Source organism: Carcharhinus amblyrhynchos, chromosome 7 (genome assembly GCF_965287045.1).
Source record: "Carcharhinus amblyrhynchos chromosome 7, sCarAmb.v2.hapA, whole genome shotgun sequence".
In the NCBI taxonomy this organism is placed as follows: Eukaryota; Metazoa; Chordata; class Chondrichthyes; order Carcharhiniformes; family Carcharhinidae; genus Carcharhinus; species Carcharhinus amblyrhynchos.
In genome coordinates, this window is record NC_137330.1 from 118,961,753 (window position 1) to 119,250,110 (window position 288,358).

Here is a 288,358-nt window from a genome sequence, read left to right on the forward strand (position 1 = left end):
ACCACTTCAACGAGCAGAGAATTCCAGAGATTCACCACCCTTTGAGTGAAGAAGTTCCTCCTCAACTCCGTTCTAAACTGCCCCCCCTCCCTTATTTTGAGGCTGTGCCCTCTAGTTCTGTTTTCCTTTCTAAGCAGGAAGAATTTTTATAAATATATAAAAAGGAAGAGGCTGGCTAGGGTGAATGTTGGTCCTTTAGAGGATGAGAAAGGGGACCTAGTGGTAGGGGATGGGGATATGGCCTAAGGTATTGAATAACTTTTTTGTTTCTGTCTTCACGGAGGAGGACGTGAATAATTTGCCGGGTGTTAGCGATGGAAAGGTGGTAGGACTGGAGGGTCTTAATGAAATTACTGTTACTAGAGAGGCGGTGCTCGACAGACTGGAGGGGCTGATTGTGGACAAGTCCCCAGGACCGGATGGAATGCATCCGAGGGTTCTGAAAGAAATGGCGGAGGTGATAGTGGATGCCTTGGTGGTTATTTTCCAGACGTCGCTGGATTCCGGGAAAGTGCCGGATGATTGGAAAACGGCTAATGTTACGCCGTTGTTTAAGAAGGGTCCCAGGCAAAAGGCGGGGAATTATAGGCAGGTTAGTTTAACGTCTGTGGTAGGTAAAATGTTAGAATCTGTCATTAAGGAGGAAATTGCGAGGCATCTTGAAGGGAATTGCTTGATAGAGCAGACGCAGCACAGTTTCATTAAAGGGAAGTCGTGTCTGACAAATTTACTGGAGTTCTATGAGGATGTGTCTAGGGCGGTGGATAGAGGAGAGCCGGTGGATGTGGTCTTTCTTGATTTTCAGAAGGCGTTTGACAAAGTACCTCACAAGAGGTTATTGCAGAAGGTCGAGGGACATGGAGTTGGGGGTAGGGTGTTAGCATGGATAGAGGATTGGTTGTCAAATAGGAGGCAGAGAGTGGGGGTCAACGGGTGCTATTCGGATTGGCGGATGATGACTAGTGGAGTGCCCCAGGGGTCGGTGCTGGGGCCTCAGCTTTTTACCATTTATATAGATGATCTGGAGGAGGGAACCGAGTGTAGGGTGTCGAAATTTGCTGACAACACCAAGATTGGGGGAACGGCAAATTGTGCGGAGGGTGTGGAGAGTCTGCAGAAGGATCTAGATAGGCTGGGCGAATGGGCCAGGAAATGGCAAATGGAATTTAATGTTGGCAAGTGTGAGGTGGTCCACTTTGGTAGGAAGAATGGTAGGAAGGACTATTACTTACGGGGCGAAAAACTGCAGCAGGCGACGGTGCAGAGGGACCTCGGGGTCCTTGTGCATGAGTCGCAAAAACCCAGCTTGCAGGTGCAGCAGGTGGTCAGGAAGGCGAATGGGATGCTGGCCTTCATAGCGAGGGGGATTGAATATAAAAGTAGGGAGGTCTTGCTGCAGCTGTATAGGGCATTGGTGAGGCCGCAGCTGGAGTACTGTGTGCAGTTTTGGGTGCTGCACCTGCGCAAAGATATTTTGGCTTTGGAGGGAGTGCAGAGGAGGTTTACTAGGCTGATACCGGAGTTGAGGGGGTTGAGCTATGAGGAGAGGCTGAATAAACTAGGCTTGTACTCGTTAGAGTTTAGAAGAATGAGGGGAGATCTCATTGAGACGTATAAGATGATGAATGGGATGGATAGGATCGAGGTGGAAAGACTCTTCCCGCTCAAAAAAGACAGTAGGACTAGGGGGCACAGCCTCAAGATAAAAGGGGGGCGGTTTAGAACGGAGTTGAGGAGGAACTTCTTCACTCAAAGGGTGGTGAATCTCTGAAATTCTCTGCCCGTTGAAGTGGTGGAGGCTGCCTCGCTAAATATTTTTAAGACGCGGGTTGATGGGGAGAGGGCGGGAAAGTGGAACTGAGCAGCGACAGATCAGCCATGATCTTATTGAATGGCGGGGCAGGCTCGAAGGGCTAGATGGCCTACTCCTGCTCCTATTTCTTAAGTTGTTATGTTCTTATCTCTCTACCTCTACCCCATCTAGCCCCTTCGTTATCTTGTAAGTCTCTATAAGATCCCCCCTCAGCCTTCTAAACTCTAACGAGTACAGACCCGGTTTATTCAATCTCTCCTCATAAGCTAACCCCCTCATCTCCGGTATCAGCCTGGTGAACCTTCTCTGTACTCCCTCCAAGGCCAATATATCCTTTCGCAAATAAAGGGACCAAAACTGCACACAGTACTCCAGTTGTGGCCTCACCAGTGCCCTGTACAGTTGCAGCAAGACCTCCCTGCTTTTATATTCTACCCCCTCGCGATAAAGGCTGACGTTCCATTCGCCTTCTTGATCACCTGCTGCACCTGCAGACTGGGTTTTTGTGATTTGTGCACAAGGACCCCCAGGTCCCTCTGCACTGTAGCATGCTGCAGCTTTTCACCCTTTAAATAATAATCCCTCCTACTATTATTTCTACCAAAGTGGATATAGAAAAGGAAATGAAAGAGTGCAAAATGTAGTGTTACAGTCATAGCTAAGGTGTAGAGAAATATCAACTTAATGCAAAGTAAGTCAATTCAAAAGTCTGACAGCAGCAGGGAAGAAACTTCTAGAATCGGTTTCTCAGATTTTTGTATCTTTCCTGAAAGAAGCTGGTAGAGAAAATGTCTGGACTGCATGGGGCCCTTGATTTTATATATATATTGACTGTGACACACTAACATAAAAGCAGAATACTGTTTTTAAAAACAGTAAGTTCTGGAAATACTCAGCAGGTCTGGCAGCATCTGTGGAAGAAACAGAAGTTAAATTTGGGAGAAGAAAACTTCTTCCAAGAAGATTTGCATTCAACCAGATCAACCAACTCATCAGCCCTTCTTCAAGATAGTCCCAGGGGATCTTTTGCATCTGCTGAAGGAGGCAAATGAAACTTCTGTTTAATATCTCACATAAAAATCAGCACCCCTGACAGTGCAGCATTCCCTTGGGATTGCGCTTTGTTGCATGATTACATGTGAAAATCTCTGGAATTGGATTTGAACCCACAACCTTATGGCTGTAAGAAAATAGTCTAGTCACTAAGTCAGTGCTGACGGGCAGTCGATTGGATGCCTCATGTATATGAATCCTGATTTTATTTTCTGTTTATTTTTATGTGGGATTCTGACGAAAAGGCATTCAGTCATAATCCCACAGATGGTAGCTTTGAACCATTGACAACTCAGCCAATCGATCTATTTAACTGATCCACTACCATCCTGCTGTTGTCAAAAGCAATAATTAGGCACATGTTGTCAAAGCTTTTTGTCTTGTACTCATCAGGACAATTTGCAAGAATTGTAAAGGGAACAACAATTTATGCTGCGTAAGAAGACAGTGCTGATTGGTTATCAAGTGGATTCTGGTAAAGCATTGCTATGGAGAATGCAGCAATTAACTGATAACTAACAGATAAGATTGCAAGATAAAATGGTACATTCCTTCAGCTGTCCACAATAGGCAAAGTACTGACTGTACTCAACCAATCTGGGCTTGCAAAGCCCAAAACACAGTGTCCAATATTAGATGTAAGTCCATGATTAGAAAAAATTTGTTCAACAAATGTGTGGTGAGAGTTACACTGACAACCAAATTAAGATGATCAGTCAGGCTCAGAGTGTGGTACACTTATACATGCTAGAAGCTACATATATTAATACAGAGCCTTGTCCTTGGCAAACATAAGAACATAAGAAATAGGAGCAGGAGTAGGCCATCTAGCCCTTCGAGCCTGCCCCGCCATTCAATAAGATCATGGCTGATCTGTCGTGTCTCAGTTCCACATTCCCGCCCTCTCCCCATAACCCTAATCCCCTCTCTTATCAAAAACCCATCAACCCGCGTCTTAAAAATATTTAGTGAGGCAGCTTCCACCACTTCAACGGGCAGAGAATTCTAGAGATTCACCACCCTTTGAGTGAAGAAGTTCCTCCTCAACTCCGTTCTAAAGCGCCCCCCATCCCTCTTTATCTTGAGGCTGTGTCCCCTAGTCCTACTGTCCTTTCTGAGCGGGAAGAGTCTCTCCACCTCTATCCTATCCATCCCATTCATCATCTTATATGTCTCAATGAGATCTCCCCTCATTCTTCTAAACTCTAACGAGTACAAGCCTAGTTTATTCAGCCTCTCCTCATAGCTCAACCCCCTCAACTCCGGTATCAGCCTAGTAAACCTCCTTTGCACTCCCTCCAAGGCCAAAATATCCTTGCGTAAGTGCGGCGACCAAAACTGCACACAGTACTCCAGCTGTGGCCTCACCAGTGCCCTATACAGCTGCAGCAAGACCTCCCTACTTTTATATTCAATCCCCCTCGCTATGAAGGCCAGCATCCCATTAGCCTTCCTGACCACCTGCAGGCTGGGTTTTTGCGACTCATGCACAAGGACCCCGAGGTCCCTCTGCACCGTCGCCTGCTGCAGTTTTTCGCCACGTAAGTAATAGTCCTTCCTACCATTATTCCTACCAAAGTGGACCACCTTGCACTTGCCAACATTAAATTCCATTTGCCATTTCCTGGCCCATTCGCCCAGCCTATCTAGATCCTTCTGTAGACTCTCCACACCCTCCGCACAATTTGCCGTTCCCCCAATCTTGGTGTCATCAGCAAATTTCGACACCATACACTCGGTTCCCTCCTCCAGATCATCTATATAAATGGTAAATAGCTGAGGCCCCAGCACTGACCCCTGGGGCACTCCACTAGTCACCATCCGCCAATCCGAATAGCACCCATTAACCCCCACTCTCTGCCTCCTATTTGGCAACCAATCCTCTATCCACGCTAACACCCTACCCCCAACTCCATGCCCCCTTACCTTCTGCAATAACCTCTTGTGAGGTACCTTGTCAAACGCCTTCTGAAAATCAAGAAAGACCACATCCACCGGCTCTCCTCTATCCACCGCCCTAGACACATCCTCATAGAACTCCAATAAATTTGTCAGACATGACTTCCCTTTAACGAAACCATGCTGCGTCTGCTCTATAAAGCAATTCCCCTCAAGATGCCTCGCTATTTCCTCCTTGATGACGGATTCTAACATTTTACCTACAACAGACGTTAAACTAACCGGCCTATAACTCCCTGCCTTTTGCCTGGCACCCTTCTTAAACAACGGCGTAACATTAGCCCCTTTCCAATCTTCCGGCACTTCCCCAGAATCCAGTGACGTTTGGAAAATAACCAGTTCCTATTAATAAAGCCCAGTACTTTGTATTCCTTACTTACTGCCCCAGAACCAGAGGGCACAACCTCAGCCTAAAGGAACAATCCATTAAAACAGAGATGAGGAGAAATTCCTGCAGCCAGAGAGTGGTGAATCTGTGGAACTCTTTGCCACAGAGGACTGTGGAGGCCAAGTCACTGAGTGTCTTTAAGACAGAGATGGATAGGTTCTTGATTAATAAGGGGATCAGAGGTTATGGGGCAAAGACAGGAGAATGGGAAAGAGAAAAATATCAGCCATGATTGAATGGTGGAGCAAACTCAATGGGCCAAATGGTCTAATTCTCCTCCTATGTCTTATGCTCTCTCAACCGACCCTGCCAAGTCCCTTTGCTCCTGAATCACTTTTCGAATTATACATGTTATTTTATATTTTTTCCTACCAAAATGAATCACTTCATATTTCTCTAAAATGAACTTCATCTGCTACCTGTCCACCCATTCCACTAACTTGTCTATGTCTTTTTAAAGTTCTACACTATCCTCCTCACAATTTACAATGTTTCCAAGTTTTGTATCGTCTGCAGATTTTGAAATTGTCCCCTGCACGCCAAGGTTTAGGTCATTAATATATAGTGGGAAAAGCAAGGATCCCAACTCTGACTCCTGGGAAACCCCACTACGAACTTTCCTCCAGCCCCAAAAATATCCATTAACCACTACCCCGTTTCCTGTCACTCAGCCAATTCCATATCCTTGTTGCTGCTGCCCTTTCTATTCTACCAGTTCAAACTTTTCTCGCAAGTCCATTGCATGGCACTGAATCAAATGCTTTTGGAAGCCCACATCCATCACATCAACCCTCTCCATTACCTCATCAACAAACTCCAGCAAGAAATGAGAATCTTAAAAAAAGAGGGAGGAAAGAAAATCAACATTTATTTAAGAGACCCAAATGTTTCAAATAACTAGACTGAAGCATTGGATTTCCAAGAATGTCAGAGAACACTGAAGTTGGAATGGAGAGCTGGAGTAAAATGGAGCACATTAGACTCCGATTGGATTAACTGTTAATAACTTGTGATGTTTCCAGTTTGGATGACCGTTGGTCAGAGCTGTTTCCCAAGTCCTATTTTCTTTGTCTTCAGCTCTGTCCAAGGGTCATCTAGACTCGAAACGTTGGCTCTGTTTTCTCCCCACAGATGCCGCTGGGATTTTCCAGCATTTTCTGATTTTGGTTCAGATTCCAGCATCCGGAGTAACTTACTCAAATGCATTCTGCAAGTTCATATAACACACACACATATTCCTCTGTCTACTACTTTAGTCATCTCTTCAAATTCAATTCGGCTCATCAGATATAACCTACCTTTTACCACAGCAGCTGGTGGAATTTAAATTCTTTAAAAAAACCCCTGGAAAATGGCAAGGTCAGTCTCAAAAACTCCATTTGGTTCACTAACACCCTGTAGGGAAGGAAGTCTTTCGTCCTTATCTGGCCTATTATGTGACTTTGGACCCACAATGTGACTCTTAACTCTGAAATGTCCTAGCAAGCCTATTTACTTAAAGGGCAATTAGGGTTTCTGAAGAAGAATTACATTGAACTCAAAACGTTAACTCTATTTTTCTCTCTCTTACAGTTATTGCCTGACTCAATGAGTCGCATTTTTCCAGCAATTTCTGTTTTTACTCAAAGACAATTAGGGTTGGGCAGCAAATGCTGTCAGCAGCTCCCAGTGAGATAAAACACCCAAGTAATGTGTTGGCTGTGGGTTAGCAGTGCTGCCTCACATCTTAAAGGGAACACTAGTGTCCCCAATGCAGCGAGTTGTGGACTGCTGCACCACCAAGCAGCCTAGAGGGAGCGTGGCCAGTGACTGCAGTGCAACAGTAATTCACTTACAAGATGCTTCTGTAGATCTTTTACAAAATGACTGGAGAATACTGGGTCACTTCTTCAGCATAAAATGGACTAGTGGCTTAGTATGTGCCTGCACAACTGTGGCCAGAGCAAAAGAGAAATGAGAGAAAAGATAGAATGCACAGAGAGAGAGAAAAACACAAGAACATTAAGGGTGGGTAATAAATGAGTAATAATGGGCGGAACAGTGGTTAGCACTGCTGCTTCATGGTGCCAGGGATCTGGGTTCAATTCCCGGCTTGAGTCACTGCCTGAAAGGAGTCTGCACGTTCTCCCCATGTCTGCGTGGATTTCCTCTGGGAGTCCGAAAGATGTGTTGGTTAGGTGCATTGGCTGTGCTAAATTCTCCCTCAGTGCTGTATAGGGCATTGGTGAGGCCGCAGCTGGAGTACTGTGTGCAGTTTTGGTCGCCGCACTTACGCAAGGATATTTTGGCCTTGGAGGGAGTGCAGAGGAGGTTTACTAGGCTGATGCCGGAGTTGAGGGGGTTGAGCTATGAGGAGAGGCTGAATAAACTAGGCTTGTATTCGTTCAAGTTTAGAAGAATGAGGGGAGATCTCATTGAGACGTATATGATGATGAATGGGATGGATAAGATAGAGGTGGAGAGACTCTTCCTGCTCAGAAAGGACAGTAGGACTAGGGGGCACAGCCTCAAGATAAAGGGGGGGCGGTTTAGAACGGAGTTGAGGAGGAACTTCTTCACTCAAAGGGTGGTGAATCTCTGGAATTCTCTGCCTGTTGAAGTGGTGGAGGCTGCCTCGCTAAATAGTTTTAAGACGCGGGTTGATGGGTTTTTGATAAGCGAGGGGATTAAGGGTTATGGGGAGAGGGCGGGAATGTGGAACTGAGCCACGACAGATCAGCCATGATCTTATTGAATGGTGGGGCAGGCTCGAAGGGCTAGATGGCCTACTCCTGCTCCTATTTCTTATGTTCTTATGTACCCGAACAGGCACCAGAGTGTGGCGACTAGGGGATTTTCACAGTAACCTCATTGCAGTGTGAATGTTGGCCGACTTGTGACACATAAAACGCAGGCCTGGCCAACAACGCAGCAATAACAGAGAAAGAGATGGCGAGCATGAGAAAGCAGCGAGATTTATAAGTGTAAATGATGGGTGAGAGAAAGTATCAGACTTTAGTATGAGACTTTAGAGTAATGAAGATTAAAAAGGCGAGAGACATTGGTGCAAGAAGCTAATGAGAAAAAGAGGCCATTTTAATTATATATTATCTTTATTTATAAATATTTAAAGCTGCTTTCAATTTTATACACCATACAAAAGGTAACATATCTGAAAAGGCAGTACTACATACACTAATCCTGATTTAATTACAACAGTATATAGAAGTATCTGCTTGAAATTCCAAGAAATTCTGAAAGAGTGCAAGGGAAGAAGATTCTATTTACACTGAGAACTAGCAAGGGGGAAAAAAAAAGAGGCACTAATGCTAACAAAAAATACAGACTTAAAAAAAACATTTCAACTATAACCAAGTACAAAACCTGTTAAAGTTTGAAAATTATAGTTCTGTGAACTTTTTTTTGCTTTTTTCTAAAACATTTAAAAAGTCACCTCAGTTTCTCCATCCCCGACTTTGCTTAATGATCTAAAATGATTCTTTGTAATGGTCTCCCCAAAAGTTACTCTTCAAATTGGAAAGTTATTAAAGATTCAAAACTTTACAATAATCTACATTAAACTGGAAACATTTATTTACCCACTCATTACAATATAAACATTTAAACACACTTCAAAAAAACGACCAACTTTCACATGACAGACTTTTGCCCCTGCATTACTTGCACCGACAGTCCTGTGATGCTGGGAGAGAGGAAGGGGGGTGCGGTGTGGAAGGCAGTGGAGGATAAGACATCTGCAAGTTATTTTCAGGAAGACAGTCCCAACTTTCAAAATAGTGACCTATTTACATGGTGGGAGGAGAGGGTTTCTCAGGTGGAGGAAGTCCAACGTTTTTCAACACCTCCTGAGAATGACAACTCCTCCTCCCTCAAAAGACATTAACTCCTCACTATGGTTCCACAGACTGTACTCATTATTTCCTGAATGCGGCTGTCACTGTTAGAAGTGACAGTGCACAGAGAATTGGACTCAACTAAGCACAAACATAGCCTCACTGCTGTCTAGCGCAGCACAGAGTCCCAGCCATTCTTACACAGGTGCTTACACAGTGTTTTGTGCAACAGCAGGGAGACAAGAGTCTCAGCCAATTCTCTCTCACGTGCAGCTGTGAGAGACTGAGCCAATTCTCTCACACATGCAGACAAAACTGTGCTTTACGTGATGGTGGGGAGACAGAGTCCCAGTCCATTTGCATGCCCTCCCTCAGCTGTACCACCAGTATAGACCAGAGAATCGAGTTCAAGATGTTTCTGGTCCATTGTGAGCAGATGAGCACCGAGAGAAGGCCGAAGGGGGAAACCAAAGCATCTTATTGCACCCTCACTTTGCCCTCTGTTCAGCAATTGTCTCTGAGTTGCACTTCAGTTGAAAAGTTGCTGCATTCTTTCGTCGAGCGGTGGACATCTTACACAACACAAAACCATGGGTAGAATGTAACGTGGGATAGTGTTACAATGACTAAACCTATTGACTGGAGGTGTGGACCATTCAGTCACTCCATTCTGTTCTGGGGGTGGGGGCGGGGGGCGTGATGTGGTGGTGGTGGAGAGCAGAAAAAATCATTACAGAAGGAATCAGAAGACAAATATTCAAGCACTGTGGAACTCCAGGACTGGAAGGTGCAACCAGTGCGTTGGGAGACTGCTGTCACGACATATCTTTTTTTGTGTTTTTAAAAATAACTATTTACATTTTTACATAATTCAGCGTGACATTCCCCAGGTGAGTCAATATCTATCTCAGTTTACAATTAATATTTACAGTTAGAGAAAGCATGAGTAATAAACCTTTAAATGACAAAACATACAAAAATAAATCAGATTCCTGAAAAGCTCAGGGTGCTGCGCTACATATTTAATGAAAATAGTACAGAGGAAGAGCACAGAAATTGCCCTCCCTCTCGTCTGTATGTGTTTTAATTACTTTAAAAAAAAAGACCCTCTTCTTTCCTTCTGCCGTTCATGGGGCAAGCTGACCATTGACCCATGTGGCTGCCCGGAGAGGGATTCACAAGTTTCCTTCAATCCCGGTTTGTGTTGTTGGCAGTGAAGGCATGGAGGTTTCCCATCTGGCTCAGGCCACTCTGGATGTGAGCGACGTGGATTTCTACATTGTTTTGGAAGCAGCTGGAGAAACAATAGTTCAGAGTTAGATCGCCCCTTTGTCAGAGTAAAACATCTCGAGACATGTTACACCAGAAGTTTAAGGAGAGTTTTAAAGGCAGACAAAGGTGAAGGGGCAAAGAAGTTTCAGGAGAGGTAGTCCAGGAAGCTGAAGGCATGGCTGCTAACCGTTGAGCGATTAAAATCGGGATGAGGTGGTGATGTCGGGGGCTAGAATAGGCTAATAAAACACATAGGTTTAGGAGCGAAAAACTGCAGCAGGCGACGGTGCAGAGGGACCTCGGGGTCCTTGTGCATGAGTTGCAAAAACCCAGCTTGCAGGTGCAGCAGGTGGTCAGGAAGGCGAATGGGATGCTGGCCTTCACAGCGAGGGGGATTGAATATAAAAGTAGGGAGGTCTTGCTGCAGCTGTATAGGGCATTGGTGAGGCCGCAGCTGGAGTACTGTGTGCAGTTTTGGGCGCCGCACCTGCGCAAGGATATTTTGGCCCTGGAGGGAGTGCAGAGGAGGTTTACTAGGCTGATACCGGAGTTGAGGAGATTGAGCTATGAGGAGAGGCTGAATAAACTAGGCTTGTACTCGTTAGAGTTTAGAAGAATGAGGGGAGATCTCATTGAGACGTATAAGATGATGAATGGGATGGATAGGATAGAGGTGGAGAGACTCTTCCCGCTCAAAAAAGACAGTAGGACTAGGGGGCGCAGCCTCAAGATAAAGGGGAGGCGGTTTAGAACGGAGTTGAGGAGGAACTTCTTCACTCAAAGGGTGGTGAATCTCTGGAATTCTCTGCCCGTTGAAGTGGTGGAGGCTGCCTCGCTAAATATTTTTAAGAAGCGGGTTGATGGGTTCTTGATAAGAGAGGGGATTAAGGGTTATGGGGAGAGGGCGGGAAAGTGGAACTGAGCTACAACAGATCAGCCATGATCTTACTGAATGGCGGGGCAGGCTCGAAGGGCTAGATGGCCTACTCCTGCTCCTATTTCTTATGTTCTTATGTTCTTAACACTAACAGAATACTGACTTAAGTGCGAAGATCTTGGCCTGCTATAGAAGACAGTTCTGTATGATTAATAAGTACTTTACACAAAAAGTTGAATTTATAAAATGAATGAAGTTTGATTTAGGACTTTGTGAAACTTCAGTCAATAACAAAACACAGCAGGGCTTTGGTGGGAGGCATTCAAGAAACAGTGGTTCCACTGAAAGAAGTTATGTTATTAGCAGTGGTTGGGAACAAGATGGCTACCGATGCAATTTGATGAATAGAACTATACAGCTTTGAGCTGATAACACAGGTGCTAGGCAGAAATAATTTCTCAGGGGCGGACGAGAGTGACGTAGGTTCAATTCAATGGAAATCATCCTCCCTTTTCTCTCTCCAGTGACTCTTGTTATGAGGCAACAGGAGGGAGGTAACATTGTAATGAATAACAAATGAAATCCCATTAGATGTGTATTGCTATTGGCTGGAGTTAATGACAGGGTGATTTTTGACTGATTTGTATTAATGTTTATTGGATTACATCCACCAGGATGGTGGGAGAAATGATTTTGTAACTGTGTAAATGTCCTTGCGAGGGCTTTGCAGAGCAGAGTGATACTAGGTGGTCCACATCCCCTATCTGGAGTGCTGGGCTTCTTTATATCACTCAACCATTCGACTGTTTGGTTAAATAAAGTCACGTCTTAAAATTAGTAAACTGTTTCACCAGCCTTTGTATAGCTTATGTTTAAGCAATACATAGCCTCGAGAGAAAGACCTCTGCAACAGAAAGGTGTTAGAACTGGCATCTACTGTGATGAAAGGTCATCAAATGGGGGCATTAATTCTGTTTCCCCCTCCACAGAATTGGAGGAGTGCTGAGGTCAAAGATACATGTAGGACTGGATGAGATTACAGAAGTAAACATGGACAAGGAGAATGGAAGGGTTTGAAAACAAGGGTGAGGATTTTTATGAATTGTGCTGTCAGTGGACCAGGAGGCAATGTGAGCACAGTGAAAGAGGATGGAGAGGACCTGATGTTTTATGGCCAACAGTGATTTGGATGAGCTCAAATTGATGGAAGTAAAAGATCTGGGGTGGGGGGGAAGCAGCTAGGACAGCACCGAAAATGATCATTCTGTAGAAGGATCACTTAGATCCCAAACATTAACTTGGTTTCTCGCCACAAATGCTGCCAGACCAGCTGAGGTTTTGCAGCATTTTCTGTTTTTATTTCAGATTTCTAGCACAGAATCATAGAAACACCACAGTGCAGGAGGCCACTTGGCCCATCGAGTCCAGACTGACAACAATCCCACCTAGGCCTTGTCCCTGTAACCCCACATATTTACCCCACCAACCTCACTAACCTACACATCCCAGGACACTAAGGAGCAAGTTAGCATGGCCAATGTACCGAACCCCACATCTTTGGCATGTGGGAGGAAACCGGGGCACCCGGAGGAAACCCATGCAGACATGGGGTGAACGGGGACTGAGCGGCACAGTGATTAGCATTGCTGCCTCACAGTGCCGGGGATCCGGGTTCAATTCCCAGCTTGAGATATTGTCTGTGTGGAGTCTGCACAATGTCCGAAGCTGGGAATTGTTAATTGTTGGGCAGTGTTAATAGGGGATCCATAGTGAGGGGATCAGACAGGCAATTTTGCGGACGCAGACGGGAGTTGCTGATGGTGGTCTGCCTCCCTGGAGCTGGGATCCGGGATGTCTCTGGACGCCTCCCAGACATCCTGAAAGGGGACGGTGAGGAGCCGGAGGTTGTGGTTCATATAGGTACCGCTGACATAGGTAGAAAGAGGGAAGCGGTCATGAAAAGGGATTATAGGGAATTAGGTAGACAGCTGAGAAAGAGGAACGCAAAGGTAGTAATCTCAGGATTGCTGCCTGCACCACGGAGAGTGAGAGCAGGAATGGAAAGAGGTGGAGGATGAATACGTGGCTGAGGGACTGGAGCAGGAGGCAGGGATTCCGGTTCCTGGATCATTGGGACCTCTTTACAGGCAGGTGTGACCTGTACAGTAAAGACGGGTGGCACTTGAATCCCAGGGGGACCAATATCTTGGTGGGAAGGTTGGCTAGGGCTACTGGGGGGCTTTAAACTAGAAAGGTTGGGGGGAGGGAATACAGATGAGGAGACTGAGAGTAAGGAGGTTAGCTCCCAGGTAGAGAAGGACTGTAGACAGTATGAGAGGGAGGTTAGACGGGTGATGGAGAAGGGGAGTGCCCAGACCGAGGGTCTGACGTGTGTCTATTTTAACGCCAGGTGTGTAGTGAACAAAGTAGATGAGCTTAGGCGTGGATTGCTGCTTGGGAATGTGACGTGGTGGCCATTACAGAGACTTGGATGTCTCAGGGACAGGACTGGGTACTTCAGGTACCGGGATTCAGATGCTTCAGGAAGGACAGGGAGCGGGGGGCAAAAGAGGTGGCGGAGTGGCACTGTTGATCAGGGACAGTGTCATAAGAACATAAGAAATAGGAGCAGGAGTAGGCCAACTAGCCCTTCGAGCCTGCCCCACCATTCAATAAGATCATGACTGATCTGTCATGGCTCAGTTCCACATTCCCGCCCTCTCCCCATAACCCTTAATCCCTTCTCTTATCAAAAACCCATCAACCCGCGTCTTAAAAATATTTAGCGAGGTAGCCTCCGCCACTTCAACGGGCAGAGAATTCCAGAGATTCACCACCCTTTGAGTGAAGAAGTTCCTCCTCAACTCCGTTCTAAACCGCTCCCCCTTTATCTTGAGGCTGTGCCCCCTAGTCCTACTATCCTTTCTGAGCAGGAAGAGTCTCTCCACCTCTATCCTATCCATCCCATTCATCATCTTATACGTCTCAATGAGATCTCCCCTCATTCTTCTAAACTCTAACGAGCACAAGCCTAATTTATTCAGCCTCTCCTCACAGCTCAACCCCCTCAACTCTGGCATCAGCCTAGTAAACCTCCTCTGCACTCCCTCCAAGGCCAAAATATCCTTGTGTAAGTACGGCGCCCAAAACTGCACACAGTACTCCAGCTGCGGCCTCACCAATGCCCTATACAGCCGCAGCAAGACCTCCCTACTTTTATATTCAATTCCCCTCGCGATGAAGGCCAGCATCCCATTCGCCTTCCTGACCACCTGCTGCACCTGCAAGCTGGGTTTTTGCGACTCATGCACAAGGACCCCGAGGTCCCTCTGCACCGTCGCCTGCTGCAGTTTTTCTCCACGTAAGTAATAATCCTTCCTACCATTATTCGTACCAAAGTGGACCACCTCGCACTTGCCAACACTAAATTCCATTTGCCATTTCCTGGCCCATTCGCCCAGCCTATCTAGATCCTTCTGTAGACTCTCACCACCCTCCGCACAATTTGCCTTTCCACCAATTTTGGTGTCATCAGCAAATTTCGACACCCTACACTCGGTTCCCTCCTCCAGATCATCTATATAAATCGTAAATAGCTGAGGGCCCAGCACCGACCCTGGGGCACTCCACTAGTCACCATCTGCCAATCCGAATAGCACCCATTGACCCCCACTCTCTGCCTCCTATTTGACAACCAGTCCTCTATCCACGCTAACATCCTACCCCCAACTCCATGCCCCCTGACCTTCTGCAATAACCTCTTGTGAGGTACCTTGTCAAACACCTTCTGAAAATCAAGAAAGACCACATCCACCGGCTCTCCTCTATCCACCGCCCTAGACACATCCTCATAGAACTCCAGTAAATTTGTCAGACACGACTTCCCTTTAACGAAACCGTGCTGCGTCTGCTCTATCAAGCAATTCCCCTCAAGATGCCTCGCTATTTCCTCCTTGATGACGGATTCTAACATTTTACCTACAACAGACGTTAAACTAACAGGCCTATAATTCCCCGCCTTTTGCCTGGCACCCTTCTTAAACAACGGCGTAACATTAGTCGTTTTCCAATCTTCCGGCACTTCCCCGGAATCCAGCGACGTCTGGAAAATAACTACCAAGGCATCCACCAGCACCTCCGCCATTTCTTTCAGTCATGGCTGCAGAGGAGGTGGATGCCGTGGAGGGACTGTCTACCGAGTCTCTGTGGGTGTAAGTTAGGAACAGAAAAGGGTCGATAACTTTGCAGGGTGTTTTCTATAGGCCGCCCAATAGTGACTGGGAAGTTGAGGTGCAGATAGGGAAACAGATCCTGTAGTAATAATAGAGTTGTTGTGATGGGAGACTTTAATTTCCCAAACATCGATTGGAATATCCCAAGGGTAAGGGGTTTCGATGGGGAGGAGTTTGTTAGGTGTGTTCAGGAGGGTTTCCTGACACAGCACGTGGATAAGCCTACGAGAGGAGAGGCTGTACTTGACCTGGTGCTGGCTAATGACAGAAAAAAGTCTGACAACACCAGGTTTAAGTCCAACCGATTTATTTGCTAGCACACTCACTAGCTTTTTACTGTGTTTACCCCAGTCCAACGCCGGCATATCCACATACTGGCTAATGAACCAGGACAGGTGACGGATCTCTCGGTGGGAGAGCATCTCGGGGATGGAGATCATAATTCTATCTCCTTCACGATAGCATTGGAAAGAGATAGGATCAGGCAGGATAGGAAGGTGTTTGTCTGGAGTAAGGGGAAATATGATGACATCAGGCAGACAATTGGACGAGTAAACTGGAAGGAGGTGTTCTTGGGGAAAAGTACTGAAGGAAGGTGGCGGATTTTCAAGGAATGTTTGACTGGAGCTCTGCACGCCAACGTTCCGATGAGACAAGGAGGTTTTGGTAGGTCGCGGGAGCCGTGGTGCACGAAGGTTGTGGTGAACCTAGTCAGGAAGAAAAGAAAGGCATATAAATGGTTCAGAGAGCTAAGAGATGTTAAGGATCTAGAGGAGTATAAGGCTTGTGGAAAGGAGCTTAAAAAGGAAATTAGGAGAGCCAGAAGGGGTCATGAGAAGGCCTTGGCGGGTAAAATTAAGGAGAATCCCAAGGCCTTCTACAAATATGTGGAGTGAAAGGATGAGAAAAGAAGGGATAGGACCTATAAAAGGTGAAGGGGGGAAAGTCTGTGTGGAACCGGAAGAAATGGCAGAGGTGCTTAATGAGTATTTTGCCTTGGTATTCACAGTGGAAAGTGATCTGGGAGGTTGTACTACAGGTTTGTGGCAGACTGAAAAGATCGAGTATGTGGATATTAAGAAAGAGGATGTGTGGGAACTTTTAAATTCTATCAACATAAGAACATAAGAAATAGGAGCAGGAGTAGGCCATCTAGCCCTTCGAGCCTGCCCCGCCATTCAATAAGATCATGGCTGATCTGTCGTGGCTCAGATCCACATTCCCGCCCTCTCCCCATAACCCTTAATCCCCTTGCCTATCAAAAACCCATCAACCCGCGTCTTAAAAATATTGAGCGAGGTAGCCTCCACCACTTCAACAGGCAGAGAATTCCAGAGATTCACCACCCTTTGAGTGAAGAAGTTCCTCCTCAACTCCATTCTAAACCACCCCCCCCCCCCAATCTTGAGGCTGTGCCCTCTAGTCCTACTGTCCTTTCTGAGTGGGAAGAGCCTCTCCACCTCTATCCTATCCATCCCATTCAACATCTTATATGTCTCAATGAGATCTCCCCTCATTCTTCTAAACTCTAACGAGTACAAGCCTAGTTTATTCAGCCTCTCCTCATAGCTCAACCCCCTCAACTCCGGTATCAGCCTAGTAAACCTCCTCTGCACTCCCTCCGAGGCCAAAATATCCTTGCGTAAGTGCGGCGACCAAAACTGCACACAGTACTCCAGCTGTGGCCTCACCAGTGCCCTATACAGCTGCAGCAAGACCTCCCTACTTTTATATTCAATCCCCCTCGCTATGAAGGCCAGCATCCCATTCGCCTTCCTGACCACCTGCTGCACCTGCAGGCTGGGTTTTTGCGACTCATGCACAAGGACCCCGAGGTCCCTCTGCACCATCGCATGCTGCAGTTTTTCGCCACGTAAGTAATAGTCCTTCCTACCATTATTCCTACCAAAGTGGACAACCTCACATTTGCCAACATTAAATTCCATTTGCCATTTCCTGGCCCATTCGCCCAGCCTATCTAGATCCTTCTGCAGACTCTCCACACCCTCCGCGCAATTTGCCGTTCCACCAATCTTGGTGTCATCAGCAAATTTCGACACCATACACTTGGTTCCCTCCTCCAGATCATCTATATAAATGGTAAATAGCTGAGGCCCCAGCACCGACCCCTGGGGCACTCCAGTAGTCACCAACCGCCAATCCGAATAACACCCGTTGACCCCCACTCTCTGCCTCCTATTTGACAACCAATCCTCTATCCATGCTAACACCCTACCCCCAATCCATGCCCCCTGACCTTCTGTAATAACCTCTTGTGAGGCACCTTGTCAAACGCCTTCTGAAAATCAAAACAGATCACATCCACCGGCTCTCCTCTATCCACCGCACTAGACACATCCTCATAGAACTCCAATAAATTCGTCAGACACGACTTCCTCTAATGAAACCGTGCTGCCTCTGCTCTACCAAACAATTCTCAAGATGCTTCGCTATTTTCTCCTTGATCACGGATTCTAACATTTTTCCTACAACAGACGTTAAACTAACCGGCCTATAATTCCCCGCCTTTTGCCTGCCACCCTTCTTAAACAACGGCGTAACATTAGCCGTTTTCCAATCTTCCGGCACTTCCCCGGAATCCAGCGACGTTTGGAATATAATCACCAAGGCATCCACTATCACCTCCGCCAGTTCTTTCAGAATCCTTGGATGCATTCCATCCGGTCCTGGGGACTTGTCCACGATAGATAAGTTGCCGGGACTGGATGGGATATACCCCAGGTTACTGTGGGAGGTGAGGGAAGTGGTTGCAGAGCCCCTAGCGATGATCTTTGCATCGTCGATAGAGTCGGGAGAGGTTCCGGAGGATTAGAGGATTGCGGATATGGTTCCTATTTTCAAGAAAGGGAACAGGGATAGCCCGGGAAATTACTGACCAGTGAGTCTGACCTTAGTGGTTGGTAAGTTGATGGAGAGGATTCTGAGGGACAAGATTTATGAGCATTTAGAGAAGTTTAGAATGATCAGGAATAGTCAGCACAGCTTTGTCAAGGGCAGGTCGTGCCTTACGAGCCTAGTTGAGTTCTTTGAAAATGTGACTGAACACATTGATGAAGGAAGAGCGGTGGACATGATTTACATGGACTTCAGCAAGGCGTTTGATAAGGTCCCCCATGCAAGACTTCTTGAGAAGGTGAGAGGGCATGGGATCCAAGGGGCTGTTGCCTTTTGGATCCAGAACTGGCTTGCCTGCAGAAGGCAGAGAGTGGTTGTGGATGGGTCTTTTTCTGCATGGAGGTTGGTCATCAGTGGAGTGCCCCAGGGATCTGTTCTAGGACCCTTGCTGTTTGTCATTTTCATAAATGACCTGGTTGAGGAAGTGGAGGGATGGGTTAGTAAGTTCGCTGATGATACAAAGGTTGGTGGTGTTGTGGATAGTCTGGAGGGATGTCAGAAGTTGCAGCGGGATATAGATAGGATGCAAGAGTGGGCGGAGAAGTGGCAGATGGACTTCAACACGGATAAATGTGTAGTGGTCCATTTTGGCAGGACCAACGGGATGCAGGAGTACAATATCAAGGGTAGTAGTCTTAGCTGTGTTGAAGAGCAGAAGGATCTTGGGGTCCGTGTCCATAGGACTCTTAAATCGGCCTTGCAGGTAGAGGATGTGGTCAAGAAGGCGTATGGTGTACTGGCCTTCATTAATCGAGGGACTGAGTTTAGGAGTCGGGAGGTAATGCTGCAACTTTATAGGACCCTTGTCAGGCCCCACTTGGAGTACTGTGCGCAGTTCTGGTCGCCTCACTACAGGAAGGATGTGGCAGCTATTGAGAGGGTGCAGAGGGGATTTACAAGGATGTTGCCTGGATTGGGAGGCATGCCTTATGAAGGTAGGTTGAGGGAGCTTGGTCTCTTCTCCCTGGAGAGACGAAGGTTGAGAGGCGACCTGATAGAGGTTTATAAAATGTTGAGAGGAATAGATAGGGTGGATTCTCGGAGGCTATTTCCCAGGGCTGAAATGGTCGCTACGAGAGGACACAGGTTTAAGGTGCTGGGAAGGAGGTGCAGAGGAGATGTTAGGGGCAAGTTTTTCACTCAGAGGGTGGTGAGGAGTGGAATCGGCTGCCGTTGGTGGTGGCAGAGGCAAACTCACTGGGGTCTTTTAAAAGACTTCTAGATGAGTATATGGGATCTAATGGCATTGGAAGTTACAGATAGTTTTATGGCTTGGTAGGTATAGATATGATCGGCGCAACTTGTGGGCTGAAGGGCCTGTTTGTGCTGTAGTGTTCTATGTTCTCACTCAATGGGGGATATTACAGCTAAGGTGCAATGTCAGATAAATAGCATGATAACAGAGCAGCAATAGAGGGGTTGACGGAGCAGAATGTCCTATGGAGACATGGAGAAACCGAAGCTGGGTTTTTGGATGTTGCCGAGGGGTAGCGTGTGAATGGGAAATCGGAGGGCGAGGACAGAAAGTCTGCCTTTTTTATCTGTAACGTTGAGAATATGGAATAATATTGTGACAGGAACCTGATTGGGGGAAGCATTCAAACATTGACTTCCAGGAAAGGTTGGCATAGATTGAGGAGGGACAAAACATTCAAAGTGTTGAATGGGAAAGGAAAGTTGCAGACTAGGTGATAGTTTTCAAGGACAGAGGAGGGGGAGCCACTACCAGTTAACAGCCAACATGGGGACAAGGAAAGGAGTTGGGTGGCCATTGGTTTAGTGGGAATTAGATCAACAGGAGGGAAGGCTTATGGACAGGGAAGGGCATGAGAGGAGATGGAACGGAACTGGAGAAAGCAGGGGTACAGGGCTCGGACGGTGGGGACTTTAGAGGGAGTTTGGTCTAGGAGAAGGCAGGGAATTAGCCGAGACAATTGATCAGAGTCTCGATAATTTAAAAGCACAATAACTCGTTCAAGCGGAATTTCCCCATCCCGCCTGTCATGGAAACTCACAGGTGGGAGACGAAACATGCAAAGGTCCGTTGAGCTTGGGCGGAATTTTCCAGTCCTGGGGTGAGCACGGCTGGAAATTCCCACCCATTGTATTTGTTATAGGTGAGTTGTGATGGCGAAGAGGTTTAAGGAGATGGTTAGGAGTGGAGTGGAGACTTGGGGAGGCAAAGATCATCATTGTGTCCCAGGTCTGGCCCACATTAATTAGGGGTGAAATATAATTTATTAAAAGCAACTTGCTAACTCATGTACATGCAAATGACCTTTTCCTTACTCAGAGAAGGAAGCATTCAAATCCTCCACAGATCAGGAATACCAACTACACTGACGCTTCTCCTAAGACCACTCCAACTGCACTCTACCCAAATGCAATCTATGAGGGTTAGATAATGTGTTCTACACCCATCCCGGTTCATCTCTATACTGCTGAGTAGATTGGGACTTGTAAACTTGTGTCTAGCTCTCTCTCTCTCCGAGTCCTTGTTAAATGATTGCTCTACGTTCTGCTACAGTTTAAGAATTTTCGTGCAATATCTTAGCTTTGCTTTCACATCAGCCCAGACGCTACATGCCTGTAGGCTGATGAATGGTAAGCAGTATGGCATGGAAATCCTTGCCTAACACCTGCGCTTTCCAGCCAGTTTATTTAATAGGCACAGGATGTGGGAAATGTGGTCGACTTCCCAATTCTAATCCAAGGATATGAAGATCCTCCAGCAGCTAACTCAGCGCAGTCCAGGGATGGGCCCAAAAATGCTGCTGGTCTGTAGCTCCCAGCAACCTATTGGCTGGAAGAGTTTGGGAGTAAAGCACATTGCACCTACCTTATATTAGAAGCATCTATAGAACTCTTGATGTCATTCAAAGAGTCCGTCAATGACTTGAATTCAAAAGAGTTTAAGTCCCCTCCTTCTGCCAGACACTGAGGGAGAAAAGATTGACAAGCTTAGTTTAATTTAAAACAAAACTGTCAAAACTTGAGATCTAAAATTAAAAGTATGTGTGATTTTTAGAATTGAGAACAGAAGTCAAGGACTAAGAGAAGGCCTGAAACTCAACCCTTTAGTTCTGTCCTTCTAAATGTTATCATCAGAGGAAATGGGTGGGGAGGTGGGGCAAGAAGAGACTGCAAGGGGGCTGGGGAGTGAGGCCCTCTCTTCCAAACAGTTTCCCAATTCCTAGACATGATTAATTGTACTTTTATTGAGTCTCTCTCTATTGTACACCATCAGATCACAGTGATATATTAGACTTCATGTCCAAGATATAGTACCCAGGCAGCTTGTATCTGTGTTATAGTAGTAAGGCTGGGTGGAATTACACCTGGTGCCCTGGTTACAACAAACAGTCTGTGAACAAAGTGGTAGGAAATTGACCAATGACGTTTATAACTGAGATATTTGCAATACATCATCTCTGGGTCTGCTGCTGCCTGATATAAGAATTGGGAACATTCATGCCTTATCTTCTCTCAAAACCGATATTAAAACCCAAACTATTTTTTCAGTTTGATGTATCTTAGAGCAGTGTGTATTTATGTGATACACACACTAACAGGCTGTGTGTGTGGCATTGTTTATAGTGAGTTGGAAGATGCACTGATGTGTTAAATGGCCTGCTTTTGTAGGGTAAATTCCATTTAAAAACAAAGAACTGGTCCATAATGATATAGCTACAACCCTATTGCTTCGCTTCCTCTTAAGGAATGCTGTATTCAATTTTTCTACGCAAAATCCACATTCTAATCATTGCTGTTTAAAAATTTATTTGGTCAATAGTAATTTCTTTAACTGCCATGCTCACATCAGTTTCTAGCTATTAGGCTGTTGGCAACCATGGTAACGGGCTCATTTCTTTCAGGAGGCTCTGAACCAAAGCTGGTAAAGATGGGGGGACAGGCCTGTTCATTATCTTGTATCAACAGGAGTCAGCTCCTGGCTACAGCTGGCTACGCTGCATGTTTACAATCTACACCACTTCAGTTCCAAAGGTCTCCTTCTGTACTGCAGGGATTCACCAGTAGACAGGGGCTGGACTGTGCCACTCTGGCCACCGGGGCTGGACTGCGCCACTCTGGCCACCGGGGCTGGAGTGCGCCACTCTGGCCACCGGGGCTGGACTGTGCCACTCTGGCCACCGGGGCTGGACTGCGCCACTCTGGCTGGACTGCACCACTCTGGCCACCGGGGCCTAGGCCACAATGAAGGGATTTCACAGGGTGCTTCAATAGATTTTTGCTTACAGATCCACTTCCCTTTTGGAAGTTGCTGAATGCTGAAAGAAGATACTTTGCAGGATTACAAGCAAAGAGCAGGGAGAGTGTGAGTAATGGGATTGCTTTTTCAAAGATGCAACACACACAATGGGCCCAATGGCCTCCTGTGTTATAGCTTTCCGTGAGTGTGAAAAGTGTATAATAATAATATTCATATCAAGTTATTGAGCAGGATTCTACCTCCCTCCTCCAACATGAAGCAACATTAGAACGGAGCATTAGACCAGATGCCACAAACCTCAGATCTGTTGCTTTTAGGATTCTCAGGATGTGAGTGAGTCTGGAACGGCTCATTTCCAGTTACACTGACAGCACAACTAGATGGCTTGCTGGGCTACAGAGGGCATTATAGAGTCTGAGAGAGACTGGAGTCACCTCCAGGCCACACACTCTAATCTAGTGATGAGCCACAAATGACAAGATTATTAAATTGAACTTTCCTGGAAGGGTTGTGAGATCACGACCTTTGGGTTGTTAAGCCCAGTCCATATCACTGCAGCCTGGAATTGAAGTCTGCACTTACCTTTATCTGCAGAAGCACGGCTGTCAGCCTGGCGATTAGATCGGTCAGTTTTTCATTCCTAACACTGGCCTGTCCACTTTGCGAGGTGTTTGCCTGCCTTACTAACTGGTGAGCCTCCTCCTCACACCTCCTGCGCATGTCTGTGGGCTGGTCCATGGGCTGCAAGCCCTGATCAGGAGCAAGCTGTCAGTTTCAAGATAATATAAAAGGCAAGGTTAACAACTAAAATCTCAGCCCGTGCACAATGTCACCTGAATTCAGGCAGCTGCCAGAGACAGTAACATAAAGATGAAGACAACCCAGTCAACAACTTGCACTGATGTAGCAAAACATACCAAGACTCTTCACAAAGTCAAATCAAATATAATCTGACACTGAGCTACAGGGAGAGATATTGGGCCGTAACTTCTGACTGAGTGAGAATTGAGTCAGATTGAGGCTGGGTGGGGTGGGGTGGGCGCGGTGGTGGTGTGTCTATACATTAGTTACCCAGAAGCTAGATGTACTTTTAATTCTTTCTGGGCAACTATTTACGGAACACAGACAGAAGCAGCCAAAGTTTATGATTTAAATCACTGTTTTGGATGGTCCTTGGTGCAGGGCAATTGTCCATGGGAAGGTCCCCTGGCAACTGCTGTGCAAACCTTACTTAGGAAGTTCTGGGGCAGACAGGGTTCCCCAGTCCAACTCCCCCCACTCTCTCCGATGCAACACCCTGGAGCTCAGAAGTTACAGCCCATTAGGACAGGGGGTGATAGGTTTTAAAGAGCAACTGAAAGATGGAGAAAGGGAAAGAACTTGGGAGCCTTCGGAGGGAATTCTGGAGATTAGCCACCTAGGCAGCTGAAGAAATGGCCACTTTAAAATTGGGAATGCTGAGGAGGAATGCAGACATCTCAGAGACTTTTAGGTCTGGAAGAGATAGAGAAAGGCTTTTAACACAAGAACAAGGATTTTAAAATTGTGGTGATGCCAGACTGCAAGCCAAGCAGGCACAGCAGTGTGGAGCGAGAAGGACAAAATTTTAACATAGATACAGTAAGTAAGACTAATACAGGGCAAGTGAATCCGATGAATGGAAGGAGGGGAGAACTTAAAACCTGAAATAGAAGTCTTCAGGTTCAAGGCTGCCAGGTATCAGTGTCTGTCCAAGTCCAGGTTTGGGGAAAGAGAAGGAACCTGGGGTTAAATTAACGCTGGTGTCAGGGGGATTCACAGTAAAAAGTCTGACAACACCAGGTTTTAGTCCAACCGATTTATTTGATAGTAAACGCACAAGTTTTCGAGGTTTCCCTCTTCATCAGGTGAATGGAGGGCATGAACACTATTGTCACCAATTGGCTGTTGATCGAAAAAGTCTTCAAAATGTTCCATTTGTAGTAAAAATAACTTGCTGCGGTGGTGTGGGGCCACACACAAGGGAACACTTAAATACCAAGCTGAAATCCACCATGCAAACCTCTTCATGGAATCCCATGAAGAGGGAAACCTCGAAAGCTTGTGCGTTTACTGTCAAATAAATCGGTTGGACTAAAACCTGGTGTTGTCAGACTTTTTACTGTGTTTACCCCAGTCCAACGCCGGCACATCCACATCAGGGGGATTAGCAGGTCCTGGGTGGGGTTGTGGTCACTGCAGACTCGATTGGCTGAATGGCCTCCTCCTGCACAGTAGGGATTCGATGATTCAGATTATTAAATGAGAGTCAAACAATGTGAAGAACACTCACCTCATAACAATACTGTTGGACTTTATTCAGAACCTTGTTCAGATCTTTGTTCAGCTGCTCCAATTCTAAAACTATCGTCGCATACCGCTTTTGAAAGTCAATGCCAATGGGAGCGGAGTATGATTTCTGAGAGAGTGAGAAAGGAGCCAGTCATTTCCTACCTTAACAGGTCCAAAACTGCCCTCAAAGTCCTCAAGTATTACTACCACACGGTAATAGGCTAACTGGTTAATCGCCCATTTATTGGTTCTTATTGAAGGATACCACCATGTTTGTCTATGTGCACTTTGAAAGGTTAATTCATTCTGTAAAGGGAAGCATTGCATTTAACAGAATCTTACAGGACACAATGAGGCCATTTGGCCCAGCATTCATCTGCTGGCACTGTGAAATTCTGACCTAATTAATTCCAATCCTGTCCCAGCTCAGAAAACCTTTATAAGACCAAGGATTTATCCAATACCCTTTCAAAATGGCATTGAACTTGCTTTGACTGCCTTCTCATGCTGTACTTTCCAGCTCACCCTTCACTGCATTAAAAAATCTCCTTCTCCCTTCCATTCTTTTACCAATTACTACAAATCTGGTTCCTGATGCTCGTCAGGGGAAACAATTTCTCCCCATCTACTCTAAAACTTTCATCATTTTAAACACCTCAACATTTATATGATGCCTCATTAGATCACACATGTAACAAAATGCTTCACAAGGGGGAGATGTGGCATCATGGTAATATCACTGGATTAGCAATCCAGAGGCCCAGGCTAATGACCTGGTCACACGGGATCAAATCCCAACTAGGCAGGAATTTGAATTCAATTAATAAAGTCTGGAATATAAAGCTAGTTTCAGTAATGGTGAACAAGAAACTAACAAATATTGTAAAGGCCCACCAAGTTCATTAATGTCCTTTAGGGAAGGAAATCTGCCATCCTTACCTGGTCTGGTCTATGTGTGACTCCAGAGTCACTGCAATGTGGTTGACTTTTAACCACCCTGGGCAAGGGCAACAAATGCTGGCATAGCCTGCGATGCCCACATTCCATGAAAAAATAAAGAAAAAGAATTCAACAACTCTAGTGACGTCAGTAACCAAATAAAGCATTTTCTTAAATCACTCGCTAGTCGATTGTTTCTTTTGGAAAGAATGTTATTTTGGAGAATGGCAGATCCTGCTGGTTAAAGGGTGCTGGGGAATATGGTGGCACCTGTAAACCAGTCGAACAGGCAGACAGGACCTCAGATTACAGTTCACATCAGAAACAAACATCTCTGATGTGGAACCTGCCCCCCAACTCCCTCCCCGGCTGCCCATTCCCCAGCTCCTTCCCCGGGCACCGTCCCTGGATGAACTGAACTGTATCATTCTGTCCAGCCTTGAGGTTACGTTTCAGGCATTGGTCCTTCCCTTATGAAGACTTCTAACTCCTCGACCAATACTCCTTTCAGCCTCTTCACCATCTCACATTGATACCTCCAGACCTGACCATTCAAATCAGCTGCAGAAAGCCACTCCAAATTCCCTTCCTGCCCCAGATCAATCACCAGCCCTGCCCTCACTGATCTTCATCGGTTTACACCTCAGAAGGTCTCAGATGTAAAATCCATGGCCTTGCTCTCTGGTTGCCTCCGCACACTCAGGGTGCCTAAGATTAGGTTCTAATAACCTAAGCTCTCTGAGTGTCAGTGAGTGGGGCAGGTTCCTATGGGGGAGAAAGAACCCACACTGTACTTTAGGCAGACAGGACTCTGTAGCTCCAAGGAAATTACTTTGGTGATGGGTTTCCGTGTGTGTCAAACACCCAGCTGAGCCGAAGGGCAGGCATTTCTGGCACCCTGACTCCCAAAACCAATGTAATGTCTGGATGGACAACTGTTAGAGAAAACAGCCATTAATCAAGTGTTTTACTGAGAACCGGGGGTAAGATAACAAAGATCTTTTACCAATTTCTCTGCTTCCGTGTTCATTTCTTTTAACTGCTTGATGTGTTCTTTCTTGATCATAAGAATTTTTGATAATCTTGTCTGAAAAGTAAAACAATAACAGCAATCAGACAGCAGCAACAGAGGATTGTTTTTCAAACTGGAGGCCTGCGACCAGCTGTGTGACTCAGGGATTGGTGCTGGGTCCACTGTTATTTGTCATTTATATTAACAATTTGGATGAGGATATAGGGGGCGTGGTTAGTAAGTTTGCAGATGGCACCAAGATTGATGGTGTAGTGGACAGTGAAGAAAGTTCTCTCCAATTGCAACAGGATCTTGATCAATTGGGCCAGTGGGCTGACGAATGGCAGATGGAGTTTAATTTAGATAAATGCGAGGTAATGCATTTTGGTAGATTGAAACAGGACAAGACTTACTCAGTTAATGGTAGGGCATTGGGGAGAGTTACAGAACAAAAAGATCTAGGGGTACAGGTTCATAGCTCCTTGAAAGTGGAGTCACAGGTGGACAGAGTGGTGAAGGAGGCATTCGGCATGCTTGGTTTCATCGATCAGAACATTGAATACAGGAATTGGGGTGTCTTGTTGAAGTTGTACAAGACATTGCTAAGTCCACACTTGGAATACTGTGTGCAGTTCTGGTCACCCTATTGTAGAAAGGATATTATTAAACTAGAAAGAGTGCAGAAAAGATTTACTAGGAAGCTACTGGGACTTGATGAGTTATACGGACAGGCTATATAGACTGGGACGTTTTTCTCCGGAGCGTAGGAGGCTGAGGGTTGATCTTGTAGAGGTCTATAAAATAATGAGGGGCATAGATCAGCTAGATAGTCAATAACTTTTCCTGAAAGGTAGGGGAGTCTAAAACTAGAGGGCATAGGTTTAAGGTGAGAGGGGAGAGATACAAAAGTGTCCAGATGGGCAAGTTTTTCACACAGAGGGTGGTGAATGTCTGGAACAAGCTGCTAGAGGTAGTAGTAGAGACGGATACAATTTTGTCTTTTAAAAAGCATTTTGATAGTTACATGGGTATGACGGGTATAGAGGAAAATGGGCCAAATGCGGGCAACTGGGATTAGCTTAAGGGTTTAAAAACGGGTGGCATGGACAAGTTGGGCCGAAAGGCCTGTTTCTATGCTGTAAACCTCTTTGACTTTAAGAGCAACCAGACTATGATAAAGAAATTTGCTGGCTCCATGTGGCATGGAAATGGTTTTTCTCACTGCACGATGAGGGGGAGTAGCCTGGCATAAGGGACGGTTGTTCAATACTGACAACAAACAGCAATGTATGGCAAATGTAAAAATTCATAGGATGTTGCAGTGTGATAAAACTCACTTGCACTGCAGAGGTGCTGTAGCCAGGAGCTCTGCTCCTGTGCTGCTTAGGGTGGCCTTTCCCTATGCTGAAGTAATCGCATGCCAGGGCACTTGGCACCCTGCTGACACCTCACCTGGGTGTTACACATGACAGGGAAAACCTGGGTTCAACTCTTGGCTTGGGTCACTATCTGTGTGGAGTTTGCACATTCCCATGTTGGCATGGGTTTCCTCCAGGTGCTCCAGTTTCCTCCCACAGACCAAAGTTGGAGTGGGTTAGGTGGATTGACCATGCTAAATGTGTCAGGGGGATGAGCAGGGTAAATGCATGGGGTTATGGGAATAGGACCTGTGTGGAATTGTGGTCGATGCAGGTCAATGGGCCAAATGGCCTCTTCTGCACAGATGATTCTATGACACATTCTGTTATCTTACCATTATGTCACTACCAGCACCTCGTGAAGCCCTTCACACAGCCATTAGCACTGTCTTGTGCTCTACACATCTCTGTTGCAATCTGTCCTACTTCCCACCTATCACTGACCTACTCTGCTCCACCCTGTCTTATTTAGTATATAATCCATCAAACCTTTCCCTCTTTAACTCTGATGCAGTCATAGGGATTGTTTCTCTCCAGAGATGTCACCAGACCTGCAGAGTTTATCCAGCATTTTGTGTTCTTATTTAAGCATACACCCACATGCACATATTTACTTACTCACCAGGCACCAATCTCCATCAGAGGCCATTCTTCTCAGTCCTAGTAGATTTTTAACCTCTTAACAGCTGTTAATTCCACCAGTTTTGATGGAACCTTTATAAAAGGAAGAATCTCCTTCCCTCAGAGGCAGTGCAGCAAAGGTTTAATAAACTGATTGATGTGAGTGATTGTGTGAAATGGCCTCTACTCTCTGGAGATGAGAAGAATCCAAGATGATTTATACAATGGTAAGGCTGCTTGAAGGGGGATGGTATAGAGGGGGTAGATGCTGAGGGGCAGGGTCCCCTGGCAGGAGAGTTTAGAACTAGGAGACAGTGCATTACAATAAAGAATCGTGTTTAATTCTGAAATGAGGAGCAATTTCCGCACTCAATGGCTTGTGAATCTTTGGAATTCTCTTGCACAGATGGTCCCAACTTTTACAGATACACCACAGAAAGCATTCTTTCTGGTTGTATCACAGCTTGGTATGGCTCCTGCTCTGCAAGGAACTACAAAAGGTTGTAAGAACATAAGAAATAGGAGCAGGAGTAGGCCATCTAGCCCTTCGAGCCTGCCCCGCCATTCAATAAGATCATGGCTGATCTGTCGTGGCTCAGTTCCACTTTCCCGCCCTCTCCCCATAACCCTTAATCCCCTCGCTTATCAAAAACACATCAACCCGCGTCTTAAAAATATTTAGCGAGGCAGCCTCCACCACTTCAACGGGCAGAGAATTCCAGAGATCCACTTTGAGTGAAGAAGTTCCTCCTCAACTCCGTTCTAAACTGCACCCCCTTTATCTTGAGGCTATGCCCCCTAGTCCTACTGTCCTTTCTGAGCGGGAAGAGTCTCTCCACCTCTATCCTATCCATCCCATTCATCATCTTATACGTCTCAATGAAATCTCCCCTCATTCTTCTAAACTCTAACGAGTACAAGCCTAGTTTATTCAGCCTCTCCTCATAGTTCAACCCCGGCATCAGCCGAGTGAACCTCCTCTGCACTCCCTCCAAGGCCAAAATATCCTTGCGTAAGTGCGGCAACCAAAACTGCACACAGTACTCCAGTTGCGGCCTCACCAGTGCCCTACACAGCTGCAGCAAGACCTCCCTACTTTTATATTCAATCCCCCTCGCTATGAAGGCCAGCATCCCATTAGCCTTCCTGACCACCTGCTGCACCTGCAGGCTGGGTTTTTGCGACTCATGCACAAGGACCCCGAGGTCCCTCTGCACCGTCGCCTGCTGCAGTTTTTCGCCGTGTAAGTAATAGTCCTTCCTACCATTATTCCTACCAAAGTGGACCACCTCGCACTTGCCAACATTAAATTCCATTTGCCAGTTCCTGGCCCATTCGCCCAGCCTATCTAGATCCTTCTGCAGACTCTCTACGCCCTCCGCGCAATTTGCCGTTCCACCAATCTTAGTGTCATCAGCAGATTTCGACATGATACACTCGGTTCCCTCCTCCAGATCATCTATGTAAATGGTAAAAAGCTGAGGCCCCAGCACCGACCCCTGGGGCACTCCACTAGTCACCATCCGCCAATCCGAATAGCACCCATTGACCCCCACTCTCTGCCTCCTATTAGACAGCCAATCCTCTATCCACACTAACACCCTACCCCCAACTCCATGCCCCCTTACCTTCTGCAATAACCTCTTGTGAGGTACCTTGTCAAACGCCTTCTGAAAATCAAGAAAGACCACATCCACTGGCTCTCCTCTATCCACCGCCCTAGACACATCTTCATAGAACTCCAATAAATTTGTCAGACACGACTTCCCCTTAACAAAACCGTGCTGCGTCTGCTCTGTCAAGCAATTCCCCTCAAGATGCCTCGCTATTTCCTCCTTGATGACGGATTCTAACATTTTACCTACAACAGACGTTAAACTAACCGGCCTATAACTCCCTGCCTTTTGCCTGGCACCCTTCTTAAACAACGGCGTAACATTAGCCGTTTTCCAATCTTCCAGCACTTCCCCGGAATCCAGCGACGTTTGGAAAATAACCACCAAGACATCCACTATCACCTCCGCCATTTCTTTCAGAACCCTTGGATGCATTCCATCCGGTCCTGGGGTCTTGTCCACAATCAGTCCCTCCAGTCTGTGAATGAAGCCCAATCCATCATGTAAACCAGCCTCCCATCCACTGGCTCTGTCTACACTTCCCACTGCCCCGGCAAAGCAGCCATCATAATTAAGGATCCCAAGCACCCCAGACATTCTCTCTTCCACCTTCTTCCATCAAGAAAAAGATACAAAAGTCTGAGGTCATGTACCAACCAACTCATGAACAGCTTCTTCCCTGCTCCATCAGACTTTTGAATGAACCTACCTTGTATTAAGTTGATTGTTCTCTATGACTGTAACACTACATTCTGCACTCTCTCCTTTCCTTCTCTATGAACGGTATGCTTTGTCCGTATAGTGCGCAAGAAACAATACTTTTCACTGTATACTAATACATGTGACAGTAATAAATCAAATCCGTGCCCAGCTTGTTGCGTTTATTCAAGGCTAAGGTTGGCAAAAGAATCAAAGAACTGCGAGGACCAGGAGGGAAAGTGCAATTCAGGCCCAAGCTTAGCCAGGATCAAATTGAATGGTGGGGCAGGCATAAAGGTTGTATGGTCCATTCCTCTTATTTCTTACTTGATGATCTTTTCTTTACTTGTGCCATAGTTTTAATATGCCTCCTACAATGAACGCCAGAGCTCAACTCAATACTCCAATTACAGCCTAACCTCAAACCTGCAGGTCTGTAAAATTTAATTACATAAAAATCTAAAGACTAGGATTAGGCTGCAGTTGGTGTAAAGGGAAACCCTGTTGTAGAAACAATATGAAAGGAGGAAAAAAAAAGAGAGATCACCCATGCAAGATATGACAAGCACCCTCACACTTCCTGCAAAGTGGGCAGCTGATCTCTTTCAGAACTCGAGTGTCAATATTCGCAGAGAATTCCACAACACTGAAAGCTGTGAAAGAAGCTGCATTGTACAGATTGGGAGTCAGATATGAAACTACAAATTGTGCATGCACCTTGTGTCACACTGTCCAGGGCACAATATCATACATCACTCTGAAACTCTGCAATGAGTCACTTAATCGGGGATTGAATCAAAACTTTGAGTGGAAGCCTGTTTCTCACTAGACTGGTTACTGTCTGTTTCTCAGTCCCATATCTCTTGCATGAATTTCCTCCATTCAGTCAATATAATTTATGAATGTATTTGAACTGTTAACACTTATAGGAAAATGTGACATTTAGACACACATACTTACCACCTGGATGAGGAATTCAATGGGAAATCCCCCGAGTGTGTCTCCGTCAGTGCCTGGCAGTTTGCTTTTCCAAGGTGACTGACCCAAAAGTGGATCATTATCCTGTCGAGTGCAAAAAAGGGGAAATGAAGCAGGGCACCATTAATGGAGAATGCCAGTGCATTAGGAGTCCTTCCCAATATCTCTTCATGCTAAAGAGTGGCACTTAAAGTTAGCTTTAGCTCAATGCTAGCACTCTCCCTTCTAAATTATTCCAGGGCATATATAATGTAATGATATTTGAACTGGGGGCCAGTTAGGAAAGTCTAGGAGTGTTCCAGGAACTTTGCTTCCAAGGGCAAATGGTGCTCTCCCTGCAGCAACATAACACTCCTCTGCAGCCCCTTGTGTCATCACCGGCCACATAGATGCTTCTAGATTTGTCACATCTCTGAAGACAAGAAATAGGAGTAGGCTTTTTGGCTCATTCAGTCTGCTGTGCCGTTCAATAAAACCATGGCTGATCTGATTGTGGCTTTAGCTTCACTTTCCTACCTGTCTCCCACAACCCTGGACTCCTTTGTAGGAGTATGTTCCTATATACTCAATGTCCCAGCTCCCTGCGGAATTCCAGAGATTAACGACCCTCTGAGAAGAAATTCCTCTCATCTCCATCTGAAACGGGAGACCCCTTACTCTGAAACTGCATTCACTAGTTCTAAATTCCCACGCAAGGGGAGACATCCAGTTAGTACCCATCCTGTCAAACCTGCAGAATCTGCTACCTTTCAATAAAACCACCTTCCATCCTTCTAATCTCGAGTCTAGGCCCAACCTGCTCAACCTTTCCTCACAGGACAATGCCTTCATCCCCGGAACCAGCTGAGTGCTTCCAATGTCGATATATCCCTCCTTTGCTCTGTTAAGGAATGACCAGAAATGGGACAGACTGGTGGAGATATATTTTGGAGTCCATCTTGGAGGAGGAGTGGGAGGAAGGGAGATGGAAAGGAAGAAATGGAGAGGTGGAATGAATTGGAAAATGGGGTGCAGGGGATGAAAAGAGATTTCTTTTTAACTACCAAAGCCAGTTGTTGTCATCTGGAATGCAATGCCCAAAAGGAAGTAAATTCAATAACTTTCAAAAGGAATTAGCTACTTAATGGAGAAATAGCTTTTGGGTTAAAGGGAACACAGGACATGGCCCTTTGAACTTGCTCGGCCATTCAAATAGATTATAGCGAATCTGATATGGCCTCAGCTCAATGTTTCTATCTACTCTGCAACCACTGACCATCGTGTCCACTAAAACCCAGCACAATGGCATAGCAGTTAGCACTGCCACTTCACAGCACCAGGGACCTGGTTTCAATTCTGGCCTTGGGTCACTCTCTGTGTGGAGATTGCATGTTCTCCCCATATCTGCGTGGGTTTCCTCCCACACTCCAAAGATGTGTGGGTTAGGTTGACTGGCCATGCGAAATTGCTCCTGTGCGTCAGGGGGACTAGTAGAGTAAATATGAGGGGTTATGGGGATAGCGCCTGGGTCGGATTGTTGTCAGTGCAGGCTTGATGGATCGAATGGCCTCTTTCGGCACTGTAGGGATTCTACGATTCTATGAAAAATTCAATTTTAGAATCATAGAATTCTACTGTGCAGAAGGAGGCCATTCGGCCAATCAAGTCTGCACCAATCACAATCCCACCCACAACCTCATGTATTTACCCTGCTAGTCCCCTTGATACTAAGAGGCAATTTAGCATGGCCAATCCACCTAACCCGCATAAGTTTGGAGCGTGGGAGGAAACTGGAGCACCCAGAGGAAACCCACGCAGACATGGGGAGAACATGCAAGCTCCACACAGACAGTGACCCAACGCCAGGAGTCAAACCCAGGCCCTTGGCGCTGTGAGGCAGCAGTGCTAACCATTGTGCTGTCCACTTTTGAGTAAGTTTAATGACCTGGTCTCCACTATTTTCTGGGGGAAGAATTTCACAGACTAATGACCCTCAGAGAGAGATTTTCTCCTCATCTCCATCTTAAAAGAGAGGCTTCTTATTCTTAAACTGTGCCTCCTTGTTCTAGTCTCTCCTACAAGGGGAAACATCCTTCTGGTATCCACCCTATCGAATCTCCTTAGGGTCTTGGATATTTCAATAAGATCACTTCTTATTCCTCTAAACTCCGATGGGTACAGGCCCTGATCTGTTCTACCTTTCCTCGTAAGATAAGCCCTTCACCCCAGGAATGATGAATGAAACTATACAGGAGCGGTCAAATCAGACAGCTCTTTCAAAGAGCTAGCATAGACATGATGGGCAGAGAGGTCTCTTCCGGTGCTGTCAGGTTCTTAACATTCTCGTATGTAAATAGCTTCCTCCTAAATTCTTTATTTGATTTGTGCAGTACTGAGGGTGTACCACATTGTCAAAGGTATCTTCTTTCAGGCAAGATAATAAAGAGACCTGTTTCCTCTCTCAGATGGCTTTGATTTCTAGGATCATGTTGGATTTAGACTGGTGTTTGTCCACACTGGTAACTATACTTGTGGCTGTGACTCAGTTCTTCAGCTAAGTGTTGCGCTGATGCAGTCCTGGTCCATTTCCACTAAGGGGAGATCTAACATAACTGCATATTAACATAGTGCTTCCTCCTAGTGTCAGCTCTTGGTACTGCATTGTTAAATCGCACACATCCAGTGTATTGTCCAATAAATTAGAAAACTGGTCCAGTCTAGCCTATTTCAAAGAAAATTAAAAGAAATCCAGGAGCAGGAGTAGGCCACTCAGCCCTTCAAACTTCTCCACTGTCCAGTTAATTCAGGGCTAACCTATACTTGTTTCTGTAACCCTTGATGAACAGAAAATCTCAAGTTTTGAATTTTTTAAACAGATCCTCAGCCTGTAGGAGAGTTCTCAACTTCCATTATCCTTTGGATGAAGCAGTGCTTCCTGACACCACCCCGAATGGTCTTAACACACCTCGTTCTGAGCTCCCACACCAGAGAAAGTAGTTTCTATCAATTGCCTTATACAAGTTTATTTATTCGTGTTGCAGGCAGACTTACGTTAACACTGCACTGAAGTTACTGTGAAAATCCCCTAATCGCTACTCTCCGGTGCCTGTTCGGGTACACTGAGGGAGAATTTAGCATGACCAATGCACCTAACCAGCACATATTTCAGACTATGGGAGGAAACCGGAGCACCCGGAGGAAACCCACGCAGACGCAGGGCGAATGCACAAACTCCGCACAGATAGTGACCCAAGGTTGGAACTGAACCTGAGTCTCTGGCGTTGAGGCAGCAGTGCTAACCACTGTGTCACCATGCCACTATTTTTTGGCCTGGGTCAGCCTCCGTCCTCCACCTCCCCAACCCCAGGAACACACTTTCCCTTATTTAGGAAATTACCAATGACAATATGTGTTGTGTTTCTGAAGGGTCTTAAAATTGGACATTTGTTCAATTTCAACGGAAGCTGATTTCTATTCACTAGCTGGGAATGATTTTTTCCTTTAAATCTTGATTCGCTCAGCTGGTTACTGGGAGAAAAAACATATGAACCATTCTTTGATTTCTCAGAATTGGGAGAATTGAGCTCATTGGCCACCAGATCACTTCAGTCAGAGCTGTGATCGATGGCAAGCTTCCTTCCAAACTGCTGGCATATTGTTAGGCAGTTCAAGGAATGGGCAACCTTTGAAAATTCTGAACGAACAAAGAATCAAAGAGAATTTTCACCATTCTTATTGTTTATAATTGCTTGAATTCAAAGAAAATCGATGATGTTTGTAGGTTCAGAGCAGAGTAATCAGTTTCTGTAAAAGGGCTTTGATAGAGAAAGTGAGGGTGAACTCTTACAATAGCAGAGGGGACTCTAGTAACTAGGGGAAAAAAATTGAGACTAATTAGCAAAAGAGCTAGGGACAAGATAAGGAGTTATTTTTGCATAGTGGCTTATGAGGGTGGCATGGTGGCACAGTGGTTAGCACTGCTGCCGCATAGCGCCAGGAACCCAAGTTTGATTCCTGGCTTGGGTCCCTATCTGTGTGCAGTCTGCACATTCTCCCCGTGTCTGCTTGGGTTTCCTCCAGGTGCTTCGGTTTCCTCCCACAGTCTGAAAGACATGCTGGATAGGTGTATTGGCCATGCTAAATTCTCCCTCAACGTTCCTGAAAAGGCACCAGAGTGTGGCGACTAGGGAATTTTCACAGTAACTTAATTGCAGTGTTTGTAAGGCTACTTCTGACACTAATAAATAAATGCTAACTTTAAATGACATTTTGGAATGCGCTGTCTGAAAAAGAGTAGAGGAAGCAGATTCCACAGTAACTTTCATACATACTTGAAAAGTAAAAGTTTGCAGAGTTTTGGGGGCATATCAGCAATTAGGACTAAGTGGATTGCTCTTTTAAAGAGTTAGCATAGGCTCCTACTTCCCATGGGAGTGAGGGAACGGAAGGCGAGTGAAAAATAAAATCAGAGGTTGCATATCCCCCTCCACCCAGATTCAATTCTGAACATTTCCTTTTGCTTATTGGCAGTAATAGGACAAAGTGAAAGAAAGAACTTACTGTGATGGGAGACTGGACGCTGGTCGTGTAAGGCAGCCGCGGTGGTGTTAAATAATACCTGGAGGGTCGCTGCTTCTGCGCAAAGGCGGTGATGGGCATGGTTTCATGAGGCTCGTTACTCTGAGGGCGGGAGAAGCAGTACATTCAAATCCTAAACTCAAATACACATCTTTTTGAAGAATGCAACCATAGAACAACAAAACATAACGGTGTAGCAGTGTGGTGGCTATGGCACTGCACTAAAACATTGCCTGATGTTATTAAATACAGTAAATCTGATGTCTTATGGGCTGGCATTAGAAAAAAACAGAAAGACCATGAAAAGCTACTGAATTGTAGTTAAAAACTCAACCAATTCATTAATGTCCCTTAAAAACAGAACCAGCCACCTCTCTCTGACCAGGGCCTACACGTGACTCCAGTCCCACACTGTGCCGCTGGCACTTAAAGCTAACCGTTATCAGCCACGTAAACGCAGAAATAATTGTTGAACACCTAGCACTGTCCTCACAGCAACTGATAGCAACAGGCAGAGCCAAGAGTAAGAATCTTTGGAGTGGAACTACTTGGACAATTCTGTACAAGAGCCAGCACAGGTATGTAAGCCTAATAGCCTCCTGCTGTGCTTTAAGCAGTCTAGGTTATTAGTAGCAGCAAGGTTTTCTATTTAATAGATAGAGGAATGGTAGGGCAGCTCACATCTTGAGTGCACATCTTGTACGTTGTGGGGACTGGGTGACACACACTGTGCTGGACAACCAGATGTGCAGGAGGTGCCATCAGCTCCCGCTCTGGGTTTTGGAGCTTTAGTAGCAACTGGCATCACTGAGGTGCACATGAGGTTGAGAGTTTTGTGGATAACATGGTGATCTATATGGTCACCCCGCAGCTCAGGAGTATGAAGGAGGGAACGGGTGACTGCCAGGCACAGTCAAGAAGAGGCACGCAGGGAGTGCAGAAGACCCCGAGTATTTTGCACTCTCCATCCAACATTCAGTTCTCAATACTGATTCAAGTGATGAGCGTAAGCAGAATGAAGTCCATGATTGTAAGGTGTGGACGGAGGAGGTCATGAAAAAGACTGGAAGAGCAGCAGTGAGAGTGGATTCGACAGTTAGGGGAACAGACAAGCATTTCTGCAGTTGCAGATGTGAGTCCTGGAAGATACACTGCCTCCCTGGTACCATAGCCAAGGGAATCACTGAACGGCTGCAGAGCACACTGAGGGAGAGGGTGAACAGCCAGCAGTTGCGATCCACACTGGTACCAATGACATAGGTGGGATCGGAGGTGTGTGTATGTATTCCTACAGCCAGGATTTAGGGAGACAAGTAGAAAACTAACAAGAAGGAGCTCTGAAGTAGTCATCTCCAGATTATTCCCACTGCCACACATGACCCAGTATAGAACTAGGGGGATCGAGCGGATGAATATGTGGCTGGGAAGATGGTGCAGGAGGAGAGGGCTTTAGATGCCTGGGAATATTGGGATTGGTTCTGCACAGACTAGACAGGTTGCACCTAAACAAACCTGGAAGAAATTTCCTGGCGGGGCAGTTGCTAGTGCTACTGGCGGAAGATTTAAATTAAAATGACATCACACTCCTGAGTTGTGTGTTGTTGATGGTGGACAGGCTCTGGGGAGTCAGGTGGTGAGTTACTCACCGCAGTATTCCTAGCCTTCGACTTGCTCTTGTAGCCATAGCATTTATACCGTGGTTATGTTTGGTTTCTGGGCAATGGTAACCTCCATTATATTGATAGTGGAGATTCAGAGATGGTAATGCCTTTGAACGTCATGGGACGATGTCTAGATTCACTCTTGTTGGAGATGGTCATTGCCTGGCTGTTGTGTGACACAAATGTTACTTGCCACTTGTCAGCCCCAGCCTGGATATTGTTCAGGTCTTGCTGCATTTAGACATGGGCTGCTTCAATATCTGAGGAGTTGTAAATGGTGCTGAACATTGTGCAGTCATCAGCAAACATCCCCACTTCTGACATTAGGATGGGAGGAAGGTCATTGATGAAGCAGCTGAAAAAGTTTTTGCTGAGGACACTCCCCTGAGGGACTCCTGCAGTTGTGTCCTGAAATGAGGTACGTATACATTGCTTCTACACCTAAGGAGGAGGTTTGGGGCCTTGGGCAGTGAGGAGAAAGGACATGACAGTGAAAACGTTACATGTCCAACATCTGCATGGAAAGGCGCTGTGAGAAGGAAACAGTGTTGGGGGCAATTGAGTAGGTCAGGGAGAACAGTTCCTGTGGAATGCTGGAAAGGTGGTAAAAATAACATAATAGACTATTGAATATGAGGTTGGTGGGATGGAGGAGGCAATGTGGTATACACAGTCGAGGGCTCTGTCACTCACAGTGGGACAATCCTCGGCTGAGGAAAAAGACATCCCAGAAGTTCTCTGTGGAAGTTTTGCATCACTGGAATAAAGGAAAGGCAGACTTGTGAGTTAAGTTAAAGCTACTGGTATAAAATAGATAGTAGCAACTTGGCAGAGTGACAGGAAACAGCAGTGGTGAAGGGCTGGTGTTAGGAATAGCCTTGGGTTTGGTGTGCAGGGGATAATTTCAAAATTTGCAGATGGTACAAAACCTCGAAGTATTGTGAACTGTGAGGAGTGGAACTTCTAAAGGACATAGGTTGGTGGAATAGGTGGACAAGTGGCAGATGAAATTTAATATTTAATATTATAATAACGATAGCTAAAGGGTCCCCTTCAGCGATGTGACCATTCTCTGGTTCAATATGATGCTAGAATCCTACCGTGCAGGAGGTGGCCATTTGGCCCATCAAATCTGCACCGACCACAATCCCATCCAGGCCCTAACCCCATAACTCCATGCATTCACCCTAGCTAGTCCCCCTGACACTAAAGGGCAACTTAGCATGGCCAATCCACCTAATCTGCACATTTTTGGACTGTGGGAGGAAACTGGAGCACCCAGAGGAAATCCATGCAAAGGCAAGGAGAATGTACAGACTCCACACAGTCACCCAAGCCGGGAATCGAACCTGGGTCCCTGGTGCTGTGAGGCAGCAGAGCTAATCACTGTGCCACCGTGCTGCCCCCTTTGCTCCTTTGGCAGCGTTCTCTATACTGAATGAAAAACAAAATCACCTTATTGACATTCCTGCTTCTCAAATTTGGGAACGGCGTCCACAGAAGTGAAAAACTGGGCAATTATTTACTTACAAGGACTTCATAATCAGGTACAGTGTGCGTTCCTAATCCCGTTCTGTCAAACGTGACTCGGTACGTTGCATTGATCGTGTCCACAGCATCGATCTGCCCTGTAAACAGGCCGTCATGGAAACCTCGAAGTCGTGCTAAAGTGAGGAGAAACCATCACAACCTTAACTGTGGTCCCAACATATTACAGAAGGATGACACTAACTATATTAGTGCCACCACTGAGCTCAACCCAATACCATTCTGCACTTGGGTTTAATCGCAGCAATTGGTATTATTACAAGTATATACTTCATGTAATCTACTGGGCTTTAAGGCTGTTTTTATACATTATCAATAATCATTGTTATGGTTGTTATTAGATGCTTATGAAAATGGAATTTAATGTTGGCAAGTGCGAGGTGGTCCACTTTGGTACGAATAATGGTAGGAAGGACTATTATGTACATGGCGAAAAACTGCAGCAGGCGACGGTGCAGAGGGACCTCGGGGTCCTTGTGCATGAGTCGCAAAAACCCAGCCTACAGGTGCAGCAGGTGGTCAGGAAGGCTAATGGGATGCTGGCCTTCATAGCGAGGGGGATTGAATATAAAAGTAGGGAAGTCTTGCTGCAGCTGTATAGGGCATTGGTGAGGCCGCAGCTGGAGTACTGTGTGCAGTTTTGGTCGCCGCACTTACGCAAGGATATTTTGGCCTTGGAGGGAGTGCAGAGGAGGTTTACTAGGCTGATGCCGGAGTTGAGGGGGTTGAGCTATGAGGAGAGGCTGAATAAACTAGGCTTGTACTCGTCAGAGTTTAGAGGAATGAGGGGAGATCTCATTGAGACGTATAAGATGATGAATGGGATGGATAGGACAGAGGTGGAGAGACTCTTCCTGCTCAGAAAGGACAGTAGGACTAGGGGGCACAGCCTCAAGATAAAGGGGGGGGGGCGGTTTAGAACGGAGTTGAGGAGGAACTTCTTCACTCAAAGGGTGGTGAATCTCTGGTATTCTCCACCTGTTGAGGTGGTGGAGGCTGCCTCACTAAATATTTTTAAGACGCGGGTTGATGGGTTTTTGATAAGCGAGGGGATTAAAGGTTATGGGGAGAGGGCGGGAATGTGGAACTGAGCCATGACAGATCAGCCATGATCTTATTGAATGGCGGGGCAGGCTCGAAGGGCTAGATGGCCTACTCCTGCTCCTATTTCTTATGTTCTTTCTTATGTTCTTAATTCTAAAAAGCCTTAACATAGAAACAACAGCACAGTTAGTTACCCTCAGTGCAACAAATCCTCACCCTATTACTCGTGCTATACATGCCTTCTCCCACCTGACTTCATCTAACCTTATCTGCATATCCTTCTATTCCTTTCTTCCATATGTATTTATCCAGTTTACCCTTAAATGCGATTTGTCTCAGTTATACTCTGTGGCAGAGAGTTCCATATACTAACACTCGGAGTAAAGAAGTTTCTTCTGAATTCCCTACTGGATTTATTGATATTTGGTGACCCCACCCTCTGGCCTTCAGACAAGAGGAAACACCTCTATAAATGCTTTCTCTATCTTGTCAAATTGCTCCATAATTTTAAGGCCTCTTAGGTTTAGATTTTAAAAATAAATGTTCTAGCCTGTTCCTGGTTAAGTATAATTTCTTAGTTCTGGTACCATCCTTGAAAATCATTTTTGCACTTTCTCCAATGCTTCTATTTCCCTTTTGTTATACAGAGTCATAGAGGTTTACAGTGTGGAAACAGGTCCTTCAGCCCAACTTGTTCATGCCACCCATTTTTCAAAAAAAAACACTAAGCTAGTCCCAATTGCCCGTACTTGGCCCATATCCTTCTATACCCATCTTACACATGTAACTGTCTGAACACTTTTTCAGACAAGATTGTGCCCGCCTCTACTACTACCTCTGGCAGCTTGTTCCAGACACACACCACCCTGTGAAAAAATTGCTCCTCTGGACCCTTTTGTATCTCTCCCCTCTGACCTTAAACCTATGCCCTCTAGTTCTAGATTTCCCCACCTTTGGGAAAAGATATTGACTATCTAGCTGATTTATGCCCCTCATTATTTTATAGACCTCTACAAAAACACCCCTAAGCCTCTACAGAGGCCAGGACTGTGCATGGTACTCAGAGTGTGAATGGTGTGGAGAGAAAATAAGGGCACAAGGCAGGACAATGCTGGGGCAATTGACTTACCAGTGACTTTTGTCCCGATAACTAGTGGTAATGGGATTTCATCTGGGAGGTCTTTATACTGGGACAGCTCCGTCACTTTCCTCTGCTGAAGGAGTCTGATCTTCTGTCGTTTGTGCTGTAAGGCTGACCGTTCTTCCGCGAAGAATGCTGCTGAACATCTGCAGTACAGGAATTAGTGTTACAATGTTAGTCCATGTTAGACTTCGACCCACTGCAATGACTGCACTTGCATTTTCATACAGGACACAATCCTGTGCAAGATGTTGGAACCACACAATGATTTTATTGCATTGTATTGGTCTTTTAACCCCAATATTGCCAAAAGGCTGCTGGTGGGTCCATATATAATAGTTAGCAATAGAAAGTCTCACAACACCAGGTTAAAATTCATCAGATTTATTTGGAATCACAAGCTTTCGGAACGCTGCTCCTTCACCAGGTGACTCACCTGATCAATTCCTGAAACTTCCCTGTTTGAATCCCTCCAATCAGGTTTCCACACTGCCACGGTGCCAAAACCGTCTCTGATCAAAGTCACAAAGGAGATTCGACGTGATTGTGAGAACCTGCCCTCCTCGTCCTTCTTGGTCTGTCTGTAACCTTTGACAACGATGCCCATATCATCCTCCTCCAACAACACTTGATGTCCAGCAGGGTGAGACTGCTCGCACCTGCTTCTACTCTTATTTACCTGACCATAACCAGCTATCAGTTATGATGGTTTCTCTTCCTGCTCCCACACCATTTTCTTTGGTTTCCCATAAGGACATGTTCTTGCCCACTATCCCCCTTCTATTTCTCGGTTACGTGCAGACCCTCAGTGACATCATCTGAAGAAGCAGGATTAGTTTTCGTACGGACGCTGACGTACGATAAGCAAGATGGGTTAGCCATGCTAAATTACCTCTTAATGTCAGGGGGCTTGCTAGGGTAAATGTATGGGGTTACGTGGATAGGACCTGGGTGAGATTGTGGTTGGCGCAGACTCGATGGGCTGAACGCCTTCCTTCTGCACTGTAGGATTCTATGATACCGAGCTCGAGTCACACAAACTCTCTCGACTCCTCCACTATTGCTAAATTGTCAAAGTGCTCACCTTCATCCAGCAGCATTTGGTTTAATTTCTCCCCCTTTCTATCCCCAGGCTTTGGCACAACGAGCAGTTCGCAATTCATCACAGAGCTGCAACAGGATGGAGTTGCAAGAGATGAAGCACTCTACCTGTGCAGCTGCTCCCTTCCCTGACACTTACCGCCTTGGTTTTCCCATTAGCCTCCTGATTTTGCCCCACTCGACTCTGGTCAATTTCCTGGTTTTCAGATTTGGGAAGGACTCCTTCAGGCAAACGCAGAAATCATTATCCCCCTCGAAAAGCGGCCTAGAAAACAGAATGGGTCAAAACTTACACACGGGAGGAGGAAAAAGAAACGTGGAGTTTGCTGAATTAAGTATTGGGAGAGTCAAATGAAACCTACTTGTCGATATTCGAGTAAAACCACTCATAGATGCACCACTTGTGGGCCTTGGGAAGTTTCAGCAGGTTTCGCAGGCGTAAGCCAATCTTCTGGGCAGCCTTCTTGTCAGGCGTTGCCAAGGCTGCAGAGAGTTTCTAACGAGAAATTGTGTTTTTTTGAAATTGGAAGAGAAGGCCAGCCCGTGACAATAGCATATATAAAAGAGACTGAAGCTAAATGTTTTATAAAGTTCAAATGAACAAACTGTAAAGTGTTTGAAATCATTTTTTTTTAGAAGGTTTTTTAATTCATTCGTGGGACATGGGCATCACTGACTGGCCAGCATTTATTGCCCATCCTGAGTTGCCCTTGAACTGAGTGGTTTGCAACACTTGACTTGTCACCTATGTGACGAGAGTTGAAGGAATGAGGCAGTATGAGTACGATGTGGAACATACTTGGACAGTCTTGGCCCCATTTTGTACAGATAAGAGCCCAAAGGGCCATGTGCTCCAGATTCTGCACAACAGGCAATGTCACAGGCTGCAGGATGATTACTACAAGAAAAATTGAACAACATCACTGTTTTGAAAGGCTGTTACCTGCTGCATCAGGCTCACACTTTTAGCTTATATATGAGTCTGGTGAGGGCCAGGCCCAGTGGTGGGACGATGGGTGGGTGGGGGAATGTCAAACTCAAGGCTCCTCCCAGAAGTATTTCCACAACATGGTGCTCTCTGAGAACAGGATAGCACTCACAATCTATTGTGATCAGCACTTTACATGGTTTCAGTATGACACACTCCACCTCCCATTATGACAGTATTACACTTCGCAAACAAGGAAGTGGTGGGGGTGGGGGGTGTGTGTTACTGAAGGATTAATGAGGCCCTTCAGTCCGTTCCAGCCTCTGCCTTAGCTGCTGACAACAGAAGTACTGGGATGGCACAGTAGCACAGTGGTTAGCACTGCTGTCTCAGCGCCAGGGACTTGGGTTACTGTCTGTGTGGAATCTGTATGTTCTCCCTGTATCAGCATGGGTTTCCTCCAGGTGCCCCAGATTCCTCCCATAGCCTGAAAAACGTGCTGGTTAGGTGGATTGGCCATGCTAAATTCTCCCTCAGTTTACCCGAACAGGTGCCGGTGTGTGGCAACGTGGGGACTTTCACAGTAACTTCATTGGAGTCTGTCCAATATGTGCCAGGACATTCCGTGCCTGAATTGGCCTGATCAGTCATCTTTGGACACACTGCATCCAGCCTCAAAATGACTAATGGTGTCGAGGTCCTCTTTGATGACGATGGACGAACAACAATGTAAGCCAACTTGTGACACTAATAAATAAACTTTAAAGGTCTGAATGAAAGGCCGCCACCCTACCCTCTCAGCCAGGGATGGTACAAACAGCAGAGAATCTCTTACCCGGTGAATTTTTATTTATCATTTTTAAAAAAACTCCATCCTGCCAGCCAATCAGTCACGAGACACGGCTTTGTTCATAGTAAGGGTATGGTACCTGAGGTTGCATGGCAATTCTCTGGTTTCTTTTCGGAGACTTGGTGCCCTGCAGCTGCCTCTCTTCCTCTTCACTCAAGAGTCGACTCCTTTTTGTGCTTCTTGTTGGCTGAATGGATTGAACATTTTACAAAACATCAGATCCCAAGAACCTTGCACACAAACACAAGAACATATTTCTATCGATTGCTGGAACTGGACTCCAGTGCAATATATGCAAGATTGACAGAACCTCAACAATTTAACCCCCAAAGCCCCCCTTTCTGCTGAATCATGCTGCCAGTGACCTTGTTGAGGATATAGTTTCTAGCAACAGGGTCATTTTTCACTGGCTGAGCCAAGAGGAGAAATGGGGACATGCTAATCAATTGTATGGGGCCTCACAGGCAGACCCAATCCAGTTCTCCAACCTGGTTTCTACACATGCAAACTCTTCTGAACACCAGTCTGGGTCAAGAACCTGATTTTTAAACAGAGAATGGAATTTTCCCATCCTGCCCACCATGGGAATCATAGCAGACGGGTACATAAACCATGCAAAGGTCCATTGATTTTGGCATGATTTTCCAGTCTTGGGACAAGTGCAGCTGGAAAATCCTGACCAGAGAATTCTCAAAGCTACTTGCAATGCCAACTATTTTGGAAAAGACAGAGGTTTAGATGAGGAACTGCTTGGTTCTCACTGGGCAATGTGCTCAGCTGAGGTTATAGCATCAGAACATCATTCGCCTCATATCCATCACAATAACTAGAGGGAGACTTTACCTAATCAGTTTGGAGTAAATGGGGATGGACAGAAGGGTCAGGTAGGCCTCATTTATGTTGTGCAAGGAGAACTGAGTATTAATGGGTTAATGGGGGAGGGGGCTGCAGTATACGCATCATCCAAGCTCACAATGGAAGAAATCTGGGAACAGACTGACTGCAGGACATTCACAGGCAGTTTGGCAGGTGTCTGAGGGAGGCTGCAGGAGGTTCAGGAAATTAACTGTATACACCTTGGCTTGCACTGCTTCGCTCTACATTTCTGAGCAAGACACACTTTTAATAGTTCCCAGCAACCACTAAAATTGCATGAATTGCCCAAATACTGAGCTAAACAATTCTTTCTCCAACCCAGAGAGGGGTACAACTGAGTGTAGTGTGGGCCCAATACGTCCTGCATGATGATCCAGCAGCTCACCTACCCCAGGAGATATGGGGTACAAACTGGTAACTCAGCCTGGGCCACACCACAGTGCAGGGGCCGTGCAATAAAATTTTCCATCATGAACTCTTAGCATTTTCCTCACTACCGACATCAGGCTGACTGGTCTATAATTCCCTGCTTTCCCTCTATCTCCCTTTTTAAATAACAGGGTTACATTAGCTACCTCCTCAATCTGTAGAAACTGTTCCAGGGTCTATAGTATCTTGGAAGATAACCATCAACACATTCACTATTTCTGGAGCCATTCCTTAAATACTCTGGAATGTAGATTATCAGGCCCTGGGATTTATCAGCCTTCAATCCCATCAATTTCCCCAAGAGCACTGCTTACAATAAAGTCTGTTCACAGGCAGATAGCCAGATGTTGGCAATTTCTCAGACTTGAGACGAGACTAGGAATATCTAATCTGGTCACACAGTCTCTATCATTACTCACTGGGGCTCTGCACAGGTTCGCTGCTAAGCTGACCCTTCTGGAAACTGTTCAATTACCCCCGCAGGGCCTCCTGCATAAATACGCAGAAGCCTATTGGTAGAAAGTCAATAAATTTTCGATTTAAGATTAGAGGGTAGAAACAACAGTAAAACGGACAGCTTTCTGTCTGATCTTGTAAATTATACAAATCAATCTTTCTAAAGTGGGACAGTCAGAATTATTATATTGTATTATTACATTAAATGTTCATGTCTAAGTTGTGTGTGTAGAGCACACATCTCGCAAGTACTACATTTACTTTATAGCTTTTGCCTGGCTCCTTTCCTACATCAAATTTACAACACAGAAACAGGCCATTCAGCCTCTAGCATCCTAACTATGTAAAGGGTTGTGGGTTTTAAAATGAAAAGATGTGGTTTCCAGATGTAGATTCATACTAACAACAGCAAAGTTTATTGTAAGAGCCGTGGCCTGTGCAGAGTACAAACTGAAATTTAAAGCAGGAGCCTCTGAAACACCCCAATGACATCACCATCAAATCATGTGAGCTGCTTGTAAAGCAATCATACAACTACTTAAATATATAACACAACTCATCTTGGCAAGAGCCTCCTCCCTTCATGGTACACCATGAAAATCATCCATTAACCACTACCTTCTGTTTCCTGTCACACAGCCAATTTTGCTACTGTATCTATTTTTCTGTTGTGCAGCATTGTATTAAATGCCTCCTGGAAATCCATGCCCATTAATAGCATTGCCCTCATTAGCCCTCTCTGTTACCTCTTCAAAAAACACCAGTAAGTAAATTGAAAACAATTTTCCCATAACAAATGCATGCTGGGAGAATGAATGGTCATTTGGCTTCATTCTAACCCACTTAGACAAGACCTGATGTACTCGTGTTTCACATTTCATCTAACTGACTCGAGGTCAATCTGTACAAAATTAATCTACATTTAATAGCAATGATTCGGGGCTGAGCAGGCCATAGTTAAACCAACCACATCAGCAACGCCAGGCAGAGCGGAGGGAATACATCTCCATTCACCAGACTCAAACACTAAAACAGTATGCAAAACAAAATAGAAAAATGCCTTACAGTGTCAACAATAGAGCAGGCGTTCCTCCCTTTCCATGGTGGAGTCTTGGGTAATGCAATGTACTTTTCATTCCACGTGCTGGATAAGCTTCCTTCTGTGGGAGACAAAGACACTGCACTCAGAAACTATCTTGGCACTTTCACCCTTTCTTATTGAGGCTCGCAAATGCATAGAGTTGAGTGCGCGAAGGACAGAGAGAGAGAGAGAGAGAGAGCACATGTGCGAAGGAGAGAGCGAGAGCAAGAGTGCGTGCATGAAGGACAGAGAGAGTGCGCATGCAAAGACAGGGAGCACGTGAGGGCAAGCTCAAGGGTGAGCTTGAGGGCGATTTATGGAAGGAAACAATGTTCACAAATCACCCACAGACTATTCCAGTCAGCTTTGCGCAGTGGAAGGAATGCAATCTATTTAACAGGAAAACTGGTCTTACACGAAGCCTGAGGAGGGGGGCAAGGAGAAACTGAGTGAAGCACCGTCCTTTCACCATGGAAACAACGGTCAAAGTCCAGCCAAAACTAATAGCATGAGACATCTCCTCCATTGGTGGGAAGGTCTAATGTGAAATGGATCTAGGCACTCTCAAGTCAGTCCCTTAGGTTTTAGGCCTACGGAGTGTAACCGGAATTCAGTGTTCATTGGCAATTTCATTCAACAGGCCAATGGATAACTTCTGTCAGTCACAGGGAAATTTTGATTTGATTTGATTTATTATTGTCATATGTACTAACATACAGTGGAAAGTATTGTTTCTTGCGCTATACAGACAAAGCATACCATTCATAGAGGGAGTGCAGAATGTAGTGTTACAGTCATAGCTAGGGTGTAGAAAAAGATCAATGTTGTCACAAATGCTCCCGAGGTTGGAAACCAAAACACACAAGAGTGGACAACATGTTACTGTCCAGATTGCTGTCCACCCGTGGCCTGGGAATGCTCATAAACACTTTGTGAATACTACGATAATGGTTTGTCAGGCAGCAGTGACCTCCACACTCTAATATGCATAAGAAACTCGGACAACTTACAGCAGACACCTCAAGGCACCACAGATATACTGCCCGTAGTGTCTTTACAATTCAGGGGTGAGAAAGGCAGTCAATCTGACTGATAGAAGGACAACCAAGCCGATTTGCCCGGTATTGAGGCACTTAGAGGGTGGTGAAGGCAGAAGACCTTACATCCTTTAAAAGTACCTGGATGAGTACCTGCCATCTCATAACATTCAGAACTTCGGGCCAAGTGCCGGCAAGTGGGATTAAGTGGACAGCTCAGGGCCTTTCAGGCATTGGCGACTCGGTGAGCCAAAGGGCCTCTTCTGCACTGCAGTATTTTGTGATTCTGCAAACATTCAGCTTTGCTGGGCAGGACATGTTGTTCATTTGCCTGACACCAGATTCGTGGCAAGAAATTCCCAGCAGGATTCCCAGGAGGAGGAAAATTCTTTAAGGATGTCTTCAAGATATCTCTGAAGAGGTCAAACATCATCGCTGACTCAGGAGAATCCCTGGCCTTTGACTGGCCAAAATGGAGAAGGTTTATTCAGGAAAATATCAAACATAGGGAAACTGTGTCAGTGTAGAGAGAACGCACAAGCCTCCAAACACTTCATCTGTCCAACCCTTCAACCACTATCTGCCCCACACGTGGTAGAGTCTGTAGATTGTGCACTGGATTTATTAGGACCCGTCAAACTAAGTCACTCCTGACCCAGAGGTTTTCCCTCCTATAGCTTCCTTGTTCTTGCCTGAGAATGTTCACAGCCGCCTGGAAATAGTTTGAGATGGAGGGGGAACAGGGAAATATAAAAACAATAAAAATAAATTTACCTTTCAAACTCACAAGAGCTTTTGCTGAAGAACCTGTAAATGAGAAAGAGTGACAGTTAGCTCACTAGAAGCCTGCTGATGTTTTAAAAATGACTGTCTAGTCGGTGATGGAACTGGATTTATACACAGGATTCAAATCCCATGCTGCCTCCAGAACGCCCAGCATCATTTCAATTTAGTAATCACCATTAATACTTTGAATGCAAATTCAAACTCTTGAAGCCACTTTCCGACTCATCCATTCCGTTCGCTGCCATTAGCAGTTCCTTCAAACCTGATTCCAGAACATTCCCACAGCTTTGCATATTCTACCTTCAAGCACCTAACCACCCAGTGTTCTGGACCTCAGATACTGGAATAATGTACTTGCCTGAAAAGAAAGAGAGAAAGAAAGAGGGAAGAGAGGAGAGAAAGGAAGAAAGAACCAAAGAAAGAGAAAAGAAGAGAAAGAGGGAGAGAGAGAACAAGAGAGAGAGAGAGAAAATACATGGGGTTATGGGGATAGGGCCGGGGTGGGATTGTGGTCGGTGCAGTCTTGAATGGCCGAATGGCCTCCTTCTGCACTACAGGATTCTATGATTGACATAAGCAGTAGCAGCAGGGGTAGACCACTCAGCCCATCAAGCTTGTCCCACTGCATTCAATGCAATCATAGATCTTTGGTCTGAACTCCACATTCCCACCTACTTCCTTTGATCCCTTGAAGAAGGAAATATCTGTCTATCCCAGCCTAAAATATATTCAATGATGGAGCATTGACAATCCATTGGGGTAGAGAATTCCAAATATTCACACCCTTTAATTGAAGGAATTTCTCCTCACCTCACTCCTAAATGATCGCTCATCATTCTGGGAAAACTCTGTCTGCCCTGCCAAGCCCCTTCACAATTCCGCAGGTTTCAATGAGATTGCGGCTTCTTCTTCTAAACTCCAGAGTACATAACCCCAAGATACTCAGCCTCTCACAGGAAAAGCCCTCATCCCAGGGGTTAATTCAGTGAAACATTGCTGCGTATGCTGCTACTGTGAATATATCCTCCATTAAATGTGGAGACCAAGACTGCACAGTACTCTGAAAGTGTGGTTGCACCAAAGCTACAAAGATAGCAAAACTCTTTCATTCATGCACCCCAATCCCCTTTGCAAATCTCTGCAACAAATCCTCTGGTAATTTTCACTTTGCTGCATGTGGGATCTTGCTGTGCACCATTTGGCTGCGGCATTCCTTACAATGACTAAACTTTAAAAAGTACTTCACTGGCCTTAAAAGTGTAAGGTGCTATTTAAATACAAGCCCTAACTGCATTATAGTTTACATTAAAAATAAATCATTTATCAAAGGGTTTATTTCAAAGTTAAACTCTCCTTACTAACATCAATGAGGGGCTTTAATTTGCTCAGCTTTACACTGTGATTAATATTCTGCCTCTCCTGAATGCATGAAGACCCTCACCAAGGTCCAGTTCCTTGGGTAACAGTCACCCACTGCTATCTCACCCATACAAGACCTGACATTATACCGCCTGTGCTGGTGAAACAGCAGACTACCACAGCGAAACATTTTACCATCTATACTGGTGAAATGGCAGACTACCGGGGTCAGACATCATACCATCCATAACCAGCAGACTACTGGAGTCACATATCATACGATCTGTACCAGCAGACTACTGGGGTCAGATATCATACCATCTGTACCAGCAGACTACTGGGGTCAGATATTATACCGTCTGCACTAGCCAGACATTTTAAAGTTTACTTTACTTTATTTATTTATTAGTCACAAGTAGGCTTACATTAACAGGGCAATGAAGTTACTGTGAAAACCCCTTCATCTCCACACTCTGGCACCTGTTCAGGTACACTGAGGGAGAATTTAGTGTGGCCAATGCACCAAACCAACATGTCTTTGGACTGTGGGAGGAAAGCGGAGGAAACCCATGCAGACACAGGGAGAACGTGCAGACTTCGCACAGACAGTGACCCAAGCTGGGGATCGAACCCGGGTCCCTGCCGCTGTGAGGCAGCAGTGCTAATCACTGGGCCACCTGTATTGGTGAACTGGCAGACTATCAAGACCAGATGTTATCATTGTCACCAGTAAACCTGCAGACTACCAGGGCCAGATATTATACCATCTGCATCGATGAATTGGTAGACTACCAGGGCCAGACGTTATACCATCAGCACCGATGAACCAGTAGATTACTGGAGCCAGGCATTATACCAACCATTCCGTATAGTAGAGCACAAAAGCTATGCCTGTGTACTCCAGTAGTACAAGGAACCTGACCAATACATCATCCTGGCTGCTGCAGCCAATTGTAACCAAGTCAAAAGAGAGTGAGGTGGAGGTAATTCCAGCGCTTAGGGCAGAGGCAGCTAGAGATATGATTGGCAATGGTGGACAGACTAAAACCAGAGATTGCAAGAGCAGTATTTGAGCGCTGATATCTGAAAAGGTCTGTAGGTTGGAAGAGGGACAGAGATTTGAAAACAGGAAATTCACAAGTTTAAAATGGAAAACATGCCGGACAAGAAGCCAATTTAGACAGCTAACATAGCCAAATGCACCTATCAAACATTGCACTGTGTGCTCAGGGGCCGAGACTTTACTGTTTAGCCATTTAAACATTAACATTGTTCGACATCACTGCAACTTACTGCCTTACACCCCTACTCGGGCGTCCGTCACGCCCCATTACCAAGATGAGCTGCATTCTTTAATTTACCAGATACTCACAGACTAACTTGTATGTCCTCGTTATAAAATAATTGGGTGAACATCTCAACTCCCAAAATCTGCTCTCTCTTCAGTCAAGAAATTTCTGCACTAAACGAAATGCTGTAGCATCCACACTGGTATCATGACAATAATAAGTGCATGAAATTAACTGAAATATACAGCCTGAAAGAGAATCAAACATATTTACACATGTTAGATGAGTTGGAGGGATTGAACAGGTGAGTAATGGGTGGAAGCTGGTAATTGGGGCAATCCAATAACAAGATCTCACAGCATCAGTAGGCATCCCAGTCAGACAGCTTGGACCAAGAGTTGGCTCAATTAACATTTCATACCCAAGGCGACTATGAAATTGTGAAAATCTAATTGGGATCGCAAGTTACACCCTTCTGATCAATTCTATTTACCAACAGGAATCAAAGCCCCATTGCAGCCGACAGTCATTCTATTCACATATTACTAATGAAGTGGAATTCTGTTAATCACAGTGTTTTAATACAACACTGCCTCTGTCAACTGAAACCCAAGTCACCGGGCTATGGAGGAATTCAGCTCATATCGAAATGCAGCATCTCACCTAGAAATTTCCAGCATTTCATATCAACCGCTCTGAGTAGCTAGCTGTCAGTCAACTCAACAGTTTCACTATCAAATTTTAATCCAATTTCAACATATTAGAAGTGAGGCGAGTTTAGCCATGCTAATATTTATTTTATTTTCACTGAGGAGGCATGTGCTTGAAATAGCTGTTCTTATTCTTCGACAGCGAGAACAAACTGCAAAGCTTGCAACCACAAGACATCAGTGTGTGGTTTCAGAGCCAATGAAAATGGCTTCCACCTCGGAGTAAATCTGTGATATTGACTATTTTCAGAAGAGTTTCATAAGTACACAGTTCAGAAGGCTGGATCTGACAGCTACTAAAACAATATTGGAGGACAACTTTCAAACTTGTGTGCTTGCGTGCATGTGGCTTGGTCTGTATATATTGGCACTCCGAGGGATTTCCAAATTCCAAAAGATAGTGTCAAGCATCAGCTGCTGCCTGTGCTGGTGGGATCCGACAGAATGGTTCATTGTCTGCAGAACCGTCAACAACTATTAAAACGTGGCCTCCTGTGCAGAATTCAATTCTTCATACTAAATACTTCTTAGCATTGTTTCATAGCTCTGGTCCTACCAGCTTGATTGGATTACGAGGATCTTATCTTGGCAGGAGAGTGTGGAATCCACAAAAAGATCAGAATGGTGGAGCAGGCTGGAGGGGCCAAATGGCCTACTCCTGCTCCTGGTTCTTACGTTCTGAGAATGACAGCTTAGTTACATTTATTCATGGGGGCTTTTCACACATTTCCAATAACCAACAATGAGATTTTTCTGTTTGGAGGTTGAAAGGAAGCAATAACAACAATCTATGTGTTGTGTGCAATCCCTGCAGGCTATGGACAAGTTTTTCATAGAATCCCTACAGTACAGAAAGAGGCCATTCAGCCCATCAAGTCTGCACCAACCACAATCCCACCAAGGCCCTATCCCCATACCCCTACATATTTACCACTAATCCCACTAACCTATGCATCTTAGGACACTAAGGGCAATTTTTTTTTTAGCGTGGTCAATCAACCTAACCCGCACATCTTTGGACTGTGGGAGGAAACTGAAGCACCCGGAGGAAACCCACGCAGATATGAGGAGAATGTGCAAATCCCACACAGACAGTGACCCAAACTGGGAATTGAACACAGGTCCCTGGAGCTGGGAAGCAGCAGTGCTAACCACTGAGCTACCATGCCGCCCCATCTTTAACACGGTAAAGGAGGAACATTATCAGATATAATGTGGCACTGAGTCACATGGAGATATTAGGGCAGGTGACTAAAATTTTGGTCAAACAGCTGGTTTTAAATACATCTCCACTGGTAGTTAGCAACATCCCTTTGCTGGTTCTGGTTAGGAGTGGGGACTATCAACATCCTATTATCTTCACCTCTTCCACAGAACATAGAACACTACAGCACAAACAGGCCCTTCGGCCCACAAGTTGCACCGATCACATCTATACCTACCAAGCCATAGAACTATCTGTAACTTCCAATCCCATTAGATCCCATATACTCATCCAGAAGTCTTTTAAAAGACCTCAGCGAGTTCACCTCTACCACCACCGACGGCAGCCGATTCCACTCATTCACCACCCTCTGAGTGAAAAACTTTCCCCTAACATCTCCTCTGTACTTGCTTCCCAGCACCTTAAACCTGTGTCTTCTTGTAGCGACCATTTCAGCCCTGGGAAATAGCCTCCGAGAATCCACTCTATCTATTCCTCTCAACATTTTATAAACCTCTATCAGGTCGCCTCTCAACCTTCGTCTCTCCAGGGAGAAGAGGCCTAGCTCCCTCAACCTATCTTCATAAGGCATGCCTCCTAATCCAGGCAACATCCTTGTAAATCTCCTCTGCACCCTCGCAATAGCTGCCACATCCTTCCTGTAGTGAGGCGACCAGAACTGCGCACAGTACTCCAAGTGGGGTCTGACAAGGGTCCGATAAAGTTGCAGCATTACCTCTCGACTCCTAAACTCAATCCCTCAATTAATGAAGGCCAGTACACCATACGCCTTCTTGACCACATCCTCCACCTGCGAGGCCAATTTAAGAGTCCTGTGGACCCGGACCCCAAGATCCTTCTGCTCCTCAACACAGCTAAGACTCCTACCCTTGTTATTGTACTCCTGCATCCCGTTGGTCCTGCCAAAATCGACCACTACACATTTATCTGCATTGAAGTCCATCTGCCACTTCTCTGCCCCCTCTTGCATCCTATCTATGTCACGCTGCAACTTCTGACATCCCTCCAGACCATCCACAACACCACCAACCTTCGTATCGTTGGTTAACTTACTAACCCATCCCTCCACTTCCTCATCCAGGTCATTTATGAAAATGACAAACAGCAAGGGTCCTAGAACAGATCCCTGGGGCACTCCACTGGTGACCGACCGCCATGCAGAAAAAGACCCATCCACAACCACTCTCTGCCTTCTGCAGGCAAGATGTGGGTATGCTGGCATTGGACTGGCGTAAACACAGTAAAAAGTCTGACAACACCAGGTTTTAGTCCAACCGATTTATTTGATAATAGACTCACAAGCTTTCGGGGTTAGTCCCTTCGTCAGGTGAATGGGGAGTTCTGGCCAAAGCACATTGGATCCCATGCCCTCTCACCTTGTCAAGAAGTCTTGCATGGGGGACTTTATCAAATGCCTTGCTGAAGTCCATGTAAACCATGTCCACCCCTCTTCCTTCGTCAATGTGTTCAATCACATTTTCAAAGGACTCAACTAGGCTCGTAAGGCACGACCTGCCCTTGACAAAGCCGTGCTGACTATTCCTGATCACTCTAAACTTCTCTAAATGCTCATAAATCTTGTCCCTCAGAATCTTCTCCATCAACTTACCAACCACCGAGGTCAGACTCACTGGTCAGTAATTTCCCGGGCTATCCCTGTTCCCTTTCTTGAAAATAGGAACCATATCCGCAATCCTCCAATCCTCCGGAACCTCTCCCATCTCCATTGACGATGCAAAGATCATCGCCGGGGCTCTGCAATCACTTCCCTCACCTCTCACAGTAACCTGGGGTATATCCCATCCAGTCCCGGCAACTTATCTATCTTGATAGAATTTAAAAGTTCCAACACATCCTCTTTCTTAATATCCACATACTCAATCTTTTCAGTCTGCCGCAAACCATCATATCCTCATTTCAGAACCTCTCTTGGACGAGGGGAGTTCTTAAGTTCTGGCTAGCTATGTTGTGAAGTTGCAGTCTCTTCATCCTGGTAGTGTATTACATGAGTGTGAGAGGAAGAGAGAGCAATTTTCTTTGCTGTGTGTGTGCCTGTTTGTTGCAGTGAATTTAAGATTTACCACTGGATATGTACATGTCTTAAAGGGATCCCTTCTTTCACGCAGCTCTTTCAGCCCCTGTGCAGCAAGTTCTGCACTGTGTCCACACAGCTCACAGGGAATGCTGCACAGGGAAGAGCTGATAGATAGTCAAAGAGGTTTACAGCATGGAAACAGGCACTTTGGCCCAACTTGTCCATGCCACCCTTTGTTTTTAAAACCGTGAAGCTAGCCCCAGTTGCCTGCATTTGGTCCATATCCCTCTATACTCATCTTACCCATGTAACTATCTAAATGCTTTTTAAAAAACAACATTGTACCTGCCTCTACTACTACCTCTGGCAGCTTGTTCCAGACATTCACCACCCTCTGCATGAAAAAAATTGCCCTTTACCTCAAACCAATAACCCCTAGTTTTAGACTCCCTTATCTCTGGGAAAAGATATTGACTATTTAGCTGATCTATGCTCCTCATTATTTTATAGACCTCTATAAGATCACCCCTCAGCCTCCTATGCACCAGAGAAAAAAGTCCCAGTCTATTCAGCCTCTCTGTATAACTCAAACTATCAAATCCTGGTAGCATCCCAGTAAATCTTTTCTGCACTCTTTTGAGTTTAATAATATCCCTTCTATAATAGGGTGACCAGAACTGCACGCAGTATTCCAAGTGTGGCCGTATCTATGTCTTGTGCAACTTCAACAAGACGTCCCAACTCCTGTATTCAATGTCTGACCAACGAAATCAAGCATGTTGAATCCCTTCTTCACCACTCTGTCCACCTATGACTGCACTTTCAAGGAGCTACCCTTAGATCTCTTTGTTTGTAACTCTTCCCAATGCCCTACCATTAACTGAATAAGTCCTGTCCTGGTTCAATCTACTAAATTGCATCACCTTGCATTTATCTAAATTAAACTCCATCTGCCATTCATCAGCCCACTAGCCCAATTGATCAAGATCCTGTTGCAATACGAGATAACCTTCTTCACTGTCCACTATGCCATCAAACTTACTAACCACGCCTCCTATATTCTCATCCAAATCATTAATATAAATGACAAACAACAGTGGACCCAGCACCAATCCCTGAGGCATACCGCTGGTCACAGGCCTCCAGTTTGAAAAACAACCCTCTATAACCACCCTCTGGCTTCTGTCATCAAGCCAATTTTGTATCCATTTAGCTATCTCACACTGGATCCCGTGAGATTTAACCTTATGCAACAACCTTGCGGTACCTTGTCAAAGGCCATGCTAAAGTCCATGTAGATCAGATCAACTACACTGCCCTCATCTACCTTCTTGGTTACCCCTTCAAAAAACTCAATCAAATTTGTGAGACATAATTTTCCACTCACAAAGCCATGCTGACTGTCCCTATTCAGTCCATGTGTCTCTAAATGCTTGTGGATCCTGTCTCTCAAAATATCTTCCAACAACTTACCCACCACGGATGTGAAGCTCACTGGCCTGTAGTTCCCAGGCTTTTCCCTGCAGCCCTTTTTAAACAAAAGCACAGCATTTGCCACCCTCCAATCTTCAGGCACCTCACCTGTGACTATCGATGATTCAAATATCTTGGCTAGGGGACCCACAATTTCCTCCCTAGCCTCCCACAATGTCATGGGATCCACTTTATCAGGTCCCAGGGACTTATCTACCTTGATGCGCTTTAAAACTTCCAGCACTTCCTTCTCTGAAATATGTACACTCTTTAACACGTCACTATTTATTTCTCCAAGCTCCCTAACATCCATGCTTTTCTCAACAGTATATACTGATGAAAATTATTCATTTAGTATCTCACCTATCTCTTGTGGATCCGCACATAGGTGACCTTGTTGATCCTTATGAGGCCCTACTCTCTTCCTAATTACTCTTTTAGCCTTTATGTATTTGTAGAAGCTCTTTGGATTCTCCTTTGCCTTATCTGCCAAAACAATCTTGTGTCCCCTTTTTGCCCTCCTAGTTTCTCTCTTCACTCTACTCCTACACCCCCTATACTCTTCAAGAGATTCACTTGATCCCAGTTGCCTACGCATGTCATGTGCCTTCTTCTTCTTAACCAGGGCCTCAATATCCTGAGTCTTCTAGGGTTCCCTACTTCTACCAGCCTTGCCCTTAACTCTGAGAGGAATGTGCTTACCCCGAACTGTAGTTAACACACTTTTGAAAGCCTCCCACTTACCAGATGTCCCTTTGCCTTCCCACAGACTCCCCCAACTAACTTTTGAAAATTCCTGCCTGATACCATCAAACTTGACCTTGCCCCAATTTAGAATTTTAACTTTTGGGTCAGGTCTATCATTCTTCATAGTTATCTTAAAACTAATAGAATTATGGTCACCGTTCCCAAAGTGATCCTTCACTATTACCTGCCCTTCCTTATTTCCCAAGAGGAGGCCAAGTTTTGTCCTCTCTCTCGTTGGGCCATCCACGTACTGAATGAGAAATTCCTTCTGAATACACAACAAATTTCTCTCCATCCAACCCTCTACTACTATGGCTACCCCAGTCAATGTTGGGAAAGTTAAAATCCCTTACTATTACCAATATATTTTTCTTGGAGCTATCTGTAATCTCTTTACATATTGTCAATTTCCCATTGACTATTTGGGGGTCTTTAGTACAACCCTGTCAAAGTGATATCCAACACATGGAACTATTTCACAAAAGTGTAGGGAAGTCTGGCCAATATTTATCCCTCCATCAACATCACAAAAGCACAGATAAACTGGGCACATTGCTGTTTATGGGAGCTTGCTGTGGGTGAATTGGCAGTCATGCTTCCTAGCTGACTACATTCAAAAATATTTAAAACCATAAGATACAGCAGCAAAATTTGGCCATTTTGCAACCCCATTCTCCTGCCTTTCACCTCGTAACCGTTGATCCCCTTATAATCAAGAACCTGTCTGTCTCCGTTTTAAAGACACTCAATGACCTGGTCTCCACAGCTTTCTGCGGCAAAGTTCCACAGATTCACCACCCTCTGGCTGAAGAAATATCTCCTCATCTCTGTTCTAAAGGGTCATCCCTTTATTCTGAGGTTGTGCCCTTGGGGCCTAGTCTCTGCTAATGGAAGCATCTTCCCCATGTCCACTCTAGACAGGCCTCTCAGTATTCTATAAGTTTCAATGAGATCCTCCCTCATCCTTCTGAGCTCCATCAATACAGATCCTGAGTCCTCAGATGCTCAGGCATCGGGCTTTTCATCCCCTGGATCATTCTTGTGAACCTCCTCTGGACCCTCTCCAAAGCCCGCGCATCCTTCCTTAGATATGGGGTCCAAAATTCTAAATGTGGTCTCATCAAAGCCATGGCGGCATGATGGCGCAGTGGTGAACACTGCTGCCTCTCAGCACCAGGGACACAGGTTCAATTCCAGCGTTGGGTCACCATCTGTGTGGAGTTTGCATGTTCTCCCCAGCTCTGCAAGGCTTTCCTCCCACATTCCAAAGATGTATGAGTTAGGTTGATTAGCCATGTTAAATTGACCCTAGTGTCAGGGGGATTAGCAGGGTAAATGTGTGGGGTTATGGGAATAGCGCCTGGGAGTGGGATTGTGGTTGATACTGACTCAATGAGCTGAATGGCTTCCTTTTGTACAGTAGGGATTCTTACAAAGCTTCACAGCAGTACATCCCTGCTTTTGTATTCTAGTGCTCTCAAAATGAGTGTTAACATTGTATTTGCTTTCCTAACTACCAAGTACAGTACAACTGTTTAGTAGCCAACGGCTGAACTTGACATAGATGTTCCAGTTATCTGGGAATTGGAATGATAACAATACCATTTGCAGGAAGATGTTCAACATCAACTTCATTGCCTTTGGGTGCACCTCATCAGACAGGTGCACGGACTACTCTGCTATAGTTAAAGTGACGGTTTTGTTTTCACCCGTTTGAAGTGTTTGTACCAACACCCATGGTGGATGTACTGTGGAATCACTCTCCCTTTTCTCATGATGTAAAGTAACTATAATTTCTCATTCAGCTGGCTAAGCCAGATAGCTGCAGTCGATGTAGTGCTGTGCTGCCTCCATTGCCTTTGTAAATCAGGAACCGAGCTGTTTTGTGTTCCATGACCTTTTCTGGGTGACCACAATCACACAGTGCAGAGTTTACAGTTTTCTTTTTGTAATCCATTATCTGCAGCCACAGTGGTTTACGCAGATGCGATTTAGTATTGTCCAAGGGTTCCATGGAAGATTGAAGCTTGAGATTTTCCACCCTGGGTCACACACATTATGTCAGTGCCTTCTTGTGAACTCCAATGGCTCTCCAAGCTGCAGCAGGGCAGACATTAGCGGATCATTTCAACAGCTTCATCAGATAGAAGAGATTCCAAATATTTACGGAACTCCTGCTCATTTGTTAAGCAAATCTAAACCACTCAGAAGGACAGGTTGCCACTAACTTGGTATAAAGTAGAGAGAACATGCAGTCTATATCTTCTGTAGTGGGGGTTATGGTACAATGGCATGGTTGTTAGCACAGCTGCATCACAGTGCCAGTGATGACAGCTTTGGGTCACTGTCTGTGTGGAGTTTGCACACGCTCCCCGTGCCTGCGTGGGTTTCCTCTGGGTGCTCCGGCTTCCTCCCACAATCCAAAGATGTGCAGGTGAGATGAATTTGCCATTGTAAGTTGCCCCTTAGCGTCTCAAGTGCATGAGTTAGGTGTGTTAGCCATGATAATTGCACAGATACAGGGTTAGGGCAGAGGGAATGCTCTTTTGGAGGGTCAATGTAGACTTGATGGGCTAAATGGCCTCCTTCTGCACTGTAGGGATTGTGTGGTTCTGTATGAAAAGAAATGCAGAGAAAGTAAGAGAAGACAAAAGAGCATTAGGTTCAGCTGCCAATTCATGAACTGACTGTGGACTCCTGTTGCAGATTTAATGCCATGATAAAGAAGCTCAATTCCATGCAGCTGATAGCAACAACTGAGTCAGAATGTAGTCAGTATCTCCTGTTAACCTGAGTCTGGGTGTCTTTGAGCATGTCACAGAATAGATAATAGAATTCTACAATTTTTTAAAAATGAATTCTATACAACTGAAAAACTAAAGTATTTGATTTTCAAAGTGCTCTTCTCCTTTTCGGTCCCACTGTCTAAACTAGCACGGACTCAAATCTTTAACAACTAGTCAAAATGTCCCAAGATGCTACACAGGAGAATTATCAAATACAGTTTGACACTGAATCACAAAGCGACAGAGATGGGGTGTTAAAGGAACATGTGGAAAAGAAAGGGAGAGAGGCAGAGCTTAGGGCTTATACAGCTGAACATTGCCACCAATGTTAAAAGGATGATGCACTAAATTAACAAAAATCAATTGGTTAAAAGTGATTGAACTGCCTTTGAATACAACAATGGCTCTGTTACATACCTAAAGTGCATGTGTTTCTGGGGCTGAAATTCCTTTGGGTATGCTTTGTCTGAACTCAAGTTATCAATATTAAGGCAGGAATGGCTAACACTGACTCCCAGGAATTTGTAGGTCTTATAACATATGGGTTTAATCAAAAAAAAGGCACACACTCAAAACACTTCAATATTATGCAGCAGTTAGCCCTTCATAGGACAGCAAGCAAGTAGAAAGTTTGCAATCAGTTACTCCCATGAGATCACATGAAACTCATCTCCAAACTCTGTGGCCTGGGCCTTGGCACCTCCCTCTGTAACTGGATCCTGAACTTCCTACCTCACAGACCACAATCAGTAAGGATAGGCAATAACACCATCTCCATGATTATCCACACCACCAGTGCCCCACACGGCTGTGTTCTCAGCCCCCTACTAAACTATACATCTATGATTGTGTGGCCAAATTCCACTCCGATTCGATTTTCAAGTTTGCTGATGACATCACCATAGTGGTTAGATCTCAAACAATAACGAAACAGATACAGGAATGAGATAGAGAATCTGGTGAACTGGTGCGGCAACAATAATCTCTCCCTCAATGTCAACAAAACAAACGACTGCAGAAAGCATAAAGGAGAAAATGCCCCTGTCTGCATCAACGGGGACAAAGTAGAAAGGGTTGAGCGCTTCGAGTTTTTAAGTGTCCTGATCACCAACAACCTGTCCTCGTCCTCCGAGGCTGACATTACAGTTAAGAAAGCCTGCCAATGCCTCTACTTTCTCAGAAGACTAAGGAAATTTGGCATGTCAGCTATGACTATGCAACAGAGAAAGCATTCTTTCTGGTTGTATCACAGCTTGATCACCACCCTTTGAGTGAAGAAGTTCCTCCTCAACTCCGTTCTAAACCGCCCCCCCTTTATCTTGAGGCTGTGCCCCCTAGTCCTACTGTCCTTTCTGAGCGGGAAGAGTCTCTCCACCTCTATCCTATCCATCCCATTCATCACCTTATACGTCTCAATGAGATGTCCCCTCATTCTTCTAAACTCTAACGAGTACAAGCCTAGTTTATTCAGCCTCTCCTCATAGCTCAACCCCCTCAACTCCGGCATCAGCCTAGTAAACCTCCTCTGCACTCCCTCCAAGGCCAAAATATCCTTGCGTAAGTGCGGCAACCAAAACTGCACACAGTACTCCAGCTGCGGCCTCACCAATGCCCTATACAGCTGCAGCAAGACCTCCCTACTTTTATATTCAATCCCCCTCGCTATGAAGGCCAGCATCCCATTAGCCTTCCTGACCACCTGCTGCACCTGCAGGCTGGGTTTTTGCGACTCATGCACAAGGACCCCGAGGTCCCTCTGCACTGTCGCCTGCTGCAGTTTTTCGCCACGTAAGTAATAATCCTTTCTACCATTATTCCTACCAAAGTGGACTACCTCGCACTTGCCAACATTAAATTCCATTTGCCAGTTCCTGGCCCATTTGCCAGTTCCTGGCCCATTCGCCCAGCCTATCTAGATCCTTCTGCAGACTCTCCACACCCTCCGCACAATTTGCCGTTCCACCAATCTTGGTATCATCAGCAAATTTTGACACCACACACTCGGTTCCCTCCTCCAGATCATCTATATAAATGGTAAATAGCTGAGGTCCCAGCACCGACCCCTGGGGCACTCCACTAGTCACCAACCACCAATCCGAATAGCACCCATTGACCCCCACTCTCTGCCTCCTATTTGACAACCAATCCTCTATCCACGCAAACACCCTACCCCCAACTCCATGCCCCCTTACCTTCTGCAATAACCTGTGAGGTGCCTTGTCAAATGCCTTCTGAAAATCAAGAAAGACCACATCCACCGGCTCTCCTCTATCCACCGCCCTAGACACATCCTCATAGAACTCCAATAAATTTGTCAGGCACGACTTCCCCTTAACGAAACCAAGCTGCGTCTGCTCTATCAAGCAATTCCCCTCAAGATGCCTCGCTATTTCCTCCTTGATGACGGATTCTAACATTTTACCTACAACAGACGTTAAACTAACCAGCCTATAATTCCCTGCCTTTTGCCTGCCACCCTTCTTAAACAACGGCGTAACATTAGCCGTTTTCCAATCTTCCGGCACTTCCCCGGAATCCAGTGACGTTTGGAAAATAACCACCAAGGCATCCACTATCACCTCCACCATTTCTTTCAGAACCCTCGGATGCATTCCATCCGGTCCTGGGGACTTGTCCACAATCAGTCCCTCCAGTCTGCCGAGCACCGCCTCTCTAGTAACAATAATGTCATTGAGACCCTCCAGTCCTACCACCTTTCTATCGCTAACACCCGGCAAATTATTCACATCCTCCTCCGTGAAGACCGAAACAAAAAAGTTACTCAAGACCTCAGCCATTTCCCCATCCCCTACCACTAAGTCCCCCCTCTCATCCTCTAAGGGTCCAACCTCTTCCTTTTTATATATTTATAAAAACTCTTGCTATCCTTTTTTATATTAAGCGCTAGCCCAGCTTCATAGTTTCTCCTACCCTTCTTTATCAACTTCTTTGTCAATCTTTGTTGACATTTAAACCTCTCCCAATCCTCTTCTCGCCCACTACTCTTAGCTACACTAAACGCCTCCGCTTTTAATTTAACACTTTCTTCACCTCCTTCGATATCCACGGCTTATTACCTCTCCTCCTATGGTCCTTTTTAACCATCGGAATAAATTTCTGCTGAGCACCAAGAAAGATCTCCTTAAAGATCCTCCACTGCTCCTCAGCAGACCTTCCAATGCGCTCCCCCAGTCAACATTCGCCAATTCTTCTCTCATCCTACCGTACTCCCCTCTGTTCAAACAAAGGACGCGTGTCCGGGAACCCACTTTCTCCTCCTCCACCTTCACCAGGAACTCCACCATACAATGATCACTCTCCCCAAGAGGATCCTTCACCACAAGGTCCCTAATTCTACCCGCCTCATTACATAACACCAGATCCAAGACAGCTCGCCCCCTCGTCGGCTCCAACACACACTGTTCAAGGAAACTATCCCGGCAGCATTCCAAGAACTCCTCCTCGAGCCCACCGCGTCCAACATGGGTCGACCAATCAATATGCAGATTGAAATCCCCCATAATTATCGCCGTCCCATTCCTGCACGCCGCACTTATTTGCGCGTTAACAGCCCGCCCCACTTCCAGATCATTATTTGGGGGCCTACAGACGACACCCACCAGCGTCTTCCTCCCTTTGCTGTTCCTAATCTCCACCCACAACGATGCCACGTTCTGCTCTTTGGTTCCTATATCATCCCTTGCTACCACCCTGATGCTATCCTTAATCAGCAGAGCTACGCCCCCGAAGGGCTAGATGGCCTACTCCTGCTCCTATTTCTTATGTCTCCTGCTCTGCCCAAGATCGCAAAGAACTACAAAAGGTCGTGAATGTAGCTCAATCCATTATGCAAACCAGCCTCCCATCCATTGACTCTGTCTACCTTCTGCTGCCTCGGCAAAGCAGCCAGCATAATTAAGGACCCCACGCACCCTGGACACTCCCTCTTCCATCAGGAAAAAAATACAGAAGTCTGAGGTCACGTACCAACTGACTCAAGAACAGCTTATTCCCTGCTGCTGTCAGACTTTTGAATGGACCTACCTTGCAAGAAGTTGATCTTTCACTACACCCTAACTATGACTGTAACACAACATTTTGCACTCTCTCCTTCTCGATGAATGGAATGTTTTGTCTGTATAGCACACAAGAAACAATACTGTTCACTGTATGTTAATACATGTGACAATAATAAATCAAATCAAATCAGAGAGATGAAGGTATAGTGGTGGGGAGTATGGGTGAGGGAGGTCATGATGAGACAGCAGAAACTTCTCGGAAAAGGAGTTGCTGAAAAATTGAAAAGTTTATTTATTATTGTCACAAGTGGGCATACATTAGCACTGCAATGAAATTACTGTGAAAATCCCCTAGTTCCTGACTCTGGTGCCAGTTCGGGCACATGGAGGAAGAATTTAGCATGGTCAGTGCATCTAATCAGCACGTCTTTAGAGTGTGGGAGGAAACTAGATATGGGGAAAATGTGCAGACTCTGCACAGACAGTGACCAAGCTGGGAATTGAACCCAGATCCCTGGCGCTGCGAGTCAGCAGTGCGCCACCGTGCTGCCCACATTTGGCTACTAAGACTGAAGCAGAGGCACAAGAAATAGTCCTGTAGTAAGAGGAGCAGGGTATAAGCAGCAGAGCAGAGGGCGAAAGTGAAGACAAGAATTCTGATATGAATTTATTACGATCCAGGGAAGTGAGAGCATGGCTGGGAGTGAATAAGATGTTATGCAGATTTCATCCTTTTCAACATAAATATTGACATTTTTATTAGAAATGTGTAGAGTTTTTACAGCTTTCAGCAATTTGATGACAGTTATTTTCAAACAGAGCACAAATAACGGTTTTAATATTTAATGAATCTAAAGTGAGTAATAAGTTAGAGGCATTACTTTAAAAATATTTTTTTCCACAGTTTAGGAGCTGAACAGCCTAACGGTCCAAGGATGTGGAGTGTGGGTCTGATTTCTCCAACTTCCCAGGCAGATTCCATTCTTCTCACGCACTGGGAGCATACTGCAGCAACCATCCATCAAATTCATTCTCCTTGGCCAAATATCCTTTAATAAATGGGTGCTCTTGATGTCCATTTTCAGCTGGGAGAGGTCGTAGCTACCAACCTCAGGAATCTTGCCCAGGGGCTGTGAACGTACAAGACTACTGAGAATTCATGGGTGATTGCTGTCCGTGCTGAGGGCTCCTGTAGAACTCCTTCTGCATCACCCCACTTGCCCTGTGCTATCTGACAGCTTGTCCATTCAGGAGCAGGAAGGATGCTCTGTACATACTGTCCTTTCCTGAAAGATGTAGTGGCATCCTGCAGCTTGCCTCCACTTTTGATCAGATTCACCCAGGCTGTCAATAGCTGTGTCAGGGTGGCAGCCTCATCTTGCTCATGCAACTCCTTTTGAGCTGGATCCAGCTGGTCAAGCTTCATGGCCATGCATTCTGGACTCTCTCATGGTGCAGTGAACGTAGCTGAATCAGTGAAACTGATGCTGCAACCAGCAAGTATGATAATGTCAATACTCTTTGCCATCTTGTTTAATTCTATCCTGGTGGCAATTCTTTGATCCTCACTGGATAAATATTTAGCAAGCATGCATTCTTACAGCTTGTAATTCATGAACAGCTCCATGATTGATACTATCCAAAGCTGCACTGTAGTTTCTCTGTGCAATGTAAATTCTGTAAAGGAACACATGTTCAACTTCTTTCTCTGGGCTGGACAGCATGACCTTCTGCACATTGTTGATACAATTCTGGTAGCTGCAGCTGGAGAAACTTGTTGCAGATATCCAACAGCTGGCCTCCCTCCCCTTGCTGCAGATATCCAGCAGCTGGCCCTCCCTCTCCTTGCTGCAGATATCCAACAGCTGGCCCCCTCCCCTTGCTGCAGACATCCAACAGCTGGCCTCCCTCCCCTTGCTGCAGATATCCAGCAGCTGGCCCTCCCTCTCCTTGCTGCAGATATCCAACAGCTGGCCCCCTCCCCTTGCTGCAGACATCCAACAGCTGGCCCCCCCCTCTCCTTGCTGCAGACGTCCAACAGCTGGCCCTCCCTCTCCTTGCTGCAGACATCCAACAGCTGGCCTCCCTCCCCTTGCTGCAGATATCCAACAGCTGGCCCCCCCTCTCCTTGCTGCAGAAATCCAACAGCTGGCCCCCCCTCTCCTTGCTGCAGACATCCAACAGCTGGCCCCCCCTCTCCTTGTTGTGGATATCCAACAGCTGGCCCCCCCTCTCTTTGTTGCAGATATCCAACAGCTGGCCCCCCCTCTCCTTGTTGCAGATATCCAACAGCCGGCCCCCTCCCCTTGCTGCAGGCATCCAACAACTGGTGCCCCTCCCATTGCTGCAGACGTCCAACAGCCGGCCCCCTCCCCTTGCTGCAGATATCCAACAACTGGTGCCCCTCCCCTTGCTGCAGACATCCAACAGCTGGCCTCCCTCCCCTTGCTGCAGATATCCAACAGCTGGCTCTCCCTCCCCTTGTTGCGGATATCCAACAGCTGGCCCCCTCCCCTTGCTGCAGATATCCAACAGCTGGCCCCCTCCCCTTGCTGCCGATATCCAACAGCTGGCCCCCTCCCCTTGCTGCAGACATCCAACAGCTGGCCCCCTCCCCTTGCTGCAGACATCCAACAGCTGGCCCCCCCTCTCCTTGCTGCAGACATCCAACAGCTGGCCCCCTCCCCTTGCTGCAGATATCCAACAGCTGGCCCCCTCCCCTTGCTGCAGACATCCAACAGCTGGCCCCCTCCCCTTGCTGCAGATATCCAACAGCTGGCCTCCCTCCCCTTGCTGCTGCACGGCTGCCATTTTGCAGATTTCTATCTGTTAGAAATTACTTTGCAAATGAGAAACTTTTCTGATTGGGCCTCATTTACTGATGTCCACCTGCTTTTTGGCTGTAAACGGTCAGGAATTTTTTTTTGTTTGGCCAGACAGAACATGGAACACCAGCCGGATCTCACTCCTTCTTACAAAAAGGTGAAGGCATTACAGCTGGAATTTTACCACTTTTGGTCTAATTGCCAGGTGGAACTAGACGAGTTTCAGATTTGTTTTTCAGGCCTCCCCCACCCCCCCACCCAAGTGCACTCTGGTTGCAAGTTTCTGAGCGAGCCTGTTGCTCACTGCAGATGCTAGTGGGCAGGGCTTAGCATGCCCGAAAGCCTGCAAAGAGAGTTGGTGCGCATGTGCAGACCTCTGATGCTAAACATGCACATTAGCAGTAGTAGAGGTCTGACAGACCAAGAGCACTGACAGGCCCCTGCTATTGCAGGCTGCCTCAAGTTGTCCACCCCTCCCCAAAATCACAGGGGCCCTCAGCCTGAAATGCAGCATCCACTGGCCCCCTCCCCAACCGATTGCGTGTCCTTTCCCACCCACAGCAATCGCGGCCCTGCTGCCCTCCCACCCATTGATCACTGTAGAATGGTGCCCCCTCCCCCATTAGCCCTGTGCACCTCTGTCCCCATCCCAGCACTGCCCAATGGGCATTGCCCTGGTGCCAGGCTTCCGGGGGGGGGCCTTAATGGCCTCCAGTTCCATCAGTGAGGACAACACGATTGCTCCCTGTTCACGGGAAGCATTTCTATTCCTCGCCGGAGAGAACCTCTCCCGGTGAGGCCATTAAGGCAGGTGAGCCTGAATGATTGGCGAGCCTGGCACTCAGATGTAAAATTGCATTTCCATAATTAAAAATAAATTATTCAGCCTCTTGCCCATTTTCAGGCAAGACCACACTAGTACTCCTGGGGTTGTAAAATGGGGTCGGTTGCATAAATCGGTGCCAATCTCACTACTCACTTTACACAGTCCCTACTTTATGACTGCACAGTACATGAAAATGGGTACAAGGTGGTTGTAAAATACCACCCCATATTAGTTAGTAAGCTTCATATAACAACACTTAACTTCTTGCCATTGTAGCCAAAACCCCCCCCGTACACTGCATGTCAATTTAGGAGTCCTACTGACTGAATCAACACAGGGTTCAAAGAGTCCTAATTTTGAAGATGACACAAAGAGGGTCCAGTCAATTCCCCAGGATCTCTCTTCTCAACTTCTTCCGATTCTCTTGCGTATCTCTAGTCTGCAGTACTTCACCATTGGTGAGTTTGTTGTAAACTTTGGAACGCCTTCCGTAGACCTCTCAAAGCAAGGATGTCTTACTGCAGCTGTGCAGGGCCTTGGCAAGATCACATTTGGGAGTATTGTGCGCAGTTTTAGTCTCCTTACTGGAGAAAGGTTATACTTGTAAAAGCGGAAGCACAGCAAAGATTCACCAGACTGATTCCTGGAATGATAGGATTGTCATACAAGGAGAGATTGGGTCAATTGAGCCTGTTCTCACTGGAATTTAGAAGAACGAGAGGCGATCTAATTGAAACAAATAAAATACTGACAGGGCTGGACAGTGGATGCTGTTTTCTCTGCATGGGGGGCTCTAGAACAAGGGGTCGCATGACTCAAGATACAGTTAGCTGTGTCTGAGAGAAAATCAGGATATTGATATTGATCATAATGAATGGCAGAGCAGGCTTGAAGGGCTTGTAGTTTCTATGTACAGGTTACGCAGATAACTCCATGCATTTAGGATGGGTAACGGGACGGGATGGGCCTGGGTAAGATACTCTTTTGGAGAGTCAGTGCAGACTTGATGGGCCGAATGGTCTCCTTCTGCACTTTATGATTCAGGACTGAGATGAGGAGAAACTTCTTCAGAGGGTGGAATCTCTACCATGGAAGGCTGCAGTGCCACTGAATATTTAAAGAAATAAATAGAAGATTTGTGTCAAGGGATATGGGGAGAGTGAGGGGATTTGGGGTTGAGATAGTGGATCAACCATGATCATACTGAATGGTGGAGCAGGCTCGAAGGCTAACTGACATATCTTTGCATCTTTTTTCTACATTTTTACCTCTCTGACATCCTTGCCTAACTTTTTGATCACTGCTGATCAGATATTTGAATCTTCATGTCATATTTTGTTTGACAGTTGATCCTATGAAATGCCTTAGGTCATTTTACTATATTAGTGGCTGTTTTGAAAGCTGCCATAAAACATTTTCCATGCAGCTATTGCAAGGTTTAGAATCCTTCTTGGGAGGCAGAGGCATGGGTATGTGAAGGATGTTTCTATCCGCTGTGCATTTTCTCAGCACGCTGAAGTCTCAGCTTGGATTATGTCCTTGAGTTTCTAAAATGAAACTTGAAACACAACCTTCTGATTCAGATGAGGGTTTTAACACTGAGCCAAGGCTGACACTAATGGACAGCATTACATTCTAGAATGATTGGAGGGAACTTTGAGCTGCAAAATGTTTAGATGTGGTATCCGTGCCAGTAACAACAGCAGCAGCAATGGAGAGTATTGCGCAAAACAAATTCCACAGCAGTTTCCCCAAAAGCCTGAGTTACCACTCGAAACAAAAAAAATCCACAGAGAAAACTAGATGGCTTTGGCACACATGAGAACACACAACTCCTTGCAATCCCCTGCACTAGTCACCAAGATAATTACTGACACCAGCCAAATTCTACTCACATGGTCCATAAGAGGGAGCTGGTCTTCTGGGCACAGGCCTTTGGACAGCAGATGTTCACTTACAACTATCCTCTCATCTAAGGTGGATAACATGTACATCTTAGGATGTGGTGAGAGACACTTGGAGAATATTTGCCATATTAAGGCATAATGGGGGGGGGGGGGGGGGGCGCGGGTGTGGAGGGGGAGAGAGAGAGAGAGAGTGGGAGAAACAGTGTAACATACCCCCATCCTCAACAAACTGGCTTTCACAGACAAAGTAAGAAGTCTCAGCCTACCAGGTTAAAGGTTAAAGGTCCAATAGGTTTATTTGGTAGCATAAGCTTTTGGAGTCTCGCTCCTTCTTCAGGTGAGTGAGGAGCAACGTTCACAAACAGGGCACAAACACCGCAAACTGGGCAGCATGGTAGCACAGTGGTTGGCACTGCTGCTTCACAGCTCCAGGGTCCTGGGTTCGATTCCCAGCTCGGGTCACTGTCTGTGTGGAGTTTGCACATTCTCCTCGTGTCTCGTAGGTGTCCTCTGGGCACCACAGTCCAAAGATGTGCGGGTTAGTTTGATTGGCCATGCTAAGAAATTGCCCCTTAGTATTCAGGGATGCGTAGGCTAGAGGAATTGGTGGGTATAATATGTAGGGATATGGGGGTAGGGCCTGGGTGGGATTGTGTTCGGTGCAGACTTGATGGGCTGAAGGACCTCTTTCTGCACTGTAGGGTTCTACGATCTATGATATATAGACACAAACCCAATTTACAAGACCTTTACAACACTGGCATCTCCACATCATTTCATAGGCAAACACATGTATAAAAATCTCACATTTTAATATTAATTAATCTACCATTCTTGCAGGTAGAAGCTTTCCCTAACTTCACTCTGCTTCCAAGACCATGCCTGCAGTTATGGGCTCACCATAACAGTAGAGATAGTCTCTACTGTTCTGTCAAATCCCTCAATATCTTGGAAACTGACAGTACTTTTAACCCTTTAAATAAGTTTTTTGTGTCGGTCTTCACGGAGGAGGACACAAATAGCTTAATAGAGCATAGAACATTGAACAATACAGAGCAGAACAGGCCCTTCGGCCCACGATGTTGCGCCGACCAGTTAAAAAACAATGACCCTCTAACCTAAACCAAACCCTTTCCATCCATAAACCTATCCACGGATCTCTTAAACGCCCCCAAACTAGGCACATTTACAACTGCAGCAGGCAGGGCATTCCAAACCCTCACCACCCTCTGGGTAAAGAACCTACCCCTGACATCCGTCCTATAACTACCACCCCTTAATTTAAAGCTATGCCCCCTCGTGCTAGCTTTCTCCATCCGAGGAAAAAGGCCATCACTGTCCACCCTATCCAAACCTCTAATCATCTTATATGTTTCAATAAGGTCCCCTCGCAGCCGCCTTCTTTCTAACGAAAACAACCTCAAATCCCTCAGTCTCTACTCATAGGACCTCCCCTCCATACCAGGCAACATCCTGGTAAACCTCCTCTGCACCCTCTCCAAAGCCTCCACATCCTTCCTATAATGTGGGGACCAGAACTGCACACAATACTCCAAGTGCGGCCGCACCAGCTTGCTGAATATTAAAGATAGAAGGATGGTAGGAGATGAGGTCCTTAATGCAATTACTGTCACTAAAGAGGTAGTGCTTGACAGACTAATGGGACTGAAGGTAGACAAGTCTCCGGGACCGGATTGAATGCACCCCAGGGTTCTGAAAGAAATGGCAGAAGTAATAGCAGATGCCTTAGTAATTATTTATCAAAATTCGCTGGACTCTGGGGAAGTGCCGGAAGATTGGAAAACAGCTAATGTTACCCCGCTGTTTAAAAAAGGTAGCAGACAAAAGGCAGGGAATTATAGGCTGGTTAGCTTAACGTCTGTAGTTGGAAAAATGCTAGAATCCATCATCAAAGAAGAAATAGCAAGACACCTAGAAAAGAATGGTTTGATCAAGCAGACACAGCACGGATTCGTGAAGGGGAAGTCGTGTTTAACGAATTTATTGGATTTCTATGAAGATGTGACTAGTGCGGTAGACAAAGGGGAACCAGTGGATGTGGTGTTTTTGGATTTCCAGAAGGCGTTTGATAAGGTGCCTCACAAAAGGTTGCTGCAGAAGGTTAGGGTGCACGGAGTTGGGGGTAAGGTGTTAGTGTGGATTGAGGATTGGTTATCTAACAGGAAGCAGAGAGTTGGAATCAGTGGCTGCTTTTCTGGTTGGCAGTTGGTGACTAGTGGAGTGCCGCAGGGATCAGTGCTGGGGCCTCAACTATTTACCACTTAAATAGACAATCTGGAGGAGGGGGCGAAGTGTAGGGTAACAAAATTTGCTGATGACACGAAGACGAATGGAAAAGCAAATTGCATGGAGGGCATGGAAAGTCTGCAGAGAGATCTGGATAGGTTGAGTGAGTGGGCGAGGACCTGGCAGATGGAGTATAGTATTAGCAAATGTGACGTTATCCACTTTGGTAGAAATAATAGCAGGAGGGACTATTATTTAAAGGGTGAAAAGCTGCAGCATGCTACAGTGCAGAGGGACCTGGGGGTCCTTGTGCACGAATCGCAAAAACCCAGTCTGCAGGTGCAGCAGGTGATCAAGAAGACGAATGGAATGTTGGCCTTTATCGCGAGGGGGATTGAATATAAAAGCAGGGAGGTCTTGCTGCAACTGTACAGGGCACTGGTGAGCCCGCATCTGGAGTACTGTGTGCAGTTTTGGTCCCCGTATTTGCGAAAGCATATATTAGCCTTGGAGGGAGTACAGAGAAGGTTCACCAGGGTGATACTGGAGATGAGGGGGTTAGCTTATGGAGAGAGATTGAATAGACTGCGTCTGTACTCGTTAGAGTTTAGAAAGCTGAGGGGGTATCTTACAGAGACTTACAAGATAATGAAGGGGCTAGATAGGGTAGAGGTAGAGAGATTCTCCCTGCTCAGAAAGGATAGATCTAGAGGGCACAGCCTCAAAATAAGAGGGGGTAGTTTAGAACGGAGTTGAGGAGGAACTTCACTCAAAGGGTGGCGAATCTCTGGAATTCTCTGCCCATTGAAGTGGTGGAGGCTACCTCGTTGAATATATTTAAGTCACGGGTAGATAGATTTCTGATAGACAAGGGAATTAAGGGTTATGGGGAGAAAGCGGGAAAATGGAACCGATTCACTTCAGATCAGCCATGATCTTATTGAATGGCGAGGCAGTCTCGAAGGGCTAGATGGCCTACTCCTGCTCCTATGTTCTTATGTTCTTATCCCTTTAAATTTCAGGGAATGTAACCAGATTTATGTAACTACATACCTAAAATTCCAAGGATAAAGTTATCATTCTAGTAAATCAATGCTGCACTCTCTTTGTGGACAATATATCCTTCCTAAGGTGTGGTCTAACTGTATAATCAGAGGATAATTATAGATGAGGAAACCATTGAACTCATCGTAAATTAAATACATTTAGAAACACCCATGGCAGCATTCGATCAAGTGCTTTTAAAGCAGTACTTCCTGATATTAGGCTGCATCAACTTCTTTTACTTTAGTCGAGTAAAACAAAGGAAATGGTCATTGACTTCAGGAAACATAGTGAAGGACATATCCCTGTCTATATCAACGGTGGCGAAGTGGATATGGTGAGGACTTTCAGGTTTTTAGATATCCAGATCACCAACCTGTCCTGGTCCCTCCATGCTGACACTATAGTTAAGAAAGCCCATCAACGCTTCTACTTTCTCAGAGGACTAAGGAAATTTGGCATGTCAGCTATGACTCTCACCAACTTTTATGGATGCATCATAGAAAGTATCCTTTCTGGATCTTTCACAGCTTAGGATGGCTCCTGCTCTGCCCAAGGCCAAGAAGTTACAAAGGAACGTGAATGTAGCCCAGTCCATCACACAAACCACTGGTTAGCACTGCTGCCTCACAACACCAGGGATTTGGGTTTGAATCCTGACTTGGGTCACTGTCTGTATGGAGTCTGCACTTTCTCCCCATGTCTGTGAGGGTATCCTTCAGGTTGTCCAGTTTCCTCCCCAGTCCAAAGACTGTTAGGAACACTGACCGTGCTAAATTCTTCCTCAGTGTCCCTGAACAGGCATCAGAGTGTGGCAACTTGTTGATTTTCAAAATAACTTCACTGCAGTGTTAATGTAAGCTTATCTGTGACTCTAATAAACTTAAAAACTTAAAACCAGCTTCCCAAACATTGACTCTGTCTACACTTTCCACTGCCTGAGAAAAGCAGCCAGCATAATCAAGACCCCAAGCATCCCGGACGTTCTCTCTTCCATCTTCCTCCATTGGGAAAAAGATACAAAAGTCTGAGCTCACGTACCTACTGACTCAAGAACAGCTTCTTCCCTGCTGCTGTCAGACTTTTGAAATGGATGTACCTTAAGTTGATCTTTCGCTACACCTTACCTATGACTGTAACACTACATTCTGTACCCTCTCCTTTTCTTCTCCCCTATGTACTCTATGAACAGTATGCTTCGTCTTTATAGCGCACAAGAAACAATACTTTTCACTGTATGCTAATACATGTGACAATAATAAATCAACTCTCTATCCACATCTTGAAAATTTCAATCGACCCATGATCAAGGGGAAAGAGAATTCCATTTGTATGGAAATCATCCTCTTTGATTTTCCTGCTCTACTTTTAAGATTACATCCCCTTGTTCTGGAGATTATCTAGCCAGAGGAAACTGTTTCTCTGTATTTATCCTATCAAATCATGATTATATTTCAAATCACACCTTGATTAGATCACTCCTTGCTCTTCTATACTCAAGAGAATCAACCTTCTGGGACTGGAGACAGCTGGACCTGCGCCTGTACTGGGGCAGAGTATAAACACAGTGCAAGGCTCGGGGCTATCACTCGCATTCTGGGAACGGAGACAGCTGGACCTGCCCCTCTACCAGGGCAGCGGACTGAGTTTGGAAAACAATCTGGAGTGACGGCACAGGAAAACAGTATTATATTAGTTGGTAAAGAACTGATAATTTGAATGACTTATTCTAAATTGCTGTTAGATTACGAGATGGGTGACACAGTGTCACTATTGCCTCACAGCGCCAGGGGCCCTGGTTTGATTCCTGGCTTGGGTCACTGTCTGTGTAGAGTCTGCATGTTCTCCTCATGTCTGTGTGGGTTTCCTCCAGGTGCTCCGGTTTCCTCCGACAGTCTGAAAGACATGCTGGTCAGGTGCACTGGCCATGCTAAATTCTCCCTCAGTGGACCTGAACAAGTGCCGGAATGTGGCGACTTGGGGAATTTCACAGTAACTTCATTACAGTGTTAATGTAAGCCTACTTGTGACACTAATAAATACACTTTAAAAAAAAAATTCCAACATTCCCTGGACGCGGGAAAGGTTCCAGTGGATTGGAAAAATGCTAATGGAATGCTCTCAAGAAGGGAGGGAGGCAAAAAATAGGAAACTATAGATCTGATGGTTTAACATTTATTGTTGGAAAATTGTTAGAATCCATTATTAAGGAAGTAATAACAGGACATTTATAAAGTCAAAACACAATCCATTAGGGTCAGCATGTTTTTATGAAGCGTAAATTGTGTTTGACTAATTTGCTAAAGATCTCTGAAGATGAAATAAGCAAAGTGGATAATGGGTATCCTGTAAATGTAGTATATCTGGACTTCAGGAAGGCATTTGAGGAGGTTCCGCACAGAAGGTTAATAGGCAAGGTAAGATCACATGGGGTTAGGGGATAATTTATTAACTTAAAAGACTAGCTAACCGAAAGAAGACGGAGAGCTGGGAAAAATGGGTCTTTTTCTGGTTGGCAAGGTGTAATGAGTGGGGTGTGACAGGGTTTGGTCCTGGGGCCCCAGTTATTTACAATCTATATTAACGACTCGGATACAGGATAGCCAAATTAAACTAAAACAGATGGGATAGTAACTTGCAATGAGGAACTAAAATTTTTAAATAGATATAGATAGGTTAAGTGGATGGGACAAAGTGTAGCAGGTGGAGCTTAATGTGGGTAAGTGTGAAGCTATCCATTTTGGTTGGAAAAATGGAAAGACAAATGATATTTAAGCAGAGAGGCTTTGGGGTGCTTCGGTGCAGAGGGATCTGTGTGTCTTGCACCCGAATCACAGAAAACTGGTAAGTAAGTAACAAGGAAAGCAAACGGAATTTTGGCATTCAGAGCTAGAGGAAGAGAGTATAAAAGTAAGGAAGTATTGCTGCAACTATAAAAGGCATTGGTGAGATGCCACCTAGACTATTGTGTACTGTTTTGCTCCCTTTATTGCAGGAGGGATGCAGTGGCACTGAGGCAGGTCACTAGATCGATTCCGGAGATGAGAGATTTGTTTTATGAAGACAGGTTGAGCAGTTAAGGCCTACATTCTCTACAGTTTAGAACAAGAGGTATATGAGATGATAAAAATAGACTCAGGGCAGATGTTTCCTCTTATGGGACAATCTACAAGAAGAGGTGATAGTTTGAGGATAAGGGTGGCAGATTTAAAACAGATGAGGAGAAATTACTTCTCTCAAAGGGTGGTGAACCTGTGGAATTCACTACACCAGACTGCAGTGGATTCCGGGACATTGAGTAAATTTGAGAAGATAGAGGTTTTTAATTAGCAGTGGGATGAAGGGTTATAGAGAACTGGCAGGAAAGTGGAACAAGATCAGCCATGATTGTACTGAATGGTGGAGTAGGCTTGAGGGGCTGAATTACCTACTCCTGCTCCTGGTTCTTATATTAGGGAATAGAAGCCATGTTTATACCATCAGTCCTCATAATTTACCCTCTTTGCTCCAGTACAGTATTGTTCTGGTGAATCTATTTTGTACATAATTCCAGACTGCAGTGCCCAAAACCTTAATGCAGTACCCCAGATGGGATGCAGAATGTCAAGTTGTTCCTTTCCAAGATGAAAGGCCCAAGTTTCTCTATCTAGCCTTCCTTCACAATCAGACCCCTGACACAAGAGATTAACAGCGTGACTTTTTCTCTGCACTGTTTCCAGAATTTGAGCAAACACCTTGAGTCACAGTGACCAGTATGAGAGCCAGCATTCAAGGTGCACTTAGGATTGCCAACCATGATTAGATGTATTCCATCACAAGACTTGCCCCCACACTCCAGCCATTCGTTGGCCAACACATCCTTCCTTGTGACGCATTGCCTTCCTACACCAACTGGAAAGCGAAATGAAAATGACAGAAATAGTCTTTTCTTTAAGTACCGATGATGTTTCTCCAGGATTGCACATGGCAGTGTCCTGTAGATAGATCCTTAATTCTAGGTGACTGGAATTCCAGGCCCGAATGTTGCATGGTTCAACCTTGACCTCTTCTGATAACAGCCAGCTACAAAAAAAACCCTTGCAAACCATAGACAGAAAAAGGATAGCAAAACACTGCAGATGCTGGAAATGTACAATAAAAACAGAAACTGCTGCCTGAATTGTTTTTAAGTTTATTTATTAGTGTCACAATTAGGCTTACATTAACACCGCAATGAAGTTACTGGAAAATCCCCTAGGTGCTACACTCCGGCACCTGTTCATAAGAACATAAGAAATAGGAGCAGGAGTAGGCCATCTAGCCCTTCGAGCCTGCCCCGCCATTCAATAAGATCATGGCTGATCTGTCGTGGCTCAGTTCCACTTTCCCGCCCTCTCCCCATAACCCTTAATCCCCTCTCTTATCAAAAACCCATCAACCCGCGTCTTAAAAATATTTAGCGAGGCAGCCTCCACCACTTCAACGGGCAGAGAATTCCAGAGATTCACCACCCTTTGAGTGAAGAAGTTCCTCCTCAACTCCGTTCTAAACCGCCCCCCTTTTATCTTGAGGCTGTGCCCCCTAGTCCTACTGTCTTTTTTGAGTGGGAAGAGTCTCTCCACCTCTATCCTATCCATCCCATTCATCATCTTATACGTCTCAATGAGATCTCCCCTCATTCTTCTAAACTCTAACGAGTACAAGCCTAGTTTATTCAGCCTCTCCTCATAGCTCAACCCCCTCAACTCCGGTATCAGCCTAGTAAACCTCCTCTGCACTCCCTCCAAGGCCAAAATATCTTTGCGCAGGTGCGGCGCCCAAAACTGCACACAGTACTCCAGCTGCGGCCTCACCAATGCCCTATATAGCCGCAGCAAGACCTCCCTACTTTTATATTCAATCCCCCTCGCTATGAAGGCCAGCATCCCATTCGCTTTCCTGACCACCTGCTGCACCTGCAAGCTGGGTTTTTGCGACTCATGCACAAGGACCCCGAGGTCCCTCTGCACCGTCGCCTGCTGCAGTTTTTCGCCCCGTAAGTAATAGTCCTTCCTACCATTCTTCCTACCAAAGTGGACCACCTCACACTTGCCAACATTAAATTCCATTTGCCATTTCCTGGCCCATTCGCCCAGCCTATCTAGATCCTTCTGCAGACTCTCCACACCCTCCGCACAATTTGCTGTTCCCCAATCTTGGTGTCATCAGCAAATTTCGACACCCTACACTCGGTTCCCTCCTCCAGATCATCTATATAAATGGTAAAAAGCTGAGGGCCCCAGCACCGACCCCTGGGGCACTCCACTAGTCACCATCCGCCAATCCGAATAGCACCCGTTGACCCCCACTCTCTGCCTCCTACTTGACAACCAATCCTCTATCCACGCTAACACCCTACCCCCAACTCCATGTCCCTCGACCTTCTGCAATAACCTCTTGTGAGGTACTTTGTCAAACGCCTTCTGAAAATCTAGAAAGACCACATCCACCGGCTCTCCTCTATCCACCGCCCTAGACACATCCTCATAGAACTCCAGTAAATTTGTCAGACACGACTTCCCTTTAAGGAAACCGTGCTGCGTCTGCTCTATCAAGCAATTCCCTTCAAGATGCCTCGCAATTTCCTCCTTAATGACAGATTCTAACATTTTACCTACCACAGACGTTAAACTAACCGGCCTATAATTCCCCGCCTTTTGCCTGGCACCCTTCTTAAATAACGGCGTAACATTAGCCGTTTTCCAATCATCTGGCACTTCCCCGGAATCCAGTGACGTCTGGAAAATAACCACCAAGGCATCCACTATCACCTCCGCCATTTCTTTCAGAACCCTCGGATGCATTCCATCCGCTCCTGGGGACTTGTCCACAATCAGCCCCCTCCAGTCTGTCGAGCACCGCCTCTCTAGTAACAGTAATGTCATTAAGACCCTCCAGTCCTACCACCTTTCCATCGCTAACACCCGGCAAATTATTCACGTCCTCCTCCGTGAAGACAGAAACAAAAAAGTTATTCAATACCTTAGCCATATCCCCATCCCCTACCACTAGGTCCCCTTTCTCATCCTCTAAAGGACCAACATTGACCCTAGCCAGCCTCTTCCTTTTTATATATTTATAAAAACTCTTGTTATCCTTTTTTATATTAAGCGCTAGCCAGCTTCATAGTTTCTCCTACCCTTCTTTATCAGCTTCTTTGTCAATCTTTGTTGACATTTAAACCTCTCCCAATCCTCTTCTCGCCCACTACTCTTAGCTACTCTAAATTCCTCCGCTTTTAATTTAACACTTTCCTTCACCTCCTTCGTTATCCACGGCTTATTACCTCTCCTCCTACTATCCTTTTTGACCATCGGAATAAATTCTCTCTGTGTACTCTGTTCAGAGTACACAGAGAGAATTTAATATGCTGAACATATCTAGCATTTTCTGTTTTCATTGTGGAAAGGAGTAGGGAATTTATAGATTTCTATGCAATAGACACAGGGATTTTAAATGCAGTACAAGGCAGTAGCATGCTGAGGCATTATGACAGGCAAAACAAAATACTGGGCTCTGATGAAAGGTCTTTGTCCTTATTGTTAACAAATATATGAATCAGGATCAGCAGTCAGCCACTCCGCCTCTCGAGCCTGCTCCACCATTCAATAAGATCATGGTTGATCTGATTGTTATCTCAACCCCACATTCCTACCTAACCCCCAATAACGTTTCATCCGCTTGTTAATCAAGAATTTATCTAGCTCAGCCTTAAAAATATTCAAAGATTCTGCTTCCACTGCCTTTAGAGGAAGGGAGCTCCACAGACTACAACCCTCACAGAAAAAAGTTCTCATCTGTCTCAAATGAGTGACCCTTTTACTTTTAAACTGTGACCCCTAGTTCTAGATTCCCCCACAAGAGGAAACATCCTCTCCACAGCCATCCTATTAATACCCCTCAGAAACCTAAAGGTTTTAACCAAGTCCCCTCTAAACTCGTAGATACAAAACTAACCTCTCCAACCTTTCCTCATGAGACTAGCAAACCTCTAAACTGCTAACATACTTACATTTTTCCTTAAATAAGGAGGCCAATACACAATACTCCAGATGTGGTCTCCCAGTGCCTTGTACAACTGAAGCATAAACTCCCTATTTTTGTAATCAATTCCCCTCACAATAAATAACAACATTCTATCAACTTTCCTAATTACTTGCTCTACTTGTATAGTAGCCTTTTGTGATTCATGCACAAGGACATCCAGATCCTTCTGCACTTCTGAGATCTGCAATAAGATTCTTTTTTTATTCTTCCTGCCAAAATGGATAATTTCACATTTGCCCACATTGTATTCCATGTGTTTCCTGTTAAAGTTAAGTTGATTTACTCGTGTCACAAATAGGCTTACAATTAAGTTACTGTGAAAATCCCCTAGTCGCCACACTCTGACAGTTGTTTGGGTACACTGAGGGAGAATTTAACACAGCTAATACGCCTAGTCCAGAGGAAAACCCATGCAGTCATGGGGAGAATGTGCAGACTCTGGACAGTGACCCAAGCCAGGAATTGATCCCATGTGCCTGGCACTGTGAGACAGCAGTGCTAACCACTGTGCCACCCCAATCAGTTCTAAGCTTTACACTTGTGCTAACAGTCTCCGCACTCCAATCTGCATGCTACTCTCAGTTTAAGCTGACTGCTGGCACTTACTCAAAAAAATCCAGCATTTCTTTGAATCTTGGAAATCATTTGTTTCCTGTGACAGTTCAATCCTGCAACTGTGTGCTCGAATAGGTCTTCCATAGAAACCCCATGCAATGGAAACAGAACTGCACAAAGCCAATGGCTCTAATCACAGGTAATCAAATAAGCACAGCTTCTGATCTCAACAGAAGAACTGGCAGAACAGCAGAATGCAATCCCAAAAAACTAAAAGAAAACCACTAATGAATAACATTCAATGAAAACATTCATTCAACATAAAACAGGGGCCTAGATACCAACTTCTGTAAATCTGGCCAAAAATAACCTTACTCAGTTCTACAGACAGAATACTATAAATAGCTGATCTGCTGTTCATTTAGAGTGTGGAGTTTTGCCATGATTATTTAGGAGCTTGTGTTAAACCAGAATCCTGGTTACATGGCAGTCTTGGGAAGTCAGTAGATTTTGTAATTTGCCATTTCTTTTTAAAAGGAGGACTAGGAGGGGAATGATTGAGAGATTAACAACATTAATCTGCATGCATTTACATAGGAAAAGATGGTACAAATGTGTTGCAGACAGTAACTTGAAAAGCAGCTTCAGGTAGTGTCTTTAACCACTTGGTCAAATGCTGAAGCAGAAACAACATGAGAGAGAGAGAGGAAGGAACAGAAAGATATATTGATAATGTGAAAAGAAGCTCAGAGTGAAAGCACCAGCATAGATTAACAGGGCTGAAGGGCCAGCATGTATTAATTTTGTGTTGTTAACTTTTCAGTCTCCATTCTCAGAAAGCTAAAGGAAAGAAAAGATGGCTAGTCAAAGTTGGAGGTGGAAAAGGTTTAGATTCTGATATAACAGACATGGATGGGTGGATGGAATGGGCCTCAATGGGATGATTGGCCTTTCCTCACTACTGGTTTTGTTTTAGGTAGAGACAGTAATATTATTAACATAGAATAATAAATCAGAGACTGGAGGTCAAGGCTGCAGAGACACGTAGAAAACAAAATACACTTTCACAAAACACAAAGGCCAGGATTCTTCAGCTATTCACACCAGTGGGATTCTTTGATCCCATCAGCAGCGCACTCCACCCCGCCCGCCGGTTTCCTGCCAGCGTGGAACATAGGCATCGCTGGCTGGCTAACATTTATTGCCCATCGAGGACGTAAGAACGTAATAGGAGCAGGAGTAGGCCATCTAGCCCTTTCAGCCTGCCCCGCCATTCAATAAGATCATGGCTGATCTGAAGTGAATCAGTTCCACTTTCCTGCTTTCTCTCCCCGCTCCCCCCCCCCAAACCCCGTTTTGAAGCTGTGCCCTCTAGTTCTGCTACCCTTTCTAAGCAGGAAGAATCTCTCTATCTATATCCTACCTAGCCACTTTATTATCTTGTAAGTCTCTATAAGATCCCCCCACCAGCCTCCTAAACTCGAACGAGTACAGACCCAGTCAATTCAATCTCTCTTCATAAGCTAACCCTCTCACCTCCGGTATCAGCATGGTGATCCTTCTCTGTACTCCCTCCAAGGCTAATATATGCTTTCGCAAATACGGGGACCAAAACTGCACACAGTATTCCAGTTGCGGCCTCACCAGTGCCCTGTACAGTTGCAGCAAGACCTCCCTGCTTTTATATTCTATCCCCCTCGCTATAAAGGCCAACATTCCATTTGCCTTCTTGATCACCAGCTGCACCTGCAGACTGGGTTTTTGCGATTCGTGCACAAGGACCCCCAGGTCCCTCTGCACTGTAGCATGCTGCAGCTTTTCACCCTTTAAATAATAATCCCTCCTGCTATTATTTCTACCAAAGTGGATAGCCTCACATTTGCTAACGTTATTCTCCATTTGCCAGGTCCTCGCCCACTCACTCAGCCTATCCAAATCTCTCTGCAGACTTTCCACGCCATCCACGCAATTCACTTTTCCTCTCATCTTCGTTTCATCAGCAAATTTTGTTACCCTACACTCAGCCCCCTCCTCCAGATCGTCTATGTAAATGGTAAACAGTTGAGGCCCCAGCACCGATCCCTGCAGCACTCCACTAGTTACCAACTGCCAACCAGAATAGCACCCATTGATTCCAACTCCCAGGACAGTTGAGACTCAACCACATTGCTGTATTCACACATAGGCCAGACCAAGTCAGATTTCCTTCCCTAAAGGGCATTAGCGAACCAGATGGGTTTTTCCAACAATTGACAGTGGTTTCACGATCATCGGTAGATTCTTAATTCCACATAGTTTTTTAACTGAATTCAAATTCCACCACTGTGGCGGTTTCAAACCTGGATCCCCAGAACAATAGCTGAATTTCTAGATTAATAGTCTAGCGATAATACCACTACATCATTGCCTCCCTTGTATGGGGTAGGTCATGTCTCATTGTAGCAGGGGGAAATGGGAAACCTTTTTATTCTAAGACAATTAAAACAAAGTAGATTATGGACAACAGTGTACTTTATATATTGAAGGTATGATGCTTCATTTATATATTACAAAGGTATCGTCTGTATAAACACATATGTAATCATTTTTTGAACAAATATAGATATAAACTTTAAATTTGAGTTTTAACCTACAAGCAGTTTACCACTTGGCATGGTGGGAAATAGATTTAATTAGACAGACCACATTCTTTTGGAATAAAGAAGTATAGAGTAATATACCCCATCAGAGATGGGGGTGGGGGGAGGAGAAGAGTCTATAGGTTCTGTTGACCAATGAATTTCTAACTCTGCTAGAGGGTAGAATGCTAATGGCCAAAGTAAAGAAGTGCATCAAAGTAATTAGATCATCCAGTTGGATGACGGGTGGGGCAGGAAGATGAAATCTTCAGAAATGTATAACTGTTGTGTTGTGATGTAGCGTGAGAGAGACTAGAATTCTCTGATCATCTCTCTCCCAATACGTGTTGGTTAAATAAAACACCTTTTACTGCATACTGTCTTTTACTGGGGGTTATCTTGAGAAATACCCCTTACACTCACCAATTTGATTTGAGTTTTTTTGAAGAGGTGACAAAGACAATTGATGAGGAAGAGCTGTGGATGTAGTTTATATGGACTTTAGTAAGACATTTGACAAGATCCCACATGGCAAACTGGTACAAAAATTAAAATTACAAGGGATTCGGGGTGGGCTGGCTACATGGATATGGAACTGGCTTGGTTATAGAAGACAATAGCAGTGGATGGGTGTTTTTCAGAATTGGATCTGTAGCTAATGGTGTTTTGCAGGGATCAGTGCTGGGACCTCTGTTGTTTGCAATATCTATCAATGATTGGAGGAAAATCTGGGGAGTCTGATTGGTGAGTTTACAGATGACACAAAGATTGGAGGAGTCGCTAATAGTGCTGGGGATACAACAGGGTATAAATAGATTGGAGAATTGGGCACAGAAAAGGCAGATGGAGTTAATCCAGACAAATGTGAGTTGGTGCATTTTGGAGGATCAAATTTAAGTGTGAATTATACTATAAATGGCAGAACCCGAAAGAACATTAACATACAGAGGGATCTGGGCGTGCAGGTCCACAGTTCCCTAAAAGTGGCAACACAGGTGGGCAAGTGATTAAGAAAGCATATGGCATGTTTGCCTTCATCAGCTGGGCACTGAGTATAGGAGTTGGGAAATCATGCTGTAGCTATACAAAACCTTGCTTCGGCCGCATTTGGAGCATTGTGTGCTATTCTGGTCACCACACTACCAGAAGCACGTGGAAACTTTGGAGAGAGTGCAAAGAAGATTTAGCAGGATGTTGCCTGGTCTCAGGGGTGTTGGCTATGAGGAGAGGTTGAATAAACTAGGATTGTTTTCACTGGAAAGACAGAGGCTGACGGGAGACCAGATAGAGTTTTACAAAATTATGAGAGGCATAGACAGGGTGGATAGTCAGAAGCTTTTTCCAACAGTGGAAGTGTCAATTACAAGGTGGCACAAGTTCAAAGTCAGAGAGGGAATTTAAGGGAGATGTGCAGGGGAAGTTTTTCAGGCAGAGTGTGGTGAGTGTTTGGAATGCACTGCCAAAGAAGGTGGTGGAAGCAGGCACATCAGCAACCTGGATGGGTACATGGATAGGGAGAGAATAGAGGGGTATGGACTGAGTAAGGGCAAAAGGTTTTTTTTTAAGTTAGGGCATCATGATTGACACAAGCTTAGAGGGCAAAGGGTCTGTTCCTGTTCTGTACTGTTTGTTCCACTACATCTACTGGTTTGTCTTCATCCACCCTGTTTGTTACATCCTTAAAGAACACTAATAAACTTGTTAAACACTATTTCCCTTTCACAAAAGCATGTTGACTCTACTTGCTTATATTACGATTTTCTAAATGTCCTATTATTTCTGCATTAATAATAGATTCCAGTATTTTCCCAATGACAGATGCTAGGTTAACTGACGTACAATTTCCTGCTTGCTATCCCCTTCATTTCATGAACAGGGGTGATTAATCCTTTTGCATTTTTCCAATTTGTTGGCACCTTTGCAGAATATAGGGAATTCTGATGGACTTAAAAGCAACCACTTTCTCTTCAGCCAGTTCCTCTAAGATCTTAGGATGTAGGCATCAGATCCAGGGAACTTGTCAACCTTTAGTTGCCATCCCATTAGCTTTCCTAGTACATTTTCCTTGCGTGATATTGATTGCTTTAGGTTTTCTCCTTTTTGCCCCTTGATTTTGTTTGCTGGATATAGCTCTTGGGGGCGAATGGGATCAAAGGTTATGTGGAGAAAGCAGGATTAGGCTACTGAGTTGGATGATCAGCCATGATCGTAATGAATGGTAGAGCAGGCTTGAAGGACCAAATGGCCTCCTCCTGCTCCTATCTTCTACACTTCTCCCTCCCTTTTGCCCCTTGATTTTCTGAGAAACAAAAGTTGCTGACCTTTCATCAATTCTGAACCTTCTCTTCACCCTCTACAGATGAATGCCTGTTGAGTGTTTTCCGGCATTTTCCATTTTATATTAATATTCAGTTAGTTCAGTCAGACCCAGAGTTGCGAAAAACATTCTTTCCAGATGTTCAAGGGAATTAGATTTGCAGAGATAGGAGTGGAAACAGGTCAAATGGAAACTGCTTCATCAAAGTGAACTGAAATAGCTTGAAAGCCATGGTTATGCAAAAAGAAGTCCCACAGGTCTCGAGTGAATTGAAAAGCACACGATGAAACAAAGGCAAAGTGGCTAAGTGGTCATGTGCAAGGACAAATCTGATTGAAACAGACTGAAAGAAGGCAGTTCTTGGGGAAACAGAGGTTGGAATCAAGCTCAGCTCAAATGGCCAATAGGAAAGACAGATAACTGCAGCTACAATGGACTGAGAGGACCACAACAATAAGGTATTTATACAGTGTTTACGGCCCACACCTTACCAATCGAGTTGTCCTTTAGTTTTGAAAGCTGGATACAGAAGCCTGGATGATATTAAAGATCCACATTTAAAAAAATGTTTTTGATAGGCTAGATAAAAAGACTGGATTAAGAATTGGCACAGAAAATCATTATTAATAGCAGTGGTACTGTGTGGGGAATGGGATGACTAGCAAAGGTCAGCCAGGAATGATTTTGGGACTGTTACACTTCACAATCTTTACCAATGATTTCTGGGAAGGGAGGAGAGACGGCGGTGTAGTGGCAGTGTCACTAGATTCACAGTGTGCTCATGCTCTGGGGACACTGGCTCAAATCCTGCCGCAGCAATTGGCGGGATTTAAATTCAATTAATAAAATGAGAACATAAGAATTAGGAGCAGGCCATCTGGCCCCTCGAGCTTGCTCCGCCATTCAATAAGATCATGGCTGATCTTTTTGTGGACTCAGCTCCACTTACTCGCACACTCACCAAGACCCTTAATTCCTTTACTGTTCAAAAATTTATCTATCCTTGCCTTAAAAACATTCAATGAGGTAGCCTCAAATGCTTCACTGGGCAGGGAATTCCACAGATTCATAACACTTTGGGTGAAGAAGTCCCTCCTCAACTCAGTCCTAAATCTGCTGCCCCTATTTGAGCCCATGCCCCCTAGTTCTAGTTTAACCTGCCAATGGAAACAACTTTCCTGCTTCTATCTTATCTATTCCCTTTATTATATGTTTCTATAAGATCTCCCCTCATTCTACTGAATGCCAATAAATATAGCCCCAGTCTATTCAGTCTCTCCTCTTAAGCCAACCCTCTTACGACTCTGAAATCAACCTAATGAATCTCCTCTGCACCCCCTCCAGTGCCACTATATCCTTTCTCAAGTAAAGAGACCAAAACTGTACACAGTACTCCAGGTGTGGCCTCACCAACACCTTATACTGCAACATAATCTCCATTTTTTTTAAACTCCATTCCTCTAGCAATGAAGGACAAAATTCCATTTGTGTTCTTAATTATCTGCTGCATCTGCAAACCAACTTTTCGTGATTCATGCATAAGGACACCCAGGTCCACCTCCACAGCAGCATGCTGCAATTTTTTACCATTTAAATAATAGTCCATTTTGCTGTTATTCCTACCAAAATGGATGACCTCATGTTTACCAACATTGTACTCCATCTGCCAGACTCTTGCCCACTCCCTTTGCAGACTTTCAGTATCTTCTGCACACTTTACTCTGCCAGTCATCTGAGTGTCATCTGCAAATTTTGACACTACATTTGGTCTCCAACTCCAAATTCATCTATGTAAATCATAAACAAAATCATGAATTGAAAATTTTGGTAATGGCGACCATGAAACTATAAATTGTCATTAAAATTGTTCACTAACTCCTTTTAGGGTCTGGCCTACATGTGACTCAGAGCCATAGCACTGTGGTTGATTCTTAGCTGCCTTCTAAAATGGCCTAGCAAATAATATGGTTCATGGGCAATTAAGGATTGGCAACAAATGCTGGCCTCGCCATTGATGCCCACATCCCATCAAATAAAGCAAAGGTATTGGGGCAATTATATGCCCATTCATAGAGGAGGTAAAATTAGTTTCAACATGCGTGAAAAAAAATGATCAGATACACATTACTAGTGAAATAGGTCTATATCTGGCAGATTTGTATTATATTGCTAAAAAAAAAATGTGATATCAAGCTTTTCATCTTGCACTCATCAGGATAGCTTACAAAAATGACCAACAATAATGGAGGAACAACAATTTATACAGTATGAGAAGAGAGTGCTGATTAGTTGGCAAGCTAACTTTTGATTGGTTGGCAAGTGGACTCTGTTGGTGTTGCCATGGAGAATGCAGTATGGAATAGTTAACTGCCCAGCTTTGTTCCAATTCAAAGAGGCAGGTCGACTCTGAACATGGCCTAGTTGAGTCTGTGAAAACGACCTGAAGCCATTACTTTTAATCCTGAAAAAGGGCCCAGATTACCCTGGAAGGTGAGTTTGCTCAAAAATCTGAGTAACCAGTGGAACTAGCTGTTTTATGCCGCTATTATGCTGTAGCAACACAAGTGAAATTCCCTGTTAATAGGATGCTGCTGCCAAGCCTAAAAAGTGTTCTACATATCACACAAATGAGTAGTGTGGTATGTGAATTTCAGTACTGGTATTATGCCAAGTATGCAAGTCACATGGCCCAATGACTGGCAGATCATGTCAAATAGCACATCCCTTTGGCTATTCACAACAGGTAAATTACTGACCAGGCCTAACCAGCCTGTACTTGCAAAACTCAGTGCCCAACATTAGAAGTGGTTCTATAATTGGCCAACATTTACTAAACAATCCTCTTTGTGCTCAGGATTACACTGACAACCAATTTAAGACTGTCAGCATGGGTTCATTTATGCGTGCTAGAAGCCACAAATGTTCACACAGAGGACCTTGTCCTTTGCAGACAGAAGGAACATATCCAACATTGTTCCTTAAAGTTTAGAATCATAGAAATCCCTACAGTGCAGAAGGAGGCCATTCAGTCCATCGACACAGATCACTATTCCCATAACCCCACACATTTACCCTGATCAATTTGGCATGGTCAATCTATCTAACCTTCACATCTTTGGACTGTGGGAAGAAACCGGAGCACCTGGAGGAAACCCATGTAGACATGGGGAGAAAGTGCAAACTTCACACATACAGTGACGTGAGGCTGGAATTGAACCCAGGTCCCTCGCACTGAGGCAGCAGTGCTAAATACTGTGCCACACCGCTTGGGGAACAGTCATCCCTTGGTTCATTCTTCAGGGCACTGCCTTGAATAGAGTTGTCCTGTCTGGTTTAAGTTTGAAGAAAGCTGGGCTCCCTATTGCATTCTCCATGTTAACACCTCCACCAGAGTCCACTTGCCAACTAACTCTCTTCTCATGCTGTGTAAATAGTTGCTTCTCTTTTTCCATTGGTAATTTCTTGTCAGTTGTCCTGATGAGTGCAAGGCAAAAAGCTTTGAAAGAATATCCCTTTTCTCAGTAATTTATTATAGATAAGTACAGCGATACATAGATCGGCATGCTAATCTGAAACACGTGGATTCTATGCAGAGTTCAGCACTTCATACTGCAGTAGGCAGGCACGGGATGATATGAATTCTCTTCAGCTTCACAGAATAAGGATAAGATAAAAACAAATTAGGATGCATTGCTAGCATGACCTAATACAAAACACACACACATACCCCACACACCATCAATGCCAAAATAACTTGTAAAATTTATTTTCTGCTGGCTGTACAGAGCGGTGTTCTGGAAGCTGGTTAACAATTTTCTACAGGACTTTTTTGGCCATTTGGCTTAATTTGATATTTGAACTCCACGTGAGCCTATTCTCGCTCCTCTTCGTCTAATCCTTTCAGCGTATCTTTCTGCTGCTTTCTCCCTTGTGTGTTTATCTAGCTTCCATTTAACAGAAAATGCATATCTGCTATTCACCTGATCCAGTTCTTTTGGTTGTGAGTTCCCCATTCTCATCAGTTTGGGGGTAGAAATTACTGAATAAACAGTGCGAGTGATATGACCTAGCCGGTGGTGAATTTACAGGTGATTCCCCACAGGTGGCAGTTCCTACTCTCACCTGAACAGAACCCTCATATTGTTATACTGGAAGAGGGAGGGAGGAAATAGGTCAGTGAGCATACTATTGCGTGCTAATAGGAGGGGCTGGGTGCAAATCTCTGACAACCTTGGTGAAAATAATGTAGTCTGACACTTGGGAAGCCAAATGAGTAAAGAGTAGGTGAGCACAAAGAACTGCCAGACACAAGGGGAAAAACCACTGCGCTAAAACAGCCTGTTAGTTCACACACTGCCAACTCACCCTGCCACTATATCTCCTCCCTGTGGAAATGTAATTATCTATTAAAGCTATTTACATGGTCAGGGTTCCTTAACTTACTCCATAACTCCTGTCTTTTGGGTGAACACTATTGCTGAGGTTTCCTTTTTCCAAACTTCATCTCTTCTCCCTTGTTTATTTGAACCCTTCACCAAAGAGAGTAATTAACCTGAATCAGCAATTAATGAATTCCCTTCACAGTCTGACAAACTTTAAATCAGCTCCCTCTTTACTGTAATGAGTCCACAGGAGTCAAATGCTAAACTCATGACTAAAAGAAAATTTCTGCTATCCAAAAAGCAAGTTATTTTGAGGTGAGGGCTGCTGCTTGTTAGTGTGGAAAGATAAAAAGTGATCCAATTCAGTGGGAATTTGGAGTAACAGCACAGAAAATTAAAAATAAGGTTGATTAAACTTCAGTGTATATTCCTATCACCCACTTGGAGTATTTAAGACTGGTAATGTCTTGCAGCAGTATGCATGGTTTAACACCATTATTCCCATGAAAATCATCTCCAAACTCTGTGGCCCGAGCCTTGGCACCTCCCTTTACGGCTGCAACCTGAACTTCCTAACCCTCAGACCACAATCAGTATGGGTAGACAACAACACCTCCTCCACGATCATCCTCAACACTGGTGCCCCAGAAGGCTGTGTTCTCAGCCCCCTACTGTACTCCTTATACACTTATGACTGTGCAGCCAAATTCCTCTCCAATTCGATTTTCAAGTTTGCTGACATCACCGTAGTGAGTCAGATCTCAAACAATGACGAGACAGAGTACAGGAATGAGATAGAGAATCTGGTGAACTGGTGTGGCAACAATAATCTCTCCCTCAACATCAACAAAACGAAGGAGATTGTCATTGACTTCAGGAAGTGTAAAAGGAGAACATGCCTCTGTCTACATCAATGGGGATGAAGTAGAAAGGGTAAGTTGATAGGAATTCAGGACCGACACATTCCTATAAGGATGAAGGATAAGTATGGCAAGTTTTGGGAACCTTGGAGAACGAGAGATATTGTGACCTTAGTCAAAGAGAAAAAGAAAGCATTTGTCAAAGCTAAGAGGCTGGGAACACACAAAGCAAGTGTGGAATACAAGGAAAATTGAAAGAAACTTAAACAAAGAGTAAGGAGGGCTAAAAGGGATCATGAGAAAGCACTGGCCGGCAGGATTAAGGAAAATCCCAAGGCTTTTTATAATACATAAAGAGCAAGAGGGTAGCCAGGGAGAAGGCTGGCCCACTCAAGGACGAGGAAGGGAATCTACGCATGGACCAGAGGAAATGGGTACTTTGCGTCAGCATTCACCAAAGGGAGGACTTCATGAATGAGAGCCTGGGAAATGACATGTAGATAGTTTGAGTCATGTTGAGATCAAAAAGGAGGTGGCATTGGGGTTCTTGAGAAACATTAAGGTAGAGAAGTCCCCAGGGCCTGACGGGATATACTCCAGAATAGTGAGAGAGACAAGGGAGGAAATTGCTGGGGCCTTGAGAGAAATCTCTGTATCCTTCCTGGCTATAGGGGAGGTCCCAGAGGATTGGAGAATAGCCAATGTTGTTCCTTTGTTTAAGAAAGGTAGCAAGAATAATCCAGGTAATTACAGGCCGGTGAGCCTTACATCAGTGGTAGGGAAATCATTGGAGAGGATTCTTCGAGACAGGGTTTATTCCCACTTGGAAATAAATGGACGTATTAGGGAGAGGCAACATGGTTTTGTGAAGGGGAGGTCAGGCTCACGAACTTGATTGAGTTTTTTGAGGAAGTGATGAAAATGACTGATAAGGGTAGGGCAGTGGATGTTGTCTACATGGACTTCAGTAAGGCCTTTGACAAGGTCCCTCATGGCAGACTGGTGCAGAAGGTGAAGTCGCATGGGATCAGAGGTGAGTTGGCAAGGTGGATACAAAACTGGCTCAGTCATAGAAGACAGAGGGTAGTAGTGGAAGGGTGTGTTTCTGAATGGAGGGCTGTGACAAGTGGCGTTCCTCAGGGATCAGTGCTGGGATCTTTGCATTTGGAATAAATGATTTGGAGGAAAACGTAACTGGATTGATTAATAAGTTTGCAGACGACACAAAGATTGGTGGATTTGCGCATAGCGATCAGGACCATCAGAGGATACAGATAGGTTGGAGGCTTGGGCAGAGAGATGGCAGATGGAGTTTAATCCAGACAAATGTGAGGTAATGTATTTTGAAAGTTCTAATAAGACAGGAAATATACAGTAAATAGTGAAGAGAATTGATAGGCTAAGGATCTGGGTGTACAGGTACACAGGTTGCAGGTGGAGAAGATAGTCAAGGCAGCACACAGCATGCTTGCCTTCGTCGGCTGGGGCATCAAGTTTAAAAATTGGTAAGTCACGCTGCAGTTTTATAGAACCTTAGTTAGGCTGCACTTGGAATATAGTGTTCAATTCTGGTCACTGCACCATCAGAAGGATGTGGAAGCTTTAGAGAGGGTACAGAAAAGATTTACCAGGATGTTGCCTTGTATGGAGGGCATTACCTATGAGGAGAAGTTGGAAAAACATGGTTTGTTCTCACTGGAACGACAGAGGCTGAGGGGCAACCTGACTGAAGTTTACAAGATCATGAGAGGCATGGACAGAGTAGATAGTCAGAAGCTTTTTTCCAGGGTGGAGGAGTCAATTATTGGCGGCATAGGTTTAAGGTGGGAGGGGCGAGGTTTAAAGGCAAATTTTTTTTTACACAGAGGGCAGTTGGGTGCCTGGAATTCATTGCTGGGGGAGGTAGTGGAAGCGGATATGGTACTGACTTTTAAGGGGCATCTTGACAAATACATGAATAGGATGGGAGTAGAGGGATATGATTCCTGGAAGGGTAGGGGGTTTTAGTTTAATTGGGCAGCATGGTTGGTGCAGGCATGGAGGGCCAAACGGCCTGTTCCCTTGCAGTAATTTTCTTTGTTCTATGTCAAAAGCTTCAGGTTTTTAGGTGTCCAGATCACCAACAACTTGTCCTGCTCCTCCCAGGCCGACACTATAGTTAAGAAAGCCCAATGTCTCTACTTTCTCAGAAGACTAAGGAAATTTGGCATGTCAGCTAAAACTCTCACCAACTTTCACAGGTGCACCATAGAAAGCATTCTTTCTAGTTGTATCACAGCTTTATATGGCTCCTGCTCTGCCCAAGACCACAAAGAACTACAAAAAGTCATGAATGTAGCTCAATCCATCACACAAACCAGCCACTCATCCATTGACTCTGTCTAAAGTTCCCGCTGCCTTGGTAAAGCTGCCAGCATAATTAAGGACTCCATGTATCCCAGGCATTCTTCCTTCCACCTTTTTCCGTCGGGAAAAAGATACAAAAGTCTGAGGTCACGTACCAACCGACTCAAGGACAGCTTCTTCCCTGCCACCATCAGGCTTTTGAATGGACTTACCTTGCATTAAGCTGATCTTTCGCCACAGCCTAGCTATGACTGTAACACTGCATTCTGCACTCTCCCCTTTCCCTTTCTACAAACAGTATGTTTTGTCTGTATAGCGTGCAAGAAACGCTACTTTTCACAATGTTAATGCATGTGACAATAATAAATCAAACAAATCACAAGAATACAAGAAAAAGAAGCGGGGGGCCTTCATCCTGCTGCACCATTCAACGTGCTCATGGATGATCTATGCCGGCCTCAACTTCTTTTCTGTGCCATTTTTCTGTGACACAGATTGGGGGAGCTGTGGATAGCGAGAAGGGCTTTGAGCCTGTTCTGCTCTTTGTTCTATTTTCCTATAGCCCTCTATTCCTTGATCTATCAAATATTTATCCATCTCCATTTTAAATATTTAATGATCCATTCCAGAGATTCACCACTCTCTGTGAGAAGACATCTCTACACCTCAGTTTTAAACGACTGGCCCTCTATCTAGTAGCCAAGTTTCCTTTTTTGAGATGAGTGAAAACATCTCACATTTTCCCTGTCAAGCTCCCTCGGGATCTTACATGTTTGAATAAGGTCACCCCTCACTCTCCTAAACTCCAAGGAATACAGACCCAGATTATTTAGTCTCCCTTGAAAAGGCAACCCTCTCATCCCAGGTATTAGCCTGTCAATCTCCTTTGTTCTGCCTCCAATGTTATTAATCCTTTCTTTGATAAGTGGATCAAAACTGTATGCAATATTCCAGGCCTCACCAATACCCTGCACAATAGCAACAGACCCTCCCTATTTTTAAATAAAGGTCTAAATGCTGTTTGCCTCAACTACCTGTTGGACCCGTTTGCTGGCTTTCTGTGATTCATGCACTAGAACATCTCTAGAGTCATAGAGATATACAGCACAGAAACAAGCCCTTCGGCTCAACTCATCCATGCCAACCAGGTTTCCTAAACCGAATACCTAGATCTCTCTGTAGTTCACTCACCTGCAGTCTCTCTCTCTCCATTTAGATAATAATCTGCCTTTTGGTTCCTCCTATCAAAGTGCATGAGCTCACACTTTCCCACATTAAACTCCATTTGCCAAGTTGATTTAATTATCACGTGTACCGGGAAACAGTGAAAAGTGTTGTTTCTTGCACGCTATCCAGGCAAAACATACCGTTCATAAAGTACACAGGAGAGAAGGAAAGGCTTGGGTGCAAAATATAGTGTTACAGTTACAGATAGAGTGAAGAGAAAGATCAGCTTAATATAGATTGGGTGACTGGGCAGAAACCTATCTATATCCCATTGCAGAGTCAGAGTATCCTCATCACAACCTGCCTTTCCACCTATTTTCATATCATCAGTAAATCTGGCAGACTTACATTCTATTCCTTCCTCCACGTCATCAATGTAAGTAACAAACTGTGAGCCAAGAACTGATTCCTGCAGTACTCCACTAGTTACATCTTTCCACTCTGAAAAGGACCTATTTATTGCGACTCTTTTTTTCCCATCAGACAGCCAGTTTTCAACCCATGCTAACACATTTCCTCCAATTCCTTGGGCTTTTACTTTATGACCAGCCTTTTATGTGGCACCTTTTCAAATGCCTTTCGGAAATCTAAATACACTGTGTCAAACTAGTTTGCCTCTGTCTATTGTCTCTATAAGAAGTCTCAGAACACCAGATTCTCTCTATTACACCCTCAAATAATTCGAGCAAATTTGTCAAACATGACTTACCTTTCATAAAACCATGTTGACTAGGTTTGATTATATTCAGCTTTCATAACAGATGAGCTAGTTCCTCGGATTGTTGACTCCAGCATCTTAGCAATAATAGATGTTGAGCTAACTGGCCTATAGTTCCCTGCCTTCTCTTTGAACAAATGCATCACATTGAATGTTTTTCAATCTTCTGGCAACCTCCTGGAACTTAGCGAATTAGGAACAATTTCAACTAACGGGTCCACTATCTCTGCAGACACCTCCATTAAAACCCTAGCATGCAGTTCATCAGGTTCTGGCGACCTGTCCTGACACCTGGAGTTTAATACTCTATTCCTCGTGATTGGGGTGTTTAAGTTCTACCACGTTACTCAAAACCAGCCCATCTGATAACTTAGGGATAGAACATAGAAAAACTACAGCATAAACAGGCCCTTCGGTCCACAAGTTGCACCGAACATATCTCTACTTATTAGGCTTACCTATAATCTTCAATCCTACTAAGTCCCATGCACTCATCCAGAAATCTCTTGAAAGACCCTGTCAAATCCGCAATATTTGCAATGTCTTCCACAGTAAAGGTAAGAGGCACCTGGGAGCTGGAAAAGACACCATTTGATACTTATTTCATAGAATCCCTGCAGTTCATGGAGGCCATTTGGCCCACTGAACCTCCACCAACATTAATCCCACCCAGGCCCTACCCTCATAACCCCTCGCATTTACCCTGCTAATCCCCGTCACCAAGGGGCAATTTAACATTGCCAGTACACCTAACCTGCTCATCTTTGGAATGTGGGAGGAAACTGCAGCACTCAAGAGGGAATCCACGCAGACATGGGGAGAATGTGCAGACTCCACACAGACAGTGATCCAAGCTGGGAATTGACCCCGGGTCCCTGGTGTTGTGAGGCAGCAGTGCCAACCACTGTGCCAACCATGAACCTTCTTCTCTCTTTCCCTCCCCAAGTCACTATCCTATCCATGTATCATGTCATAAGCGGGAAGAGGAGAAGGAGGAGGACACTTAGCTCTTTGGGTCTATTCCAATCATGGTTGATCTGTGTCTCAACTCCATCTAAATTCTGTAATCCTTACCTAGTAAAAATCTAATAAGCTCAGTGCTAAAACTTTTAACTGCCCCCCCAGCCTCAGCAGCCTTTTTGAAGAAGTGGCTGGGTTAGATTGGTCAACCAATTATATACCTGCTGTAAATAATTCCACTGATTCCCACTGTCTTTGTTTTCAGAATCAGGTTTTCCTGACGAACTGCCTTACTGAAATGGAAATCCAGCAAATTGCTGCTTTGTCCCCATCAAACTCCTCACTGATCAGTCAGCTGGACCGACAACATTTTCTCTTCGTGAATTCATTGACTCTAGTTTTATTTATATCCAGCGGCTCCACAATCTTGGCCTGGATTTTGCTGGGGTTTTAAAATGGTGAACCGTCAGCATTCGCCATCATTAGCCACTCTGAAACTGACTATGGCTTCAGAATTTACCATGAGCAGAGATTAACACAGGAATCCTGAAGTTGCTATAGGCTCGCCTGTGCTGCAAACCCTGGCTCCAATCACAGCCTTCTCCAGATCCAGCAATCAGCGACATTAGTTACCAACCGATTTGGTCCCGAAAAAATCATTATTAACGTGGAGTGTTCTAAATGCCTCCTTTATGAATAATTACCAGATTAAAAAAAAACTTTCAGTATATTTAACTTCAACCATCACCCCAAGTGTATAGTCCAGTCTTTAATTTTCTTTATAGAAAGATTTATTTTTAAGTGATTTGATTTCAGGGCTTTTCATTTCCTGGTTGATTGTCTGAGAGATTTCTTTCATGGGTTTGGCTACTTGGACACCTTGATGACATTGGTACAGCTCCAAACTGGGGTTCCCCATTAAAGAACAATACAGTCCATTTCACAGTAACAAGAGGTGAAACTTTCACCACTAACATCGCTAGGTCTTCGAGTGAGACTTTTAGAGAAGTCAGCAAGTGCTCTCCTTTCTCCATTGTCAGGCTACAGTCTTCAAAAGGTTTTCTTAACTTCACCCACATCAGTTATCAATGTCATTGATCTTCTGTTTCACAGGTCACTTTTGCTACCTTTAAAAAAACAGTATCTGCCTTTCACCTGTCCCCAAAACTCTAACTATTCCTGGAAGAATTGGGCCAGTATTACTAAATTCCTTCCTTGAATCCTGGAAGAGTCCTGGATGCATCTTATCTAGCTGAAAAATTATTTACCCTCAATTTGATTTATTGTCACATGTATCGGGATGCAGTGAAAAGTATTGTTCTTGCATACTTTACAGACAAAGCACACTGTTCATAGTACATAGAAGAGAAGGAAAGGAGAGGGTGCAGAATGTAATTACACAGCCACCGTGCTGACACTTGTGGATAACTGTGCAATTTAACTCAGCAATAGCTTCTAGTTCCCTTTCCAGATTAAATGCACCATAATACTCATTCAGCACAACTGCAGCCTGCACCATATCAGTTGTCATGGCCTCACCCGATTAACTGTACAGAAACCTCAGCCTGGATTTTCTGCTCAAGCCTCTGCAGAGGGACTTGACCACAACAATCTTTTGATTCAGAGGAAGTGTGGAACTAACTGAACCATGGCCAATAACAATTCTACCTGGAATGAACATTAAACAGTAAAATGTATTTCAATGCGAGTAATAGTGATTTTATGTTTGGTTGCTAGACTTATAGGTAAGCTGACATTATAGTTCTCAAATCGAAAATCTTGCCACACTCAGCGAGCAGACTATCATATGACTTTGAGCTGTAGCAATCACTGTCCATTAGTGCTGACCTCTTCCCCTCTGCTCTGAAACTTGATCAATTCCCTCAACAGCTAGCTAAATTTCAAAATCCCACATTCCACAGGAACCGACCCACTGACATCTCAATTATTCACTGGCACAGGATTACATAGGAGTTAGGAATAAGGACCAGAAATAGGCAAATTCAGCCCTTTAAGCCTGCTCCACCATTCAATCGGATTATGGCTGATCTCTCCCTGACCTCAAATCCACCTCCCTGATCTCTCTTTCCCTTTTTTTATTATTAGGAATATGTCTATCTTCCTCTTGAAACCATTCAATGATTCAGACTCCACCGTGCTACGGGGCAGTGAGTTCCACAAATTTAATCACCCTTTGCAAGTAGTTCTTTCTCATCCCAGTTTTAAATCTACCATCTCTCCTGTGACCTCTTGTTCTAAATTACCCCATAAGAGGAAACATTTGGTCTACATTTACTCTATCAATCCCTGTCAAAATTTTATATACCTCAATCAGATCCCCTCTCATCCTTCTCAACTCCAGTGAGTACAAGCCGAAACTGTTTAATCTCTTCTCACACCTCAACCCCTTCATTCCTGGAATCAGTGAATCTCCACTAAATTACCTCCGATGCCACCATGTACTTCCTCAAGGAGACCAGAAGTGGACACAGTACTTGAGATGTGGTCTATACAATTGCAACAACACTACTCATATACCCCAGTCCTTTTGCAATAAATGCCAACATCCCATTTGCCTTTTTTATTATGTGCTACACCTGTATAATGACTTTCTATGATTCACGAATATAGATACTCAGATCCCTCTGCCTGGCTACATTTTGAATCTGCTTTCCATTTCGGTAATAATTTGCTTTTTTTTCCTGCCAAAATGGATAACCTCAAACTTATCCGCATTAAAATCCATCTGCCAAATTTTGGCCCTTTCTCTGAACATATTTATAAATATCTGTAGAACCTTTATAGCCTACTTTCTCATCTATTTTAGTATTATCCGCAAATCTTGCAATGTTACATTCTCAACCTGCTTGCAGATAGATTAAACAGTTGAGGTCCGAGGACTGACCCCTGTGGCACCCAGCTAGTTACATTTTGCCAGTCAGAGAAGGACCCCATTTACCTCAACTGTCTATTTTCCGTCAATCAGCCAATCCTCAATCCAATCCAGTACTCTACCCCCTATCCCCTGCTATCTCATCTTTTGGGATCAGTCTTTTATGCAGCACCTTGCCAAACACCTTCTGGAAATCTAGGTATACCACATCCATAGGCTCTCCACTATCCACCTTGCTGGTTATGTCCTCAAAGAACTCAAGCAATTTTGTCAAGCATGGCTTTCCCTTCATAAAACCATGCTGACAAGGGTGGATTGAACTTTGATTCCAGCAACTTCCCCACCACAGAGGTCAAGCTAACTGGCTTGTAGTTTTCTATTTTTTGCCTCTCTCCCTTTTTGAATAGGGGCATCACATTACAGTGTTTCTAATCCACTTGGACCTTACCAGAATCCAAGGAATTTTAAACATCACAATCAATGGATCTGCTATCTCTGCTGCCACCTTCTTTAACACCCTATGGTGCAGGCCATCAGGTCCAGGAGACTTACCTATCCTTCAGCCCTTTAGTTTATTCAATACTCTCTCCCTAGTGATGATTATTGCACCAAGTTGCTTTGCATTAACTACAGATTTTGGAAAATCTTCATTATTTTCTACTGTGAAGACAGAGGCAAAATATTGGTTTAGTTCCTCTGCCATCTGTGCTCTCCATTAATACCTCACCAGTATCGTTCTCCAAAGGGCCAACATTTACTTTAGCTATTCTCTTCCTCTTTATATACTTATAGAAGCTTTCAGTATGTGTTTTCTGCTAGTTTCCTTTCGTAGTTCATCTTAGCTCTTTTCTATTTTTAGAAGCCTTTTGCTGAACCTTGAAGTTCTCCCAATCCTCCAGTTTGCCACAAGCTTTTGCAGTTTTGTGAACCTAGCTTCTGCCATTATATCCTCTTTTGACTTCCTTGTCTAGCCATGGAATGCCTTTCTTCCTTTCACAATTCCTCTTCCACTCAGGAATATCTTTTAACTGAGAGGTATTCAATATGTCCCTGAACATCCACCATTGTTCCTCAGCTGTCCCACTCTCAACTATTTGTGCCCAGTTTACTTGGGCCAACACTTTCTTCAGGCCTATGCTCAAAGCTAAAAATCTAGTGTGGCACTTTGCCTTCTCTTGCTCAATCTGAAATTCTAGCATGTTGCGATCACTCTTTCCAAGAGGATCGTTGACAATAATTCTATTTATCAATGATTCTTCGTTACATTTGAAAGCAGTGTTGTTGTAAGTTCTGATTACTACTACAAAGGGTAAAAAATAAAACAGGTACATTTAGAGGCCGTGATATTTGAGTTATGTCATTTTGGGGTAAGTTTAGCAAGTCTGTTGTGTTTACACTGGGGTAGCGACTGGCTTAAAATGTCCTTCTCAAGGACAAATGGGATGAACCATAAATGCAACAACGTCCATATCAGAGAATGAAATTAAAAGCTTGATTGCGGATGAAGATAGAGATTTGTTTTATTGTCACATGAACTGGGATACAGTGAAAAGTGGTGCTTTTGTACGTTAAAGAGGCAAAACGTACCGTTCAGAACACATTGGGAGAAGGAAAGGAGTGAAGAATATAGACAGGTAGGGTGAAGAGAAAGATCAACTTAATAGGTCCATTCAAAAGTCTGATGGTAGCAGGGAACAAGCTGTTCTTGAGTTGATTTGTACGTGATCTCAGACTTGGTTTTTTCCTCCAACAGAAGAAGGTGGAAGAGAGTTTACATCCGAGGTACATGGGGTCCTTGATTATACTGGCTGCTTTTCCGAGGCAGTGGGAAGTGTAGACGGAGTCAATGGATGGAAAGCTGGTTTGTGATGGACTGAGCTACATTTACAAACCTTTGTAGTTTCTTGCACTCTTGGACTAAGCTGTGATATATCAATTAGGACACTTTCTATGGTGCATTTGTAAAAATTGGTAAGAGTCATAGTGGGCTAGCCGAGTTTCCTTAGCTTTCTGAGAAAGCAAAGACCTGGATGGGCTTTCTTAACCAAGGCAAAGCATCGGCGTGGAGGGACCAGGACAGGTAGTTGGTGATCTGAACATCTAGAAACTTGAAGCTTTTGACCATTTCCACTTCATCACCCTTGACATAGATAGGGGTATGTCCTCCACTACGTTTCCTGATGTCTATCTCCTTCGATTTAATTACATTAAAGGGAGAGATTACTGTTGTCACACCAATTCTCTCTCTTTCTTTTCTGTGCTTCATCTCATCATAGTAAGAAATCTCATAACACCAGGCTAAAGTCCAACAGGTTTATTTGGTGGCACAAGCTTTTGAAGCACTGCTCCTTCAGCAGATGTGTCTATCCCAGTTGAACGTCTGAATCACCATCTCACCATTGTTTGAGATCTGGCCTACTACGGTGGTGTCATCAGCAAAATTGAAACTCAAAAAGTTGGAGGGAAATTTGGCTATATTCATATGTGTATAAGGAGTATAGCAAGGGATGAGGACACAGCCTTGTGGGGCACCGGTGTTGAGGATAATTGTGAAGTAGGTTTCCCACCCTTACTGATTGTGATCTATGGGTTAGGAAGTCAACGATCCAATTGCAGAGGGAGGAGCAGAGCCCCAAGCCACAGAGTTTGGACATGAGTTTTGTGGGAATAATGTTTTTAAAGGCTGAGCTGTAGTTGATAGGATTCTGGCATGGATGTCTTGTCATGTAGGTGTTCCAGGGTTGAGCACAGGGCCAGGGAGATGGCATCTGCTGTGGACTTGTTGCAGTGGTAGGTAAACTGTAGTGGATCCAGGTAGTCCAGGAGGCTGGAATTGATTCGTGCCATGACTAACCTTTCGAAGCACTTCATAATGATAGATGTCAGACCCACCAGGCAGAAGTCATTAAAGGCATGCTGCCTGTCTTTGCCTCAAGAAGACGACCATCATACTTGTACCAGGTAGAGATCTCAGACAGTTTACAGACATTGCAGTGACTACATTTTGAAACTACTTCACTGGTTACAAAATGCTTGGGAGTGACTAGAGATTGTGAAAGGCATTACAGAAATGCAAAGTCCTTAATCTATTATAAAAATCGTACAATCATGGAGTGGTTACAGCACAGGAGGCAGCCTTTCAGCCCATAGTGCCTGCACATTATGAAGGAGCCACCTAGAGCCACTTTACTGCTATTTCCCCATAGCCCTGCAAATTCTTCCTGTTCAGATAATGATCCAATTCCCTCCAGAAAGCATCAATTGAACTTTTCTTCATCATCTGGATCTTAAACACTCACAACATAAAAAAATTTTCCTCAAGTCACCATTGCGTCTTTTGCCAAAAATCTGTGTCCTCTGATTCTTGATACTTCCATTAATGGGAACAATTTTTCCCTTTCTCCTCTGTCAGACTCGTCATGATTTTGAATCCTTCCATTAAATCTCCTGGTCCAGGAAAAGACAGCCAACAACACAAATCTTTCTACATAACTGAAATTCCTCATTCCTGGAACTATTTTCGTGAATCTGTTCTGCATCCTTTCAAATGCATTCACATCTTTCCTTGAGAATGGTGCCCAGAATTGAACACAATACTCCAGCTGTGATTAAACTACAGTTTATACAAGTTTAATACCATTTCCTTTGCCTTTATGCCCCTATTAATAAAGCCAAAAATACTGCATGCTTTTTGAAATGGTGCTCTCACACTATTCTGCCATCTTCACCGATTTAATGCACGCCAAGCCTGCACTGATCACGTTGCCTGACTGAACTAAAGCCCCCTACCCTTCTGGGGACTATATCCCTCTATTCCCATCCTATTCATGTACTTATCAAGACACCCTTTAAAAGTCACTACCGTATCTGCTTCCACTACCTCCCCCAGCAACAAGTTCAAGGCACTCATTACTCTGTATAAAACATCTGCCTTGTACATCTCCTTTCAACCTTGCCCCTTGCATCTTAAACGTATGCCCCCTAGTAATTCACTCTTCCACCCTGGGAAAAAGCTTCTGATTATCCATTCTTGTCCATGCCTTTCATAATCTTGTAGACTTCTATCAGCTCTCCCCTCAACCTCCATTGCTCCAATGAGAACAAACCAAGTTTTTCCAAATTCTCCTCATAGCTAATGAAGTTTAATGCAAAAAGTGTGAGGTGATTCACTTTGCAAGGAGTAACAGGAATACAGAGTACTGGGCTAATGGTAAGTTACTTGGTAGAGAGATCTCGGTGTCCATGTGCATAGATCCCTGAAAGTTGGCACCTAGTTTGAGAGGGTTGTTAGGAGGTGGTGCGGTGTGTTAGCTTTTACTGGTAGAGGCATTGAGTTTGGGAGCCACGAGGTTGAGTTGCAGCTGTACAGAGCTCTGGTGTGGCTGCACTTGGAGTATTGCATGCAATTCTGGTCGCTGCATTATAGGAGGAATATGGGAGCATTGGAGAAGGTGCAGAGGAGGTTTACCAGGATGTTGCCTGGTATGGTGGGAAGGTATTATGAAAAAAGGCTGAGGGACTTGAGGCTGTTTTCATTACAGAGAAGAAGGTTAAGAGGTGACTTAATAGAGGCATATAAGATGATCAGAGGATTAGATAGGGTGGACAGTGAGAGCCTTTTTCCTTGGATGGAGATGGATAGCATGAGGGGACATAGCTTTAAATTGAGGGGTGATAGATATAGGACAGATGTCAGAGATAGGTTCTTTACTGAGAGAGTAGTAAGGGTGTGGAATGCCCTGCCTGCAACAGTAGTGGACTCAGCAACATTAAGGGCATTTAAATGGTCATTGGATAAACATATGGATGACATTGGAATAGTGTAGATTAGATGGGCTTAGATTGATTTCATGGTCAGTGCAACATTGAGGGCCGAAGGGCCTGTACAGCGCTGTAATGTTCTATGTTCTATATACACCCAGGTCCTTCTACTCCTGAACCTGTTTAAAATTCTGCCCTTTATTTTGTACTGGCTGTGACCTTTCTGCTAAAGTAAATCACTTCACTGTTCTGCATTATATTTAATCTCCACTTGTCTGTCCATTTCATCAACCTGTGTCCTTTTGACATTCTATACCATCCTCATTATGAATAATACTTCCAAGGTTTGTATCATCTATACATTTTAAATTTTTGTCCTGTATACTAAAGTCTTTAACATACATCAAGAAGAGCAGGGTACCGAACACACATCCTTGGGGAACTCAACTATAAACCTTCCTTCAATTGGAAAAACAACTGCTCACCATCAGTCTGTTTCCCATCACTCAAATAACACATCTCATCCTGTCCTGGGGCCTTACCAATTTTAAATATATTTAACTTACCATTGCCTCCACTGGTCTCTGTGGAAGAGAATTCCAAAGACTAACAACCCTCTGAAAAGAAATTCCTCCTCACCTCTGTCTTGAATAGGAGACTCTATTTTTAAATTGTGTTGTTTAGCTCTAGATTGCCCTAGGGGACCTACACTTGTGCTACTTCACAGTTCACCGGTAGGAGTCATACCTTGATTTATTATTATCACATGTATTAACATACAGTGAAAAGTATTCTTTCTTGTATGCTATATGGATAAAGCATACTGTTCACAGAGAAGAAAACAAGAAAGTGCAGAATGTAATGTTACAGTCATAGTTAGGTGTTGAGAAACATCAACTTAATGCAAGGTAAGTCCATTCAAAAGTCTGATGGCAGCAAGGAAGAAGCTGTTCTTGAGTCGGTTAGTACGTGACCTCAGACTTCTGCATCTTTTTCTCCAAAGGAAGAAGGTGGAAGAGAACGTCCAGAGTGCATGGGATTCTTAATCATGCTGGCTGCTTTTCTGAGGCAGCAGGAAGTGTAGACAGAGTCACTGGATGGTTTGCGTGATGGATTGGGCTACATTCACAAAATTTTATAGTTCCTTGCGGTCTTGTGCAGAGCAGGAGCCATACCAAGCTGTGATATAACCAGAAAAAATGCTTTCTATGGTGCATCTGTAAAAGTTGGTGCCAAATTTCCTTAGTCTTCTGAGAAAGTAGAGGCATTGTTGGGCTTTCTTAACCATAGTGTTGGCATGGGAGTACCAGGACAGGATGTTGGTGATCTGGACACCAAAAAACTTGAAGCTCTCGACCCTTTCTACTTCGGCCCCATTGATGTAGACAGGGGTACGTTCTCCTTTACGCCTCCTGAGGTCGCTGACAATCTCCTTTGCTTTGTTGACATTGAGAGAGAGATTATTTTTGCCGCACCAGTTCACCAGATTCTCTCATTCCTGTTCTCTGTCTCATCATTGTTTGAGATCTGACCCACTATGGTGGTGTCATCAGCAAATCTGAAAATCGAATTGGAGGGGAATTTGACCACACAGTGCAGAGTATTCCATCACTTCTGACTTGTGCCTTTGTTGTACATTTAAGTGGTTGCGCGTTGCTTTAAAATCTGATCACATGGTTTAATGGCGACATAAAGGAGGCTGGTTGTGGTTGGAGATCAATCATTTCAGCCTCAGGACTTCACTGTAGGAGTTCCTCAGGGTAGTATCCTGGGCCCAACCATCTTCAGCTGCTTCATCAATGATCTTCCCTCCATCATAAGGTCAGAAGTTTGCTGATGATTGCACAATGTTCAGCATCATTTGCGAGTCTTCAGATACTGAATCAGTCCATGTTCAAACGTAGAAAGTCTTGAACAATATCCAGGCTTTGGCTTCTAAATGGCAAGTAACATTCGTGTCACATAAGTGCCAGGCAATGGCCATCTCCAATAAGAGAAAATTCAAGCATTAAAATCAACAGCATCACCATCGCTGAATCCCTCACTATAAACATCCTGGGATTATCATTGACTAGAAAATGAACTGGACCAGCTAAATAAGTACGCATAAATAATTACAAATAAGCCAAAAGGGCAGGTCTATGGAGAGCATCTCGCTTCCCAACTCTTCAAAGCTCAATCATCATCAACACGCTGTAATGTCCTAACTATTTTTGGTGTAATGAGTTTAACAAAATGAAAAGAATGTGCTTTGCAAATGTAGATTTAAACAGATTTATTCCAGGAACTCTTCTCTGTACAGAATACAAAAACTAAAACAGCAGCCTCTGCAACACCCTAATGACATCACCATTAAACCATGTGATCAGCTTTTAAAGCAACCTGCAATCACTTAAATATACCACAAAGGCACAAGTCAAGAGTGATGGAAATACTCTCCACTTATCAGATACAAACAGCATGCAAAAAGCTTGATACCATCCATGGCAAAGCAACCTGTTTGATTGGTGCCATGTCTACCATCTCAAATGTTCATTCCAATCAACACTGATGCAAAGCGCAGCAGTTTGTACCATCTGCAAGATGCAGCAAATCACCAAAACTCTTTGACACTACCTGCAATCTCTACTACCTGAGAAAGGCAGCAAGCCTACGGGGATAGTACCAAACCCCACACACACACTGATTTAGAACTATATCCACACCAGGAATTAAACCATCCAATTAGCTTCCGTACCACCAACCCTCCCTTTATTGGAATGTAATCCTACAGGAATGTGCTGCCCATCAAGACACCATTACCTAAATGCAAGGCAAAGTAAGGTGGCAACTGAGAGAAGGGGAGATCAGCACCCCACCAGAAGCTATACTTAACTGACAGCTATAGATGCATTTTGCCACAGGACTCATGTACTTCACTGGCTCAAGTGCCGTGACCAACATTACACGAAAGTTCATTCTTTTGGGCCAATCTTTCTCCCCAGATCACACGGAAAATGACAGCATTCTGACTTCCACCTCAATTAAAATGACATCATACCAAGCTCCTTTTAGTCTGCTGTGTATCTCTTAGCCACTCACCGGATAGTCAGCCACTTCAGGTTCTGAAATTGGATTTTTAAAAAATTTGTTTCCAAAAAGCCATAAGGTGGGATTTTCCAGTTGCTCCTGCTGGTGGGATTTTCCAGTCCTGCTAATGGCAACACCCTGCAATGGCTTCCCTGGCGGTGGGACGGGCAAGCCACATAAAATACCACAGACATCGGCGGGACCGGAAGATCCAATCTCCAGCCAAGGGTGAGTCACATTTGCTGCTGGAAAACATACTGCAAAATCCTGCAATAGTGTGATAAATATTCACTGACATGTAATACTCCTACGTGAAGGATGTATTCAATCAGGTGAAATTTTTTTTTAGCAACAATAACATAAGAATCAGGGATGTGGAAAAATGGGGCTCACGAGGCATATGTACTTGCTTGTCACAGTTATGGATAACTCAGCAGTACTCTGTACCTTTTAGGTTAAATTTTCTCAGCAAGTACACCCCCCAAGCAGCATCCTTCACTTTGCACACATGGGTACTAACATTCCCATGGGATAACTCCAAGGTTTCTAAGACCATAAGACACAGGAGCAGAATTAGGCCACTCGTTCCATCAAGTCTGCTCTGCCATTCAATCATGGCTGATATTTTTCTCACCCCCATTCTCTTGCCTTTTCCCCATAACCCTGATCCCTTTATTAAATCAGGAATCTATCACTGTCTTCAAGACACTCAATGACCTGGCCTCCACAGCCTTCTGTGGCAAAGAGTTCCACAGATTCACCACTCTCTAGCTGAAGAAATTCCTCCACATTTGTTTTAAAGGATCGTCCCTTTAATCTGAGGTTGTGCCCTCTGGTTTCTAGTTTTTCCTACTAATGGAAACATCGTCTCTATGTCCACTCTATCTAGGCCTTGCAGCATCCTTTAAGTTTCAATCAGATCCTCCCCCTCATTCATCTAAACTCCAAGTACAGGCCCAGAGTCCTCAACTGTTCATCATATGACAAGCTCTTCATTCCAGGATCATGCTTGTGAACCTCCTCTGGACCCTTTCCAAGGCCAGCACATCCTTCTTTAGATTGATTTCTCAATCAAACTCTACAATCAATCCCTGTTTAGTAATTAGAGGAATCCAGAGCATTGCTCCAGAAAAGCACTAAACACGTGGTACTTTCACATTAGAAATCAATAAAAATCACCACAGGCCACTTAGCTCGGAACAGTTCTGCCTTCTAAATAATCCATCTCAGCTACTGAACCTGTTGCTTCAGTGCTGCCATTTTTTAATCTCACCCATCAGATTATTCAATGTATTTTTAAATAGTCCAAGCTCTTCCTAATATCAATTTTAAAAACTATTTTCCCACTATTTTCTGTCTTTGCTGGTTTAACCAAGATCACTCTGTCTATACTATTTAATATCTTGCACACCTCACCAGATCCCTCCCATGACTTCCACCTTTTTAGTCTATCGACCTGACGAGTCGCAGTCATTCTTATCACGCCTAATGGATGTTGAGTTCAAACTGAAAAACATTCTAGAATCTATTATGTAGTGCAGTAGGCTACTCATCACATTAACTCACTTTCCTCTTCAGTGACTTGTTACATCATTTAAGCTGTGCAAACACTTCAGCAACCCAAACAGAAATATCTTTCAGGTTTAATTTCTTATCTCCGTGGCTTAGTTGGCAGCACTCTTTGGTGAATCACAAGGTTATTGTTCCAAGCCACAAAATCTAGGGTGATATTCCAGTGAGCAAGAGCTGAACTTTCACAGGTACAAAGCTCTAAGTTCACTGTTAGGTTATAGCTGCGCAGTGTCTGACACGCTAGATGGAATTTTCTCTTTCTTTGTGCACAGTATGGCAACAGATGGCAAGATGGCTAAGTAGTTAAGGCAATGGACTGCTAATCCATTGTGCTCTGCATGCGTGAGTTCGAATCCCACCTTTGTTGGTCTTTGTGGGGCAGCACGGTAGCACAGTGGTTAGCACTGCTGCTTCACAGCTCCAGGGACCTGGGTTCGATTCCTGGCTTGGGTCACTGACTGTGTGGAGTTTGCACGTTCTCCTCGTGTCTGCGTGGGTTTCCTCCGGATGCTCCGGTTTCCTCCCACAGTCCAAAGATGTGTGGGTTAGGTTGATTGGCCATGCTAAAAATTGCCCTCTAGAGTCCTGAGATGCCTAGGTTAGAGGGATTAGCGAGTAAATATGTAGGGATATGGGGGTAGGGCCTGGGTGGGATTGTGGTCGGTGCAGACTCGATGGGCCAAATGGCTGCTTCCTGCACCGTAAGGTTTCTATGATTTCTATGAGATGGGGAAAGTGGCGTTGAAACTGTTGGCTCCAAACAGTAGCTTTCTCTGTCGTAGTGTTGGAGAAAAAAATCCAAGTCACAGGACCCACCACATCAGGCTAATTATCAGGTGTAGGGGCCTGATAACTAGATTCAAATTTATAAAATTGGGTTCCTGTCCCGTTTGGTAGGGGTGGATGGGATAAACATGCTGCCTCTTATGTTAGTGTGAAATACGATTTAGTCTCTTGTGGGGTTTTCAGCTCCCACTGTCATTCACACCTGATGTGAACATGAGTGGAAAATCCCAGCCACTGACTTGGTGCGAGAGGTAGAGTCCAAATTCCCATCGTATTATTCAACAGCTGAGGAGCCAAACATTCATGTCTCAACCAATACAGACAACAAAAACTAGATAACATTGAATATAGTAAAGTATCCCCTGGTTCGTCACATAAAAGTCACTGAAGAAGGGCAGCACAATGGTTAGCACTGCTGTCTCATAGCGCCAGGGACCCAGGTTTGATTCCCTGCTTGGGCCACTGTTTGTGTGGAGTTTGTATGTTTTCCCCGTATCTGCATGGGTTTCCTCCAGGTGCTCCAGTTTCCCCCCCACAGTTCAAAGACGTGTGGGTTAGGTTGATTGGCCATGCTAAATTGCCCCTTAGTGTTGGGGAACTAGCTAGGGTAAATGCATGGGATTATGGGGATAGGGCCTGGGTGGGGTTGTGGTCAGTGCAGGCTCGATGGGCCAAATGGCCTTCTTCTGCACCGTAAGATTCTAAATATTAAGAAAGGTGAGCAAAGCTTGGTCAAAAGGAGTAACATAAAAAGTAGGATTGAAGGGTAGAGAAATTCCAGAGTTACAGCCAAGGTAACTGAAGGCTTGACAGCCAACGGTGGACAGAAGGATCCGGAATGCCCAGGGGCTCAGACTAGCGGAGTGCAGAAATCTCAGGACTGAAAAACTCAATATTTATCAGTGTCACAAGTAGGCTTACATTAACACTGCAATCATTAACACTGCAATTAAGTTACTGTGAAAATCCCCTAGTCACCACACTCTGGGGCCTGTTCGGGTACACAGAGGGAGTATTTAGTATGGCCCATACAACTAACCAGCATGATTTTTGGACTGTGGGAAGAAATTGGAGCGCCCACAGGATACTCATGCAGACATGGGAGAAAGCGCAGACTCTGATAGTGACCCAAGCCAGGAGTCGAACCCAGGCACAGTGCCATCATGCCATCCCAGTGGTCAAGCAAGATTTTCCATTTTGCAATCCATGCTGACTGTTCATTATTATATTTCTCATTTCTAGGGGTTCTTCTATCCCCAAATTAGTAAGGATTCCATTATTTTTCCCAGCACTGACGTTAAGCTGGTCTGCTTTCTAATTTCTGGACATGATCTGTCCCTATTTGTAAATCTAGGAATTCTATCAGCTATCATCCAGTTCTCTGGCACTATATCTTTCAACAGCAAATTATTACATCTGTGTAGTAATATCTCTGCTATCTCTTCCTTAGATTATTTTAAAATTCGTGGATGCCATTCTTCTAGACTTCAATTTTGCTAGGGTTCTTTGTTGCCACACTTAGTCAAATGCTGTTTTGATGTTAAAGGCAGTCACTGTCTGGGGTTCAGCTCCATGATTGGATTATGATTGTAATGAGATCAGGAACAGAGTAGCACTAGCGGAACCTAATTGAGCATCCGTGATAGCACTGTTATCAACACTCTCCATCGTTTTACTGATGATCGAGAGTAGGCTAGTGAGGTGGTAATTAGCCAGGTTGGATTTGTCCTGCTTTCTGGATAGACATATCTGGGCAATTTACCACATGGTTGGGCAGATGCCAGTGTTGTAGCAGTACTGGAACAGCTTGACTATGGATACAGCTAGTTAGTGTCATAGAGGTTTACAGCATGGAAAAAGGCGCTTCGGCACAACTTGTCCATGCTGCCCTTTTGTTTAAAGCCCGAAGCTAGTCCCAATCGCCCACATTTGGCCATATCCCACTATCTATCTTACCACGTCTAAATGCTTTTTAAAAGACATCATTGTACCTGCCTCTAGCAGCTTGTCCCAAACACTCACCACCCTCTGTGAAAAAATTGCCGCTCTGGACCCTTCTGTATCTCTCCCCTTTCACTTTAAACCTATGCCCTCTAATTTTAGACTCCCCCACCTTTGGGAGAAGATATTGACCATCTAGCTGATTGTGCCCCTCATTATTTTATGGACCTCTATAAGATCACCCCTCAGCCTTCTTTGGTCCAGAGAAAAAAGTCCCAGCGTCTCCTTATAACTCAAATCATCAAATCCCAACAGCATCGTAGTAAATCTTTTCTGTACTCTTTCTAGTTTAATAATATCCTATGATAGGCTGACCAGAACTGTACACAGTATTCCAAATTGGCCTTACAATGTCATGTACAACTTCAACAAGACATCCCGCCTCCTGTATTCAATGTTCTGACCAATGAAACCAAGCATGCTGAATGCCTTCTTCACACTCTGTCCACCTGTGACTCCACTTTCAAGGAGCTATGAACCAAGATCTCTTTGCTCTGTAACTTTCCCAATGACCTACCATTAACTGGGCAAGTCCTGCTCTGGTTCAATCTACCAAAATGCATCATCTCTAAATTATCTAAATTAAACTCCATCTGCCATTTGTTAGCCCACTGGCCCAGTTGATCAAGATCCCATTGCAATCAATTCTAGAGCATGACTTCAATATTATTGCTGGAATGTTTTCAGCGCCATAGCCTTTGCAGTATCCAGTGCCTTCAGATGGGGACATCAAGGGGAGTCCAGGATGGATCATCCACTTGGCCCTTCAGGCTGAAGTTGGCTGGAAATGCTTCAGCCTCATCTTTTGCACCACGTGCTGGGCTCTTCCACCATTGAGATATGGATGTTTTCTAAATGGCATTCTGCGTATTCAGAGGGACCTGGGCAATGTTGGCAATTGAGGTTAACAGAGAGGTATAGCAACCAAATTAAAAGGTATTTTAGTCATTTAAAAAAAGGAATTTGAGTATACAAGTCCAGTGTACAGTTTTAGTTGCCTCACTCTCATTCTTACCTTAAAGTGAAGGCAGCAAAATGTTCAGTAGAACACAACTTGGAATGGAGGGGATTTCCCATAAGTAGAATCAGCCTCTCCTCCTTGGAAATGAGAAAATGAAAGCCGACCTCACTGAAACATGTTAAATGCTTCAGGGGTTGGAGGAGGGAAATAAGCACGATAGTTAAGAAAGCCTACCAATGTTTCTACTCAGAAGATTAAGGAAATTTGTCATGTCAGCTATGACTCTCACCAACTTTTACAGATGCATCATAGAAAGCATTCTTTCTGGTTGTATCACAGCTTGATATGGTTCCTGCTCTGTTTAAGACTGCAAGGAACTACACAAAAGGTCATGAATGTAGCCCAATCTAACACGCAAACCAGCCTCCCATCCATTGACCTTCCGTTACCTCGGCAAAGCATCCGGCATAATTAAGGACTTCATGCAACCCGGACATTCTCTCTTCCACCTTCTTCAGCAGGAGAAAGATACAAAAATCTGAGCTCACGTACCAAACTACTCAAAAACAAGAAAAGTCTGCTGACATCAGACTTTTGAATAGACTTACCTTGCATTAAGTTGACCATCCTCTACACCCTACCTATGACTGTAACACTACATTTGCACTCTCTCCTTTCCTTCTCTATGAACAGTATGCTCTGTCTGTATAGCACACAAGAAACAACACTTTTCACTGTATATTAATATGTGTGACAATAATAAATCAAATCAGTCAGCCATTTAGGACTATGGTGGAGGAATTTATTCAAAGGGCTGTGAATCATTGGAATTCTCTATCCCGGAGATGTGTGAATCAATGCAGAAGTTAAATCCAAGAAGCCTGAACCCATGAGGATTGTGTGGGAAAGAAAGGTTGAGACAGTTTTAATGAATGGCAGAATAGGTTCACAGCACCGAATGGCTGACTCGTGTTTTAAAAAAATGCTTTAACGTGAGCAGGAACACTGGCTGATTTCACTCGTCCACCAGTGACTAACTCCTGTCCAAAACCAGATAACATAATAGATCAGTAAGGATAGGCAACAAACCTCCAAAACAATCATCCTCAACACCAGTGCCCCACACGGCTGTGTTGTCAGCTTCCTACTATACTCCTATGACTGTGTGGCCGAATTCCCCTTCACCCCCATTTTCAAGTTTGCCGATGACACCACAGTAGTGGGTCGGATCTCAAACACTGACGAGACAGAGTACAGGAATGAGATAGAGAATCTGGTGAACTGATGCGATGACAAGAAACTCTCCTTCAATGTTATCGATATGTCAACAAAACAAAGGAGATAGTCATCGACTTCAGGAATCATTATGGAGGACATGCCCTAGTCTACATCAATGGGGATGCACTGGAAATGGTAAAGAGCTTCATGTTTCTAGATGCCCAGATTACCAGCAACCTGTCTTGGTCCCTTCATTTCTAACAATAGCATCAGCATGATGTGGAGATGCCGGCATTGGACTGGGGTGAGCACAATAAAAAGTTTCACAACACCAGATTAAAGTCCAACAGTTTTATTTGGAATCATGAGCTTTCAGAATGCTGCTCCTTTCTCAGGTGAGTGGGGTTTGACAAACTCTTCTTATAGTTAAGAAAGCCCACCAGTGCCTCTACTTTCTCAGAAGACTAAGGAAATTTCCACGACGACTCTCACCAACTTTTACAGATGCACCATAGAAAGCAGGAGGTGTGGCTCCTGCTCTGCCCAAGACTGCAAGGAACTACAAAAGGTTGTGAATGAAGTCCAGTCCATCAATCAAATCAGCTCTCATCCATTGACTCTGTCTACACTTCCTGCTGCCTTGGAAAAGCGACCAGCGTAATTAAGTGCCACACAGACATTCTCTCTTGCACCTTCTTCCTTTGGGAAAAAGATACAAAAGTCTGAAGGCACATACTGACTCAAGAACAGCTTCTTCCCTGATGCTTCTGAATGGACCTACCTTGCATTAAATTGGTCTTTCTCTACACCCTAGCTATGACTGTAATACTACAATACCCCTTTCTTTCTCCCCTATGTACTCAATTTATGGTATTCTATGTCTGTAAAGTGCGTAAGAAACAATACTTTTTACCGTTTACATGTGACAATAATAAATTAAATCAGGTCCATTACTGGGTCTTTGGGGAATGCTGTGGTTTGAGTAGCTTAGTATCTTGTGGGGTAGTTCATTTACCAACTGAGTCATTTCATCAATAGGAACCCTCTTGCGTATGATCTGAAACTTGCAATATAGACCAATCACAACCAGGGTCACCAATTAGGTCACAGCCAAAACATAAATGCCCCAAGGGGGCAGCAAAAATAAGGAAGTAATCTGATCTCTGCTTTGTTCTTGTACATGAAGTCATTATTAGTTTAATGAAAGCTTTGGAACACAATTGTAAGAACCTCATTGCTACATCGATAAAAAGGCCACATGTTAAAACAGAGACAAATGATGCAAATTACTTCATATCAGCGGATCAGTTCATGGTCCAAAAACAATTATAATCACTGACTTTCAAACCAGTTCTACCACTGATTGTGCCAACATTGGCCAACTCCTTTCAGCGTGGAGATAAAAACATGGAACATAGGTGCAGGACTAGGCCATTTGGCCCTTCCAACCTGCATCCCCACCATTCAATATGATCATGCACTTTCAGTATCCCGCTTTCTCTCCATATCCCTCAATCACTTTAGTCGCAAGGGCCATGTCCGGCTTCCTAGTGAACATATCTAACAAACTGGCCCCAACAGCTTTCTGTGATAGAGAATTCCACAGGTTCACAACTCTCCGAGTGAACAAGTTCTTCCTCATCTTAGTCCTGAATGGCTTACCCCTTATTCTTAGACTGTGACACCCTAGTTCTGGACTTCCCCAACATCAGGAACATTCTTCCTGCATCTAGCAGGATTACAAAATGCTACTGTGCAGAGGGGCCTAGGGGTCCTTGTGCATGAATCACAAAAACCCAGTCTGCAGGTGCAGCAGGTGATCAAGAAGGCAAATGGAGTGTTGGTCTTTATCGCGAGAGGGATGGCGTATAAAAGTAGGGAGGTCTTGCTGCAATTGTACAAGGTACTGGTGAGGTCACATCTGGAGTACTGTGTACAATTTTGGTCACCATATTTAAGAAAGGATATATTAGCTTTGGAGGGGGTGCAGAGAAGGTTCACCAGCTTGATTCCAGAGATGAGGGGGTTAGCTTATGAGGAGAGATTGGGTAGACTGGGCTTGTACTCATTGGAGTTTAGAAGGTTGAGGGGAGTTCTTATAGAGACATAAAAGATAATGAAAGGGCTAGACAGGGTAGAAGCAGCGAGATTATTTCCACTGAGAATGGAAACAAGACACTAGAGGGCACAGCCTCAAAGTAAGGGGGAGTCAATTTAGAACAGAGTTGAGGAGGCACAACTTCTCCCAGAGGATAGTAAATCTTTGGAATTCTCTGCCCATTGAAACAGTAGAGGCTACCTCGTCAAATGTGTTTAAGTCACAGATAATAGATTTTTGACCAATAAGGGAATTAAGGATTATGGGGAGCAGGAGGGTAAGTGGAACTGAACCACTATCACATCAGCCATGATCTTATTGAATGGCGGGGTGGGCTCGAGGGGCTAGATGACCTACTCCTGCTACTATTTCTTATGTAGCCTGTCCAGTTCCATCAGGATTTTATATGTTTCTATGGAATCCCCTTTCATTCTTCTAAATTCCAGTGAGTACAAGTTAGTCCTGCCATTCCAGGAATCAGTCTGGTGAACCTTCGCTGGACTCCCTCAATGGCAAGAATGTCCCTCCTCAGACTAGGAGACCAAAACTGCACACAATACTCACCAAGGCCTTGTATAATTGCAGCAAGGCATCCCTACTCCTATATTTTCAAATCCTTTTGCCACGAAGGCCAGTATGTCAATAGCTTCTCTCACTGCCTGCTATAACTGCATGCCAACCTTCAGCGACTGTTCCACCATGACACCCAGGTCATGTTGCACCTCCCCTTTCCTAAACAGCTACCATTCAGATAATAATCTTCCTTCCTGTTTTTGCTACCAGAGTTGATAACCTCATACTTATCCACATTATATTGTATTTGTCAAATATTTGCCCACTCAGCCAGCCTGTCCAAGTCACCCTGCAGCTTCTTAGCATCCTCTTCATAGCACACACTGGCACCCAGCTTAATGTCATCTGAAAGTCTGGAGATATTTCATTCACTTCTTTCATCCAAATCATTAATATATATTGTATCATCTGATTACTGCCTGAACAATAACCAACTGGGCCCGAGGGGGATAAACAAGTATGTGAATAAAGTTCCAGTATGTCAGCATAACATCATTCACGGCATATGGGCATTGCTGGCTGGGCCAGCATTTATTGCCCATCCCTAACTGCCTTCCATTTCAAAGTTCTCCACATTATTGTGGCTCTGGAATCACATGTAGGCCAGACCGGGCAAGGGCAGCAGATTTCTTTCCCTAAAGGGCATCAGTGAAGCAGATGAGTTTTTAAGTACTGGTAATTATCAATATATCAGTAATTGCATGCTTTGGCAATTACATTCTTAAAGACAAGTGATGATTGGCTCACTTGCCAAAAGATTAGAAATGGACAAAACTGGCCCCTTAAGAAGTTTGTAGCTAAAATCTGCTGTATGAAGGATAAACTTGCTAAAGGTAAAAGATTTTGTTATTCCTCCACCATGCACTGTTATTGATCTTAAAGTGGAGAATGAACATTAACCCTTGCTGATTCACTGCGGCGAGTGAAGGTTCTTGTCTTCAGTCTCTGAAGGAAAAGTATGCTGCTGCTGACAAATTTTGGATGGATGGCCAAAGGAAGATGCAAAATATCAAGCTTTGACTATTCACCAATTTTCTCAAAAGCAGAGCTGTACGAAGAATGGAAAACTGAAGTTGACATATGGACATGGGTAACTTCATTGCCCAAAAGGAAGCAACATGGGGCACTGAGTTTAAAATTAGCAAAGAGTAAAATTAGGAGTAAAGTATTTCAGTTAGAGTGGAATGTGGTGATTTATGTAATGACAAGGGAACACATCTTCTGTTAGATTTTCGATAAATTCTACAAAAAGGATGATTTATTAGAAACATATAAAGCCTGGTCAGTCTTTGACCGATTTAAGAACACGGATGATCAGTCCATGGAGGAATATACCATGGGATTTGACAGATGGGATAAGAGTTTAAAGATACTTGAATTTGACATCCTGGAGTCTGTATTGGCATTTAAGTTACTTGATTGTGCATATATTTCTCAAATTAATAAACTTTCAGTATTGACAAGGGCTCCAGTCTGAAGACACTCAGACCAAATGACTGCTGCCCTAAAAATTCTCTAGGAATTTCCAGTAATTTCCAGCTACTTCCCTACTGGGCACAGGTGACTCTGTGATAAAGACTGAAGATTCAATGGTGGCTGGGTTTTGAGAGATGGGCAAAACATCAGAGACAGATTTTAGTACAAAGATGGGGTTATTGATAGGCGGTCTGAAGATGGCCGTACGCTTAACCAATTCAAAAGTCAAAACAAAAAGCGCGCCTGGGATGGTGACCATAGACATTTAAATCCGGGAAATGCACAGGGCATAGTTGATGTTATCGGCATGATTCCAAGTATCGTTGTGCAACATGCTTCTAAGAGGGGGTTCAGAATACCTAATACTCAAAGACGAGAGTCTTTGACAATCGTGACATTATTACTGACACAAGATTCTCGTGCACAAGGCAGCTGGTCTCTCAACTCTTCTTCAACCAACTCAAGAAAAGCTGCCGAACAAGTGGAGGGCAAAGGAATTGCTTCAAAGACACATTAAGACTTACCTCAAGAAATGCAACATAGACTTGATGCTTGGTGTTACAGGGATAGGGTCGGGTTAAGATGTTCTTTCGGAGAGTTGGTACAGACTCGATGTGCAGAATGACCTCCTTCTGCACTATAGAGGCTCTTTAACTTTAATGCCGGGAGACCTTTGCTCAGAAGAAACCAACTTCAAGAAACTCCCTGGTTGAAGGGACACAATTCTTCAAGGGTATCTGACGGCAAGCTGAGGCCCAGAAGAGGAGCCTAAGAAAGGGATAGCAGTGACCTAGCAATGATAACACTCGTTGGCGAGTGATTGCCAAAGGAGGAGGAGGAGAAGAAGCACATAATGGGCATGAGGAACCAAGTACAATAAATAAAGAATTGATTGATAAACAAACCAACATTGAAGCACAAGATAAGGCTATCTATTCAAAAGGACAACTAATCAAAGTAAGAACAAAGCTAACATAGATGCCTGGAAATTGTCATCAACTTTAGGAAGCGTAAAGGAGAATGGGGATGAAGTAGAAAGACTCAAGAGCTTCAAGATTTCAGGTGTCCAGATCACCAACTTGTCCTGTCCTCCCCGCTGACACTGTAGTCAAAAGAAAGCCAATCAATGCCTCTACTTTCTCGGAAGACTATGGAAATTTGGCATGTCAGCTACGACTCTCACCAATTTTTACAGATGCACCATAGAAAGCATCCTTTCTGGTTGTATCACAGCTTGGATCCTGCTCTGCCTAAGACTGCAAGAAACTACAAAAGGCCATGAATGTAGCCCAATCCATCACGCAAACCAGCCTCCCATCCATTGACTCTCTCTACACTTCCCACTGCCTCAGCAAAGCAGCCAGCATAATCAAGAACCCCCACACACCCCGAACATTCTGTCTTCCACTTTCTTCCGTTGGGAAAAAGATACAAAAGTCGAGGTCACGTACCAACCGACTCAAGAACAGCTTCTTCCCTGTTGCTGTCAGACTTTTGAATGGATTTATCTTGCATTAAGTCGAAAGCTACCCTAGCTATGACTCTAATAGTACATTCTGCACTCTCCTGTTTCCTTCTTTATAAATGGTATGTTTTGTCTGTATAGCACACAAGAAACAATACTTTTCAATGTATTGTCACATGTATTAACATAATAAATAAATAGAGAAGAGGCCAATGTGTGGAAGGTTGCCACCATCACACGAAGAGCAGGAAAAGTTACTGGTAAATATAAACATTGAATAAAAATGCAGAATGAAGGTCTTAAGACCCACGAATTGGCAAAAAAAAGTAAAAATGTAGAGAGCCAGAAACAGAGTATAAATATTGACAGTGAACCAGAAGGGTGCTGTAATATCAGGATAAGATCTGAGACTTGCAGACAGGGCTCTGATACAGAAAAGATCATGTAGCAGCAGTCATGGGAGAGACAAGGGAGTATGAATAGCTTGGACAGAAAGAGAACTACAAAACAAACTAGGAATGTCACTAAAACTAGAAGCCCTCATGATAGAGAAATTTTTTAGCTGTCAGTAAAATGGAAGCAAGGTGATTTAAAAAAAACAAAAGAAAAGTGCTGGAAAGTTGGAAGAATCTGCAGATTTGCACAGGAAAGTGGATCCCTGATGGCAAATACAAGGCTAAAGTTAGACTGGTAGCTTGGGATATTGAGGGAAGACTTGGGTACCAAGATATCGGAGTGCATTTCCCTATTGCAGTGAAAGTAAGCTTGAAAATTCTTTTTGGCCATTTAGGCAACATACCCTTGATTTTGATTTATTGTCACATGTATTGGTATCCAGTGAAAAAGTACTGTTTCTTGTGCACTATACGAAGCATGCCATACATAGAGAAGGAAAGGGAAGGGTGCAGAATGTAGTGTTACAGTCATAGCTAGGGTGTAGAGAAAGATCAACTTAATCACAGAATGTCTTGGCCCATCGAGACTGCACCCTTGCATGAAAGACCCTGACCTGCCCATCTAATCCCACTTGCCAGCACTTGGCCCACAGCCTTAAATGTTATGGCATGCCAAGTACTCATCCAGATATTTTTTTAAAGGATGTGAGGCATCCTCCCTCCACCAACCTCCCAGGCAGTGCATTCCAGACTGACATCACCCTCTGGGTAAAATGGTTTTTCCTCAAATTCCCCCTAAACCTCCCACCCCTCACTTTTAACCTATGTTCCTCTTAACTGACCCTTCAACTAAGGCGAACAGCTGCTCCCTATCCACCCTGTCCATGCCCCTTAACTTTGGAACACCTCAATTAGGTCGCCCCTTAGTCTTCTATGCTCCAGAGAAAACAACCTAAGCCAATCCAAACTCTCTTTATAACTTAAACGTTCCATCCCACGCAGCATCCTGGTGAATCTGCTCTGCATGCCCTCCAGTACAATCACATTCTTCTTATAACGTGGCAACCAGAACTGCACACAATATTCCAGCTGTGACGGCACCAAAGTTCTATACAATTCCATCATGACCTCTCTATGTTTGTAATGTATAACCCAATTGATAAAGTGGAGTGTGGCACATGCCTTTTTCACCACCCTATTTATCTGCCTTTCCACCTTCAGAGATCTATGGCAAACACACCACAGTCCCTTTGTTCTTTGAAACTTCTCAGTGTCAGACCTGTCATTGTATACTTTCTTGTCAAATTACTCCTTCCAAAGTATATTACCTCACACTTTTCAGTGTTAAGTTCCATCTGCCACTTATCCACCCATTTGACCATTAAGTCTATATCTTCCTGTAACCCAAGACACTCCACCTCACTGTTAACCACCCAGCCAATCTTTGTGTCATTGGCAAACTTACTGATCCTACCCCCCCACAGTCATCTATGTCATTTATATCAATGACTAACAACAAGAGGCCCAGCAGTGATCTCTGTGGTAAGCCACTTGTCAGCTGGAATATTATGTGCAGTTCTGGTCGCCACATTATAGAAAAAATGTGATTGCACTGGAGGGGGTGCAGGGCAGATTCATAAGAACATAAGAAATAGGAGCAGGAGTAGGCCAACTAGCCCTTCGAGCCTGCCCCGCCATTCAATAAGATCATGGCTGATCTGTCGTGGCTCAGTTCCACATTCCCGCCCTCTCCCCATAACCCTTAATCCCCTCTCTCATCAAAAACCCATCAACCCGCGTCTTAAAAATATTTAGCGAGGCAGCCTCCACCACTTCAACGGGCAGAGAATTCCAGAGATTCACCACCCTTTGAGTGAAGAAGTTCCTCCTCAACTCTGTTCTAAACCGCCCCCCCTTTATCTTGAGGCTGTGCCCCCTAGTCCTACTATCCTTTCTGAGCGGGAAGAGCTCTCCACCTCTATCCTATCCATCCCATTCATCATCTTATACATCTCAGTGAGATCTCCTCTCATTCTTCTAAACTCTAACGAGTACAAGCCTAATCTATTCAGCCTCTCCTCATAGCTCAACCCCCTCAACTCCGGCATCAGCCTAGTAAACCTCCTCTGCACTCCCTCCAAGGCTAAAATATCCTTGCGTAAGTACGGCGCCCAAAACTGCACACAGTACTCCAGCTGCGGCCTCACCAATGCCCTATACAGCTGCAGCAAGACCTCCCTACTTTTATATTCAATCCCCCTCGCGATGAAGGCCAGCATCCCATTCGCCTTCCTGACCACCTGCTGCACCTGCAAGCTGGGTTTTTGCGACTCATGCACAAGGACCCCGAGGTCCCTCTGCACCGTCGCCTGCTGCAGTTTTTCTCCACATAAGTAATAATCCTTCCTACCATTATTCCTACCAAAGTGGACCACCTCGCACTTACCAACATTAAATTCCATTTGCCATTTCCTGGCCCATTCGCCCAGCCTATCTAAATCCTTCTGTAGACTCTCCCCACCCTCCACACAATTTGCCTTTCCACCAATTTTGGTGTCATCAGCAAATTTCAACACCCTACACTCGGTTCCCTCCTCCAGATCATCTATATAAATGGTAAATAGCTGAGGCCCCAGCACCGACCCCTGGGGCACTCCACTAGTCACCATCCGCCAATCCGAATAGCACCCATTGACCCCCACTCTCTGCCTCCTATTTGACAACCAGTCCTCTATCCACGCTAACACCCTACCCCCAACTCCATGCCCCCTGACCTTCTGTAATAACCTCTTGTGAGGTACCTTGTCAAACGCCTTCTGAAAATCCAGAAAGACCACATCCACCAGCTCTCCTCTATCCACCGCCCTAGACACATCCTCATAGAACTCCAGTAAATTTGTCAGACACGACTTCCCTTTAACGAAACCGTGCTGCGTCTGCTCTATCAAGCAGTTCCCCTCAAGATGCCTCGCTATTTCCTCCTTGATGACGGATTCTAACATTTTACCTACAACAGACGTTAAACTAACAGGCCTATAATTCCCCGCCTTTTGCCTGGCACCCTTCTTAAACAACGACGTAACATTAGCCATTTTCCAATCTTCCGGCACTTCCCCGGAATCCAGCAACGTCTGGAAAATAACCACCAGGATGCTCCTCCAGATGTCATAGGTGTCCTCATAGATGTCCAGATGTTCCCTCCTCCAGATGAGGGGCGACCCGATTGAGGTGTTCCAAGATTGAGGGGTATGGACAGGAAGCAGCTGTTCCCCTCAGTTAAAGGGTCAGTTACAAGGGGACACAAGTTAGAAGTGAGGGGTGGGAGGTTTAGGGAGGATTTGAGGAAAAGCCATTTTGCTAGAGGATGGTGATGGTCTTGAATATCAGGGTGTGCATTAGCCTTCTTAATAAGTCTCCCATGTGGGACTTTGTCAAAGACTTTGCTGAAATCCATGTAAACCACACCCACCACACTACCTTCAAGCACACACTTCCTTACATGCTCAAAAAAATTCAATCAAATTTGTTAGGCATGACTTCCCTCTGACAAAACCATGCTGACTATCCCTGATCAAACCTTGCTTCACCAAATGCAGATAGATTCTCTCCTTCAGAATCTTCTCCATAGTTTCCCAACCACAGACATGAGACTCACAGGTCTGTAGTTCCCTGGCTTGTCTCTACAATCTTACTTAAATAATGGGACCACATGCTGTTCTTTAGTCCTCTGGTACCTTCTTGGTGATAAGGGATTAAAAATTTGGGTCAGAGCACTGCAATTTCCTCCCTCGCCTCCCACAACAGCCTGGGACACAATTCATCCAGACCTGGAGATTTGTTCACTTTTAAGCCTGCCAATACCCTGTCACTCCCTATGACAATTTTCTCTAGAGCTTCACAGTCTCTTCTCCTGAGTTCCATAACTACCTTCTCATTCTCATGGGTGAAGTCAGATTTGAAATATTTATTTAACACCCTGCCAACGTCCTCTGCCTTTGGTCCCTAATAGGCCCTATCCTTTCCCTGGTTATCCTCTTCCCATTGATATACTTTTAAGATATTTTAGGATTTTCCCTAACGTGCGACAGGTCCATTCAAAAGTCTGATAGCAGCAGGGAAGACACTGTTCTTAAATTGGATGGTACGTGTCCTCAGACTTCTGTATCTTTTTCCTGGCAGAAGAGAGCATGTTCAGGTTGCTTGATTATGCTGGCTGCTTTTCTGAGGCAGCATAATTATGCTGCCAATTATGAATCTACGTTGTCAGATCACCCCGTATACACAGCTAAAGTACTGTGTGCAGTTCTGGTTGCCACATTATAGGAAGGATGTGATTGCATTGGAGGGGGTGCAGAGGAGATTCACCAGGATGCTGCCTGGGATGAAACATTTAAGTTATAAAGAGAGGTTGGATAGACTTGGGAAGTGTAGGCAGAGTCAGTGGATGGGAGGCTGGTTTGCGTGATGGATGGGGCTACTTTCACGACCTTTTGTACTTCCTTGCAGTCTTGGACAGAGCAGGAGCCTTACCAAGCTGTGACACAACCAGAAAGAATGCTTTCTATGGTGCATCTGTAAATGTTGTTGAGAGTTTTGGTGGACATGCCAGATTTCCTTAGTCTCCTGAGAAAATAGAGGTGTTGGTAAATTTTCTTAACTATAGAGTCGATATGGACGAAGGACATGACCTTGGAAATGCAGATCGATAAATATAAAAGAGTTTTTGCAGGGTGAGCAATTTCAAAGGGAAGTATTTCACAAACCATCTCAAGAAGCCTGTGATATGAAAGGAAAATAGTGGAAATTAAACAAATGTGTTTACGACTGATGTGTCAAGGGTATGGTATTTTTCCGTAAGGTCGGTTCTGTTGAAAAACAGGTTGCTCCCAGTTAAAAACAGACCTTGCAATGTTCTATTAGTATAACAAGGCAAGGCTAGCAAGAATCTTTATCGTGTACGCGGATGATTTTCTGTGGGGAGATTCTGTAGAATTCGAACAACGGATGAATGATAAAAACAAGGAGTTCAAGGTTAGACGCCAGGCTTCAGGGGCTTTTAAATACAGAGGCTTAACAAGTCAGGAATAACATTAAACCAATGATCCTATTCCCAAAATGTTAATCAATCACATCTCAATAAATCAGGTCAGATCGTCATAAGAGTAGCCAGTATCCCAGGAAGAAACAGATCAATTGAGAAGTTTAACTGTACAGTTTAATTGGTTGTGCGCTCAGACTAGACCTGCTGCCAGTTATGATGTGCTAGAACTGAGTACTAGGATGAGGCATGCCATGGTAGAGGAAGTTCTGAGAGTAAACAAAGCATTAAAGAAATTTAACTTGGAGAAATGCATACAAGCTTCCAGCCCTGGGTAAGCCAGATGGTATGAGATTGGTCATATTTAGCAACGCTTCACATGCCAATCTTCCAATAGATATCCGAGCACTGCTGGCTTTATCATATATTTGGTAGAAAAGAATATTAATGTCGCCCTTTGGCTTGGCAAGTCAAGAAAATTAAAATATAGTGAAAAGCACCCTAGCAGCAGAAACCCTGGTGATATATACAGGAGTCACTTATTCAATGTACTGACAGAATTTAGTACATGGAACAGAATGGGAAAAGTCTTTGTTAACAACTGACCCCTGTGGGACAATGTCCATTCAACAAAATGTGTCAAAGAATAAAGGCTAGTATGCATAAAAGTTAGAAAGGAGGGAGATCTCAAAGATACAATGGGCTGACACAAGTCAGCAATTATCAGACTGATTTTCAAAATTGTGAATTGTATGCCTTATGTTGTGACAAAATTGACTTTTTTTTGCTTTATAGCTGTGTATATATAAATATGGCAATGGGAATGTGGGATCTATAATGTTAAAGAACATGACTTCGTTTCTACTGAAAAAATGTGATTTTTTTTGTTTCTAAAGGTTTAACTTGTGGAATCGTTGTGGGTGGAGATTAGGAACAGCAAAGGGAGGAAGACGCTGGTGGGTGTTGTCTATAGGCCCCCGAATAATGATCTGGAGGTGGGGCGGGCTGTTAACGCGCAAATAAGTGCGGCGTGCAGGAATGGGACGGCCGTAGTTATGGGGGATTTCAATCTGCATATTGATTGGTCGACCCATGTTGGACGAGGGGGCTCAAGGAAGAGTTCTTGGAATGCTGCCGGGATAGTTTCCTCGAACAGTGTGTGTTGGAGCCGACGAGGGAGCGAGCTATCTTGGATCTGGTGCTATGTAATGAGGCGGGTAGAATTAGGGACCTTGTGGTGAAGGACCCTCTTGGGGAGAGTGATCATTGTATGGTGGAGTTTCTGGTGCAGATGGAGGAGGAGAAAGTGGGTTCCTGGACACGCGTCCTCTGTTTGAATAGAGGAAAGTACGGTAGGATGAGAGAAGAATTGGCGAATGTGGACTGGGGGAGCGCGTTGGAGGGAGGGTCTGCTGAGGAGCAGTGGAGGATCTTTAAGGAGGTCTTTCTTGGTGCTCAGCGGAAATTTATTCCGATGGTCAAAAAGGATAGTAGGAAGAGAGGTAATAAGCCGTGGATAACGAAGGAGGTGAAGGAAAGTGTTAAATTAAAAGCGGAGGAATTTAGAGTAGCTAAGAGTAGTGGACGAGATGAGGATTGGGAGAGGTTTAAATGTCAACAAAGACTGACAAAGAATTTGATAAAGAAGGGTAGGAGAAACTATGAAGCTGGGCTAGCGCTTAATATGAAAAAGGATAGCAAGAGTTTTTATAAATATATAAAAAGGAAGAGGCTGGCTAGGGTGAATGTTGGTCCTTTAGAGAATGAGAAAGGGGACCTAGTGGTAGGGGATGAGGATATGGCTAAGGTATTGAATAACTTTTTTGTTTCTGTCTTCACGGAGGAGGACGTGAATAATTTGCCAGGTGTTAGCGATGGAAAGGTGGTAGGACTGGAGGGTCTTAATGACATTACTGTTACTAGAGAGGCGGTGCTCGACAGACTGGAGGGGCTGATTGTGGACAAGTCCCCAGGACCGGATGGAATGCATCCGAGGGTTCTGAAAGAAATGGCGGAGGTGATAGTGGATGCCTTGGTGGTTATTTTCCAGACGTCGCTGGATTCCGGGGAAGTGCCGGATGATTGGAAAACGGCTAATGTTACGCCGTTGTTTAAGAAGGGTGCCAGGCAAAAGGCGGGGAATTATAGGCCGGTTAGTTTAACGTCTGTGGTGGGTAAAATGTTAGAATCTGTCATTAAGGAGGAAATTGCGAGGCATCTTGAAGGGAATTGCTTGATAGAGCAAACGCAGCACGGTTTCATTAAAGGGAAGTCGTGTCTGACAAATTTACTGGAGTTCTATGAGGATGTGTCTAGGGCAGTGGATAGAGGAGAGCCGGTGGATGTGGTCTTTCTAGATTTTCAGAAGGCGTTTGACAAAGTACCTCACAAGAGGTTATTGCAGAAGGTCGAGGGACATGGAGTTGGGGGTAGGGTGTTAGCATGGATAGAGGATTGGTTGTCAAATAGGAGGCAGAGAGTGGGGGTCAACGGGTGCTATTCGGATTGGCGGATGGTGACTAGTGGAGTGCCCCAGGGGTCGGTGCTGGGGCCTCAGCTTTTTACCATTTATATAGATGATCTGGAGGAGGGAACCGAGTGTAGGGTGTCGAAATTTGCTGATGACACCAAGATTGGGGGAACGGCAAATTGTGCGGAGGGTGTGGAGAGTCTGCAGAAGGATCTAGATAGGCTGGGCGAATGGGCCAGGAAATGGCAAATGGAATTTAATGTTGGCAAGTGTGAGGTGGTCCACTTTGGTAGGAAGAATGGTAGGAAGGACTATTACTTACGGGGCGAAAAACTGCAGCAGGCGACGGTGCAGAGGGACCTCGGGGTCCTTGTGCATGAGTCGCAAAAACCCAGCTTGCAGGTGCAGCAGGTGGTCAGGAAGGCAAATGGGATGCTGGCCTTCATAGCGAGGGGGATTGAATATAAAAGTAGGGAGGTCTTGCTGCAGCTGTATAGGGCATTGGTGAGGCCGCAGCTGGAGTACTGTGTGCAGTTTTGGGCACCGCACCTGCGCAAAGATATTTTGGCCTTGGAGGGAGTGCAGAGGAGGTTTACTAGGCTGATACCGGAGTTGAGGGGGTTGAGCTATGAGGAGAGGCTGAATAAACTGGGCTTGTACTCGTTGGAGTTTAGAAGAATGAGGGGAGATCTCATTGAGACGTATAAGATGATGAATGGGATGGATAGGATAGAGGTGGAGAGACTCTTCCCGCTCAAAAAAGACAGTAGGACTAGGGGGCAGAGCCTCAAGATAAAGGGGAGGCGGTTTAGAACGGAGTTGAGGAGGAACTTCTTCACTCAAAGGGTGGTGAATCTCTGGAATTCTCTGCCCGTTGAAGTGGTGGAGGCTGCCTCGCTAAATATTTTTAAGACGCGGGTTGATGGGTTTTTGATAAGAGAGGGGATTAAGGGTTATGGGGAGAAAGCGGGAAAGTGGAACTGAGCAGCGACAGATCAGCCATGATCTTATTGAATGGCGGGGCAGGCTCGAAGGGCTAGATGGCCTACTCCTGCTCCTATTTCTTATGTTCTTATGTAACTTGATAGGAAGAGGGGAATCTGTCAATGTATCAGCAATTGCATCCTTCGACAGTTACATTTTTAAGCCAGTTACATGGTTAATGACAGGTGCTCCACACGGCTGTGTTCTCAGTCCCCTGCAGTACTCCTTATACACCTATGATTGTGTGGTCAAATTCCATTTCAACTCAATCATCAAGTTTGCTGATGATACAACCATAGTGGCTCGGATCTCAAACAACGATGAGACAGAGTGCAGGAATGAGATAGAGAATCTGGTGTACTGTTGCGCCAACAATAATCCCTCACTCAATGTCAACAAAACGAGGGAGCTCGTCATCAACTTCATGAAGCGTAGAGGAGAGCATGCCCGTCTACATCAATGGGGACGGAGTAAAAAGCAAAAACTTGAACGCTTCAAATTTTTAGGACCTGTCCTGGTCCCTACAGCAGACGCTATAGTTAAGAAAGTGCACTACTTTGTCAGAAGACCAAAGAAATTTGACATGTCAGCTACAAATCTCACCAACTTCTACAGATGCACTATAGAAAGCATTCTTTCTGGCTGTATCACAGCTTGGTATGGCTCCTGCTCTGCCCATGACCACAAGAAACTATCAAAGGTCGTGAACGTAGCCGAATCCATCACACAAACCAGCCTCTCATCCCTTGACTGTGTCTACACTTCCTGCTGTTTCGGAAAAGGGGCAGCATAATTAAGGATCCCATGCACTCTCGGCATACTCCTTTTCACCTTCTTCTATCGAGAAAAAGATACAGAAGTTTGAGGTCACATACTAACTGACTCAAGAACAGCTTCTTCCCTACTGCCATCAGATACTTGAATGGACTTACCTCGCATTATGTTGATTTTTCTCTACACCCTAGCTATGGCTGTAACACTACATTTTACACACTCTCATTTCCTTTTCTATGTACAGCATGCTTTGTCTGTATAACATGCAAGAGACAATACTTTTCACTGTATACTAATGCATGTGACAATAATAAATCAAATCAAAGCAGGTGGTGATCACCGGCTCAACCTCCAAGAGTATAAATGAATATAGATGGAGTTGAGGGAATTCTACGGAGTTTGTACCTCTACTGAGCTGTATGAAGAATAAGTTTGCTAAAGGTAAAAGACAAGCTGCTGTGTTATTCCATCCTTATTGGATACTGCTGAGCTTCTGGAATGTTGTTGGAGCTGTTCTCATCCAGGCAAGTGGAGAATGTTCCATTACACCCCTGACTTGTGCCTTGTTGATGGTGGACAGGCTTTGGAGAGTCGGATGGGCAGCTTCTGACCTGTTCCTGTAGCCGGTTTTTATACAGCTAGTTAGTTGAGTTTCCCCCAGTAACCCCCCCCCCCCCCCGAGAATATTGATAGTGGGAGATTCAGTGATGGTAGTGCCATTGAATGCCAACAAGAGATGGTTGGATTCTCTGGCACTTGTGTGAAGTTATTTGCCACATGTCAGCTTAAGCAATCCTAGTCTTACCGCCTGAGGGTATGAGCAGCTTCAGTATTTAACCTCTTTATTTACTCCATCAAACCCTCTGGCCTTCTATATAGTTGTGGGTAAGCACTCCGCACTATGGCATTTCACCATTCCTCAAACTAATGGATCTAGCAAAGGGGAAGCAATAACACCCCCCCAAAAAGCTAGATGGGTAGGGTTTCAGAATCATCTTTCCAAATGAAGACAACAACCTGATTAGTCTTCACTCTGACAGGGGATAAGGGAAAAACACACACACACCTGGTACTCCATGTCACTGAAGACAGGTTCTATTTTTAATCACAAGCTACAGAGTAATCAGAAGAACATCATATCAGACAAGAAGAAAACAATCATCTTCCCCAGAACCTCCCACTTGGAGAATTGGTGAGACCCTGTAGAAAGTCAGATCTCAGAGACAGTGAGGGCCAGTTTCAAGCCCATCTCCATGGCCTGCATCAAAATCTCCAAAACTAGAAGTCACTTGATTTTGTGTGTGCATTTACAAATAACAAAAACAGAGGATAAACCAACAAACATTAAGGCTGCCCAAACAGGTCTGCTAACAACAGCCATGGGATGGCACAGTAGTTAGCACAGCTGCCTCACACAGCCAGTTTGATTTCCAGTTTGGGTCGCTTTCCGTGCAGAGTCTGCACGGGTTTCCTCCCACAGTCTGAAAGATGTGCTGGTTAGGTGCGTTGGCCATGCTAAATTCTCCTTCATTGTATCCGAACAGGTGCCGGAGTGTGGTTTCTACAGGATTTTCACAGTAACTTCATTGCAGTGTTAATATAAGCCTATTTGTGACACTAAACTTAAAAACTTTAAAACAGCCAGAGAAGGTATTCTAGACAAGCGCCTCTCATTACGATGCACCATTAACCTGCTCTCCCTTATTCCAATGCTTAGTATCTGTATTAACCACATTACCCCAAATTTCCAGTAATTGCATCACTTTGTGCTTTTAAGACTATAAGACATAACAGAAGTAAGCCACTTAGGCTATCGCGTCTACTCCACCATTCAGTGAAATCATGGCTGATGTGATAATCCTCAACTCCACTTTCCCATCTTATCCCCTGATTCCCTTCCTGATTAAAAATCTCAACCTTGAGCATACTTTATGACCCAGCCTCTGTGGTGAAGAATTCCACAGATTCATGACCTTCCGAAGACATTTCTCCTCATCTCCATGTTATTCTGAGGAATTCCTACATCAAGCAACACATTAGGAAAAAATATAAACAGAACAATAATATCCAAAATTTGTGGGAGGAGGAATACGCCAGATGAATAAGGCTCAAGTGATTTTTAAATGTCAGCAGAACCCAGCATTTTACTCACCTTGCTCTCAACATTGTGGATATTTAACATCAGCACACGCAACTTGAATTATTGGGCAGAGAGAAAGATGCATTTCTCTACATGTAATCACCAGGGTTTACAGCTCATCAATGGATGATACTTGCACATTCAAGATGAACCATTGAGACAGAGACATTGCAAAGCTAACTGGGTGATAATCAATAAGCACGGAAGAGGAGCAGGAGTCTGACTAGCTGCTCTTGGGATGTGTGCAATATTGGCAAAGCTCCATTTACTGCCCACTCCAAGCTGTTCTGTGGTGATGGCCATCTTCTTTGAACTGCAGCACATCTTGTGATACTGCTACTTCACATATCTGTGTGGGTTTCCAAACCAGGAACCTTGAGTATTGGAGGGTTAAAAGCAGGAAACTAAAGGAGATTTTACACTCTGTTTCTGATGCTTGTTTCACAAGGCAGCAGCAGTCACACATTAGGACCCTGAAACAAACAGCAGAATCACAAACTCTGAGGAAAGTTTGCTATTACAAACAGGAGACGTCCATTCAGCCCTTCGAGTCTGTTATACCCTTCCATTGAGTATGACAATATGCAGAGTAATGCTTTTGAGGTAAGACATAGAAATATAGAGATGTCAAACCCAAAAGCATGGGGGAGGGGAATGAACTGGAGGTTTGCCTGGATGGATGAACTGAAAGATTGGCTTGATCTGTATTCAACATGTGTTCTTGTGATGTGGATGAACCCAAGATAAGATCATAGTTTTCAAGTTACTCCCAGTGCTTTGTTGTTAGATTATAAAGGTTATTTTGGTGTAGTAACCTGCCTAATTTCAGTTTTATATAGGGAAGACTACATTGCAGAATGAATAATTTGCCATATTGATTTAATTAAATGAATGACAAATCAATAATCTGGGCTGTCACAGGATTTCACTAAAATGTAATGGCGGATGCGTGAGATTTGTAAAGTACATAGTCACATGAATTCAAAACTCTAAGGTGTTAGGAGAGTCCATGTCAAGCATAATAAGCTATAGACAATAAGTACTGAGGATCTGTTATTGGGTCGGGGCAGTAATTTAAAATGAATTCAGAGCACCATACAAAGTAGATATCCTTGCACATTTCATTGCTAATGTGTTGAGCAAGTCCAGCAACTCTACTAAAACCAGTTACAAACAGAAAACTTCATACTGTTATATCTACACAATGCTGCACCTCAGAATCTTGGCCACTATCCACTAATAACCACACGTCAACCCTACTACACTGGAGAGCATTCAGCCCATCATTCTTGTGCAAACCCTTTGAAAGAGTTTCCAATTAAATTGCCCCAACTCTCTCCTTAGCTTTTTCCTTTGCAAGTGTGCCAATTTCTTTTTGAGCAGGCAAAGGATCTCTCAACAGCAACATAGTTTTATCAAAGGGGTGAACTATAAAAAATAAAGAACCACAGATTAAGTTCCTTGAAATCTGTGACTATGCTTTTGGTGTGTCAGGCAATTTACAAATACTCCACAACTTTGATTCATTCGGAGGTTGCAGTTCCCAAAGCTGTCACCGGTACAGCGGCATTCAAAAGCATTCATACAGCACAGATGTGAAAATAACTCAAACATGACAAAACATTCCCTCTCACATATATCAGCATTCTTTCAGACTGTGTGTGGATGGATAAAAACCAACATGGACCTCCTTCCAAGGAGACATTAAACAGCAATCTTTAACTAAAATCTTAATTCACAGTCACATAAATAAAGCATCAACCAATAGGGAAATTCAACAACTTGCATTTATATTACACTTTGAACATTCCAGATGCATTTTGTGTGAAAGGGTGAACAAAGAGCAAATATAAAAAAAACTGATGACCTCTCATGTGCTTTATTTTCCCCATCTCCAGAACCAAGAGAGCCTTAGACCAAAGATTAAAAACTCTGCTGCAAAAATGTATATTTATAGAATGCTGCCAGAGTAATTAAACACTCCAATGCGCCTCACAGGAGTGAAGCAACAAAAAGTGACATCGAAACATACAAGGCAACAATAGTGCCTGACAAAAAGCTTGATTCAAGAAGTAACTTTTAAGGAATGACCCTTTTTAAAATTTGTTCACAGGATGGGAGTGTGGCTGGCTAGGTCAAAATTTACTGCCCATCCCCAAAGGTGGTGGTAAGTCACCTTCTTAAACTGCCACAGTCCATCTGGTGTAGGTACACCCACAGTACTGTTAGGGAGGGAGCTCCAGGATTTTGACCCAGCAACATTAAAGAAGGGCGATATATTTCCACATCAGGGTGGCAAGTGGTTTGAAGAGGAACTTCCAGGTGATGGTGTTCCCAGGTATCTATGCCCTTGTCCTTCTGGACATAGAAGTCAATGGTTTGCTATTGAAGGGCTCCTGAGTTCCTGCAGTGCAACTTATAGATGGTACACTCTGCTGCTACTGTGCGTCAGTATAGGAGGGAGTGGTTGTTTAAAGGTAGAGGATGGGATGCCAAATCAAGCAGGCAGTTTTGTCCTGGATGATGTCAAGCTTGAATGTTGGAGCTGCACCCATTCAGGCAAGTGGAGAGTATTCCATCACACATTTGACTTGTGCCTTGTAGATGATGGACAAGCTTTGGGGAGTCTGGATATGTTACTGGTACAAATGGCATTCAAAAGCATTCATACAGCATAGCTGTGAAAATGACCCAAACACCACACAAAACGTTAATTCTCTAAGAAATCCCAGCCTCACAGTTCAGTTTCTGGTTAATGGTGACCACCAGGGTGTTGATAGGGGAGGGTGGGGGGTGTGGATTCAACAATGATAATGCCACTGAATGTTACGGGAAGATGTTTAGATTCATTCTTGTTGGAGATGGTCATTGCCTGGCACAAATGTTACTTGGCACTTGTCAGTCCAAGCTTGAATATTGTCCAGATCTTGCTGCGTTTGGACAGACTGTTTCACTATCTGAGGCGTCAATAATGCTGAAAATTGCAAGTCAGTGAAAGTCTATACTTCTGACGTGACGGAGGGAAGGTCATCGATGGAGCAGCTGAAGATGACTGGACCTAGATGACACGACCCTGAGGAACTCCCAGGACCAAGATGATTGGTCGCCAACAGTTACAACCATCTTCTTTTGTGCTAGGAGTGACTAACTAGTTTTCCCTGATTCCAGTTTTGTGAGGGCTACTTGAAGTCAAAATGCTGCCTTGATGTCAAGAGCAGTTACTCTCACCTCACCTTTAAAATAGAAGACAGCAATGGAGAGGTTTATTGAGAATATTCCAAAACTTAAGAGAAACAAAAATGGATGGACAACTAATGTTAACTTGGCCACAAACACCCTCAGTCTGTGAAATAATTTAAACAAAAAGGATTTAGGCAACTGAATGCATAACTGCCAATATGGGAGGTATTAATATCAAGAATGTTTGAGAAGTGAGAATTAGTGGAGCACAGATATCAGGATTGTGGGGTCACAAATTTGAAAATAAGGAGGAGAGTTTTAAAATCAAAGCACTGCTTAACTAAGAACCAGATCAACAAGCACAGGGATGATAACTCAGCTTTGGCCTGAGTTAAGACAGTGGCAGCAGAGTTTTGGATGACCTCAAGTTTACAAAAGGTGGAATATGGGAAAGTGACACCCCAGATTGCAACCTGCATCTTTTACAGGAAAGGGGAATAAGCCATTCAGTCCCTCTAACCTGTTTCCAATTCCTGCAGCCAGCAAATTCCAATTCTTTGGACAACGTCCAGAAATAACCAAGGAGAAAAACAGGGAACCCCCAAGAGTCAGTTTGACCAAATTACCCACAACCTTAAAGACTTCTGGCAAAATAGAACAAACTGCAGCATTGAGTTATCAAACAACCCGTTATATATAAATACACACATTCAAAAAGGAACTAAATTCAGTCTGAAATTTAAATAAATATCACAACTTTTCTTGCATCAGTGGCAGTGTGATTACCCCTCCCCTCTCCTGCTGTGATTTCTATTTTCTAAGCAAGGAACCAGTTTCCCCCAGTCTGTTTGGGGGTCTATGCTGGGCTCTGACCCTGGGGGTGGGGAGAACCCGGGCCTGACAGCCGGCCCTACTCAGGCAGAGCCCGGGCCGCCTTCATTGGAGCTCTCTGCCCGGCTCTGCAGCAGAGTGGACGGGGCTGGCGGGTCGGCCTGTCAATGCCGGATCTTCGGCCTCAGCAGGCGGATCCACTCTCTCTCTCTCCCACGGCCGCTGGAGGGGCTGCAGGTAGCGGCGGCTCAGCCCCCCAGCTCCGGCCCGGGTATGTGGGCTCCCCCAGGTGGGGGACACGGAGCCGGGTACCGCTGCCTCTGTGCCCCTCCCCCCCGGGACTCGCTTTCTCCAGTACTCGCTTCCCCCCTCCGCTCTCCCCGGGACTCACTCTCATCCGGCAGCTCCTCCACCTCCGCCATCTTGAATCCGCCGCGCCGCTTTTCAAAGAGCGCCGCGCGGCATTGTGGGTGCGCCAGGGCGGCAGAAACAAACCGAGCGGCGCGCGGCGCGGGCAGCGCGCAGGACTGGGGAACCGGGAGAGCCGCGGGCGCCGGTTCAAATCCCACCACTCCCCCCACTGCACTGGACAGGCATTCAAAATCACTGCACTGGACAGAGCTGGCACATTCAGAATTTCAATTTGGTTTGGATTTGAATCAATTTAACACCTGACATGTCCCTGGGACTGAAGGTCTCCAGCGACACGTCAGTTTTGTGACGTTTCAGACAAATTTTCCTGACTACTGTCGATTGTCCTACTGGTTCCTTTAGGGAATGAAAATCTGCCATCCTGAGGTGTCTTGCAAGGTGAGCAAATACACCCAATGACTGAAGCACCAGAAGGAACAATACCATACAATGGCAGGCCTATAGTCCTCCTTTCTAGCCAACCAACCAATTCAAGAACAGCTTCTTCCCAGACTTTTGAATGGAACTACCTTGTATTAAGCTTCTCCTTCTCTACACCCCAGCTATAACACTATGTTCTGCATCCTCTCCTCTATGCACTCTATAAACAGTATAGTGCACAAAAAACAATACTTTTCACTGTATGCTAATACGTGATAAATCAAATTAAAAAATTGGGGAATTATGCCTTACTGACAAGGTCTCAAACACTATCACCACCTGAATGACACAACAGATCCACCAGCAGTGGTAGCACCCTGGTATAGGAGAGAGCTGGACCCTCCCACCTCCCAAGGATGAGGACAGGGGGATAGAACAAACCTGGTTTTCATCCCTGGCCAATGCTGAGTTAGTGGACCTCAATCAGGTCTGAGAAGCCAAACTACATCAACATTGCTAGGCTCATTCCAGAGACACTGTTGCTGTCTCATAGCCTGTGTGATTCCTCCTTTTCTGACACTCCAGCACATGTGAAGAAAACCAGTTTTGTATTTAAATATCTCTACATAGCTTCAGGATGTCCAGATTCCAAACAGCACTAAAATAACTGACTTTAGCAGAAAGGACAAATGATTAATATGTTTCTGTAGCAGTTCTCATATGTTCAGGATATCCCATACCAATTTCACATTGCCACTATTGTAATGTAGGAAACAAGTCAATTGGCACACTAAATTCCCATAAAAAACAATGATATTTTTCAGATAATTTATCTTTAATGATGTTTGTTCAGGCTTAAATGCTGGCCAGGACAACACAAAGAACATGTTTACTCCAAATAGCACCATAGGATCTTTAAATGTCACCTCAGGGGACAGATGCCTCAGTGTAATTCTCTATTTGAAAGTTTTGTACCATTTGCCTGACAAATGGGCTGAACTGTGTGGTACTTTTTGGGATACAGAAGCATAGATCTCCTTGTACAAAATGTCAGTACCTGTGAACATTAATAAATATGAGAGTTCACCTGTGTATCGTTGCACAAGTATCTGCAGATGGTGTTAAGTAGCAAAGTCTGTATCCAAAAAATGGACCCATCCATTAGGCACAGAATGGGCCGAATGGTTTTCCTTGTGTTTATGACTCTAGCAATCGAATACAAAAGATACTACATACAGAAAAACTTCTCACAGGCTTAAAGCTACATAAACCAAGGAACAAAAAGTTTTAAATAACGAGTCAAATCCCCTCTGAGGTAAATGGAAAAACAATATTTTTGTTTAAAAACAACACTCAAACAGCTAAGTAACCACAAGTGACCTGCACTCTTGGCCAGGGAGCATCTAATTAACTAACCATGGGACAATAGGACTTGACATTGCACACTGCCCTGTGCTAATAACAGGGTCCTCTGGGTCAAGAGATGAGCTTAGGGCTTCACACACATTGAAGTTACTAATTAAGCATTTCCCTGGGTCAGTTCGCCCTCTGCTGTCATTTGATGCGACTCACCTGTCTTAAAAAAACCATAGTGCATGCTATGTTGTTCCAGTCCCTTTGCTGTAATTGTGAGAGTGCAGCAAAGTCATGAAAACGGGACCTCAGTCTAACTGCATCATTATTGTTAGGTAGGAGGCATGGCTCAGTTGGTGTCACCCTTGCCTTTCAGTTAGAAAGTTGTGGGTTCAAGTCCCACTTGAGGGGCTGAATACAAAAATGTAGGTTAGTACTGCAGTGCTGCACTAGGCGTTGTCATCTTTCAGATTAAGTGTTTAAAACCAAGGTCTTATCTGCTCCTCAGGTACACATGAAATAGCCTCTGCTGTCACTGGTTTGGGCTGAGTGGTTAACCTCGCTTGAGAACCCCAATTCCATGCACTGTGAAGGAAGCCCATGATGTTTACAGCCACCCCCTCGTCATGACTGATGAATATTAATTTATCCTTTGTACCATGCCACAGCCCACAATCTCAGGTCAACGCAGAGCACTTTACAGCCAAGGAACTGCAGCAGCCAATGTATGCACACCACCGGAAGCCCAGGTTTAACATCACAATAGAAAAATGGCACCTCCGGCAGCACAGCACTCCCCCACTACCTCACAGAGAGTGTGTCAGTCTGAATTACAGGCTCAAGTCCTGGAGTGTGACTTAAACCTCTGACCTTCTGACTCAGGCAAGAGTGCTACCCAATACTCACAGCGAATGACAGGCAACAAATGGCCAGCCTTACCGCACTGTTAGATGAAGCACTTGAAGATACAACTAATTATCCTAACATTATAATAAACACAGAGGCAAGGTTATTTTTTAAAGCTATCCTTTATTCCTCACATAATATAAAATGGAAAAAGAAAATGCCAAAGGGATGCAGTTAATGGAGAAAAAGAATGACCTTTCAAATGAAGAGGAGAGAAGGTAGCAAATACAAAAAGCAACTATACTGCCCTGGGTCTGTCAGTCTTTATAAGGGTAGGGATTGCTACCTCACAATAAGGTTTCTCACAAGTAAACCAAATGCTTTCTAACTGTCAGTTAAGCCACTTCACTGGCTAGTTAAAATCAACAGCCGTTTTAACAGTCAAATCAAACCCCTTCCCCAAGGTAAGTAGTCAACTTGCACTTAAAAAAAATCTAATAACAATCATCCTCATTTATGGCTTTTGTCAGTTTGCAGGTACGGGGCTTCTTTCTCCCTTAGCTCAGCCTGAAGCCTCCCGTTGGCTATTGCCCAGCTGAGAGTGAGAATATCACCTCCAGTCCTGTCCCTCCCTGCAGCTCCCCCCACCCCTGCCTCTTCCTGGAACCTGATTTTGCAGATGGCGGTGATTTATTTAAGGGGAGAGGGTTTACGAGGCAGTGTGTTCACCACAGCGAGCTTTTGTACTTGAAGTTGAGTTTCAGTAGGTACTTCAGGTTCACCTGGGCCACATCGTAGACAATGTACCTGAAAAGTTATGAGTTAAGGTAGACAACCACAAACTTGAAAAAAATCTGTTTCACCTCATTCTTCTGTCCCTTCACCTGCTGATTCATTCTGCAAAACCCGTTCACTCATGGACTGTTCTTCACTAGACACATTAACAAGCCCTGAAGGACTGAGTCTCGGCCAGTGAGAATGTAGTTGTGTGGGAGTCTTGGGCAGAAAGTGCACAGTGGGTTCACTGTGTGATATCCTCCCACTAAGTGTTGGGGATCTTGGCTGGTGAGTGCAGTGAGGGGCTGACCCCGGCTAAATATGGAGTGCAGTGAGCGACTGACCCTGACTAAACGTTGAGTGCAATGAGGGACTGGCCCCAGCTAAAAGTGGTGTGTAGTTAGAGACTGAACTATGCCTTGGCTAAATGTCGACTGCAATGACGTTTTATGAGGATTGGGACAGGGAGAAAGTCCCTCATCCTATAAGTTCCTGTTGGCTTCCTGTCATTCCACAGGTCAGCACTTTGCAGCCCTCTCAATGGGTCCAGCCCTCTCACAGAATCCAGTTGGGTCTGAATCTATTTCTCATCAGCCTCACCTCTGTGAGAGCAAAGCCATCTTCCCATCGTTCCTCCCTCTGGTCTTGTGCTCAGGTATCAGAGGTGAAAGGTGGGCAGCCTGTTTGAAATAAAAACACATCCACTGAAGGTCCCTTCCCCAATCTTCTCAGTGCAGGTGCTGTGTCTTAGACCTGGTTAGTTTCAAAGTTAATCAGTGCCCCACTGCTCTCTTGTAGAGAAGGATACTCATTGTACAGCAAACTGGAATCTGTGACTTGTGTTTGGACGCCTTTCCCCAACGGAACGTCCACTCCATCCATCTTGATGGTGGCATTGGGATCTGGAGCTGTCTTTCCAACCCCTGTGGAGAAAGAGAAAGCAGAATTTTCTCGGAGAGATGTCATTGATATTCCTTGCCAGCCTGATGCCCTTTGCTCAGTCCCCTGCAACCTAACAGGTAATTGAAGCTAGTTCCTCTTAACCCACAACATCCACCACTGTCCGCTTTGCAAGCTGCTGCTTCACTTGCCATCATGTTAAACTGCAGAGTGGGTCTCAGGATACCCAGAGCTATCTTCCAGCAACAGCACAGATTGCTCTGCAGCCCCACCCTCACCAGATATCAAAATGCAATCTCTTCATCTTTTCCCTCCAGGAAGCACACAGGAATGGGAGAGAGATGAAGATGCTGCTTCCAAATCTGAGTGTTCTTCCATCAGAGAACAAAATGGAAGAATTTACAGTCTAAAAGGCCCAAGGAGAACTCTCCTTCTAAGTTAACCCACAACTCATTCCTGTATGCAGGGAGCAGATTTATGGGCTGCTAAAGGATGGGGTACACACATCCCTCCACGGACGAGAAACCTTCCCCACACACGCACCTCTACCCTCACATCTCCGCCCCTGCCCTCATGCCCAGCCTCAAGCTGTGCTTACCTTTCACGCTGTGTTTGCCTTTTGGTAGTTTTGTAATGTGATTTGCTCGTTTCAACTCGTGCCTGTGAAAACACAATATTTGACAGTAAGTGCCCTCACAAACAGTTTCAGTCCACAAACTGGACTCAAACTGAGCCCATCAGTTCAACTGAAAAGTTCAAAGCTCATCACAGTAGGAAGCTACCAAGTCTAATCCCAGAGTGAGTTGGAAACTCTGGATTTAAGTCCCACTGCAGGGCCTGAGAGCCAATGTGTGTTCACAACACTGAACATCGGTTCGTAAATCATTCCAAAATACCAGCACCACACTATAAAGTGGGAGAAAGTCCTCATCAGCCATGTGATGGCAAGCAGATGGAGCTGCTATCATCATCATTCATAGCTCTGGGACCTACAAGTATGTAATATTGCATGTTGTTGGACTTCTCGAGGGGGCTGGGGGGCCAGCTGGTTGGATGGCCAGTGTGGATCAGTGATACCAACGGCGTGGAATTCAATCCCATTCCAGCAGGGGTGGATTTGGAACCCACCTCGGTGCCCTACCAGTGGTGGGGATTGTGGTGCCATGGGTTAAACTTGCTTTTGGGCAGAAAACCGCCTTCTGTAAATGCCCATCAGCCTCCGGGTGAATAAGGACCTCTTGATACCTGTCCAAACTGTCCTTTTACTGGCTGCCTTAATTTGTTTGAAGTTCAAACTATTTTATGAACCTACTTTTCCTGAAAAAATGAGTTTGAGTAGTCTGGCTCTTCTGCATTTATTTTTCTCCAGGCTCTGTATATAAGAATAGACCACCTTCCTCACCATGTGTATTGTGAGACTTACGTCCCCATATGCTCCCATAGAAACACAGAAAACAGAAGCAGGAGTAGGCCATTGCTTTTGATTATGGCTGATTATCAAATTCAATATCGTGATCCCCCTCTCCCCTTATCCCTTTAGCTCCAAGAGCTACATCTCTTTTTCTCACCCCTGGGTTGGCTCTGACTCCCTTCTCTACCACTATCACCACTGCTGGTGGGTCTGTCCTGTCAGTGGGGTGGCAATGGTAGTGTTTGAGACCTTGTCGGTAAGATACAATTCCCCAGTTTTGGCTAGAGAGGAGGACTACAGGACCAGGTGTGGCATTGCTCTTTCTGATGCTTCACTCAATGAAGGTATTCACTCAACTTACAAGACAAGTCAGGATGGGAGATTTGCTTTCCCTAAAGGAACCAGTAGGAATATTCAATTCCAGATTTATTAACTGAATTTAAGCCAATGTTCCAGCTCTCTGCAGTCCAGTGATCTTTAAATAAATCCACTGATATGAGTGAGATTTGAACCAGGTTTCCTGAGTCACTGGCTCTCCAGTCTGTGACTTGACCACTAGACCACAGTGTCTCCCCCACCAGGGTTGTGGATAGTGACTTGAAGCAGGAACACAGTTTGTTTCTCTCTTGCTGACTCGGTAAGGGAGACACTGAGACTAACTCTATAAGGGAATTGCTTGATAGAGCAGATGCAGCACGGTTTCATTAAAGGGAAGTCGTGTCTGACAAATTTACTGGAGTTCTATGAGGATGTGTCTAGGGCAGTGGATAGAGGAGAGCCGGTGGATGTGGTCTTTCTGGATTTTCAGAAGGCGTTTGACAAGGTACCTCACAAGAGGTTATTGCAGAAGGTCGAGGGACATGGAGTTGGGGGTAGGGTGTTAGCGTGGATAGAGGATTGGTTGTCAAATAGGAGGCAGAGAGTGGGGGTCAACGGGTGCTATTCAGATTGGCGGATGGTGACTAGTGGAGTGCCCCAGGGGTCGGTGCTGGGACCTCAGCTTTTTACCATTTATATAGATGATCTGGAGGAGGGAACCGAGTGTAGGGTGTCGAAATTTGCTGATGACACCAAGATTGGGGGAACGGCAAATTGTGCGGAGGGTGTGGAGAGTCTGCAGAAGGATCTAGATAGGCTGGGCGAATGGGCCAGGAAATGGCAAATGGAATTTAATGTTGGCAAGTGTGAGGTGGTCCACTTTGGTAGGAATAATGGTAGGAAGGATTATTACTTACGTGGCGAAAAACTGCAGCAGGCAACGGTGCAGAGGGACCTCAGGGTCCTTGTGCATGAGTCGCAAAAACCCAGCTTGCAGGTGCAGCAGGTGGTCAGGAAGGCGAATGGGATGCTGGCCTTCATAGCGAGGGGGATTGAATATAAAAGTAGGGAGGTCTTGCTGCAGCTGTATAGGGCATTGGTGAGGCCGCAGCTGGAGTAGTGTGTGCAGTTTTGGGCGCCGTACTTACGCAAGGATATTTTGGCCTTGGAGGGAGTGCAGAGGAGGTTTACTAGGCTGATACCGGAGTTGAGGGGGTTGAGCTATGAGGAGAGGCTGAATAAACTAGGCTTGTACTCGTTAGAGTTTAGAAGAATGAGGGGAGATCTCATTGAGACGTGTAAGATGATGAATGGGATGGATAGGATAGAGGTGGAGAGACTCTTCCCGCTCAGAAAAGACAGTAGGACTAGGGGGCACAGCCTCAAGATAAAGGGGGGGCGGTTTAGAACAGAGTTGAGGAGGAACTTCTTCACTCAAAGGGTGGTGAATCTCTGGAATTCTCTGCCTGTTGAAGTGGTGGAGGCTGCCTCGCTAAATATTTTTAAGACGCAGGTTGATGGGTTTTTGATAAGAGAGGGGATTAAGGGTTATGGGGAGAGGGCGGGAAAGTGGAACTGAGTCACGACAGATCAGCCATGATCTTATTGAATGGCAGGGCAGGCTCAAAGGGCTAGATGGTCTACTCCTGCTCCTATTTCTTACGTTATGTTCTTAGATCTGGGCTCAGGTAAGTGAACGCAACCAAGGCTAGGGATTGAATCCAGGACCTTCCAAATCTGTAGAGCCAAGTGCTGGGGGTGGTTTACATCACCAAGCCATCAGTTCGAGGCATCGCAAGTCCACAATGATACATCAGACAGAATTAACTGGAACCAGATAGGTCAAATTACAAATACAGGCTGTATAATCCAGATTTGTATTCCCTCAAGATTTGCACTTAGTGGGTGATCTAATTGAGGTGTTAATCAGACAAAGTCAATATGGATTTACAGATCTATTGGAATTCTTTGAAGGTTGACCAAGGAGAATATGTGGATGTGTTTTATTTAGACTTTCAGGAGGCTTTTAACAAGATCTCACATAACAGACTATGTCAAGTTAAAGCACATGGGATTGCAAGTAATGTCTTGAGATGGATAGAAAGCTGGGTCCTTTTCTGATTGGCAGTCAGTGGCAAGTGGGGTTCTTCAGGGATCTGTGCTAGAACCCCAAATGTTCACATTACATATTAATGATTTGGAAGAGGGAACTAAATGTATTATTACCAGATTTGCAGAGGATACAACGTTGGGTGGGAGGGTAGGCTGTGAGGAGGATGAAGAGATGCTTCAGTGTGATTTGGACAGGCTGAGTGTGTGGGCATCTGCATGGCAGCTACAGTATTGTGTGGATAAATGTCAGGTTATCCACTTTGGTAGCAAAAATAGGAAAACAGATTATTACTTGAATGGGTGTAAATTGAGAGAGGTGGATACTCAGTGAAACTTTGGTGTCCTCGTGCATCAGTCACTTAATGTAAGCGCGCAGGTACAACAGGCAGTAAAAACAGCAAATGGAATGCGGGCCTTCATTGCGAGAGGATTTGAGTATCGGGATAGGGATGTTTTGCTGCAATTTTTACGGTGTTGGAGAGGCCACATCTGGAGCATTGTGTGCAATTTTGTTGGTCCTTATCTGAGGAAGGATATCCTTGCTATAGATGGAGTATAGCGTAGGTTTACCAGGCTGATTCCTGGGATGGCAGATCTTTCATATGAAGAGTCACAAAGTCAGTTAGGATTATATTCACTGGAGTTTAGAATTGTGAGAGGGGATCTCATAGAAACTTATAAAATTCTAACAGGGTTAGACAGGATAGATTCAGAAAAGATGTTCCCAATGGTTGGGCAGTACGGAATAGGGGTCCATAGCTTGAGGATAAGGGGTAAAACTTTTAGAACTGAGGCAAGGAGAAATTTCTTCATCCAGAGGGCGGTGAATGCGTAGAAATTACTACCACAAACAGTTGTTAACTTAGAGATAGCCCTTGGGGCTTCTATTAAAGGAGTTGATAGAGAAAAACTATTTCCACTGGTGGGAAGTCAAGGACAGAAGGTAATTAGAGCTAGAAATAGAAACAGAAAATGCTGGAAAAACTCTACAGGTCTGGCAGCATCTGTGGAGAGAGAAACCTTCAGCCCCGTATGATTTCTCTTCCAAGAAATTCAAGATTGGTGGCACAAAGGGCAGTAAAAATCTGGAACTCTCTCCTCCTCCAAAAACGCTGTTGAGGCTGGGCTTCAGTTGAAAATTTTGAAGTATTAGTGACGGTATTAAGGGTGATGGAACCATGACAGGTAACTGGAGTTAAGATGCAGATCAGCAATGAACTAATGGTAAAACAGGTTTGAGGGGCTGAGCGGTCTCCTCCACTTCCTAAATCAACTCACTTCTCTCACGAATTGCGAATTAATCTTCACAAACAGACACACATACAGACAATGAAAGTGGGATTTGCTACTCACATGTTCCCCAATGCTACTTCAGCCAGCAGAATTAATCCCACAGGTTCGGCCTGCGACGTGTGGCAGTAATTTGCGCTTTTGGAAACCATGTCGGCAAAATATACACCTTTACCGAACATGTAACCAGTCTGTTGGGAAGCAAAAGAATAATAAATGCCATGATGGGACATTCTCCTTCACACGCCCCTCATCCTTCGCTCTTCATCCATTACTGCCGCTGTCCCAAGAGGGAAGTGGGCCAACAGGAGGCAAAAACAGTCCGGTCAAGGACAGCAAACCATTGATTGCAGGGGGAAGCAGTTTGGAAATGGAGCACAGATATGTGGTACAGATCAGGAGCCAGGTCGAGGGTTTATATGGGGGTATATGTTATAAACCCATCAGTTGCAAGGCAACCAAGATATTGGTTTGCCTCAAGCAGTAGGATAGTGTGCATAGCAACAGACTGCATTTATATGGTGCCTTTAACAATGCAAAACACCAACAAGCTGCTTCAACAACTGGGGATCCAATATCCAAAGATGTGCAGGCTAGGTTGATTGGCATTCTAAATTGCCGTTAGTGCCTGGGATGCATAAATTAGAGGGATAAGTGGGTAAATATGCAGGGATATAGGGATAGGGCCTGGGTGGGATTGTGGTTGGTGCAGACTCGAAGGGCCGAATGGCCTCTTTCTGCACCGTAGGATTCTATGATTTCCAACAAGAGCATTAGCCAACACTGACCCAGCAATTAAATATTAGAATAGGTGATCACGATTTTAGTGGATTTTTAAGAGGCATCTAAAAGAAGCAAAAGAGGTTTATAGAAGCAATTCCAGAGGTTAGGGCATTGGCAAAGTAGAGGGCATGTAAGAGGCCTGAATTGGAAGAATTAAGTGATCTGCGAGGATTGTAAAGTTGGAAAAAATTACAGAGCTAGGGAATGGTGTTCCATGGAGGAATTTGAGCAGAAGGATGAGAATTTTAAAATGGAGGTGTTGACATACAGGGAGACAACGCCAAGTCAGCGAGCACAGGGGGGAGTGAGATGGATGAGACACTGATGTTACACTCCTGTCTGGAGCACTCTACACAGCCCCAGTCAACAGATCACTGTAAATGGTACTGCTGTCTTCCGGAAGTATAGAGCAAGAAACTTAAATAAAGCAGGGATATTAGGAACATACATATGGATTACAGCCCGACTGAATGCTTCATCTTAAAAGTTACACCAGTGACTTCAGCAAAATCCACAGGATAAAAAATCAACTTTACCAAACTTATGTAAAGATCGATCATGTTTCATTAAAAATAACAGGTGGCTAATTCAGCCTCAGGTTTGAGAGGTCTGTTGTTCAGCTGAAAATCCAGCTCCACTGGGATAGCTTTGGCTCCCTCTCAAACCAAGAGGTTGGGAGTTCATGTCCCACTCCAGAAACTTGTGCACAATCTCAACTAACACTCCCAGTGTAATAATGAGGGACAGCAGGTTAGAAAGGGTTCCTGTCAGGTGGATATTAAACATCCCAATGCACAGGTGGCCTTGGTCAATGTTCCTCCTTTAGTCCAGCTTTATTCCAAAACCAACCATGGAAAACAACTGTAATATACCTTGTTCGCTGTTTGTGGGATCAGACTGTGCACTGATTGGCCACCACATTAGCCTAACAAAACAAGAAGTGATCCTGTTAAAAGAATGCAGAGAAAAGCATGGGCTGAGCTCAGGCGACAACGAAGACAGTTCTTCACTTATTTCTCCTGTTCTTGGCTCCCACATGATGGGTGGCGACCCCTGCATCTTCCAACCCACCCGCTAAGTAATAACAATGAAAATAAAATTCAAGGGCCACGATTGGAGTAACTCCGTCAGTTGCTTCTCTGTTTAGACGCTCGGTCCCCACCTCCCTCACTCACCACGGGGGCCTCTGGCGGCGCAATGCGGAGACCCTGTGACAAGATGCCAGCAAAGTTGGTGATGCGAGACCCGTGCCAGAGCAGCTGCCGGTTATGAAGTTCGCTGAAGGGCCCAAAACGTTGTTCTTCCCCCTCACGCTTAATCTTAAATATCTACCGGAAAGGAAAAAGACTCCACAACGTGAAAACTAATCCATTCCAGATCTTTGTGCTACACACACACATCAAAGAGCAAAAACACATCATGCTGAATACAGGCAACAGGTGCACTGGCTATGTGGGAGGGGTGTACACATCAGCGCATGGCAAAAAGGAGGCAGTCTGCAGCCAAAGCTTATTCCCGTGTCCTTGTGTGAAGGTACTGAATCACAATGGATACTTTCCCGCAGCAGTCAACTGCTCACCCATGCTTTCCAAGGCCCTCCCAGAGTGAGTCAGCTATTCCACTGCAAAGGGGGTCAACAGCCAAGCCCAACAACACCCACTTCCACACTAGCTGCACCGCTGAGCTCCAGATCGGATCAAAACCCAGGATCCTCCTGGTTCGTGTAGCTCAGTATCCCACTGTCTGGGGCACTGACTCACCGAAACCAATCAGGGAGCTCCAGATTTTGTTTCAATGGGGAGTCACGGGGAGACGGATGTACATGGCAGAACTGATGTGAGGGGAAAGCAGAAACCAGCGCGATACAAAGACCTGGGCCTCATGGTCAACAAGGCTGCTGTCATCCGAGTTGCAGCAAGGAAGCACTAAAAGGAGATGAGCCGGGTTTGTGCTGAGGACAGGCCTGAGGTCCCCTCACTTGTTTAAATTAGTGTGAAGGAGGGCATTTAAGAAAATCTACTTCCTTTCTCTCCTGGAGAACAAAGCAAACTGGGGTTTTGGTGGGAGTGGGCAGATTAGGTCCCAATGTTGTAGGAAGTTTCTGAATATAACTGATGCAGGCCCCAGAGACAAACCTCCCATCAAAGGCCTGGGAAGGGGACAGTCACTATCCGTGACAACTCCCAACTGCTGTATCTGAGGTTAGGCTGTCTGTGAAGCGTTAATACACTCACCTCCATCACTTCGAGGTCATACTGGTTGTGTGTCGCAGCGTGTGTGTTTTTAACATAGTCTCTTATTATCTTGGCTTCATCTGTTTGCTTGTCCAGAACCTAAAACAAAGAGTTTACAGAATACAGAAAACAGTTAAGAGACAATCACAAATGGAGCAATGTCGATATTAACTCTTGGATGGCTGACTGGGACATGATGGAGAGATTGCGGGTGGGGGGAAAGGTGATCACACTGTTATGGAAGTGTTAAATAAAATCAGGAAGTTACACTATTTCAGAGGTTCATCCAATGCCAGAGCCATGGCCAGCAACTGCTGAGGTCCAAACCAGATCAAAGCCTGGGATCCTCCAGGTCTGTGTAGCTCAGTCTCCCATTTCCCCAAACTGCTATTTCCTCTCTCTAATATACAGACTGTTGGTGGTGGTATGGCCCACCTTTATATCCCAGCATAAGGGTTAATCCTCACATTGCCAATGTCTGCAGAGTGGAGGAGCATCAAAATTCAGCCAGATCCAAACCTTCACAATCTTTCTACCCAGAATCCAGGGACACAGATCCACTGTGGTAACTTGTGGAAGCTCAGAACACGCACTGTGCATGGTTCAGCCAGTGACCGAGTGATTCAGGAGGCTGCTGGGAAAGGTACAGGGATTTGGCTTAAAAGGAGGGGGTTACACCAGTCACCTTGATGTCTGTGTGCAGCTTCTCATAATTGACATCGATTGGATTCTTGGCGTCATCTTCCTTGCCACCTTTGAGGAGACTGTAGGCAACCTCAATATCCAGTAGGCTGTCCAACATCTGCACTTTGACCTGGTGAGCAAAGGAAGGAACAGCAAGGTCAGGGGAGCTCCAAATGACAAGTCAGAGAGAGAGAAAAATAGCGGCTTATTCAAACTTCTATAGTTTCACAACCAAAGCTCATTCTGTGGCCATTCTAGATCTGGATGTTCAGTGCAGGGTAATGAATGTAAAGCTGCCAAGTCTAACTTAGTCAATCTCATTTCCATCCCAACCAAAACAATTAAATTAAATCCAGATTGAAACTGTATGGCCCAGAATAAACAGTGCAATTAGTTATTGAACAATAAATGAAATGGAGGTACAGGAGTATCTTGAACATTATATTTCACTCTGCGATTATACAGCAACCAAGTACAAACCTGGTCTCTATTCTGAAATCTGTTCTGAATATTTCATATGATACAATGATAGAAAGAAGCCCATCAGGGTCATAACAATTCTCTGGAAATGTGCATATGTAGCACCCACTTTAGGCACCAGAGCACAGGTCCCAAGGGTGGGAAAGCTTTGTGTAATGTCCATCTTAGTTTAGAAGTAAATGACTGGCTCTAGGTATTAAACATGGGAAAATATACTGACGTCTGCGATGCCACAAATCTACAGAACCGGTCTCCTTGGAAATGGCTGCCCTTTCACTCCTGGAGTTAATCCAGCACCCAGACATGATAACAAGCTGCTCTCTCAGATAGTCCAGTTTGATTTGTGCTCATGGTTGTCTAACAAGTGTAGCTGCAAAGTAAAGGACAATGGATGACTGCCCTGTATCTCAGTAATAAGCGATCAATCACAGGCCTTAAGGAGATCATGAGGATGTGTATTGAAGTGTCAATTTCTGACGAGGCTGGCATTTAAGGGACAAGGACAAGGACATGAAGGGAGGGCCAGGAGAGGACTCTATTCCTGATTGTGACATGCAGCAAAATTAGATAACACAGGAGCAAGACTAGAAATTCCTGCCTGAGGTCAACAGATATTTCCGTTGTCTGCCCCTCACCCGCTCCAATTCCGTGCCGGGCAAGGTGGTAGAATTCTAGTGGCATTGTTCTTGTATGAAGTCTGTGATGTAGGCACACACAGCAGCACACCCTTCGTTATTCTCAAGAGCATTCACAAGTTGGGGAAAATCTCCCATAGCTGCTTACCTTACCCAACAGTAAAATACTCCAAATGTATCACAGAATTAGCCAGCACGGAGGAGGCCATTCAGCTTGTCATTTTAAAAATATTTCATGGGGTGTGGCATTACCAGCAGTTATTGCCCATTCATAGTTGCCCTTGGTGTAGGTACATCCACCATGCTGTTCGGGGGGAAATTCCAGGATTTTGACCCAATGACAGAGAAGGAACAGCGATATATTTCCAAGTCGGGATTGTAAGTGACTTGGAGAGGAATCTCCACGTGGTGGTGTTCCCAGATATCTGCTGTCTTTATCTTTCATGACTGAGCGAGCTCTTGGACAGAGCTATTCCATTAGTCCCACTCCTGTGCTCTTTCTCATTAGCTCTCTATCCAATTCTCTTCCAGGATATCAGGAATAGGAGTAGGATTAGGCCTTTCAATCTCACAAGCCTACCATGTGACAGAATGGCTGATCTCCCTGGTCTGTTTCCACCACCCAATTCACAATCGCGCTGCATGAAAATATTGCTCGTCTGACTCTTTATCCCAATTATCTTTAATTTACATCCTCTAGTTACCGGCTCTCTTTTCTAGGGCAAACAATTCCTCCCCATCTGCTCCAATCAAAACTCCTCACCATTTTGAAAATAACTCGTACTCAATGTAATTATCACCCCAGTCACCTGGATATACTCTTCATTGTTCAAGAGAGGTGGTTTCTTCATTCCAAAGTCATGTGGTATGAGCGTGTAGAAGCGATTGGAGAGGTCCAGTATCTGTGATTCTGTCCCATTGTTTGCGACAACCTTAACACAGCAAAACAACAGACATTTACCAGCTCCTACAGTGATTCATCTCTCCCAATATGCAGTCACGTTTTTTGGAAAAGGAATCAACTTCCATTTTTTTTACATTTCCTTTGCTCTGGGGGCTTGTGGGTGAGTCTCAGATTTATTGCCCCCTTTCCTGGTCATCCCGAGGAGATGGTGGGCTTTCTCAGCTGGTTGTGGTCTTTGCGGTGTCGGTGCACTCACAGCGGGTTTCAGGAGGGTGATAATCAGTTCCCCTTGTGGCCTTGTTCTTTGATGGAGCTATCTAGCTGGGGAGTGAATTCATTTTGCAGTGTGCACTGAGTCAGACAGACTGGAGGGAAGCAGTGCCCAATGCACTACTGGCATATACTATACACAATGTATACCATACATGTATTGCACAGAGATGTTTTGACTCTGCCACCAGTCCACCATCAGGTTTTTTTTGCCTGGAAAGGGGGGAGGGATCCACAATTCACCACAGTGGGATTTGAATTCACAGCCTCTGAGCATTGCTATTGCATTCCCCCAACCATGAGGCCACCGTAAGGAGAGGGAACTGCAACCCTACCTGCTGAACCTCACTGAGGATGGCATATGCACTCTGGATCTGCCTCTTGCTCAGTTTGCCCAGGGGCATCTTCTGAAGATCGATCTGTTGGGAAAGAAACATTGCAATCAATGGTGTAGGAAGATAAGAACTACAGTCTTTCCACCACAGCCAGATACATATAGAAAATGTTATTTGGAAACAGAAGTGTATATACTTCAGGCATCATGAAAGAAAGTCCATCATTTGGAATCTGCAATGCAAATTGTCCAAAAAAAAGTATTCTCTCCATAAATGCTGCCTGACCTTCTGAGTTTTTCCAGCATTTTTGTTTTTAATCAAGGAAAATATTTGTTGATTATCTTTGAACCCTGTCCACCTCTAATTAACCCAAGTATCAGTCAACAAGCAATCAGCCCGAGTAACCCAGGAAGTTGCACAGCAGAATAATACCCAATCCTAGGAGATCTCCAGTGGTGTTGCTCCCTTCACTGTGACAGGATACAACAGGAGCCACAGCACCACCCTGGACTGCATAAATACATTGACCAGGGTCTGTTTACATAGGTAAACTGCATCTTAAATGCACGCAGTCGGTTTCAACATGAAATGTTGATATCAAAGTGTGCAAAAATTGTGACAAACAGCATGTAAAGTTTGTGGACAGGAAATACATGCCTTCAGAGTTTTTAAGCCAGGTATCTATGGTAGGATACAGTAGTCTTTTTTGAAACAATCCCTCCACTTAACCTAGTGTGAGGGACTGTTTCAACAGGGAAAAGGTGCTAATATTTCCAAAGTGAGGCCAACCAGACAGCTCATTCAAAGAGCTGACACAGGCATGAATAGTCTCCTATGTTGCAAAATTCCCAAATTAAAAGAAAATGGAGGTGTACAGGCCCGAATAATCAAGGAAAATATTCACTGCTTATTTTTGAATCCTGTCCTGAAAGGTAGACAAGTCCCCAGGGCCTGATGGGATATACCCCAAAGTACTGAGAGAGGCAAGGGAGGAAATTGCTGGAGCCTTGAGAGGAATCTTTGTATCCTCACTGGCTAAGGGGAGGTCACAGTAAGAAGTTTCACAACACCAGGTTAAAGTCCAACAGGTTTATTTGATCATAAACGCACAAGCTTTCAGGGTTTGCCCTTTCGTCAGGTGAGTAGAGAATTCTGGTCTCTCTCCACTCACCTGACGAAGGGGCAAACCCTGAAAGCTTGTGGGTTTACGATCAAATAAACCTGTTGGACTTTAACCTGGTGTTGAGAGACTTCTTACTGTGTTTACTCCAGTCCAACGCCGGCATCTCCACATTATGACGACCATCATACAGAGGAGGTCCCAGAGGATTGGAGAATAGCCAATGTAGCAAGAATAATCCAGGTAATTACAGGCGATGAATTTTACATCAGTGGTAGGGAAATTATTAGAGAGGATTCTTCCAGACAAGATTTACTCCCACTTGGAAATAAGTGGACATACCAGCGAGAGGCAACATGGTTTTATGAAGGGGAGATCATGTCTCACGAACTTGATCAAGTTTTTCGAGGAAGTGACGAAGATGATTGATGAGGGTAGGACAGAGGATGTTGTCTACCTGGATTTCAGTAAGGCCTTTGACAAGGTGCCTCATAGCAGGCTGGTGCAGGACGTGAAGTTGCATAGGATCAGTGACGTGCTGGCAAGATGGATTATAGAACTGGCTCGATCATAGAAGATTTGATTTGATGTAACAAAGGGTAGCAGTGGAAGGGTATGTTTCTGAATGGAAGGCTGTAACAAGTGGTGCTCTTCAGGGATTAGTGCTGGGACCTTTGCTGTTACGATTTGGAGGAAAATGCAACTGATTCAATTAGTAAGTTTGCGGATGACACAAAGATTGGTGGATTTGCAGATAGCGAAGAGGACCATCAGAAGATACAGCAGGATATAGATCCGTTTGAGGCTTGGGCGGAGAGATGGCAAGTGGAGTTTAATCCGGATAAATGTGAGGTAATGCATTTTGGAAGGTCTAATACAGATTGGAAATATACAGTAAATGGCAGAACCCTTCAGAGTATTGATAGGCAGAGGAATCTGGGCATATAGGTACACAGGTCGCTGAAAGTGGGGAAGGTAGACAAGAAGGCATACGGCATGCTTGCCTTCATCAGCCAGGGCATTGAGTTTAAAAATTGGCAAGTCATGTTTCAGCTTTATAGAACCTTAGTTAGACCACACTTGGAATCTAGTGTTCAATTCTGGTCGCTTCACTACCAGAAGAAAATGGAGCCTTTGGAGAGGGTAAAAAAAAGATTTACTAGGCTGTTGCCTGGCATAGAGGGCATTAGCTATGAGGAGAGTTTGTAGAAACTTGGTTTGTTCTCACTGGAACGACAGGGGTTGAGGGGACCTGATAGAAGTCTACAAGATTATGAGGGGCATGGACAGAGTAGATAGTCAGAAGCTTTTTCCCAGGGTGCAACAGTCAATTGCCAGGGGGCATAGGATTAAAGTGCGAGGGGCAAGGTTTAAAGGAGATGTACAAGGTAAGTTTTTTTTTACACAGAGGTTGGCGGGTGTCTGGAACTTGCTGCCAGGGGAGGTAGTGGAAGCAGATACGATAGTGAGTGTTAAGGGGCATCTGGACAAATGATTGGGAATAGAGGAATACAGTTCCCAGAAAGGTAGGGGGTTTTAGTTCAGTTAGGCAGCATGGTCGGTGCAGGCTTGGAGGGCCGAAGGGCCTGTTATTGTGCTGCAATTTTCTTTGTTTTTTTTCCTCTAATTAACCCAAGTATCAGCCAACAAGCAATTAGTCTGAGTTACTCAGGAAGGTACAATTACACCCCGCAGAAATACACAGTTGCACAGCAGAATAATACCCAATCCCAGGAGATCTCCAGTGGCGTTGCTCCCTCAACTGTGAGAGGATAGAACGGGAGCTACAGCACAACCCTGGTCGCAGCCAGTGAATACACTTCCTGAATAAACACTAATTTTTATTAATTTATCAAAGGATCTAGCTTCCCCAATACACCAGCTGAACACATCCTATTCGCTAAAGAATGTGACAGGTCGTGGCTCAATACACACACAATCCTCATACCTCAAATTCCACCATGGCTTTCTTCATACTCTCTACATCGAAGATTGTCTTGATGAGGTCCTGCACAGCCTTATCTAGCTTGGACTTGGTACTGGAATTTGCAGTTAGCTTCTTCACAGCTTCTTCATCCTGTGGGCAGAGGGATTGAGAAACATCAGTTACTGAAGGTACAATACCAGTGGAGTGACATCCCAGAGACTGGGGGGTGGAGGGTTACGTTTAGCATCGGAGTAATTTAATAATGTTGTTTTCACAGGATGCGGGTGTCACTGGCTGGCCGGCATTTATTACTTATCCCTAATTGCCATGGAGAAGGTGGTGGTTCGTTGCCTTCTTGAACTGCCGCCAACTGTGGCAGTTGTGTGTGTGTATGTGGGGGTTCCAGAATTTTGACCCAGTGACAGCGAAGGAATGGCAATATATTTTCAACTCAGCATGATGTGTGCGCATGTATGTGTGTGCGTGTGGTGGGGTGGGAAAGAGAGAGAGAGCTACCAGATGGTGGTGTTCCCATGGGTTTGCTGCCTTTGTCCTTCTAGGTGATAGTGTTCAGGGGTTTGGAAGGTGCTGTCTAAGGAGCCTTGGGAAGATTCCTACAGTACATCTTGTAAAAGGTACTGGGGGGAGTGGTGGAGAGAGTGAATGCTTGTGGAAAGGGTAGCAGTCAAACGGGCTACTTTGTCCTGTTGCTCGAGTGTTGTTGGAGCTGCACCCATCCAGGCAAGTGGGGAATGTTCCATCACACTCCTGGCTTGTGGCTTGTTGATGGTGGACAGGCTTTGGGGAGTCAGGAAGTGAGTTACTCATCGCAGAATTCCTAGTCTTTGACCTGGTCCAGTAGCGACAGTTTTGTGGAACTGAGCCACGACAGATCAGCCATGATCTTATTGAATGGCGGGGCAGGCTCGAAGGGCCAGATGGCCTACTCCTGCTCCTATTATGTTCTTATGTGGCAATATGAATGTAATGGGGCAAGTTGAAGACGCTGCTTAACAAAGAAAGCAAATAGAATCATAGACTTTGTTAGTAGATGTAAAGAGCACAAAAGCAAGACATCAACTGAGTGTTGTATTCATTGACCTGAAACAGAGTAAATGTTTTAGTTCAGTGAACTTTCACTATAACTGCCTGATGTGCTGAGTATTTCCAGAATTTACCATGCATCATTATAAAACTTTGCTTTTGTAATGTGTTGAATTCTTAGTCCCACAGGTTTGGAAGCAGCTCAAGGCTTTGGACAGGGCGAAGAGGAGGTCTAACAGATGGGTGCTGGAGAAAAAGCTGCTTCTGGTCTCCGTAGAGCAGAGGAGATTTGATAGAGGTGCTGTAAAATCATCAAGCGTTTGGACAAGGTAAATAAGTGGCAGGACAATCACTAAAGAGAGGAACACGGGTTAAAGGCAAAAGAGCCAGAAGATAAGTTTTTTTTAAACGCAGAGAGTTGTGACCTGGCGGGCATGCAAAGCCAGTGAGGTTGACAGACACGGTGTGAATAAAAATTTTTGATTGGCATTCGGCACGTTTGGTTTTATTGGTCAGAACATTGAGTCCAAGAGTTGGGACATCTTGTTGAAGTTGCACAAGACATTGGTATGGCCACACTTGGATACTGTGTAGTTCTGGTCACCCTATTATAGAAAGATAACTAGAAAGAGCGCAGAAAAGATTTACTAGGATGCTACCGGGACTTGAGGAGAGAACATAAGAACATAAGAAATAGGAGAAGGAGTAGGCCATCTGGCCCTTCGAGCCTGCCCCGCCATTCAATAAGATCATGGCTGATCTGTCGTGGCTCAGTTCCACTTTCCCGCCCTCTCCCCATAACCCTTAATCCCCTCTCTTATCAAAAACCCATCAACCCGCGTCTTAAAAATATTTAGCGAGGCAGCCTCCACCACTTCAACGGGCAGAGAATTCCAGAGATTCACCACCCTTTGAGTGAAGAAGTTCCTCCTCAACTCCGTTCTAAACCGGCCCCCCTTTATCTTGAGGCTGTGCCCCCTAGTCCTACTATCCTTTCTGAGCAGGAAGAGTCTCTCCACCTCTATCCTATCCATCCCATTCATCATCTTATACGTCTCAATGAGATCTCCCCTCATTCTTCTAAACTCTAACGAGTACAAGCCTAGCTTATTCAGCCTCTCCTCATAGCTCAACCCCCTCAACTCCGGTATCAGCCTAGTAAACCTCCTCTGCACTCCCTCCAAGGCCAAAATATCTTTGCGCAGGTGCGGCACCCAAAACTGCACACAGTACTCCAGCTGTGGCCTCACCAATGCCCTATACAGCTGCAGCAAGACCTCCCTACTTTTATATTCAATCCCCCTCGCTATGAAGGCCAGCATCCCATTCGCCTTCCTGACCACCTGCTGCACCTGCAAGCTGGGTTTTTGCGACTCATGCACAAGGACCCCGAGGTCCCTCTGCACCGTTGCCTGCTGCAGTTTTTCGCCACGTAAGTAATAATCCTTCCTACCATTCTTCCTACCAAAGTGGACCACCTCACACTTGCCAACATTAAATTCCATTTGCCATTTCCTGGCCCATTCGCCCAGCCTATCTAGATCCTTCTGCAGACTCTCCACACTCTCCGCACAATTTGCCGTTCCCCCAATCTTGGTGTCATCAGCAAATTTCGACACCCTACACTCGGTTCCCTCCTCCAGATCATCTATATAAATGGTAAAAAGCTGAGGCCCCAGCACTGACCCCTGGGGCACTCCACTAGTCACCATCCGCCAATCCGAATAGCACCCGTTGACCCCCACTCTCTGCCTCCTATTTGACAACCAATCCTCTATCCATGCTAACACCCTACCCCCAACTCCATGTCCCCTGACCTTCTGCAACAACCTCTTATGAGGTACTTTGTCAAACGCCTTCTGAAAATCCAGAAAGACCACATCCACCGGCTCTCCTCTATCCACTGCCCTAGACACATCCTCATAGAACTCCAGTAAATTTGTCAGACATGACTTCCCTTTAATGAAACCGTGCTGCGTCTGCTCTATCAAGCAATTCCCTTCAAGATGCCTCGCAATTTCCTCCTTAATGACGGATTCTAACATTTTAACTACCACAGACGTTAAACTAACCGGCCTATAATTCCCCGCCTTTTGCCTGGCACCCTTCTTAAACAACGGCGTAACATTAGCCGTTTTCCAATCTTCCGGCACTTCCCCGGAATGGCTGGACTGGGACTTTCTTCTCTGGCGTGTAGGAGGCTGAGGGGTGATCTTATAGAGGTCTATAAAATAATAAGTGGCATAGATCAGCGAGATAATTAGTAGCTTTTCCAACAGGTAGGGCAGTCTAATACAAGGGGGCATAGGTTTAAAGCGAGAAGGGAGAGATACAAAAGGGTCCAGAGGGCGATTTTTCCACACAGAGGGTGGTAAATGTCTGGAACAAGCTGTCAGTGGTAGTAGTAGAGGTGGGTACAAGTTTGTCTTTTAAAAACCATTTAAACAGTTACATGGGTACGATGGATATAGAGGGATATGGGCAAAACGCTGGCAATTGGGACTAGCTTAATGGTTTAAAAAAAAAAGGGCAGCAGGGACAAGTTGTACTGAAGGGCCTGTTTCCATGCTGTAAACCTCCATGACTCAACGGCAACAGAATCAATGGGATAGAGCCTGACCAATGAGGAAAAAGCAGGGAGGTGGGACTGATTGGACAGATCTTTCAAAGGGGCCAGTACAGGTATGATTGGCTGAACAACCCATCTCAATGAACTAATCAATGAATGACAATGTGAATTAATAACAGCTGCAGGAACATTCTGATTGCTTGCTGCACAATCCATCTTGGATTGGCAAATACCTAGCACAGTATTAGAAAGATAATGGGCTTGATGAATAACCACTGCAATCTATTTCTGCTTATGGATCATCTTTGGGATAGGTGGGCGGGTAGGTGGGTCCAGGTATTCTTGGGGGGAGGGGGTGTCCAAGGTGTGCGTATGTGGGGGACAGGATGGTCCAGGGTGTCAGGGGAAGGGGGGGTGGTCCAGGGTTGGTGAGGGTGGATGGTCCAGGGTTGGTGAGGGTGGATGGTCCAGGGTTGGTGAGGGTGGATGGTCCAGGGTTGGTGAGGGTGGATGGTCCAGGGTTGGTGAGGGTGGATGGTCCAGGGTTGGTGAGGGTGGATGGTCCAGGGTTGGTGAGGGTGGATGGTCCAGGGTTGGTGAGGGTGGATGGTCCAGGGTTGGTGAGGGTGGATGGTCCAGGGTTGGTGAGGGTGGATGGTCCAGGGTTGGTGAGGGTGGATGGTCCAGGGTTGGTGAGGGTGGATGGTCCAGGGTTGGTGAGGGTGGATGGTCCAGGGTTGGTGAGGGTGGATGGTCCAGGGTTGGTGAGGGTGGATGGTCCAGGGTTGGTGAGGGTGGATGGTCCAGGGTTGGTGAGGGTGGATGGTCCAGGGTTGGTGAGGGTGGATGGTCCAGGGTTGGTGAGGGTGGATGGTCCAGGGTTGGTGAGGGTGGATGGTCCAGGGTTGGTGAGGGTGGATGGTCCAGGGTTGGTGAGGGTGGATGGTCCAGGGTTGGTGAGGGTGGATGGTCCAGGGTTGGTGAGGGTGGATGGTCCAGGGTTGGTGAGGGTGGATGGTCCAGGGTTGGTGAGGGTGGATGGTCCAGGGTTGGTGAGGGTGGATGGTCCAGGGTTGGTGAGGGTGGATGGTCCAGGGTTGGTGAGGGTGGATGGTCCAGGGTTGGTGAGGGTGGATGGTCCAGGGTTGGTGAGGGTGGATGGTCCAGGGTTGGTGAGGGTGGATGGTCCAGGGTTGGTGAGGGTGGATGGTCCAGGGTTGGTGAGGGTGGATGGTCCAGGGTTGGTGAGGGTGGATGGTCCAGGGTTGGTGAGGGTGGATGGTCCAGGGTTGGTGAGGGTGGATGGTCCAGGGTTGGTGAGGGTGGATGGTCCAGGGTTGGTGAGGGTGGATGGTCCAGGGTTGGTGAGGGTGGATGGTCCAGGGTTGGTGAGGGTGGATGGTCCAGGGTTGGTGAGGGTGGATGGTCCAGGGTTGGTGAGGGTGGATGGTCCAGGGTGTGGGTGCCAGGGATGGTCCAGGGTGAGGAACAGAACCCACCTGGCCATAGTCGATCTCCAGGGGATAAAATCTGTTGGGGTATTTAGTGAAGTTCTTGGAATGCCAGGCATTGCCTGTCTTTTCCTCGTAAAGCCCCAGGAAATGGTCGATCGCTTCCTCTTTGGATGACATCTTCTCCAGTTTGTTGCCACCAATGGTGGTCCCCACGCGGCCCCAGGACCTGAAGACCCAGTACCTGTGGGAGAGGAGCCAAGCTTCAAGTCAGAGCACCGGACTTAATACAATAATCACCCACGACTCCGAAATTCCTGGCCCACTGCCTTGTTGCCTGGAATCGACTCCCGTTCCCCACGCACTCAAGGCATGCTCGGACAGGTTAGTCGCTAGACAGGGATGAAGCCATGACGCCAAGTGCCCTGTCCCACCGAACTGAATGCAGGCAGGGTCATAATCTGCCTCACGGTCAAACAGCCTGGTGTGAAGACTGGTTGGTACAGCAGCCATCAAAAATCGTCGCACCAAGCTCCTGAGGAAAAGGAACAGAACCAAACAGTGAAGATAAGCCCCAAGGTCACTGCCCCTAGACTAGACCTCCAGCTTCATTTCTGCAGCCTTCTCCTCTGGGATTTCAGAGTGGGGGCGGGGATGTTGGATTCGGGATCTTTCTGATTGACCATCTGAGCTACTTGCTGATCCAGGACTGAAGATGGATTTTCCCACTTGCACACCAGGTTATTTCCAGAAATATACAGAAACAAGCTACCCAACCAAATAAATCGCCATCACGTCTATACTCTATGCAGGGAGGTAGTGAGGGCAGGAGAGCACGTGCGCAAGTGGGGGTGGGGTACATAAAGGGAGACAGAGGGAGAGGGAGAACAGGAATAGAAAGAAGGAGATAGAGAGTGAGGGGCTGAGACAAGGAGAGTGATAAACTAGAAAGCAGGATAGAGGTTATTGAGAGGAAACAAAGAGTAGGAATTAATGGCTACTTTTAAAATTGGCAGACAGTAACTCGTGGGGTGTCACAGGGATCAGTGCTGGGGCCCCAGCTATTTACAATATATATTAATGATTTGGATGAGGGAACAAAATGTAACGTCTGAAAGTTTGCAGGTGATACCAAGTTGGGTGGGAAGGTGAACTGTGACAAGGATGCAGAGATCCTTCAGAATGATCTGGACAGATTGGGGTGAGTGGTCAAATCAATGGCAGATGCAGCATAATTTGGATAAGTACGAGGTTATTCACTTTGGAAGCAAACGCAAGATGACAGATTACTACCTGGGAGAGGGGAGTGTGCAGTGGGACCTGGGTATCCTTGTGCACCAGTCACTGAAGGTAAGCATGCAAGTGCAGCAGGCGGTAAAGAAGTCAAATGGCATGTTGGCCTTTATTGCGAGAGGTTGCGAGTACAGGAGCAGGGATGCGTTGTTGCAATTTACAGGACCTTGGTGAAACCACATCTAGAGTATTGTGTGTAGTTTTGGTCTCCTTTTCTGAAGAAGGACGTTCTTGCTCTCGAGGGAGTGCAGCGAAGGTTTACCTGGCTGATTCCGGGGATGGCGGGACTGATGTACAAGGAGAGATTGACTAGGTTAGGATTGTTTTTGCTGGAGTTCAGCCGAATGAGAGGGGATCTCATTGAGACTAATAAAATTCTAACAGGACTGGACAGGGTAAATGCAGGGAGGATGTTCCCGATGGTGGGGGAATCCAGAACTAGGGGTCACAGTCTGAGAATTTAGGGTAGATCATTTAGAACGGAGGTGAGGAGACATTTCTTTACTCAGAGTGGTGAGCCTGTGGAATTCATTACCACAGGAAATTGTTGATGCCAAAACATTGATTGTATTCAAGAAGCGGCTGGATATAGCACTTGGGGCAAATGGGATCAAAGGTTATGGGGAAAAAGCAGGACTAGGCTATTGAATTGGATGATCAGCCATGATTATAATGAATGTCGAAACAAGCTTGAAGGGCCAAATGGCCTCCTCACGCTCCTATCTTATGTTTCTATGAATGGCACAACAGGGAAGCAGTGGCATAATGGTACTGTCCAGGACCAGTAGTCCACAGACCCAGTGCAATGCTCTAGGGACCTGGGTTCAAATCCCTCCATGGCAGATGTTGAAAATTTGAATTCAATAAAAATCCGCAATTAAAAAGTCTTCGTGACAATGGCTTAGTGGTACAATCACAAGGCTACTAATCAGAAACTCAACTAATATGCTGGGGACCAGGTTTTCAAATCCCATCACAGCAGATGGTGAAATTTGAATTCAATTTAAAAAATCTGCAACTAAGAATTTACTGACGACCATGAAATATTGTCGATTGTCCAAAAAACCCATCTGGACACTAATACCCTATAGGGAAGGAAATCTGCCGTCCTTACCCTGTCTGGCCTATTCCAGAGCCACAGCAATGTAGTTCACTCTTAACTGCCCCCTGAAATGGCCAAGCAAGCCACTCAATTTAAGGGCGATGGGTAATAAATGCTGGCCCAGTCAGTGACGGCCGCGTTCCTTGAACAAATTAAATAATAAGGCACGAGGGGCTGAATGGTCTACCTCTGCTCCTAGTTATGAGAGAGAGACAGAGGGAGTGAGAAGGAACAAAATATCCCTCTTCACCCTCCCCACATCCCTAAATACAGGGGAAAATGGGATGACAAAGCAGCCACCAAGGTTTTTTCTTGTACCGGTGAATCTCAATCCAGAATGCCCGTTAGACCAGGATCCTTGTCAATGAACACGATAAACTTGTCTTAAATGTCTCAAATCGGTATTGATACGCTGTACAGTTCATCAATAAAGACCTGGATTCAATTCCTCCCCATTCTCTAACATAGTTAGGCCAGCAGGAATGATCCCAGTGACTCCCAACAGTTGGAGGTTCCATCTGCGCAAGGCAGAGTCTACACTGAACCCAGCACCAACCTCCGTTTGTTGTCATCCTCCAGCAGCTGCAGCTTGTAGTAGGAGTTTGAACCACGGGAGATATCGACCAATCCCAGCGTGGCGCTCAGAATCTTGCCGCCTTGCTCAAAGACATGAGCCGAATCCTCCAACCCTGGAAACGAATAAACAAGAGTATGGGGTTGCCCAATTCACAACTCAACTCATCCCTCCCCTGCACCCACTGACTCTCTCACTCCAAACCTGCTTTCATTCCTAACGTTCCTGAGATGCCACGCCAAGCAACCTTGGTTCTTCACTAACCCCTAATTTCAGCTCACCTTAAACCTTCAGTGATGGTTTAGTGAGATCTTCCTAATTGACCATCCAGAGCTACTCACTGATCCAGGAGTGAAGATGGGTTTTCCCATTTGGAGGCTCTCACTCGCACACCAGGGAGAGTTAATTGTAGAAATACATAGAAACAAACCACCCATCCAAGTAAATCACCATCACGTCTATACTCTATGTGAGGCTGTTAGTGAGGAAGTGCAAGTGCATGATGATCGCATGTGAACAGGCAGGGACTCGCGCGCAAACAGGGGCGGAGGGTGCACTCACCTGCGCGAGTGGGGGCTTGCCTCCGAGTCAGAGGTTGCGGGTTGAAGTCCCAGTCTGGAGACCTCAGCACAAAAATCAAGGCTGACAACTTCAGTGCAGCATTGAGGGAGTGCTGCTGTGCCAGAAATATTCTCGTATAGGAGGGATGTTAAACTGAGGCCTCCCCCTATCTGCCCCCTCAGGTGAACGTAAACGATGCCCCACGGTCACTATTTAAGACAGCCCCCTGATGAGTTTCGAGACTGGTAGTGCTATTTCACTGCATCCAATTTATGTCTTGCAGCCACAAAGAAAAATCCCTTGAAAGTTTTCCAATGAGAAAGTATGCAAAATAATTTGAAGTTGAACCATTTTTCTTTACATTAAAAAAAAGTACCGCTTAAAATGTCTTGTCGTCTCCAGGATTAATCACGCTTCAGATTATTCAGGAAGGGTGGTTGAAGTACCTCTTTCCAGAAAAGTTTTAAATGCTTATTTTCTTCACAGAACCACATTTTAGCCATTCATGGTTAAGGCTAATTAAACAGATGGACATGTGCATAGCTTTATTGGATGTGAAACAGGGGCTCGGGATGAAACCCTGTGACAAAAGAAACAATAATCTAAGGTGGCTTCATCGGTCCTTTAGAGATGAACCAACTTTGGTAAGCACTGACTTAACAAAAGGTGGGTTTGCCCACCTCTTCCATGTAAAAATTGACTTCCTCCCCCATAACTCCCTTCATTCCTGACCAAAGTGCCGGAAGATTGGAAATTATTTCACCAACTTCCCCCTTTAACTGTAGCCATTCCCAATTTTTTTGTTTCAATTATTTTGAAAGTCTTTTTTAATTAATGGTCATATGTACTGTACTGTGTATAGTTCTGGTCACCCTATTATAGAAAGGATATTATTAAACTAGAAAGAGTGCAGAAAAGGTTTACTAGGATGCTACCGGGATTTGATGGTTTGAGTTAAAGGTGAGGCTGGATAGACTGGGACTTTTTCCTCTGGCACGTAGAAGGCTGAGGGTGATCTTATAGAGGTCTATAAAATAATGTGCGGCACAGATCAGGTAGATAGTCAATATCTTTTCCCAAAGGTAGGGGAGTCTAAAACTAGAGGGCACAGGTTTAAGGCGAGAGATACAAAAGTGTCCAGAGGAGCAATTTTTTCACACAGAGGATAGTGAATGTCTGAAACAAGCTTCCAGAGGTAATAGTAGAGGCGGGTACAATTTTGTTTTTTTACAAAGGATTTAGTTACATGTGTAAGATGGCTATTGAGGGATATGGACCAAATGTGGGCAATTGGAATTAGTTTAGGGATTTAAAAAAAAGGGCGCATGGACAAATTGGGCCGAAGGGCCTGTTTCCATGCCATAAACCTCTATAACCAATTTGAGTAGTTGCTGAAGTCAGTGCTCAGGGGACCAGCAAAAATGCTGTAAGGATTTTTAAAAACTTAATTTGAGACTTGACATGAGATGAATGTAACCAGCTCAGGAGGAACAAGTGACTTTACACCTCTGGTTGCCAAATCCCTCCAACAGTTCCTTCAGCTCCTGTCTGGGTTTGTGGTAGATTAACGGAGAGATTGATAATTATGAATAGTGAACAACTCCATTATTCTTTGATCGTTGTACCAGGAGGATAGATGAACGAAATGATTAACATCCAGCAATTGCTTAGTTCCTATGGAAACATCTGCAGCTGGTTCCAGCATTCAGGCTCCACATACCAGAATCAGGATCAACAGCACCTCCTCCTTTAACTGTTAGCTTCATCTTCTTCTCGGACTTGCTGGAGCCTGTGTGAGAGAGAGCCAAACATAAGAACATAAGAAATAGGAGCAGGAGTAGGCCATCTAGCCCTTCGAGCCTGCCCCGCCATTCAATAAGATCATGGCTGATCTGAAGTGGCTCAGTTCCACTTTCCCACTTTCTCCCCATAACCCTTAATCCCCTCGCCTACCAAAAACCTATCTACCCGCGTCTTAAATATATTTAGCGAGGCAGCCTCCACCACTTCAACGGGCAGAGAATTCCAGAGATTCACCACCCTTTGAGTGAAGAAGTCCCTCCTCAACTCTGTTCTAAACTGCAACCCCCCCCCACCCCCCCTTACCTTGAGGCTGTGCCCTCTAGTCCTGCTGTCCTTTCTGAGCGGGAAGAACCTCTCCACCTCTACCCTATCCATCCCTTTCATCATCTTATACGTCTCAATGAGATCTCCCCTCATCCTTCTAAACTCTAACGAGTACAAGCCCAGTCTATTCAGCCTCTCCTCATAGCTCAACCCCCTCAACTCCGGTATCAGCCGAGTGAACCTCCTCTGCACTCCCTCCAAGGCCAAAATATCCTTGCGCAAGTGCGGCAACCAAAACTGCACATAGTACTCCAGCTGCGGTCTCACCAGTGCCCTGTACAGTTGCAGCAAGACCTCCCTACTTTTATATTCAATCCCCCTCGCTATGAAGGCCAGCATCCCATTTGCCTTCCTGACCACCTGCTGCACCTGTAGGCTGGGTTTTTGCGACTCATGCACAAGGACCCCCAGGTCCCTCTGCACCGTAGCATGCTGCAGCTTTTCGCCCTGTAAGTAGTAGTCCTTCCTACCATTATTCCTACCAAAGTGGAAAACCTCACGCTTGCCAACAGTGTATTCCATCTGCCAGGTCCTCGCCCACTCACTCAGCCTATCTAGATCCCTCTGCAGACTTTCCACACCCTCCGCACAATTTGCTGTTCCACTTTGTGTCATCAGCAAATTTCGACACCTTACACTCGGCTCCCTCCTCCAGATCATCTATATAAATGGTAAATAGCTGAGGCCCCAGCACCGATCCCTGGGGCACTCCACTAGTCACCAACCGCCAATCCAAATAGCACCCATTGACGCCCACTCTATGCCTCCTATTTGACAGCCAATCCCCTATCCACGCTAACACCCTACCCCCAACTCCATGCCCCCTAACCTTCTGTAATAGCCTTTTGTGCAGCACCTTATCAAACGCCTTCTGAAAATCGAGAAACACCACATCCACCGGTTCCCCTCTATCCACCGCACTAGACACATCCTCATAGAATTCCAATAAATTCGTCAGACACGACTTCCCCTTAACGAAACCGTGCTGCATCTGCTCTATCAAACAATTCTTCTCAAGATGTCTCGCTATTTTCTCTTTGATTACGGATTCAAGCATTTTTTCCTACAACAGACGTTAAACTAACCGGACTATAATTCCCTGCCTTTTGCCTGCTACCCTTTTTAAACAGCGGCATAACATTAGCCGTTTTCCAATCTTCCGGCACTACCTGGAATCCAGCGAGGTTTAGAAAATAATCACCAAGGCATCCACTATCACCTCTGCCATTTCCTTCAGAATCCTTGGATGCATTCCATCCGGTCCTGGGGACTTGTCCACCATCAGTCCCTCTAGTCTGTCGAGCACTGCCTCTCTAGTAACAATGATCTCATTCAGGCCCTCCACTCCTACCATCTTTCCATCGTTAACACCCGGCAAAGTATTTGCGTCCTCCTCCGTGAAGACCGAAGCAAAAAAGTTATTCAAGGCCTCAGCCATTTCCTCATCCCCCACCACTAAATCCCCCCTCTCATCCTCTAAGGGTCCAACATTCACCCTAGGCAGCCTTCTCCTTTTTATATATTTATAAAAACTCTTACTATCCTTTTTTATATTAAGCGCTAGCCTAGATTCATAGTTTATCCTTCCTTTATCAACTTCTTCGTCATTCTTTGTTGATATTTAAACCTCTCCCAATCCTCTTCTCGCCCACTACTTTTAGCCACTCTAAACGCATCAGCTTTTAATTTAATACTCTCCTTTATCTCCTTCGTTATCCACGGCTGATTATCTCTTCTCCTACGATCCTTCTTTTCCATCGGAATAAATTTCTGCTGAGCACCAAGAAAGATCTCCTTAAAGATCCTCCACTGTTCCTCAGCAGACCTACCTCCCAATCTGCGCCCCCAATCTACATTCGCCAATTCCTCTCTCATCCTATCATACTCCCCTCTGTTCAAACAAAGGACACAGGTCCGGGATCCACTTTCTCCTCCTCCATCCACATCAGAAACTCCACCATACAATGATCATTCTTCCCAAGAGGATCCTTCACCACAAGGTCCCTAATTCTACCTGCCTCATTACATAACACCAGATCTAAGATAGCTCGCTCCCTCGTCGGCTCCAACACACACTGTTCAAGGAAACTATCCCGGCAGCATTCCAAGAACTCTTCCTCAAGCCCACCACGTCCAACATGGGTCAACTAATTAATATGTAGATTGAAATCCCCCATAATTATCGCCATTCCATTCCTGCGCGCAGCATTTATTTGCGCGTTTACAGCCTGCCCCACCTCCAGGTCATTATTTGGGGGCCTATAGACGACACCCACCAGCGTCTTCCTCCCCTTGCTGTTCCTAATCTCCACCCACAACGATTCCACGTTCTGCTCTTTGGCGCCTATATCTTCCCTTACTACCACCCTGATACTATCCTTAATCAGCAGAGCTACCCCATCCCCCTTTTTCCTCCCGTCTATCCTTCCTAAACACTCAATACCCCTGTACATTCAGCTCCCAGTCCCTGTCACCTTGCAGCCACGTCTCTGTAATGGCCACCAGATCATATCCATTTGTGCTGATCTGCACCACCAGCTCATTCACTTTGTTCCAAATGCTTCGTGCATTCAGATAAAGTGTCTTCATCCCAGCCTTCACCTGGACCCTATTTGAAGGAACGCTACCAACCTTACTCATGCCCCCTACTCACTTTATTATTGAGACATCCTTGGCCTCTTCCCATATCTGTACCCTCTCCTTTACTTTAGGCCCTGTAATTTCACCTACCCTCGCACCCTCCCCCCCCACTAATTAGTTTAAAGCCCTATCCACAGTCCTATTTATACGATTCACCAGGACTCTGGTCCCAGCACGGTTCAGACCAACACCATCCCACCTGAACAGGTCCCACCTGTCAAGCCTGATTGAGTATCATTCTTACCAACACAAGCATTCAAATTAGGAGGAGTAGCCTCAAACCTGCTCAGCCATTCAATAAGATTGTGGCTGACCTGATTGTGGCCTCAACTCCACATTCCTGCCCATCCCCAAACTCCCTAGTCAAGAATGGGGTCAGTTTAGCTCAGTTGCCTGAACGGTTGGTTTATGATGCAAAGCAATACCAACAGCATGGGTTCAATTCCTCTATCAGCTGAGATTATTCATGACGGCCGTGCCTTCTCAACCTTCTTCCTTGCCTGAGTTAGTTAAATCACTCAAAGGTGAAGAGTAGCTAGCTTATGGTTATCTGGGACTGTGGCAGCTTTAGCTTTAGTCAAGAATCTACTGACCTCTGCCTTAAAAATATTCACTGACTCTACCTCCATCACGCTCTGGGGAAGAGAGTTCCAAAGATTCTCAACTGTATGAGAGAAAAAAATTCTTCTCATCTGTCCTACATGGGCAACTCTAACAGTGACCCCTAATTCTTGATTCTCCCACAAGGGGAAGAATCCTCTCAACATTCACCCTGTCAAGACCCCTCAGGATCTTACAAATTTCAATAAAATCACCTCTCATTCCTCTAAACTACAACAGATACAAGCCCTTTCCTCATGTTGAATAGTACAGTCCCAGCAGTTGAATGAAGCTTCTCTGAACTGCTTCATACGCATTTATATCCTTCCTTAAATGAGGAGGCCAAAGCTGTATACAATACTCTAGATGTGGACAGATTGGTGAAAGAGGCATTGACGTGGTTGGTTTCATCGATATGGAGATGCTGACGTTGGACTGGGGTAGACACAGTAAGCAATTTCACAACACCAGGTCAAAGGTTTATTTGGTAGGGCGAGCTTTCTGAACACTACTCCTTCATCAGGTGAGAGACGAGGGGGCAGCTGAGCTCGTGCTACCAAATAAACCTTTAATCTGGTGTTGTGAGATTTCTTATTTGGTTTCATTGGTCAGAACATTGAAGACAGGAGTTGGGATGTCTCGTTGAAGTTGTACAAGACATTGGTACGGCCACACTTGGAATACTGTGTACAGTTCTGGTCACCCTATTACAGAAAGGATATTATTAAACTAGGAGTGCAGGGAAGATTTACTAGGATGCTACCAGGTCTTGATGGTTTGAGTTAAAGGACAGGCTGGATAGACCAGGACTTTTCTTCCTGGAGCATAGGAGACTCGGGTGATCTTATAGAGGCCTATAAAATAATGAGGGGCACAGATCAGCTAGATAGTCAACATCTATTCCCAAAGGTAGTGGAGTCTAAAACTAGCGGGCATAGGTTTAAGGTGAGAGGGGAGAGATACAAAAGGGTCAGAGGGGCAATTTTTTCCACACAGGGGTAGAGTGTGTCTGGAACAAGCTGCTAGAACTAGTAGTAGAGGCAGGTACAATTTTGTTTTTTAAAAAGCATTTAGACAGCTACATGGATAAGGTAGGTATAGAGAGATATGAGCCAAACGTGGGCAATTGGGGCTAGCTTAGTGCTTAAAAAAAGGATGGCATGGACAAGTTGGGCCAAAGGGCCTGCTTCCATGCTGTAAACCTCTATGACTCTATGTGGTCTCACTAAGGCCCTGTACGACTATTGCAAAACATCCCTACTTTTATATTCCATTCCCCTTGCAAGAAACAACATTCCATTTGCCTTCATCATCTCACACTCTAATCTTTCTTGATTAAAGTATCAGGACTCTGTATCTCTGCATTCTGCAATTGCTTCCTTAAATAATATATTGCTTTTTTATTCTTCCTGACAAAGGACAAGTTCACACTTTCCCACATTTTACTCCATTTGCCAAATTTCTGTCCAATCATTTAACCTGCCTCTATTCCTTTGCAGACTGTGTGCTCTTCACAACTTGTTTTTCTACATATCGTTATGAATTTTGCACTCATACAGCAAGTCCCTTCATTCAAATCATTGCTATGGTTCTCAGCTAGGAAAGTGAAGATGATTTTGTAACAGTGTGGCTGACTCTAAACAGTTCTGAAGTCACCTCTCCAGCCGACCCCAAAACCATTACAGATCACAACAGAGCGGATCATCCCCACATGAACTGCTGTCTACGAAGGTAGCCCATGACCATCTCAGCAAACGCAGACAGGGACGGATAATAAACACCAGCCATATCGGTGATACCCACAACATCACACAAATTACAAAACAAACACATTAATTAACTCAAACTAACTTTGGTGTCAGCTGTGGCTCAGTGGGTAGCATTCTCACCTCGATTCAAAAGGTTGTGGGTCCAAGCCCCAACTCCAGAGACTTGAGCACACAATCCAGGCTGACGGTTCAGTGCAGTACTGAGGGAGTGCTGCAGTGTGGGCAGTGCTGTCTTTCAGATGCAATATTAAACCAAGGTCCCACTCATCCTTTTGATGAGTGTGAAAGATGTCATTGAACTGTACCAAGAGTTACTTCTGGTATCCTGACTGGTATCTATCCTTCAACAAATCAGCCTGTTGTGGAAAATGGCTGACCTCTACCTCAATTCCATTTACTTAGATCTATATTGCTTCAGAAATCAGTAAGAATATCCCTACATGTGAGTGAAACACATTACCTAATTATCTGATTCATTGTTGTTGGGAACTTGCTGTGTACAAATTGGCTGCCCTGGTCCCTACATTATAACAGTGATTACACGTCACAAACTACTTCATTGGCTACTCTGAGGTTGAGATAAATGTGATAAACTAGATGACTGTTACCTTCCTCCAGCTTGACTTTGCCACTGGAGCTTTTTGAAACCTTATTCACAGCAGACTTCTCAGCAACGGGAGGTTCTGACACCATCGCGGGGGCGATTTCAGCTCCCCAGGGAGAGATCCCATGGACTGACAGCAACTCCTGAAGGCCCTTTCCAGACTGAAGATCTTCGAGGAAATCTTCACAAACCACCCTGACATTGGCTTCCTTCACCTCTTCCATCTTCTTGTTCATTTTGTCTAACTCCTCTGTAGAAAAATCAACAGCAATCAGTCAAAGCCACCTAGTAGGAAAAAAACCATCAGATGATCATAGAAACAGGCCATTCAGCCCCTCAGCCTGGCCCACTGTTAGACAGGACACATAACAGGAGGCCAGGGAATCCCTACATTGCAAAAGGAGGTCATTTGGGCCATCGAATCTGCACCGACTACAATCCCACCCAGGTCCTATTCTTGTAACCCCACCTATTTATCCTGCTAATCCCCTGACACTAGAGTCAATTTAGCATGGCCAATCCACCTAACCCACACGTCTATGGACTGTTAGGAAACCGTAGCACCCGGAGGAAATCCACGCAGGCATGGGGAGAATGTGTAAGCTCCACACAGATAGTTCCTTGGACCTGTTCAGACTTTCAATTAACTCCAAGAAATCTCCAGCTCAATTCCATCTACCCTGTCTGAAATTAATCCTGCTGTCACTCTTGGTAGCGTTACCCTGTCACTCAGGACAGGTACTACACGAGTTAGATACAGAGTAAAACACTCTCTCTACATTGTCCTAGCATTCAGGACAGGTACAGCATGGCTTAGATACAGAATAAAGCTTTCCCTACACTGTGTCATCAAATACAACTGGGACAGAGAGGGGGGAAAGGGAGGGGCCAGCGATGGAGAAGGGACTGAGAGGTGGAAGGGGTAGAGAGAGAATGCAAGCTAAGGCACCATCCATTTCTTTTAGAATCCTAGAATCCTTACAGTGCAGGGGGCCATTCAGCCTGTCAAGTCTGCACCGACAACAATCCCACCCAGCCCCTATCCCTGTAACCCCACATATTTACCCTGCTAATGTTTCATACATACACATCCGGGACACTAAGGGCCAATCCACCTAACCTGCACGTTTGGACTGTGGGAGGAAACCACAGCACCTGGAGGAAACCCATGCAAACATGCGGAGAACGTGCAAACTTCATATAGTTGCCCAAGGCTGGAACTGAACCCAGGTCCCTGACATTGTGAGGCAGCAGGCCTAATCACTGTGCCACGATGCTTTCCTTTAATTCTGTTTAAAAAAAGAAACAAGATCTCACTCTTCAGTAATCCCTTGACATTGAACCTGGAGAGATTCAGTTAAAAAGTGTGTTCCTGCATTATAAGCTTCCATGGGTCATCACCGTACTCTGTGAGCTGATGCACAGCTTGGCCTTGCTGGCTGTTCCTGTGATCTTCCCTCCAAACTCTTCCACCAGATTCTTCAGTTCATCCTTTTTCTTGGTGAGTTTTCCCAGGATGAGGACTTTCATGTTTGCCAGAGGTAAACCTATGGGGAGAGGAGAAAAACATGATACCATTGAGGATAGCAAGTTCCTCAAATCTTTGACCCCCCCCTCCCAAGTGGAGCCTATGACTGGCCTGGTAGCAGCGAGAGAGTGGGGAGGAGAGAAAGAGAAGAAACAGAGTCAGGTTCCCAGTGCTGACTATCATCCAGTTCCATTACAGCTCTCTTCTCCAACCCCATACTTCACTGGAGCTCCCTCACTGACCTTTCCCCATTGGAAATTGGAAGGAAAAGTGATCTGGTTGAAACATGTAATCCTGAGAGGATATTTCCCTTTGTGGGACAGGCTAGAACCAAGAGACACCGTTTAAGAATAACGCCTCTGTTTCACTTTTAAGATGCAGATGAGAAGAATTTTTTCTCTCAGAGATCTCCTCCTTAGAGTGCATTCGGTCATTGAATATATTCAAAGCAGAGTTAGAAAAGTTTTGATCAACAAGGAATCAAGAATTTTTGGGGGGAGGGGGGTGCACGGCGGTGGTAGCAGGCGGCAAAGTGGAGTTAAGATCACAATCCAATTAGCCTTGATTTTACTGAATGAAGACTGAAGAGACCGAATTCTTGTGTTCTTCTCCCCTCCAGTCTCAGTCCTACCTCCACACTGGAACTGACAACCCCGGCCCCAGAGATACAAGAGAGGGAGGTCATAACAACATCTTGGGCCGGGGAAGATCTATGAGTTGGCCCCACACAGGAGCGAAGCTATGCTCATGAATAATAGGAGTAGGAGTCAGCCTTTGGTCCCCTCAAGCCTGCTTTGCCATTCCATAAGATCAAGATTGGGGCCTATATGGTCACCACCAGAACCTTTAAATCCCCGATAGATCCAAAATTTGTCGAACTCCAGCTTGAATATATTCAATGATCCAGTGAAACTCCTCCTCACCAACTGAAATCTATCTTTATGGATGTCCATCCTGGCACATTGCAAAAAATACCCCCCCCCACCCCCGAATCTCTCCCATTTCTGACTTGAGTCAAAGACAGACTTTGTGGAAACTGGTGCAACCCTGGGCTGGGCCTTGCATACCTACGGGTGCCGAGGAAACACTGGTGTCAGTGGAGGCAACTTTCTCAGTGCTGGCAGCCGGGGGCGTGGGAGGAAAAATCCGGACCTGCTTCTTGAACTTGAACTTCTTCAGGTAGGGAATCTCATGGAATTCCTGGAAATCAGAAAATTCCGCAGATGAAGGTTTCAGTCCCGCAAACACACAGTGACAGACCGGCAGAGGGAGGATGGAGGAGACAGTGACAACAAAGGGAGAGAATGCTGGGCTCAAGGTCAAAAACGCCAAGGCCTCCCCACAGCACTCTGAGAATGTGGTCAGAGACACCTGTCACCATGACACATGTCTGGCCAATTAGGAGGGGTGGGACTGGGGCTCCCACTTTAATAATTAAAGACCTACACATAAGGAGTATCAATCATAGGGTCAACATGAGGCAGACCTTTCAAACCTGATTACCAAAGAAACAAACCATCAGGAAACACTGCCAGAAAAGATAAAGTCAAGGCAGTAAGTGATACAGAGGTCGAGTGTTCAAATCCCATTGTGGCACATTTATATCATAATCATTCAGTCCAATTACCAGTGAGAGCTATTTGAGAGAGTTATCCAATTCACAGAATTGATATGGCGCAAAAGGAGGCCACGTGGCCTATCCTGTCTGCACTAGCTCTCAAAGCTTGCATTTTGACCGAGTGCCATTCCCTGCCTTTTCCCCGTATCCCTGCACACTGCTTCTATTCAAATAATCATCTCATGCCCTCTTGAATTGCTTTGATTGAACCTGCCTCCACTACACTAGCAGGCATATTTATCCAATCCCCTGTGGGAAATTATTGTTGAATCTACTTCTGCCTTTTGTTTAGGCAGAGCAATCCAGACCAAACTGACTCCCATCTCCCCTTTCTTAAAGTTTATTTATTAGTCACAAGTAAGGCTTACATTAACACTGCAATGAAGTTACTATGAAGTTACTGTGAAATTCCCCTAGTCGCCACATTCTGGCACCTGTTCAGGTCAATGCACCTAACCAGCACGTTTTTCAGACCATAGGAGGAAACCAGAGCACCTGGAAGAAACCCACGCAGACATGGGGACAAGGTGCAAACTCCACAGTCCCTGTGCTGTGAAGCAGCAATGCTAATCACTGTGCTACTGTACCACTCCAGTTTTCTACTACTAATCTTCAAAAGAGAAAATTGGGGAGAGTGGTGAATACTTGTGGCCTTTTGTGCAGCTAGTTCAATCCTTCTGTTCTTAATAATAGTCAGCAGAGACCCTGGCCCCCACCAGGCAAGGACCCTGGCACTTAAATTTGTAAAAGATGCAAGTTCTTTGTTTCCAGCAGGCAATTTGTGTTGTTTGTGGAACTAAGTTGTGCATCTTAACATGTAACCAGGTAAATTGTGATGTTGGCTGAGGAATATTGTCCAGGGCACCAGGGATAACTCTTCACTTCTTGAAAGCAAAGTCACCCACCTGAGGGGCAGACAGGGTCACGGTTTAAAGTCTCAATGGAAAACGAGACCTCTGACAGTACAGTGGCCCCTCAGTATTGCACTGGAATGCCAGTAGAGATGTCTGTGCTCAAGTTTCTGTAGTCAGACTTGAACCCACAACTTAGCATTTGAGCTGCTCCTGACCCCTAACGGAACAAAAACAAATTGCAACCAACAAAAGTCATAGCACAGGATTTCCGTCACGGCAGTACAGTCACATACCTTCGGAATGACCCAGTCCTTGCGGTCAGGTGTCTGGGTGCTGGCAAAGCACTTGGTCCAGGCAGTAATGTTCCCAGTGCAGCTGTAGGCTTCACCTTTCAACTGCAACTGCCCTTTGCATTCTGTACAGGGCAACAGCGCGCCAAACAACATTCCATCTGTCACTTGGTCCAGGATCTACACAGAACCAAAGCAAAACACACGTGAGCAGCAGGAGAAGGGCTACAGAACTCAAACTCCACCTTCAGAGCAAGAACCTAAATGACATAAATATAAAGGTTGATGCAGATGTCTGTCACGCCCTGCATCCCTGACTACTAATTTTAATACTCCACTCCATTCACATTCATCCACTACTGAATCCACAACACTGGATCAGTACTCTTGCACACTTGCAAGGACACACCATGCAAATACGACGGACCACTAACTGCAGAAACAAAATAAGAGCAATGCCTCCATTTGGCCGATCAGCCTTGGTTTGGGCCTTCCTTATTTAGCAGAGGCAGAAGATATAGTACAGAGGCAGAGCCAATCACACTGTGCCTCAACGTCAATCAAAATGAAGGGAATATTTCTGAAAGAGCCAATCAAAATGGTCAGGCAGGATTAGGAAACGAGTCCGAGGGGCAGTTTGGACTAATATAACTTATAACAAAAAGAACCCCAGTCCCTCTGCCAGGCTCATTATTCCCTCTCCATATCTACCATCACACAGACATTAGGAACAGGAGGACCCCTGAACCTGTTGCACCATTCAAACTGACCATGGATGATTTATATGTTAATTCCATTTGTACACTTTCACTCTACATCTCTCAATACCTTTAAAAGGGTGGCATGGTGGCACAGTGGTTAGCACTGCTGCCTCACAGCGCCAGAGACCCAGGTTCAATTCCGGTCTTGGGTCACTGTCTGTGTGGGGTTTGCAAGTTCTCTCCTAATCTGCGTGGGTTTCTGCTGGGTCTCCAGTTTCCTCCCAAAGATGTGTGGGTTAGGCGAATTGGTCACACTAACTTGCCCCTTAGTGTCGGGGGGGCAAGTAAGGTAAATAAATGAAGTACGAGTGGGATTGTTATCAGTGTGGGCTCGATGGGCTGAGTGGCCTGCTTCTGCACTGTAAGGATTCTATCATTCTAATACCCTTCCTTAATAAAAATTCTTCAATCTCAGTCTCAACACTCGACTAACATCAGCTTCACATCAGCCTCTTGGTGAACTACCCAATCTGAGCCACAGGGAAGTGCAAAAATCACTCACGGCTGATTCTCCAGAGGGAACCTCTTGCTTGTTGGCGATCAGGAGCTCTCGGAGATCATTAGTAGAGCAGCACTTCTTCAATTCATCCTTAATACTCCAGATTAACTGGCTCTGTTCCTGCAAAGAGAGAGTGGGAAAGGTAAGAGAGTGCGCACGAGAGAAAGAGTGAGTATCCTTGCGAGGGAGGAGACCAGAGAGAATGCCCACTGAAAGAATGTGTACATGCAAGAGCAAACACGTATGTGCGAGAGAGAGCCTGCAACTGCAACTGTACACGTGTGTAAATTGTGTGAGATAATGAGCAGCAGGGAGGCAAGGTTAGGAGGTAAAGGGGGGCTGCTGAGTGTAAAGGGATAAAAAGCAGAAAATACAAAGCAAGAAGGCGAATGGAGGAGAGGAGATGTTTAAAGTGAGGGGAAAGGGGAAAGAGGAAAGAACAAGGTCAGTGGAACAGAATGGAGTACAGAGGTACAGAGATACAGAGGATAGAGGGAAGGCACACGGAGAAAACAAAAAGAAGGGGGAAAAGAAGGTGGGCTGAGAAGAGAGAAACATGGAAAAGAGAGAGTGACAGACAGATAAGGAGGAGAGAGAAAGTTTTCCTTTATGGAAAGTGATCCCTGGTTGATGGCTGAGCGGCTCATCCCAAGATCACTGATTTTACAGCGCCGTTGCCCACCCCACACTCCCACCACCACCCTTCACTCACACTCTAACCCCTCCCAATGCATAGTCCACAACTCTCCTTCCCAAAACTGATCAATCCCTGCCAACACTCCAAACCTTCTCACCCATCACACCCCCAAGTGCAGACAACCTCCCACCGAGCGCCCCCATTCAGCCACACACTACACCACCCACTCCCGCACAGACACATCCCCCCCCCAACCCCAGGCACCAAAACACTCACTTTCAGCTCCTTCTCCAGCTTCGACATTTTCTCTTCCTTCTTTTTCTTCTTCTTGGATGTTGCCTCCCCATCGACATCTTCCCCTTTTCTTTTCCTGTAGAACCATGAGAAATGTCAAACCAGGTGTTAGCACCCGTGTCCCTCTCCAAGGCTCAGTACCTAATCTCTTTCCGGGCCCGCCATCCTATCCCTCTCTGAACTCAGAGTGAGGCACAAATCAAGGACTTCAATTCTAGAAGATAGAGGACATTTGACAGAAGCACACTGGTTAACACTGTCCAGGGATCCATGTTCAATTCCAGCCTCGGGTGACTGTGCAAAAGTTTGCACATTCTCCCCGTGTTTGCACAGGTTTCCTCCAGGTGCTCTGATTTCCTTCCACAGTCTAAGGTTTAGAACATAAGAACATAAGAAATAGGAGGAGTAGGCCATCTAGCCCTTTGAGCCTGCCCCGCCATTCGAGCCTGCCCCGCCATTCAATAAGATCATGGCTGATCTATCGTGGCTCAGTTCCACATTCCCGCCCTCTCCCCATAACCCTTAATCCCCTCTCGTATCAAAAACCCATCAACCCGCGTCTTAAAAATATTTAGCGAGGTAGCCTCCACTACTTCAACGGGCAGAGAATTCCAGAGATTCACCACCCTTTGAGTGAAGAAGTTCCTCAACTCCGTTCTAAACCGCCCCCCCTTTATCTTGAGGCTGTGCCCCCTAGTCCTACTGTCCTTTCTGAGCGGGAAGAGTCTCTCCACCTCTATCCTATCCATCCCATTCATCATCTTATACGTCTCAATGAGATCTCCCCTCATTCTTCTAAACTCTAACGAGTACAAGCCTAGCTTATTCAGTCTCTCCTCATAGCTCAACCCCCTCAACTCCGGTATCAGCCTAGTAAACCTCCTCTGCACTCCCTCCAAGGCCAAAATATCCTTGCGTAAGTGCAGCGAACAAAACTGCACAGTACTCCAGCTGCAGCCTCACCAATGCCCTATACAGCCACAGCAAGACCTCCCTACTTTTATATTCAATCCCCCTCGCTATGAAGGCCAGCATCCCATTCGCCTTCCTGACCACCTGCTGCACCTGCAAGCTGGGTTTTTGCGACTCATGCACAAGGACCCCGAGGTCCCTCTGCACCGTCGCCTGCTGCAGTTTTTCGCCACGTAAGTAATAGTCCTTCCTACCATTCTTCCTACCAAAGTGGACCACCTCGCACTTGCCAACATTACATTCCATTTGCCATTTCCTGGCCCATTCGCCCAGCCTATCTAGATCCTTCTGTAGACTCTCCACACCCTTCGCACAATTTGCCGTTCCACCAATCTTGGTGTCATCAGCAAATTTCGACACCATACACTCGGTTCCCTCCTCCAGATCATCTATATAAATGGTAAATAGCTGAGGCCCCAGCACCGACCCCTGGGGCACTCCACTAGTCACCAACCACCAATCCAAATAGCACCCATTGACCCCCACTCTCTGCCTCCTATTTGACAACCAATCCTCTATCCACGCTAACACCCCACCCCCAACTCCATGTCCCCTGACCTTCTGCAATAACCTCTTGTGAGGTACCTTGTCAAACGCCTTCTGAAAATCCAGAAAGACCACATCCACCGGCTCTCCTCTATCCACCGCCCTAGACACATCCTCATAGAACTCCAGTAAATTTGTCAGACACAACTTCCCTTTAATGAAACCATGCTGCGTCCGCTCTATCAAGCAACTCCTCTCAAGATGCCTCGCTATTTCCTCCTTGATGACGGATTCTAACATTTTACCTACAACAGACGTTAAACTAACCGGCCTATAATTCCCTGCCTTTTGCCTGCCACCCTTCTTAAACAACGGCGTAACATTAGCTGCTTTCCAATCTTGCGGCACTTCCCCGGAATCCAGCGACGTCTGGAAAATAACCACCAAGGCATCCACTATCACCTCCGCCATTTCTTTCAGAACCCTCGGATGCATTCCATCCGGTCCTGGCAACTTGTCCACAATCAGCCCCTCCAGTCTGTCGAGCACCGCCTCTCTCTTAACAGTAATGTCATTAAGACCCTTCAGTCCTACCACCTTTCCATCTCTAACACCCGGCAAATTATTCACATCCTCCTCCATGAAGACAGAAACAAAAAAGTTATTCAGGACCTCAGCCATATCCCCATCTCCTACCACTAAGTCCCCCTTCTCGTCCTCTAAGGGACCAACGTTCACCCTAGCCAGCCTCTTCCTTTCTATATATTTATAAAAACTCTTGCTATCCTTTTTTATATTAAGCGCTAGCCCAGCTTCATAGTTTCTCCTACCCTTCTTTATCAACTTCTTTGTCAATCTTTGTTGACATTTAAACCTCTCCCAATCCTCTTCTCGCCCACTACTCTTAGCTACTCTAAACACCTCCGCTTTTAATTTAACACTTTCCTTCACCTCCTTCGTTATCCACGGCTTATTACCTCTCCTCCTACTGTCCTTTTTGACCATCGGAATAAATTTCCGCTGAGCACCAAGAAAGATCTCCTTAAAGATTCTCCACTGCTCCTCAGCAGACCTACCTTCCAACGCGCTCCCCCAGTCCACATTTGCCAATTCTTCTCTCATCCTACCGTACTCCCCTCTGTTCAGGTGGATTGGCTGTGCTAAACGTGTTGGATTATAGGGACGGGTGGATGGGAGGGCCTGGGTGGGATGCTCTTTTGAGAGTCGATACTGGCTTGATGGCCTCTTTTTACCATGTAGAAATTCTATGGCAGTAAAATTTAATCTGCTCTCTCATTGACCCCCAAGGAATTTACATATTCAACCATTTTCTACTCTTATTTCGGATGATTGGAACACAAACACACAGGGGCCGTGGGTGAGTCTGCCCACTGCCACTAATTTAAAAAAGAACACTTCACTAATGATCGGCTCTTTCTCCAGCGAGGCCATTATTCCAGGAGGAGAGGGTAAGAAACAGGATACCGTTAGCTCAGATTCTTGTCACCTCATCTGGAAACTGATCCTTAAAAAGAGGATTAGAGCAATTAGAGCAGAGTGTCACACACCTGCCAGCATCTCGCACAGACAACAACTCTCTAAATAAAATGGAGAGCATCAAGAAATGAATAGAGGCTCCAGGTACACAATCGATGAAGGTGAGGGGGACTTCGAGCTGGGGTCTTACTGATGGTCGTAAACGGCTATTTGTTTTTGGGAAGGAAATCTGCCAACTTTGGCGGTTTAGCCAAGATGTGAGGTTGGACCCACAGCCATGGGATTTGAGTAAACCGCCCTCTGAAAATGCCCTACCATAGACCGTGGTATCACCAACACCTTCCAACACCGATCAACGTGAACTCACAGAGCTGAGAAGGAAAAGGTGAGAGCTGTCAACCCCGTCCCTTCAGCATATGGGTGGCTTTTGCAGGAAGGGAGCCAGGGTCATGGAGACAGGAGGCTGGTTAAAAAAACGAACCCAGAGAGAAGAGCATAGGTGCAAGCTAGGATTGAGGATGGGAAGAGACGAGAGCGCTTTTGAAGCCAGGGTTTTAGTTCCATTACTGGAAGCCACTGAAGATTAAAGAAAACGCAATTAAAAATCCTGTAGATGCAGTTTCAGGAAAACTAAGCAAGCCAGGCAGAAAGAGAGGGAAACAGAGATAACATTTCAGGTTGTGCCTCTTCATCAGAGCTGGGAGATTTTTGTGAGAATTTAAGATTTTAACCAAGTTCCCTCTTTTATTCCTGCAACTGGTTGAAATCTGTTTCTTTACGGAATCGCCCAGTTTTGACGAAGGGTCATCACAATGAAACATATCCCTTCCATCAAAACATTTCATAGTTTTAAAAGCTTCTATTACGTCAACCATCAGCCTCCCCCTTTCAAGAGAAAAAATACCCTGCCTGTCAATCCTTTCTGATATGTATAACCCTATACGTTATATATATATATCCCTATATATATAGTATATATATAGGATATAAATGAAGCTGAAATGGTTGCTACGAGAGGACACAGGTTTAAGGTGCAGGGAAGCAAGTACAGAGGAGATGTTAGGGTTAAGTTTTTCACTCAGAGGATGGTGAGAGTGTGGAATCGGCTGCTGTCAGTGGTGGTGGAGGCGAACTCACTGGGGTCTTTTAAAAGACTTCTGGATGAGTGTATGGGATCTAATGGGATTGGAAGTTACAGATAGTTCTATAGCTTAGTAGGTATAGAAGTGATTGGCGCAACTAGTGGGCCAAAGGGCCTGTTTGTGCTGTAGTGTTCTATATACTCCTACAACATACATCTACTCTCCAGTGCTTCTATTTTTTTTAAAACCATTATTATGGGATGTGGGTATCGTTGGCTAGACTAGCATTTATTGCCCATCCCTAGTTGCCTTTCAAAAGATAGTGGTGAATGGCCTTCTTCAACTTTTGCAGTCACCGCAATGCACAGTGCTGTACGAGAGGGAATTCCAGGGTTTTGACCCAGTGACAGTGAAGGAACAGTGATGTATTTCCAAATCAGGATAGTGACTGACTTGGAGGGGAACCTCCAGGTGGTGGTGTTCCCATCTGTCTGCTGCTCTTGTCCTTCACGATGGTAGTGGTCGTGAGTTTGGAAGGTGCTGCCTAAGAAACCTTGGTGAGTTTCCTACAATGCATCTTGTAGACGGTGCACATGGCTGCCTCTGTGCATTGGCGGTGGATGGATTGAATGTTTGTGGAAGGAGCAGTAATCAAGTGGGCTGCTTTGTCCTGGATGGTGTTGAGCTTCGAGTATTGTTGGAGCAGCATTCGTCCAGGCAAGTGGAGCATATTCCATTATAACCTTGATTTGTGCCTTGTAGACTTGGAGGAGTCAGGAGGTGAGCTTTGTGCTGCAGGATTCCTGGCCTCTGACCTGCTCTGGTAGCCACAGTATTTATATAACTAGTCCAGTTTAGTTTCTGGTCAATGGTAACCCCCAGGATTTTGACAGTTGGGGATTTAGAGATGATAATGGTATTGAATGTCAAGGGGCGATTGTTGGATCTGCAATTGTTGTGGATGATCACTTTGTGCCTGACACTTGTGTAGCACGAATGTTACTTACCAATTGTCAAACCAAGCCTGGATATTGTCCAGGTCTTGCTGCATTTGACGTGAGCTGCTTCAGTATCCGAGTCGAAAATGGTACTGAAGTTTGTGCAATCATCAGTGAACATCTCCACTTCTGACTTAATTGATGAAGCAGCTGAAAACAGTTGGGCTTAGGACATTATCTTGAGGAACTCCTGCAGTGATGCCCTGGAGCTGAGATAATTGACCTCCAATAAGCTCAAATATCTTTTGTGGTAGGTATGACTCCAACCTGGATTCTCACTGAATCCAGTTTTGCTAGTGTTCCTTGATGCCATTCTCCGTCAAATGCTGCCTTGATCTCGAGGGCAGTCATTCTCTCCTCAACTCTGTTGTCCATTTTGAACCAAGGCTGGAATGAGGTCAGGAGCTGAGTGACCCTGACGGAACCTAAACTGAATGTCCATGAGCAGGCTATTGCTAAGTGCAGCTTGACAGTGCTACTGATAATACCTTCCATCGCTTTACTAGTGATTGAGAATAGACTGAGGTAATGGTAACTGGCCAGGTTGGATTTGTCCTGTTTCTTGTGTGCAGGACATACCAGGGCAATTTTCCACATTGCCAGATAAATGCCAGTAGCTGTACTGGAACAGCTAGGGGCGTGGCAAGTTCTGTAGCACAAGTCTTCAGTATTATTGCTGAAATATTGCAGCATCCAGTGTCTCCAACCATTTCTTGATTTCACAAAGTGAATCAAATTGGCTGAAGATTGACATCTGCAATGCTGGGAACTCCAGAGGAGACCGAGATGGATCATTCACTCAGTACTTCTGGCTGAAGATTGCTGTGAATGCTTCAGCCTTATCTTTTGCACAGGTGTGCTGGGCTCCTCCATCACTGAGGATGGGGATATTTGTGGAAATTCTTCTTCCAGTGACTTGTTTATTGTCCATCACCATTCATGGCTGGATGTGATCCATTGGCTTGTGATTGCTTAGCTTTGCCCATCATTTATTGCTTATGCTATTTGGTACGCAAGTAGAACTGTTTTGTAGCTTCAACAGGTCAACACCTCATTTTTAGCTATGTTCACTTGTATTCTTCATTGAACCAGAGTTGGTCTCCTAGGTTGGTGGAAATAGTAGACTGGAGGTTACGCCAGGCTACAAGATTCCAGATTGTGGTCGAGTACAATGCAACTGATGGTCCACAGCGACTCATGGATGCCCAGTTTGGAACTGCTAGATCTGTTTGAAATCTGTCCCAGTTAGCACGGTGACGGTGCCACACATCATGATAAGAGTATCTCCTCAATGTGAATACGGAACTTTGTCTCCACAAGGACTGTACAGTGATCACAACTTGGATTTTCCGATACTGTCATGGACAGATATACCTGTGGCAGGCAAGTTGGTGAGGATAGGATCAAGTGCATTTTCCCCCTCTTACTGGTTCCCTCACCACCTGAAGTGTCAATCTAATCATTCAGGACCCAGCCAGTTTGGTCTGTGGTGGGACTACCAAGCCATTCTGGGCAATGGACACTGAAGTCCCACAGCCGGAATACATTCTGTGCCCTTCCCACCCTCCAAGTAATGTTCAATATGAAAGAGAACTGAGGCAGCAGCTGAGGGGGAAGTACATGGCAAGGCTGACATAGATTTTTGATCATTAACAGAATGAAGGGTTACGGGGAAAGAGCAGGAAAGTGGACGTGAGCAATGTCAGATCATTCATGACTCTGCAGAATGGCACTGCACGTTGAATGGGCCGAATGGCCCACTTGTTCCTATTTTGGTAGCCATGATATGGAGACGCTAGTGTTGGACTGGGGTAAGTACAGTAAGAAATCTCGCAACGCCAGGTTAAAGTCCAACAGATTTATTTTGGTAGCATAAGCTTTCGGAGTGTAGCTCCTTCTTCAGGTGAGTGAGTTGTGTTCACAAACAGGGCATATATAGACACAGACTCAATTTACAAGATAATGGTTGGAATGCGAGTCTTTACAGGTAATCAAGTCTTAAAGGTACAGACATGAGAGTGGAGAGAGGGTTAAACACAGGTTAAAGTGATGTGCATTGTCCCCAGCCAGGACAGTTAGTGAGATTTTGCAAGCCCAGGCAAATCGTGGGCATTACAGATAGTGTGATATGAGCCCAAGATCTCGGTTGAGGCCATCATCATGTGTACGGAACTTGGCTATCAGTTTCTGCTCAGCAATTCTGCGTTGTCATGTGTTGTGAAGGCCGTCTTGGAGAATGCTTCCCAAAGATCGGACTCTGTCTGTACCTTTAAGAGCTGAATACCTGTAAAGACTCACATTTCAACCATTATCTTGTAAATTGAGTCTGTGTCTATACAGGCCCTGTTTGTGAATACAACTCCTCACTCACCTAAGGGGCAACACTCCAAAAGCTTGTGCTACCAAATAAACCTGTTAGGCTTTAACCTGGTGTTCTGAGATGTCCTATTATGGTAATCAACCAGTTTCCTTGCACAGGTTTGATCTGGTGCCACAAACCTTCATAGGGTCCGGAGTCCCAAAGCAACTCCCTCCTGACTGTATATCACTGTGCCACAACCTCTGCTGGGTCTGTCCTGCCAGTGATAGAGGCCATACCCAATGTCTGGGGCATTATCTGTCAGGTATGATTCCACGAGAACAACTACGTCAGGCTGTTGCTTGATTAGTCCGTGAGTCAGTCCTCAGGTGTTAATAAGGAGAATCTTGCAGGGTTGTGGATTGGGTTTGCCATTGTCGTTTCTGGTGCTAGGTGATGCTGGGTGGTCCATCCAGTTTTGTTCCATTTATAGCTGTTGAATACAACTGAGTGGCTTGTTAGACTATTCACTTAAGAGATAACCACATGACTGTGGGTCTGGAGTCACATGTGTAGGTCAGACCAGGTAAGAACGACAGATTTCCTTCCCGAAAGGGCATTACTGAACCAGATGGGTTTTTACAATAAAGCAACCCGCTCGATTGGTACCCCTTCCACAAACATTCACTCTCCACCCACTGAAACACAGTGGCAGCCCTGTTTACCACCTACAAGATTCACTGCAGGAACTCACCAAGGTAGCACCTTGCAAACCTATGGCCACTACCATCTAGGACAAGAGCACCTGGGAATACCACCACCTGGAGGTTCCCTTCCAAGTCACTTACCAGTCTGACTTGAAAATCATAGAAACCCTACAGTGCAGAAAGAGGCCATTTGGCCCACTAAGTCTTCACTGATCACCATCCCACCTAGGCTCTACCCCCATATCCCTACATATTTACCCGCGAACCAATGCATCTCAGGACACTAAGGAGCAATTTTTAGCATGGCCAATCAACCTAACCTGCACATCTTTGGACTGTGGGAGGAAACGCACGCAGACACGAGGAGAATGTGCAAACTCCACATACACAGTGACCCAAGCTGGGAATCGAACCCAGGTCCTAGGAGCTGTGAAGCAGCAGTGCTAACCACTGTGCTACCATGCCGCCCCAAGTGTATCACTGTTCCGTCATCATCGTGTGGTGAAAATCCTGGAATTCCCTAACAGTGCTGTGGGTGTTCCTACACCACGTGGACTGCAGAAGTTCAAAGAGATAACTCACCATAATTGGGATGGGCAATAAATGCTGGCCTAACCAGCAATGCCACATTGCATAAATTGAATTTAAAAAGTACCAATTAGTTAATAACTGTATCAATCATTCTGTATCAGATTTAAGGTGAAGACAATCCGACAAACAAGAGGACGACAAAGACAGTTTGCTCCAAAGCTGAAACGAGCTAACAAGGGGAAGGCAGTGGCAGACAGACTGAAAGCCTGCTGAAAGAACCCAGCAAATCAGAACACCTTTTGGCAGGCACATATAATGTCATCCCCAAACAGCACAGCTGCTGGACAGACAAACACTACGCTTCCCAATGTTCCTGCTGTGACGCTTAACCTTCCGTACGCGGTGGCAGAGCTGGTGATTGCGGTAACATCCACTGTGGGCAATGCGCTGGTCTGTGTTGCTGTGCTCTGGGATCATCGGCTTCGCACCATCACCAACTACTTCCTGGTGTCGCTCGCCGTGGCAGACTTCTGTGTGGGTGCCCTGGCTGTCCCTTGTGCCATACTGACTGATCTGGGAATCCCCAGGAACAACTTCCACCTCTGCGTCCTGATGCTCTCTGTCCTCATCATATTAACCCAAAGCTCCATCTTCAGTCTGCTGGCTGTGGCCATCGAACGTTATGTGGCCATCTTCCGCCCCCTGCGCTATCAGTCCATTGTGACGCCCAGAAACGCTAGTGGCACTATCGCCATCACCTGGCTCCTGTCTCTCCTCATTGGTCTAGTGCCTCTGATGGGATGGCATCAGCCCTTGTTGGCAGATGGACATTGCTTCTTTGTAACAGTGATGGACATGACCTACATGGTCTACTTTAACTTCTTTGGCTGCGTCCTGGGACCCCTGGCTGCCATGTTCGCCATCTATGCCCGCATCTTGGCAGAGGTGCATCGGCTGGTAGCCAGAGTGGGTGAGGGGCGACGGGATGGGGAAAAGGCTGCGGGAGCCAAGCGGGAGATGAAGACGGCCAGCTCACTCTTCCTAGTGCTTGCCCTCTTTGCCATCTGCTGGCTTCCCCTTCATGTGATTAACTGTGTCCTCCTGCTCTGCCCACAGTGCCCTGTCCCACTGCCCCTCCTGCTGGTCGCCATCATCCTCTCCCACGCCAACTCCGCTGTCAACCCAATTCTCTATGCCTTCAAAATGAAGGCCTTCAGAACGGCCTTCAAGGCCATATTCCTGTGTCACCCCTCACAGGTGGGGCCTACCACGAGGGTGGAATGACACCCTCTGCCGCTGTAGGCACTCCAGGTTTTGCAGCCAAGTTTTGATGACCAGAGCTATCCCCATCTCTCTCTCTCAATGGCCTCACCTCAGGACAGACGGCAGGGGCATGGGCAGTTCACAGTGCCTCAGTATTCTGCCAATGTCAACAGAATAGACAACCACGAGGAGTAGCAGCATCACAATCCAGCCCAAACCAGTCACCAGCCAACGTCCAGCTGCTTTTTCCAGCAGAACTTATGGGGAAGAAATCAGGGAACAGGGGTCGAGAGCGTTGTGTCTTCTCTCTAACCCAGAGAATTCAAGGAACTCTGTCCATTATCCCCCCTAATTATCAATCTGAGGAACGCTGATCATGATCCCCTCTCTCTAACCCACAATCTAGATCTGTACTCCTTTGTATAGAAATTGAGGGATGAGTGATGGAGTTGATAAAAAGATGATCACCGAGTTTGATACAGCAAAAATATTTCCTCCATTGGGAAAGGAAAAAAAAGGGCTTCAATCTTAAAATTTGAGCTAGGTCGGTCAGAATGACTTCAGGAATCATTTCTTTGTACAGAAGGCAGTGGAACACTCTCCCACAAACAGTTGTGAAGGCTTGCCGTCGAATATAAATTTAAAAAGATGGAGATTGCTAGATATTTATTCATCGAGCGTATTATTTAAGGAGCCAAGATTGAATGACGGAACAGGTTTGAGGGGCTATTGAATCCTACAACAGCACAGCCTAGGAGGTTATTTGGCCCCTTGTATCTGCACCAGATCTTATGAAGAATAATCCAGTTCGTCCCAATTCCTGGTTCTTCCCTCATTTCCCTGCAAACTTAACCAATTTTGAATACCATTATTGAATCTGCCTCCACCATACTCTCAGGCAGCATATTCCAGATTTTAACCACTCAAGGGGGTCAGAGCTATAATAGATACCTGGGAGTGATTACGAACTGGAATCTAATCGAGGGGTTCAGATGGTTTATATATAGAATAATGGATACCTGGGATCGATTACAGCCTGGAATCTAATCGAAGGGTACAGATGGTTTATATATAAAATAATGGATACCTGGGAGTGATTACAGACTGAAATCTAATCAAGGGGTTTGGATGGTTTAGAACATAGAAAAACTACAGCACAAACAGGCCCTTCGACCCACAAGTTGTGCTGAACATGTCCCTACCTACTAGTCTTACCTATAACCCTCTATCTTACTAAGTCCCATGTACTTATCCAAAAGTCTCTTAAAAGACCCTATTGAATCCGCCTCCACCACCACTGCTGGCAGCCGATTCCACGCACCCACCACCCTGAGTGAAGAACTTACCCTGACATCTCCTCGGTACCTACTCCCCAGCATCTTAAACCTGTGTCCTCGTGTGGCAGCCATTTCAGCCCTGGGAAAAAAGCCTCTGAGAATCCACCCGATCAATACCTCTCAACATCTTATACACCTCTATCAGGTCACCCCTTACCATTCGTCTCTCCAAGGAGAAAAGACCGAGCACTCTCAACCTATCCTCACAAGGCATGCCACCCAATCCATGCAACAACCTTGTGGATCTCCTCTGCACCCTTCCTATGGCTTCCACATCCTTCTTGTAATGAGGTGACCAGACTGAGCACAGTACTCCAAGTGGGGTCTGACCAGGGTCTTATACAGCTGCATGCAGCATTATCTCCCGACTCCTAAACTCAATTACACGGCTGATGATGGCCGTACACCACTTGCCTTCTTAACCACACTCTCTACCTGCGAAGCTAATTTGAGCGTCCTATGAACCTGGACCCCAAAATCCTTCTGATCTTCCACACTACTAAGAGTCTTATCCTTAATATTATATTCCGTCATCCTATTTGACCTGCCAAAATGAATCACCACACACTTATCCGGGTTGAAGTCCATCTGCCACTTCTCCACCCAGTCTTACATAAGAACATAAGAAATAGGAGCAGGAGTAGGCCATCTAGCCCTTCGAGCCTGCCCCGCCATTCAATAAGATCATGGCTGATCTGTCGTGGCTCAGTTCCACATTCCCGCCCTCTCCCCATAACCCTTAATCCCCTCTCTTATCAAAAACCCATCAACCCACGTCTTAAAAATATTTAGCGAGGCAGCCTCCACCACCTCAACGGACAGAGAATTCCAGAGATTCACCACCCTTTGAGTGAAGAAGTTCCTCCTCAACTCCGTTCTAAACCACCCCCCCTTTATCTTGAGGCTGTGCCCCCTAGTCCTACTGTCCTTTCTGAGCAGGAAAAGTCTCTCCACCTCCATCCTATCCATCCCATTCATCATCTTATACGTCTCAATGAGATCTCCCCTCATTCTTCTAAACTCTAACGAGTACAAGCCTAGTTTATTCAGCCTCTCCTCATAGCTCAACCCCCTCAACTCCGGTTATCAGCCTAGTAAACCTCCTCTGCACTCCCTCCAAGGCCAAAATATCCTTGCGTAAGTACGGCGACCAAAACTGCACACAGTACTCCAGCCGCGGCCTCACCAATGCCCTATACAGCTGCAGCAAGACCTCCCTACTTTTATATTCAATCCCCCTCGCTATGAAGGCCAGCATCCCATTCGCCTTCCTGACCACCTGCTGCACCTGCAAGCTGGGTTTTTGCGACTCATGCACAAGGACCCCGAGGTCCCTCTGCACCGTCGCCTGCTGCAGTTTTTCGCCACGTAAGTAATAGTCCTTCCTACCATTCTTCCTACCAAAGTGGACCACCTCACACTTGCCAACATTAAATTCCATTTGCCATTTCCTGGCCCATTCGCTCAGCCTATCTAGATCCTTCTGTAGACTCTCCACACCCTCCGCGCAATTTGCCGTTCCACCAATCTTGGTGTCATCAGCAAATTTCGACACCATACACTCGGTTCCCTCCTCCAGATCATCTATATAAATGGTAAATAGCTGAGGCCCCAGCACCAACCCCTGGGGCACTCCACTAGTCACCAACCGCCAGTCCGAATAGCACCCATTAACCCCCACTCTCTGCCTCCTATTTGACAACCAATCCTCTATCCACGCTATCACCCTACCCCCAACTCCATGCCCCCTTACCTTCTGCAATAACCTCTTGTGAGGTACCTTGTCAAACGCCTTCTGAAAATCCAGAAAGACCACATCCACCGCCCTAGACACATCCTCATAGAACTCCAATAAATTTGTCAGGCACAACTTCCCCTTAACGAAACCGTGCTGCGTCTGCTCTATCAAGCAATTCCCCTCAAGATGCCTCGCTATTTCCTCCTTGATGACGGATTCTAACATTTTACCTACAACAGACATTAAACTAACCGGCCTATAATTCCCTGCCTTTTGCCTGCCACCCTTCTTAAACAACAGCGTAACATTAGCCGTTTTCCAATCTTCCAGCACTTCCCCGGAATCCAGCGATGTCTGGAAAATAACCACCAAGGCATCCGCTATCACCTCCGCCATTTCTTTCAGAACCCTTGGATGCATTCCATCCGGTCCTGGGGACTTGTCCACAATCAGTCCCTCCAGTCTGTCGAGCACCGCCTCTCTAGTAACAATAATGTCATTGAGACCCTCCACTCCTACCACCTTTCCATTGCTAACACCCAGCAAATTATTCACGTCTTCCTCCATGAAGACCGAAACAAAAAAGTTATTCAAGACCTCAGCCATTTCCCCATCCCCTACCACTAAGTCCCCCCTCTCATCCTCTAAGGGTCCAACGTTCACCCTAGCCAGCCTCTTCCTTTTTATATATTTATAAAAACTCTTGCTATCCTTTTTTATATTAAGCGCTAGCCCAGCTTCATAGTTTCTCCTATCTTTATCAACTTTATCTTTATCAACTTCTTTGTCAATCTTTGTTGACACTTAAACCTCTCCCAATCCTCTTCTCGCCCACTACTCTTAGCTACTCTAAACGCCTCTGCTTTTAACTTAACACTTTCCTTCACCTCCTTCGTTATCCACGGCTTATTACCTCTCCTCCTACGGTCCTTTTTAACCATCAGAATAAATTTCTGCTGAGCACCAAGAAAGATCTCCTTAAAGATCCTCCACTGCTCCTCAGCAGACCTACCTTCCAACGCGCTCCCCCAGTCCACATTCGCCAATTCTTCTCTCATCCGACCGTACTCCCCTCTGTTCAAACAAAGGACGCGTGTCTGGGAACCCACTTTCTCCTCCTCCATCTGCACCAGAAACTCCACCATACAATGATCACTCTCCCCAAGAGGATCCTTCACTGCAAGGTCCCTAATTCTACCCGCCTCATTACATAACACCAGATCCAAGATAGCTCGCTCCCTCGTCAGCTCCAACACACACTGTTCAAGGAAACTATCCCGGCAGCATTCCAAGAACTCCTCCTCGAGCCCACCGTGTCCAACATGGGTCGACCAATCAATATGTAGATTGAAATCTCCCATAATTACGGCCGTTCCATTCCTGCACGCCGCACTTATTTGCGCGTTAACAGCCCGCCCCACCTCCAGATCATTATTCGGGGGCCTATAGACGACACCCACCAGCGTCTTCCTCCCCTTGCTGTTCCTAATCTCCACCCACAATGATTCCACGTTCTGCTCTTTGGTTCCTATATCATCCCTTGCTACCACCCTGATGCTATCCTTAATCAGCAGAGCTACGCCCCCCCCCCCTTTTTCCTCTCGCCTATCCTTCCTAAACACTTGATACCCCTGGACATTCAGCTCCCAGTCCCTGTCACCTTGCAGCCACGTCTCTGTAATGGCCACCAGATCATATCCATTTGTGCTGATCTGCGCCACCAGCTCATCCACTTTATTCCGAATGCTTCGTGCATTCAGATATAAAGTGCCTTCATCCCAGCCTTCACCTGGACCCTATTTGCCAGAATGCCACCAACCATACTCACGCCCCCCCCACTCCCTTTATTATTGAGACATCCTCGGCCTCTTCCCTCACCTGTACCCTCTCCTTAACTTTCGACCCCGTAATGTCACCTACCTTTGCCGCCCCCACACCCCCCCCCCCCACCCACCCCCCCCCACCCACCCCTCCCCCACCCACCCCTCCCCCACCCACCCCTCCCCCACCCCCCCCCCCCCCCACAACTAATTAGTTTAAAGCCCTGTCTACAGTCCTCTTTACTCTATTCGCCAGCACTCTGGTCCCAGCACGGTTCAGACCAACCCCATCCCACCCGAACACGTCCCACCTACCCCAATACTGATGCCAATGCCCCATATATTCAAACCCATTCCTCCCACACCAATCCCTGAGCCACCCATTCACTTCCTTAATCTTATCAACCTTACGCCCGTCTGCACTCGGTTCAGGCAGTAGCCCAGAGATAACCACCTTGTCGGTTCTACTTTTTAATTCCATTCCCAGCTTTTCATACTCCCTCCCCAGACCCTCAGTTTGCATTTTGCCTACGTCGCTGGCACCCACATGTACCACAACGACCAGATTCTCACGCTCCCATTCCAGGTTCCTCTGCAGCCCAGATGTGACATCCCGGACCCGAGCACCAGGCAGACAACACACCCTTCTGTGCACTTTGTCACTGTGACAAAGGACAGTGTCAATACCCTTCACCCCACTATCCCCAATTACTACTACATTCCTTTTCACCTTCTCTTTGCCTATGTCCTGCTGCATCACTGTACCGTGTGCAGTTTGCTCACCTCCCTCGTTCTCGTCCAGACTGGAAGCAAGAACCTCAAACCTGTTATGTAGATTGAGAGGCTGAGGCATCCGCTCCCCACCCCACTTCCTCCGCTCCCCACCCCCCTTCCTCCGCTCAACAGTCCCCTCTTGTTCCTGACCGTTAGAGTTAGCCAGTCTGGGGGGGGGGGGTGGATGTCACTTGCACCCCATTGACAATGGCACCCTCTCTCCCCCTGATGAGCCTCAGTGTCTGTAGCTCAGAGGCCAGCTCATCTACCTTGAGCTGGAGCTCCTCCAGCAACCTGCACTTACTGCAGACATGGTCACTGGGAAGGACCCTGGGGTCCACCAGCTCCCACATCATACAGAAACAACACATCACATGCCCCTCCATTATTCACTGTAGTAATATTGAAAATTTCCACACGAACTTACCTGGCCCTTTTTCTCCCCAGCCCTTTTGATCCTAAGCCCTAATAGCTCACTCTGCTTCCCACTCACTCCGCTGCCCGCTGTCTACACCAGGCCTCCTTTTAAACCTGGCGCTGTTTTAAAGCCTGCTCCTCCACAACTCCCTGCAATCCACTCCCTTAGAATTCTTAAAGCGGTAAATACAAAAAGCCCGCAAAAATGCTTTTAAATGATTTAAACAGTTCTACAAGGTAAGTTCTTACTACAAAAGTGCTTTAAGCTTATTTAAACAGGTTTTTAACAGGTAATTTCTTATCTGTCTCTCTGCTCCTTCACTCGGCTGCTCCAGCATCCTATCACTGTCTTGTTGCAACTTCTGACATCCCTCCAACACTATCCACAACACCTCCAACCTTCATGTCATCAGCAAACTTACCAACCCACTTCCTCATCCACGTTACTTATAAAAATCACAAACAGCAAGGGTCCCAGAACAGATCCCTGGGGCACTCCACTGGTGACCGGCCACTGTGCAGAAAAAGACCCATCTACAACCACTCTTTGCCTTCTGTGGTAAAGCCAGTACTGGATCCACAAAGCAATGTCCCCTTGGATCCCATACCCCCTCACTTTCTCAATAAGCCTTGCATGGGGGATTTTATTGAATGCCTTGCTGAAGTCCATATAAACCACATCTACTGCTCTTCCTTTGTCAATGTGTTTGGACACATTCTCAAAAAATTCAATCAGGCTCGTAATTCAAGATCTGCCTTTGACAAAACTGTGCTATTTTTGACCATAATATACCTCTCCGAATGTTCATAAATCCTGCCTCTCAGGATCTTCTCCATCAACTTACCAAGCACTGAGGTTAGACTCAATGGTCGATAATTTCCTGGGCTATCTCTTCTCCCTTTCTTGAATAAAGGAACCACATCTGCAATCCTCCGGAACCTCTCCCGTCTCCAATGATGATGCAAAGATCATCGCCTGAGGTTCAGCAATCTCTTCCCTTGCCTCCCACAGTAACCTGGGGTACATCCCATCTGGTCCTGACGACTTATCTAACTGGACGCTTTTCAAAAGCTCCAACACATCCTCTTTCTTAATGTCAACATATTCAAGCTTTACAGTTCGCTGCAAGCCTACACTACAACCACCAAGATCCTTTTCCACTGTGAATACTGAAGTAAAGTATTCATTGAGTACCTCTGCTATTTCTTCCGGTTCTATACAAATAATGATACCTGGGAGTGTTGTAAGCATTTGAGTGTGGAGGAAACCATAGTTAACACATTTGCATTTTCATGAATAGATAAATACCCCTCACTCTTGACAGCTGGCAGCTGCTTCTTTAGTTGTCCCTTGTCTTCTGCACTCAAAACACTGAAGCCCTTTAGTTGTGTGGCACTGTAGGTGGGGAGAAAGCCAAGTTCTGCTTTACTAGCCACAAAGCAGTCAGGATGGTACCAGTGATCGATCATCCCCAACTGCGGCTTCTCAGGGTTGATCATTTTCTTGGAGATACGGACGGTATCCTGTGTGGTAGACATGCAACAGAATTTTTAAAGCAAAGTGAGACTCTAAATCACTTTAAACATTTACTCCCACCACCCCATCAGCGTGCACCATCTACAACTTCCACTTCAGCAACTCACTGAAACAGCACCCTACAAATCCACCATCACTACCACATAGAAGGACAAGCACAGCACATGCATGGGAACACCACCACCTGGAGGTTCCCCTTCGAGTTAGTCACCACCCTGACTTGGAAATATGTCACCATTCCTCCACTGTCACAAAATCCTGGAACGCCCTCCCTAAAAGCACTGTGGGTGCACCTACACCGCATGGTTTACATTGGTTCAAGGAAGTGGCTCATCACCATCCCTAATTATACTTGAGACGGTGATGAACTGACTTGTCAGTGGCATCTGCATCACAAGATTGAACACAATGACAGTAAATTCACCAGTCATTCATTTATATTAAAACAATACTTAAATATCCAGCAGCAAAATATTAGCTCTATTGCCAGAGGCTCCTCAACACGCCATAAGACTATAAGACAAAGGCAGAATGAGGCCACGTGCTCTGCCATTCAATCAGGCTGATATTTTTCTCATTCCCATTCTCCTGCCTTCTCCCCATAACTCCTGTTCCCCTTATTAATCAAGAACCCATCTATCTCTGTCTTAAAGACACTCAACGACCTGGCCTCCACAGCCTTCTGCGGCAAAGAGTTCCACAGATTCACCATAGAACATTACAGCGCAGTACAGGCCCTTCAGCCCTCGATGTTGCGCCAACCAGTGGAACCAATCTAATGACCCTCTAACCTAAACTATTCCACTCTCTGGCTGAAGAAATTCCTCCTCATCTCTGTTTTAAAGGATTGTCCCTTTAGTCTGAGGTGGTGCCGTCTGGTTCTAGGTTTTTCTACTAGTGGAAACATCCTTTCCACATCCACTCTATCCAAGCCGCGCAGTAAGTTTCAATAAGATCCCCTTCATCCTTCTGAACTCCGATGAGTACAGACCCAGAGTCCTCAACCGTTCCTCATGCAACAAGCTCTTCATTCCAGGGATCATTCTTGTGAATCTCCTCTGGACCCTTTCCAAGGCCAGCACATCCTTCCTTAGGTAATGCCAACAACGTGCATTTTCATGTGAGCCTCCTGCTGTGGGGAGAAACCTGAAAGGAGCTGAACTCAATTCTGCCCTCAGCAGACATCCACACAGCTACTTTCCGGGAGGAGGTACTGGAGGAATGGTGGCTGGACAGAGTGGGAATGGTTATTGCTAGAGCAGCGAAGAAGACCACTTGTATCAATCCACTTCCAACCCAAGAAAGCCTCGGTGTAACACCTCAGCTAGAAGGCAATAACTTTGACAGTGCAGCACTCCCTCACTATTGCACTCGTGTGCTAGCTAAAATTATGGGTTCAACTCTTTTGGGACTATAAACCACTGATTCAGAGCAATGAATACTACTAAAAATAACACTAAATGAGAGTGTTTATCTTCCTTCTGTATTACCAATGCAATTTTGAAAAATATATAGTGCAAAAAGAGGTTCCAATAGCCAGACTGTTTTATTGTAACATGACCACAACACCCACACTGTGTTAGACTAACTAGGCCCCAACTCCCAAGCTGTATTAAAAGAAGAACGAAGACCTTCCAAGCCTGTGCTGATCATGATGCCCTAACTAAACTAAAACTTTCTGCCCTTACTTGGTTTGTATTCCTCTAGTTCCTCCTTATTCATCCATGTGCTCTTAAATGTTGCTAATGTACCTGCTTCCACCATCTCCGCTGGCAGCGCTTTCCGGACACCCACCACTCTCTGCATGAACAATATCTCCTGCACATCTCCCTTAAACTTTCCCCCTCTCATTTTGAACCTGTGCCAATTGACACTTCCACCTTGGGAAAAATCCTCTGGCTATGCACCATTGTCTATACCTCTCATAATTCTGTCGACCTTTATCAGGTCGCTCCTCAGCCTCCAGCTTTGCAGTGAAAACAATCCTAGTTTATTCAACCTCTCCTCGTAGCCAACACCCTGGTGAATCTTCTTTGCGCTCTCTCCAAAGCTTCCAAGTCCTTCTGGTAGTGTGGTGACCAGAATGTCAAGCAATACTATAAATGTGGCCTAATCAAAGTTTTATGTAGCTGCAACATGATTTCCCAACTCCTGCACTCAATGCCCCACCTGATGAAGATAAGCAGGTCAAACGCTTTCTTAATCACCTTGGCCACCTGTGTTGCCACTTTTAGAGAACTGTGGATCTGCACGCCCAGATCCCTCTGTATGTTAATGTTCCTAAGAGTTCTGCTATTTACAGTATAAATTCACACCTAATTTGATGCTCCAAAATGCAATACCTTGCATTTGTCCGGATCAAACTCCATCTGTCACTTCTGTGACAGAGTCTCCAATCTATCAATATCCTGTTGTATCCTCCGTCAATGTGGAGAGTCTGCAGAAGGATCTAGATAGGCTGGGCGAATGGGCCAGGAAATGGCAAATGGAATTTAATGTTGGCAAGTGTGAGGTGGTCCACTTTGATAGGAAGAATGGTAGGAAGGAATATTACTTACGGGGCGAAAAACTGCAGCAGGCGACGGTGCAGAGGGACCTCGGGGTCCTTGTGCATGAGTCGCAAAAACCCAGCTTGCAGGTGCAGCAGGTGGTCAGGAAGGCAAATGGGATGCTGGCCTTCATAGCGAGGGGGATTGAATATAAAAGTAGGGAGGTCTTGCTGCAGCTGTATAGGGCATTGGTGAGGCCGCAGCTGGAGTACTGTGTGCAGTTTTGGGCGCCGTACCTGCGCAAAGATATTTTGGCCTTGGAGGGAGTGCAGAGGAGGTTTACTAGGCTGATACCGGAGTTGAGGGGGTTGAGCTATGAGGAGAGGCTGAATAAACTGGGCTTGTACTCGTTAAGAGTTTAGAAGAATGAGGGGAGATCTCATTGAGACGTTTAAGATGATGAATGGGATGGATAGGATAGAGGTGGAGAGACTCTTCCCGCTCAAAAAAGACAGTAGGACTAGGGGGCACAGCCTCAAGATAAAAGGGGGGCGGTTTAGAACGGAGTTGAGGAGGAACTTCTTCACTCAAAGGGTGGTGAATCTCTGGAATTCTCTGCCCGTTGAAGTGCTGGAGGCTGCCTCACTAAATATTTTTAAGACGCGGGTTGATGGGTTTTTGATAAGAGAGGGGATTAAGGGTTATGGGGAGAGGGCGGGAAAGTGGAACTGAGCAGCGACAGATCAGCCATGATCTTATTGAATGGCGGGGCAGGCTCGAAGGGCTAGATGGCCTACTCCTGCTCCTATTTCTTATGTTATGTTCTAATCCCAGCACTATCAGCAATTCCACCAATCTTCATGTCATCCGCAAACTTACTAATCAGACCATCCACATTTTCCTCCAGATCATCTATATATAGTATAAACAATAGCGGTCCCAGCACTGATCCTTGCAAACACCACCAGGTACAGATCTCCATTCTGGAAAACACCAATCCACCTTGGTTATAGAAGACTCTGCCTTCTATAACCAAGCCAGTCCATATCCATCTAGCCAGCCCACCCTGAATCCCTTGTGATTTTAGTCTTTGTACCAGTCTGCTATGTGGGACCTTGTCAAATGCCTTACTAAAATCCATATAAACTACATCCACAGCCCTTCCTCATCAATTATCTTTGTCACCCCTTCAAAAAGGCTATTCTAACTAGTCCCCAATTCCCAGACTGCATTAGACTAACTGGGCCTCAACTCCCAGACTGTGCCATTCTAATCAACCCTCAACTCCCAGACTGTTATTCAAACTCGGCCTGAACACTCAGACAGCATTATTCTAACCAGGTCCCAACTCCAAAACAGTTCATTCGCACCCCTCAATGCTAGAAGTGATTTCACAATTCACTCACCTTTTCTATTTTTTTACTGCAGCCTTTACACACGCTCCTGTTCGATTTGGCGTATTCAACTATAAAGTCATTCAGGGTCTTCTCCCCTTTTCCCTCTCCCTGCTCGCCACTCTTTCCTGTGTGGTTAAAAAAACACGTTTGACCAGGACCCCAATACCTGCATGCTTAGGAGGCAGTGGACAATGAGTTCATGTTTTAGACATATAAGTGACACAATACAGCCATAATTTATGCCTTGTGGATCCAGCTTCTTATCTGCTGAAGAAATTGGTGCAGCTGGAATTGTTCTCCTCAGGCCTGCATTTACAAGTTTGCTTGTTAAAGGTGATTAAGGAGAGATTTGATCAAAGTGGCCCACGTTACAAAGGTTTTTAATAAAAATATACATGAAGGATAAAACATGACAAAGATGCAGTGAAAAGGCAGGGGCAGCATGGTGGCATTGTGGTTAGCACTGCTGCCACAGAGCACCAGGTTTGGGTCACCATATGTGTGGAGTCTACATGTTCTCCCTATGTCTATGTAGGTTTCCTCGGAGTGTTCCGGTTTCTTCCCACACTCCAAAGACGTATGGGTTAGGTGGATTAGTCATGCTAAATTGCACCTTAGTGTCGGGGGACTAGCTAGGTAAATACATGGGGTTACCAGGATAGGGCCGGAGTGGGATTGTTGTTGGTATAGGCTCGATGGGCAAAATGGCCTCCTTCTGCACTGTATGGATTCTGATTCTATGAATGAAATTTAAAAGAACATGATGGGCCTAATGGCCTCCTCCTATATCATTGTGTGATTAGATGTTAGGAGTATAAACGAAGTTTAAGTATGCGCTCTCCTCAATTTGCCGATACCTCAAGTCTTGATATTGATTCCTCAAGAAGGATGTGAATACACTGAAGGGAATGCAGAGGGGGTTTAACAGGATGCAGTCTAGGATAGAACATTTAAGTTACGAAGGGAGGTTGGAAAGGCTTGGGTTGTTTTCATTGGAGTGGAGAAGGCTGAGGGGGCGACCTGATGGAGGTGTTCAAGATTATGAGGGGCATAGACAGAGTGGATAGGGAGCAGCTGTTCCCCTTAGTTGAAGGGTCTGTTATGAGGGACAGAAATTTAAAGTGAGGAGTGGGAGGTGTGTGTGTGTGGGGGGGGATTTGAGAAAAAACCTTTTTCTCAGAGGGTGTGCTGTTCTGGAATGCACTGCCTGGGAGGGTGGTGGAGGCGGGATGCCTCACATCCTTTAAAAAGTACCTGGATAAGTACTTGGCACGCCATAGCACTTAAGACTATGGGCTAAGTACTGACAAGTGGGATTAGGTGAGCAGGTTAGGGCATTTCATGTGTCGGTGCAGACTCAATGGGCTGAAGGGCCTCTTCTCATTGCAGTAATCTGTGATTCTGATTCTGCTGAAGCCAGCAGGTCTCCATGTTATAATTCAGGATTAATTCACCAATAAGACTGAGAACAGCCCTTGCCAAAACTCCAGGACAATGACATTCAAATAGGGCAAAATAGGCAGGTCAGGAAGTATCACTGTAGATAAAAGAATGATGCCAGTTCACCATGTCTCACAGACACAGCTCAGGTTGGAAACAGGCAGAGAGGAAAAACAATCATGATGTAAAACAACAAAAATGCTCCCATCTTCCTCAAGTCCTGAGGCTGGTTAACGCAGACAGGGAGGACTGACGTTGCGAGTCTGGATGTTCAGGTGGCTTTTTGCCAAGAATCTGTTTTGTGAAAATTTGCATGGTGAGTTGGGATGGTGAAGAGTCAGGTTTCCACTGTATGTAAATAAAAATCAGGAGATTTACTTTGGAAAACCATTGCCAAGATTGTGTAATTGAAACATTACAAGAAACTTCAGTTTTATTCAGCTTTGAATAGAATACATTAAGCACCTCAGTATAATCCAATGTCCTGTAAGCAGCACATCTGGAGTGACAAACCTTGGACGTCTGTGGTCTTTATGGTAATAAAGATTTGACACTAAGGATTAACAAGTTACCAAATTACCCAACTAATCAAAACCACTATAACCCTCAATGGGAACAGCTCTGAAAACCGGGCAATTGGTTCATTTGTTTTAAAGCCAGAATCAGAGTGATCCACCATCTTGAATTTTTATCTATGTGAAAACTAACTTTAACAATCTAATTAAAAAGCAACAGAACAATTCTGAATAAAATGCTTATTACTCATCAAACTGCCTAAACTGAGTTGTAAATGCCAGGATGAGAAGAGAAAGAGAAAACTGGGAAAAAGGACAGTCTCTTTCCTCATTCTGTTTTGATTTTTTTTAATTTTGAAAGCCAAGCAAATCCCTAAGTGGAAGAGGTAGAATAAGACGGGGGCACTAAGCCTGAGGTAAGTGATAACAGAACATAGAAATTAGCAGAGGTAGGCCATTTGGCCCTTCAAGCTGCTCCACCATTCATTTTAATCATGGCCAATCATCAAATTCAATATCCTGATCCTGTCTTCCTCCCATATCCCTTGATTCCTTTAGCCACAAGAGCTATATCTAATTTCTTCTTGAAATTAGACGTTTTGACCTTAACTACATTCTGTGGCAGTGAATTCCACACATTCACCACCCTCTGAGTGAAGGAATTTCTCCTCACCTCAGTTCTAAAAGGTTTACCCCTTATCCTCAAACTAAACTATGACCCCTAGTTCTGGACTCTGCCACTAGGCTGTTGCCAGCAGAAATATAAAAGTTACAATATATCATACCTCCTCCTGCCCCACCGGTTTCAATGGCTTTTTTAATCTTCTCCTGGTCGTCCCACCGAAGGTCCGACAATCCGTCCACATCTGAGGCTGACACCACCCGGGCTCGCTTCCAGAAACAGGCGTAGTGGTGCCAGTGGGGTACCTTCCCGTCAAACATCGGTGACTGTAAGGATACACAATTCACACAACAGTCACACTGGGGTAACTTTGACACTGAAGAATGTTGGCACTTAGCGTTACAGCCCTTCCCCAATCATGGGGGTATCTGTACGAGTTCTAATTGTTGTTTTGAATCCTAGTTTGAGGTGATCATTTGGATTGATAGTCGGGAACGTTGAAAAAGGAGGAAAGAAAGAAAATAGAAGGTGATGTAAGGAAGTCCCAATGTGGAAATGTTATCACTGCTGTAATATAGCAAATGTGGCGGCCAATTTGCATGTGGCAATTCCAGGCACAGTAAGTGATAATGACTAGATAAATGTTTGAACGATGTTGACTGGTAGATACATATCAGTCTGGAAAGGCAGGAAAAACTCCTGGCTTCAAAATAGACCTGTGAGATCTTTTAAATCCACCTGAGGACAAATGGGGGCCAACGTTCAACAGTTCATTCAAAAGACAGCATCTCCCAACAGTACTGACCTCCTTCAGTACTGCATTCGACACATCAGCCTGGATTGTGTGCTCCAGCCTTTGGAGTGTGGGGTAGCACAGTGGTTAGCACTGCTGCCTCACAGCAAGGACCCGAGTTTGATTCCTGGCTTCGGTCACTGTCGATGCAGAGCCTGCACAGTGTCTGCGTGGGTTTCCTCCCACAGTCTGGGAGGTAGGTGCAGTGGCCATGCTAAATTCTCTGTCAGTGAACCCGAACAGGTGCTGGAGTCTGGCATCTCGGGATTTTTGATGTGGATATGCTGGCGTTGGACTGGGGTAAACACAGTAAAAAGTCTGACAACACCAGGTTTAAGTCCAACCGATTTATTTGATAGTACACTCACTAGCTTTCAGGGTTAGTCCCTTCGTCAGGTGAATGGAGAGTTCTGGCCTCAGACACAGCATATAAAGCACAGACAGTTTACAGATTACTGATTAGAATATGAATCTTTACACCTAACCTGCTGTTCAAGTCTTAAAGTGGCTGACAATGTGAGTGGAAGGAGCACTGATCACAAGTTAAAGAGATAAACCCAGGCAAGTCACGGGGGTTACAGATAGTGCGACATGAACCCAAGATCCTTAGGTTCATTTTCACAGTACTTCATTGCAGTGTTACTGTAAGCCGACTTGTGACACTAATAAATAAACTTTTTAAACTGAAGTTTGAACAGAACCTCAATCTTCAGCAGGTAAAAATGTTCAGCCTTTGTTCTAAGGTTCTGAAGGGCATACTTGGACCAACTGACTGTTTAAGGTAAGGTGGACTGTAATCTGATCGTTAACTTTTGTCCTAGTTTAACCTCACTGATAACATATTCGCATCAGTCACTCAGGTGCTGCAGCACATAATCTAGGTCAAGGCTTGAAATATTAAAACGAGCTCTGTTACTTCAGTTGTACATCTTATGATCCAATTACATGATCCAGGATAAAAGAGTTCCCTCAGTATTCCAGCTGGCACCTTTCTTGAATAAATTGGTCAACATTTAGCCTTGCCTCTTTGTCCAATGTGGCTGCAACGGAACCAAGCTGCAAACAATTCCTTGCTCCGAGATTTTTTCTGAGCGATTATAACTCGGAAACTGGCTTGTTGGCCGAATCACATGTCTAAGGTGAAACAAATGCGGTCATGGTCTCTGTTCCAGTCACCAAGTCTGCAGCCTCAAGTCTGAATGCATCTATCTCCCTGTAGTGGAAATTTCACTATCACTGTAAATAATTTGATATGGTGCCATATAAATGCCAGGCCTGATTTCTATAAGGGTATGAGTCTGTGTGATACTGGGTACAGCAGAGTGCCCTGGCTATTATTTATCACTCAACCAACATCACTGAAAGAAAGAGAGATTATCTGGCCATTAACAAACTGTCCTTTGTAGGATCTTGCTGTGCACCAATTGGCTGTCGTATTTCCTACTTTACAATAGTCATTGCAATTTAAACTAAGTACGTGAGAGGAGGGCAAGGCCAGCAGTGAGCCAAACCAGTAAACCTTGCACTCACTATCAACATCAACATGCATTCATATAGCACCTTTAATACAGTAATAGATTCCAAGGCACTTTGGAGGCAATCAAAATGTACAAAGAACAACAAAATTACAGCAGAGAAATAGGCTCTTCAGCCTTCCGAGTCTGCATCGATGATTCTGCCTGACTGAACTAAAACCCCCTACCCTTCTGGGGACCATATCGCTCTATCTCCATCCTATGTAATGCACAGAATCCCTAGAGTGCAGAAGGAGCCCATTCAGCCAGCACCGACAACAATCCGACCCAGGCCCCAAGTCCTTAATCCTAAGTACTTATCCTGCTAATCCTGCTGACATTAAGGGGCTATTTAGCATCACCAATCAATCTAACCTGCATGAGGGGCTTTTAGAACAAGTGACCAAAATTTGGTCAGACAGACAGATTTAAGCAGCATCTTGAGAAAAGGTAGGGAAATAGTGAGGTTTATGGACAGAATTGCAAAGAGGGCCCAGACAGGTGAAAAAATGCTTCCTCTCGCAAAAAGAGTGAGCAGCATGTGGGAATGAGCTCCTGGAGGCAGCTGCTGGAACTATTTCAGGGAACAGCTGGTCCATGCAATGGGAGGGAAGAGCGAGATGGCTGGGCATTTCCACAGGAATTAACAAACAGATGGGCCGAATGGCTTTCCTCGTTCACACGGAGTGTCATCGCTGTTACAATGCTAACAAACCAAGACAGGTTAGTGCACCATCATCCCCAACCTACCATTGTTCTCAAGGTACATGTCATCAAACCCAGCAATCAGTGGCAAAATAGTGCAGTCCTGAGATGACCTGATAGAGATCAGGGGGGCGGGGGGAGATAGATGATTCGTGGGATGCAGGATTGTCGCGTGAGGCGACAATGTGTCGACTAGACCTCAGCCTATATTCCCTGGAGTCTGGAAGAATGAGACGGAATCTCACCGTAACTTATAAAATTCTGACTGGGCTGCACAGACTGGATTCAGGGTTAGCGTGTCCTTGGCTGGGAGAGGTCTAGCACAAGGCGTCACAATCTCAGGATACAGAGTTAGGCCGTTTAGAACTGAGATTGAGAAAATGTTCTGTCTTCAAGAGGGTGAAGAATGTGGAATTCTTTATCGCAGAAGACTGTGGAGGCCAAATTACTCAAGAAGGAAAAGGATACATTTCTAGGCTCTAAAGATGTTGAGGTGTTTGGGGAGAGTGCGGAAATATGGCATTGCGATAGAGGATCAGCCACGATCACACTGAGTGGTGGAGAAGGCTCGAAGGGCTGAATGGCCTACTCCAGTTTCGTGCTGTTGTTGGTGAGGGAATCCGAAACCAAGGGTCATAAATAGAAGACAGAAATTAATAAATTGGATAGGAAATCCAGAAACCTCTATCCTGTGTGGTTAGAATGGGAAACTTGCCATCACAGTTGAAGGGAATGGAGTGTATATATTCAAGGGGAACTGAGATAAGCATGTGCGAGAGGAAGAGCGAGACAGCTTTGTTTATGGGGTGAGAAAGATAGGTGGAGACTCGTGAGGAACATGGCCTGGTGGGGCCAGGCAGCCTGTTTCTGTGCTGTAAATTCTACACAAGTGTTTCTGCCACCAGCAGCTTGTGACCTGGACACTAAAGCGGTGGCAACATTAGCAGAGACAACTCCGCACCATAAAGTGACAGAGCGAGGCTGTTCTATATCTTAATAATGAGCGTCCAATCTTGACTAGTGCTGAGTGCCTCAAAACGCAAGGCATCCCATTCCACAGGATTCGCATTCCTCACCTCAATAAACACAAAACTCACCAAACCGAGTGATACTTAACCCAGGTCACTGTCTTTCAGCACGACAGCATTGAATGGTTACAGCACAGGAAGGTAATTTAGCCCACTGAATCCATGAGTTTCCTACACGAGCAACGCAGTCCCACACAACCTTTTTCCCTGTAACCCCTCAAAGTTCTCCCTTCAGCTGTTTAATCTAATTCCTTTTGGAAAGCGACAATTGAATCTGTCTCCAACATGCCCTCCTGATCCTCGTCACATATCGCATAATGTCACTATTGATTCTTCTGCCATTCACTTTAGATCTGTCTCCTCTGGATCTTGATCCTTCTTCCAATGGGAATATTTCTCCCTATTATTCTACCCAGACCCTTTATGATTTTGAAGAGACTATTAAATTTCTTCTCAACCTTCTCTTCTCCAAGTTGGACAATCACAACTTCTCCAATATATCCCATTATGGTGGTCTTATCAGCAAACTTGAAAATCGAGTTGGAGCGGAATTTGGCCACACAGTCATACGTGTATAAGAAACGTAGTAAGGAGTTTTGTGGCTCCGGTATTGATGATGACTGTGGAGGAAGCATTGTTGTCTATCCTGACTGATTTCGGACTGTGGGTTAGGATTCAGTCACTGAGGGAAGAGCCAAACCCCAGGCCACAGAGTTTGGAGATGAGCTTTGTAAGAATAATGGTGCTGAAGGCTGAGCTGTAGTCAATAAGTAGGAGTCCGACATAAGTTTCTTTGTTATCCAGCGTGGAATGTAGGGCCAGGGAGATGGTTTCTGCTGTGGGCCTGTTGTGGCGACAGGCGAACTGTAGTGGATCCAGGCAATCTGGGAGGCTGGAGTTTACCCCTCTGCCATGACTAACCTTTCGAAACACTTCATAATGATGGATGAGAGAGCCACCAGCCCATAGTCATTAAGGCATGCTGCCTAGCTGAATGTGCAATGTCATGGGGATAAGGCATAAAAATGGGACTAAATAGAATGTTCTTTCAGTGGATGATGCAGGGTTGTTTGGCTGAATGGCCTCCTCCAACACTTAAAGATTCTGTGGATTTTGTTTCCCCTTTGCTTCCAAGTGGTAGCTGTTCACCATGCTGCCATTCACACCTCCTCTGAACATACCTTCTGTTTTTTTTATTTCTATTTCCTCTCCCTTTGGCTGTGCCCCACCAGCTGTGTGTTATTTAATGTCTGCTGCCTCCCATTCTCACACTGACCTCGCCTCATACTTACTTCCCCTTTCCCTCTTTCACTGCCTTAAAACCCATTGCCACCTTTCCCCACTTTCAATAAAATATTAACCTTATTTCTCTCTGCACAGATACTGCCAGCATTTCCAGCATTCATCTTATTTGACCTCTGGATCACTTTGCACATCTCTGCATCTTCCCTCTGCCTTCAATTGCTAACAAACAATGACTTGCTCCTCAGAATCTGATTCTGCCTTTCAAAGTGCAACCTTATAACTTACATAAAACAAAAGAGCCAACAGAGAGGCAGGCAGGATGAATCAAATGGAGGAAATACCAGGGCAAGTAATTTGAAGCTAAAGTTTATTAGTGTCACAAGTAAGCTTACGTGTAGTTATTGTGAAAATCCCCTAGTTGCCACACTCCGGCACTTGTTCCGGTACACAGAGGGAGAATTTAGCAAGGCCAAGCCACCTAACCAGTCATTTAGACTGTGGGAGGAAACTGTAGCACACAGAAGAAACCCACACAGATGTGGGGTGAATGTGCAGACTCCGCACAGACAGCGACCCAAACTGGGAATCGAACCCAGGTTCCTGGCTCTGTAAGGCAGCAGCGCTAACCACTGTGCTGTATCATAGAATCTGTATAGTGCAGGAGGGGGCCATTTAGCCCATCGAGTCTGCACTGACCACAATCCCACCCAGACCATATCCTTGTAACTCGATGAATTTGCCCTATTATTTGGGCGGCACGGTAGCACAGTGGTTAGCACTGCTGCTTCACAGCTCCAGGGTCCTGGGTTCGATTCCCGGCTCGGGTCCGTGTGGAGCTTGCACATTCTCCTCGTGTCTGCGTGGGTTTCCTCCGGGTACTCCAGTTTCCTCCCACAGTCCAAAGACGTGCGGGTTAGGCTGATTGGCCATGCTAAGAAATTGCCCCTTAGTATCCAGGGATGCGTAGGTTAGAAGGATTAGTGGGTACAATATACAAGGATATGGGGTGGGGCCTGGGTGGGATTGTGTTTGGTGCAGACTCGATGGGCCAAAAGACCTCTTTCTGCACTGTAGGGTTCTATGATACTAGTCCCCCTAACACTAAGGGGCACCTGTAGAAAACCCACACAGACATGGGCAAAATATGCAGACTCCGCACCGACAGTGACCAGGCCTGGAATTGAACCCAGGTACCTGGCGCTGCTAACCACTGTGCCAGCATGCCGTATCATTGAGGAGTTTAATGCATTATGGTGATACGGAGAAGGACAGCAATGATCTGCAATAACTCAATAATGATCTGGCAAATCAACTCCTAAATATACAGCTTTGCACATTAAAAAAAACAGAAAATATAAACAATTTTCAAATACAATAATAAGGGTTTAAGTTTTTGGGAGGACACTTTGAAGTGAAAAGACCCAGTTTTTGTTGATAGCCCTGCTGCATAATCAAAGTTGCAATGACTGAACATTACAGCTCAGTATGGGTAGGGCCTGCCTTCCAGTGAATCACCAACAAGACAAAACATATCCACCAGCTCAGCCTGCAAATGCATTTGCAAACACAAGGGATGCAAAAGCTGACCACCATAATAAAACCTGTGCTTCAATGCAGAGATAGGCACGGTTAGAAAGAAGGAAGGTTTGCATGGCACAGTATCAAACACTCTGGCCGGCCTGACTGTGCAGCACGAGGCCTTGCTGCTCTGCCGCAGGGGGAAAGCGGCTGAGAATACCGATCAGGCTGCAGGGAAGTTTCATTCCTAATGTACCTGCACCATGATTGCGAGCCGTAGGGAATCCTTGGCGATGGTTTCCGAGCATTTCTTACAGGAGGCCCGGCCGCTCTTGGCATACTCAGCTTTGAAGAGCTTCGCCTCAGCCATGTCGCTGCAAAGAGCGCGAGCAGAAGCAGCAGCAGCGCCGCGCGGGGGATGGGAGCAGCACGAGCCCGAGTGCCGAGCGGGGGAGGAAAGGGAAGCAGCGCGAGCGCCGCGCGGGGGACGACAGCAGCGCGAGCGGGGCCGCGCGGGCTGAGCAGCGCCGCTGATTGGCGCACGCGGTCACGCGGGCACTGAGAGCCACAGAACCGTTAGGAGGCCATTCTGCCCATGTGGCCCATGCCAGCCCCAGGACACCCAGGTGCCCTTTCTGCACCTTTCTGCACCTTGCCCTGTAGCTTACAGCACTTGAGGTGTGGATCCAGGTACTCTTTTTTTGAAAATAGTTTAGAGTCTCTGCCTCCACAGCTGACCCCGGCAACCAATTCCAGACACCCACCGCCCTCTGCGTAAAAAAAGTTTTTCCTCATGCCCTCTTTACACCTAGTGCCATTTGCCTTGAATCCCGTGTTCAATTCCAGGCTTGGATCACTGTCCTTGCGGAGTTTGAACATTTGCCCTGTGTCTGCATGGGTTTCCTCTGGGTGCTCCGGTTTCCTCCCACAGGATGAAAGATGTGCAGGTTGGGTATACTAACTTTGCTAAATTCTCCCTCAGTGTATCCAAACAGGCACTGGAGTGTGGTGACTAGGAGATTTTCACAATAACTTCATTGCAGTGTTAAAGCAAGCCTACGTGTGACACTAATAAATAAGCTTTAAATTCTACTCCCACTGCCACTTGAATCTTTGTACCCTGGTTGTAGAATTCTCCGTAAGAAGTCTCACAACACCAGATTAAAGTCCAACAGGTTTATTTGGTAGCAAAAGCCACTAGCTTTCGGGCCTCTGCCCCTTCGTCAGGTGAGTGGAAAGTTCTAATCACAAGCAGGGGACGAAGGATGTAAGGACATCCATTGATCATTATCCTTTGTTTCCTGTCACTAAGCCAACTTTTTATCCAGTTTGCCACATTACCCTGTATGCCATTGGTTTTTACTTTTTTCACCAATCTCCCAGATGGGACCTTGTGAAACAAGTTGCTAAAATCCATGTACAACCTCTGTATTACTTTCATCAATCCTTTTGGTCACTTTCTCAAAGGAATCTATCAAATTTGTCAGGCAAGATCTTCCTTTAACAAATCCATGCCGACCATCCCTGACAAGTCCATGACGTTCTAGGTGCAGTAATCCTATTTCTCAAGATTGGTTCCACTAATGTGCCTATCACCGATATAAGAACATGAGAACATAAGAAATAGGAGCAGGAGTAGGCCATCTAGCCCCTCGAGCCTGCCCCGCCATTCAATAAGATCATGGCTGATCTGTCGTGGCTCAGTTCCATATTCCCGCCCTCTCCCCATAACCCTTAATCCCCTTGCCTATCAAAAACCTATCAACCCGCGTCTTAAAAATATTGAGCGAGGCAGCCTCCACCACTTCAACGGGCAGAGAATTCCAGAGATTCACCACCCTTTGAGTGAAGAAGTTCCTCCTCAACTCCGTTCTAAACCGCTCCCCTTTATCTTGAGGCTGTGCCCTCTAGTCCTACTGTCCTTTCTGAGCGGGAAGAGCCTCTCCACCTCTATCCTATCCATCCCATTCATCATCTTATATGTCTCAATGAGATCTCCCCTCATTCTTCTAAACTCTAACGAGTATAAGCCTAGTTTATTCAGCCTCTCCTCATAGTTCAACCCCCTCAACTCTGGTATCAGCCTAGTAAACCTCCTCTGCACTCCCTCCAAGGCCAAAATATCCTTGCGTAATTGCGGTGCCCAAAACTGCACACAGTACTCCAGCTGTGGCCTCACCAGTGCCCTATACAGCTGCAGCAAGACCTCCCTACTTTTATATTCAATCCCCCTCACTACGAAGGCCAGCATCCCATTCGCCTTCCTGACCACCTGCTGCACCTGTAGGCTGGGTTTTTGCCACTCATGCACAAGGACCTCGAGGTCCCTCTGCACCGTCGCATGCTGCAGTTTTTCGCCATGTAAGTAATAGTCCTTCCTACCATTATTCCTACCAAAGTGGACAACCTCACATTTGCCAACATTAAATTCCATTTGCCAGTTCCTGGCCCATTCGCCCAGCCTATCTAGATCCTTCTGCAGACTCTCCACACCCTCTGCGCAATTTGCCGTTCCACCAATCTTGGTGTCATCAGCAAATTTCGACACCATACACTCGGTTCCCTCCTCCAGATCATCTATATAAATGGTAAATAGCTGAGGCCCCAGCACCGACCCCTGGGGCACTCCACTAGTCACCAACCACCAATCCGAATAGCACCCATTGACCCCCACTCTCTGCCTCCTATTTGACAGCCAATCCTCTATCCACGCTAACACCCTACCCCCAATCCATGCCCCCTGACCTTCTGTAATAACCTCTTGTGAGGCACCTTGTCAAACGCCTTCTGAAAATCAAGAAACACCACATCCACCGGCTCTCCTCTATCCACCTCGCTAGACACATCCTCATAGAACTCCAATAGATTCGTCAGACACGACTTCCCCTTAACGAAACTGTGCTGCGTCTGCTCTATCAAACAATTCTCCTCAAGATGCCTCGCTATTTTCTCCTTGATCACGGATTCTAACATTTTACCTACAACAGACGTTAAACTAACCGGCCTATAATTCCCTGCCTTTTGCCTGCCACCCTTCTTAAACAACGGCGTAACATTAGCCGTTTTCCAATCTTCCGGCACTTCCCCGGAATCCAGCGACGTTTGGAAAATAATCACCAAGGCATCCATTATCACCTCCGCCATTTCTTTGTAAGATGTAAGACTAACTGGTCTATAATTGTTTGGCATTTCCTTCAATCCCTTTTTAAATAATGGAACTATGTCTGCATTTCTCCAGTCCTCTGGTACCGCCCCTGTGTTTAGTGAGGATTGGGAAATCATCCTCAAAGCATCTGCTATCTCTTCCCTGACCTCCTTCAACAGCCTGGGAAACAATCCATCTGGTCCTGGTGACCTATCAACTTTCAAGAATTCCAACCTTCGAGTACTTCCTCTCTTTATGATTATCCCATCCAATATCTTGCAATGTTTCTCCTGGACACCTAAATCTGCATCATCCCTGATTTATCCTCCAACAGTGCTGTCCAGTCCATGTCAACCAAGTCTCTCGTCATTGCTGCAAAATTTCCCTTCCCACAGTTCAAAACTTTTACTCCTGCTTTATCTCTGTCCTTTTCCATGTTAATGCTAAATCTAACTGATTATGATCACTATCCCTGATATGGTTGCCAATTGTCACTTCACCCACTTAACCTTCTTCATTCCCAATGACTAGAATTGCATCTCCTCTAGTTGCCTTTGTCACTAATTGGCTGTCCAGAAGTACCAACTTCTTTGGCCCCTAGTGTTGTGAAAGACTACTACTATGAAAGACCTAGTTAAATCTAAACTGAGTGATTATTGTATCTATGCTATTATAACACGCCCAGGAGAAAAAGTGTCTATGACATTTCAAATCATACTTCTAGAGTCAAGGACAGCCAAATTCTACAACATTGTATACCTAAGGGGAATTGGCGTCCTCCTGATTGAGGATGTTTTTATATTTTAGTAAAGCGTTTGACAAGGTCCCTCATGGCAGGCTGGTGCAAAAGTTTAACTCTCACAGGATAAAAGGTGAGCCAGCTAGATGGGTGGAAAACTGGCTTGGCCATAGAAGACAGAGGGTAGCAGCGGAGGGGTCTTTTTCCAGTTGGAGGTCTGTGACTAGTGGTGTTCCGCAGGGCTCTGTACTGGGACCTCTGCTGTTTGTGATATATATAAATGATTTGGAAGAAGATATAGCTGGTGTGATCGGTAATTTTGTGGACGACACAAAGATTGCTGGAGTTGCGGATAGTGATGAACATTGTCAGAGAAAACAGCAGGATATAGATAGGCTGGAAAATTGGCTGGGGAAATGGCAGATGGAATTTAATCCAGATAAACACAAAATGATGCACTTTGGTAGATCTAATGTAGGGGGGAGCTATACAATAAATGGCAGAACCATCAGGAGTATAGACACACAGAGGGACCTGGATGTGCAAGTCCACAGATCCTTAAAGGTGGCAGCACAGGTGGAGAGGTTGGTGAAGAAGGCATATGGCATGCTTGCCTTTATTGGACGGGGCATAGAGTATAAAAGTTGGCATATGATGTTTCAGCTATATAGAATGTTGGTTAGGCCACATTTGGAATGCTGCGTCCAGTTCTGGTTGCCACGCTGCCAGAAGGACATGGAGGCTTTGGAGAGAGTGCAGAAAAGGTTTACCAGGATGTTGCCTAGTATGGAGAGTCTTAGCTATGAGGAGAGATTGGGTAAACTGGGGTTGTTCTCCCTGGAAAGACAGAGGATGAGGGGCAACCTAATAGAGGTGTATAAAATTATGAAGGGCATAGATAGGGTGAACAGTGGGAAGCTTTTTCCAGATTGGAGGTGACGAACACAAGGGGTCACAAGTTCAAGGCTCAAGGTTCATCACAGATGTCAAGGGGATGTATTTTACACAGAGGGTGGTGGGGGCCTGGAATGCACTGCCAAGCAAGGTGGTTGAGGCGGACACGCTGGGATTGCTTAAGACTTATCTAGATAGCCACATGAACAGACTGGGAATAGAGGGATACAAATGAATGGCCTAGTTGGGTACATGAGCGGCGCAGGCTTGGAGGGCCGAAGGGCCTGTTCCTGTGCTGTATTGTTCTTTATTCTCAGTTGGGCAGTGTGGTTGGTGCAGGCTTGGAGGCCAAAGGGCCTGTTCCTGTGCTGTAATTTTCTTTGTTCTTTGATTTTCTTATTAGCTGTGTAATGATTAATAATGAATAATACTGTTTCTCAAGCATCATTGATCCTATGTATAATATCATAGTATTTTGTTGTCATGACCACAGAAGTGTTTCACAGGCTTCTGCTTTCAGTTTCAGTTTCAGGCACAAGCTCCTCCAATAAATCTGTTGTTGTTAGTTTGAATCTACATGTGCAAACCACATCCTTTCTTTCTGTTAAAACCCACAACCCCTAACATATTCAGAACATTATTGCCTGAGGCAACACTTTGAAAAAGCAGAAAATTTCACTCTAGATGTACAGTACTTAGACTTTCGCTATAAAGAGTCTTATCGTCAAATAAATAACCCATATTATTGTTTCACCAATTTTTGACTCTGTTCTATGCAGGAAACATCTCTTTCAATAAACTCAGAGCGATTGACAGGGAGTCCAGACTTTGTGAGTAATGTGGTGGTGATTTTTTTGTGCTCTTTGACTTTGTGCCGAGCTTATATCCCTGCACACTCTGTCACCAGGATTGCTTCCTTATATTTCTGTAAGATAGAACATAGAACACTACAGCACAATCAGGCCCTTTGGCCCACTAGTTGCGCCGATCACTTCTATACCTACTAAGCCATAGACCTATCTATAACCCCCAATCCCATTAGATCCCATATACTCATCCAGAAGTCTTTTAAAAGACCCCAGCGAGTTCGCCTCCACCACCACCGACGGCAGCCGATTCCATTCACTCACCACCCTCTGAGTGAAAAACTTACCCCTAACATCTCCTCTGTACTTGCTTCCCTGCACCTTAAATCTGTGTCCTCTCGTAGCGACCATTTCAGCCCTGGGAAATAGTCTCTGAGAATCCACCCTATCTATTCCTCTCAACATCTTATAAACCTCTATCAGGTCACCTCTCAACCTTCGTCTCTCCAGGGAGAAGAGTCCCAGCTCTCTCAACCTATCTTCATAAGGCATGCTTCCCAATCCAGGCAACATCCTTGTAACTCTCCTCTGCACCCTTTCAATAGCTTCCACGTCCTTCCTATGGTGAGGCGACCAGAACTGCGCACAGTACTCCAAGTGGGGTCTGACAAGGGTCTTATAAAGTTGCAGCATTACCTCCCGACTCCTAAACTCAATCCCTCAATTAATGAAGGCCAGTACACCATATGCCTTCTTGACCACATCCTCCACCTGCGAGGCCAATTTAAGAGTCCTATGGACCCGGACCCCAAGATCCCTCTGGTCTTCAACACAGCTAAGACTCCTACCCTTGATATTGTATTCCTTCATCCCATTGGTCCTGCCAAAATGGACCACTACACATTTATCTGTGTTGAAGTCCATCTGCCACTTCTCCGCCCAGTCTTGCATCCTATCTATGTCCCACTGCAACTTCTGACATCCCTCTAGACCATCCACATCACCACCAACCTTCGTATCATCTGCGAACTTACTAACCCGTCCCTCCACTTCCTCATCCTGGTTATTTATGAAAATGACAAACAGCAAGGGTCCTAGAACAGATCCTTGGGGCACTCAACTGGTGACCGACCTCCATGCAGAAAAAGACCCATCCACAACCACTCTGTACCTTCTGCAGGCAAGCCAGTTCTGGATCCACAAGGCCAAAGCCCCCTAGATCCCATGCCCTCTCACCTTCTCAAGAAGTCTTGCATGGGGGACCTTGTCAAACGCCTTGCTGAAGTCCATGTAAACCACGTCTACCGCGCTTCCTTCGTCAATGTGCTCAGTCACATTCTCAAAGAACTCAACTAGGCTCGTAAGGCACGATCTGCCCTTGACAAAACCATGTTGACTATTTCTGATCATTCTAAACTTCTCCAAACGCTCATAAATCTTGTCCCTCAGAAGCCTCTCCATCAACTTACCAACCAATGAGGTCAGACTCACCGGTCGGTAATTTCCCGGGCTAAACCTATTCCCTTTCTTGAAAATAGGAACCACATCCGCAATCCTGCAATCCTCCGGAACCTCTCCCGTCTCCATCAACGATGCAAAGATCATCGCCAGGGGCTCTGCAATCACTTCGCTCACCTCCCACAGTAACCTGGGGTACATCCCATCCGGTCCCGGCGACTTGTCTATCTTGATAGAATTTAAAAGTTCTAACACATCCTCTTCCTTAACATCCACATACTCAATCTTTTCAGACTGCCGCAAACCTGTAGCACAACCTCCCAGATCACTTTCCACCGTGAATACCGAGGCAAAGTACTCATTAAGCACCTCTGCCATTTCTTCCGGTTCCACACAGACTTTTCCCCCTTCACCTTTTATAGGTCCTATCCCTTCTCTTCTCATCCTTTTACTTTTCACATATTTGTAGAAGGCCTTGGGATTCTCCTTAATCTTACCTGCCAAGGCCTTCTCATGACCCCTTCTGGCTCTCCCAATTTCCTTATGGGTAGACTTCACCCCTTTCTCAGCTCCTCATCTGTGGAATTGCTGGTTCTTGCCTTTTTTATCTCTTGGCGCATCAGTCCAATACAAGCCTGGCTTGTCATCATGTTCACTGCTTTCGAAAGTATACTGTTCTCTGCTGTGTGCTTGTACCAGGCCCTGACCTCCTGTGCTTGCTGACCAAAAATAATGCCAAAGAATGGTGATCTAATGCGTCAGTTGTAAAATACTAATTATTGTTTAGACATCTATCCATGGCCTTCCGCCTCCCCATGGCTGTCACCTCTTTCCTGCACAAGAGTTGCAGGGAATGTCAAAAAAAAAATTTTGATTCAGCATGTTGTGATGCCTAGAATTTGCTGCCTCTGAGCATGGTGGAAGCTTAAATAATCATTGATTTCAGATGGAAGTTTGTTGGGCATTGAATGAAACAATTTGCAAAAGTATGGAGGTATAGCAGTGTGGAAGGGGACTGACTACAGAGGGTTGGCATAGACTGAGGATGAATGGCCTCCTCCTGAGCTGTAAATGGCTCCCGGACTTCCCTTTTAACTCTATTATGTTTGTTCTCATTCTCAATTGAAGAATTAATCTAACCTGCATTATACATCCTCTGGTTCTGTTTCACCCTATTCTCTATCTTCCCTGTTTTCCTTAGTCTTTGCTCTTGTTGGAATGTATTTGTCCTGGACCTAAAATATCTATTCCTTAAAGATCACTCATTGTTCTGTCCTATTTAGTCTGGTTAGATTCCCTCTTCCAATTTAATTTGCAAGTTTTAATTTGCAATGTGCCTTGGTTTTCTCGATTACTAATCCACATCTTATTTTTTAAAAGTTTATTTATTAGTCACAAGTAAGGCTTACATTAACACTGCAATGAAATTACTGTGAAATTCCCCTAGTCGCCACATTCCAGCTTCTTTTGGGTCAACGCACCTAATCAGCATGTCTTTCGGACTGTGGGAGGAGACTGGAGCACCTGGAGGAAACCCAAACAGACACAGGGAGAATATGCAGACTCTGCACAGACAGTGACCTCAAGCCGGGAATTCAACCCAGGTCCCTGGTGCTGTGAGGCAGCAGTGCTAACCACTGTGCCACCATGCCCCCACAACGTCGCCCTTATGGTTAACAATGATCAGCGTTATCCAAATTCTGCACAGATATTTAGACTACCTTATTCCCCAGCACCAGATCCTTGCAGTTCCTTTCTCGTTGGAAGAAGAGTCATAGCGTTTTCGGTCCATTGTCTGCATGAACATCAAGTACCTATTGATTTTAATTGCATTTTCCAGCACTTGGTCCTTAGCGTTGTATGCTATGGCATTTCATCTATATGCTTCTTAAATATTGTGGGGTTCCTGCTTCTACCATCCTTTCAGACCATGAGTTCCAGATTCCCACCACCCACTGGGTGAAGAAGATTTTCCTCAAATCCCCTCTAAATTTCCTACCCCTGACCTTAAATCTATGCCCCCTGGTTGTTGAGCTCTTTACTAAGGGGAACAGTTTCTTCCTACCTACTCTCTTCATGTCCCTCATAATTTTGTACAGCCTGATGAGGACTCCTCAGCCTTCTTTGCAGTAAGGAAACAGCCCCAGCCTAAGCAGCATCTCTCCATAGCTGAAACACTCCAGCCCAAGCAACATCATAGTGAATCTCCTCTGCATCTTTTCTAGTTCGGTCATACCCTTCCTATAACAAGAACTGCACACAATACTCTAGCTATGGCTGGAGCAGCATTTTATACAACTCCATTGTAATATCTCTTCTTTTATATTCTATACTTTGGCTAATAAAAGCAAGTATCCCATTTGCCTTCTGAACCATCTTATCTACCCGTCCTGCTACTTTCAGGGATCCTTGGACATGCACCCCAAGGTCTCTCTGGTCCTCTGTACTCCCTAGCATCCCACCATTCATTGTCATAGGGTCATAGAGGTTTACCGCATGGAAACAGGCCCTTTGGCCCAACTTGTCCATGCTGTCCTTTTTTTAAAAAACACCTAAGCTAATCCCAATTGCCTGCATTTGGCCCATATCCCTCTATATGCATTGTACCCATGTAACTATCTAAATGCTTCTTAAAAGATAAAATTGTGTCTAGAACAACCTCTGGCAGCTTGTTCTAGACACTCCACCCTCTGTGTGAAAAAAATTGCCCCTTTGGACATTTTTATATCTCTCCCCTCTCCCCTTAAACCTATGCCCTCTAGTTTTAGACTCCCCTACCTTTGGGAAAATATATTGACAATCTACCTTGTTTATGCCCCTCATTATTTTATAGACCTTTATAAGGTCACCCCTCAGCCTCCTACATTCCAGAGAAAAAAGTCCCAGTCTATTCAGCCTCTCCTTATGACTCAATCCATCAAATCCCAGTAGCATCCTAGTAAATCTTTTCTTCACTCTTTCTAGTTTAATAATATCTTTTCTATAATAAGGTGACCAGAACTGCACACAGTATTCCAAGTGTTGCCTTACTAATGTCTTGTACAACTTTAACAAGACATCCCAACTCCTGTATTCAGTGTTTTGACTGATGAAACCAAGCATGCCGAATGCCTTCTTCACCACTCTGTCCACCTGTGACTCCACTTTTAAGGAGTCTTGATCTCTTTGTTCTGTAACTCTCCCCAAAGCCCTACCATTATCTGAGTAACTCCTGCCCTGGTTCAATCTACCTAAATGCATCACCTTGCATTTGTCTAAATTAAACTCCATCTGCCATTTGTCAACCCACTGGCCCAAGTGATCAAGATCCCGTTGCAATTGAAGATAACTTTCTTCACTGTTCACTATGTCACCAACCTTGGTGTCATCTGCAAACTTACTAACCATGCCCCCTACATTCTCATCCAAATCATTAATATAAATGACAAATAACAGTGGGCCCAGCACTGATCACCAGTCACAGGCCTCCAGTTTGAAAAACAACTCTCTCTAACCACCCTCTAGCTTCTGTCAAGAAGCCAATTTTGTATCCATTTAGATACCTCACCCTGGATCCCGTGAGATTTAACTTTATGCAACAACTTACCATGCGGTAGCTCGTCAAAGGCCTTGCTAAAGTCCATGGAGACAATATCAACTGCACTGCCCTTATCTACCTTCTTGGTTACCCCTTCAAAAAACTCAGTTAAATTTCTGAGACATGATTTTCCACTCACAAAGCCATGCTGACTGTCCCTAATCAGTCCTTGCATCTCTAAATGCCTGTAGATCCTGTCTCTCAAAATACCTTCCAACAATTTACCCACCACAGATGTGAGGCTCACTAGCCTGTGATTACCAGGCTTTTTCCTGCAGCCCTCTTTAAACAAAGACACAACATTTGCCACTCTCCAATCTTCAGCACCTCACCCGTGACTATTGATGATTCAAATTTCTTGCTTAGGAGACCCGCAATTTCCTCCCTAGCCTCCCACAACGTCCTGGGATATACCTCATCAGGTCCCGCAGATTTATCTACCTTGATGCACTTTAAGACTTCCAGCATCTCCTTCCCTGTAATATGCACACTCCCCAAGACATCACTATTTATTTCCCCAAGTTCCCTAACATCCATGCTTCTCTCAAAAGTAAATACTGATGAGAAATGTTCAATTAGGATCTCATCCATCTCTTGTGGATCCTTAAGAGGCCCTACTCTCTCCCTTGTTATTCTTTTGCCTTTTATATATTTGTAGAAGCTCTTTGGATTCTTCTTTGCCTTATCTGCCAAAACAATTTTGTGACCCCTTTTTACCCTCCTGGTTTCTCTCTTCACTCTACTCCTACACCCCCTATACTCTTCAAGGGATTCACTTGATCCCAGTTGCCTATGCACGTCATGTGCCTCTTTCTTCTTCTTGACCAGGGCCTCAATATCCCGAGTCATCCAGGGTTCTGCCAGCCTTGCCCTTCTCTCTATGAGGAATGTGTTTATCCTGAACCCTGGTTATGTTCTTATGTTCTTAACACACTTCTGAAAGCATACCACCTACCAGACGTTCCTTTGCCTTCCTACAGACTCCCCCAATTAACTTTTGAAAGTTCCTGCCTGATACCATCAAAATTGGCCTAGCCCCAATTTAGAATTTTAACTTTTGGGTCAGACCTATCATTCTCCATAGCTATCTTAAAACTAATAGAATTATGGTCACTGGTCCCAAAGTGATCCCTCACTAAGACTTCTGTCACCTGCCCTTCCTTAGTTCCCAAGAGGAGGTCAAACTCTGCCCTCTCTCTAGTTGGGTCATCTATGTACTGAATGAGAAATTCCTCCTGAATACACTCTACAACTTTCTCTCCATGCAACCCTTTAATACTATGTCTGTCCCAGTCAATGTTGGGAAAAGTAAAATCTCTGACTATTACCACCCAATTTTTATTGGAGCTATCCGTAATCTCCTGACATATTTGCTCCTCAATTTCCCGCTGACTATTTGGGGGCTTATCATACAACCCTATCAAAGTGATTTCCCCCTTCTTATTTTTCAATTCTACCCATATAGATTAAGTGGGTGAACCCTTGGATATATCCCCTCTCACTATGGCCGTGGTGCTTTCCCTAATCAAAAGTGCAACTTCCCCTCCTCTCTTACTTCCTGTTCTATCTTTCCTCTGGCATCTGTACCCTGGAACATTGAGCTGCCAATCCTGTCCCTCCTTTAGCCATATTTCAGTAATTGCTATAATAACCCCATCCCATGTACCCATCCATGCCCTGAGTTCATCTGCCTTGCTCGTCAGGCCTCTTGCATTGAAATAAATGCAGATGAATCTGGACTTCCTTTGCTTTCTGCTCTGCTTTTGCCTGATCTGTCTGGTACTAGGATTACTGACACTGCCTTTACTAATTAATGTGTTCTCTTTAACTTCAGTGCTGTCCTCAAACTTCTGTTCTGTCTCCCTACTGCATTGGATCCCACTCCCCTGCCAAACTCATTTAAACCCTCCTGAGTGGCTCTAGCAAATCTCCCCACCAGAATGTTAGTCCCCCTTCAGTTCAAATGTAACCCATCCTTCTTGAACAGGCAAAAGGCAGGGAACTATAGGCCGGTTAGTTTAACGTCTGTTGTAGGTAAAATGTTAGAATCCGTCATCAAGGAGGAAATAGCGAGGCATCTTGAGGGGAATTGCTTGATAGAGCAGACGCAGCATGGTTTCGTTAAAGGGAAGTCGTGTCTGACAAATTTACTGGAGTTCTATGAGGATGTTTCTAGGGCGGTGGATAGAGGAGAGCCGGTGGATGTGGTGTTTCTTGATTTTCAGAAGGCGTTTGACAAGGTACCTCACAAGAGGTTATTGCAGAAGGTCAGGGGACATGGAGTTGGGGGTAGGATGTTAGCGTGGACAGAGGATTGGTTGTCAAATAGGAGGCAGAGAGTGGGGGTCAATGGGTGCTATTTGGAGTGGCGGATGGTGACTAGTGGAGTGCCCCAGGGGTCAGTGCTGGCGCCTCAGCTATTTACCATTTATATAGAAGATCTGGAGGAGGGAACCGAGTGTAGGGTGTCGAAATTTGCTGATGACACCAAGATTGGTGGAACGGCAAATTGTGCGGAGGGTGTGGAGAGTCTGCAGAAGGATCTAGATAGGCTGGGTGAATGGGCCAGGAAATGGCAAATGGAATTTAATGTTGGCAAGTGTGAGGTGGTCCACTTTGGTAGGAATAATGGTAGGAAGGATTATTACTTACGTGGCGAAAAACTGCAGCAGGCGACGGTGCAGAGGGACCTCGGGGTCCTTGTGCATGAGTCGCAAAAACCCAGCTTGCAGGTGCAGCAGGTGGTCAGGAAGGCGAATGGGATGCTGGCCTTCATAGCGAGGGGGATTGAATATAAAAGTAGGGAGGTCTTGCTGCGGCTATATAGGGCATTGGTGAGGCCGCAGCTGGAGTACTGTGTGCAGTTTTGGGCGCCGTACTTACGCAAGGATATTTTGGCCTTGGAGGGAGTGCAGAGGAGGTTTACTAGGCTGATGCCGGAGTTGAGGGGGTTGAGCTATGAGGAGAGGCTGAATAAATTAGGCTTGTACTCGTTAGAGTTTAGAAGAATGAGGGGAGATCTCATTGAGACGTATAAGATGATGAATGGGATGGATAGGATAGAGGTGGAGAGACTCTTCCCGTTCAGAAAGGATAGTAGGACTAGGGGGCACAGCCTCAAGATAAAGGGGGGGCGTTTTAGAACGGAGTTGAGGAGGAACTTCTTCACTCAAAGGGGGGGTGAATCTCTGGAATTCTCTGCCCGTTGAAGTGGTGGAGGCTACCTCGCTAAATATTTTTAAGATGCGGGTTGATGGGTTTTTGATAAGAGAGGGGATCAAGGGTTATGGGGAGAGGGCGGGAATGTGGAACTGAGCCACGACAGATCAGCCATGATCTTATTGAATGGCGGGGCAGGCTCGAAGGGCTAGATGGCCTACTCCTGCTCCTATTTCTTATGTTCTTATGTTCTTATGTTAGTTCAGCCCTTCCCCAGAAAAGACCCCAATGATCTGAAAATCTAAATCCCTGTCCCCTGCACCAGCTTTCAAGCCAGGCATTCATTTGCCTAATCCTCCTATTCCTACTCTCACTAGCACATGACACCAGTAGTAGTCCTAAAATTACTACCTTTGAGGTCGTGCATGTTAGCCTTCTGCCTAACTCTCTATATTCACATTTCAGGACCTCATCCCTTTTCCTGTCTATGTCGTTGGTAGCAATGTGTATTTTGTGTATTTGGGAAGCAATGGCCTAGTCATATAATTGCTAGACTATTAATCCAGAAACTCAGCTAATAGGAACATAGGAATTATGCTCTGGGAATTTGGGTTTCAATTCTGCCATGGTAGATGGTGGAATTTGAATTCAGTAAAAAAAATCTGGAATTAAAAATCTACTGATGATCATGAAACCATTGTTGATTGTCAGAAAGACCCATCTGGTTTAATAATGTCCTTTAGGGAAGGAAATCTGTCATCCCTACCTGGTCTGGCCTGGTCTACATATGATTCCAGAGGCACAACAATATGGTTGACTCTCAACTACCTTCCAAGGGCAACTAGAGATGGGAAATAAGTAAGTGGCATGGTGGCACAGTGGTTAGCACTGCTACTTCACAGCACCAGGGACCTGGGTTCGATTTGCAGCTTGGGTCACTGTCTGTGTGGAGTCTGCATGTTCTCCCTGTTTCTGCATGGGTTTCCTTCAGATGCTCCAGTTTTCTCCTACAATCTGAAAGACGTGCTGGTTAGGTGCACTGACCACGTAAATTCTCCCTCAGTGTATCCGAACAGATGATGGAGTGTGGCAACTAGGGGATTTTTTTTACAGTAACTTCATTGCAGTGTTAATGTAAGCCTGCTTGTGACACAAGTAAATAAACGTTAATGCTGGCCCGCCAGCAATGCCCATATTCCCTTGTCTTATTCATATTCCCAAAATTCATTACCTCACACTTTTCAGGGTTAAATTCCATTTGCCACCGTTCTGCCCATCTGACCAGCCTGTCTATTGTCCTGTAATCTGGGGCTTTGCCAAACCACCACTTTTTGTGTCATCTGTGAACTTACAAATCATATCCCCACATTTGCACCTAGATCATTAATCTACACCACAAACAGCAAGGGACATAGCACCAATCTCTGTGGTATACCATTGAACACAGGCTTCCAGTCACAAAAACAACTTTCTTCTGTTCGGAGAAAGATACAGAAGTCTGAAAACACGTACCAACCAACTCAAGATCTCAAACAATGAAGAGACAAAGTACAGGAATGAGATAGAGAATCTGGTGATCTGATTCAGCAACAATAATCTCTCCCTCAATGTCAACAAAACGAAGGAGATTGTCATCGACTTCAGGAAGCGTAAGGAAGAACAAGCCCCTATCTTCATCAATGGGGACAAAGTAGAAGGGGTCGACAGCTTCAAGTTTTTGTGTTTTCAGATCACAAGCAACCTGTCCTGGGCCCCCCATGCCGACACTACAGTTAAGAAAGCCCACCAACACCCCTACTTTCTCAGAAGACTAAGGAAATTTGGCATGTCAGCTACGACTCTCACCAACATTTACAGATGCACCAGAGAAAGCATTCTTTCTGGTTATATCACAGCTTGGTATGGCTCCAGCTCGGCCCAAGACCACAAGAAACTACAAAAGGTTGCGAATATAGCCCAATCCACCATGCAGACCAGCCTCCCATCCATTGAATCTGTTTACACTTCCTGCTGCCTCAGCAAAGTAGCCAACATAATTAAGGATCCCATGCACCCTGGACATTCTCTCTCCCACCTTCTTCTGTCAGGAAAAAAATACAGAAGTCTGAGGTCAGGTACCAACCGACTCAAGAACAGCTTCTTCCCTGCTGCTGTCAGACTTTTGATTGGACTTACCTTGCTTTAAGTTGATCTTTCTCTACACCCTAGCTTTGACTGTAACACTACATTTTGCACTGTCTCCTTTCCTTCTCTGTGAATGGGGTGCTTTGTCTGTATAGAGCGCAGGAAACAATACTTTTCACTGTATACCAATACATGTCACAATAATAAATCAAATCAAATCAAACATGCATGTACACACAAGCACAAACAAGCACATAAACACACATATAAAACACACACAAACAAATGCACACACATATGTTTTGCCTGTGCAGTGCACAAGAAACACTGTATGTTAATGTATGTGACAATAATAAATCAAATCAAATCAACATCAAAGAACATCTTCTTCCCTGCTGCCATCATACTTTTGAATGGTCCTATCATCTATCAAGCTGTTCTTTCTCTTCACCCTTTCTGTAACTGCATGAACACTATATTCTGAACCCTCTCTATCTCCCCAATGCACTCTACAAACAGTATGTTTTGTTTGCAAGAAACAATACTTTTCACTGTATCCCAGTACATGTGACAATAATAAATCAAATCAAATCAAATCAATCTTTGACCATCACGCTCTGCCTCTTGCCACGAAGTCAATTTGCCAAATTACTTGGATCCCACAGGCTCTTATTCACCTTATTCACCAGTCTCCCATGTGATGTCCATGTAGAGTACATTAATTCTGCTGCCCTCTTCTCTACCAGCCTTCTTCACCACACTTTGTGAGTTGACATTTATGCATTATAAAATTATTTTTGTATTCCATGTAGTCTGCTCCTATCTAACATGGCCCAACTCCATCTCTAGTGCTGCCCAACACTCACTTTATGCACATTTTTCATATTTCCACCAATGGCCCATACCCTGGCAAATTAGTTTAAACTCTTCCTGTCATGTTATTATAATGTTCTAATTAATTCTTTGGACTCATTTACTGTACAAAATACAAGGCACCAATTGCTCATAAGGGATTGGGTAAACACTTTTTATTAAGACGAGGCATTAGAGAGCAATTATACATTCTTCTAAACTCTAACGAGTACAAGCCTAGTTTATTCAGCCTCTCCTCATAGCTCAATCCCCTCAACTCCGGTATCAGCCTAGTAAACCTCCTCTGCACTCCCTCCAGGGCCAAAATATCCTTGCGCAGGTGCGGCGCCCAAAACTGCACACAGTACTCCAGCTGCGGCCTCACCAATGCCCTATACAGCTGCAAGAATGAGGGGAGATCTCATTGAAACGTATAAGATGATGAATGGGATGGATAGGATAGAGGTGGAGAGACTCTTCCCGCTCAAAAAAGACAGTAGGACTAGGGGGCACAGCCTCAAGATAAAGGGGAGGCGGTTTAGAACGGAGTTGAGGAGGAACTTCTTCACTCAAAGGGTGGTGAATCTCTGGAATTCTCTGCCCGTTGAAGTGGTGGAGGCTGCCTCGCTAAATATTTTTAAGAAGCGGGTTGATGGGTTCTTGATAAGAGAGGGGATTAAGGGTTATGGGGAGAGGGCGGGAAAGTGGAACTGAGCCACGACAGATCAGCCATGATCTTATTGAATGGCGGGGCAGGCTCGAAGGGCTAGGTGGCCTACTCCTGCTCCTATTTCTTATGTTCTTATGTTCTTATACATAGATAAAAAGTTGAAGACATAAAACTTCTGCTCTGCTCAAAGCTAACATTAAATTAAGATTGGATCACACAACAAATTTCCCCGCAGTGATATCATGCTGATATCGCGTAAAGGCATATTACAACATCTCCTTTTCTTTATAAAGATACTTTTCCCCTTCTGTAGAAATAAAACTAGTTGCAACACACGTTCATATAGTTGCCATTATGTACAAAGAACAAAGAATAAAGAACAGTATGGCAGAGGAACAGGCCCTTCGGCCCTCCAAGCCTGTGCCAATCACGTTGTCCCATCTAGACCAACCGTTTATATCCCTCTATACCCCATCTGTTCATATATTTATCCAGACAAGTCTTAAATGTTTGCCTCAACCACCTCACTTGGCAGTGCATTCCTGCCCCCACCACCCTCCTTGTTAAAAACTTCCCCCGCACATCTCCACTGAACCTTTCCCCTTTATCTTGAACTTGTGCTCCCCTGTAATTATAATTTCTGCCCTGGAATAAACTCCCAACTGCTCACCTTATCTATACCCCTCATAATTTTACAAACTTCTATCACGTCACCCCTTAGCCTCTGTCTTTCCAGGGAGAACAATCTCAGTTTATTCAAATTTCCCTCATAGCTAATATCCTCCATTCCAGGCAGCATCCTAGGAAATCTCCTCTGTTCTCTCTCCAAAGCCTCCATATCTTTATGATAGTGTGGTGACCAGAACTGGACACAGTATTCCAAATGTGGCCTAACCAATGTTTTCTACAACTGTAACATAATTTGCCAACTTTTATACTTGATGCCCTATCCAGTGAAGGCAAGCATGCCATGTGCTTTCTTCACCACCTTTTCCACTCGTGCTGCCACTTTTAAGGATCTGTGGACCTGCATGCCCATATCTCTGTGTGTTTATGCTCCTGTTTGTTCTACCATTTAGTTTATAGCTCCCACCTGAATTGGATCTATGCCTTCTTGCACCTGCTCCTTAAAAGATTGCCACATGCCAAATGTGGATTTATCCTCAAACAGCCTCTCCCAAACAATAGCCTCCAAATCCTTCCTAATTCGGTTGTTGTTAGCCTTCCCCCAATTTAGCACCTTAACCCTAGGAGGTGTAAGCGGAGAGAACTGTTGAATCTATGATTCTCTAAAGCATTAAGGTAATCTGCTGGTACCGGAGTTGAGGGGGTTGAGCTATGAGGAGAGGCTGAATAAACTAGGCTTGTACTCGTTGGAGTTTAGAAGAATGAGGGGAGATCTCATTGAGACGTATAAGATGATGAATGGGATGGATAGGATAGAGGTGGAGAGACTCTTCCCACTCAAAAAAGACAGTAGGACTAGGGGGCACAGCCTCAAGATAAAGGGGGGGCGTTTTAGAACGGAGTTGAGGAGGAACTTCTTCACTCAAAGGGTGGTGAATCTCTGGAATTCTCTGCCTGTTGAAGTGGTGGAGGCTGCCTCGCTAAATATTTTCAAGAAGCGGGTTGATGGGTTTTTGATAAGAGAGGGGATTAAGGGTGATGGGGAGAGGGCCGGAAAGTGGAACTGAACCATGACAGATCAGCCATGATCTTATTGAATGGCGGGGCAGGCTCGAAGGGCCAGATGGCCTACTCCTGCTCCTATTTCTTATGTTCTTATGTTCTTATGAATCCAGATTTTGTAATGATAACCTCGTCTGGGGGGGAGGGGTTTCTTTAATTGCTCACAGTGATCTGTGTGATTGTCATTCTTGAAAGTTGTTTTTGGTTGCATTTGGGAGAAGGAACTGGGATGGATCTGATTTATCTTCAGTTACATCTCATTGTGTGGAATAACTTTATAGGACCTTGTTTCTGGGCAATTCCTTGGCACCTCAACTGGTTGCCGCATACCTTCTATGGGATCCTGGATGTGAACTTGTTGTTCCAACCATAAACTTAGCAATTCTGTACCTGCATATTGGTCATCTTCTCTTGTCATTTTACAAGTTGCTGTCTAGTTTCTGAGAGAGTAGAATGGGTAAGAATTGGTAAATCGGTACGCACTATCTACCGACCATGCGCTCTGCAGTGACAGACTAGTTGCATTCAAAGGTGTTGCTCTCAGATGTAACATTGCAATGTGTAGATAATACTTGGTCTATCTCCATTTGAGAATTAGAGATTTCACCATGTGAATCATTTGTTCAGTTAGGCCATTAAACCTAGAATAATGAGCAGTATGATTGAAATGCAACTTCTCACACATATTCTGAAACAGCTTACCAATAAGTTACAGATTGTTATCTATAATGACCCCCTTAGGCACACTAGATAAACTGAAAATAGCATTTAGTGTGTGACAGTTGTCCATGATGTATTGCGTATTTCTCAAATAATGAGGTTGTGTATTTCTCGATTAATTGGCAGAGTATTTACTTTAAGTTTATTTATTTGTTTCACAAGTAGGCTCATATTGCAATGGGGTTACTGTGAAAATCCCCTACTCTGTGTTACCACACTCTGGTGCCTGTTCGTTTACGCTGAGGGAGAATTTTAGCATGGCCAACGCACATAACCGGCACATCTTTCAGACTGTGGGAAGAAACTGGAACACCCAGATGAAACCCACGTAAACATGGGGAGAACGTGCAAACTCTGCACAGATAGTGACCCACACCGGGAATCAAACCCAGGTCCTCGGCACTGTGAGGCAGCAGTGCTAACCATTGTGCCATTGTGCTGCCCTACCCAAAGTAGTCAATGATTATAATGAATCAGTTTCATGGACATTAAAAAGTTCAAATACAATTTTGGACCAAGGATAACAAGAACTTTGTGTGGAAGCAATGGTTCTTTGTGCTGACTTAGCATATTCTCTTGACATGCCTCACACTTCTTGACAATAATGTCAATATCCTTGTTCATAGTCAGTCAATATATTGTCTTTTTTGCGCTTCTTCTCATGTGATTTATACTAATGTGTGAGTAAGAAAGTTGTTGATGAATATCAGGTTGCAAAGATTCCAGTATCATGATCTGATGCTTTTAAAACTGACTACCCAAAGATGTGTCCCTCACCTTGACAAAGTCAAAATGGTCTCACACGTTCATGGACATGTTGAATTGATCCAGTCCATCCTTCGATGATGATTTTCCACAGTTTCTGAGGTGTAGAATCTTTTGATATTTCTTCTTGTAGCTGCAGGCTTTCAGGTTGCACTAAATGTATCAGATCAGTTTGGAGAACATCTTCAAGTTCCATGTTAATGAATCAACTTGTAGATTGAAAAATGTACTTTCTGTTTGCACTGGGTTAGGCAATCTGCTAAATGTGTCTAGCGTGACTACCATGATACCTGATTTGTACCTAATCTCAGAGTAATAACCTTGAATCTTTATCAAGAGACATAGTGAGCTTGGCAGTCCACTGGTTAATTGTTCTTGCTCAATAATTTCCATGGCTTAAGAATAATACATGTTACAAAATAAAACTTATGCTATAAGGTTTTCAGTAAACATACAGTGCTGTAACCCAACAGGCTAACTAAGGTCAGGCAACAACTCTGAAACCTAGTGGCAGATGCCATTCAATCAATCTTCTATGGATTTCTCTTAAATCCCTCCAAGATGGCTATTACACTGTGGGCCAACTGATCTCATGGGACTCTGGCTTCCACCATTGTTTCCAAATGCCACTCTTCAACAGAAGTGCCTGGGATTCTTCTTTAAAATAAAGGTTTCCCTCAACTGTTTTCAGCAAAGATCCACCTCTAGGTTTTCCAACTCTCAGCATTCCTCTGTCTTGAATAACTGGGAACTTTCAAACTTTCATACAGTCTCTCAGAGATCCAACTGCTTTAACCTTTTACTTCACAGGCTGTAGCGAGTTATCACCCAATGTAGACATTAATGGCTTTTCACTTCACCAGATTTACACTTTTCAGCTCTGACTTTAACTTCAACGAACAGTACCCATCAATCTTCCTGGAAACCTCTGTTCATTATCCAGTCCTTTAGCTTCTGGACTTGCTTTCTTGTCCATTACTCTGTGATATAGCTTTCCTGCTTCTATCAGGTCTGTGAGAGCTACCTTCTTTCTCACTGCGAAGCTCCAACTTCTATGAACTCAGCTAAAAGATCAGTGCACCACGTTGTGCAGAGCTGCAAGACATGAGGAGAGTTCTAAATGAATATTTTCTCTGCGTGTTCACTAATGAGGAGTAGAGGGACGATGTGGATACAAGGAGAAGGATTGTAATACAGTTAAAGAACAGAGTGGATGTTCTAAGTGGTCCAGCAGTCTTAAAAGTACATAAATCTCCAGGGCCAAATGAAATGTATCCCAAGATGTTGAGTGAGGCAAGGGAGAAAATAGTAGAGACACTGGCAATAATTTTCAATTCCTCTCTGGCCACAGGAGCGGTGTCAGAGGACTGGGGGACAGCCAATGTCATACTATTATTCAAGAAGGGAGGAGGGGATAAACTAGGAAACTACAGGCCAGTCAGTCTAATCTCAATGGTGGGGAAACTATTGAAAGCAATTCTGAGAAACGGAATTAATCTGCATTTGGAGAGACAGGGATTAATCAAGAACAATCAGCATGGTTTTGTAAAGGGGGAGGTTATGTCTGACCCAACTTGATTGAATTTGTGTAGATGAGGGCAAAACATTTGACGTAATGTACTTGGATTTCAGCAAGGCCTTTGATAATGACCCACATGGGACACTGATAGTGAAGATAAGTGCCCATGGGATCCAAGGAAATTCGGCAAATTAGATCAAGGATTGGCTGAGTGGCAGGAAGCTGAAGGTGTTGGTCATGGGGTTTTTTTCTGACTGGAAGAATGTGTCCAGTGGAGTCCTGTAGGAATCAGTGTTGGGGCCCTTGCTGTTTGTGGTTTATATAAATGATTGAGACTTGAATCAGTCAGCTTGTGGAGGTGGTAAATAGTGAGGAGGCTAGCCTTAGATTACAGGAGGATGTAGACGGGCTGGAATTCAATCGAATAAGTGTGAGGTGATGTACTTGGGCAGGACAAACTAGATAAGGGAATATAGGGTGAATTGCTGGGAAGCACCAACGATCTGAGGGACCTTGGTGTGCAAGTACACTGGTCGGTTAAGGTAGCAAGTCTGATGGATAAATTGGTTAAGAAGGCAAATGGTATTTTTGCCTTTATTAGCTGAGGCATTGAGTTTAAGAACAGAGAGGTTATAGAACATAGAACAATACAACACCAAATAGGCTCTTTGGCTCATGGTGTTGTGTCTTACATGGAGCCAAATGAAACTCATCCCTTTTGCCTGCCCTTGGTCCATACTTTTCTATTCCTTGCATATTCATGTGCTTATCAAAAAGTCTCTATTGTATCTGCCTCCACTACTTCCCCTGGCTGTGTATTCCAGACACCAACCACTGTCTGTGTAAAAATCCTGCTTCTCACATCTCTTTTGAACATTCCACTTCTGCCCCTCTCAACTCTGGGAAAAAGATTTTGACTGTCAACTCAACTATGCCTGTCATAATTTTACAGATTTCTATCAGGTTTCCCCTCAGCTTCTGCCGCTACGGAGAAAACAACCCTAGTTTGTCCAGCCTCTCCTTAGAGCTCATTTCTCCAATGCGACCCAACCAAAGTTTTATAAAGCTGCAACATGACATCCTGACTCAATGTCTGGACCAATAAAGTCAAGCATGCCACATGCCTTCTTTACCACCCTATCGACTTTTGTGGTCACTTTCAGGAACGTTTGGACTTGAACCCCAAGATCCCTCTGTACATCAGTGCTTTCAGGGTCCTGCCATTAATTATATATTTACCCTTAACATTCAATCTCCCAAAGTGCAGTACCTCATACTTGCCTGGATTAAGCTCCATCTGCCATTTCTCCACTCATATCTGCATTTGATTATATCCTGACAACCTTCTACACTATCCACAATTCCACCTATCTTTGTGTTATCTGCAAACTAACCCACGGTTTCATCCAAGTCATTTATGTATATCAAAAAAAGCAGAGGTCCCAGTAGGGAACTATATAAAACTTTGGTTAGGCCGCTGCTAGAGTACAGTGTGCAGTTCTGGAATCCGCATTATAGGAGGGATGTGATAGCACTGAAAAGAGTGCAGAGGAGAATGCTACCTGGGCTGAAGAGTTTTAGTTATGAAGAGAAATTGGTTAGACAGGGGTTGTTAATAACCCCATTACTAAGTTTATATCTTCCATTAACTTACTGACCACCAAAGTAAGACTAACTGGCCTATAATTACCAGGGTCATTCCTATTTCCTTTCTTGAAGTGAGGAACAACATTCTCCACTCCCCAATCCTCTGGCACAATCCCCATGGACAGTGAGGACCCAAAGATCAAAGCTAAAGGCTCTGCAATCTCATCCCTTGCCTCGCAATGTGTCCTAGGATGTATTCCATCTGGCCCAGGGGACTTAGTGCCCTCAGGTTTTTCAAAATTGCTAATATATCTTCCCTCAAAACATCTGCCTCCTCCATCCTATCAGCTTGTATCTCACTCTCATCCTCAAAAACATGGCCCATCTCCTCAGTGAACACTGAAGAAAAGTATTCCTTCAATGCCTCATCTATCTCTTCTGATTCCATGCACAAGTTCCCACTACTATCCTTGACTGGCCCTAACCTCACCCTGGTCATTCTTTTATTTCTCACATAAGAGTAAAAAGCCTTGGGTTTTCTTTGGTCCGATCCTCCAAGGACTTCTCATGCCCCCTTCTAGCTCTCCTAACCCTTTTTTTAACTCATTCCTAGCTACCTTGTAACTCTCAAGCGACCCCACTAAACCTCATTTTTTTCATCCTTACAAACAATTCCTTTTTCCTCTTGACAAGACTTTCAACCTCCTGTGTGAACCATAGTTCCCTCAGTCGGCCATTTCCTCCCTGCCTGACAGGGACAAACCTTTGATCTCTGTCAATTTCAGTGTTCAGTGCTTTGAAAGCAGTTTCCATTTACAGCTTAATGAATTTCTACTTAGACCAAGTCAGCTGTGTTTATTTACATTTCCCTTACGCTCAAATGTATCTGAAGTATCTCCATTGTTCCTCCCTGTAATATTGACTAACACAGGTTCTATGGAGCAATTTTACCATTTTCCCATCTAAGTGCTGGATGGAGTTGAAACTGGGAGAGTTTCAGATCCGTCCTTTGGGCATGTTTTCAGGCCCCCCCCCCCACCCCCCCAAAACACTCTCTGCCTGCAAATTTCTGAGCAAGCCTGTTGCTTGTTGCAGAAGTCTGTGATTGGGGCTTAATGTGCCCAAAAGCTTGCAGAGGGAGGTAGGGCACATGTGCAGGCCTCTGATGCTGCACATGCACATTAGCAGTAGCAAGGGTCTGACAGAAAACAGAGAACTGTCAAGCCCCTGCTAGTGCAGGCAGCCTGAAGCAGCTCAGCCTCCACAATCGCAGGAGTCCGTAGTCCGAGATACAGCCCCCTCCCCCCACCGATTGAGGCCCCATTGCCTTCCTCCACTGATCGAGGCCCTGCTGCCTTCCCCCCACCAATGCTGCAGAGTGACAGTGGGCCTTCTCTCCCCATTAGACCTGCCTTCCTAAGTCTGATTTAGGGCTGTTGCTTCTTCAAAAGGTTTCACTTCCTCTTTTGCAGACCACACATTCCCACACAAGGTTCAGGCAGGGATATCAAATCAAAGCCTTATGAATACATTGGATTGAGTATACAGCTGTGGAGAATGGACCCCTGCTGGCAGGTGAAATTGATATTTCCTCTCTGTCAGAGAACTTCACAAGGGGTCTGCTCACAGCTGCAGCTTCTGACAGGAAGAAAGGAAAATGTCTGCTGCAGAGTGGAGTGATGCAGTGATTTAAAACCCTGCCAGGTGGCCAGAGGGCAAGGATATTAAGGTGACCAGGCCACTTCAAATTTTTCACAGCTGACAGGCAGAAATGCAAATGTTGACCATAGGACTGGCTGAAATCACCATGCCAGGTGTGACCTTCAGGTCTGCCAGGCCTAGAAGGGACAGTCTAGACACAAGACCATCATCCCTGGGGAGAATGGCAAGGTCAACCCCTTGCTTCAGCTTGAGCCCATCCAACCCAAAAGACCCTTTAGGGACCCTTCCTCTGCAGCCTGGCAGTAGCAGAGGAACAAATAGCCACTGGTCCTACCTCCCTAACCTCCTCTCAGGGCCCAAGGTGGTAGGCAAGGATGTCAGTACTGGGGACAGTGCACCAATGGCACTGTCAATGCGCATGGCCTGAAAGTGGGCCTGATTGGGGGTCTGGGGGTGGGGGGGTGGTGGCTTGAGTGGATGTCTGAGAATTGGGTTGGGAGCCTGTGTGGGGGTCTGAGGGAGAGGGGGGAGGTGTCTGAGTGGGGAAATGAGGGGGGGAAGTGTGGCTGAGTAGGGGCGTCTGGGGGGGAGGGCCTGAGGGAAGGGGTCACTCTCATGCCTGTTTGGTGTGTGGGGGGTGTGATCTGTTATTTGAGTGGTGGGGCGGTGTTAGTGGTGCACCCCAGGGCTCTCAAGGTCCAGAATGTAGGTCCACACTGGTGATTACCAACACCAAAGCCCACCTGGTGCATTTGCCACTGGGGTGAAGGTGGCATGGTCGTGTAAGGGCTGGGTGCATGGCAAGAGGGCTGGTGAATGGGCTGTCAAAATAATTGTTGGGTTGCCACCCACAATGGGCAGGAACCCGATCAAGGCTGGCGGGTCAGGTGAATCCCAATTGCATTAATGCCTGTCGAGAATCCCAATTTTTGGCCAATGCTGCATTCAGCGGGGCATCGGGATTTCTGCAGATCATCTGATGAAGCTGGAGAATCCAGCCCTTAAGCTAATGTTTTCCATCATTTGTTGGAGTCTGGATTAGAATTGGGTTTTTCTGACAATTGACAATGTTTTCATGGTCATCAGTAGATTCTGAATTCCACATTTTTTTTAATGAACTCAAATTCCACCATCTGTCGTAGTGAGATTCGAACCCGAGTCCCCAGAACATTAGCTGAGTTTCTGGATTAATAGCCTAGTGATAATGTCACCAGGCCATTACCTCCCCTAGCGGTGTGGCAGTACGTCACCAATGCTTTAAAAATGGATTGATGGATAGTATAGATTTGAACTACATGACCACTGCCTTTCACACAAACTCTAATAGCGATTCCCGCAAATTTTTTATATTCTGGGGATCCTTTAGCTCGCTTGTTAAACCTGACATGCTCATCCTGTGTAGATCTTCATTCCCAAATGCTAAGTAAATTGTTATGTCTTACTTGTCTGGTTCAGATACTTCTGAACGCTGTTCAAACATTTTGAATTCACATAGTAGGTTAACTACATCCCAAATCAAACTGAGGAATTTAATGGACATTCTGACAATATCCTTTTTCTGTTATACTTGGAATGAGTGTCATTGTAGTTGCTTTTGTATGTCTTTCCGAAGCTCCACCCAAGAAGACAAGTTGTGGTTCTACCATGGAGTTATTGCTTCTTTGCTTTGTATTCAATGTATTGAATGAAGTCTGCCCAGCCTACCTCAGATAATCCTGGAAGGATAAGGTGTCTCAAAATATGTGCAACAGGTGAAGCTAGTCATTCATGCTATCACTATGCAGTAGCAACATTTACTACTAACATGATGTTGCCATTAAGCCAAAAAGACATCCTGCCTATCACACAAATGAATAATGTGCCAGTATGATGCCAGGTATATAGGCAATTCATCCCAATGACTGGCAGATTGTACCAAACAGCACATGCTTTCAACTGTTCACAACAGGCAAACTACAGACCATACCAAACCAGCAAGTACTTGCAAAACTCAAAACTTTATATCCAACATTAGATGTGATTCTGTGATTGGACTACACTTGCTAAACAATCTTGATTGAGCTAAGAATTACACTGTGATCCAATTTAGGATTATCAGTCAGGCTTGTAGTGTGGCTCACTTATACATGCTCAAAGCACATATATTCACCCACAGGGCCCTGTCCTTTGCAAACAAGAAGAGCACGTCCACGCATTGCACCTGTTTCAACTAAACAAAAGCTTGGGGATAGCTTTGTTCACCTTGCTTGATACCTCATTCATTCCCCAGGACAATGTCTTAACCAATCAGAGTCAACCTGCATGGTTTGAATATAAGCAAAAGCTTTGCCGTTAACTGTTCTCTCATACATTCTCCATGGCAATAGCAGTGGCAATTGGAGTCCATTTGCCAACCAATTAGAATTCTTCTCATGTAGTCTAATTGTTGCTTCCTTTACAATTTGGCATTCTTATGAATCTTTCTTGCTGAGTGCAAGATGAAAGCTTCCACAGCGTATACCTTATTTTCAACAATATTCAATTTATTGCTTAGCAACCATCGAAGCTAACCATTATAATCTCTGACCCGATTTTTATGCCTTTTTTTTCTTGTTTGTTTCTCTCTCACTCTCTATCGATCTGGTGCACAAACTGGTCACTCGCCTATCCTCAGTTTGCTAACCCAGTGCTAGTCCTCTTGACTCCCTGTCCCACTCATGATACTGACAGTTTATTCACTGAATTGTCAGCTAAAGGGATCTGTTTGCTTACCAGCTCTTTATTTGAGCACAATCTCAATGCTATGTCTCCAAAACTTTTTGTCAGTCACCACGCTGTGACTTTCCAATGCTGTGACTTTGTTGCAGTCTGATCAAAAACTTTGAAGATCTTTTCATGCCATTCAGCACCATCTCAGGCTGTTCACCATGTCATACCTGTAATTAATCTTGCTGCCACCTGTCTTAGCACCATTAATTGACATGCTGTGTTATTATAGTGATATAATATCTTGGGCTTATTCACTGTAGAAGACACAAGGCACCAATCACTCATAAGGGATTGGGTAAACACATTGTAGATTTATTTATTGAGACTGGGCACATGAGGACACTTCTACACAGGTCTGAAGATTGAAGGCATCAGAACTGTATGTGTGTGCTGTGCTTAAGACAAAAGTGAAACTCAGACTGGACCACAAGTCACATTTCCCTTCTGGTGATGTCATGCTAGTATCTCTTAAAGACTTATTACAACATCCCCAGCCATCTCCCTGGGAGGACGTTGGTCCCAATCCTGAATAGCTGCCTTCTGCCCCAGAACTGGCCCCAAAACACCCAGAAACTGAAGTCCTCACTCCTGCACTATGTGTTAAGCCATACATTGGTCATCCCTATCCTACTAATTCTAGTCTTTAGAGTGCATGACACTTAACTTCCTCGCTCCTGAAAAACCTCAAACCTGTCTCTTTGTCATTGATGCTGACACATGTACCACAAATTCAGGCTCACTCTCTTCCTCTTGCAGAGTATTCTGCCCCGTCTCTGTGAACCAGGGAGGCAACTTACTGTGTGGGACTAATGATAATGGTTACAAAATAGCTGCCTGTCTGCCTAACTCTGAAATCTATAAAGCTTGTGTTTCTACTCTTACTCCCTGTGTAGTCCCTTGCCCATTGTTGACAAGGTCTAGACCAGTGGTTCCCAACCAGTGTGCTATGAAGAACTCCCAAGTGTGCCGTGAATGAAGATTCAAAATGGTTCAAAACTCATGTAATTAAACTATAAATAAACTTTGTCTTTAGCTTTGTGGCAGACATCTCCAAGACCTGATGAAACTTGGGCCTCCTACACATGTGCCAGCTGGGAAACAGCTGCACGTGTGTGATTTAGATATTTTACATTGGTCAGGCCCATCTCTGACCAACGGGTCTTGGAGTTGAAGGCAAAGGTCCCATGAGCCCGCACAAAAAGCAAAAACTGAAAAAGAGTGCAAAAACCCTGGGAGAAGTGGGAGAGACAGGGAGGTGAAAAAAAAAGCAGAAAAGAGGACAGGGAGAAGTTAAAAACCAAGTTCTCAGTAAGGGAAGAAGACATAGGAAATAGGAGGTGCACCTCAATTTTTTTATAGTATAGAGGTGTGCTATGACATCCAAAAGATTGGGAAGTACTGGTCCAGACTGCACTCATTCAAGTGTTTGCACTCCAGTAGTCTCCAATGTTTGAGTATGGCACACACTCCTAAGACTCCTTCACCTCCTGGCACTTCGCATTCTTCCAGGTGGCCATCTAATATCCTGAACTCTCCCTGTTATGTTGTTGTGCTTTGGTCTGTTTTACAGTATTCCTGTGAAACATCTAAAAGTGCTTCATTTAAGTACATACTGTTCTTGCAGTCTTCTAATCTGGCAGCAGGTGGTGCTGTTGCCCCAATTCCTGTTCTCCAATGTCAACTGAGCCAACCGGGACCTTAAAGGTGAAGCTGATGTCAATAAACCAACAGCAACGATTTATACACATAAAAGGTGTGTACACCAACAGTTGGCCCCAGCCTCGTTTATTTCCAATTGTGGAAGATGACAGGTGAAACAACAGCAGTCCCACAGCAATGCCTGATGTAATTTTTGGGCAGGATGAGAATAGAGGTCTGAGACCCTCACTCAAAGTGGGAGGGGGCTGTGAATCAATGTTCTAAACTGGATAGTGCACCATGTTCACAATCCAATAGGTTAAGCAGCCTTAAAAGCGGGCCTCAAAGGGCACAAGAACAGCTTGGAATAACAACTTATATTCTTATAGCACCTTTAATATAATGAAAAGTGTCATGGTTCTTTACAGGAACATTACATACAAACATATCGATTAGGAGAGGAGGAGGCCATTCAGCCCGCAGCGCCTGCTCAGCAATTCAGTAAGATTATGGTTGCTCTGATTATGATCCAACTCCACATTTCAGTTTACACCCAATAGCCTTTGACTCCCTTGTTAGTCAAGAATCTGTCCAACCTGCCTTAAAAATATTCAATATAAAGCAAAGTATGTCACCAAGCTACACAAGGAGATAGCATTTCAGAAACTCAGTTAAAAGAGGTAGGTTTTAAGGAGTGTTCTAAAGGAAGAAAGCATATTAGAGAGATGGAGGGGTATCAGGAGGGTATTCCAGAGCTTGTGGCCTAGGTGAACAACGAACAAAGAAAATTACAGCACAGGAACAGGCCCTTCGGCCCTTCAAGCCTGCACTGACCATGCTGCCCGACTTAACTAAAATCCCCTATCCTTCTAGGGACCATATCTCTCTATACCCATCCTATTAATGTAAAAGTCACTATCGTATCTGCTTCCACTACTTCCCCCAGCTGCGGGTTCCAGGTACCCATCATCCTTTGTGTAAAAAACTTGCCTTGTACATCTCCTTTAAATTTTGCTCCTCCTTAATGCCCCCTCATCATTGACTCTTCCGCCCTGGGAAAAAGCTTCTGACTATCCATTCTGTCCATGCCTCTTATTATCTTGTAGATTTCTATCAAGTCGCCGCTCCAGCTCCATCGTTCCAGTGAGAACAGACCAAGTTTCTCCAACTTCTCATAGCTAACGTGCTCCAAATCAGGCAACATCCTGGTAAATCTTTTCTGTATCCTCTCCAAAGCCTCCACATCTTCTGGTAGTATAGTGACCAGAATTGAATACCATCTTCCAAGTGTGGCCTAACTAAGGTTCTATAAAGCTGCCACATGACTTACCAATTTTTAAACTCAATGCTCCAGCTGATGAAGGCAAGCGAGCCATATGCCTTCTTGACTACCTTCTCCACCTGCATTGCCACTTCCAGTGACCTGTGTACCTCTATATTCAGATCCCTCTGCCTATCAGTAGTCTTAAGGGTTATGCCATTTACTGTAGATTTCTTATCTTTAATAGACCTTCCAAAATGCATTACCTCACATTTGTCTGGATTAAACTCAATGTGCCATTTTTTCACCTAAGTCTCCAACTGATCTATATCCTGCTGTATTCTCTGATGGTCCTCATCGCTATCCGCAAATCCACTAACCTTGGTGTCGGCCGCAAACTTACTAATCAAACCAGTTACATTTTCCTCCAGATCATTTATATATATTACAAAGAGCAAAGGTCCCAGCACTGAGCCCTGAGGAATGCCACTTGTCACAGCACTCCATTCAGAAACACACCTTCCACTTCTATCCTCTGTCTTCTGTATCCATCCTGTCGCTCACCTCTGATCCCATGCGACTTCACCTTCTGCACCAGTCTGCCATGAGGGACCTTGTCAAAGGCCTTACTGAAGTCCATGTAGACAACATCCACTGTCCTACCCTCATCAATCATTTTCATCATTCCTTGAAAAACTCGATCAAGTTAGTGAGATACGACCTCCCTTTCTCAAAACCATGTTGTCTCTTGCTAATACGTCCACTTATTTCCAAGTGGGAGTTCATCCCTGAAAGTTGGCACCCAGGTTGTTAAGGTTGTTAAGAAGGCGTACGGTGTGTTAGCTTTTATTGGTAGAAGGATTGAATTTTGGAGCTGTGAGGTCATGTTGCAACTGTACAAAACTCTGGTGCGGCCGCACTTGGAGTATTGCGTACAGTTCTGGTCGCCGCACTATAAGAAGGATGTGGAGGCATTGGAAAGGGTGCAGAGGAGGTTTACCAGGTGTTGCCTGGTATGGTGGGAAGGTCTTATGAGGAAAGGCTGAAGGAATTGAGGTTATTTTCATTAGAGAGAAGAAGGTTAAGAGGTGACTTAATTGAGGCATACAAGATGATCAGTGGGTTAGGTAGGGTGGATAGTGAGAGCCTTTTTCCTCAGATGGTTATGGCTAACACGAGGGGCCATAGCTTTAAATTAAGGGGTGGTAATTATAGGACGGATGTCAGAGGTAGGTTCTTTACTTAGAGGGTAGTAGGGCATGGAATGCCCAGCATGCAGCAGTTGTGGACTCGCCAACTTTAAGGGCGTTCAAATGGTCAGCAGACAGGCATATGGATAACATTGGAATAGTTTAGGTTAGAGGGTCATTAGATTGGTTCCACTGGTCAGTGCAACATCGAGGGCAGAAGGGCCTGTAGTGCGCTGTTATGTTCTATGTTCTAAATCCTGTCTCGAAAAATCCTCTCCAGTAATTTCCTTACCAATGACCTAAGGTTCACTGGCCTGTAATTACCTGGATTACCCTTGCCACCCTTCTTAAACAAAAGTGACTGAAGTTGCGGTCCAATAGTGGACCAATTATAATCAGGGATCTTCCAGAGGCCAGAAGTAGATGAGTGACATCACCAGTAGGGAAATGATGTAAAGAGGCTAAGAGGACTCTGGATAGAATAAGTGAGTGGACAAAAACCTGGCATCAAGGGATATGGGAATAAGGCGGGAAAATCATAACTTCATTAAATGACAGTGCAGACCTGAGGGCCGAATGGCCTACTTCTTCTCCTAGGTCTTATGGGAGAGGAATATAATGTGACAAAATATGAAATTGTCTATCTTGGCAGGAACAATAAACTATAATATTATTATTTAAATGGTACGAGCTCTGAGGTGTAGGGGGATCAGGATGTCCTAATGCATGACTCACTAAAGGCTAGTATGCAGGTACAGCAAGTAATTAGGAAAGCTGATATAATGTTATCATTTATTGTGAGGGGAATTGCTTACAAAAGATGGGAAGTTATGCTTCGCATATACAGGACATTAATGAGACCACATTTGAAGTATTGTGTAGAATATTGGTCTCCTTATTTAAGGAAGTATGTGAACGTATTGGAAGCAATTCAGAGAAGGTTTACCAGACTAATACCAGGAATGGGAGGGTTGTCTTATGAGAAAAGATTGGACAGGCTGGCTTGTATCTGCTGAAGTTTAGAAGATTAAGAGGTGAATTGACTGAAACATACAAGTTCCTAAGGGGTACTGACAGGGTGGATTTGGAGAGGATGTTGCCTCTTGTGGGGGAATCTAGAACTAGGGGTCATTGTTTAAAAATAAGGTGTCACTCCTTTTAAGACAGAGATGAGGCCTGGGTAAGGTCATTCGGAGAGTCAGTACAGATTCGATGAGTTGAATGACAGTCTTCTGCACTGTAGGGATTCTGTGATTCTGTTTCACACCCTCTCCCCTGTCCCCTGCACCCTCAACTCCAACAAGTGCGAGGAGCTCCCAGACTTCTTTGCCACTAAAATGAAGACCACCCCGTCAGCTGCCTCTGTGACATCCCGCTCTTCCACTAGCCCAACTGACCACCCAATCCCAGCTATCCAAAGATGTGCAGGTTAGGTTGATTGACCATGCTAAATTGTCCCTTAGTGTCCTGAGATGCGTAGGTTAGAGGGATTAGTGGGTAAAATATGTAGGGATATGGTGGTAGGGCCCAGGTGGGATTGTGGTCGGTGCAGACTCGATGGGCCGAATGGCCTCTTTCTGTACTGTAGGGTTTCTAAGATTTCTATGATCCCCCATCCCTGCCCCAAACTCACATCTCACTCCAGTTTCTCCCCTCATGCCTTTTTGAACTCATGTTGTTCACAAGATGCATCTGCTGCTCCCTTGATCCATTGCCTACTTTGCTTCTTGGCCCCCATGTTAGCCAATATAGTAAATGGTTCTCTCTCTTCACCCATTGTTCTTCTGGTTCTTTAATATTATCACTGCTCTCCTCAAAGAAAACATCCCTTGACCTCACCATCATCCATCCTAATATTTCCTTATATGGTTCAGTGCTAAACTTTATTTGTTCCTTTGACTTGCTCTGGGATGTCTTATCACATTAAAGGCACTATATGTAGGCTAGTTGTTGTTGTTGGTGATGCAGACATTATCACAGCTGTATAGGACAGACCAGGCAGCCTTTTCCTATCCTGACATTTCCGTATGTTCCTCATAGGATCAGTCTGAATCGGCTGAGTTTTTTGACAACAATTCAGCAGCTGTCGGGGGTCTCATTTCCTTCGCGGGTAACCAGGCAGCTGAAACCACCAGAGAGTGTCCTGTTTCCATGGCAACACACACTTGTTAACCTGGCAAACTGGCGAAAGAAAGCTGAGTGACAGCTTCACACAAACAAATAAAAAGGGCTGACAATTCAAATAGTGCCAACAAGAGTACCAACCCAGCAGGCAGAGAGAAAGAGAGAGAGAGAGACCTGGGGCCTGGGAGACTGGCTCCAAGGTTTCAGTGTCACACGCAGCCATGATGCTCAACATACCAACACCACACAGAATGGCCTTGTGGCTTCATGACCTCTGCTTGGCTTGAGGGGTAGGGGAGGGGGGCGAATGGGGGCAGCATTGGTTAAACTCAAAATTAGTCCTTCGGGGAAGAGGGTAAACCCAAGATTCCGCCTTTCCTCTCAGGCAAATACAAAAAGTCCCGTGGTCTCATTTCAGAGAAGATCATGGGGGCGGGGTGGTGCGGGAGGGAGGGGCGGTGGTGTTTGAGGGGGTGGGATTTAGCCCCGCTGTCCTAGCCAATATTCATCCCTCAATCAACATCACAAAATCAGATTATCTGGTCATTATCACTGCTCTCTTTGTGGGATCTTGCTCTGTGCAAATTGGCTGTTACCTTTCCTACATCATTTGTTGAAAAGTTCTTGGAAACCAACCCCCGTGGATATTAGGACAGGCACCATAAAAATGCAATTTTCCCCCTCCCTTTCTAAGCTGCAACTGTATCGGCAGGTTGTATCAGTGCAGGAGGGGGGAAGGAGAGAAGCGGATGTTTTCCCCCCAGGTTCCATGGAGATTAGTTAAAATGTAGGATTTCATTTGAAAAGTCTTCTCATGGGTGGGGAGCTCTGCAGAAGAAGCCGTGCGCCATGAACATGCAAGTCAGAGGTCACTGGGCATGAGGCTGGCAGAGATTATGAGGGTTGGATAGATCATGGTTAAGAGAGTAAGAGAAGGGGAGATCAAGGAGGAGAGTGACAGAAAGCGAGGTGACGAGTGGCTGCGCTTCCTGCAGGCACAACAAACTTACTTTCTTGAACTCATAATACAGAGTTCAGGCGAATGCCCTGGGAACATGGGTTCAAATCCCACCACAGCAGAAGGTGGAACTTAAATTCAGTTTGCAAATATGGAATATAAAACTGTTCTCAGCAATGATCTCTGTGTAACTATCATCAAAAGTTGTAAAAACCCATCTGATTCACTAACATGGTGTCACAGTGGTTAGCACAGCACCAGGGACTTGGATTTAATTTAGGCCTTGGGTGACTGTCTGTGCAGAGTTTTTATGTTTTCCCCGTGTATGCATGGGTTTGCTCTGGATGTCCCGGTTTCCCCCATAGTCCAAAAGATGTGCAGCTTAGATGGATTAGCCATGGTAAATGCAGAGGGTTATGGGGATAGCATGGGGGACAGGATAAAACACGCTATCAGAGAGTGGTTCTAGACTTGATGGGCCAAATGGCCTCCTTCTGCACTATAGGGATTCTATGATTTTAATGTCCTTGAGGGAAGGAAACCTGCCTTCCATACCAGGTCTGGCCTACTTGTGACTCCAGACACACGGCAATGTGGTTGACTCTTAAATACCTTCTGATTTCAAGGGCAATTAGGGATGGGCAATAAATGCTGGCTTTGCTAGTGAAATCCACACCTCAGGAAAGAAAAAAGGAAACATCATTCCCCCGAACCTATGATGTCTCCCCAAATCCTGTCTGTCGCAATTATCTCTGACCCAGCCATGATTGGCCCCCAAACTCATCTCTCCCCCCTTCATCTCCCATCCTCCAGTCCGATCTCTCCCCATGACCTCCATCCCCCCACCTGCCCTTCTGTTCAAAATCCATCAGTGTCAAATAATGTTCAATATTGTTACTGAGTACTTTGGAATGTATTACTATATTAGAGGTGCTATATAAATGCAAGGTTTGGGGTGGCACAGTAGTACAGTGGTTAGCACTGCTGCTTCACAGCTCCAGGGTCCTGGGTTCGATTCCCGGCTCGGGTCACTGTGTGGAGTTTGCACATTCTCCTTGTGTCTGCGTGTGTTTTCTCCAGGTACTCCGGTTTCCTCCCTCAGTCCAAAAATGTGTGGGTTAGGTTGATTGTCCATACTAAGAGATTGCCCCTCAGTGTCTAGGGATGTGTAGGTTAGAGGGATTAGTGGGTATAATATATAGGGACATGGGGGTAGGGCCTGGGTAGGATTGTGTTTGGTGCAGACTTGATGGGCTGAAGGGCTTCTTTCTGCACTGTGTGATTCTATGTAGTTGCTTGAACATTTTAAGTTTCCAGTCAAACCAGATCCACTGGTTTCCAAGAGGGGGGAACAGGGTGGCAGGAAAGGTGAGGGGGAATTTTAAGTTACCCCCATCATTTCAGAGGTCAGTCTGTGGAACAGTGGAAGCAGTTGATATTGATTCATTTAAATTAGATTTCTTATCGAAAATACATTTTTAGGATAAGATATTTGTTTAATTGAGACATGTGGTAAGTGAGTCAAGTCAGGACGGACAGGTGACTCTGGACCTATGACTCCCAATTCCCTTTGTTACAGGACATTTTCCTCACCGTGTACACCAGAAGTCGTAGACTGATTGTTAAGAGGTGTGCAGCGCAGAAGAAGACCATTCAGCCGTAGTCCCTAAGAAGATGTTGGTGGACTTGCTCTTCAAACCACTGCGTTCTTGTGGTGATAATTGTTCTGTAATGGAGGCATCTGAGAGCTCCTTGGACAATGAAAGGAGTAGAATCTTAGAACCACAAAATGTTTACAGCACAGAAAAAGGCAACTTGGCCCATCTTGTTTGTGCTGGCCAAAAAACATGCCACCAAGCCAAATCTTTCCAGCATTTGGTGCAGAGGTGCAAATCCAGATGCCTTTTCAATGAGTTGAGGTTTTCCACCCTTCCAGACATTGAATTAACAGACCCACAACCCTCTGAGTGAAAAAACCTTTTCCTAATCTTCCCTCAAATCCTTCCACCAATCACTTTGAATCAGTGCCCCAAGTCATTGACCCCTCTGCTGATAGGCCCTTTCCATCCTCTCTATCCAGGCCCCTCACAACTTTGCAGATCTCAATCAAATCTCTCCTCAGCCTCCTATGTTTCAAGAACAACTGCAACCTATCCAATCTTTCCTCAGAGCTGCAATTTTCTAGTCATAGATGTCTACATCATGGAAACAGGCCCTTCGGCCCAACCCAACTGCCACCCTTTTTTAAAATTCCTAAACTAATCCCAATTGCCCGCATTTGGTCTAGCCCTCTATATCCATCTTATCCATGTAATTATCTAAATGCTTTTAAAAAGACAGAATTGTACCCGTCTCTACGACTACGTCTGGCAGCTTGTTCCAGACACTCACCACCCCCTGTGTGGAAAAACTGCCCCTCTGGACACTTTTGTATCTCTCCCCTCTCACCTTAAACCTATGCCCTCTAGTTTTAGACTCCTCGACCTTTGGGAAAAGATATTGATGATCTAGCTGATCTGTGCCCATCATTATTTTATAGACCTCTGTAAGGTCACCCCTCAGCCTCCTACGCTCTAGAGAAAAAAGTCTCAGTTTATCCACCCTCTCCTTATAACACAAGCCATCAAGTCCCAGTAGCATACTAGTAAATATTTTCTGCATTCTTTCTAGTTTAATAATATCCTTTCTGTAATAGGGTGACCAGAACTGCGCACAGTATTCCAAGTGTGGCCTTGCCAATGTCTTGCACAACTTCAACAAGATGTCCCAACTCCTGTATTCAGTATTCTAACTGATGAAACCAAGCATGCCGAATGCCTTCTTCACCATTCTGTCCATCTGTGACTCCACTTTCAAGGATCTCTTTATTCTGTAATTCTCCCCAACGCCCTACCATTAACTGAGTAAGTCTTGTCCTGGTTTAATCTACCAAAATGCATCACCCCACAATTATCTAAATTAAACTCCATCTGCCATTCATCAGCCCACTGGTTTAATTGATCAAAATCTCTTTGCAATTGGAGATAACTTTCTTCACTGTCCACTATGCCACCAATCTTGGTGTTATCTGCAAACTTAGTAACCATGCCTCCTATATTCTCATCCAAATCATTAATATAAATGACAAATAACAGAGGACCCAGCACTGAACATAAGAACATAAGAAATAGGAGCAGGAGTTCGCCATCTAGCCCCTTGAGCCTGCCCTGCCATTCAATAAGATCATGGCTGATCTGAAGTGGATCAATTCCACTTACCCACTTGCTCCCCAAAACCCTTAATTCCCTTATTGATCATAAATCTATCTACCCGTGACTTCAACATATTCAATGAGGTAGCCTCTACCACTTCAATGGGCAGAGAATTCCAGAGATTCACTACCCTCTGAGAGAAGAAGTTCCTCCTCAACTCTGTTCTAAACTGACCTCCCCCCACCTTATTTTGAGGCTGTGCCCTCTAGTTCTGGTTTCCTTTCTAAGTGGAAAGAAACTTTCTACCTCTATCCTGTCTAGCCCCTTCATTATCTTATATGTCTCTATAAGGTCACCCCTCAGCCTTCTAAACTCCAACGAGCACAAGCCCAATCTACTCAACCTCTCCTCATAAACTAATACCCTCATCTCCGGTATCAACCTGGTGAACCTCCTCTGTACTCCCTCCAAGGCCAATATATCCTTTCGCAAATAAGGGGACTAAAATTGCACACAGTACTGTAGTTGCGGCCTCACCAGTGCCTTGTACAGTTGCAGCAAGACCTCCCTGCTTTTATATTCTATCCCCCTTGTGATGAAGGCCAACATTCCATTCGCCTTCTTGATCACCTGCTGCACCTGCAGACTGAGTTTTTGCGATTCGTGCACAAGGACCCCCAGGTCCCTCTGCACAGTAGCTTGTTGTAATTTTTCACCATTTAAATAATATTCCATTTTACTACTATTTCCTCCAAAGTGGATAACCTCACTGAACCCTGAGGCACACCGCTGGTCACTGGTGTTTGAAAAACAACCCACTACAACCACCATTTGGCTTCTGTCAAGAAGCCAATTTTGTATCCATTTAGATACCTCACCCTGGATCCCGTGAGATTTTATCTTGTGCAACAACCTATCATGCGGTATCTTGTCAAAGGCCTTGTTAAAGTCCATGTAGACAACATCAACTGCATTGCTCTCATCTACCTTCTTGGTTACCCCTTCAAAAAACTCAATTAAATTTGTGAGACATGATTTTCCATTCACAAAGCCATGCTGATTGTCCCATTCAGTCCTTGCGGCTCTAAATGCCTGTAGATCCTGTCTCTCAAAATACCTTCCAACAACCTACCCACCACAGATGTGAGGCTCACTGGCCTGTAGTTCCCAGGCTTTTCCCTGCAGCCCTTTTTAAACAAAGGCACAACATTTGCCACTCTCCAATCTTCAGGCACCTCACCTGTGACAGTCGACAGTCCTAGCAACATTCTCATAATCTGCTTTGTACTCTGTCTAATGCAGTTACATCCCTTCTGTAATCAGCTGAGCAGAAAGGATGAGAGATTAAATGTCAGGTGAAGACCTAACAGTACCCAAAGAATGTAGAACATAATAAATGTAGGCCCTGACAACTCACCAAAATGAATGCCAAAGATCCCATAAATTCTCTTTGAGGAAGGTCAGGGAACGTTCCTGATAACTTTGGGGTAAAATCTAACCAACTTACTCCTACTCCTCAACACTTTACCCAACAGCCCTGCAAATTCTCCCCATCAAATATACAACCAGTTTTCTTTTTGAATGTTGCTATTGACTCTGCCCCATCTTCCTTTTAGACAAGTGTCAGCAACAACAACTTATATTTATATATTACCTTTAATGTAAACATCCCAGTGTGTCTCACAGCAGCATTACAAAGCAAAATTTGATGCCCAGCCCCATGAAGAGGTATTAGGTTAGATCTGTGATTCTGTGATATCAAAAACTTGGTCAATGACATAGCTTTTATTGCGGGTATCAAAAGAAGAGAGCAAAGTGGAGATGAGGAAAGGTGTTGGGAGAGAATTCCAGCGCTTGGGCCCTAGGCAATGGAAGGCACAACCAACAGTGGCAGAGAATTGATAATTGGAGATGCTCAAGATGCTAAAATTAGAGGATCACAGATATCTTGAAGAGTTGTGAGACTGGAGGAGGTTACAGAGATAGGGAGGGACAAGGCCATGGAGGGCATTGAAAACAAGGATGAGAATTTTAAAATGGAGGTGTTACCTAATCAGGAGTGAACAAGGTTGAGAATTTTAAAATTGAGGTGTTGCCTAATAAAGAGGCAATGTAGTGACAATGAGGGTGGGGGCCAGGCGGGTGTGGGCGCTAGGGTGAGGGGGGGGGTGGAAGGCACATCCAACAATGAAGGAGAATTGATAATTGGAGATGCTCAAGCTGCCAAAGTTAGAGGAGCACAGATATCTTGGATGGTTGTGGGACTGGAGGAGGTTACGGAGATAGGGAAGGACAAGGCCATGGAGGGCATTGAAAACAAGGATGAGAATTTTAAAATGGAGGTGTTACCTAATCAGGAGCCAATGTGGTGAGTATGGGGGGTGGGGGGTGGTGGGGAGAGGTAAATGGGACGGTGCATGTCAAGACACAAGCAGCAGAGCTTTAGATGAATTAAGTTTATGGGGATTGGAATGTGAGAGACCATGTAAGAGTGCATTAGAACTGTGAAGTCTGGAAATAATGGAAGTTTGGATGAGGATTTCAGCTGCAGTTGAGCTGAGGCAGAATGAGGGCAACGTTACAGAGTTGGAAATAAGTGGTCTTTATGATGGCACAAATATGAGGTCAGGACTTCATATGGGATCAAAAGACACTAAGATTTGCAAATAGTCTAGTTTATTCTTGAACAATTTTTAGAAAGAGTAATAAAGTTGGCAACTTGATGGGAGGGTTGCGGGAATCAAAGTCTGTGGTGGATGCAAAAAGGCTTCAATCTTCTCAATATTTAATTGGATTCTAACTGTGCAAAATAAATTTTCTTCACTTTGCCTCTGTTTCTGTTGTCCTAAATCTGTCTCCTCTAGTTAGTAACCAGTGGCCCATGGCCAGGTGCAGGTTTGGAAGGAGGTGGGGATAAGTGGGAGAGAAACTGTGAGAGTTGAGAGTTTAAAGCTGGAGTAAGATAGACTGAAGAGGGTGGGTAATGTTTGAGAATACAGACAAAAAGAGAGAGGTGAGGAAGCAACAGGAATAGCGAAATGAGTGAACTCCAGTAAATTTGAAGTCAATGTCAATAAGAGGGTAAGATTTCCACTGGTTGGAGTTATAAGTCACATCTAGCACAAAGGAAGATGGTTGTGGTGGTTGAGGTCAATCAGCTCAGCCCCAGGATATCAATGAAGGAGTTCCTCAGGATAATGTCCTAGGCCCAATCGTCTTCAACTACTTCATCAATCCCTCCATCAGAAATAGGATGATTACTGATGTACAATGTTCATCACCATTTGCAACTCCTCAGATACTGAAGCACTCGGTGTCTATCTGCAGCAAAAACCTATAAAATATTCAGGTTTGAATGATAAGTGGCAGAAAACAATGTCAAGCAATGACTGTCCATCTAACCATTTCTCTTTATGAAGTCACTCCCCACCCTGACTTGGAAGAGAGTGATGAATCTGTCGAACTCTTTGCTGCAGAAGGCTGTGGAGGCCAAGTCATTGAGTGTCTTTAAGACAGAGATAGAAAGGTCTTTACTTAATAAGGGGTTATGGGGAAAAGGCAGGAGAATGGGGATGAGAAAAATATCAGCCATGATTAAATGGCAGAGCAGATTCAATGAGCCAAGTGGCCTTATTTTGCTCCTATGTCTTATGGTCTTATGGAAATATATCACCATTTCTTCACTGTCATTGGGTCAAAGTCCTGGAATCTTCCCTAACAGCACTACGTGTGTACCTACACTACAGGGACTGCAGTGGTTCAAATTGGCAGCTCACGGGATGGACAACACCACATCTGTGAACAAATCTGAAGAAAAGATCTTCACAATAAATAAATTAAAGATCTGCTGACTGTGACATTGGATCTGAGGGTTGAGAGTGAAGGTTTAAAAGAGGTGGCTGGTGATGCAGAAAGGAAGTTAGGGAAGGTCTTTGATCTTCAGGATGACCCTGATTTGGTGTTGGTTTCTCACCCTTGGTGCCCTCAACTCTCAATCTCTCACTTTTTATTTTTCTCTCTTTCCGTCTCTTGTTTTTCTCCTCTCTTTCTCCCTCTCTCCATTCTCCATCCCACTGACTGATTTGTGGAGAACTAGACTCTCAATGGTTATGCTCCATGTAAGTTATATTAAATCCAATAAGAAGTAATATAATTAATGCTTTCGGTGGTTGCCATGGTGATCTATCTAATTCACAGCCATGAACAATATTAAATCAAACCTCTTCAGATTGTTGATATAAATTCATGTTATGCTCGTTCTTCTATGAAGCTCGGAACACCTCCCAAAGCGCATTATAAATGATTAAATGGGGCTGTGAAGATGTTAGTTGATGTAATTACAATGACTGTAAAATGGGCTCTGTATCTTCTTAACTGATTAGAAGCACAATACTCCTTCAGTTTATCTTCACTCCTGCTGATTTTCCATTATTCATTCTGGGGAAGAGGGCGTCACTGCGAAAACCAATGTTTGAAAACCAATTCAGGGGCTCCCTTAGGTCCCTGGGTCTCTGGCTGGAGATTAGGGCTCCTGTTGGGCACGGGTTCAGAGCCAGGATGGGGGGGGGGTTGAGGGAAGGGAGGGGGTTGGGCTGCATATCAAAAAACGGCTGACAGCCAGACAGGCTGGACAGGCGGAGGATGATCAAGCATCAAGAGTGTGGGAACTCAGGGGATCGAGATAAGGGCAGGGGATGGGAGGGTCAATAGGCGAGGGGTAGATAGGGGAGGGGTAAATGGTGGAGGGACACATAGGAAGGGAGTAATAGGAAGAGTGGTAAAGATAGGAGCGATGAGGGAAGGAGCAATGGAGAGGAGGCGATAGTGGATTTGATGGGGAACAGGTTGATGGGAAAAGGGGCAATGAAGTGGTGACAATGGGGATGAATCACAGATGGGGAGGGGGCAATAGAGAAAGTGTAAATTGAGGTGGGGCAGTGGGATGGGGGTGATGGGGAGAAGGTGATAGAAGAAGTGGAAATGAGGATGAGACTAATAGAGAGGAGGGATGGTAGAGGAGAATGATGGGGACTATGGATGATGGGGAGGAGATGAGGCAAAGAGTCGTGGGGGGTAAAAGGGGGAAGGGAGGTGTAGGGAGGGAAAATGAGGAGGAGCAATGTGGGAGACTAGGAATGATAAGAGAGGAGCAATGGCAGATAGGTGATGAGGGTGGGGTAGGTGCAATGAGGAAAGATGATTAGTGAAGGCTGATGAGGAGAGGGTTGGGGGGTGTTCAGAGGAGAGGGGCTGATTAAGAAGAGCAATGTTGATTGGAGGAGCAGCCATGGGGAAGGTGATGAGGGAGTGACCATGGGAGAGAGGGAATGGGATTGGGGAATGGGGAGGTGAGAAGGGATAGGGATAAGGGGGGGTGATGGGTCAGGGCGTGATGAAGGGAGAATGATTGAAGTGGGGTAGATATGATGGGGAGGGAGATAGGGCTATGGAGAGGCGTAGGGTGATGGTGTTGGGGCGATGAAGGAAAGGTGATGAGATACGTGCAATGGGTGGGTTGGAGAGATCAGTTCCATTAAATGAAGTCAGGAAGACTGATTGTATTTATTCCCAGCTCCACATGGGGAGCAATCAATCAGCATTCATGCTGTGCCCCCATCAGTACTCAGGTTTACCCAGTGAAGCTAATGATCCTACCAGCAGACTAAATTTCAAAGGGAGCTTCATGTAAAGAGTCCACAAGACGAATCCTAGTCAAAGTCCTAAAGCTGAAAGGAACGTGAAAGTTAGTGACTTTCTCATTGGAGCCTAGCAGCTGATGACTGGTTCCCTTCAGACCAAAAACAATGGCCAATGGAATGAAAAGAATAGATTTCATTGGGTGAGGATAACAAGGAACATTGATAAAAGGTGGGGAAATGGCCTCCTCTGTTTTCACCCCACAGTCTTTTTACAGCTCCCTTATGCTTGATCCAATTGCCATATTGTTGCCATGGATACAGCTTATGATTATTGTATACTGTCAGAAAATGATAAACATACTAATAGAGAAAACTATTGTGGATAAGCAATTCAAAATCCAAGTGCAGAGTTTGTTTGAAGCTTAAACATGTAATTACATACTAAACCCTGGGGGAGGTACTTGAAATGTTACTGACAGTAACCCAATGCTCACTTGAGTTAGCAGGGATTTAAAATTATTTAATTACAAGCCTAGAAGATACGGGATTGTAGTGATGATGATACTGGACTCGTAAACCAAAGGCTGCATCAGTTCAAATCCCATCGTCAGAGAAGAGAATACTTGGAAACTGGTTTCATAACTGTAACTATTGGATTGCCGTTAGCAGCCAGATTGGTTCATGGATGTATTGCAGGGAAGCACACATGCTGTCTTTGCATGGCTTGGTCTGAATGTGACTCTAGTCCCCACATCAACATGTTGTTGCTTCACCACTCTTTGAAATTGTCCAGCAAATTGGTGGCACAGCAGTTAGTACTACTGCCTCATAGTTCCAGCGACCCCGATTCAATTCCAGCCTTGGGTCACTGTCTGTGTGGAGTTTGCACGTTCTCCCCATGTCTGTGTGTATTCCATCTGGATGCTCCGGTTTCCTCCCACAGTCCAAAGATGTGCGGGTTAGGGGAATTGGCCATGCTAAATTGCCCCTTGATGTCCCAATATCTGTAGGTTAGGGGGGTTAGCCTTGGTGGATTTATGGGGTTCTAGAGATAGGGTAGGGAAGTGAACCTGGGTAGGATATTCTGTCAGAAAGTCAGTGCAGACTCAATGGGCCAAATGGTCTCCTTCTGCCCTGTAGGGATTCTATGAAATTGTTCAGAACTAACAATGGAATTCATGATGATTGTGGCAATGCCTAATGCTCAAATCCTGTTATTAAATGAAAAGTCTGTGTTTGTCAATCCCCCCTTATTCCCTCAGGGAGACATGAATGAAATGAGTTCAGGTTAGAAGCTAAGTGGTAAAACTGTAACATAAGGACACAAGGCCATTCAGCCCTTCGATCACTTTCCACTGTTCAATTAGATCATGGCTGTTATGTTTCTCAACCCCATTTACTGACCTTAGCTCCAAAATCCCTTCATATCCTTAACCAATAAAAATCTGTCAACCTTACGATTGAAGTTTGGCTGGTGATTGGGCTCAGTGTTGTATTCAAAGGCAAACCCTCAAAGCTGCCAGCCCAATCAGAAGGCAGTCAGCTCAGCAGAATCATTGCTACTGTAATAGGTAGCTGTTGATGAGGCTGCAGCACTAGTGAAAGAATAGCTCAATGGTCAGGCACTCTCAAAAAGAATTCAGGTGGGTTGGGAAAAGTTGGGATGAGGCAGCCAGGGCCCTGATGATTGATATAATAGAGCGGGAAAGGGTTATAGACCACCGGCAAGGGCAACCATTGTTGCCAGGGATAGGCTATGAAATCGCGTCATAGACTTCTACAGCAAGAAAGCAGCCATTCGGCCCATCATGTCTGTGCCATCCATCAAGCACCTATCTATTTAAATCCTATTTTCCAGCCTTGGATGCAATGGCATTTCCATTAGAACATAAGACATAGGATCAGAAGTTGGCCATTTTGTCCATTGAGACTGCTCCACCTGCAATTCAAGAGATCTTGACTAATCTGATATAATCCTCAACTTCAATTTCCTGTTTTATTCCCATAATCCTTCATTCCGTAACTGATTAAAAATCTAACTATCTCACCCTTGAACATATTCAATGATCCAACCTCTCCATCCCTCTGTGGTAAATAATTCTATAGATTCAGGTAAATAATTCCACAGATTCACTACGCTCAGAGAGGAAAAATTCCTTCTCATCTCTGCTTTAAATGAGTGACTCCTTATTCTGATATTATGACCTCTGGTCCAAGACTCTCCCACAAGGGGAAACAACCATTAGCATCTACCCTGTCAAGCCCCCTGAGAATCCTATATCTCTCAATAAGGTTGTCTCTCATTCTTTTAAACTCCAATGAGTACAGTCCCAACCTATTCAACCTCTCTTCATTAAAAAAATCCCTCCATACCTGGGATCAACCTAGTGAGTCTTCTCTGACTGCCTCCGATGTCAGTATACCTTTTCTTAGATAAGTAAATCAGAACTGTTTAAAGAATTCCAGGTGTGGTCTAATTAGTGTCTTGTATAGTTTTAGCAAGACTTCCCTATTTTGATACTCCTTTGAAATAAAGGGGAGCATTTCATTTGCTTCTGTATTATGCACTTAATGTGCATGCTAGCCTTTTGTGACTTATGCACAAGGACCCCCAAACATGACGAAAATACATTTCTTAAAGGCACAGTATCATCACATTAGAGACAGGGTCAGCGATAGAGACAGGGTCAGAAATAAGAACATAAGAAATAGGAGCAGGAGTAGGCCATCTAGCCCTTCAAGCCTGCCCTGCCATTCAATAAGATCATGACTGATCTGTCGTGGCTCAGTTCCACATTCCCGCCCTCTCCCCATAACCCTTAATCCCCTTGCCTATCAAAAACCCATCAACCTGCATCTTAAAAATATTTAGCGAGGCAGCCTCCACCACTTCAACGGGCAGAGAATTCCAGAGATTCACCACCCTTTGAGTGAAGAAGTTCCTCCTCAACTCCGTTCTAAACCGCCCCCCCTTTATCTTGAGGCTGTGCCCCCTAGTCCTACTATCCTTCCTGAGTGGGAAGAGTCTCTCCACCTCTATCCTATCCATCCCATTCATCATCTTGTACGTCTCAATGAGATCTCCCCTCATTCTTCTAAACTCTAACGAGTACAAGCCTAGTTTATTCAGCCTCTCCTCATAGCTCAACCCCCTCAACTCGGCATCAGCCTAGTAAACCTCCTCTGCACTCCCTCCAAGGCCAAAATATCCTTGCGTAAGTACGGCGCCCAAAACTGCACACAGTACTCCAGCTGCGGCCTCACCAATGCCCTATACAGCCGCAGCAAGACCTCCCTACTTTTATATTCAATCCCCCTCGCTATGAGACAGAATCAGAGAAAATGTCAGAAATAGAGACAGGGTCAGGGATTGAGACAGAGTCAGCAATAGAGACAGGGTCAGAGACAGGGCCAGGGATGGAGACAGAGTCAGAATAGAGATAAGGTCAGTCACAGGGACAGGCTCAGGGATACAGGTAGAGATAAAGACAGGGTCAGGATAGAGACAAGGTCAGAATATAAACAGGATCAGAAACAGAGTGAGAATAGAGACAGAGTCTGCAATAGAGACAGAGTCAGGATTGAGACAGAGTCAAAGACAGGGTCAAGATAGAGACAGAGCCAGAACAGGGACAGAGGCAGGGTCAGAAACATGGTCAGGAATAGAGACAGAATCAGAGAAAAGGTCAGAAATAAAGACAGGACCAGGAATTGAGACAGAATCAGCAATAGAGACAGGGTTCAGAGACAGGGCCAGGGATAGAGACAGGGTCAGAACAGAGACAGAGTCAGAGACATGGCCAGAATAAAGACAGGGTTCAGAGACAGGGTCAGGGAAAGAAACAGAGTCAGAACAGAGACAGGGTCAGAGTCAGGGCCAGGGATAGAGACAAGGAGTATGATCTTATGAAGAAAATTCTAAGTGCTGAATGAGTGAGAAAGGGGGAGAGAATGGTGCTTTTTTTTGGTGAGTCGCAGTCTTGCAAAAAAGAAGCCCAGATGTGAGACTTGCCACTGTGGGTGTGGGGGTAGGGGAACAGAGCCTAACTGCGCCGGAGAAGCCAGCTGCTGGAAGTTGGGGTGCCATTGCTCAGGTGCCCCGACCCCTCAGTGCACTGGAAGATCACCTGCCAGCACCCCATCCGCCCACAGACATGGCCCACCCTCCACCTCTGTTGATGGCTCCCTCTGTCGGTCTCCACCCTGCCAATCACCCGCTGTCTGCAGAGATCACCACTTCCCCATAATCACCACTGCCGCAGAGATTTCCTCGCCAATCACCACTCCTGCGGAGTGCTCCTTCACCACTGATCACCACTCCTGCAGAGTTCCCCTTCCCTGTTGATTGCTCCCCATCTGCAGAGCTCCCTCCCTTGCCTAACCCCCACCCCTATAGGCTCTACCACACTCAGGTCCCATTCTCTGGCACTGTCCCTGGCAGTGCCCACTGGACAGTGCAGGGCACCCACTGCAGAGTGCCAGGGTGTCCATTGAGTAGTGCCAAGGTGCATAGTGGGCAGTGTCTGGTGGGCATTGCCAAGCTGGCACTGTCCCATATGCATTGCCCAGCCCTATCCTCAACAACTTGGGGATTTTTCTGTATACAAAGCCAATTTCATTGGCAGAACAGGGCTGGTAAGATTGGGTGAAGTGGGAAACCGGCCAAGAACCTGATTTTTCACCTGTCATCCAATTTTATGACCTTGCTTCGGTGAACGACAGGCAGGAAGAGGTCATAAGATTGCACCCAGGGATAGAGCCAGGATCAATGACAGGGACAGTGTCAGAGACAGGGACAGAGACAGTTTCAGAGACTGGGTCAGAAACAGAGTCTAGGATAGAGACAGGATCAGAGACAGGGACAGGTCACGAATAGAGAGAGGGTCAGCGATAGAGACGGGGTCACAGACAGTGACAAAAATAGAGACGGGGTCAGAGACATGGTCAGGGTCAGAGACAGGATCAGGGTTGGGTTTGAGGTGAGGGACATGGAGAGGAAGAGTGAAAAAGAAGAGGAAGAGATTGAGGAGGAGGGTGAAGAAGATGAATAGGGAGAGGTTGATTGAGGGAGAGGTGTAGGGATAGTCAGAAGATGAGGGGGTGGAAGAGGAAGAGAGTGATTGAGGGAGAGGATGAGGGAAAGGAACAGAATGAGGCAGTGAGTGACAGTGAGGGGAAGGGTGATGGACAGGCTGTAGGGGAGGTTGAAGGTGAAGTAGAGACTGGGGAAAAGGGAGAAGGTGAAGAAAAGGGTATAAAGGAGGGAGAGGGACCCTGTAAGGAAGAGGTTGAAGATGAGGGAGTGAGAGGTGAGGATGAGGAATAGGGAGGAAGTGATATTGAGAGAGAGGGTGAGGGAGTGGAATAGCAAGTAAGTAATATTGAGGGAAAGGGTGAGTGATAGGGAGAGGAAGAGGAGAGGGTATGGGAGAAGGAGATAGTGAGGGTGAGTGAGAGGGTGATGGAAAGGAGAGGGTTAGGGAGAAAGACTTGGTGAGATCCAGCGTCAGCAGATCCCTGAACTCCTTGGTGAGTGAGTGAATTTGGTACAGGCAGGGAAGTGTATTGTTTTGGTCTGTGGACATTTTGTCTCTTCATTTAAGGGAAGGTGTAAATGTGTTAGAAGCAATTCAGAGCGATTTACTAAGCACATTCCAGGAATGGAAGGTTGTCTTATAAGGAAAGGTTGGAGTAGTTAAGTTTGTATCCACCAAGTTTAGAAAAAACAGGCAACTTGATCAAAACTTTTAAGATTCTGAGGAGTACTGACAGGGTGGAGAGGATGTTTCCTCTTGTCTAGAACAAGGGGTACTGTTTAAAAATGAGGACTCACTCATTTATGATGGAAATGAGGAGAAATCTTTTTTCTCAGAGGGTTGAGAGTCTCTGGAACTCTCTTCCTCTACAGGCAGTGGAGGCAGAGTCTTTGAATATTTTTAAGGCCGAGTTGGATAGATTCTTGATTAACAAGGGAGTGAAAGGTTATCTGGATTGGCAGGAATATGGGGCTGAGGTTACAATCAGATCAGTGATGATATTATTGAATGGATAAGTAGGCTCAAAAGACAGAGGAACCTACTCCTGATCCTAATACGTATAATTGTATGGTCTTTCACAAGGCAAGGAGTGGTCTGAGAGAGGGAGAGTGACGCAGCAATTCCTGAGAGACTAGATGCATTAATTAGATAAGAAGGTAGGTGATTGATGAGTTTTAATATTCCCTTTTTTCTCTAAATTGAGACAGTAGTTTAAACTAGAACTAGGGTATTAGAAGAACTACTGTGAACGTTGTGTTATCCACCAGAATACTTCACAAATCAGAATTCTGATCTTCCCCTAATATGAATCATCAGTTTACCAACTGGAAGCAATTATGAAGTTATCAGAACTTGTACCCGAACCCTAACCAAAGCCTCCTAGTGAACCATGACAACCTGTGCTGAACAAGGAATTGCTTGATGGCTGTCATGTCAACCTTCTGCCGCTCATTCACATCTCCGACTTTCAGCCTTTCTCCCCACCACCGAGTGAAGATCTCCTATGTGCACCCATCCCCTCCACTCCTCCTCCCCCACACCCCCAGTCTTCCCCAAAGCCCCACCCTCACTGACTCCTCAAAACATGGTGTGGAGATGCTGGCATTGGACTGGGGTAAACACAGTAAGAAGTCTGACAACACCAGGTTTAAATCCAACCAATTTATTTCATAGTAAACTCGCAAGCTTTCGGGGTTTGCCCCTCTGTCACCCCGAAAGCTTGTGAGTTTACTCTGTAATAAATCGGTTGGACTTAAACCTGGTGTTGTCAGACTTCTGTGTTCCGCACACATGAGGACAGTCTCAACAAGGATCTTGGGTTCATGTTGCACTATCTGTAACCCCCGTGACTTGCAAAACCTCACTTACTGTACTGTCTGGAGACAATACACATCTCTTTAACCTGTGATCAGTGCTCCTTCCACTCACATTGTCAGCCACTTTAAGACTTGAACAGCAGGTTAGGTGTAAAGATTCGCATTCTAATCAGTAATCTGTAAACTGTCTGTGCTTTATATGCTCTGTCTGAGGCCAGAACTCTCCATTCACTTGACGAAGGAGCTAACCCGAAAGCTAGTGAATGTACTATCAAATAAATCGGTTGGACTTAAACCTGGTGTTGTCAGACTTTCTACTGTGTTTACCCCAGGCCAACGCTGGCACATCCACATCATGACCTCTTTAAGGCAACAGCTGAATTTATCCAATGCCTGGAATGTAGTAAATTATCCCAAAGCGCATCATGGGTATATTATGAGACAAAATTCTGCATCAACCTGCTCTCCCCCAGGGGATCAATTTAGGCAGGCGACAAAAAAGAAGTTTAAACGGTGGCATGGTGGCACAGTGGTTAACATTGCTGCCTCACAGCAGGAACCTGGGTTCAATTCCTGCCTTGGGTCACTGTCTATGTGGAGTCTGCATGTTTTCCCCATGTCTGTGTGGGTTTCCTCTGGGTGCTCCAGTTTCCTCCCACAATCTGAAAGACATGTTGGTTAGGTGCATTGACCCAAATAGCGTGTGGTGTGGTGATTAGGGGAATTTCACAGTAACTTCATTGCAGTGTCAATGTAAGCCTTACTTGTGACTAATAAATAAGTAACTAAACTAAACTATGAAGGTAGAAAGAAAGAAGGTGGAAAGGTTTAGGGAAGGAAATCCAGAGCTTGGGGCCAAAGCATTACAACCAGGGAAGGTGATGGCCTAGTGGTATTATCACTAGACTTAATCCAGAAACTCAGCTCATGTTTTGGGGACCTGGGTTCAAATCCTACCAAGGCAAATGGTGAAATTTGAAATCAATAAAATATATCTGGAATTAAACTTCTACTGATGACCATGAAACCATTATTAATTGTTGGAAAAATCTATCTGGTTTATGAATGCCCTTAAGGGAAGGAACTCTGCCTTCTTTACCTATCTGGCCTACATGTAACCCCAGAGCCACAGCAATGTGGTTGAATGCCAACTGCCCTCTGAACAAGAGCAACTATGAATGGTCAATAAATTTCGCCAGCCAGCAACGAATAATAAATAATGAATTATTAAAAAAAACAATGGCAGTGGGATAAGAATTGTAGGATAGGAGGAACACCAAAATTTCAGAGTTAAATCTATCTACATATCTTCCTGCAATACCTCTCCTGAATGTAGGATATTCTGCACCATATAACTCCCCTGGTCCACCTGACAACATTATCTACAACTACAGCTTTCTTGAAGAGCTATAAAGTTAACACTGAATTCTTGCATTTGCATCAGCTAGTACTGGCTCACTTATTCTAGCTGGCCGTTCAGAGCTAAATATGAATTAATATTAATACTGAATTAACTAGTAGTTGCCATGCCAACCTTCCTCAGATCATTGTCGCCTCCTTTATTCGGCCTTTCTCCACATCATTTAATGAAAACTTCATCCTCCTCATTCCCCTCCCACACCACCCCACACCTCCCCCATCCTGAGCAAAGCAAATCCCCAAACATCAGGGTCAAATCTAAAGTTTCACAAGATCCCAGATCACCAGAGCTGGCAGCTTGAGGACCCAGCTGATCTCCTGAATGCGCCACTCTATATCCCCACCCCAATGACAGAATCTTGGGTGTTGGATTGTAGCACCTTCTGAGTACATTGCTGCAACCCTTTCATCCAATATAGATGTCCTTCCTAGACTCCTATTCATATCATCTTCTCTCCCTCTCTCCATTATATACCTTTTCTTCAATAGATCTTCTCCTGCTTATCATGTAGCAACAACTCCAGCAATATCTTTGCCAGTCTAACATTCCCAATTTGGAAATCTGATCAGAATCTTCCACACACCTGACAAAGGAACAGTGTTTCCGAAAGCTTGTGGGTTTACTATCAAATAAACTGGTTGGACTCTAACCTGGTGTTGTGAGACTTTTTACTAAAATATCTGCCTTTAAATCTTGCCCCTCGCACCTTAAACCTGTGGCCCCTAGTAACTGATTCTTCCACCCTGGGAAAAAGCTTCTGACTATCACCTCTGTCAATGCCTCTCATAATCTATCAGGTTGCCCCTCAACCTCCACCATACCAGTGATAACAAACCAAGTTTCTCCAACCTCTCCTTATAGTTAATGCCTTCTATGCCAGGCACATCCTGGTAAATCTTTTCTATACCCTCTTTAAAGCCTCCACATGCTTCTAGTGGTGTGGTGACCAGAATTGAACACCATATTTCAAGTGCAGGCTAACTAAGGTTCTATAAAGCTGCAACAAGATTTGCCAATTTTTAAACTCAGCGCCCCGGCTGATAAAGGCAAGCATGCTGTCTGCCTTCTTGACTATCTTCTCCACCTGCATTGCCACTTTCAGTGACCTATGTACCTGTACACCCAGATCCCTCTCCTATCAATAGTTTGAAGAGTTCTACCATTTACTGTATATTTCCTATCTGTATTAGACCTTCCAAAATGCACCACCTCGCATTTTTCCGGATTAAACTCCAGCTGCCATCTCTCCGCCCAAGCATCCAACCAATCTATATCCTGCTGTATTCTCTGATGGTCCTCATCACTATCCATAAATCCACCAACCTTTCTGTCATCTGCGAACTTACTCATCAAACCAGTTACATTTTCCTCCAAATCATTTATGTACATTACAAGCAACAAAGGTCCCACCACTGACCCCTGAGGAACACCACTTGTCACAGCCCTCCATTCAGAAACACACTCTTCCACTGGTACCCTCTGTCTTTTTTGATCAAGCCAGTTTTGTATCCACTTTGCCACCTCACCTCTGCTCCCATGCGACTTCACCTTCTGCACCAGTCTGCCATGAGGAACCTTGTCAAAGCTATTTGACTATAGTGTACCTCACTCTTTGTAACTGACCACCTCAGAGATCAAGTACAAGATATTTATTCAAGCAACCTTTCTATAATTGTAACAAAATTGCTGATGAATGATAATCTCTTTTTTCAAACTACAGAGTTCAACTCCAGTTTTCTGTCTCTTAATTACTTGTGAGCTTTCTGCTTAGAACTCTCTCTCATGCCAATTTCAGTTGGATGTATTCATGGAGGTTTCATCACATGCCCATTGGCCACTATATATCCTCCTCCATACTCTTGCCATAATCACCCATAATGTTAATTGTAGTTGAACTCTATCTTCCTACGCGCATTGGAAATTGAACAGAATGGCTGTTATCCAACTGGGTGATTCTTGATTGTCTGTTTTTCCCGTATCTTTATGCCTATGGAAAACAGAAGCAATTTTTTGTGGTGTTCATCATCACTAAGATTGCTTAGTTCCACTTCTGTAACATTGCCCTCAGTCTTTCCAGAAGGCTGTGGAGATCAAGTCATTGAGTGTATTTAAGACAGTGATAGACAGGTTCTTGACTGGTAAGGGGATCAAAGGTTACGGGGAAACGAAACATATTAGCCATAATCAAACGGCGGAGCAAACTCGATTGGCCGAGTAACCTAATTCTGCTCCTATATATTATGGTCTAATGGACTATCCCAGTTTCAGCTCATCTGCTGCTGAAACCATCATCCACATTTTCATCACCTTTAGATTCAACCATTCCAACACATTCCTGGATGGTCTCCCACACTCTGCTTGGGGCATGTGTTCAGGTTTCTGAGGTGGGGCTTTGGTAAGAAGTCACAGTGAGCCACAGCTGACTGAGACAAATGTCCCATGAGTCGAGGTTTTCATTTGCTGGTGTAGATTGTGAGCAAATTTTCATCAGGACAACAGGAGAGCTCCCTGTGCCTCCACCACAAATGTTGTCATCAAAACCACATGGATTGTGGAGGTTCCAGGAGGAACCCCTTGCCTCAGATTGGCAACATTTGCTGCCTCACCAGCAATGTCCAAATCCTCAGAATGAATTTTTAAAAAGTAATAGATGTTATAATATTTAAATATTTCCTCTGAAAATCTCAAGCTATTTTACACACATGGCCAATTAACTTCTATTTCCTATATTAACAAGGAGGCACTGCAGGTTATAAAGTTTTAACCAAAAGGTTTTATTTCACTCTTGTATAACAAAATCTGATTTATTGCTGCAATATTACTCTCTGTGGCAACTTTCCTCTTTACTGAAGAATAGAATCATGATTATTGATGCAACAAATATATGTAAGACAAAGCCTGTGAGGGGATAATCAATTGTTATTTCTCTCCAATATTTTTTCCCTCGTTCTGAAACGCACCCATTCTGGCTGGTTCTTGTCACTCCTGAAGGATCTTCACCCGTCAAGATTATTTCCCTTGTTCAGTCTGATCAGAGGGTCACTTTACAAAGTTAACATAGAACATAGAACACTACAGCACAAACAGGCCCTTCGGCCCACAAGTTGCACCGATCATATCCCTACCTACCAGACCTATCTATAACCCTCAATCCAATTAAATCCCATGTAATCATCCAGAAGTCTCTTAATAGACCCCAACGAGTTCGCCTCCACCACCACTGATGGCAGCCGATTCCACTCACTCACTACCCTCTGAGTGAAAAACTTTCCCCAACATCTCCTCTGTACCTACTCCCTAGCACCTTAAACCTGTGTTCTCTTGTAGCGACCATTTCAGCCCTGGGAAATAGCCTCCGAGAATCCACTCAATCTGTACCTCTCAACATCTTATAAACCTCTATCAGCTCGCCTCTCAACCTTCGTCTCTCCAGGGACAAAAGACCTAGCTCACTCAACCTATCCTCATAAGGCATGCCTCCCAATCCAGGCAACATCCTTGTAAATCTCCTCTGTACCCTTTCAATAGCTTCCACATCCTTCTTGTAGTGAGGTGACCAGAACTGCGCACAGTACTCCAAGTGGGGTCTGACAAGGGTCTTATAAAGTTGCAGCATTATCTCCCGACTCCTAAACTCAATCCCTCGATTAATGAAGGCTAATACACCATACGCCTTCTTGACCACATCCTCCACCTGTGAGGACACACAGTTATTGGGACACACACCCAGCTTTGTGGCACAAAAGGGTACAATTTCTGGACATGAGGACTCTCACTTAATCTGAGTCAGTAGTTTGGCGCCACCATGTTGTAATTCTCTATGCACAATAAATTGCTCTGATCTGTAATGCATTGCCTGAGAGAGTGGAGGAAGCAGATTCAATATTCCCAAAAAGGAATGGATACATACTTGAAAAGGGGACAAAATATTCCAGGGCTATGGGAAAAACCAGGAACGTGGAACTAACAGGATCACTCTTTCAAAGAGAGGACATCAACATGGAATCATAGAATTATATAATCCCCACAGTGCAGAAAGAGGCCTACAGAGGCCAACAACTCCACAAAGACAGTCACCTGAGGCCGGAATTGAACCCGGGTCCCTGGTACTGTGAGGCAACAGTACTAATCACTGTGCCACCGTGCCAACTGGCTTCCTTCTGTTCCGTATTACCCTACAAAGGTTCGCCAGACTGGTTCCTGGAATAGCAGGACTAATATAAGAAGAGAGACTGGACCGACTGGGCTTGTACTGACTAGAATTTAGAAGGATGAGAGGGGATACAGTTGAAACATATAAAATCCTGATGGGACTGGACAGACTAGATGCAGGAAGAGTGTTCCTGATGTTGGGGAAAGTAAGAAAGTGAAAGTTTATTTATTAGTCACAAGTGTGGCTTACATTAACACTGCAATTAAGTTACTATTGGAATTCCCCTAGTCACCATACTTCACCACCTGTTCAGGTCAATGCACCTAACCAGCGCATCTTTCAGACTGTGGGAGGAAACTGGAGCACCCAGAGGAAACCCACGCAGATGCAGGGAAAACGTGCAAACTCTGTACAGTGACCCAAGGCAGGAATTGAACCCGGGTCCCTGACACTGTGAGGCAGCATTGCTAACCACTGTGCCACCGTGTCACCCAGTTCAGGGCTAGGGGTCACAGACTAAGAATATGGGACAAGCCATTCAGAACTGACAGAGTTGTGAACCTGTGGAATTCTCTACCACAGAAAGCTGTTGGGGCCAATTTGTTAGATTTGTTCAAGAGGGAGCTGGACGTGACCTTTGTGGCTAAAGGAATCAAAGGGTATGGAGGGAAAGCGGGAGTGGAGTACTGAAAGTGCATGATCAGCCATGATCATAATAAATGGTACTGCAGGCTTGAAGGCCGAATGACCTACTCCTGCACCCATTTTCTATGTTTCCAGGATTTTTTTTCTATTTTTACAGTCCCTAACAATTATTTGATGTCAGTTAGATCCCTTTTGTTCTGCAAAGACAGGCGCTGTGCTTGAATCTGGAACCTTTTGTAAATTGCGTGAAAAAAAAGATGGAATTTGCTGTAACTAGTGTTTCCAATTCCATGAAAGTAATTTTCGTCCTTGTTTCAAATTCCTCCATAAATTCATCCCTCCCTATCTCTGTAATCTCCCCCAGCACCACATCACTCCCTATCTTGGAATTCTCCAGCCCAACACCCCTCCCTATCTCTGTAATCTCCTCCAGTCCCACCTCCCTCCCTATATCTGTAATCTCCTCCAGCCTCACATCCCTTCCTATCTCTGTAATCTCCAGCCTAACACCCCTCCCTTTCTCTGTAATCTCCTCCAGTCCCACTTCCCTATCTGTGTAATCTCCTTCAGCCTCACATCCCTTCCCATCCCTGTAATCTCCAGCCTAACACCCCTCCCTGTCTCCGTAATCTTCTGCAGTCTTACATCCCTCCCTTAATCTCCTTCAGCCCCACATCCCTCCCTATCTCTGTAATCTCCTCCAGTCCTGCATCTCTCCCTATCTCTGTAATCTCCTCATTCACATCTCTCCCTATCTCTGTAATCTCCAGCTGCACAATCCTCCCTATCTCTGTAATCTCCTCTAGCCCCACATCCCTCCCTATCTCTGTAATCTCCTCCAGCCTCACATTCCTCCCTATCTCTGTAACTTCCTCCAGCCCCAAATCCCTCCCTAACTGTGTAATCTCCCCAATCCCCACATCCCTCTCTATGTCTGTAATCTCTTCCAGTCCCACATCCCTCCCTATCTCTGTAACCTCCTCCAGCCACACATTCTTCCCTATCTCTGTAATCTTCTCCAACCCCACATCCCCCCCAACTCTGTAATCTCTTTCAGCCCCACATCCCTCCCTATCTCTGTAATGTCCTCCAGTCCCGCATCCCTCCCTATCTCTGTAATCTCCTCCAGTCTCACATCTCTCCCTATCTCTGTAATCTCCAGCTGCGCAATCCTCCCTATCTCTGTAATCTCCTCCAGCCCCACATCCCTCCCTATCTCTGTAATCTCCTCCAGCCCCACGTCCCTCCCTATTTTTGTAACTTCCTCCAGCCCCAAATCCCTCCCTAACTCTGTAATCTCCCCAATCCGCACATCCCTCTCTATGTCTGTAATCTTCTCCAGTCCCACATCCCTGCCTATCTCTGTAACCTCCTCCAGCCTCACATTCCTCCCTATCTCTGTGATCTCCTTCAGCCCCACATCCCTCTCTATCTCTGTAATCTTCTCCAGCTCCACATCCCTCCCTAACTCTGTAATCTCCTCCAGCCCCAAATCCCTCCCTATCTCTGTAATCTTCTGCAGTCCCACAACCCTCCCTATCTCTGTAACCTCCTCCAGCCTCACATTCCTCCCTATCTCTGTAATCTCCTCCAGTCCCACATCCCTCTCTATGTCTGTAATCTCCTCCAGTCCCACATCCCTCCCTGTCTCTGAAATCTCCTCCAACCCACATCCCTACCTATCTCTGTAATCTCCTCTGGCCTCACATCCCTCCCCATCTCTAATCTCCTCCAGCCCTACATCCCTCCGTATCTCTGTAATCTCCTCTAGCCCCATATCCCTACCTATCTCTGTAATCTCTGCCACTGCCAAACCCTGCACTCCCCCACCCCTATCCCGCTCCTCTAATTTTGTTCTTTGTACAGGGAACAGAAAGACATGCTGATCAGCTTAGAGGAAATATGAAATTTTGTGAGAGCCAAGAACATCATCTGCACACATTAATCATTTTCTCCTTTTAATTAAATAAGAATGTCATGAGATATTGGCTTTTTCCAGGGGTGACATTTAGTCAATTTTTAGGCTGACACTGGGGACCAGATTTTCTGCAGAATCAGATCAATCCCTGAGGCCTTTTAACATAGCAGATGGGACCCGGATGGGGAGATCTATTTATTGTTGTCACATGTATTAGTATACAATGAAAAGTATTGTTTCTTGTATGCTATACAGACAAAACATACTGTTCATGGAAAAGGAAGGGAGAGAATGCAGAATGTAGTGTTACAGTCATTGCTAAAGTGTAGAGAAAGATCAGCTTATTATGAGGGAGGTCCATTCAAAAGTATGATGTCAGTAGGGAAGAAGCTGTTTTGAGTTGGTTAGTTTCAGTGGTGAACTAGGTTTTATTCACAACTTTTTGTAATTTCTTGTGGTCTTGGGCAGAACAGGAGCCATACCAAGCTATGATACAACCAGAAAGAATGCTTTCTGTGGTGCACCTGTAGAAGTTGGTGAGAGTATAGTGGATATACCAAATTTCCTTAGTCTTCTGAGAAAGTAGTGGACTTTCTTAACTATAACGTCCACATGGAGAGACCACGACAAGTTGTTGGTGACCTGGACATCTAAAAACTCTAAGCTCTTGAACACTTCTACTTCGATCCCATTAATGTAGACAGGGGCATGCCCTCCACTATGCTTCCTGAAGTTGATAACAATCTCCTTTGTTTTGTCGATGTTGAGGGAGAGATTATTGTTGCCGCGCCAGTTCACTAGATTCTTTATCTCTTTCCTGTACTGTGCCTCATCGTGAGCTAAAGTCTGTTCAAATGTCATGATCTGAAGTCATTTAAATCCCCAGCCCTCTAAAATAAAAAAAACATGTTGCAGCTGTTACTTAAGAGTTAAAAAAAACAAAAATGCATTGCTGCAATTGATTGACACTTCATCTGGTTTAGCTTACAAAAAAATGGCATCTATAACTTTAGTTTCATTTGACTAAACAAACCAAAAATAAAAAAAAGCAAAAACCCAGCTTGCAGGTGCAGCAGGTGGTCAGGAAGGCGAATGGGATGCTGGCCTTCATAGCGAGGGGGATTGAATATAAAAGTAGGGAGGTCTTGCTGCAGCTGTATAGGGCATTGGTGAGGCCGCAGCTGGAGTACTGTGTGCAGTTTTGGGTGCCGCACCTGCGCAAAGATATTTTGGCCTTGGAGGGAGTGCAGAGGAGGTTTACTAGGCTGATACCGGAGTTGAGGGGGTTGAGCTATGAGGAGAGGCTGAATAAACTGGGCTTGTACTCGTTAGAGTTTAGAAGAATGAGGGGAGATCTCATTGAGACGTATAAGATGATGAATGGGATGGATAGGATAGAGGTGGAAAGACTCTTCCCGCTCAAAAAAGACAGTAGGACTAGGGGACACAGCCTCAAGATAAAAAGGGGGGCGGTTTAGAACGGAGTTGAGGAGGAACTTCTTCACTCAAAGGGTGGTGAATCTCTGGAATTCTCTGCCCGTTGAAGTGGTGGAGGCTGCCTCGCTAAATATTTTTAAGACGCGGGTTGATGGGTTTTTGATAAGAGAGGGGATTAAAGGTTATGGGGAGAGGGCGGGAAAGTGGAACTGAGCAGCGACAGATCAGCTATGATCTTATTGAATGGCGGGGCAGGCTCGAAGGGCTAGATGGCCTACTCCTGCTCCTATTTCTTATGTTCTTATGTTCTTATGACTTCATTTATGACATTTCCTAAGGGCTGTTTTTACATCTGAACCCATTGTGAATTAAAACAAATATTGCTGAAAAATCTCAGCAGGTCAGGCAGCATCTGTGGACAGAAACAAAATTAATATTTCAGGTTGATGACTTTTCATCAGAATCTCATCTGGAACATTTTATTTCTATATGGGAGCCCATTATTAATGCATGGTTGAGTTTCAAAAGCTCTAATAGCACTTATCTCAGCAGAAAAGCAGTTTAAATTTTGATTGACATCCTAAGGTGCGATTGAAAGAGTGGCTGTCTTTGATATTGTTACTGAATAGAAGCTTCTTTTAATAATAGGATGTCCACGAGAAGGCATTTGAAATCATAGACCAGAATGCTGTTGTCTCCTATGCCCTGCCGCCACTGCCAGTGAGAACAGAGAATTTGATGCTCAGTCAAATCTCCATTCACAGTAGCAGGACTGGAGAATCCCAGCCATTGAATGGGTTTCATGAATTAGAGATTTTTTTCAGTATCAAGTACACAGTGATAACTCGATTAGGTTGTTAGAAATTGAATTTATTTTCATCCCCAAATAGCTCCTGAAGTCTGTCCATAGTGGATGCTGGGATAGAACATAGAACATTACAGTGCAGTACAGGCCCTTTGGCCCTCGATGTTGCGCCGACCAGTGGAACCAATCTAATGACCCTCTAACCTAAACTATTCCAATGTTATCCATGTTAGATAGGGTGGATAGTGATAGCCTTTTTCCTCGGATGGAGAAAGCTAGCACGAGGGGGCATGACTTTAAATTAAGGGGGGGTAGCTACAGGACGGATGTCAGGGGTAGGTTCTTTACCCAGCGGGTGGTGAGGGATTGGAATGCCCTGCCTGCTGCAGTTGTAGATGCGTCTAGTTTGGGGGCGTTTAAGAGATCTCTGGATAGGTTTATGGACGAAAAGGGATTGGTATAGGCTAGTGGGTCATTGTTTTTGTAACTGGTCGGCGCAACATCGTGGGCCGAAGGGCCTGTTCTGCGCTGTAATGTTCTATGTTCTATGTTCTATGTGCCTATGCACAGACCATTTGAATGCCCTTAAAGTTGGTGAGTCCACAACTGCTGCAGGCAGGGCATTCCACGCCCTTACTACCCTCTGAGTAAAGAACCTATCCCTGACATCCGCCTATAATTATCACCCCTCAATTTAAAGCTATGTCCCCTTGTGTTAGCCATCCGAGGAAAAAGACTCTCACTGTCCACCCTATTTAATCCTCTGATCATCTTGTATGCCTCAATTAGGTCACCTTAGCCTTCTTCTCTCTAACGAAAACAACCTCAAGTCCCTCAGCCTTTCCTCATAAGACCTTCCCACCATACCAGGCAACATCCTGGTAAACCTCCTCTGCACCCTTTCCAATGCTTCCACATCTTTCTTATAATGCGGCGACCAGAACTGTACGCAATACTCCAAGTGCGGCCGCACCAGAGTTTTGTACAGTTGCAACATAATCTCACAGCTCCAAAATTCAGTCCCTCTACCAATAAAAGCTAACCCACCGTATGCCTTCTTAACAACCTTATCAACCTGGGTGCCAACTTTCAGGGATCTATGCAAATGTACATCGAGATCTCTCTGCTCGTCGACACTACCAAGAGTCCTTCCATTAGCCCTATATTCTGTAATCGGTGTCTGTAATGGTGTCGGTAGAATTGAAATGGAGGTATAGAGGTAGCGGGGTACTGAGGTGGAATGGGGCCATGAGATGGCATTGATGTGGCAAGGGAGTATGAGGTGGCATCAAGGTATCATGGGGGCATGAGGGAGTATGGTAGTGTAGGGTGGAATGCGGGTAAGTGGAGTGCTGAGTGTTGAGTATCATAGGATCTAACAACCTTTTATAAAATTGGGCTGAGGTCTCCGAGAAGCAAGGTGTGACTTCTAACCAGCCCTCCTTGGCACTTGCCTGCTTCTATGGCCAGCTTTGATCTTCCTCAGGAGGCAACTGGATTGCTCGATCATGCCCCAGCCCTGCCTGCCCAGGAACAAAATCTACACATTGGTAGTGAAAACTCAGCCCGAGTTAACCTGGGAGAAGGCTTGCGTGGATCACCGATCAGTTAAGTTAAGTGGCTTGTTTACATGTACTGTCTGTGTGAGTGCTGCACTGTCATACTGCCTTTTGGATAAGACATCAAACTTCTACTATCTACCTTTCCAGGTAGATGTAAAATATCCCGTGACTCTATTCCAAAGAATAACAGGAGAGTTCTCGTCTCATCTGGTCCATTTTTACCCCTCAATCAATGTTACAAACAGTTTATCTACTCATTATCACATTGCTATTGCTGGGGGCTGGCTGTGAGAAAATTGGCTCCATTATTTCTGGCATTACCACAGTGACTACATTTCATAGCTGCTTTGTTGCTGTAAAAGCACTTTGGGATGCCTCAAGATGCTATATAAATGGAAGTCTTTGTTTGCCACAGTGGCCTGTTGCTCACCAACCAAATTTTTTTTTTGTATTCATTCATAGAATCATAAAATCCAGACAGTGCAGAAAGGTGTCATTCGGCCCATCGATCTGCACCAACAACAATCCCACCTAGGCCCTAATCCTGTAACCCCACTAATCCCTCTAACCTATGCCTTCCGGAACACTAAAGGATAATTTAGCATGGCTAATGCACCTAACCTGCATGTCTTTGGACTGTGGGAAGAAACCAGAACACCCGGAGAAAACTAATGCAGACATGGGGAGAACGTGCAAACTCTACACAGACATTGACCCAAGCCAGGAATCGAACCCAGATCCCTGGAGTGTGAGGCAGCAGTACTAACCACTGTGTCACCCTTTGTGGGACATGGGCATTGCTGACTGGCCAGCATTTGTTGCTATCCCAAGCTGCCCTTGAGAAGGTAGTGGCGAGCTGCCTTTTGAATCGATGCCGATAGGGAGGGAACTCCAGGATTTTGGCCCAGAGGCAGTGAAGGAATGGCAATATATTTCCAAGTCAGGATGATGTGTGGCTTAGAGGAGAACTTGCAGGTGGTGGTGTTCCCATCGATCTGCTGCCTTTGTCCTTCTAGATGGAAATGGTCACAGGTTTGGAAGATGCTGTTTAAGGATCTTTGGTGAACTACTGCAGTGCATCTTGTAGATAGAACACACTGCTGCCATTGAGCATCGGTGGTGGAGGGAATGGATGTTTGTAGATATGGTGCCAATCAAGTGGGCTGCTTTGTCCTGGATGGTGTCAAACTTTTTGAGTGTTGTTGGAGCTGCACGCATCCAGGCAAGTGGGGAGTTTTCCATCACACTCTTGACTTATGCTTTGGGGAGTCAGGAAATGAGTTACTCGTTGCAGTATTCCCCTGATCTGCTCTTGTAGCCACTCTATTTATGTGGTGAGTCCATGTATGTTGGCTTTCTGCTCACATTCACTCAGAAAGATGAAATTAATTTCATGATTAATTTGAATGTTCTGGCAATTTACCTCAGCGGTGCTGAAAATGTTCTGGGACAGAAACTACCCAGTTTAAGTGGTCATGTACAAAGGTGACAGGTAAAACTATTGTCGTGGCTTAAAGAAAATTAATGTTTTTGAGAAAAAGGTCAATCTTCCCTTGTGACAAGTGCACTGAAGCTGGCTTCAATTTTATTTCTCAAGTAAATCAGTTATATATAGGTTCAACTGAGGCAAATTAGCACATTAAATTGAATAGCTAGATTTATCATCATATTAGTGAGGTAATTAAATAGAGTCATAGAGTCACAGAAGTTTACAGCATAGAAAGAGGCTCTTTGGCCCAACTTGTCTATGCTGCCCTTTCTTTAAAAAAACTCCTAAGCTAATCCCAATTGCCCGCATTTGGCCCATATCCCTCTATACCCATCGTACCTATGTAACTATCTAAATGCTTTTCAAAAGATAAAATTGTACCCGCTTCTACTACTACCTCTGGCAGCTTGTTCCAGACACTCACCACTCTGTGTGAAAAAATTGTACAATGCATTCCAAGATGTTATGCATCTTGGAATGTTATGTTATTTAAAGGTGCGAGGTAAATGCAAGTTGTTGTTGTACTTGCAATCCAGATTTTCATCTTCCAGATTAAAACCAAATTACTCCAGAACCTACGAAGACAATCCCTGACCACAGCTAATTTAACCTTGTCTGCAGGATTGACGTGTACAACAGATAAATGAAAATCCATTCATCACTTCACATTTAAAATTAACACAATTATCAATCCATCCTACTGCTGTTCCAAACATTTAAACATAAAAGAAGCATGCAGGACAGAGATGCTCCTCAAAAAATGATTACAAATACTTCCATCAAAATTAAGTTAGACAAATAATCCCCACTGTTAGGACAGGCAGTTTTCTCCTTTAATCTCAGTGTTCATCTGTACCACCTGCTGCTGCTTTATATTTAATGTAGGTGCCATTGGCTAGACCAGCATTTATGGACCATCCCTAATTGCCCTGAGAAGGTTGTGGTTGTTTTAAGGTCGCTTGGTACCTCTCTATGAAGTCTGGAGGCTTACCTTGTCCGTTTATGAACAACTCATAACTAATACATATCCAGGATACTGATATCTCTATTATGGCTCCTTCAACTCTACTCAATGCACAATCTACCATCTCGTGACTCACTACATCACTACAATAATGGTCTCTAATTCCATATTAACCCTATATATGTCAGAACTTCATACCCCCCCCCCCCCCCAGTCTTTATCCAATGTATTTTAAATGATACTTTACATTATGTTTCACATTGTTATTACTACCATACATTTACATTGTCATTAATATGTTATTATGTTCCCACTTCAAGTCCTTGAATTCAAAGATTGAGGGTCTAGAGGGCTTCCCTATTGCGTTCACAATACTGTCAGAGGAGGGTGGGTTCTATCGCTGTTGGTTCTGCCTATAGGTTTGGTGGTTGTTCTGACATCTGGGTATGTTTTCATCCTTTCCTTCCATTCCTTTGTATTGAACCACAACTGATAATTTCGTCTGTCACATTGGTCGGTGGTTGCTATTCCAACTTGCATTCATTGTATAGATGTATTCATCTCCTTGTCATTTCTTTCACATTTCCGTCACATGTGGGTCGTGAAGATGTGTGTGGAGGTGTGGGTTTCAAAATATTGAACTTCTTTTCCCACTTCTTTCATAATTTGACTCAAATTTCTTTGTATTTTCTTCTTTTCCGGTTGTTTTTCGAGTTTATGAATGTTTTTCATTCAGCTCAGTGACTACCCAGGTAAGCTGAGTTGTCTTTGTTTCAGATATTTGTGAACATAAGACCATAAGAACTAGGAGCAGGTGTAGGCCATTTGGCCCCTTGAGCCTGCTCCCCCATTCAGTAAGATCATGGCTGATCTTTTCGTGGACTCAGTTCCAATTACCCACCCACTCACCATAACCCTTAATTCCTTTACTGTTCAAAAAATTATCTACCCTTGCCTCAAAAACATTCAATGAGGTAGACTCAACTGCTTCACTGGGCGGGGAATTCCACAGATTCACAATCCTTTATGTGAACAAGTTCCTCCTCAACTCAGTCCTAAATCTGCTCCCCCTTATTATGAGGCCACACTCTAGTTCTAATGTCACCTGCCAGTGGAAACAACTTCCCTGCTTCTACCTTATCTATTCCCTTCATAATCTTATATATTTCTATAAGATTTCCCTTCATTCTTCTGAATTCTAATTAGTATAACCCCAGTCTACTCAATCTCTTTCATAAACCAACCCTCTCAACTCCAGAATCAACTTAGTGAATCTCCTCTGCACCCTCTCCAGTGCCAGTGTAGACTTTTATGTAAGTTTAATAATTCCAGCTGAGCATTCAGTTTTGTTCAAAATCTTTCTTCCATGGTCACTGACTGTTCCCTGGACTCTCAATTCACTCATTAGATCAACAATCTGTTTTGTAGCATTTCTCTTATCAAATTGTGGAGTTGTATTTTCATATTGCTTTTGCTCAACACTCACATTGTTCAGATTGGACTAAAGTTCAAGAAGTTAATGAGTTTTGTTAATTAATTCTGCATCGAAGCAATTGCTCTGATTCATCGTCACTTCTTTCTCTGTTTCAAGGCAATGCTTCCTAAAGATTCTTATGCTTGAAGCTCATCAAGTTTTAATCGAAGATCTACCTTTGTTGAATTTGTTTCTACAAGGTTATTTATTCGTTTGAAATCCTCTTTCAAGTGTTTCAATTCCTGTGACTGACATTCCAGACTTCTTATCAGTTCTTGTGCCTTTGCAAATTCATTTTTCATTGGTGAAAGTTGCTTCTCTACACTGATCAGATTTTCTTTAGCAGAGCATAATTTCACTGCATTATCCTATCTGCAATTGTACTTCTGATAATTGTTTCGGAGGCTCTCCACGCTCTTTTGTGATAAATTCCACAAAACTTTGACAAAATGTACTTTATCAACAATACTTAATTAATTTTGTTTTGGAGCAAGCTTGTTCACTCATGTTAGGGTACTGACTCGGGGCTTGGGTTTTTATTGATAGCTTGCTTCAAATTTCACTTTTGACTCTGAAAGTTGTCAAGGTTTCTCAGGATTTGCTGTAGCCTGAAATGTTCGAAAATTTAGCCCACCCTTTCTAGGTCTGCTGACTCTGTGCTCTGGGATTCGAAGTTGGACTTCCAAAGGGCATGTACTGTAGTCTTCTGTTGCAGAAAGGCATTTTAAGTTTCTACCTTCAGCTTCCAAGCCTTTCTTTTAAGCTTTTTGTTGGCAGTTTTTTCTTTGCAATTGGATTTTCTTATTGTACAAGGCTCTGATGGGCTACATCTTAGAGTCTTAAAGGAAGTGGCAGCAGAGATAGTGGATAGTGGAAGCATTGGTTATAATGTTCCAAAGTTCTCTGAATTCTGAAAATGTTCCAGTGGATTGGAAAAAGGCTAATGTAGTGCCTCTGTTCAAAAAGGGAGAAAAGCAGAAAGTAGGAAAGTACAGACCAGTTAGATTAATACTTGCTTTTGGGAAATTGTTGGAATTAATTAGTAAGGAAATAGTAATGGAACATTAAGGTTACCAGACATGGTAAGATCCCCTGGGGTTAGGGGTAGTATATTAACTTGGGTAGAGGATTAGATAACTGATGGAAAGCAGAGTGTCAGATAAATGAGTCTTTTTCTAGTTGGCAAACTATACCTAGTGGTGTGCTGCAGAATTTGGTCCTCGGGCCACAGCTATTTACAATCTACATTAATGATTTTGATGCAGGTGTAGAAAGTAGGAAAGCCAAATTTGCAAATGACACTGAAATAGATGGGAAGGCAAGTTGCAATGAGGAAATAAGAAATTTAGAAATGGATATCAATGGGTTAGGTGAGAGAGCCAAAATTTGACAGATGGAATTTCACATGGATAAATGTGTGGCCACCAATTTTGGTCAAAGGAATAAAAAGACAATTTATTATCTAAGTGGAGGGAAACTTCAAAAAAGCTTCAGTGCAGCGGGATCTGGGTGTGCTCAGGTATAAATCACAGAAAGTTAAGATGCAGGTGAAGCAGGTAATAAGGAAGGCAAATGGAATTTTGGCATTCATTAATAATTGGATAGAGTATAAAAATAGGGACTTGCTGTTGCAAATGTATAGGATATTGGTGAGACTGCATCTGGAGTACTGCACACAGTTTTGGTCCCCTTACTTGAGAGTGCATTAGAGGCGGTTCAGAGAAGATTCACTAGATTAATTCAAGTATGAAGGACTTGTCTTATGAAGAGAGATCAATCAGTTTCTGCTTATGCTCACTGGAGTTTAGAAGAACAAGATATACTAAAGGGGATTGACAGGGTAAATGTAGAGCAGATATTTCTCCTTGTTGGACATTCTACAATGAGGTGCCATAGTCTTAGGAAAAGGGTTGGCACGCTTAAACCTGAAATGAGGAGAAATTACGTCACTCAAAGGGTCATGAATCTGTGGAGTTCTCTACCCCAGAGTGCAGTGGTTGCTGATACACTAAACAAATTTAACAAGGCGATAGATTGAGATTTTTAATTAGTCTGAAGGGTTAATTAATGGGCTGAAGAGTTGTGGGGAGCAAGGAGAAAGGTGAAAATGAGATCAGCCAGGATCTTACTGAATAGTGGAGCAGGCTTGAGGGGCTAAATTGCTTACTCTTGATCCTAGTTCTTATTTTCTTATTGTTTTTTGGCAAATTTCTTTCTCAATTTTCCAGCATTTTAAATTTTCTCTGAATTTTCGATGAGGTTTTGGACTTTTACACAAGCCACCACCATGTTATAAGCTGTTTGGCGTATCTAAAAGAGGTCTGTACTATTCAACATAAACCTTTTATTAACAACGCATAACCATACACACATCCAATGTAATGCCAGGCTTGGGTACTATCCTCACACTGGCTCCTTCCAGCATCAACTCTTTACATCATGCTGTGGTGATATTGTTCTGCAGTCTCACATTAACCCTATATTTGCCAGACCCTTATACAACAAGTTTTCTTGAACAGCTGCATGTGGTGAAAATGATGTGGCGTAAACACAGTAAAAAGTCTGACAACACCAGGTTTTAGTCCAACCGATTTATTTGATAATAGACTTGCAAGCTTTTGGGGTTAGCCCCTTCGTCAGGTGAATGGAGAGTTCTGGCCTCAGACAGAGCATATAAAGCACAGACAGTTTAGAGATTACTGATTAGAATGCGAATCTTTCCACCTAACCTGCTGTTCAAGACCTGAAGTGGCTGACAACGTGAGGGGAAGGAGCACTGATCACAGGTTACAGAGATGTGTATTGTCTGTAACAATGTGTGCGGATATCCGCACACATGAGGACAGTCTCAACAGGGATCTTGGGTTCATGTCGCACTATCTGTAACCCCCGTGACTTGCTTGGGTTTGCAAAACCTCACTTACTGTACTGTCTGGAGACAATACACATCTCTGTAACCTGTGATCAGTGCTCCTTCCACTCACATTGTCAGCCACTTCAGGTCTTGAACAGCAGGTTAGGTGTAAGGATTCGCATTCTAATCAGTAATCTCTAAACTGTCTGTGCTTTATATGCTCTGTCTGAGGCCAGAACTCTCCATTCACCTGATGAAGGGGCTAACCCCGAAAGCTAGTGAGTCTATTATCATAAGAACATAAGAAATAGGAGCAGGAGTAGGCCATCAAGCCCTTCGAGCCTGCCCCGCCATTCAATAAGATCATGGCTGATCTGTCATGGCTCAGTTCCACATTCCCGCCCTCTCCCCATAACCCTTAATCCCCTCTCTTATCAAAAACCCATCAACGCCCGTCTTAAAAATATTTAGCAAATAAATCGGTTGGACTAAAACCTGGTGTTGTCAGACTTTTTACTGTGGTGAAAATGCCAGGGAGATGCATTCCTCCTGTTTCCAGCCCTTTATTTCATCCATCCTTACCCCTCTCCCTTAGTCATGCATGTTAAACATGTGTTCAGCTGTGCAAGTTTAAGATAAGATTGCAGGTTACAGCCTGTCACTCTCTGGAAACATCAGGTGTGTGCCCTCACCAATCTGACATTCAGCTGCTGGTTGGCACAATCAAAGTGTGTGCATGTGTCATGGCCCCCTAGAATCCAATTTCACCCCATTCCCAGCATCCGGTCCTATCTGTAAAACTTAGTGAAAATTGGATGTCAGAATTAATATAAATGACAAATAACAGTGGACCCAGCACTGATCTCTGAGGCACAATACTGGCATACCCACAGCACAATGCTGGTCACAGGCCTCCTCAAGTCGCTGTTGACTGTCTATCCCAGCGTCCTCCTCTCACACTCCCTTCTCGGTGCTGTTGACTGCCTATCCCAGTGGCTGTTGACTGCCTCTCACACTCTCCTCTAGGTGCCACTGACTGCCTGTCCCAATGTCCTCCTCTCACACTCTCCTCTAGGTGTTGCTGACTGCAGATTCCTCTGGCTTTCAGATTGCCAGGTGAAAATGATAACATCTCAGGGTTAGAGGTGGCTTGGGGTCATAGGGTGCTGCTGACTGTCTATCCCAGTGTCCTCTTCTCACATTTTCCTTTAGGTGTTGCTGACTGCAGATTCCCCTGGCTCTTGGATTGCCAGGTAAAAATGATAATGTCTCAGGATTAGAGGTGGTTTGGGGTCATAGTATTCTCTAAATAGTTCAGTCAGTTCTTGAAAGGTTTTAGTGTCTGATATCTCAGAGAAAGTTAAACTCTGAATGGCGGCAAACACTGAAATTGGAAAGGGAATAGGCAGGCTTTTCTGTGGATGCAAACGAGACGCGAGGATGGTATATTGCTGCCTGGTGCAAGGGTCAAGGATGTCTCGGAGCAGCTGCAGAGCATTCAGGAGAGGGAGGGTGAACAGCCAGCTGTTGTGGTGTATATAGGCATTAATGATATATGTAAAAAACGGGATGAGGTCCTACAAGCTGAATAAAAAGTACAACTTCAAAGGTAGTAATCTCTGAAATGCTACCAATGCCATATGCCAGTCAGGGTAGGAATGTCAGGATAGCTAAGATGAATACGTGGCTTGAGGGATGGTGCAGGAGGGAGGGATTCAAATTCTTGGGACATTGGAACCAATTCTGGGGGAGGTGGGACCAGTACAAATTGGACAGTCTGCATCTGGGTAGGGCTGGAACCAATGTCTTAGGGAGAGTGTTTGCTAGTGCTGTTGGGGATGGTTTAAACTAATGTGTCAGGGGGATGCAGGCAGTCAGAGGGATCAGAAGCAAAAGGCAGTAAGGGGAAAAGTGAAAGGCAAAGAAGCCTGGTAGGAAGGTGGTTGCATAAGATTAAATCTCACGAGATCCAGGGTGAGGTATCAAAATGGATACAAAATTGACTTCTTGACAGAAGCCAGAGGGTGTTTGTAGAGAGTTGTTTTTCAAACTGGAGGCCTGTGACCAGTGGTGTGCCTCAGGGATCAGTGCTGGGTCCACTATTATTTGTCATTTATATTAATGATTTGGATGAGAATATAGGAGGCATGGTTAGTAAGTTTGCAGATGACACTAAGATTGGTGAAGAAAGTTATTTCCAATTGCAATGGGATCTTGATCAATTGGGCCAGTAGGCTGATGAATGGCAGATGGAATTTAATTTAAATGTGAGGGGATGCATTTTGGTAGATCGAATTAGGGTAGGACTTACTCAGTTAATGGCAGGGTGTTGGGGAGAGTTTCAGAACAAAGAGGTCTAGGGGTACGTGCTCAAAGCTCCTTGAAAGCGGAATCACAGGTGGACAGAGTGGTGAAGAAGGCATTCAGCATGCTTGGTTTCATCAGTCAGAACATTGAATACAGGAGTTGGAATGTCTTGTTGAAGTTGTACAAGACATTAGTAAGGCCACACTTGGAATACTATGTGCCATTCAGGTCTCTATTATAGAAAGGATATTATTACACTAGAAAGAGTGCAGAAAAGATTTACTAGAATGCTATTGGGACTTGATGGATTGAGTTAGAAGGAGAGGCTGGATAGACTGGGACTTTTTTCTCTGCAGCGTAGGAGGCTGAGGGGTGATCTTATAGAGGTCTATAAAATAATGAGGGGCACAGATCAACTAGATAGTCAATATCTTTTCCCAAAGGTCAGGGAGTCTAAAGCTAGAGGGCATAGGTTTAAGGTGAGAGGAGAGAGATACAAAAGTATCCAGAGGGGCAATTTTTCACAAGGAGGGTAGTGAGTGTCTGGAATAAGCTGCCAAAAGTAATAGGGTTCAATTTTGTCTTTTAAAAAGCATTTAGATAGTCACATGGGTACAATGGATACAGAGGGATATGGGCCAAATGCAGGCAATTGCGATTAGCTTAGGGGTTTTAAAAAAAAGGGGCAGCATGGACAAGTTGGTCAGAAGGGCCTGTTTCCATGCTGTAAAGCTCTATGACTCTCAGCCAAAGACAAAAATCAAAAAGGGCCACAGAGTACAGAGACTGTGGAGAACTCAGTGAAAAGGTCCAGTAAGGCTAAGAGTAATAAAACACAGGGACAGTATACAAAACATGACAGGATAGATGGTCTGAGGTGTGTTTGCTTTAACACAAGGAGTATTACAGGGTAAGGCGGATGAACTTAAAGCTTGGATTACCACATGAAACTATGATGTTGTAACAATTATTGGAGATTTGGATGAAAGAAAGGCAGGACTAGTAGCTTAGCATTCCAGGATTTAGATGCTTCAGGTGAGATTGAGAGGGTGACAAGAGATGTGAGGGGGTGTTGCTTCTGATCTCAAGGTAAGTGTTCTCCAAGGCAGCCTTCAAGACACTTGACAATGCAGAATTGCCAACCAGAAACTGATAGCCAAGTTCCGCTCTCATGAGGACGGCCTCAACCGGGATCTTGGATTCATGTCACACTACTTGTAACCCCTATATTCTGCCCTGGGTTTGCAAAATCCTATCAACTGTCCTGGTTTGAGACAATTCACACCTCTTCAATCTATGATTATCCCTCTCTCCACGCCCAGTGTTTGTACCCGTAAAGACTTGATTACCTGTAAAGACTCGCATTCCAACCATTCTTCGCATTCTAATCTGTAATTATCTTGCAATTGTGTTTTTGCCTAAATATGCCGTATTTGTGAACTAACCTCCACTCACCTGATGGAGGAGAAGCGCTCCAAAAGCTTGTGATTCCAAATAAATCTGTTGGACTTTAACCTGGTGTTGTGAGACTACTAAGAAGGGCAGAAGAGACAATCTGGAAATTACAGGCCTGTGAACATTACATCAGTGGTGGAGAAATTATTGGAGAAAATTCTTAGGGACAGGACGTACTCACATATTCTCTGGAAGAGAATAGACTTATTAGCGATAGGCAACATGGTTTTGTGAAGGGGAGGTCATGTCTCACAAAGTTGATTGAGTTCTTTGAGGAAGTAAGAAGAAACTTTGATCAGAGTAGGGCAGTGGATGTTGTATACATAGATTTTGATAAGGTTCCTCATGGTTGATACAGAAGGTGAAGTTATATGGGATCTGAGGTGAGCTGGTAAGATAGATACAAAACTGGCTTGGGCATATAAAGCACAGGGTAGCAGTGAAAGGGTACTTTTCTAACTGAAGGTCTGTGACAAGCAGTGTTCCACAAGGGTCAGTGCTAGGGTCTCTGTTGTTTGTAATTTACATAAACGATTTGGAGAAAAATGTAGGCGGTCTGATTAGTAAATTTGCAGATGATACAATAATTGGGAGAGTAGCAGATAGCGAAAAGGATTGTCAGAGGATACAGTAGGATATAAATTAGCTGGAGAGCTGGGCCAAAAGATGGCGGATGGAATTTAACCTGGACAAATGTGAGTTGATGCGATTTGGAAGATCTACTGCAGAAGGAAAGTATACAGTAACTGGTAGAGCCCTTAGAAATATTAGCATACAGAGGGATCTAGGCATGCAGATCCACAGCTTTCTGAAAATGGCAACTCAGATGGACAATGTGGTCAAGAAGACATATGACATGCTGGCCTTCATTGGTCAGGCATTGAGTATAGGAATTGGAAAATAATGCTGTAACTATAATAGACTCTAGTTAGGCCACATTTGGAGTATTGTGTACAATTTTGGTTGCCACATTTCTGGAAGGATGTTGGTGTATTGGAAGGGGTGCAGAAGAGATTTACAGGATATTGCCTGGTTTGGAGGATATGGACTATGAAAAAGGTTGAACAAACTTGGATTATTTTCATTGGAGTGTTGGAGGATGGGGAGGGGGGGCTTGATAGAGGTTTATAAGATTACGACAGGCTTGGATAGAGTGGATAGTCAGAGTCTTTTTCCCAGGGTCTAAGGGTTAATTACTCAAGGGCATAGTTTGGAAGTGAGAGGAGGGAAAGTTAGGCTTGTACTCGTTAGAGTTTAGAAGAATGAGGGGAGATCTCATTGAGACGTATAAGATGATGAATGGGATGGATAGGATAGAGGTGGAGAGACTCTTCCCGCTCAAAAAAGACAGTAGGACTAGGGGGCACAGCCTCAAGATAAAGGGGAGGCGGTTTAGAACGGAGTTGAGGAGGAACTTCTTCACTCAAAGGGTGGTGAATCTCTGGAATTCTCTGCCCGTTGAAGTGGTGGAGGCTGCCTCGCTAAATATTTTTAAGAAGCGGGTTGATGGGTTCTTGATAAGAGAGGGGATTAAGGGTTATGGGGAGAGGGCGGGAAAGTGGAACTGAGCAGCGACAGATCAGCTATGATCTTATTGAATGGCGGGGCAGGCTCGAAGGGCTAGATGGCCTACTCCTGCTCCTATTTCTTATGTTCTTATGTTCTTATGTTAAAAGAGATGTAAGGGGCAATTTTTCACACAAAGGGTGGTGAATGCCTAGAATGCACTGCCAGAGGAGGTGATGGAAGCAGATTCTATCACAACATTCAAGAGGTATCTGGATAGATACATGAAAAGACAAGGAATAGAAGGATATGGATCACATAGAGGCAAGAAAATATAGTAGAGAGGCACTTGTGTCGACACAGACTTGGTGGGCCGAAGGGCCTGTTTCTGTGCTGCACTGTTTTTTGTTTTTTGCTCACCACAGGTAGTCATGAGAATTATCTGTTGTTTTTCATCTGCCATGATACCTGAAAAAGTAACACCTGTGTCCACATATTGGGCCCAATACTCAATGGCAGAGTCTAGTTTTCCAAATAAAGGCATGATGCATATGAATGACTTAGTCCAACTTAGACTAACTGTAGCAAGCAAATTCCTTCAGGGTTGTGCTTTACCTTGTTGCCATTGAAATAACTCCTCCAAGGCCAGTATCCCTTCACCAAACTTACACTTATTTACATAGTAAGCAACACTTCCTTGTACAGAGTATAAACCCGGAGTGACAGTAATCCTGACACTCCACATTATGTACGTATACAGGGCTCCCTGATTGGATGAGCCATCATTGCCTTAATCAGGGTGCTCATATTCTAAGAGGTCTTGTTAAAGCCATTACATAGTGCAGGGGTGGAAGAGGGAGGTCTCAAGGAGTGTGGGTTGCAGGGAGAGAGGTGTGTGGGTGTCAGCAGCACGGGCAAGGAGGGTGTTTAGCTCTTAAAGGATCTGTCCTCCAATCAATTCCCTCCCCATCCCCCACTGGAGGTAATAAGCAACCCACACAGTTCTACCTGCCATGAATTCTGCATAGCCACAGGCCCACCTGTCATTGGGTTAATACCAGCAGGAGTGAGGTGAGGTCCTTAGGTGGTCAGTAACTGACTGTTTTTATTTGTTCACGGGATGTGGGCGTCGCTGGCTGAGTCAGCAGTCATTGCAACCCTGTGAGCAACAGGTAAAGATGCTGTTAACACATATATCTGTACACCACAGAAAAATAGCATAAAGTTAGGTAAACTGGATATAGTCAGGCACATTGATAACCCACATTATGGAAACAACTGTGATTTTAGTCACAAACATAGGGCATAAAATTCGCTGCTGCTAACAGAGCAATAGTCAGGGACAATAAAAAGACTGCCTGTGGTGTAGGAATAACACCAGATGTGTGGGTCCAAGTTATAAAAAGCAAATGGTATACAAGATGTGTTGTTTCTACAACTAAGCATAAAAGGGGGAAAAAGGTCACTGAGATAGTCAGGACAGCAGTGATTAAGTTGGCAAAGGATTGATTACCGCCAATCTGAACTGGACGTGTAACAGTGTTAGATAAGATGGATGAGTTTACTAATGCACTCTTGTGATAACAGGAGACATTGTTAGATGGGGAGTAGAGGGGATGGAAACTTGGGGCACCTCGAGCCAATAGGGGAATGACAACAGATAGATGGGACAGGGACCACCAATTAGGGGAGAACAACACATTGCAAAGCCATTACAATGCTTGTAAAAAAAAGTATAAAATGTGCTGCAAATCTATGTAAGGTGTGCCTATTTTATTGGACACCCGGTCTTGCAAGAACGTTAAATAAAATATCTTGCTCCTTCAGAACTTGACTTGACTAAATTGTTTGACTGTGAGCTGCGTTTCTCACAACCCTAATTGCCTTGAATTGAGTGGCAGCCATTTCAGAGTCATCTACACAGCATACAGGGTAAGGAGGGCAGATTTCCTTCCCTAAGGGGCATTATTGAACCAAATGTTTTTTTTAAACAACAATAATGGTTTCATGGTCATCATCAGACTCTTTATTCAAGATTATTATTGAATTCAATTTTCACCATCTGCCGTTGTGGGATTCAAACCCTGGTCCCCAGACTGTAGTCCTGGATCTTCTAGACTACTAGTCCAGTGACAATACCACTACCCCACTGCCGCCCTGGGGGAAGAAGAGTCGTATGTTAACTCTGTTTTTCTCCCTCCACAAACATTGCCTGACCTGCTGAGTTTTTCAAGTGGTCTCAGTTTTTATTTCAGCCATAATCTGATTGAATGGCTGAACAGGCCTGCCGGGCTGAATGGTTTCTTCCTGTTTTCTGGGTGACCATTCTGGGTATGCTAAGGGATAGACCAAGATCCTGGTCTGGAAAACACCTCTCTAGCCTCTCCTCTGCAAACTGCCCACAGTCTCAGTCGGTGTGGGGATTGTGCAGACCATGTGATATGCCAGGAAGGCATACATAGTGGTGGAAAATCTGAATTGTGCTGATTCATACCCACAAGTGTGTAGCCTGCAGGACATCCGTGCAAAACACTGACAGATGTAAAATTTCCAGAGGGGAACTGGGGTTTAAAAAGATGAACCTCAGCAAACGGAGACAGCAGAGGAACCTCTCTCAGCTGAATAGCACACTCCCACTCCCATGATGTAACAGAGAGATCCCTTCAACAATCCCCTGGCAGCAAACTGGAATGGGACCATGCTGTGACACCCCCAGCCTGTCAATCAAACCTCATCATTAATTGTAGGACTGTACACAATCTATCAGGCAGCCATCAGCTACACACTCAGGAACACATCTTCATTATGCTGTAATTATACTGTGTCATTTGACATGAAAATGATTATATTTGTTTCTTTTTTTAGAACACTTCTATCCCAGTTTAGGAATCATTCGTGCCCATTGTAAAGTGTGACTTTCTCACAAAATATATATTGAATAGAGTTATAGAATGGTTAACAGCACAAAGGAAGCCATTCAGCCCATCGAGTCCACACTGACTTTCTTTTTGTCACCATTGCCAATCACTTTAAATTGGTGTCCTCTGATTCTCAACATTTCCGCCAACGGGGACAGTTTCTCCCTACCTACTCTGTCCCGGTCCCTCCTGATTTTAGATATTTCTATCAAATCTCCTCTCAACTTGCTCTTGTCTCGGGAGAACAACCCCAACTGCTTCAAACCATCATCATGACTGAGGTTCCTCATCCCAGGAACCATTCTCTTAATCTTTTCTGCCCTCTCGTTAAAGCTTTCAAATTGTTTCTACAATGTGGATGCCCACAATTTTACACAATATCCAAGTTAAAACTGAACGAGTTGTAAAGATCCATCACGAATTCCTTGATCTTTTACTCTACACTTCTATTTTAAAAGCCCAGGATCCCTTATACTTTATTATCCACTTTCTCCAACTGTCCTGTACAGATATTCCAGTCCTGTTTGCTTCTGCACCCTTGTACCCTTTATTTTATATTGCCTCTTCTCATTCTTCTATCAAACTTCATATTTCTCTGCATTAAGTTTCTTCTGCCACTTGTCTGTCCATTCCCCCAGCCTGGGACATGTCCTTCTCAAGTTCCGTACTACTCTATTCACAGCTTACTGTGCTTCAAAGTTTTGTGTCATCTGCAAATTTTGAATATATGCCCTGAGTACCCAAGTCATTAATACATAACAAGAATAGCAATGTTCCTAGTACCAACACCTGGGCAACCTACCTTCCTCCAGTCCAAGAAACAACCAATTATCTCTGTTACCTGTCACTCCGTCAGTTATCACTGCCCCTTTATTCCATGAGATCTGACTTTGCTCACCAACCTATTGTGAGCCAATTTATCACATGCATTTCGATAGTCCATATGCACTATACCAACTTCATTACCCTCATCCCTGTTACTTAATCAAAATAAAAACTCAATCATATTCGTTAAATAAGATTTGTCTTTAACAAATCTGTACAAGTTTTCCTGAATTATTAAGTCCCAGATTCTAAAAGTACTTTCAACACTGAGGTTAAACTAAGCAACTGTGGTTGCTGGGTTCATCCTCGCACAGACTTTTATTGAACAAGGATCAGACAATTCTTCCAGCACCACCCCTGTATCGAGGAGAATTGGAAGATTATGGTCAATACTTTCATCCCTCAGCATCCTCAGCTTGCCCTGGTGATCGATCATTTGAATGTAGTAAGAGTTTGTTTGTTGGTTCTGCAGAGAGACACAAGGCAGGAAGGGTAGCATTTTACCATAGAGAGAGAGAGAGAGAGAGAAATTCAGTTTTTCTTTATTCATTCGTAGGATGTGGGCGTTGCATTTATTGTCCATCCCTGAGTGTAGTTAAAACCCCAAACACGTTGGGTGGAATTTTATGAAAATAAGACCAAAACACATTGGGCTGAATTTTACAAGATTGATTCTAAGTGTCCAGCTGGTGTGAAGATGGGAGCGTTCCTGATCTGTTTTTTGGGTGAGTTTTCACACCCAATCTTACACACTTAGAATCATAGAAAAAAACTACAACACAAACAGGCCCTTTGGCCCACAAATTGCGCCGATCTTATCTCTACCTACTAGGCTTACCTATATCTCTCAATCCTATTAAGTCCCATGTACTCATCCAGAAGTCTCTTAAAAGACCCTAATGAATTTGCCTCCACCACCACTGACGGCAGCCAATTCCACTCACCCACCACCCTCTGAGTAAAAAACTTACCCCTGACAGCTCCTCTGTACCTACTCCCCAGCACCTTAAACCTGTGTCCTCTTGTGGCAGCTGTTTCAGCCCTGGGGAAAACCCTCTAAG

The 288,358-nt window shown here is 44.9% G+C and overlaps 3 protein-coding genes and 1 pseudogene across 3 annotated transcripts; 1 reads left to right on the top strand and 3 right to left on the bottom strand.

Annotated features, from left to right (window-relative positions):
• Positions 1–8,318: 8,318 nt before the first annotated feature.
• On the bottom strand, positions 8,319–136,326 carry lin9 (lin-9 DREAM MuvB core complex component). The gene is made up of 15 exons (XM_080193027.1): positions 136,279–136,326; positions 49,651–49,683; positions 47,824–47,918; positions 45,077–45,184; positions 43,582–43,715; positions 43,359–43,484; positions 42,107–42,264; positions 39,916–40,049; positions 36,707–36,826; positions 32,150–32,251; positions 26,830–26,910; positions 24,886–25,011; positions 23,157–23,339; positions 21,183–21,280; positions 8,319–10,340 (listed from the first exon to the last, which is right to left on the bottom strand). The coding sequence occupies exons 1-15, from the start codon at positions 136,307–136,309 to the stop codon at positions 10,235–10,237; spliced, it is 1,635 nt and encodes a 544-aa protein (XP_080049153.1). The 5' UTR covers positions 136,310–136,326; the 3' UTR covers positions 8,319–10,234.
• Positions 66,293–70,950, bottom strand: LOC145345286 (coatomer subunit epsilon pseudogene; annotated as a pseudogene).
• A 2,721-nt stretch (positions 136,327–139,047) lies between the features above and the next one.
• On the bottom strand, positions 139,048–209,072 carry parp1 (poly (ADP-ribose) polymerase 1). The gene is made up of 23 exons (XM_080193026.1): positions 208,854–209,072; positions 201,958–202,120; positions 199,227–199,342; positions 195,104–195,318; positions 177,856–177,949; positions 176,946–177,062; positions 175,686–175,862; positions 173,988–174,120; positions 172,799–172,939; positions 171,397–171,642; positions 165,373–165,441; positions 163,074–163,206; positions 160,171–160,366; positions 155,080–155,208; positions 152,012–152,095; positions 151,312–151,434; positions 149,389–149,517; positions 148,704–148,802; positions 147,645–147,797; positions 145,750–145,877; positions 141,154–141,215; positions 140,464–140,578; positions 139,048–139,685 (listed from the first exon to the last, which is right to left on the bottom strand). Exons 1-23 carry the CDS (start codon positions 208,965–208,967, stop codon positions 139,604–139,606), a joined length of 3,018 nt encoding a protein of 1,005 aa, XP_080049152.1. The 5' UTR covers positions 208,968–209,072; the 3' UTR covers positions 139,048–139,603.
• Positions 186,433–187,729, top strand: adorb1a (adenosine receptor B1a). Its single transcript, XM_080193106.1, has one exon. The coding sequence runs from the start codon at positions 186,761–186,763 to the stop codon at positions 187,727–187,729; it is 969 nt and encodes a 322-aa protein (XP_080049232.1). The 5' UTR covers positions 186,433–186,760.
• Positions 209,073–288,358: the final 79,286 nt, after the last annotated feature.

Excerpts from the sequence above, each read along its gene's own strand:
- adorb1a (XM_080193106.1), top strand. The coding sequence starts at position 186,761 with ATGTCATCCCCAAACAGCACAGCTGCTGGACAGACAAACACTACGCTT.
- lin9 (XM_080193027.1), bottom strand. The coding sequence starts at position 136,309 with ATGGCGGAGGTGGAGGAGCTGCCGGATGAGA. Across the intron at positions 49,684-136,278 it reads GGAGGAGCTGCCGGATGAGA|GTTCTTCAGCAAAAGCTCTT; the intron begins GTGAGTCCCGGG and ends TCTCATTTACAG. Across the intron at positions 43,485-43,581 it reads TTTTACTCGAATATCGACAA|GCCGCTTTTCGAGGGGGATA; the intron begins GTAGGTTTCATT and ends TCTGTTTTCTAG.
- parp1 (XM_080193026.1), bottom strand. The coding sequence starts at position 208,967 with ATGGCTGAGGCGAAGCTCTTCAAAGCTGAGTATGCCAAGAGCGGCCGG. Across the intron at positions 148,803-149,388 it reads AGCTGCACACAGACATCAAG|GTTCTGGACAAGCAAACAGA; the intron begins GTGACTGGTGTA and ends TCTTTGTTTTAG. Across the intron at positions 147,798-148,703 it reads ATGACCTCGAAGTGATGGAG|ATATTTAAGATTAAGCGTGA; the intron begins GTGAGTGTATTA and ends CCTTTCCGGTAG.